Source organism: Tetrao urogallus, assembly GCF_951394365.1.
Source record: "Tetrao urogallus genome assembly, chromosome: 7".
NCBI lineage: Eukaryota > Metazoa > Chordata > Aves > Galliformes > Phasianidae > Tetrao > Tetrao urogallus.
The window spans coordinates 33,413,702-33,702,059 of record NC_136820.1 but is presented as its reverse complement, the minus strand read 5'-3'; the positions used below and the strand labels follow the sequence as shown (position 1 = coordinate 33,702,059).

General features: G+C 37.4%; 2 protein-coding genes across 3 annotated transcripts; both read left to right on the top strand.

Moving 5' to 3' along the window:
• Positions 1 to 50,596: 50,596 nt before the first annotated feature.
• On the top strand, positions 50,597 to 285,431 carry LOC306948731 (LIM zinc-binding domain-containing Nebulette; the record flags this gene model as incomplete). 2 transcript variants are annotated; one of them, XM_079538415.1, is made up of 8 exons in its annotated part: positions 50,597 to 50,665; positions 51,543 to 51,637; positions 120,642 to 120,726; positions 160,349 to 160,456; positions 263,827 to 263,998; positions 267,206 to 267,298; positions 280,841 to 280,956; positions 285,255 to 285,431. In XM_079538415.1, the coding sequence occupies 8 exons, from the start codon at positions 50,597 to 50,599 to the stop codon at positions 285,429 to 285,431; spliced, it is 915 nt and encodes a 304-aa protein (XP_079394541.1). The 2 variants fall into 2 exon arrangements, with proteins under 2 accessions (XP_079394541.1, XP_079394542.1); XM_079538416.1 differs by lacking the exon at positions 267,206 to 267,298.
• Positions 202,251 to 262,706, top strand: LOC306948601 (uncharacterized protein; the record flags this gene model as incomplete). Its single annotated transcript, XM_079538245.1, has 23 exons — positions 202,251 to 202,293; positions 203,080 to 203,174; positions 203,273 to 203,344; positions 209,473 to 209,577; positions 211,593 to 211,703; positions 218,173 to 218,283; positions 226,072 to 226,173; positions 227,757 to 227,858; positions 234,563 to 234,670; positions 236,226 to 236,333; positions 241,180 to 241,287; positions 242,117 to 242,227; positions 245,068 to 245,178; positions 247,840 to 247,950; positions 248,588 to 248,698; positions 249,021 to 249,131; positions 249,572 to 249,676; positions 255,084 to 255,176; positions 259,315 to 259,407; positions 259,782 to 259,925; positions 260,899 to 260,991; positions 262,372 to 262,488; positions 262,581 to 262,706. 23 exons carry the CDS (start codon positions 202,251 to 202,253, stop codon positions 262,704 to 262,706), a joined length of 2,391 nt encoding a protein of 796 aa, XP_079394371.1.
• Positions 285,432 to 288,358: the final 2,927 nt, after the last annotated feature.

The window sequence follows — 288,358 nt, the reverse complement described above, 5'->3', positions numbered from 1 at the left end:
TGAGCACTGACTAATTGGAATTGTTTGAAGGCATCTTCTTCACCAAATCCTGTTGTTTTTGGATAAGAACTTTGAGCACACCGGTAGGATGGTTACTCTTCATTCCTTTCCTAAATCACCTTATAACACAGTTTGTTTATATATTATACAATGATCATATATTATCTTAAGTTTTTGGCACTCTTACCTCAGGTTCCCTTTGCCTCGCTGTAGATGCAGCCTCTGGGGCTGAACCACAGCATTTCACAATACACCAGTGTGTTTCTAACAATCTCAGGCTTCTTTTCATGCTTCAGTAGCTCTGCTGGTACCTATTTTCCAAAGTGTCATCACAACCAGAAAGCAGAGATTTCCAGATGGCATTTTTCGGTTCTTCAAATGAATCCTGATAAATTCCAGGAGATCGCTCTGTTGATACTGCATTTCTGAAACCAACTTGGGTTTCCTTTGACAGACCTTTCTGGGGATACATAGTAACCAGGATCCTTAGGTCGGTTTTCTCCAAGGTGACAACACCAGAGTGAGCTTTGGCAGGCCTGTGCCCTGGGAGTAAGCAGTCACACTTTCATTTGCTTTCTGTTGAGCTGTGAATGTTTATTTGGATAGTTTGTGATTCCATCTCTATGGATGTCTTTCTAGGCTGTGCTCGATGATGAGCTACTAAAGGCTGCTGTGAATCTGTGTACACTGAATTCGGAGTAAATATAAATGAGGGCAGCTGATGACTTCCACAACAATTGAACATAACTTGTGGTTTAGCCACTATCTCTTTCTGCTTTGTGCTTGCTGACTGTGGGGACCCAAAGCTCTTAGACTGTCCTTACTGCCTGTGTGCTCAGGGTAGAGCTTCCTGAGTACTGTTACTTATTTCTTGACAATTAAACCTTCAACAGGTTTAGAAATCACGTCAGTCCTAATGCATCTTATGAAACATATGAAGGCTTCTTCAGGACTCAGAAATGTATTTTATTCTTGTGTTTGCCTATCTATGTAAGTGGAGAATTATCTTGACCTTCCTGTGCATTACACCTCATGCTGCCTGCACATGTTTTCACATCTCTTTTAGAACTTCAAGGGTCTGCAGATGGGGATGTCCAGGATTAGGCATGTTGACCAGTGAGGCTAACCTCCAAAATATCTCTTAGCTGCACAGTAACCTGATATTCAGAGAGTTCAAGCTGGGAATTGCTTGCCAGGATTACTCCTAATTTTAAGCACAACCTGATGTTGCACTTCATCAAATCCTAACAAGCTTGCTTTTATTCTTGGAGTCTTGGAGGACACACTGAGGTGTTGTTACTCCAGTTGTGCTAATTACTTCATCTTGCTGTCTTCTACCAAGGCTTCTATTAAGTCATTTTCTGACTCATTCTGTCCAAGCCACCTCTCCACCTGTCACCGCTGCTGTCAGAGGCTTTCGAGATGCGGTCTTCACAGTCTGATCTTTCAATAGCTGGACCTCTTGCTCAGCCTTGGGAATGGCCTTAGTGCTTGATTCAGGCTGTAACATCCATATGGTGACTAGCAACCCTAACTTCTCATAGCTTCAGCAGCACGGTAACAGACTGGTGTCATCAAGTTTAGAAGGAGATGGATCTCTGTTGTCACCTGTAACAGGTATTTGGTGATAACCATTGCTTTAATCTGTGCAGTACACACTCTCTTTTCTTGCACCATGTAATTTTTTCCCCCCCCAGTAACTGTACTAAATTCACATCTCTGAGCCATTGCTGCAGTGTGCTGGTTGCTGCTGTTTTCAAGACCAAAGGTTCTTGTGCAGCTCTTTGCATGGATCATGCTACCAGTTGGTGGTAGCTCTTGCCTGCCAGCAATTTTATTTCCTTGCGTCCATTTTCCCTTAGTGCCATTGCCCACTCAGCACGGCCAGTGAGCAGCACCTGGCCTGGGATCCAGTGAGGACAATTTTGTTTTATCCAGTTTGGGTCAGAGCTTCTGGCCTATAGCTTCTGTAATGGGGTAATTGCTCCACTTCCATCATTTCTCTGAGTGCATAAAGGTTTGACAAAAAGAGCCTTCCTCTGCCAGTTTTTAAATAAACCACATTTCTTTTTCTACACTTTCAATTCTTCATTGGTAGTCTGGAGCAGAACCTGTGGCTTTAGGAAATAGACAGTTGGAGGGGAAACAAACCACTGCAGACTGCTGCAGAATGGAGATTTGCTGTCTGCCTTGCTTATGCCAAAATGCAGGAGGAGAATTCTTGCTTCTGTCCATGAAAGAACACTCAGGAGCTGCTCTGCTCCCAGTTTCTCTCTGCTAAGCAGCAGCAATGTGCAGCTCTGCCTTCTTTTCCATTCAGCTCTGCTTTTTTCCAGGAACTTCATGGCTGCAGACTCCTTGACACGCAAGGTTTTCTGCCAGGCTGGTCTCCTGATGAGCAGGGGCATTCTACACTGTAGCACAGACCTCTGCACAGTATGACATAGACCTCCGTGTGCTGTGGCACAGACCAAAACACCCGTTTCTCTGCCATCTGGAACAATAGTGAGCGCTGAATCATTTGAAGCAGATACACAACAGCTGAGTGTATATTCCAAATAGAAGATTTGCTGCACGTGTAAATCTGTAAAAACAAATGGCAAGGCAAACCTTCTGTGACCCTACAGCCCTGTTCTGTGTTTCCAGTCATTCAGCTCCAGCTTCTTCAGCTCTGAAGAGAAGATGCAGGTGGCAGAGGCATTTGTGCCCTCAGACACAATCTTTGGCCGGCTGTGCAAAATCATATCTTTAAAATTCTGTGTCTTCGTCAATTTAGATGACTCCTCGTTGAGGGAATGTTGCTTATTGTTTTTTCTTGGTGAGAAGCGGTGCACCCTGTGCATTGGTTGAGGACTATGTGTCATTCCACTCACTTTTGACCTCCCATGTTGTACATGGAGGATGGCCTTGTTGAGAACCTGCATTACTGCAGGTCAACTCACTGTGCTGAAACACACCTACCCAATACACTGACCAGTATCAGATTTTTCCTACCCAAATTACAAAGGCTTTTCTATTTTTACATTCCTCACAGCTCAGGTCTCTCAAAACACTGTTCTTTCCTTTTCTTACTTTTCTTCATCTTTACAAAAGTCTTTGGCTTAACTATTATTTCAAGTCCAACATGATTTCTTTAATGTCAGATCTTGTTAGTTTCTCGAAGGGGGTTGTTCCTTTGTTTCGTGCCTAATAGACATCTTACACCGTATTTTTATCCAGTGAAGAAACAGCAAATGTAGTCAGAGCCATGGTCAGCTGGTTGGTGGTGAGCGGTTTGCAGAAGGAGCTGGGAGAGCACTGAGCAGCCAGAGAAGATAGAAGAAGCAATTCTTGTCCTCTGAGGGGGCTTTTTGTCCTGCTGGCCAGCCAGAAGATGGTAGGATCTTGTGCTCTCCCTTTCAGTGACACAGTTAACATGTGCAAACAGGTGAGGGAAGAAGGTTTACTTATGCCAAAGGGCAGTTTTGGATCAAGTGAGATATAAATTGCCAGTGAAGAAATGTAGGTTGAAGTTAGAAGAAAGTTTCCTGCTGCTAGGAGAACATGATTTTGGAGACTTCATGGTGTTCCCTGAGGTTATGTGGCGTGGTGCGTCTACAGCAACTGGGAACTCTCTTTTCGAACTACTGTTAAGGGTTTAAAACTCTTTTTTGTTCCTGACTTGTAGCTGTAATCTAGGAACAGCACTTTCAGCAGTTTTCAGATTTAATAGTCTCCCTGTTTTGGTGTCAAAATAGTATATTTTCTCCACTGAGATAAAACTGAGGAAGGATTATTGTTTTTATTTCTTATTTCTCTGATTTTCCCTTGATGTAATTAGGGCAATAAATCTAATGTATGATGTGGATATAAATATTAAGTACATTTTATAACTTTGTACATTTAATATCTTTGTAATTCTTAGTGTTATAATTACTTTGAAACTAGAAGCTGGTATCCAGCATGGATAAGAAGCTGAAGTACAATCTCCCAAAAATGAATCTGGGATTTTGTGTGGATTGCTGAAAATGGAAATCCAGAGCCACAGCAGACTTGGAATGGCCCCTGCTATGCTCCTCTCTCCCTTCTCAAGGTGAGAAGATGTCAGATGGCAGAAGCTGGCTTCTGTAGATAGGCTGAGAACAGTTAACCATGATTTATAAGTTGTACGGTGGGAGTCCTGCAACTCCTACACAGGATCCACTTAAATGCTGGGATATGTTAAACTAATAAAGCTGCAGCCTGGCACTGAAATTCATCCCCGAGTCTGTCTTCAATAGTCTCCTTGTAGTGATCAATGACAGCAAGCCCGCTGCTGTTTGCAGTGGAGGATTTGCTTAAATCTATCTGCGTTTGCAGACAGCAAAGTTTTAGATAATGGATTACAGTTCCTGTGGATCTTTGTTGCCTAGAATGCAGCACAGATATTTTACACCCCTCTAAATTGTTGGCATGTGCTGTTATTATGGTTTAGTAATCTACGTGTACATTTTGCATAGATGTAAACAAATCATTATGGTATAATGCTGGGAGGAGAACTAGGACTGTTGACTTCAGTGGTGTTGCCATGTCAGCAGTTCTGACAGCTTTTCCATTCCTCTTCTGGGCAGACATATACCTGGGATGTTTTTATAGATACTAGTAGCCCAAGAAAGAATAATTAGCACAAGCATGACTAGAAATTTGACAGCAATGTCTTCTGTTTTTAACAAAACTTGTTTTTTATGAGTCTTCTTCTTTCCCCTTTCGTTGTGCTTATGCCCAAGACATTGATATTTCTAACATATACTTGCTTAAAAGATAAAGACTACATGAAAGCTTGCTTAAGTATAACTGAAATAAACTCCAGGAATCATTAAGCTATCCAAATGCTTTATATGTAAATATGACTAAACATTCTCTAATTGTAGGTTAAATGTTCTGCTGTTCTAGGTGGGATGAAAAAGTATAGAAGCTGAAAAAAAAAAAAAAAATTCAGAAATCTGATTTCTCAAGACCACGGATTGGCTATTGCCATGGCTGCGATGAGGATGTCATCTCTCATTGTTGATCTGAAGATTAGGGAAGAAGTGGACTTGCTGTAATTCCCTACTCCTGTCTTTCTGCTGAAGCTCTAAATGCTTTTCAGATTTCTCTGGAGCTTTATGAAATAGCCTCAGGCATTAGTTAGATCTCTCAGTTAGAAGCATAGCATAATGTTAAATGTTTTGACTGTCAAAACCATTCCTGTCATTTGTAATTCAGCAGTGAAGTCCAACAGACATGTACATATACTTGCAAACCAGAAGTATCTTTCCATTTGGTTTGGTGCTGGTCACAGTGTGTGTAAGTACAGCATGTTTGATGTGTGCAGCCACAGGGCATTTTGTTTATTTTGTTGAAGAAAATGTCTCCCATTAGACTCCGGTGAGTGCTTAAAAGATACCCCAATCATGCAGATTTCTGCAAACAGAGACTTCAAGTATTCAAACACCACTTGTATTATCAATGTTTTCACTGTATTTCTAGTTCCATGTTACATTTATTACATATTTGGATTGCATTCTTCACTTTGATTGTGAACTTCCATCCTTCCAGAAAAATCAGTCTGAATATTTCCCTACTGGGGAAGGCAGGGAGAGGCAGGCAAGAAACAGGGAGTTCCCCATCCATCACTTTGGAAGTGCTGATGGCGCTGAATGAAATCTTCCACTCATCCAGTTTCTATGGCCTAATATTCACCACCCTATGACTCTTTGGCTAGTGCCCATGCACAATGAATTCCCAGATGGTTGCTGTATTGAAATGTTAGCCAGGCCTGGGACTGTTCAGCTTCCAAGATCAGGCAAAACTGGGTGCATTGAGTTTTGCATGGCTAAAGGCCAATCTGCACCTAACCATGTAATAAATTACAGATACATATGAATCTTTCATATTCTAGAAGATATTTTTCATTCAGTATATATATATATGTCCCATTAAATTGAGTAGCAGTTAGCATGTTCATGAAGAGGAGAATAACTTCTGTGTTTTGCTTCTTACAAGGCATCTGCTGTCACGATATATATTTTTAATTGATTAAGAGGTGGGAACAGTAACAGTGTATTTGATCCAAGTTTTTAGCAATAGACTCTTTATTGGCCTCCATACCGTAAAACATTATTCTAGGCATGATCCCAAAGGCGTTTTTAATCATCAGGCTAGATGAAAAGAATATACATTTCTAAGTATCCTGGAAGTACCAGTAATTTAAATTACAAGTTTATCATGTTAACATTTTGTTTGGTGGGCAATAAGCCACAATTCAGAAATGTTGAACAGAATCCTGTCTTTTTAAAAGATGTATGTTTCAGAGCTTTGGGAGCTTTGCCTTCTCAGTCCTTTGCTGCTCCCTCAGTAGGATCCCATGTAGCTGTCAGAAATATTCTTGTTATTAGTAGAAGAATGGGCAAGACACTCTGAGTTTGGAGTAGCTGTGCCAGGTTATCATTTTGCATGTTTATCCATGCTATGAGGCTCCTGCAACTTATCAACCTGTCCAAGGTGTTGTAGGATCAAAAATGCATCACATCAAAAGCACAAAAAAGGTGATTTTTCTGGTATGTTCAAGGCAGTGACTAATGCTGGAGCCGCAGCTCATGCTCACAGGCAGATGTGGAGTTGCCTTGTGCAGGTTGCATTGTGCATTTACCTGCTTGGGACTGTAGCCCTTGCTGTGTATTTATCCTCCACCCACAGTCTGAGCACGGCCTTGGCAGTGTTCTCCTCAAACATGTTTTCCTGATAAAAAAACTTCACCTATAATTGTATTTACGTATTAAATAATGCTCAAACATTTTAATACTGAAGGCCAATATAAATAATTATATACACTTAAATAAGCCAAATGGCTGTTCATGGTCTATATACTCTTTTCCAAAAACATCACTTTACTTTCTTCAGCAAATGATTTATAGTATGAGATTCTATTATTATTTTCATAAGTTCATATGGTATGAAAATGTAGCATGGACTATCTCAGAGCTATTGAAACAGGTGATGAAAACCATGAAGTTGAGAAAGCACACAATTGTATGATAACTATTCATATGTCTGCTTTGAAATAAGAATATGCCACGTAAAAGTTAAGTTTTATGAGCAGACATGTTAGCACGACCTCTTATTAAGGTCTCCTGTTGTTTTCTACTAAAAGACCCAGTTCTCAATTGTTTAAAACTGTGCCATCTGTTGTCTGCTCAGGCTGAAATTTCCCTTACTGTGAACCCTGGTTGGGCTGAATTTACTAGGAAATTTTCAGCCAAAATGGTTCATCTGCTGGGAAGAAAATGGACAACTGCTTTAGGTATCTCAGAGGATCTTAGTGATGATTTTTAATGGTATATGAACTTCTTGTTTTGGAACATTTCTTGATATTGGAATGGGGATTAAAAATCTTTGGTTGGGATTTTTTTCTTATTCTGAAACAGAAAAGCTGTCTGAATATAGCTATAAAACAAAGCCACTTTCAGCACACGCTGTGTGACTGTTGTCTCTACATATAAACTGTAATCTCTACGCTTCTAATCAGAAGTCCTACGTGTGGAGAACATCTCAAGCCTCAACCCTGCTGGGCTGTGTGTGTGATCAGAAACTGCTTCTCATGGCAGAGGGAGGTGATAGTGAGACCTAGCTCAGAGGGGCATGTGTCTGGGGCAGTCTGGCATTGTGGAACCATCCCCAAGCTGGATAGTTTGATGGGACAAACACAGCCCTGTATGGACTGGAATTTTGTGAAGGACACTTGGCAGCAGTGGTGAGCACTTTAGAGGCACTATCTTACCATGTTCAGTAGCAGCATCATAACCCTGAAGGATGTCACGGCTCAAGAGAGCTTCTCATTGCACCCACCAGTGATCTCTCTCCTGGTCTTCCTTCGGATCATCTAGGGAGCTTGTGCTCCCTGCAGGACATGACTGCTCTTAGTATACAACACTAGAATTTCATTTGCTTCCCATCTATTTCCATTAGCCACTTTTTTTGTGCATGTGTCTCTGTTTGTTTCTGTTTTCCAAGAACCCAGTGCTGCTTTCTGAGATGTATCTGCCTCCATACTTCTTGCTGTGCCCAGAGTAGTGAGCTTAAAGAGATATCTGAGCAGCCTAAGTGTGGTAAAGGTTTGCTGGATGTCAGAACGGATAACACAGGTCAGAGGTTTTCAATAAACAGAATGGTGAGAATTGAAGGCAAAACTGCAGATTCCTATCTTTTCCTATTTTTTCTCATTATTTGTCTTGTTTGACCCTAAAAACAGAAGGTTTAGGCTTAACTATTTATACATGAAAGCTGAGAGTTATTACTTAAACATTTTTACCAACAAGGGACATTTTATATTCTTTGAGATGCTGCCAAGTAAAGAAATGATAGAGAAGAAAGGTTGTTCAAAATTTAGCATTTTATTTGCTTTTCCCTTTTCTTTCTAGGTTTATCTTGGTAGGAGAAATGTTACAAGTGAAATCAACCTTTTGGTAGCAAAATCTCAATGCCCAACTGAATTTGGTTGGGCTAGGCGGACACTGGGGGCTGAGCCTGCTATCAGATGCTTTGGATTTTGGTGTATCTTTTCTGGCTGAAGGCTTGAACTACGTGGTGACTTCAGCTTTTGAGGGAAATACATCTATGGAACAATTGGCAGTGTTTATTTTAGATTTTCTACCCCATATCTAAAGCTTCATGCATGACTTCAAAATAAATATTATGTTCAGCTTTTTAATGCAGAATGATATTATTAGAGTGAGTAATATATTGGCTGAAATTAATAGTTTCAGTTATAGTTCAGTGAAGATGAACCAAACACTCCTTAACAGGGTGCAGCAAAAGCCTAAAATGTCCTTGAGAAAGGACAGCTTCTCCAAGCAGAGGAACTGAAATGCAAACAGGACACTTCTCCTAATTTTTAGCAGGGAGATAAATGTTACATACCACCTGAGGTTCTCCAGCCAGGGATGGTGAGAGCTTGGCCTGGGTGGCTGCCCTGGTCCAGCAGCATGATGCTTGCTATAAATGAAGAGATGAGTCTGAAAACTAATAGGAACCACCAGAAGGGAAGGCCTGGTGGAAAAGCTTTCCTTTTTCTGTTAAAAGCAGAAATAAGCACCTGTGAAAAGAGGGCAGCTCAGACAGTGACTCAGTCTGTGCTGAAGACCCTGGGAGGTGTGGAGGTTGATGTGAATTTTGAGTTAGACGGGCAGATAGAAATCCAAGGAGTGATGTCAACTCACAAAGAAAGAAGATAGACTGGCTGATAACATCTGCAAGGTATTTACTGAAAGCACGGCTATAAAATAGAGTTTGTAGAGTCCTGTTAATCTGTACAGCCTGGTAAGAAAGGGTATTTCATGCAGTCTATCTATTAACAAGCCTTTATTTAGACAGAGATAGTGAAGAAAGCTGTAGTTAGTGTGATTAAAGTAACAAGCTTTCATATGGATGCGTTCTTGCATATTAATAAGAAAAATATCTTCTTTGAGGATAATTACTGTAAATAGGAATTTACTAAAGTAACTATTAAAAATCATGTTGTATGAGATTATTCTTTTATGAAGATTATTAAAATGCAGTTATTTAATTTGTGCATCATGCTAACTTACGTTAATTGGCGTCTGTTTCAAAAGAAGCATTGGCTGAGATGATATAATAATCATGCAGGCGATTGTTCTGGTTATGCCAGGAATGATTATATTCCACACTGTTCTAAGAACTGTGACAAGAATGACTACCAATTTAAAGAGGAAAATGAAAGTGTAAGAAATAAATTACTCATTTAAAAGTGTAGAACTAACTTTCCTCAATCTGATCAATAATATTCAGAAACTGTTTGAGTCCAGCATTGGACTTCATTGAGGAAAAATGTTGTTTCCATTTGTATTATTTAATATCTTCTATAAAATAGACATTCTTAACGACATTAGCATTTTTTTTTCTGTATTCCTTACAGTTATTTCATCCTCTTAGGAGACTCATAAATCATTTTTGTTTAATTTGTTTATATGTGTATTTGTTTACGTATGTATCAGAAAGAAAATAAAACTCATTGTTTCCTCTAAATAAAATTTTCTTCACTCTAAACCAGTCACAAATTCTGCTTTTTTGCCAATTTCCGAGGCAGTGAGTATTTAGATTCTGTGTTTCATTTTTAGCAGTGAAGAGTGGAAGAACATATAAGAACAGAGCTCTTTTATCTGTTTTTTGTTCTTATCTGCAACATTACATTCATGTCGTGGTGAATCAAATCTGCCTCTAGCCAAGAGAAACACAAGCAGATAGCATGAATGACATGGAGCATGTGTATGGTGATGCTCCTGAAAGGTCTCTCTTGCTCTCATTGTGTTTCTAAATAAGCTTGAACCTGGAACTTGTTTCTCTGTAACCTGGCCATTAGACTCTTTTTCCACTGGCTTGAGACAGACAACTTGGTGTGTTTGCCCGGCTCAGGGCCCCATTTGTACAAATTTACTGTGCCAGAAGTTACATTAAAGCATCATACTGACCTGGTTGTTTCAGAACAGGATTCTGTACCATGGTAAATGTTCCTACATAAACATTTACCCATGTGGAATTTATACTGGTACATTTTTGCCTTTAAAAAAAATCACATTTTTCTTTCTTGAAGTGGTGAAGACAACTTTCACGTATGCACTACTGCATTACCTTTCCTGTTTCCAGAGAAAAAAAAATGTTGTCTACTTTCAAGGCTAGCCTTTACCTTAAGTTTACAGCATTATCTACATTTCTATTTGGCTGAAAAGGATGAAGAGGCAGAAGTCTAATAGACACTGCTGCCCATACTGGTTTAGACAAAAAATGTGGGAAGCAGCCTCAACATATTTTATTTCACACTAAATAGCGATGAACATAACATCAATTACCTCTCTTAATGTCTCTGTCTGTACTGCCACATATGGACATCTAATACTCACCATGGTTTGGATGTGGATGGAGTATAGCGTATATGCTGACTTGGCAAGAATCAAGTCCTCAGGGCAGGGCTTTAGAAAACTCTTCAGTGAGATGGTACATCTGTGAGTAACAGGGTATTGTGCTCCAAGAAGGCGGAGCAATCCAAACACAATTAGGAGGTGTGACCAGGCAAATTTGCTGGAAGAATGGTAAGAATAATGTATATAGAATTACATTCTGAGTTGTAAGTGTATTTTATTGTGTGATAACTTGGAAGTCAGTATCTAAATGAAGTTGCTCAAACAGTATTTGAAATATTTACAATGACAGAGGATATGTTCCATGCAGATCAAAATGGGATCAATACTGGACACACTAAATCATCAGCATTGCTACCTTTCATTTATTTTGTTGTGCAAATCACCATCTGAACTGTGAATATAGTGCAACTTCGTGTTTATCTGGCATTAGCACATGTTCATAAATTTCAATTGACTAGTTAAGGGTGTTGGAACTAAGTGATCTTTACGGTCCCTTCCAACCCAAGACATTCTGTGATTCTACAATTGCATGCTGACAATATTGTTTTCCCTTTATAACATTTTGCCTGTGTTCATGCTGCAGAAATTCTTGGGAATGACTATAGTGTGCAGTGCTGGTGGTGTTGGCAGAACTCTGTCTGTCCTGGAGACAGTGGTGGGCAGACACAGCCCCATGGCTCAGTGCTAGCAGCGTGTAGGCTGGGGCTGGCTGCCACACCACCACGAGGCTCGGGCTTGTCCCAAATGGCCTTGGGACAAATTAACTTTTGCTTCAGAAGTCTTACCCCACTGAACTCCTTGGCAAAACTGCAGTTGACTTCAGAGGAGTAAAACCTGTCTCTTATTCTTGCTAAATTTGGGCTCGAAATCTCAGCTTCCACTAGAGCTAATGAAAGTCACATGCACGTTCCAGGAGGAGAGCAGATCTCTTTCATCTCTTGAGTACCATGCTCCTCTGTGGCACTTCCAAGGCTGCATCAGTTATCGCAGGTCCGTTTATTTTAATGATGCAGCAGGAGCGTCCTAACTTCCTATGAAGGTACTTTGTTGTAATTATCTTGTATGTCTAGGGGCACCACGAGGGGTTACATTTATTTTACTGCCAAAGAACTGTTGTTTCAGCTGCAGTTCTATGAAGAAACAATCACATCTCCAGCAGTTTGTTAGATTAATCACAGGTGTGTAATCCCAGCACATACCCTAGAGGGTGTATCCTTTGACCCGTTTCCCTTTTTAAAGGGGAAACTCTGAATTAATATCAGTTGTATTGTTTACCACGGTTCAAGTTGAGTTTCTGCAAGATGCTATGAGAAACAAACCAGAAGCTTCTGTGACCTTTATTTTACTTGTGTGTGAGTACTGAAGTTTAACAAACCTGAATTGCTTGTTGGCAAAATCACACGGAAAACTGAAAATGAATGAAAAGAAGTGATCCAAGAATGAAGTAAAGCCTAAAAAAGGGAGGAATTTGTCCACTCAAAGAACTTACTGGTGCTTTGGTCTTTTATTGCCATGATATGAAAGTTAGCTCATCACCTCATCGTTCGCTATTTTGCAGTAAGCAAGAACTGAAGATTATCGATTCTCAATCTATGTGGTGGTTGCCTAGGTTTAAAATGGAAACCTGTTTGATTTTAATGCTGTAATTGTTTCTCCAGGACAAGAACATCTCAAGGATGTGCTGTTTTTCAGCTTCATTCAATGTCTCGTGTTACAAAATGTCACCAAGTGCAGGTTAGGGAGTCCTTGGGGATAAAATTGATGGTTTTCTGAAAAATAGAAGACTTCTACATTTTAATCAAGTATTCTTCCAATGTAGAAATGAGTAAATACCCAGGAAGTATGTTTTTTTTTTTTCAAACTACAGCATGTTTAAAAGCCTCATCTGGGGGAACTTTGAGGCTTATATCAGAAGGGATATGCATTTGCCTTTATTGTAAGCTGACTTATTACAGGAAAAAACTTAAGAATGGATTCTCTGCAGAGGAATGAATTTCTGTAAGTTAAGAAGTCATATGTCTAATGATTCATAGAAACATACAAACCAAACATAAGACCAGGAGTGCATTTTAAAGTAATTTTTTCTGCTTTATCTTCCGTTTTTGTTCTACCTGAAGCAGGGAACACAGCAGGGTATCAGTATCTACCACAGCACTCTAGAGAGATGTGCTCACTGTAAGACAGTGTGATGAAGTACTGGGGCTCCAGAATATCTGTATTTCCAAGATTACATGCTGAATACTGCTCTGAATCAAATCCAGACCAAAGAAAAAACACTGTGGGAGGATCATCCCATACCAAGATGCAGCTCCACATCAGAATGTAGTATCTTACTCAGTGCACCCAAATAGGTGTGCTGATTACCAATGATAAAGGACTGCTGGCACAAGTGTTGCAAGGGCTGTGGTAGGACTGCAGGCCTTCCTCCATGCAGAGCTGTGTAGATTGCTGTTCTGTGGTGCAGGTGGGCAGCAAGCCATGGCAGTCTGTAAAGCAAGGGGGAAATCTGGGAAAAACACACTCTGGAAGGGGTTAAACCCTCACCTTCTTGCTATCTGTATTCCTCACTCAGGTCTTCTGGAAGTCTGGAGTGACTTGTGGATATTCAAGAGTTGGGTCTTTGTGTGCCGTAAGGATCTGCTCAATATGCATCATGAAGCACAGGAACACTTGCTATTGTTTTAGCAGGAGTCTCTCTAGGAAAGCAGTCTGGTTGGTCTTGTGGAATGAGGTAGTGCTGCAATTCTTCAAGATATTTATATGAGATGTATCCAGCGGGAATTGAGATTCTTTCTGGGATTTCTTTCTTGGACAGAGTATTGTCAGTAATAACCTTTAACTGCTATTAATAATCTATTAACTCCTTTGATACGTCTAGAGAACACAGCTGTGTGACAGGAAATCTTGTTTTGGGAGAATGCATGTATGGAGTCAGTTCACCCTGAAAAAGATATTTGTGGGAAGAAGAAAATAGGTTTTAAAAAAAAAAAAAGATTGTCTTAGCTGAGTGTTTGTGTCTCACATTATTGTGCTTCATAAGAGCACCAACTTCAAAGCCCAATTAGCACTTTCTTAAATGCAGTATGACTGCTGAAGCAGCTCGCATGCTTTTTGCTGAAAAGAAGGTTGTTTTCTGAATCCCTATAAAGCATTTCTCCAAACACGTAGTTTTTGAAACTTAATTGAAAATGACAACTTGTAATTATGCAGAAAACTGTAAAAAAAAAAAAAAAAAAAAAAAAAAAAATTTTTTTTTCTGTGAGATTTCCTTTAGTGTTGCTCTGATTAGTGACTTCTAGTGACTTCTAGTGACTAGTGATTACCTGCTTGGCTTCCTACCTAAGGGTGCTTTGGAACAGTAATAGGAAATTAATGAGAGAAAGCAACTAGTATAGAATAGAAGTATTAAATATTCTGTTCCCAGGTACTGATAATTTGCCAATTCTGGGCTGCAGTGATCCAGACTATTAACTGCCACTGTGTTGCAATAGGAGAAAGAAACCCTGCTTGCTTCTACTGAATCATTCCATATGCTGGTATCTTTGCTTTGAGACCTTGAGGAAGAATACTAACAGCAAGAAGGAGGCAAATTAACTTTATAAATAAAAAATAAAAATAAAAAAACCCAAACCACAAGAATCTCCCACTTTAACGGCTTCTAGTAACTGTTTAGCTGTGCAAGTTTTACCAAAGGACCACGTAAGATTTGAATAAAGTCTTCAGCATTTTTCTGCACTGGAATAGCCTGGACCCATACCAGATATTTCTATTGCAGAATCCTGGGAGCACTTCCACTCTGTATAAGTCTTGGCTGGAGAAAGTCAATTGCTGCAACCAGTCTCTGGAATCAGTTTATTAATATTTACAGGCAGAGGTAACTGAGTGATCATAAATCCTACACCAGCGGGGCATTTTATGCTGTCATTTTTATTTGAATTTTAAATTGGGGAATGATAACTCACAGAAGCTTCCTTTCACTGCAGTTGATGGAAAAATCTTGCAGTGATTGTAATTAGGCAGGATTTCATTTGAGATATCTATTTAAAGGGCTTTTTTTTTTTTTTAATGAGAAAGGTGCATATTGAACACTTCACTGGGGCAGGGTGCAGAGGAAGCCGTTCTCCCCAGGTTTGGGTGTGTATTATCTGAGAGGCACAGCTCCTCTGAATGGGCAGGACTGGCTGCTCTGCTTAGGAGGAGCTGGGTTGCTTACAGCTGGATAAAAGATGGGAGGTATCTGCAACCACTGGCCAGATAGGCCGTACATATATACTCTTCACATAAATCTCTGCACCACTCCTTGTTATTACCCTGTACTCTATGGGATACACTGTGGAGCTCCAATGGCCAGCATTGCTCAGACCATGGCACTCTGCTGCAAAGTCAGCATTAAATCTGAATGCCTGGGGTGCATTTCCATAAGCAACCCCTCCTCTTGTTTTCAATGAAATACCCATATGGGAGCATATTAATGCATTAAATCTCTCTCTCTCTGTCTCTCCATCTTGAAAGGCTGCTTTGAACCACATCTGTTTTTTCCAGCAACGGAGAGCTGTGTGAGCACTGCTTCTCGTACTTGCCCTGCAAAGTGTGAGGAAGCCTAGGTTTGTTGTTTTGCCAACAGTGCTCTGATTTTTCTTTCTTTAGAGGACATCCTTATAATGGCTGCAGCATTAGTGCATGGTGATTTGAGAATAAAGCATGGGATCCTGCATGTTCTGAGTGGGTGCTGCTGTTTTCTGTAAGTGCTTCATTAGGCAGTGCACATACCTAGCAAGAAAAAGGAAAAGAAAGTGGGAAACAAAAGGGAAAAGGAAAAAAGCAAAAAAGGGGAAAATGAAAAAGAAAAAACAAGGGAAAAGAAAGAACTTCTTGATACAGGATCAATTTTGTTCTGAAATTGTCGTATCTCAGATACGTCTGATGTTTCACAGTATTTGATATAACTTTATGTAGTGTAACTGATGGTAATCTCTCTGAAATTAGTTGTGTACTGCTGATGCCTGTCTATCAGGTTCACATACAATTGCTCTGGGATTTAATGCTCTGTAACCCTTCCTAGAAAAGCAGCCCTCTGCCTACTTCTTTGGCAAAGATCTGAAATAAGAAGGCAACATAGCATAATTACAGGGAACATTGATTCTGTGCCCCTGTTCATTGACATTAATACCACGTGTTTTTATTTTTTAAATCTAAAACCTCATCATTGTTTTTTTCCCCAGCAGAAAGAAGAGCTTTTACCCAGAAAATGAAGCCTTTATCTGTATTTTGATTCCTCATCACTCACTGTAACTGTGCATTCAAAGTCATCCAAACACACAAAAAATAGTGCCAAGGAGTCACTGAGACCCTATTATGGGGGCAAGGCTTTATGAAAGGGATTTTTCTTTATCCCTCAGGTAATTATAAGTAATTTTATTGTAATTATTTCTACCTCAGTGCTGGTTCTGCACTGATCGCACCCTTCTAAGCCTCCATCTTGCTGATTCTTGCAGAGGAAAGCAACAGGACCAGCTTTGGTGCAAATGGAGTACTGGCCCAAAGTGTCACATGGATATGTAACTTGTATGATAGAGAATAACCTAAGCACAGAAGTGCTAACTGCTATCACAGAACAATTTGTACTTGAAAGGGCCCTTAAAAGTCATCTGGTCCAAGTCCCCTGCAACAATCAGGGACATCTACAACTTGACCAGCTGCTCAGAGCCCTGTGCAGCCTGACCTTGAATGTCTCCAGTGATGGGACATCCACCATCAATCTAGGCAACCTGTGTCAGTGCCTCACCACCCTTACTGTAAAAAAAATTTCTTCCTTATATCCAGTCTAAATCTTTCCTCTTATAGTTTGAAATCACTTCCATTGTTCTATCTCAACAGACTCTTCTACAGAGTCTGTCCCCTTCTTTCTTACAGCCCCCTGTAGATACTGAAAAGCTGCTCTTGGGTCTCACCGGAGCCTTCTCTTCTCCATGCTGAACAACCCCAACTCCCACCGCCTGTCCTCACAGGAGAGGTGTTTCATACCCTGGATCATTTTGTGGCCCTCCTCTGTAAGCACTATAACAGGTCCATATCTCTCCTGTACTGAGGACTCCACATCTGAATGCAGTACCCCATGTGAGACCTCACAGTGCTGAGTAGAGGGGCAGGATCATCTCCCTGACCTGCTGGCCATGATTCTTTTGCTGCAGCCCAGGATATGGTTGGCTTTCTGGGCTGCAGGAGCACATTGCTGGCTCATGTCCAGCTTGCCATCCCCCAGATCCTTTTTGGCAGGTCTTTGTTCCATCCTTACTACCCCCAGCTCATACTGATAGTGGGTGTTGCCAAGACTCAGGTGCAAGATCTTGCATTTGGCTTTATTGGAACTCATAAGATTCTCATGGGCCCACTGCTCAGCCTAAGTACTTCTGGATGGCATCCCATACCTTGAGCACTTCGACTGCATGCTGCGGTTTGGTGCCATCTGCAAAATTATTGAGATCCGCTTGATTTTACTGTCAATGTCACTGAAGATGTTAAAGAAAGCTGGTCCCAGTACTGATCCCTGGGGAATGTCACTCATCATTGATCTCCATCTAGATGATGAACCATTCACCACCACTCTCTGAGTACGATCTCACAACCAGCTACTCATCCATTGAACAGTCTACCTGTCAAATCCATGTCTTTCCATATCTGGAGAGAAAGATGTTGATGGTTACCATGTCAAAGGCCTTACTGAAGTCCAGACAAATGACACCAGTGAGTCATCCTTTTGTCCACTGGTGATGATCTTGTTCTGGTCATTCCTGTTACTGTTTCTCTTTTTTCTCTAGCTTTTTTTTTTTTTTTTTTTTTTTTGGTCTTGTTTTGGTTCTTTTGTCTTGTTTTTGGTTCTTTTTGTCTTGCTTAGGTTCATAAGCTTAGCTGACAGTCCTCTGTCAGCTAAGGGTCCACAAAAGGGTACAAAGCTGCCAGATTTTAGCGGATCTGTTCTAAATATTAGGAGAGTCTCTGGGCTCCTTGATGCTGCTCAGGGTCTGGCCAAGGTGTCAGAGCCATCTGTTTGCCCCAGCTATGTTGCAGTTAGGCCATGCAGGAGCAGGAATGAATACAACCATAAAAGCTGAATCACTTGTCAAAAAGATGCTGTGTCATCCTCTGGACTGGGTTTTTATTAGCAGAAATGCTTTCTGCTCTGTCACGTTGCTGAAGATGTTTTAATGCTTTGCTTCTTCCTTGTTTGCCAAGGTGAGGAAATTGTGTAAATGAAAGGAGCTGGGAGCAGCGAGGATCTGGCAGTATTTAGTTGGAGGAGGTGAAGGAGCCAGAGCTCACCTTGAGACTGTGAGGCTGCAGGAAAAAGTTTCACTTAGCAGCTATTTGGAAAAGCACAGCAGACTGAGCTGGGATCAAACTGCAACTGTTAATTTGCAAATAGATTGCACAGAAATTTGGGCAGTGTTAACCTGAGATTGAATGCAGTGTTTCTGCTTTGGACAATCTCATTCCTGCTGGAAAATAGAGTTAAGTATTACTGATATCAAGATCGCTTCTGGTAATGCCAGAGGAAAAAGACTTGGTGATATCCTGAGATAATGAGTGTTAATCATTGCTGAAATATAATATGTTATCCTGAATCATTAGCAATATAGGTGTGTTTTCCCTTACTTAACAAGTATAATGCCTATGTCTGTAGACAGAATCTCTCTTGAGAAGGTTTCAGCCAGTGATGAGCTTCACAGTGCTGTGTGACCCAAACTTAATGCATTTCTCTCAAGATTTAACTGTCGTATACTAGTTAAAACTTGATATCTGTAGTAACGCCTTCTAGCCATTTACAGTAATATTGCTTCTTTCTGCTAATATTCGATGGCTTGTAGTGCATATTGTGATTGACTTGTGGCTGGAGAGTGAAATAAGTGGAAATAAAAGAATTCCTAGGGGTGATGGCTGATTAGAGAAGAGAGAAAAATAACACTGCCTTTAAGATACTAAGTAACTCTGTGGGAATAGAGCAGTTAAACTCAAAATTGCGATCAAAGATTTTTTGATAGATGAGTGGATGTAAAGGTTAAATGAGACTCTGCCTACACACCTTACCCCCTCCCTTCCCTGGGTTGTGGCTCTCACACTCTTTACAGCATTACTGTTTAAAAAGGAAATTATGAAGTGCAATGGTACAGTTTTTTTTTTTTTTTAATGACATATTTGCATAACCTGGAGTGAGGTTTTAGATATTAAACCAACACGTGACTCTGGAACTCAGATATTGAACATCAGGAGTTTAAGAAATTTCCTTGTTATTCACTAGAGTGGGTAGAAAGAAGAGGGTCAGATTGAATATCAGGAAAAGGTTCTTCATCAGTGGGCAGTGGGTGTGGAACAGGCTGCCCAGGGCAGTGGGCACTGCCCCAAGTGTAGGAATTCAAGGAGTGCCTGGACAGTGCTCTCAGACATAAGGTCTGATTTCAGGTGGTTATGTATGAAGTTGAGAGTTAGGCTCGACCCTTGTGAGACCATTCCTACTCAAGATATTCTATGATTCTATGAGTTTTGACTCAATAGTGTCTCTGCTACAATAAGCTGTTAGTTGTCCTTGCCAGTTTGCTCTCAGTTGAAGAGTTTCTGATCTGAATAGTTTCATTATGGGCTTGCCTACCACTGTTAGTCACTCTCGATCTGAATTTTAGCAATTAAATACAAAGTCCATCAGCAGATAATTGCCTCATCCCCTTTAGTTACTGCCAAAACAAATAAAAACAGATCAGAACACATCTTTTTCTGGGCATTGAATTTCTTTAAGAAAATAAAAGGAAACCACAAAATCCACTCGTAGTACCTCTGTGGGGTTGGCTGCCTTCCAAGGCTTGTCCTGCTCCCACCCTGCTCCTCCTGGAAGAAGCAATAATGAACACGTGAGTCCTAATGAGCACAGAGCAGCCACTCCTACCTTCAACATGGCTGGGAAAGCATCCCACCTCTCCCATACCTTCTAATACAAATTTAAGAAGATGACAGGAGAAATTAGACAGGAGCACTCCTTCCCCCAGAGGCGGAAGGTGACACTTCAGAGCTGCAGTTGGGCTCCTCTCCATCCTGGCCCTTGCAGCTTGAGGCCTTCAAAGACTGAGGGTGTGTCACTGCAGCTGCTGCATCAAACCAAATCAAAGAGATTTGGTTAACATAAACTTCAAAATCAGTGCCATCTTTCCTTCACAAAATACTTCAAACACAGCAAGAAATGTCATCTCCCAGATGATGGAGGTTAATCTGCTTAATCTCCCCTTTTCCTCGCATCTGAATGTAAACTACTGGCAGATACCCAATTATTTCTTGTCAGTCAGAATAAATTTTTCATTCCCACTACTTCAATCAAATTTTAAGGGAAGACTTCTGGTCCTTTTGTAATATCAGTCTGGCTTCTGAGCCCATGAAACAGTGCAAAGCAGGATGGACAAAATGGCAGTCACCAGCTCCTGACTGTCACTCCATCAGGAGAGAGCGATTAAACGATTCTGGACTAAATGTGGCTTTGGATTGAAACCTCTGAGCTCACAGGGTGTGGCAGTCATTGGAATGAGACTGATGTTGTTTGTCTCCTCATTGCTGATGTTTAAAATGTCTGAGCATTTGATGAAACTGCATGCATTTTTGTCAGTAGGCTTGGAGCTCAGAAATGACTCCCAACCCCTATGAAAAATCTGATGGCACAAAGCAAATAGATGTGAGCGTGATTCTGTTAGAGTAGCATCCCTTCATCTAATACAAGACTGGAAATGAAGTATTCAGTTCAAGTTTACAAAAAAGAACAATTCTAAATCCCTTGTATGAGGTTAGACACCAAGGAATTTGAAATGAAACTGAAGTTGAAACAACCATTTTTCCCTCTTGGACTCCCATCATGGTTGCAGAATGGTGCACTGCACGTTCAACAATAAGCAAAGAATTCAATGTCTCCTACAACGTAACATAGTCACATCTTAATATTTGATTGATGCCTGTCTAAAACCTCACTAAAACTTGATTGTCACACTAAGATAATGAATGAAGGTTTTACCACTTGTAGCACTAAATAACTTGAGATATATTTTGGAATAATAGGAACTAACATATAAGTTCACAAACATGATCGCTTCATATTTAAGTTGGCATTATTTTTAATGCGCTGATTCATTTGCTTTTTGATACTAAATTAGTTACCTCAGCTTTTCCAGCTACAGAAGATTTTTATGAGCCCGTTTCAAATGGCTACTTTGGAGGAGAAAATCCAGACAGCAATTTTCCTTAGTACTTCCTTGTATTTAAATAGCCCTTTGGAACCAGTCATGGTGAGGTGGCTGCCAAGTTCCCAATTGCTGCTGAATAAAAAACAAATACAACAATCACTTGCCAGACAGGGCAGTATTCCGATGTTTTTGGCAATAATATATAGGCATATGAATTTCTGGTATTGCATTAGTCAAATGGGATGGTTGAATGGATCTTGGTGGGGTTAGGGGGGCTGCAAGAAGGTGGTTGGGTGCAGGCAAAGCTTTGCTCCTTTTCTGGGTCTACTTTGTGGAACTGGGAGGCACAAATAAGGGCTCGCTAAGTCTAGGAGTGGCTGAAGTGGAATACAAGTGCTCAGAATCTGTGCTGTGGCATGATTAGGTTACTCTGGAGAATATTTTTACATCAGGATTTCCTGTATTTCATAACACATCCAACAGTTAATATTGGCTAGTCGTCAGCAGCCAAAGAGTGTAATGAAAACTCAGCTCCCTGTGAGGTAAAATTAACAGCAGAGCGCTTTAGGATGTCATGCAAACCCCTCTGGTGTTGAATGTATTTGTTAGTGATCTTGAAAGAGGAGAGACAAACAGAGAAAGAGGGATTGGAAGTCAAAGTTGCCTTTGTTGGTTGATCGCTGTGAAAGAAAACCGCGATGAAGTTAGTTGAGATTTAAATCAGTGAAAGAAAGCAAAAAGATAGTAAATTAACTTCAGTGTTGGTAACTGCAAAGAAACATACACTGGGTGGAAAATCTAGTGTATTTCTATGCATTTGAAATCCCCTTGGCAGTAACAGCTGGAAGGTATTAGATTGCATGTGCACAGAAAAGTGAACAATATCAGAGTATCTTCACAGAAACAAGGGGAGCTCTCTTCTAGGGAAGCGAGTCCTTTTGCTCCAAAGGGGTACAGCAGAATTAGAATACTGAGAAATGGCCAGGACTGAAGAACCTGGGTCTAACTACACACATAACTAATATGGAGGACAAGATTCAGTTGCATAAACATAGGCCTTGGTGTCAATTTAGTTGCAGTAGGAAATCTTCCATAGTGTCCAGAAAGGCACAAATCTCCCACAAGTCCTTTGCTTCAAGTGATGGTCTTGGAAACCCAAGGTAAATCAAACAGCACTGTGTTTAGGCAGCTGAATTTACTTTAATGTTCCTCTCCTTGCCTTTTTCTCAGGACTGTTTAGCTCAGTTCTCAAAAATGCCACTCATGCCTGGACAAACTGTTACCCTCTCTGGTGCACAGAGGACGAAAATATTTGTGATGCTATTTACTGTTCTTAGTGGGGAGCTGTGAAAACCAGCATTTTGACTAATGGCTACATGGTAATTCTTTACCCAATGTCTGTATAGTCTACATTTGCTTGAAGACTATTGAGAGAGTTCATGATCTTGTCCATACAGTATGTTTAAGCTACCTGTTCCATTTGACATCCCTGGTAAATTGAATGTCCTCGTACAATGTCATGTGGCTGCCCAGCTGGCAACCATGTTGCAACAAAGAGCATGGAAATTTATCTGGGAAAATTATGGAAAAATGTCAGAGGGTCAGGTTTTCTGTTTCTTCGCTTTTTTTTTTTGGCTAGCTGACATTAAAATTAAGGAGGTCATGCATGCAGCTACAGTAGTCCACATTCAGGGAGCTATTTTCATAGCAGTGAGAGCTGGACGTTCCTTTTTATCCTTAAAAGAGAGCCTAAGTTCTGATTAAATTGCTTGGGGTCACCTGTGGTGCACACAATGTTGCGTTAGTAAGTAAGCATTAGTAAGTTAAATATAAGCACTGTTAGCTCTGCCTGGCCCTGCATTCAATCATTTTGTCGAGGAACTGCACTGGCCAACTTTTTTCTAATCCTTTGTGTAGTTGTAGTGAATCAATCTGATACACCTGACATCCTCTCCCTCTAATGCTGTTAGTGGTATTTTCCATATTTACCCTTGAGATTTTGTACAATATATAGTGCCCTAATACTGAAAATATATGGGCAGTTTCCAGACATGTTACTGGCCGTGCTCAACTAATGGCAGAACTGACTTAAGCTGTAGGTATGACCAGACTGAGGTAGTGCTAGCTAATGAATTAGTGAGAGACAAAAGACTCTTATGATTGTTATACAAATTTTCCAGTCTTTCCAAATTCCTTTCTGAAGTAGAGTGCCTCCCTTAGTACAGCTCTTCTTCCTCAGCTTAGCTTCATATCGGGTGCTGCCTGTCCTCCCTTCTTATTCTGTCCTCATCCACCAGCCTCCAGCTCAGCCACCCCTCTCAGCACCACAGTCCTGCCTCACCCTGCTGATGTGGCCGTCAGAGCTGCCCATGAGCAGCCGCCCTCTCCCCCCAGGAGACTCCCCCATGACTCCTCTTTATGACTCTGCAGCTAGGAGTTTCCAAGCCTGCTTTTCCCATTCCTGCTGGCTTTCCCAGCCCAAATTGCATGAGCAGATCTCATACCAGGGAAGGTTCCCACAGGCCCCAGGAGGGGTACTTGCTCCCTGCATGCATGGGAAGTGCTGCTGGGACTGAGGATCCTGCAGATTACTCAGCTGTGGATTGACTCCTTCCCAGAATGATGTGAAGATCATGAGTTGGGAAGAGCCAATGTCTGTGGGTGTGCTGATCTTCTCGTTATCTACTTGGCACAAGCTCTGCCACTGCACATGAAGTTTCTACCTTCCAGATCATGAAAACCCAAAACTTTCATCACCCAAATAATATGTTCTGTAGTCTTGCAGATTATCAAACATCTCTTTGAGGAAGCAAATGGCTCATCCTGTCCTCCCATATGTCTGTGATATCTTGGCATCTATTTTTTTTTCACTCCTATTTATGGTGGGATGCTTTTCTTTCCCATGAGCGTTCAGAATTCAGATTCCTTTTCTAAATCTCAGCTTAAGGTCTTAGAAACATTCCTGGGAAAACTTTGTTCTTTCATTTTCCTGCTAATATTGTTCTCTACAGAAGACCTGCTTTGTTTTCTTACACCATAGTGCATAGATACAAGACTTGCGCAAGAGACTAGCTGGGCCATGGGAAAAGATGGTGGTGTTTTTTGTACAGATATATTGTTGACAGATGGCTTTAAGAGTGCTTAAATACATTTTGTATTTTCTATAACTCACCATTTTCTCCTCTGATATTCCTGAGAAGCAGCAAACAGTAAGAAAATTGGAGCCTACCGCATGCATCCTCATGAATCTCTTTTTAGTTGCCCAATGACATGCTGACCTGTATAATGTTGAACTTAATTTGCTGTCAGCTTTACTATTTTTTTTTTATCATTTATTGCTTTTCTTGTATTCTGTACACTTTTCTTTACTTCCCTCTTCTCTGTTTCCATTTCCTTTTCCCAAGGTAAATATGTTCCAAATATTTAGTTACTGCCTGTGGCAGCCACATTAGAGGTTCATCTGGCCCAATCTAATGCTGTATGTGGAGGCCAGCTTCAGAGGAGGAATTACAGGCTGCACAATTACCTTTCAGTTCCCTGTAGAACCCAATAAGTCTAATTCCCTGTAGAATAAGGGCTTATAGCCTCATTTTTGATTTTTTTTTTTTCCTTCTAATGTGTGAATTATTCCCATTGAATACATGTGGTATATCTAAACAGTTTGTTCAGGTCTTTCAAGTAGTTGGCCTACCCTTGTGAATGAATTCCACAAACTAGTAATACATGGTATTTTTTTTCTGAGGAAATAAGTGTTTTCTTTCATCAGATCTATGTTTGCTGCTGCCACTGGCAGTCTCCTTTCTCTTGTACCAAAAGAATAATGTTGTTTTCTCTGTATATTTTTCAGTTCTCTCCTGTTCCTTCTCTCAGTTAAACAGCACCAATCTCTATCTGAAAGTTTTTCCTACATTTCTGTTCATTTGCCACGTGTCTCTGAGATCAGCTGACCAGAGTCCACCAGTTCAAGTGCAGACGCTGATTTATACAATGCTATTTCTTGTTCTATTTCCCTCCATAAATGCTAACACTATATTTACTTGTTTGTTCACTTCTATAAATCAAATGGAGCCACGCACAAGTCAGAGGTCCTGAGGGACAGTACAAAGGGCTGTTTGTAGCCCAGTAGTTAGAGCACCCCTTAGCTGGTGCACCCACTTTATTGTTCTGTGGTCTCCCTCCACATGTCCCTATCCATGGCATATTCATGGCTGCACTGGGGCCCCAAATCAACAGACAACGGAGGCAGAGATCAGGCATACACTGAACATCCTCACTGCCTGTTCCTGGCTACACAACTCCTGCTGTGGCTGTTCTTCCACTGTAGAGGAGGTGGGGACTCACGCCCATCAGACAGTAAGAGGCTGGCACTGATGAACCTACATGGTCACTTTGGTCCCCGTTTCACTTCCCTAGTAGGAGGTTTTCCAAATTAACAACAAATATACAGTCCAGTTAGGACTTCATTCTGCTCTTCCTTTGTCAGCCTCCTGCGGCTGAGTTATGCAGTTTGATTATCTACATTGTTAACTGTGGGACTGTATTTTAACATTTTGCAGTATTCTGTTCTAAATTTAGTCAAATGTTCCTTCACTGACGCATTTGATGGATAGACCAGTAATCCCGTATCACTATTACTCTTCAGAACCTACAGCTTTTTATATTTTTTTTTCATTCTTTTTGTGAAGTATTTCCAAAGAAAAATTCAGTGGTTTTGCCCTGTTTTCCCATAAGAACTTCCTGTACCCTTGATCATTCTTATTTTAAACAAAAAAACCTATACTCGAGAGATCAAAAGCAGCAACATTGAGAAGAGAGCATTCTTACTGTAAGTATTTAAACAAATGAAAGGACAATTTCTTAAGTAAATATATAAGGCAGAGTTAATCCTCCTTCTGAATTAGTGAAACACCAATTACACTATGAAAGCCATAATCTGTTGCAAGTTAATGTCTCACAAAAACAGCAGCAGTCAGTATTCTTCGCCAAGATGGCTGAGGCAAACAGATGCAAAACAAATGAAGGTACAACATTTTAATGAAGAGCTCCTGCCTGTTGATTCAGATTGCTTTGGTCTCGTTTGTGCTTACAGCTGTGCTGTGTGAGGAAGGAGGAAGGCACACAGCACCCACTGACAGCTGTTGCTGTGGGATGGGCTGACCCAGGCCTGCACCCCTGGGCATGGCTGCATTAGGACATGGGCACAAGCCTGAGTCAGTCCTGGGTTTGTGTGGCTGTGGCTGTGCACAAGGATGCAGGAACTGTGGCAGGACAGAGCAGGTGACTGTTATGACATAGATAGCCCTCTCCCACCTTGATGGCGTCCAGCTCAGCAATTTGTATTTCAGGTAGATATTGTGTGCAGCACATCTACCTTGTGTAGACTGGATATAAGAAACAATTTTTCCTGTATGGACAACTAAACATTGGAGCAGCTTCTCCATACTCAACTGGACAAATCCTTGAGCAACTGTTCTATTGATGTTGACCTTGCTTTGGGCTGGGGGTTGGACTAGAGACCTTCCAAGATCCCTTTCCATCTATGTTACCCAGTCATGACCTCCATGTCCCAGGGACTCCTTTAGGAGAGCTTGCAAGGTAAAGCAGGAAGCTGAGTCATGCCCAATCCACTGGTTGGATTTTGTACAGTATGGTTAATGTGTGTAACAAGCCATTATGTTTCATATGTTATAACACTGAGGCAGAAATATATGCGTAGTACACGCTTAGCATGTACACTAAAAATCTGTATAGAGACTTCCCAAGATTGAATACTGAAAGTACACCCTAAAACTGCCTCTCACTGGTACAGTGCAAGGGATCCTATCTTTTTAATAACTTTAATAAAGTATATTCAAAGCATAAAACAATAAAGGAAGCACATAGTTTTCATTTAGGTCTGGGATCGATTTCCACATCAATGAGGAAGGAGCTAAGTGAAAGGCATGTGACTGCAGGAGTGAAATAGCAATAGCACTGGTATCTTAGCTCACAAGGTCATTCATCTAAAATCTTCAAACAGTTGGCTCAAAGCCTAAAGAGAATACAAGTTTAGGTATTGATGAATAGTCCGGAAATCCTTGTTGCTGTTAGCATAGATCACAGAGATAGGGGAGAAAAAAAAAAAAGGGGGGGGGGGCTTCAGTAATTTTCTGCTTTTGGATGCTGAGAATTTGCATTTCTCTAAGACTGAGTGCACATAGTGTGGTCTTCTCCACAGCTGCCCAAGCTTTCTCTTGACTTCAGTAGTTCTCCAGGCATTGTTGTGGAATTGAAGGATATATGGTATTGTTGAGATCAGTGTTTAACTAGTAGAATTATTGTAACTCAGACCTTTTCCCTCTCTCCTTGTTAACCAGTTCCGGTAAATACTTATTACGACACCTCTAATAGTCTACCTTCCATTTACGACCCGCTAATTTTGCAGCTCTGCGGAAAGAATCCAGAGAGAGGCTTCTATAGACACATCACCCTCTGGCTAAGTAAGTTAACTACGTCCCCTCCGGAAGATGCTCCCCATACCCGCTGCCCGCCCTACCGGCTGCCCCCAGCAGATGGTGCCGCTCTGCAGCAGAAGCCCTCTGCGGAGGACGCGGCCCGGCGGCCCGGCGCTCGGAGAGGGGAAGGTTTCTCTTTCCCGTCAGCAGATTTCAGGTTGTCAAGAGCACCTTTTACTCTGTGGCATGCCTTCTTTATATGGTAATCTACAACAGTTTTTTCGGTTTTGCCTTCTCTCCCCCTCCCCCGCCTCCCTCGCTGCCTTAATTACCTAAATTAGTTGCTGTGGGGGAAATGAAGGGAGCAAGAACCTTGACAGAATTGCAAAGAAGCTCTGTTCCACAAGTCGCTTCTGAAGTGCTGTCTCCATCACACAGCAGGTACTTCATTCTGCTTTACACCTACATTTACCACCGATATAATTTTTGAAAATAACATGCTCACTTCTGGGTATGCAAATGTATTCAGTGCTTCCACCTGGAGCACTTTTATGGAGTGCAGGAAACTCTTCTGCTCGGAAGTCAGTGCTGGGGGAGAAGGACTGCTTCAATGAACTGCTGCTTCTGCAGCTGTGCTAATAAAGGAGGGGGAGGAACTGCTAAAATCTCAAAGGAGAGAGCTTCTCAAAACTCTATTTTGTGTGCTTTGGCATGGTAAACTTTTTGAATTATCCTATGCAATGTGGCAGGAGTGCCTACTGTGCTCAGGTGCAGCTGTGCACAGCCCTGCACAGCCACCCAGTGCTCTTCAGACTCCAGCAGGCCATGAGTCCCTCTGCAAGGTCTACTGAGGAAACTTCTGGCACCTTGCATTGACTAAGGGCGTATTTTAAAGGCAAGCTTTCTACCTGACCTCTAGTTATGTGTTTTGTGGAAATATATCCATCAAACAGTGGGTGGAACTGAGTGAAAGGGACTAATTGTTTAACTTAAAAGCATGCGGATATCCAAATTAAACATGTCTGGAACAAACAGATCTTTTGCTGCTGTTACAGTTCCTCTCCCAGCAGACTTTGCCAGAAGATGGGCAGATTTACATCTAAAGAATGATCGGTTGGTACCACTTACCAATGTCCATGCAGCTAACCGTTTTTATTCCCTCTGCAACTGGAAATATGTCCGTCAATTAATCTACCTGTCATCTTAATCACCTTTCTGATTAAACCTCTTCTTACAATTCACATGTAACTCCCTCCACATCATCTTACTGGAAACCAAAGAATTTATAAACCTCTGAAAGCTGCAGTCTGTGAATTTCCCTGGCTTGGCTCATCAGTGACAAGAAAACATCACAAGTGATTATCTCTGCATGTTGCATTCTGTCACAGTGATTCCAAAAGCCAAATATTTGGGCTCATTTGCAGTTTTTCTGTGAGTCTGTTCCAGCCAAACCCATCTTAATTGAGTGGTAAAAGTGGATGGAACTTGTATTTATTTCTGCTTATTGTTGAAAAGGCAAAATCAAGAAATAGCTATTAGTTGTGTTAAAAGAAAATACATTTTATCTCAGTTTTTTGGTCTTCTTCAACTGATGTCAACTTTGATCAGACTCAGCTGCTGACTATCCTGTTCTATTCTAAAATTTGTTGGACATTGTGCTTTACAGAACGCTGCTGTGATTGGAGGAGCAGTGGGCTATAGCTGGCTGGAGGTGCTGCTTGATCAAAGTCTGGAGGCTGAACATTCTCCTTCCTGTCTCACAAGTGAGCCTGGATAGGAGCATTTGATGGCTTCCACACAAACTTCAGGTTTGGTTCCTTCTCTTCAAAAGTTTGACTACTTACAATTCATGACAATGCTGTAACATGGTATGATAAGGCACGGTATATATTTAAACATAAAGACATCTGCTCTGGGTCAACCGAGGCAGCAAATTTTATTATTTGCTTATGGGTAACTACAGTTTCTTTCTTATGTGTTATTTTACAAATCAATGAAAGTGAGGTGTGCACACAGGTTACTTATGTTAACTGCAGAAAAGGGTGTAATGAAGATGACATTTGCTGTAGAATAGCAGCTGAGATATTCTACAAAAGAAAAGAGTTTCAACTTTTATACTTGTTGGAAATAAAGCATATTTTTGCCTTCTGGTATAACAAGTTTAGCTTGCTCCCAACAGTTAATCCTCATTTGTATTTAAGTTGCCACTCTCCCCAGCTATTTATCCTTATCCTCAGGAGCTGTCAGGGAGCAGACATGCTGCCAAGAAGCCATCCTCCTTGGAAGATAGAAACAAGGTTCTCCTCCTAGCCAAGAGCTCAGGTGCATAAGAATGAAGTGGGCTCTGAGCTCCCTTTGCAGACACACAGTGCTCCTGCACGCTGCCGACCTGGCAAGAAAAAGTCCTGAATGTGCCCCAGACCCTGAGACACCTGGCTGGCTTCTTTAACCTTTTCACAGAAGCCTTCTAAGCTAAGTAATTTATTTATAGTAATATTTATCCCTCTCAGACATTTTCCTGGGGCGGTCTCTTTCATACTTCTCTTCTTCTGATTAGTTTCCATAGTGACACTTATTTGTAGAGTTTAGAGTTGCTCCTAGCAGGTTTCTGCAAATGCCAGCCGCATGTGCGCCATGTTAATAAGACAAAGCCAGCCCTAGTTCTTTCCTTTTGATGGTTTGATTTTGCTCTGTATTTGGGAGCACCCTTGGGGAGAAAATGAAATAAAACAAAAAGAAGTGGGGCAGAGGCTCCTTTGGATCCCAGAAGCTTATTTTTCTGGGTGGTACTTTTGACTGAGCTAGTTCTGTCTGAATGTCAGTGGCAGCCTCTGAAGTGCTGTCTGTCTGCATGAACTATTATGTAAGCGAGGGAAACCTTCCATTACAGCAAGGCCTTTAGACTGCTGCTTTATTTAAAATGCAGAATTACATGAAAAAGCAATTCAATTGAGTGGTGCCTTGTAGGTTGCCTTTTATCCCAGGCTGAAGTAGGAACTTGTTTTTCTTCTAGGGAAATTACTACTATTTTAAAAGTAGGAGAATGCTAAAATCAGATGCAAGCTTGTAAACACATGCATGTACACACACATCTTAACAGCATGCTGTTTTGTGAAAGGGCTAAACAAATGTCTGCAATCAGGGGATAAAAGAAACCCCCATACTGACAAGAGCAATTTCAGGAAAATGGCTATTAAAAAAAAAAAGCTGATTCTTTGCGACAATCACAATGAATTTGTAAGAAAAAAAAAAAGATAATTACAGAAGTAGACCTAAAATTTTAAAATTTGTGTTTTCTCACCCCTCAGCCTTCTGAATCTTTGCAAAATGAAGGCAATCAGTGGGGGGACGGAAGACAGATTTGTGAAGCAGGAAATCTTGACTTCAGTGTAGAGTGTCAGTTCCATGTAGTGTCACTGGCCTTCAGATGTGCTGCAAAGAGGAGGAGAAGGATGTCCTCAATGCATCTCATGCTGCCCAGTAGGATGGGATCTGCTGAGGAAGCTCAGTGAGACAGATGGTGGCTGCAGGTGAAATCTTGACAAGAAATCAAATGAAATCTCCAGTGAATATTATTATAGGGAGAAGAGCAATGCTTTCTCAATTTATGTTCCTTATGATTAAAAATATTACTGAACAATTTTTGGTTTGTGGAAGCCCTTAGAAACTTGGCAGGGAGAAAATGCTGTGACTAGAGAAGTGTTTTGCCCTTGTCCTGTGAAATTCCACTCAAGTTTGATTGATAGATTAAGTCTGACAGGAAAGAAATGATGATTTTTTAGTTGAATAATGAACAAAATAATGGCAGAATGTCAAAAGCAGTAGGTAAACACAAAAATTCTAATCTAGGATTGCTTCTGTTCAAGCATGAAGTGTGGTGGTGCTGGGAAGGACACATGGTCTCTCTGGAGCAGAAAGGGCAAATGAGGCCGTCACTGGGTGGCAGTGGCAGTGCTGCGCTGGGCAGTTGCAGCTCCTTGGTGCTCTGGCAAATAGGCAGTATTATGTGGAACAAAGTGCTGCTTGGCAGTTTGGGAGCTGCTTCAGATGCCAGCCTCAGCTCCAAAGCAGATTGCATCTTCAGGCGATCCTCTTTAGCTCATTTTGCCCATTTGTGTTATCAAGACAGTCATATTCTTATCTTGTGGTAGCGATTACACATTTAGAAGGCACAAAGAAATGTGAGTACTCTGAGAAAGACCTTGAGGAAACAAATAACTCCTCATTAATTACTGACATTGGGCGGATCACTGAAAGGAATACGCTCTACTAATTAAAAGATAAGGATAAAAATATCAGATGCCTCCATCATTATATGAGCATCAGTCAGAGAGATGAGGGGAGGCAGCACACGGTCATGGTATGCATACATGGGTTCACAGTGTGCATAACTGCAGGTTATGAAGCTGTCTCTGTGTACCTTGGTTACCCAGGCATGTGAGGTTTACATGGCTGTGCTATCTGCCCAACTATCAATCTTTCTCTCCTTTCCTCTCAGTAATGTTTGAACTTGGCTAAATTCAGTCAAATCTGACGTGAATGTAAGAACTTTAAAAGTTATGAAAATCAGTGTCTGAGCAAGGGCAGGGTCCCTGACAAATCAATTTGCCATCTGGTCCTTTGGTATGTACTCTGGTTGGCCTGGATGGATTGGCATGGATCTATCTCATGCACATGCTGCCTTTGGCTAGCGATCTTCTTAAAGACACAAGAAAAAGATGATTAATTAATGTCCATAGGGCTTTGTAGGGGACAGCTGGAAGAACTGGAGGTCACTGTTACTATAGTGGGATATGCTGAGACAGGACACAAGTCTATGGGAGACCTGATATCACTAGATCTGGGACTGTTTAATGTTTTCCAGTCAGCATCTATATAAAGAATACAGATTCAAGGGAAGATTTTCTTTGGCATTCATAGCTGCAAAGACACTGCAAAGACAAAACATTGTTCTTTTCTAAGGTATTTTGGCATTTGTGTCTGTTGTCTGATTCAACAGGATAAATCTACTTTTTGCTATTACTACTGCAATATGTTCGGGCCATAAACAAGTTGTTTACCACAAGATGAAATGGTATCAAAGAAATAGACTTGATACCCACATAATTAAACTGCTTATTAAACTGCAGGTCCAGAAATAACTAAGAGGTTATTGAATAACTGTTCTTGTTTCACAGTCATATTTTATCTCTTCTTTAGTACATCTTGGGCACATCTTGGACAGATCTACCCAGCACCAGTTGAACAATTTCTTGTGTTTTGGATGCTTCTTGTTTGTTCTTTGTGCTAAAAGCATTTGTACAATGATACACTATAATGAAGTTTATCTTGGTCTCTAATAATTAAATAGTAAGTTATTTGATTACTGATTATTTCATGTACTGATAAAAAATGCGTTCTATGAGTAATATCCACTTTAGAGAGGAATGAGCTGAACAGCACACAGTAAAACCAAACTCAGGTCTTGGCAGTATTTAACCATGCAGTTAGGAACAGATTTTGAAGATGCTTTATAGATACTACATGGTTCCTGCCAAAAAGTATTCAGCCCATAGGCTCAGACCTCCAACCTCTCAGCCTCCCTTATTACTCCCAGCTGCTTTATGACCCTAGAGCAGCAAACAGACCACAATGTCTCTTTTCTGAGCCTGAACTCATCAGCTGAGGCAGTGCCTAATGATTTAAGTGCAGTGTATATGCCAACACCATGCAGAGATATGAGAGCTGCCTTTGAACCAAACCTGCTGGGGTAGCAAAACGAAAGGTACTAAATCATCCCCCTTGGAGTGCTTTGCAGCTTTGCTTTTCCTGTCGGAATGAGCTTGCTCAGGTGAAAGTACTCTGTGTATACAAGTTAGTTATCTCCCTCCCCTCCCCTTGTTCATCTTGCAACTCATATCCAGTACACAGTCTGTTTTATTTCTATGTCTTCTTCTCTGCAAACAATCCGAAAGTCAAGCATCTTTTCTAATAATGGCTTTGGTGTATCCTGTGCATCTTTAGATCTCTTGTCATGATTGACAGCACTGTGCCTTTTATTAGAATTTCATAGAGTAACACTGTACTAGCTGACATGAAAAACAATATAATACACAGAGTATGGTATTAATGCTTCGGAGCAAACACACAAACCTCACTGAATGTGCATGTACCAAGTTCCACATATTCCTTTTTACACTGAAGAATTTTAGCTTAGTTTCATAATTTTACTTTGAGTAGGATTTGCTGAAATTTGCTAGGCTGCTTCCACCCCCACCAAGAAAAAAAAGAAAAAAGAAAAAATAAACATTTAAAATATTCATATTCTTCCCCCAAAAATCGAATTTTACTTCTAGTTGCAGACTCTGCAAATATAAATAAAATTTCATCCTCATGCATTTATATAGTGCAAACATTTTTTTTAAAGGATAAATAGCTATTAAAGTACTTTCAGCTCATCTAGCAATTAAAAAATCTGTAGTAAAATGTCCAGATGTACAGAACAACACTCAGAGCCTTAGAAAAGTATTAAAACAACACCAGAAACATCAAAAGGACACTCATAAAAGTGAATACATCTGGAAGATTTTGCTGTCATAGAATCACAGAATCATTAAAGGTGGAAAAGACCTCTAAGATCATGTGGTCTATATAACAAAGTAAGTTTTCAGTATTTCTGTTTTGATTCTTTTTTTCGAGAAAGTGATTTCTTTTCATATAGACTATTTCAGAAAAAAGCCCAATGTATTAACACATATTATGCTCATGTTCTGTTCATATTCACCTGAGCTTTATCCCCTTTTCACAGTATTTTGCCCGTAAGTTTAAGCATAGATGACAAAAATTGATGTCCAATTAAAAAAGCTGCTCAGGAATGGCTGAAGTCATTAATGACCCTAGATTTTGAAGCAATTAGAGAAAGATTTAAGGGATTAACATTAATATGTGCTAATCTCGTTAGTCATGAGGCCCTGAAGCTATAAAATTTGATACCAAATCCAAACTGGGACAAGAAGGTTGAATCTGTACTTGTCAATGAGCACCAGGTAGTGATAGGATAGTACCTAGTTTTCTTGCCTTCATTTTAATGATTAATTACAGATCCTTCAAAGAAAAAGTTGCAGCACACAGTGTATAACTTGAGACATGGTTCCCAATTCTTTGTGCTGTACTGTTTTTGTCATCTGCAGTAACTGGGTAAACCCAAAGATATGAATCTCAGAATCTGAAAGCATAAATAGTAGAAAGGAAGGAGATTTTTTGTAAATACGAGGGCTTAGAATTAAAGATTATTTTTATAAGCTCAAAGTAGGAAATATTTTTCTACACTTGATTCCACTCTTCTATTATATTCATGCAGTTCATATAGATGGTACTTTGTATTGCTGGGTTCCTAGTATGCAAAAGTGGAGCATGGAATGAAATACAAGAAATAATTATTTACTTTCTACTTTCATTATCTTTTAAATATAGATTTTCAAAGTAGAGGACTAGAAATTCAAAAATATTTAAAAAATTCAAAAAAACAAAAAATAAAGATAAATCAAATTGAAATCATTACTGTCTTTCGGTCTCTGGATTTCAGTGTCTGGACTTTTAATAGCAAGGCAGACTACAATGAAATGGCATATTATTGAGGTAAGGATTGGGACAGGAAGCGTTTAAGGAACTCCATGATAAATACAGAATCCTGGCTTCCCTGGGAACATTCTGGTGTTCCTGCGTGTCCTGGTTTTGCGTGGGATATGTGGGAGCTCCTGATTTGGACCTGGATCACCACTTTCTTCTATTACGTGCTTCTCTGTGCAGACACTCACTTTGAATTCTAGAGGGGCATATAGTCCTTAGCATTTTTAAAATGTACTGTGCAGTGATTTGCATGCCCCAGGGAGGCTTTGCCACTTAGGGCTATTTTGCAGAGTTAGAGCCGTTTAGAGTGAACACTGATGAAAAAAGAAATCTCTTAGGTATGCACTATTTATTATGGCAGAAATGACTTATTTTGGGGATAAATCTGTAAAGTTCTTAATTTCATTTTCTACTGATTCAGTTTAAAACTAATTGGTTTTATAAGAATATTTCTTAGAAATTGTCTTTCTGCTCCTTTCTGGACATTTATAGCCCCACAAACTGCTGCTTCTCCTGGTCACGGTAGTGTTGCTAACATCTGCAAGTGAAATACAGATCCTGTATCTCAGCGTGTAAGAAAAAGATGCGTAAGTCTGATCAAACTTGATTTTTGATTACACCTATTTGTTAGTATTAGAGCCCACAGCTTTCACTGGGGTCCTGAATGATGGCTGAACTCAGCCAATGAAGCAGGCAGAAGTGATCCTCCCTGCAAAACTGGGATGCAGTTCTGCGATGAGACCAAAGCAACAATTTCTGAAAGCTACCGCACTCTGGAGAGCATCCAAAGCTTGGTGAGATTTCTCTAGCCCTGAACTTCTCTCTGACTTCTGCTAGGTCCTCTTCCCAGTGTGCATGTGGAGCCCCCAAATTTGAGAAGATTGGAGATCTCATCTGAAGTCTGAGTTGGCAAATGAAACATCTTTGCAAAATCTTCTGAATTTGCTGTAAAACTGAGCACTAGAATCTTGAATTCCTATTGGGAATTTAAAACATTATTAGTTTTACTTGGAGCCAGTTAGGATTATGCAAAAGGATCTGCTGGATCAGTGGATTACTGCTCTTTCAATAGACAAGGCCTGAAGCAACAAATAAAAAGCTTTTAAATGAATTCTAATGAATTTATTAGCTTTTTTTTTTCCCCCCCAAGTTCTATTGAACATTGAGGTATTTGAGATTGAGGTCTCTCAGGCATGGGTCAATGAATCATTATGAGGAAAACCTTGTGCTTTAGAGATGTGCTCAACTTGTGCAGCTGGCTGGAGGTGGGACAACATCTCACTGCTGAGTGTGGGGGTAGTGCTGCAGCCAGTCTGGAAAGTGGCGTCAGTGATCCATCCTCACAGTGGGTTAGTGAGCTGTGTAATGAGGAACTTTGCTCTGCAGGTTCTTCATCTTCTGCTCCTATGCAACCATCTTGTACTGAGTGTGTGTGCGCCTCTGATCAATGCACTGCCTCTGTGGGCTGCTTGTTAGCTTTTTAAAAAGTTTCATAGTCCTCTCTTATCTGAATGAAGCCCACAAGGACATTCCCAAGACCAGCTTGGCTTTTAAATGCTTTCCTTCCCAGCTGTCTAAAAACTTGCTAGGCTAATTCTGTATGAAAGTGGTATTACAGGTACCAATATAATCTCATTCTGTTTTTGTATTTTTCTTACGTCTTCAGCTACTTCTTGTCCTTTGCCTTAAACAGCCAAGTATCTATGAAATTTAATGTCTTCTGAATTTCTGTTTGTCTGGAAATTCACAGAATGGATTCTGAGCCAGTATGTAACATAACACATCCCTCAGTAACAAAGGGCATCAGCTGGGGAGGAAGTCCCCTTGTGATGTGCTGTGTTTTGGGACTGGCCATTTTCTGAACTTTGCAGTTCTGAGGATTTGCTCACAGTCAAACCACAGTGTTTTCTTAACATGTTTTCATTCAAACTTTCCTGATCTTTATCTTGACCACAATTTAAAAGATTCTTTATCTCTTAAAAAAAAAGTACGTCTCTTGAAGCAGTCATTTAGAGCTTTCCTCAAAGGGAGAGAAAGCTGCGTAAATGTTTAGAAGCAATTCTTTGAAATGGGGAACTGATTGAGCACTGGCTGGGTGTCTGTCACTACATGATTTTCGGATGAGACTCTGAGACGGGAGCTTTCCCAGTACTAGAGGTGGTGTTCTGAAAACAGCTACTACAAAAAATGGGGAGTTTACGTTTGTCAGGTCTCTCTGAAACTAGAAGTACTTTCCTCAGCTCAGCTTACTGCTGAGCACCAAGTCTCAGTGGGTTAAGTGGAATGGAGCCAAAGCCAGTAGCTAAGAACTTCCTGGCCTCCTCCTGGAAAGCTGTACTTATTTTTCTCTGTTCAGAAAATGTGCGACAGTGCAAGTTATTAACATGCAGATTCAGCAAAGGGACTGTTATGTAAGCATGTGCCGCCTTCCCTCTAACCTCAATTTCGCTTGTGAAGAAAATGCAGAGGGCTTGCAGATCCACACAAAAACAACAGCCAAGTGTCATCAGCCACCTCCAACCCACCACTGCTTGTCAGCCCTCGCTCTATCTGAAGACCCTGGTTTTCATTTCCCTTTGCATTCTTTGGTCATTCTTTTTCTCTCCTGTTTGATAAGGGAGAGCTACTTAAATGACATCTTGCGCCATTACAACTTCTGAGTGCTTTCTCCTGCCTGCTTCCATTATCCTCAGGATGATGAACAGCTAATGAATTTTGCAGATTTACCATAAGCTTGATGTGCAGACTCAAAAATGTAATTCTTGTTACTCAGGTACCCCTAGTTGTTGACTTTTACCTGCTGTAGAAGTGAGATAGACTTATTCACAGTTTTCTAAGTCATGATAATTCCATAACACAGGTTCTGTGCAGTATGTGACAGTTCCTGTTAGCAAATCGCTGATTCAGTCTACATGAAAACATTCAGCGATACCGAGATTTAATAAAATCAATTGGCGTTTGCAGGCTTACATAGATAGATTTCCTGGTGTCAAAATAACAAGAAAAGGATAATCATTTTTCTTATAGATTTACTCAGAAGGTAATGATTTCAAACAATTATTAAAAGACAGTTTCTACAAGGCAGCTATTTAAATCTCATTATTTTTTCAAAGATTTCCATGACAGTGGAAACCGATATATCACACTTTGAGTCTGTCTTTGGGCACTCAGTTCAGCACTGGTTGAAGCATGTACCGTGGCAGTTTTGCATCCCTGGAGAAATGTGTTTGCAAGATTGCAGGTAACAGGCTGATCAATTCAAATCCTTGGAACAATGAGTTGGATCTGCACACACTAAATTTATTATTTTTTCTTTGAAAAAGCTCTTTCTGAAATATTGAACTGTTATTTTCTTACAAGTAACCAAGTTCAATTAAAAGATATGGCCAGGATTTTTTTGGCCATAATTTGCCTACTGGGAGCTGCAGTATTTACTGCATTTTAGAGAGAGGTTATCCATGTTGGATAAATCGTTTCAATCCCTGCACTGACTGATGAAGCTAATACCTCTTCCAGACAGACAAAAGAAAAAAAATTAAATCCCTTGCTTTCACCTGAATTCCAAGCCAGTGTTTTAATAAATTAAGGAAAATAGCTTTAAGCATTATACTGAAATGAAAAGACTGTGGAAAATATAATGGCCACACAATTTCTACTAAGTAAATATTTAGCTTACTTGAATATATGCATCCTTCTCAGGTTATTCAGAATGTCTTATGGAGAGGGCACTCATCACTTTGGGGGGAGGTGAATACATTCATTCAAAGTCCATTATAGACCTTCCAGGCAGAATTGCACTACTACTATTACTTCTGCATGCATAGAGTACACTCAATGACTGTATTCTTTTTTATCAACATTTCCTATGGGTAAATACCTTCTGTTTTCTATCAAGAAGACCATCCTTGAGATGTCATGAAATAATGTTCCAATCCATCAGTAAAGCAGACAAAAAAGTAGGCTGGTACAATGTTGGGCAATAGGAAACCTGCAATTTTCAAAGTTGGATGGTGTACAGAATAGAATTCTGTGAAATCCTTAATTATAAGCAGTCATTCATTATCTTGAGTGAACACTGGAAGCTGCTGGAGCTATTGTAAACATGAACCATTGCAGTTAAAATAGAAAGAAAATTCAACATTTCAAGTATTTTTTCCTCTGAATAAAATGTTTTGACCTCTTCCAGGAAGATGTGCACTTACAATATCTCTTTACACTTAAAAAAGCTTCCAGCAATGTAAACGTACATTTAAAATCACCTAACTAACTTTGACACTACCTCCTTACTACTAATAAAATAAAATATAGGACAAAAAATAACAGCATTTAATTCTCTTTTCTGACAACTGATACTGTCACTGCTTCAGTGACTTGGAAAATTGAGGAGCTACCTAGCTGAGCTGTATGACTTGTTTACAGACCAGTTGGATTTTAGATTATTTTACTATTTAGATGAAATTTCACTTGCTGTTATACTGGTAAAGCCAAATTTTATATTCTTAAATAATTAGATGAAATATTTTGAAGAAAATAAAGTATTGCTTTAAATTATTTTCTTACCCATTGGACAAGAGATACACACACAATCTTCATTCTAATTTACATCATTTTTGCCTTAGAATTTTTTTTTTTTTTTTAATTGTTTCAGAATTATCCATTTGCTTCAGGCCACTGTAGATTTTGCAGGGCAGGATTCTACTTCTGCCCAGATCTTTCCTGTTGCTTCAGATCACTGTCATATAGATATTTGCTCCTGCAATGTGGTCCAGGTCCACTGCTGGCTCCTCAACAGCAAGGTTACAAAGGAAATCCCCTCTCCAAACATAATGTACTTCAAAAAGTTGATCTGTCCAAATTCTTCTTTCCAGGCTTCTTGATAATAATTAAAAACTGTGTAGGTTGGGTGGGACCCCTGGGCATCACCTCATTCTTCTCACATTCAATGCTGGGTAACTTCAACACTGGCTTATTTAACAATATTGCATATTTTAGCTCTGTAAATTAAATTTGGTTGTTAATATTATATTACTTAACATAAATTTGTGGTTTGTGTTTCAGGTAGTCTGATAGGTTAGCTGAAGGTCTTGACTTACATTTTGAACAATTTGCAGGGTAAGTTAATAGGGTGGCAAAAAAGAGATACTTCACATGATAGTTACTATAGTTATTTGGATATACGTGACAAATTTTGGTATAATTTGAAAATCTGACAGTTTGTGGGTTTTCTGATCTATCATTAGCTGAGTGGATTAATTTTACAACTGCAACTTACATATGATGAATCTGTCCCTAATTATTTTTCATATTTTCTTCCTTTCCAAGACCACATATAATTTTTTAGAGTGTTGTGAGTGCTAGAAAAATTATGTCTTGTAAGGGGAGCATATTTGAAAACAAATTAAAGACAACAGACTTTTGAGGACATATATTTTTGTTTTTGGATTATATTTCTTGCAGTTGAGTTCTGATTTTTAATTTTTTTCTTCTAAAAATAGGGTAAATACTCTTACTGAGGAGGACAGTTTTCTGAAATATTGCATAATATTAAGTAAAAGATGTGATCCTTTGTGCAGTCACTCTCCTGCTGCAGAGGAACTCAGAGGTTCAAGGGAGGTAGGAAGGTACCCCTGGATTAAGCACTGACTGCTTCAGTGTTAAGACGATTTTGATGTCAGAGCTGGCTGTAAATGCCTACCTACCCCAGTTCAGATATGAGTAAGTACAATCTCAGTTTTACTTATGGGGAAAGTTTTCTGATAGGATACAATACCTGACCTGCTGCACAATCCTGCCTTATTTAATTGGATTTATGGAGACTAGATGTACTGCAGTTATACCGAGCGTTTATCCGGAGTGATATTTATGCACTGACCTTGATATTTATGCTAGTTGGAATATGAGCCGAGCAAAGGAAACTGGGAGCCAAGCACCAACTCAGAAAAGTCTGGAAATGATTGTAACAGTGCCCTTTTGCTGGGTTCTGAAGGCAGGCACAGAACGTGCCGTGACCATGAGGATGGGGATGGTGGCATCATTTCTGAACAATAGTTGCAGAGGCACATATTTACTGCACTAAAAAGCGTAAATGTCACACTGACTTTTTTCTCTTAAAGTCATTTTGATAACCTCCAAATGGGAAAGTTTACTGCTATCTCTTCTTTGTTTGAAAGTTTTCCCATAGTACGGTTTCCAGAGTGTTACACTAATAAATTTTCTGTGAGCACAAAGAATTTGTTTCATTTAGGAGGCTCTCTGGAAAGTGGCTGAGGGTGGTTAGCATCTATTTATCAAGGATTTACAGATAAACAGCCCCAGAGTTTAATTCAATGCTATAGGATCTGGAACAGCCCCTGTAAATCTGACCTTCTTTCATCATCAGCGTTAACTACAATGGAGGACAAGTCATAGCAGTAACTTCCTGTCCACTTGCACTAATTGGTGCTGTGAAAGGAGCTTGTAACATTTAACGTTGGTGCCAGCACGTAACCAACGACACTGTTTTCTGTTTATGCTGAACCTCCTCCACAGAGCACGTTGCACAGCGTGTTGTACTTGAACTCTAACCTCACACACATGGATTTCAGTGGGAGTCTTTCCGCTGGATTTGGCGTGTACTGGATGAAGCCCAAGGAGATCGGCAAAGTATGTCAGCATCACTATGATCCGGAGATGTCCTCTGGAGCGAGCCTTGGGCTGGTGTCCCCCATAGCAATCAGCCTTCACACCACACTGCAGGGCACAAAACTTTCCTTCGAGGCTTTGCAGAAGGGAAGGCAAGCTCCTTACAGCCCTTGCCTCACTCCTCTGCCTCTCATTTATGATTCACCATAACGATTCCTTTCTCATATCTGGTATTTATTGCTCTTAGCAGAGGGACTGAAAGCAGGCAGTCAGATTCAGCCTGGCTCAGGTGTCAGAACAACTCTCAACCCACCCTGGCTCTGTGGAGGGTGGAGATGGTGCAGGGCAATAGTTTGCTGCTGGAGCCATAGAATGGTTGGGGCCAAAGGCACCTCAGAGCCCCCAATCCCTGCTGTGGGCTGGTTGCCACTCCCCCATCAGCTGCCCAGGGCCTTATCCTGCCTGACCCTGAGCACCTCCCATCCTTGGCAGGACTGCTGACTGTCAGGCACACTCCTGTGCTTTACTCCCAGCACAGCATGTGGCCACTGCCTCCTGCAGCCCAGGTGAGGAGTGCAGGTAGGAAGGTGATTAACATAGATGGGAGGCACTTAAATCAGGCTGTGGTCAGAGTTAGGAGAATAGAAAGGATCTTCTCCTGCTCAGATGATGGTATTCTAGAAAAGCTTTTGGCTTTGAAGTGTATTTCTTTTTATTAGATAGTGTGCAACAGCTTCTAAAGGAAAAATGGCACCAAGCAGACAGTGCCTGTGATCTGCGGTGGTGGGGCATGCTGCAGCGCTGCATCCCAGAGTAATGCAGCTGGCAGCAAAGCAGATGCAAGTCATCAGGTCACTGTCAGAGCCAGGCTCTCTCTGGGGGGAGAAGGAACAAGCAGCCTGGAAATCTGGCAGAGATCAAGTGCCTTTGCCATACAGCTTAATCTGGAAAGCTCACCTAGAACAGCAACAGTGGTTATTTCAGGGCTGCAGCATGAATCCTGGGTGATGTGCTGCCTGAGACAACTGCCATTGCTGGCTGTGGACAGCTCAGCTTCCTTGGTGAGTCATGCTGCTGGGGACATTGAAAGCCAAGCGTTCAGGAGTTTTCCCTCCTTCCCTTGCTGAACCAAGTAGGTCACTCTCATGAGAATTTGAAACACGCTCTGCTGCCAAGCCATCATGGGCAGCCAGCTCAGATGGTCTGCAGAGTACAGCAGGGGAAGGTGCGGACACAGCAAAATGGTTTGGGCTTTTAAAATGAGAATGAAATAAACAAAACATCCTCTGTAATTAATATTGTAATAATTCCCTCTGTGGTTTTGTTCCAAAAATACATTCTTCATGTGGCAATACAATCACTGCTTGCCACCATGCAACTCTAAAGCCATTAACAATGCTGTTTTCCTTTATTTATGGTTCAGTAGTCAAGGGGAAATTAACTGGCATCTCTGAAGTGTACCAATATCTGTGCTCTGCTTAATGCTCCACATAATAATTGCCTTTTCTAAGATACTATTTAAGATAATTCACAGAAGGCTGTTAGGGAAAAATGAGAAATTCTGAATTATGTGTTAGAAAACTTTACTTACATGATATGTTGTTGCACTTTTAATTCTGGAGCCTTCTGGAGTTTGCTCTAGGAAAAAAAAAAAGTAGTCCCTTTTTGAAGTTCTTTCTTGCTTTGTGTATGTCTTTGCATCATACTTAAAAATAACTCCTCCAAAATGCAACATTACTGAGAATCTTACTCAATAAGTTGAATTTGTGGCTGAATATTTACTTTTTCTCTTCTCTTTTTATTTCTTTATTTATTTCTAATTAATGAGCAAGCACAGAGATGAAAAGAAAGGTATCTGAGTTTTGAACTGTATCTTATTCCTGACAGTAGCACTGGGGCTCCTACTCCCCATGTCCTCTGAGGCAGAGGTGAAATAAATACAGGCTAAAGAGATTACATAGGTTTTATTCAAAGTGTCTGTATCTACAGCATAATTTCTAGTCACACCATAGTTTTACCAGTTAAAATAGTTAGCTTAAAAAAAAAAATTCAATTTATTTATTATTAAGTTTCTAATGCAGTTGTATTTAAGGTAAAAAAAAAAAAAAAAAAAAAAAAAAAAAAGTTTAAACTATGTCTTTCTCCATACAAGGTTCATGTAACCCCATATGATTGTTCTGCATTTAGGGTGATGGTACAGATTAGACTTTGCTCTGGCCCCAGTAAGTTTGTCTATGGAAATACACATGGAAAGATGTTGGAGAGAGAAGAGACTTTGCCTCTAAGTCATTATTCCTTCCTTTTCAATGAAAGCAACAGTGTACTAGGCCATAAATAATGCCTTTCAGGTCACCAGTAGTCCAAATGGTGTGAAGGAGAGGACTGAGCCTCTGCCTTGGCCTTTTGGCTCCAGCCTTTCAGTTCTTTGAAGTGTGGTTGTTAAAAACATAGGCACAAAGCAGAACTCAGAGCCACGTCCTTAGCGCATCTGAGGTGAGCTTAAAGTGAGATGGGCTTTGCTAAACCTATTATAGAGGTTTCTTTGTTTTTCAGCAATATTTGTTTTCATTTTACCCTTTCAGGTATGTTGAAGAAGGTGAATAATTCTTGATCCTGCCTCCTGCTGAGCTAGTATATTTTGTAATCTTGGAACTAGGAACACCATTGCAGAAGCCCATGTTCTTGTTGTTGAGAAAAAACTACCAGAGGTCATTATTTTACTAACCAACTATAGCCTGTAACATACCTTGATTTTTTTTTTTTTTTCTTTCCATTTATGTATAGGTTATAATTTAAAATAGTCATAAGCTTTTATGTATTTTAGTAGTCTTGTAGCTCATCCTATCTATGTTCAAAAAGAGTTATAAAGTAACATGCATTGGAAAATTGCTAACATTGGTCCACAGAGAGATTTCACTTGTCACTTTTCTAGAAAGAGATTTTGTTAAATGTCCATGAATTCCCCTGGAATCCATACTCCTCTTCAGCAAGGCAATATTACCACACCACACATCCTCTTTCTCCTTTCCTGCTCCCAGTGCCACAGGGCAGCAGAAGCTGTTTGCATGCTGTGGTGGGCCATCCAGCTATGCCAGGCATGTGGGGTCAGAGAATGGGAGGGAAGCTGTGGTGCAGTGTTGCAAATGAGTGTGATATGGATCTAACTGCGGGGGAGATAAGTTGGGAGTCAAACGCGTGAGACTCCCTCTCAATGTGTGAGATTTGACAGGTCTGCACCGTGAAGGCTTTAATTTTAAGATCTTGCTAGGAGGGTTGGAAATAGTTCCTTCCTTCTGAAACCCACAGTTGGGCTTACTAATAATTCTGTACCTGTACTGCAAGAAACTGTTTCTTTTAGCAATGGAAGATGTGTATTCCCTGTAACACTCTTACTCCATTTGTGGAGTAAGTGTATGCAGTTACTCTGAAACAGTCACGTAACCTTTAGAACATAAAACTGAAAGATCCAGTCCAATCACAGCCCAACCCTTCCTGTATTTCATCGTGTCATTCAGTTTAAAAAAAGGAAACCTTATTTTGAAAAGCTTTATAGACTAATTTCCATCTACGTGAACTCTTTTATTTAGGCAGGAAGCTGCTCTGCTATTTCTGGAAATAATGGAAAAGTAGTTGCATAGACAAGAGCATGAATACTGCCATTGTTGTCCTTTTATTCAAAGCTACCAGAACCCTCTTATTAGTTTTAAAAATTAACTTTAGAACTCTAAATCCCTATTCTGTTAAGCTAAACATAGGTCAGTAAACAATACCCACAATTAACAAATAATCTTTTATTTCCATTTCATCTTCATAAGCAAAACACAATAGCTTTATATTTGTACTCAGCACAGCAAATAAAATGTGGCAGTTATTAAGTCAGACAGAATAATTAACATTTTGTCCTTTCACAGCTACTCAGCTGATGTTGTAGCACAGGGTCTTTTTCCTGAACTGTGTTGGATGGTTTTTTTTCTGTGGTGGTAAAGGTTCTGGAAATCTATTTGGATTGGGATGAAATAACCAGTTTTGACAAGGGTCAATGGAGGTGACTGCAAACAGTCTTTTCCTTCAGCTTCTCTAAGAGCTCTGAAGTTATCTTTTCAATCCTGTATCAATTCATAATTCATGAAAATTAATTAATGAAATAAAATATTTGTTTTAGCTTCCCCCAATCCTTATTTCTTCTTAATTTGTTTTTATTCCTGCAAAACATGGTAGGAATCTCTAATTCTGCCTAGGAAGGAAGAGGAAACTGTTGAACTTTAGAGCTGGCAGAAAATTTCCCAATATGTTCAATGCAATATATATAAAGTTTTGTTCTGTTTATGTGCCTGAAACATCCTCTGAGTTGTAACTCTATTGAAATGTTAGAGAGACTATTCCACAGAAAGAGGAATAATAATAATATTAACGTACTAATAATGTGTATTTCTTCTAAGCACTGTCACTGAATATGGAAATTTGGTTTAAAAGCACTCTGATTCCAAGCCACTTTCTGTGCAGACACTGTTTTGTGTTCAGCGAGTTCCCCACCTCCACCTGCAAACTGAATGATAGAATGAACGGTTGGACTGGAGCACTGGGACCAGCGTGCCTTTGGTAGCAAGGAGTACTGTGCTCTGCCTGCACCTGTTTGCATTGCTCATTGCTTTTAAACTATATGCCATGTAAGATTAATGTGAAGAGCGTGTAGGCAAGCTTCTGATGTTAGAATATGTTACTGAGCTGTAAGACAGGTTGAATGCTTTTCCCAAATCTCAGAAGACACAATTTACAAAGTACTGGTTGTATGGTTAGAGCTAAGTACTTGTGCTCATTTACCTCCATCTCTGGATGTGTTTGCTAAAAAGCATGCATTGCCAAATTCTCAAAACAGCCTGTGTGCTGCCATCCACAAAGCTGTACCTGTTTCACACACCTGAGTTATAGAGCACATATGCTTCGCTGATGCCCAGCTGCTTTCTCTGAAACAATATATATGTGTGTAGGTAATAAGATTTGCACGAGAATGAAGTTTTCAAACTGCTTTTTGCTCACAGATGAGCTGTTCTAGCTTCAAGAAAAACAAAATGATCTAGATAACAGCCTTCTGTTCAGCACAGTCCAAGCAACAACCCCTTTTTCACCAAGTTGTATTGCAGTTATCTTTTGCCTTCAGTCAAATGCAAAGGCAAACCATCTTTTTTCCCCATAATTTGAAGAGAAATTATCAACCAGAAATCCTGGAGGACCCATTAATGAGGGAAAAACTTGCCCCCTTGCATAAAGTGATAGAAACTTCCATTTAATATGAAGGGAATGAAAGTCTCTTGTTTGAGACAATTCTGTTATCATGCTGACTCTTGGTTATTACTTTTTCATGTATCTGCACATGTATCAGCACATGGCTATTGCAGGATACAGCACTCAGTTTGCACACATTTAAGTGAAGAAAGGAGACTAAGAACAGAAAACACTGCTAGCAGTTGACCATCCTTTCATTGTAGCATTCCCTTACTCTATTAGATTAATCTGAGTAGCAAAACATTGGCTAATTCTGGGAATGTGTGTTGAGATTCCACTACAGAGTGTTGTTTGGATCATATTACAGAAAATGATGAAGTCTAACCAAGCTGGCTTTAGTTCAGTTTTGATAGGAAAACATTCACTTTTGGCATTAGCTTTTCTATAGCTGAAGTTGAAAATAGGCTCTTGCTGACCCTTGCATACGAAAAGTATAAATTACTCCTTCACAGCAGAGAATTTAAAAGCACTTTTCTCCAGCAGCACCATGGGTAACTCTAAACAAGGTCACATTAAAATTGCATTGTTCCTATTTGGAATGTAACTATGCAGTTCCTTTTATGTAGTTAAATGTAAGCTCAGACAGGAAGGGTCAAAAATTGACTGGCAACTCCTGTGCCAACCAATACTGCTTTAATGCTTTCCGTCCCTACGCGATTAAGGGCAACCACAGAAATTCACAAAACCTCTTTCAGCATAATTTATCTGTATTGCAGTACTGCTCAGAGGCTTCATCTGCAATTCTTCATGCAGTGCCTTAACTGTGAGATCATCTTTTCACTTAAACATGATACAATATCTGTTATCTGCTGGAACTGGCACATGAACTTTATGAACCGGTTGCAGTAGTAAGGCAGTACTTTGAATGCATTATCGTAACTTGTTAGTGATCTCACCTATTATAACCTTAAAAAGAACATCTCTGATAGCAGGAAAAAAAAAAAACAACAGTAAAATATGTCAAATTATTTTCCTGAAGGACAACAGCCATGTCCCTTAGTGTCACATTTACATATTTCTTGAACACCTCCAGGGATGGTGACTCCACTACCTCTCTGGGCAGCCTGTTTCATCTCAGGATGCAACTCACAACTTGCCAATATGTACCAGTTGGGAAGTAATTCTTGACTCTAATTAGAGGTCCACTTTCTACTAATCTCTATGCTTGTGGCAACAGCTGTGTAGCTAAAGAATACGGCCTTTGCCCTTCTGTGCTCAATAGTCCCTCTAGTTATTTCTAGTGAGCTATGGAGCCCTTTTACCCATAAACCACCAGAAGTATGTATTTTCCTTATAAATAACATCCAGTGCTTTCTGAGATTAACTTAACTGGGTCTCCATCCCACTTCCCATTACTGGCCTGGGGCAAAATACAACTCAGCTGTGGTCTTAGATGGCTGCTAAATGACAGCTCCTGCAGAACACACAGAGTTACCACATATTCAAGTTTCTTTCACCAACAGATGCAGGTGTCTGGCATTCACAGTTCCTTGAATAAAAGCCATTATCCACCTCCTGTCAGACTGTCCAGCAGAAAGAGCTAGGCAATCTGCACAGCACAGAGGTAGCAGAGGAAGGCACTTGCTGCCTCTACACTACAGGGTACATATGTTCCTATTTCTATCGAGTAAATTCCAAGTACTAATAAGCTGAGGCCAAATTGGTCTTCAAGTGTTAATGATAAATTATCAAGCTATTGTCTGAGAAGACAAATCTTAATCTCCAGATCAAAAATCTGGAATCAAAACATCAAAAAATCTGGTTAATGACTTTGAAATCTGCAAATTGTAGCAACAGCTCTGAAATGAACCAGACTGCAGGCTGTAGAAAAGGAAACCTCGCTGGTCAGCAATTTCTCTGTTTTCTACTGCACTGAAAGCCAGAGCAGACAATAAACATTTACTGGACTGCCTGCAAATCTGCTTTCCTGTTGCTTACATTACAGCTAGCATCTCAATATTAGGATCAATATTGGAATACTCAATATTCCATTGCGTGCCAGGTGTTTATGTCTCGATGAGGCAAAAGAAGCATTATAACTTCAGTCATTTAATATTTAAAGCCTGATTAGGTATTTCTCATTTAATCACATATATTATTAATTTCAATTAAATCAGCCTCCCCACGCCTTCAAGTCAGTGCATAGAAGTTGGGTTGCCAAGGAAGAATGATTGCCAAATATTCCAGTTGAGCTGACTGCATTCTGATTACTTAATAACATTCAACTATGTGCAGAATTTGTCCTTGCTGTTAGGCACACAAAACTCTGCACTACTGAAATGAAAAAACTTCCATTGCCTCAGAAAAGGCTGCACTGTATTGACTTATGGTGTGGTTTCTGTTCCAGGTAGTTAAAGATGTCCATAGGTAAGGAAAAAGGCACAGCTTCTTGCTGTACCCACAGCACTAATGAGCCAATCAAAAATGAATGGCAAAAGCCTGCTCTGAGGAGCTGAATTTACCATTCCTGCAGAGATTTGGAAATGTATACTGGAGCCTCTCATAGGAGATGTGTCTGGTGACATAGCCACAACTTGACAGCAGAACTGAGCCCTTAAAGTCATCGAGATAAAAAAAAAAAAAAAAAAAAAAAAAAAAAAAAAAAAAACCCACATGTTCCTCACCACACTGATGGGAGTGATAGGTCTGCAAGTGAAAACCTCGTTTATATAGGATGTTCCTATCACAAGTCCCTCCAGGTGGGGCTCCCACAGCTCCCAGGTGAAGATGATTTGCTGGAAGGATTTCACTGAGACTTGAGTGAGGACAACTCCCTGCTCCCCTCAAAGTTTCAATGCATTTAGTGTCCTTTTGCCTTTTAAGTAATTAAACATCTCTTCCACTTCGCCTGAAATTGCTTTTCCACCCCGTATCACACCGAGCTCTATTCCCAGGCCTCGGGCCTCGCTTCTGGGAGCGCCGAGATCCAGAGAGGTGCCCTTGCCCTCCTTCCTTCCACGGGGACAGGGTTCAGCTATCTCAGCGTTTCTCCCGTCGGACCCAGGACAGGTGCGGCAGTTCCCCGCAGGAGCTCTCTATCTCACCCTCCTGCGAGCTGGCTGTGGCGCGGGGCTCGTTCTTCTTTCCTCCCACCCTCCCTTCCTCTCGCTGCTGGCCGCGTCTCGGCGCGCCCGTGGGCTTGGCTTGAGGCCGCTGCCCGCGCGGGGCTCGGCGTGAGTCACTCCGCCGGCGGCGCGGAGAGCCGAGCGCGCAGGCACACGGAGGCGGCGGGGGCGGGTGGATGCGGGGCGGCGAGCGGGCGGGGGCGACTGGCAGCGGCTCCCCGCCCGCCCACTCACACATGCTGCCGAGCCGCAGTCAGCTGGAGCGCCGCTTCCTCCCCAGCCGCCGTCGATGACCTCTTCGCCCGCCGGCAGCCGCTGAGGAGCCCCGGCGTCCCCGTGCGGGCAGGGGATGCTCCATCGGCCGCCCGCAGCTCCGCGCAGCACGCCCGCCGCGCAGCAGCCTCGGCCGCAGGGAGCCGCAGCCCGGGAGGAGCCGCGCCATGAACCCCCAGTGTGCCCGCTGTGGGAAAGTGGTCTATCCCACCGAGAAAGTCAACTGCCTGGACAAGGTGCGGCGGCGGAGGGCGGGCGGGCGGGCCGGGGGCGAGGCGGCGGGGAGCTTGGCGGCAGGTGGCCCGCACCGTACCGGGGGCTGCCGCTCTTCGGCCCCTCCGCCGCTCATCGGCGCAGGGCGGGCGGCGGTCGCCGTATCGCCGCACTGACGCCGGGCTCGCCCCGAGCCGCGCCGCGGCCGCAGCGGGCACCCGGCGGAGGAAGAGGGCCCTGTGGGGGGGGGGAGGGGGGAGCCGGCTACAGCAGCCGCCCGGGACGCTTCCCGGGGGCAGAAGTTGCCTGCGAGGTCCGTTCGCTGGGCTGGCGGTGTCTTCCCCGAGTCGAGGCTTCGGCAGCCGCTTACGCAACGGTGCCTCGGCGGTGCCGGGAGCAGCGTACCGGGGTGCGGCAGCAGCGACCTGAGCCCCGGCCCTGCCGTGTCCGCTTCGCAGATAGATAACGCTCCGGGCTGTGGCACTGCGCCCAGGCACCGTCCCTGGGAAGGGAAGGCGGTGGGAGGGAAACGCCGTCTTATGCACTAAATGTAGTTTCTGTTGTGCGTACCAAAGAGCTGCGCATCGCATCTCGGGTTTCTTCTCTTTTTAACTAGACCAAAATGTCCAACTCCTGCTTCGGTTATCTTTAAAACAGTTCTGGCAAGGTCACCGTGCTGAGGTCTCGATATTCACTTCAACAGAGAATTTGCATTTCTGAGAGCGTTTCAGAAGCTCCTTCAATTTTGCATGAAAGTGATTCCTTTGATGTAGTTTACAGAAATCTATGATGCATGGCCAAAAATATTGACGTATAGCTGTGTTTTTACATGTCCTGTGCCCTAAAATAGCTTTCAAAACATTGGCATTGTAAGTAATGCTACTTTACATTTCTTTACAGTATTGGCATAAAGGATGTTTCCACTGTGAAGTTTGTAAAATGGCTCTGAACATGAATAACTACAAAGGATATGAAAAGAAACCTTATTGCAATGCGTAAGTATTGTAAATGTCAGGTCTTGCAGAAATGCTCATGAAAGGAAAGCCTGGCTTTGGATGTTGTCAAATAGGTGTATAGTGCTGTAAAAACTTAATCTACCATGAAGCAGTGCAGTCCAGAGCAGTTTGTATCTTTTCAGATGGAGTATTCTTGCATTCAGGTGGTAGAAGATGAAGATGTTTGATTATGTTGTGTTTGGGCAATGTTTTAATATCAGATCTCAGGATACAGGTCCTTTCCTCCAAGAAAGTGCTGGGTCTGGTGCTGGCTCCTATTACATTCATTATTGACCTGCTAGGTTACAGTTGTCCATTATGCAGCTTTCTGTTAAAGGTTATGGACCCGATTAGCTTTTTGTAATAAGAAAACAAAGTCCTTCTCTGCTGTGTAGTTTACCAGAGGCAATATCCTGGGTCAGATTATGGCAACCTATTTTTAAAATTGTTATGTTGTTCACATATCTCAGATTACTAAGATAAATATTCACAAAATTCCCTGCTTCTGATGCTTTGTGCTATTTTGTGTTTTGTATTTTCTGTTAGTTTTTGATAAAGAAAATGGATTAATTTCAGCTGTAGAGTATGATTATGTGGTGTTCCATTCCAAGATGTTGTTGTTATTTGGGTTTTGAAGACTGCTTTGATGCTTGGCTTGCATGTACTCAGAAGAGACTTTTGACGACACATACGCACATATCAAAGGCACTTACTGCTCTTTGTACCATGCTCCTAAGGTTTATTACGTGCATTTCAGTATGTTTTCATCTTCAGAAACACTTACTTTATTACAAGGATATTTCTAAAGAATTTTGAACCAAATTTGATTGTAGTATTATTCCTAATGTTAGTCATATATTGCCAGTGTTTTTATCTTTACCTGCTTAAGTATGCTTATATATTTTAAGAGAGAGGAAGTATAAGCTATAGGCACAGCGTATTATTATTATTTTAAATATTTTTTTTACAATCCTCTTGAAATGTTTTTTTCCATGTTGAAGTAGACAGACCATGGCTGGCCTTTGAGGAATAGTTCAACAGGTATATATTCATTTATTCCAGGTTAAACCTGAAGCCAGGCAATGCCTATTTGTCTAAAATGTGAGTTTTGTTGTAAAAAATGCTGTGCTGTTGAAACTTGAAACACCTGTTTCAGTGTGCACAGCTGTACTTCAGTTGCTTTAGGAGCATGTGCAGTTGGACACATTCTAGCTTTCCTTGAAGTGCTCTGCAGTGCAGGGGAGTGACATCAGACCTCCTGTGATAATGTGTGGCCAGTTGGCTGTCTAACATGCTGTAGGGAAGGTTTCTAAGAAAGAAGACTTGTGCTTCAACAAGTGGCATGCTGGAAGTTGAGCCTGACCTAAAGCTTACTGACCCTAGAGGTGGTCTGGTTTTGGCAGTGTTTGACTTAAAGCTTAAGTACAGGCTTATATAATTTACAGTGGTTGAAGCTTTGATGACAATTTGGTGCTTTTACCTAACTTTCTGGAGTTAAATCTTAGTGGTGATGCTTTAACTGCTTGATCTTTCCTTCTTTTATGCTTGATAACAGTTTTTACAAAGTTCACTTTGTGGTGTGGGTTGGGGTTTCCATGCTGTATTTATTTCATTTTTGTTGCAGGAGAGTTTTGCATTTATGTAGTTATGTTGCATGGTATCTCTTTCTATTCATAAATGAGGGGGAGTAAGGATGATGGATCTGTTGCATACTGTTCAACTGCTGTTCTTCCTATTAGTTTCTTTAATAAGTTTTATAATACAAATCCCTACATTTGCAGTGTTCCTAAAACATGATGTATGAAATAGAAAGAAACAATGTAAAACCACAAAAAAAAATGGGTTTATTAAATAAGGGAAAAAAAATTTACATATATATACACACACACACACACACACACAGGCATGTGTATATATATATATAAACAATGTATACTTTGTATATATAAGGGTGGGTTTTTTTTGAGATACTTTAAAAAGTAATTATAAGAGTCCTATGGAATGACTTATGGAAGACCAATATGCATTTTGTGTTTTCAGTGAAATCTAATATCCTTCAAAATAGGAATATGTTGTCTGTGCAAAGCTGTGTTTTGAATACACAATTTATTTAAATTACGATATTTTGATACAGTACTCTTCTCAAAGCTTCCTTATTTGCAAGCAGATGCCATTATAGTATTTTCAATTATGATGTGTATTATCCAGGGTTCATTAGTATGAGGCAAATCCATTTTTATGTTAAATACTGCTTGATCAGAAAATCAGTGAAGAAAAGAATGCAAATTTACTCACACAAACACCTACAAGCATTTGACAAAGAACAATTACTCTTAGACTGTTGAGGCCATCCATCAATGAGAATGTAATTTGTGGACAAAAGTGAAAAAATATGCACTAATTTGCATAGGAGAGCATTGCCCCTAAATTATTTAATGTGTTTGGAAGCTGTGGTTAGCTTTTTATAAGGACCAGTTGGAAAGCATGTATCTTCATTCCTGTGTCTATTTGTTAGTTCAAGAGTTAGATGATATATTGATTGTATTTTGACCTATGAACTGGAAGTATCCCATTTCTTTTATTTCCAGGTGCTACAATTAATATTTTCTGAGTAAAAAGCAGAAGTTACTTTGACTGTAAAACTAATTGTTTTTCCATTAATTAATACAAGTAGAAGATACTGATTTGTGAACATTTCACTTCAGTTTATACTTACGGTGCACAAGGACAAGGGCTTGAAATTAATGGATTGATGAGGACTAGTGAGCTGAGAAGTAATATATTAGGAAATACTTCAAATTTCAGCATTCAGTAGAATGGAACGGAAATACTGATTAAAACTCTGTTTTTTTAACAGCAAGTTTTTTTTTTTTTTTTTTTTTCAGCTATTGGGTATATGCATTGCTCGTGTTATGAATACCTTGACAGCAAAAGTAGCTACTGGGTAGCAGAAATAATACAGACCAAGAAGCTGGGTTTCCTACTACTGCAGTTTTGATATTACTTTTGTAAAATTGTAGATTTATGAAAGATCCCTTAACTTAGTTAAGAGGTAAAACTTTAAGTGTGCTTGCATCTAATATGGCTTTAATGAACTACATGGAACTCTGTAACAGGAAGACCATTCTTTTAATGTCTCCATTAGACCTTTCAGTTCTCTTATCTTAAAGCTTACACATTTTTCTTCTCGCTATCTTTTCTATTACTTACATAACTTACAAGCTGTTTTAGTCAGAATAGTTTCTACTTGTTTGTGTGGTGCCTAGAATGCTGGAGCTTTGATCACAGCTGGGACCTCCAAGCGTTACAGTATTCTCATGGTTATGATATTATGTTTCTCTGTTTACTTGCATTCACATTTCACTTGAAAGGCCTCATAGACAAAAAATTTTGAATGTTTATAGCTGCTTAGCATTTGGGCACTTCCAGGTTTGGCTAATAACTTCAGTTTTGCTTTCCATTTGTTGTCTGACTTCATACACACTGCTTTGCCAGAGAGCTGCCTTATTAGTGCAATAATATTAATGAGATGAAGGGCGCAGGCTTACAGTCCAGTTTTGTAGTTCAGCCTGGTGCTATGCATTGCTTGAAGCAGGTCAATTAGCCACACTTTGTGTTTCTGAATATTCACATAAGTAATAAAAGAAGGATTAAGACAAAGTTGCTTTTGGGTCATGCGAAGTCTTGGTAGGTCAACACATCTTTAGTGCAGATGGGAGCCCTTGTTATGCTTCACCTGCAGATAGAGCATATTAAATACTTGTCTGATGTATATGAAATGGCAAAAAATAATAATAATTTTCTTCTTGTCAACTCAGAGCTTATTCTTTTCATCTGCAAATAACCAAACTGATGGTAGGAAGTGAATGGCATTTTGGCAACTAACTGTGTACTAGTTCTCAAGCTTGTTAAATGATTGAATCATGTCGGATGATTACATGGTAACTTATTCTTACAAATATTCATATAAATAGTTCATTTTTTTTTTTTTTTGACAGATTCAGTAGACCAAAACACAAGTCTGTTTTTCTTTAATATGAAATGTAGAAGCTGAAATGCATATTTTTGGAACATGCTCTCCACGTTAGCTGATGGAAACAGACTCCCTGCATGTTTGAACATATCCAACAGAGATGTAATTTTTAATTTCTGCAAAACCTAATAGCTTCTACAAACCTGATATACTCTCTTGCCAAAGGCAAGCAGCCTAACTATTGGAATAAATCCTTCTGAAATAGTTGATATCTAAAATTTTGCTGATTGCCCACACACGGGGTAGCTTCATTCAAGTTTTTATTTATGACTGTTACCATATGGAATGATTACATAACTTTGAAATTTAAATCTACTACCATCAGTCTGAGCATATTGACATGAAGAAAAACTCATCATCACTTTGTTTTTTATCAGGCTTAATTTTTTTTTTTAAACTCATGCCAGTAGGCAATAGATACAAATACAAATATGTTCAAAATACTGTGATGTTAGAAGAATTGTACTACAGGTTCAATCTACAAATGCACTCAAACCTCATGTTTTGAAGTGTGACAGGGAGGAGATGAAAAATGTCAGCTCTTCTACAGCAGCTTGGAAATGATTAAAACAAAACAACAACAACAAAAAAAGCCAAACCAAAACCATGATACAGCCTTTTGGGCAGCTGGATAAGTTGGAAGAGAATGCAGGTGTTGGCAATTAGATGGAATCCATTGCCTTTAAAGAGGAACTTCAGAACAGGGGCTTGATTTTAGCTGTGAAACATGCATGAGTTTTCTTTCTACCAGTCAGAAAAAGGTGAACAGGTATGTCATGTTACGATTTGTGGCAAAATTAGTTAGCATTATCTTATTTTTCAGCATTGTTTTAAGTGGATGATTATTTCTCAATTTAAATATGACAAGAAGAGAAAAGGTTGGGTAAGAAGTAGCAAGAATAATTCTCATGAAATGTGTTGAAGTCACTTCTAAGATATACAGAAAAGAGTACGAAGAGTAAACATTTTCTTTTAAATTCTTTATCATCAATTGTTACTGAACACCATCTTAAAAGGATAATCCTGATTTTGGCTTTAGGAAGCAGGTTGTTTTATGTTATGATTACCCTTGCTGCCAGTCATGTTTTTTTAAAAAAAATCTTCTGTTTTTGAGCTTTTCAGCTGTTTCAGATTATTAGTTTGTTAAAAAATAAGCTATTACATAGACCAACTCAAAAAGGTCATTCTTACGAAAAGAAAGAGCTCAGAAACTCCCATGTAAACCTTAGGAGGCCAAGATTTGCACTTTATCACTTTATTAATTTTGTGTATTGAAGATTTTTGTCTTAGGATGCAGTATAACATGAACAATGCAAATAACAGAACTATTAGAGAAGCAACTCAAGTCAGAGCTGAATGTGTAGTTTAAGTCTGTTATTTCTGGTTCAGCATCCTGTGAAGTACGAACTCCTGTATTTGGAAACATCCATCGTATCTCCTGTCAGTCATATTGTCTTTAAACAGCTCTCTTTCCTCACTGATTGTATTTTCTGTTCATTCTTGTTTATCTACCTTTAGTTATCTCTGAAATTTCCATGTATCTGGTTTGAATTGTAGCACCCAATGGAGCATTACCACAAGTAGTAGAAAAGAATGCCCATTCAGTTCTTGTGTATGTTTTCTCTTAAGACCCAGTGCAGTTTTTACCACTTCATTATTATTTTTTTTTAAGTCATATTCAGACTATATTTTTATCTTACTGTGCATAATAGCAGCCTCAGCACTTGTTATCCATTATCTGAGTAATTAATTATCCTTGGGATCTTCTACTTGGTTCTGACTCAACTAAATCTTCATTTTATTTTTTTTTCCCTAGGCTGTTTCCCCAGTTTGTTAAATTCATTTTATATTCTAATTCTGTTCTTTAATGTGCTTACAGTTCCATCCTATCTACTGGAAACTTAATAAGTTTCCAGTACTTAGATGATCTAGAGATCATCTAAGTGCATCTAAGAGATCATCTAGAGATGGAAATCTACTGCAAACTTAATAAGTGCAGTCTTCCTCATTTCCACATCACCAGATGAAAGCACAGAATAGAACTGGGCCCAGCGTGCACCTCTGTGCAGCCTTCCTTCCTGATAGTGAGCAGCAATGAGTGAATTAAGTACTTTATCTTCTCTGCCTATTCGTGAAGTGCTACATCAAGTGTTGAATTCTGCATAGAAAGAAAGCAAATAAAACTGAATGTAATAATTGCGAATATTTATGGAAATATTGCTAAAAAATGAGGAACAGCTACAGGCACTCCTGTGGAGCAAACACAGGCTTTTGCTTCTGTGGTATCTGACTTGGTTAACTGAGCATTAAGTCCAGATTAGTACTGATGATATTGAGTAATGGAAAAGACGATAGGACAAGAAGCCATGTCTCCTTGCTAGGAGAGCTGAAGGAGCTTCTTAGGCAAAATTTATTTGAATTTCAGAGAGGTGTTTGATGTTTGTGTTTACGCTGTCTGAACAAGGCACACACTCAGTTGGTGAGTTGTTGAATGCTGTGCATGAGACTGATGGTTAGTTGCAAAGGAATCACTGAAGTATAATCACTGCTGACACTCAGGGGTTGGAAGAGTTGGGCAATGTTTTGATCCCTGGGACTGTATTTCAGTAATGGGATACAAATAATTTTGCAGGTTCCATTTCAACGTGTTTAGCTGGCTGAATCCTGGCTGTGTGTTTGAACAAGACCTGTACACAATGCCTCGTGCTGGTGGTTGGGTAGGGAGGAAGCTCTGTGTGCTCCCTTGGTTCAGATTGTTGCAGGCTTTGGAAAGCATAGTGGAGTGCTACAAGCTTAGCTGCAACCAACCTGCTTCCCTGCTGGTGCAAATGGAGTAGAAAAACTGCCCGGAGGGAGATGAGCTACGTTTTTTCTGTTAGAGTGGGTGAATTCATAGACTGTGACTGTAGCTCCTAGTACCTGATGTGAGCATAGGGCCTGTGTTTGGAATTTTGCCGGTTGATGTAATTACTTCAAAGAGATGGTTACAGTTCAGTGTTACCTAGGACATTGCTAGGGCAAAAAAAATAGAAAATGTGTGAGTGAGTATTATACATTTTTGTGTAAGACTACAATAAGCATGATATTCAAAGACATTTGTATGTCATGCTTGTAGAAATCCTTGTTCTGTGAAATCCTGATCTACTGCTAGTTTATGTCTTGGCTCATGTAAATACATTATTTTAATTTATATGATCGCTCCTCACGACAGACTGCATTTAAAATAACCATTTTTTCCTAGTAAGATTATAGGCGTCTGCTTAGTACCAATAGTCACAGGATAAAGAATGAGTATTTTTGGGATTCTGTAGCTAGACCTTTTCATTAATTGTTTGTTTTCACTTGCTGGTATTTTAACCACTCTTCATTCTCAATGTAATTTTAAAAAATAGATACAACTACTTGAGATACCTATCTAAATATCAATTAAGTTTGTTTCAGTTGTATTTAGTAAAATATTCAGGCGATATAACAAGGATGATAGATGAAATTTTGTGATTCCAAATAATTCATTTATTTGAATTGCACAGCTTGATCTTTGAAAGGGGTAATAACTGGTTGTAGCAAGCCTGTGAAGTCTTGATGGTATATTTTGTTAACAGTTTTGTGATTTAACTGTTTGGGGATCTTAAACTCTCTTAGCCATGTAATTTCCTGTTGTATTTGCTAAGGAACTTAAATCTATTTTTGCTTTTCCTGAATTTGAAATTGTGTTGTTCTGTTAATGTTGTTGATGGTCATAAGTAAAGATGCTGCTGTGACAGATTATTTCTTTTGTAAAGCTTGAAGAAAAATGTGTATGTTCCAACCTTTCATGTCATGTTGAATTTTCAGAGTAGGTGATGACGATGAAGAATGACAACATTATGCCAACCAGCTCAGTGTCAGTGAACAGTTTTGATGTTTACATACAGTATTACTGAAGGCTTGCCATAGTTATCTGGATAACTTACGATCATGACTGAGAGTCAGTTCATTTTACTTGTATAATTTAAATGTGGAGTGCTTACAGAAGTTTTGCCAAATTTAGATATTGTAGAAGTTGCACAGAGTTGAGTTATGTCATGTTAGATTCCTTAAAAAGGAGGAGAAGTGGCTGAAATACTTGTTGATTAACTGGTCTGTCCACATAGAAATGAAATCAGCTGGCTCATTCTGCACGTAATCGTATGATCTTTCAAAACAGCTTATTGAAAAGCCACTAAAACACAGGTAATTCTCTTTCTTCATTCACAAATTAGACCATTTCTCCTCCCTTGCTGTTAAAATTGATAGTGTATCAGAATCGACCATGCTGTTTTCTTTTGCTTTGTTGTTATGGAGCCTGAAGAGAATGGGGTTGTTTGTACCAGGAGGTAGAGTCTGAATGATAAGCAGTGCAGAATGTTTCATCTCTTGTATTTCCTCCTCCACCTGTCTCTTCCTCCTCCACTCCCCCATATACTTTTGTTCTCAGTTGCAGTGGAACTGTATGACTGTAGTTGATCCCGTAATATCTTAAGGGAGGAGGACATAAAAATATGCCATCAATGTCACAGTTGGGAGAGAACTAGAGCAGCTTATTTTTAGAGATGAAAAAGTAATCATAATTTGGCCAGTAACTATTTAAGCACATATTACGAAAGCTTTTCTGGGGGATGCATAGACACTTTCCAAAGAGTATTATAAAATGTATGACTATGTAGAAGCTGTGTAACTTTCCTTCTTCTAAGGTCTTGCCTCACAGTTTCCAAAGAACCACGTTGCATTCTTTTTCCTTAGGAGCGCAACTGTTTGGAGGTAGTCCATCATGTTCTGCCTCTTGAAATGGCACTGTGTTTCTCGCAGGTGTATTGGTGTAATGCCAAGTTTGCATATTTTAAAATAAATTTGTACTGCATTTTAATTGAGTTATATTATACCTCAGGTTTTTTTTTTTTTTTTTTTTTGAACTTGGCAAACTAAATGATAATAGCTGTTTTCATTTTGTTTTGTTCCAGTTTTACTCAGGAAGAATTCAATACTTCTAATACAATTCCTTACAGTATGAGAGTACTGTAAATACAAATATTTAGGGAAAAGATTAAAACAATAAGATTCTGCTTTTTAGATTAATTAAAATGAAATAACTATGCTTTGTAGAGGGGAGAATTGTTAAAATGAGATAATTTGCCTCAGCTTGAGGAAAAAAAAAAAAACCCAACCCACAACAAACAGCACTGATATTGCTTTTTAAAAATACATAAACTATTCCTGCAGAACAGTGTCAAGAGCCATGTGTTCAATATAGCAAATAGGGTGTTCATGTGCTGTTTGACAATGTTTATGTGCATGTGTGAACGCAAGAGTGGATTTGTCAGGGCATAGAGAAAGAAAAGGGATCAACAAGTGAATTTCTAGCAGCAAGGGTGCTTAACTAGTGGCTGGCCAGGAGACCATTACAACAGCACTGTGCTTTCCATGTTGATGTGGTCTTGGCTGCAGTGTGCTTGTTAAAGAACCTGCCTTAAAGGAATTGCCTGATCGTGTGTTTGATAAACGGTACTGTGTGAGGGAAGAGGGAAGGAATGCCTGTTGGAAGAAGGTTTGTGCAAAATCTGTTGTTGAATAGCCTATTGTGTTGGTGTGTTTGTTGTAAATTTTGCCATAACATTAAAATTTACAACCCCCTTTTTTTTTTTTTTTTGCAATTCTTGATGTGATTTTTGTCAGGCTACCAGAAAGCAGATGAAGTTTGTTACAACAGTTATTAGCATAACTCTGTAGCATTATCACAAAATTGTCAGGGGTAATGGCGAAAGGGGAAATCAGACTGGAGGAAAAACTAAAATATATTTAGAATAAAATATTTACTTCCCTGAAATATCCAAAGGGGATTGGCAGACCTAGTAAACAAGGCTGAAAATATTAAAGTAAACTTAATAGCGGTGATGTGTCTACTTGCACAAAAAGAAAAGGGTATGTGTGCATGCTAGGAAATCAACAATACAGAGATGGAGAAGATAATTAATTTATAAAAACTGTTTGAGATTTTCACTTTAGCAATAGCGAACTCAGTCTCTGAAGTGGTCACGTTTTCTGTTCTGATTAGGAGTGGGGTACTCTCATGCTGGCTAGATAGCCGTTTGGATCATGACATGAACTTTGGGTTTATTTTGACCTCAAGAACCGTGGGTAACCCAGGGAGATGAAACAGCCACTCTTGGGCAACTCATTATTTAAACAACCAAATGGCTTATATTATTGTTGTGTTAGAAATGTTGATAATACAGATTAGCAAGGATGGAAGAAGATTGGAGAAGAAGGAAGAGAAAGGAGCTTAGATCTGGCTGAGTTAATGGCCAGCCTGCTGCACTTCATGCTTATCCACGTAGCCAGGTTTTGGTTCTTGTAGGGTGATGCAGGATATGCACCCTCTGTCTGAGTTCTGTTAATTATGGCATTAGCTTAACAATAGTAAATGCATATTCAGAATAGAACGTGAGATGCAATTATTACATAAAATATGGTTTAGTTTATTGGCACTGCAGGTACTGAAGATTTAGTCCTGCTTTGAGGAACTTAAGATGTTTTAAAAGTGTTATGAAGTTAGAAATTCATAAGGAAAGTTGTGACGATTGGGTAAAATAGAGTTTCTCACTGAATTTGATGCCCACTGAGAAGTGTTTTTGAACACTGAAATACTAAGCTGCTGAATAATGTTGCAGTGAAGATGAAAAGCTTGAGGAGAAACCAAGAAATGTGGTGAGAATTGTGAAAATGGTTTGTATCATCTGTGATCGTTTTTTCTGGCAGTTTAATACAGGCGGGAATATATTGGAAATCTTTTTTTTTTTTTTTTTTTTTTTTTTTTCAGTGAGATAAAAATGGATATTCTGTGTAGTAATAACTTAGATTTTGCATTTATTGATTATGAACAGCTCAGCATAGCCACATAATTATTTTGAAGTATATATTTAAGTGTGGCATATCTGGCTTTATTGACTCCTATGCTTCTCCAGTACCAATGACTGTTTTTGGAAAACTTAGGAATTATTTATAAATACGGATTTCTGTGCTTGTCACTGCAGGAAGTTTGGAAGGAGATCCTGAAGTCTGAATGGAAGCTGGTCAAGTTTTACGTGTAGTAAATCTTGTGCTGAAGATTTCTTTCAGGGTGACTTTTGCCTTTGTGAAAGATGAGCTCAAAGGAATAACGCACATTCCTTGCGCTGATTAAATGCTTAACTTTCGTGATCAAGCTACTGCTGTTTCAAGCCTCATTTGAGTCAGCAGCAGGAATCTCTTACTGCTGCTCAAAAGGCAATGACAGATTATATGTCTCCTATGCAGAATAACGCTGTACGTGGGGTATATTAACAAAAGGAAAATTTAAGCTTGTCAAACTGGGTTTGGACACAAATGACTATAACATGTTTTTAAAAGTTGAAGGAAATAGGGTAATAATGATTGTTTTTTTTCTAATTACTTATTCCACCCTGAGGGGAATGGTAGCTCCTGCTTTTTCATGGCATGCTCCATTCTATCCTTTCTGTCGTGCTGTAGACACGGACTCTTTTTTAGATTAGCAGATTGGCCTCTTTCTGCCGTTTTTCATTGTATGTTTTCAAAGTCACACCTGGTTGTTCAGCTTCTCACTCCAATGGGTTTCTCTTCTCTGTTGCAAATTTCAAGTGTGACTAATTCAATGCATGATGTGCCATGACCACTGCCCATGATGTGAGACAGATGTCTCCCTTGTATTTTCCATCTGCATTGTTTGTATACATCCTGGATCTCAGCTGTAAATATCTCAGTCTTTTGATGTGTGTTTTCAAAATATTTGTTACAATAAGGCACTACTTTACAGCCAGTATAAGTGATATTAGTAGAAGCAGCTAATAGTAGCTAACGTCTCATGCCGTATTAAACACTTCTGGTTTTACAGTAGTGGTAGATTCCATGGTCAAAGTATTTAGCTTTGCCAGTTGGACTTATTTTGCTTAGATGTATTTTACCATTTTTAAGTTAAAACATTAAAATATTGTGTGTTAGTTATGTTAATTTTGTTATATATGTACATTTAGTACATATGTATGTTACATTTACTGCTGTGATGTCAGTTGACAAACCATAGAGTCGTAGAATGGTTTGGGTTGGAAAGAACCTTAAAGATCATCTAGTCCACACCCCCTGATATGGGTAGGGACACATTTTGCTAGACTAGGTTGTTTGAAGATCCATCCAACCTGTTTTTCAACATCTGCACCTTCTCTGGGCAGCATCTCCCATTGTCTCACCACCCTTGTCACAGAAATTTTCTTCCTTATATCCAATTTAAATTTTCAGTTTAAAACTGTTGTTCCTTGTCCTGTGACTATAGGCACTGTTAAACAGTCTGTAAACACGGAAGGAGATAAAATATGCTATTTTCAGGACTATAGAGTCCTAATATAGCTGGAATTCTGTAATCTGAATTCTGCATCTGAATTGTAACCATTTTGATAAGCGTTTTTTAAAGAAAAGGCCCATGAGTATGAGAAACTCCACTGTATCTGAAGGTGTAGGAGGAAATTTGTGGTACTATTGCCCTTGTGGAGCACTTTGATGCAGGCTTTATACCTGTATGCGTGTCCAATTTTAACTTAATTTCCTTATTAGGCATACTTTTTTAGTTTTATTAGGGCTTTATTAATAATTGTGTTTCTTTTTTTGTATGCATTTCAATTAAGATTTGTGGTCAGCTCCCCATTACTTCAATACATCAAGTAACATGTTGGAAGGAGAATCTAGAAGCATGTTGAATATTATCCTTGGAAGCAAAGTCATAAGCTAGAACATAGTTGACTCCAAACAATCCCAAGGCTGTTAATTCACAAGGACAGTATCTCAGTATATTCAAATCTACCTTCTTCCAAACATGTGGAATTAATTTATTTGGCTTGGATTCCTTACCTGCACTGGGTTTTGCTCACTGTAGGATAATTTCAGAAGGTTTTGTTTCGAGGTCTAAAACTAATAGTGGACAGTGATAGCTGGAGTTTTTGGTCTTGATATTATGCAAATAAATTTAGATTTGTAAATCAGAAGATTTCCTTTGGAGCTTGATGTCTTCTGTAATTATGGATAATTAGTACACATTTATATAAAATACTATAAAATATACTATCAGTATCTTTAAACTTAAAGTAATTAAAAAATTGTGAAAAAACATGCTTCACATCCTGTGAATGATGTATCTGTATTTTTGTATTTAAATCTTATTTGAAGGAAACTTTTTGGAGAAGGGAAGCTCTCATTTGCATAGCTACCTTTTCTTACTGGAAATACAAAGTAATGTCAGTTTGTATTATGTTGCCAGGAGCAACTGTATCATGTTTACAATAAAGAAGAGAGACAGTAAGGTTGGGAGATTTTAAATTTGACTCATTGGTGTTTTCTTGTTTTTCACAGTGAATTGAACTATTATGGTTTTGTACCTTTTTGTGTTGCAACATAACAGAGCTATTTGCTTTGTAACTGTGAGCAAATTGAAGTTGTTAAAAATGGTTCCTTTGCTTTTTCTGTGTATGCAGGCCTACTTTCACCTGATCCAGATGCTTTTTGATTATAGACTTGAAAGAACTTGTGCATGCCAAAAAAGCATTGTTTTTTCATCCTTTGTTTATTATAGTGAAAAGATATACTGAGATGTGAGATACATTATTACTTGAAAAATGTTAATTCTGGAAAGAATTATGTAGGCCATTTCAGTGCATACATTCCTTGCAGTCTTTTGCAGATTTGTTCTGTTTCATTGTTAGTTGTAAGAAAGCTGATATTAATTTTCAAAAGTTATTTTTCTGAAGTAAAATAAGAGAAAAAACAGTAACTTGGTACCTTCTTTAAAGAAATAACGGATCACAGAAAGCATTCAAGGCATAATTTCAGTATCTTCTATAAAACAAGTATACTAAAAAAAGCCATTTGTTTTGGTTGTAGTAAATAAAAGAGAGATGGGCAAGAGCTGGGAAAGCATTGGCATTCAGACTTCTATAAATAGTCAGGCAGCCATCAGTTTTCTCAAGGAAGTGATGGGGTTATTTTTGAATAGGGACAGCGCAGTCACACCTTTTAGAATGTGGAAGGCACTGTACATGAAACCAGTGGGTACTGTTAGAAATAGACATCTGAGCTGGAAAGATTTTCCATATGCCACTATCTTTATGAAGCATGTACTGAGTAGACCTTCATAAACAATTATGTTGATGCATGGGAATTCATCCCAGCTGTTTTGAACTTGCAATTAAGGTGGGCAAAAAGTAAAAAATACTTTTACTGTTCCTGTAAAACAAAACAAAAAACAGGAGGGAAAAGAGCTTGCAAAGTCAGAAAGGCATTTGCATTATCATTTTAAAAGTAAAGTACCTGAAGAACACACTCATCAATTACTTCGTTTGGTTAATGCCTTGTCTTTGTGGGACATCTTACCCAGAGAGCTTAGTTACATAGAGCTGATGGGAAAAACATTATAAAATAATAAATGTCTGTGGTGAAGGGCTGGAATTCTTCACGTCCTAGTGCACCATTTCAAGGAGTGTCCAGTGAAGGAGAGGACAATTGATTGAAACACCCTTGTCCTAAATGTAGAGTATTAAAGGAAGGTTGGCAGGATTAAATACTGAAAAATCCCTTGTGATTGTGATATGGTGCTAGTTTTTCTGGACAGGGTTTTGAAGAGGATTGTTGAAGGTGCTTTTCAGATAGTTGACTATTAGAACTGTTGTTTCTCTCTTAAGCATTTCCCATCACAGGTAAGTGATAGTGTCTCTGAAAAGTAATTGAAATAGGTCTCTACTTACTCCATGTTCTGTTTTCTCAGTGCAAGATGTTGAGAAATACTGCTAGTTGTACTTTGAGTGCTCAATTTGGCATCCTTGTCCCAGAGGGAAAGACATTCTCAATGGAATATCTTGTTATGGTTTGATTTCTTTCTTACTGCAAGCAGAAAAGCTTTTATTGACATTACAAATAGAAGTATACAGTAGGATAGTGGAGAATACAGTTTTATTTTAACTGATATAAATTATTAAGACTAGCAGCCATGTCTGTAAGACAAGAAATATGTAAAGTGTTGGTGAGAGAAGCACTTACTACACAGTAGCAATGGCAGAGAGTAAGAGCATATTAAAGCACGCCTTGGTAGAAACTGGAATGAGGAGAGGCAAAAATGTGACATTCCAGGAAGGCTGGAGTACAGATGATGATGCTATTGCATGAGAATTCAGAGTAGAAAGGGCTCTGCACGTATTATATGTTCATTAAGTGATTAAAACATCCAGTCCTGACTTTTAAGGTTTTTTTTTTTTTTTTTTTTTTTTTTTAACCTAATGCTGGCAAGTTTCCCTTTCTGTTCCATCTACATAGGTTGTTAAATTTGCCTTGCCATGATAGCTGAGAGCCTGCCAGGAACACATTAAGCGACATGATTAATGTCTGTCACGTGTTTATTGTCTCATCTTCTTCTCAGCAGGTGTTGTGTATATGCAATGTAGGTTTGAAGAAAAAGATTGCAAAGATGCATGTGTGTGTAAAGGAAGAATTTGTCAAACAAGTGGGATGTGTACATTATATAATCATAGGGGTTGGAAGGGACCTCTGGAGACTACCTAGTCCAGTCCTCTACTAAAGCAGGTTCCCTACAGTGGGTTGCACAGGAAAGTGTCAAGCCTAGTTTTGCATATCTCCAGAGAGGAGACTTTGCAACCTTTCTGGGCAGCCTGCTCCACTGCTCTTGCCACTATCAAAATAAAGAATTTTTTCTTCATGTTTGTATGGAACTTCATATGTTTCAGCTTGTGCCCATTGCCCCATGTTCCATTGCTGGGTGCAGTTGGAGCAAAAAAAGGATCAGTGGCAGCCCTGAGTTCCTAGAAACCAGGCTGAGTAAGGAACAAATTTCTTCAAGGAAAGCTCTATCTCCATTTCAGATGATTTCTATTCTTGTAGAGGCTTTTCACTGAGTGCAGAGCAGTGTACTGGGAAATGGGTCTTCCTCCGTTAATTTTGCGCTGCCTGTTAAAATACCTAATCACATTCAGAATGAGGGCAGGTAACTTGAACTTTGTCTGAAACTCTGTAGGAAGTCAGCACTGACTGAAAGAAAGTTTTCACATGCTTTTAACTTCTTTTGCTTAGGGGTTATTCTATTATATTCTGTCTGAACTTGTTTCCTTATGTTACCTGGTACTGCCTAGCAAACATTTGAGTGTTGGAATGATAGGGACATGCAGCATATGAAATCCTGTCAGTTATTAGAAAAGTCTTCTGAATTAGAAAATTCACTCTTCTTGAGTGAATTTGTGACTAGAAAAAATGCTTTCATGTTCTAAACGCAGCAAATAAATTATTGTATTACTATTTTCTTTCGTACCCTATATGTCAGTGTGAAATTTCTTGAAAGCTTTCATAATAATACATTATTGAAAGTAGTCTAGATTTCTGTATAGTTTGGATGGCATTAAGTATAAGAATGAAATGGACATGGCAAATAATGAAACTTGTTTGAAGAAATTTCGGGGTTTTTCTGAAAAATATAATGAGATTGATAGATCTTTGCACGATTTGTTGTATGGGAGAAGTGCCTCCAACTGGTACACACAGGTTTACCTTTTCTATGTAAGCTAGTTCAAAAACCATAAACAGATATTTTTCTTTTAGTATGAGCACGTTTATTTTTCCTTGACTATTAAATATGATGTTGTATGTGATTATTGTTACCTTGGAATTTTAATCTCAGTTACAGAAGGTCTTGGTTACAGTTGCTTAGTAACATGTTACGGAAACAGATCTGTTGATTTATGATAGTATATCTACAATATACTTATAACTAGATACGTTGTAAGGAAAGCAAGTACACAGCGTGGGTGTGGATTTCAGCTGAATGTTTCTAATAACCTCTATCTTCACATCGTATTTTACAATAAGTGTCTTTGTACTGGTTAATCTGTTATGTAGCTTACATAACATGTGATTTACATTGTTGTACATTGTTCTGTTTTAGTTTTAGATAATCTTGACTTGCTGCCTTTTAAACAATGCAGTTTCTAGGTGAATCTGAAAACTGATTGTGTAGCCATTTACTTTCATGGGACTGCAATTCCAGTGCAAAACTTGCATTTGTAACAGGAACAAGCTGTAGGATAGAGAGGAGATCATGGTTCATTTTTATGTAGTGTTAGACTTCAGTTCCCAGGACAAGAGTATGTTAGAGATTAAGTGTCATGAAGTTTGATTTAAGTAAGTAAATAAAAATTTTTGACAGCTAAGGGAATATTTAGAGATGTGCTGACTGTTGCATATGTTTAAGTATTTGTAATTAATGAATTTTAAGGTTTCTTGGAATGTTTGAGGTCTTTCATTTCTTTACAAGCAGGACTCAAGATTTCTGTTTACGTCCTCTGCAGTATATTTCAGAAGAATTCAGAAATGGAGAAATTTGCAACATTAGCATGCTTTTTCTGTAACTTATCTGTGAAATCAAAACTTAAGCAAGCACCTCTGAGACAGATGGAGTGTTATTCAAAATCTTGGAGCCTTAAACACAGACCAGACTTCAGGAAAAAAAATGCAAATAAATTTTAGCAAATTCATTAAAAAGTAAAACAAAACCAAACATCCTCTGTGAGGCCTGAATTCATACTGCTGTTCCATATATATATTTTAAAGTACAGGTATGTTGTGTTCTTTAGTTTAGAACATGTAAGTAAATCTTAGGCCAGGTATGTGGATGCTTTGTGCCAGGCCAAAGAAGTTGGTGTTATACGATGTAACAATTATAGTTTGGCCTGTCTGGCTAGTATACATGTTACAGTTTCACTGTGAAATAATGTCATTCTGGATCCTATCAAGGTCAAAAAATTTATTGTGAATTTTTAGAATTTTTCCTGTGTATACTGTGAAAATTCAGAGAGAATAATGGGTATTTTTAAAGTGGCATTCACACAGCTCTGTTGGCTTTCTGCTTTAAGATGCTTGTACGCTATTATGGTTGTTCTGCTACTGTCACATCCCTTTATTGGAAAGCTGTGGGTGGCATTTATCTCATCTAACTCCGATGCATCCCATGTACGTGAGCTGAAATAATTGTTCTGGTTGTCCGTCTTTGTAGTCAGTGAAGAAATAAATGTGTTGAGTCAGATGAACTGGAATCTTACTTTATGATAGAGCAAACAGACTTTATTCATTGTTAGTTATGTTGACTCCAGCTCCATGGACTAGCCCTGAGAGTTACTTCTCATGAAATGAGACTCGTCCTGTGCGTGGGAGCTGACTTACGGTGGTTATCTGTGGGCAGCTGTCCGAAACAATGGCCTCAGTTTTTTGGAACCCCTACCGACTCCTCATATTCTCATGCTTAGTACTTTATAGATACTTAAGCAAATTTGTGGGATAGGAAAAATTTCAATACCTCCATTTTATTTTTTCATTTTTGTGTTCTGTTACTTCACAGTGCACACAGCTCTGGGAGATTGTGTCCCTGCACTGTTGTCATCTTCAAATTCTTGTTATTCATATTATTAATGTGAAAAAAAAAGTTAACATCTTGGATTTCAAAGTATTTATGTCTCCATTTAACACAACAAAGGTTTGTTCAATTGTCTATCAACTCTTGTTCTGCATTTGCACTTTAAGTCAATATTTTTTTTACAGTTTCATTTTACTCTTTCAGAATAATTTGATTAGTGCTCACTCAGCATGTGGAAACCCTTTCTATGATCTTCCATAAAAAATTAATTTTCTAAGTCCAAGTCAGCGATTTATCTCCTCACTCTGAGCTCTCTATTTGTTTCATAATCTCCTGTATGTTTTTCCTAGCTCTTGTTAAATCTTTATTTACATGTAGTAGAAGAAATATACAAATTCTTGGACTAAAGACCTCTGCTTATGATACTGTGAGTGTAGTAAGTCTTAAATTGAAGTAATCCATCCTTGATTTTTTTTGATAGGAATTAAAACAATACCAACTACTACTAATGTAACTTTAAATTTAAAAACTCAGAAAACATTTTTCTTACATTGTTGATAATTTTGTAGGCAATGAAAGTATATTTTTGGGATACTCAGCTGGCTAGTCATGAGTTTTTTTGAATTTATTTATTTACCAGGCTCTCTGGAGGTGGTAGTTGGCATGTAGCCATGATTTTTAGTCAACACTGCAACAGAAGTGTATTCCCTTGACCACTTTTCTAACAGTTTGAAGTTGTGGCTCTTGTTTTACAATGGCTAGATTCATTTTAGGAAGAAAACAGCATCGTGTTGTGATGCCCTGCCTGCCTACAGAATAGCCAGAATTCTCTCTCTTTTATTTTTTATTTTTATTTTTTTTAAACTCAGTTGGTTTTTCAGTCCGCAGCAAAGCATTGCACTGCCTTTTACCACATGGAATCATTCAGCTGGTGGTGTGACTTCCAATAGAGCCCATCCCCACTTTCATTCTGCTTTTTGAAGTGCTCGCTTCCCGGTTGTTGAAACAATGAGCCTGCTTACTGCTGCTGCCTTTAGACACCAGCCTGAGTCTGCCACGTGACCACCACTTAGAACTTTTGAAAAAAGCAAGAAACAAACAGCTGCTCTCTGTTTGGTGTTCTTACTTTTTGAGTAACAAAAATTGACCATTTTGAGATAGAAAAATTCTTACACTGTTACTGGGATTTTAGAAGTGCAACTGCAGAGGAAAGTTTTTTCTCTGATCCTTTTATATTCCTGCCTATGTCTGTACTACTCACACAAAATATGCATTGAATATTTTACTAAGAAATATTCTTATTTGCTCAGTGTTTTTTGTTTGGTGACTAATGTCAATGAGGTATCTGGTAATGCATGGACCCAGATTTAAAGGAGCTTAACAGTTGGCCCATGTATGACTGTTGCCTGTGAGTGTTACTGTTGTCATTCTTTGAGTAATTAAAAAAGATCTGGAAAACCTTGAAGCTCAAGGGTATAGTGACCTGAATCCTGTCACAGTGAGAGAACCCATAGAAGTACTTTGTTTGAAAGAGGATAATTCTGTATTGAAAATTTTTTCTTGAGAGTTAAATGCTCAAGTTCAACATTTAAACTTGGATATTTTAATTCATGGAAAAAAAATCCATTTAATTTCTTTTTGAGCAAACCTTTCCCTACTCATTTACTTGCTAAACTAAATTTTCCACGAGATATGCATTTAATATTTAATTTCTGGCCTAGTTATAAATGTACCCATAATCTCATAAGAATTATTCTGACATTATCTGTGAAGTGAAATGGAAATTATGAATGCAATTCTTGTTCTGCCTTTATAATATCTTATGCAAGAAATATACTTCAGCCTATACATAAATTAGGATTTTCTTTGTTCATGGAATGGTTCCTATATAATTAAAATTGATTATTTTTAATCACTAAAGTTAATTTACTTGAAATATTGATTAGATCTTTGTCCAGTGGAGATGAAGAAAAAATTATATATATAAAATGTTATTTTGTTTACAAAATATGTGGGAAAAATAGTGAATTTAGTCAGATACCAAATGTCACGGTAGTCTGTGTATAAAATATTATCATTGTGTCAGTTAATACCTAAACAATATGTAAAAGCTGAAGACCTTCTTTCTAACCATTAAACACTCAATACTGGTAAGACACTATTTATCTGAAACTATACACCATACGTATCCAACACACTAGTTTTGTTTTTGTTGCCCTCTTTTTGTGTTTTAATAATAATTTTTTAAAAGTTACTTATGTACATTAATTATATGTTTTATCTGTGGCCCAAGACAAATCCTCTCCACTCAGTGTGATTTAGGCAAGCCATAAAATTTGGACACCCATGGTATATACTGTTCTTTATGTTCAGGTGTTCCTCTAGGTAATGATGAAAGGGAACAAGTCCCTTAGGGGTGCTGAGTCCTTTTATAGTACACTGCTAATGCTCTGAACTGCAGTGAGAGAGAAAACAAGATATGGAAGCTCCTTAACTTGCAAGGTGATGAGTATGCAGGATCAGAGAAGTACTGTGGAAATATTAGGAAAAAAATAAGCTGTAGGCTTGCTCTTGGTTTAGTTGTTCCATAGGAGCAACCTAAGTAAGGCACAAACATATGTAGTAAGAGGCGCATGAGGAAGTGATGCACTTAGCATCATGTCTGAGACTATTTTAGCTTACCAGCATGAGTGACTTTGTATGCATCCTCTGCAGCTGTATAGGAAAGCTTTGAGCAGCAAAAACTTGTAAGGATACATGGTAATAGTATGTAGAGATAGGCAAGTGTCACTTTACCTACATTAAGTGAAAATAAATCAGTATTTATGATGAAACACTACATGTTACATCAGTATAAGTATTTTCACTGTTCTTTGTCTTTTCTCATAGAAAATATAGCTAGCGTTTTCATTTGTCTTCATATATGCACATGATTCTATTTGTTCTTGAGCGTGTTTTGAATTTAGTGTGGTGTAAAGTAAATAAAGGTCATGTTATTGAATATATTTACAAACTTGAAGAAATTTAAATGTAACTTTTCAGTTACTAGGTACCTGTATCTTCTATTTAAAATGTTCATGGAAAAATGATTGGAACATTATGAGGACAGTGTGAGTGTCAGCAAGGATGGGGCATTCACCACTTTTCTGATCAACCTGTTCCAGTGCCTCACTGCCCTCATTGTAAAATAACCTTTTTCCCTATATCCAATCTAAATCTCCCCTGGTTTAGTTTGAAACCATTTCTCCTTGTCCTGTCACAGCAGACCTTGCAATAGAGTCTGCCCCCTTCTTTCTTACAGTCTCCCTGTAGATATTGAAAGGCTGCTCTCAGTTCTCCCTGGAGCCTTCTCTTTTCCAGCCTGAACAGCTCCAGCTCTATCAGCCTGTCCTCATAGGGGTGGTGTTCCATCCTTGGGACCATTTTTGTGGTCCTCCTTTGGACATGATCCAGCAAGTCTATGTCTCTCCTGTTCTTGTGGACTCCATATCTTGATGTAGAACTCCAGATGAAGTCAGCTCAAAGTAGAGGGCCAGGATCGCCTCCCTCACCCTGCTGGCCATATGTCTTTTGCTGCAGCCCAGGATACAGTTGGCTGTCTGGGTTGAGAGAACACTTTGCTGGCTCATTTCCAGCTTCCCATTCACTAGTACCCCCAGATCCTTTTTTGCAGGGCTGTGCTCCTTACATCCCCCAGTTTGTACTGACAGTGAGGGTTGCGGAGACCCAGGTACAAGACCTTGCACTTGGATTTGTTGAACTTCATGAGGTTCCCCTGCGCTCACTGCTCATTCTGTCTAGGTCTCTCTGGATGGTGTCCTGTTCCTTGGGCATGTTGACTGCACTACACAGCTTCTTGTTTAATACTGGAAGAAAAGTTAAAAACTCCCAAAAAAAGGCACGGGGAATGTCAGATAAATCTGAGAGAAGCAGCCCAAAATGCTGTAAGGGTTAAATGTTCCAGCAGCAGTCTTTGATGAAGATTACAACTTAGTGACTTAATTTATTGAGTAATTAGGAATCAAATTGTCTGGAAAAATTAAAATGTCAATGCTGAAACTTCTAAGGAAGAGAAAAGAACTTTGGTGTGTCTAGATAATAGTATTCTACAAAGTATGCTTAGTTTCCAGAATTTGAGAAAGGAACAGAGAAACTCTTCTTTAGTTCTTTAAAGAATACAAATGAAAATGTAGCGAGTTGTATTATCTTCATTGTGCCATTCATCCTGTAATCCAGTAATGTGTTTTGTCCATTTTGATTATGTTGTGTACTTATTGATCAGCAAAGCATGAAAGACTAGCCTTAGATTTAATGAGTAAGATTTTTTTTTTGTCACATAAGCAAATTTTGGATTCATTGTATCTCTCACACAAATGTATTAAGTGTTATTGTGTAATGCATATGTTAAATGTCTTTCCTTCTTTATTCTCTTTTGCTTAATACACAAAAAAAATGCACAGAAACTATGTGATGATCTTCATGCAACGATATGTCTCATGTCTTGCTGACTGAGTGCCAAAGTCAAGTGAATGTTGTTTATCATCAAGATGCTCTCAGCAAGTCATTACTAAATCCAATAAACTGCAGCTTCTGTCATGAAAACCATCTTATCTTCATTATTCTCTTTGAATTTTCTTCTTAGGTGTATTTTAACACGTTGCTTCCTGTTCTGTTAGATAAACGTTTCTTCCAATTTTAGTGATGAAGTGATGTTGTTAAGGCTTCTTCATGTAGTTAAGTAAACAAATTGTTTACTTAGTCATAGGGCAAGATAGGAAAAAAAGAGAAAAAATACAAGGCCTTAATCTCTGGCTTCAGCTCTGCTCTTTTACTGTAGATCTGGACACAAGACTCTGGCATTAGGTATTTTACCTGGTCTTTTATTTGTATATTAAAAAAAACTAAGTGCAGTGGTTCTCTCTGTTCTGGTGCTAAAAAGAAATGTAGAAATCACTGTAGAAGTTGCTGGACACTGGACTCTGAACAGTAGCTGATTCAAGGCCAGGTTGGATGGGGCCCTAGACAACCTGAACTGGTGAGTGGCAGCTCTGCCCATGACAGGGGGGTGGAACTAAATGAGCTTTAAGATTCTGTGTTTCTATGAAAGTGCTAGCTCTATGAATGTTTACCATGCAGACAAGAGGCTGAGCTGTGGGACATCCTGAGGTGCGCATGCTGATCATCTCACTTGTTCCTGAGCCCAGTTGTTAATGTCTGGCCACCTTGGACTTGGGCATTCTCATCTCACCTACTTGGATGCAAGGATAAAACATGGTATCTGAGCAACTGGTTACAATCTGAACCAGGTTCATTTTCCTGAAGGAGTAATGTATTTGTATATAACTCAGTGAGCAGAAAGTGGCATCCCTACATTCATCCTTCAGTCTTTTCCAAAATTCAGTCTTGGGGTCTACCAGGACTACAAGTAACTGGTATTCGTGCTTTTTAGTGAAACAGTAATACCTCTAGAGTGGATTTCAAACCAGATACAGGATCTGAGAGATGGCTCTTACAGCATGTACATCTAGATATCCAGGTACACAGTTACTCTTGGGATTTGAGAAAAGAACTCTGAGAGGACCTAGAAATTGCGTGTGATATAGTGACTGTAGTCTCAGCTAATGGTACCACAGCTCATGTGCTGCAGCAAGACTATGCCCTGCCATTTATCTCTGCATATGTTGCAATTTTTACTTTGCATAGGCTGGCAGTGATTGTGTTGCTTTGCACTGAGGTGTTTATCTGGCACAGACGGCATCAATACATGGGGCCTTGCTGTGCTGTGGGATTCAGTAGGCCTAGGAGGAGGTGAGATACAGTTACAAAGCAATGGAGAAATGTGCTACTTTAGTAAACTTGTTATGAATTCAGAGATCTCAATGCTGGTTTTGGTTTAAATATTATTTCTCTTGACTTTGCAAACAAAAATTATCCAGTGATTTTTAGTTGCAAAGTATTGCTTATTTTCTAGAGGTGGCAATAACAGATAGGTGACACATTAAAAAAAAACTTATTTACATTTTTACTTAAAACAAACAAACAACCAAAACAATATTATTTTGCCTGTCCTCCTACACACCTCCAAAAATTATCAGAGCTTTGATCTTCTTGCAACTGAGGTATGTAGGCCCTTGGTGCTCTGCAAATCAGGGCATTGCATCGACAGTGCGCAGGATACTAAAGAGCTGCTTAGCAACACATGCCAGCTCCAGCCCATTGCAGCTGCCAGAGAATCCAGTTTTGGAAGTGAAATCTTCTATTTAAATATTTTTTTACAGTGTACAGAGAGCTAGAAAGGAGGGCAGCAAGCAGAACGAAAGCAAAAAAAAGCTGTGGAGGAGGAATGAGAAATAAAGAGATGGTATAGAGCTTTTGAGTGAGTGAGGATCCAAGTAAAAACAGGAGAAGAGAGTAAAATTGGAGAAAGAGAAAACTACAGGATATAAGAGTTGATGTGATTAGAGACATCAGCAGATATTGGGAACTAGAATGGCTAGAAGAAGGATGTCTTTTTTTTTCTTCTCTAGGATGAGAGCTTGAGAATAAAATCTTGTCAAAGTGAAATTACGTTTAAATAACACAGTACAACAGTGATGATGGGATTTCTGTATCGCATTTCTTTTATTCCCCACTTTTTAGAATGTATTCAGACGCAGTTAAACATAATGACGCTGTAATTATATAGAATACTGTTCACATTAAAATGGCATAGTAGCCCTTATTAGAAAATGCTTATAGGAACCAATCATGTTCTATGTAAGTTTTTATGCTTCTAAACTCATACAATTGTGATTTCTCTTTATTTAAGGCAGCATAGAATCTGAAACACTTAGAAGTGATTCAGGGGATTGGAACTAAATGGCCTTTGAGGTCTCTTCCAACCCAAACCATTCTGTGATGTCCTTTTTGCCCTTTGTTGTATGAACACAAGATAAGAGCTTAATTTATCATCAGAATTATGTGGGTATGATAAAACATTGTCAGCAACATTGCCCCTTTCTTTCCAGCTTTCTTAGAAGCGACAGTTGCACTTTCCTACTTCTGTATGCTACTGTACCGGTTGAAAGTGCTGAAGACTCTCTTATCCTTGACATTGTTATTGCTAATTCTTTGTTTGACAGTTTCATCTCTGGTCCCCTTTATACTCTAGCAAATTGCATTAATAACAACAGTTTCTACTGGCTACATCATTACAGACTCTTTTACTCTTGTAGTATCTGGATATTTTTTTTGTTGACATCAATAGTTATTCACACACGTGGCAAATGCTTTTGTCCTTCAGGCTTCAGGTTTTTTTTTTTTTTTTTTTTTTTTTTTTTTTTTTTTTGCTCAGCTTTGGGTATGGGTTTTGCCAGCATTTGTGATATCTTATAGTACCTGATGTGCTGTTTAATTTATGGTGCTGTTTAATTTGGGAAAAGAGATCTTCTATCAGGTCTTCTAATGTGGTAACTCATTTCTCAGTATCCTAATCTGGTTTTGGGACTTCATATACTAGGTTTGTGTAAGTGATAGATTATCTTTCCCTCTTTACATTAGACGTTTCCACCACGTGGCCTTCTGCCAATAAAATGAAAACATGGCAAAACCTGTCCACCTCCTTCCCCCAGGCTCTTGTACTACTGCAGTTCCTTGGCCACCACTGGCTACATCTTCCTCTCCTGCATAATCAGAACTGTGGTATGTAACTTTCACTCCTTTTCAACTCAGTTTGATGCCATTTCTTACACTGTACTCATTGCATCTCTAGTATTGTCTTCCTTGTCTCCACTTTTGTTTTAAAACATGGCTTTGAGAGTTTGCTTGTTGCCTTTTTGTTATTTCAATGTCCAGATTCCTCTCTTCAGCCTTTCTAAATGTGATCAGGAGCTGCCCTATTTTATCTAGGATTTTGACTGTATCTTGCCAGATGATACAAAAATATTCACTCCTCTTCAGTTCCCTTCACTTACACCCTTGTCTTTCAGATTTTGATTTCATTCTCATTCAAATCCCTCCTCTGTGAGCAAGCGTTCAAAGGGACCCTTACATTTTAGCTTTTCTTTTGCATCCTTGCTAAGGCTTACTCTCTAAAAGTAAAATGACTCCAGGAAAAACAACAACAACAACAACAAAACAACAAGCCAGAGAGTAAGAAAAAATAACTCTTCCTAACCTAGTTCAAATACAACATCCCTGCTTTCTTCCAGCTTCAACTGCATTGACCCTCATTGCTGCTTCTCCTTGGTTGTCAGTGTAGACAGACAAACAGTTGCATCAGGGATTGAGTCTTTCTTGTGAAGTATTGGCATATTGGGGGTGTTCTATAAAGAGAAGATGGTGATGACAATTTAGCAAATCTGGTACATTTAGAAATTGGATACGTTCTACTGTTTGACAAATTTTTTTTTAAAGAGAAGATGCTAATGGAATGCAAGCAGGATGACTCCTGCATTATGCACTGTTGTGCAATGAAAGTACAAGATCTCAAGCTTTTTCTTTGGTTCAGAATTGCTTTTTTGAAATGGTTTCTTCCGTTCAGTTTGCTGCTGACAGCATGTTTGTATGTTCTCATCCAGTCCTCTGTCTCCACCTGTTGAGATTTGCAAGCTGGATTTTCCTAAACCACATGAAGTACAATAACTGTCTTATTGAATCTGTAATGTTCTTGGATGTTACTTAAAATAATACTCAACTTCTGGAATGTGTCAAGAAAAGAAGAACTTCAAAGTTCTACTCACTTTGAATGGGTTTTGCTATGAGGACAACAGATCATGAGTACTGTAAAACAGCTGATTGTTTGCACTTGTTTTAGGCAGTAATTCCTTTTAAAAAATGTACATGCTTAAGCTTTGATGAAGCTAGTGTGGGGATAAAGACTAGTTCTATATGAGGGATAGAAAGAAAGGCTAGAATAAAGCCTGCACAATTCATCTCCCAAGGCAGGTGGAAACTGGTGGGGTAGATGAAAATCAGTGGGATAATCCATGTGTTTTCTGTAGGCATTAAAATGTGCAGAAGCAAGAGGTCAAGTCAGCCAAAGCATAGGATAGCTTTAGAAAAATAGCACAGAAAACTAGAGGTGAAAATTTTGGCAGAAATGGTGATATGTTCACGTGTTATTTTGATCTGCAGTAACCTGCATTGACTGTATGCTTATTTTATGTAGCCAGTAATCTTTGTGAGTGTTTTGACTGTAAGATGTGTACGGTTTCGAGTTATGAAGGGTTTCACTAATTCTTAAGTTAAATCAACGTCTTGAATTTTCCTTCTGTTTCTGTTAGTTCAGGTATAAATACTGACTTTTTTCTCCAATTCTGAATGCTTCACATGTATAAGTTTATATTTAAAGAATGCAAGGAATCGAAATTTCCACTGTCAGATTTTCCTTGCAGTGAAATATTTTGCCTCCCACAGACTGTAGTAGTATTATATTCACAATCCTATCCAGGGTATGCCTGATCTGCTTTTTCATCTTGAAGTGCTCAAACAGAGGCTGAGATGTAGCTTTGGATGGCCCTCTACAAGTACGTGTAGGATTGCATCATTTCCATGGCTCCTTGAGCTGCTGATCTTAGAAGAATAATTAAAATACTATGTTATATCTTTACATCTCTGCTGGAATATTCTTATAATACTGTGGAAAACAGGTGTAGTAAGATAGTCCTGTGAAAGTGTATTCTGTGTCTTATCTGCATAAAATATCCAGCATACTTTTTTGTTTATTGTAAAGATAAATAAGTTCTCCCCCAGAGGAGAACAGCCAGTCAGTAATTAGAATTTTCCAGCAGTAACTTGAGTGCCCCAAGGCATTCAAAGTCTGTCTTTGTTTTTCAGTTTTGTATTGTACTCCAAGGTAACATCAGCTCTTAAAAGTGGTACAAACAGTAGTTACTTCTATGTCAACTATGGTTTTTGTAAGAAGCACAGGTCTATCTGCAGTGTTTGGGGAACATACGAGTTTGATTTTTAGTGTTCTCATGCTTAAAGTTATTTAAAGTTACCTTGAATCTAGAATAGATTTTTTTTTCTTCCTCGTATTACAGATTAAAATTACCACAATTTGAGGAGAAGACAAAGCAAAGAAACACAGATTTAACTCAATTCTTGATATGATATTTACATGGTATATTATATGCTATGTATGTGCAGTGGAAAGCCTTGTCAGTTGCTGCTCTGCCTTGAGCAGGAAAGTTTTAGTAAATATGTGTATGTCTGTAGCAGCCCTGTTATGGGAGAAGCTGAAAAGTAAGTATCACTTACTGCTGGGCACACAGCTCTTGTAACAATGGGATGTATTATTTCCATAGTGCAGAGCATTTGTAAGAGCTTCAAAGCCATGCTTATTGAGATGAAAACTGTGTTCTCTTTGTTTTCACTTTCTTTTTTTTTTCAAACCGAGATTGAATACTTACGACCTCTAACTCTCCTTACTTCTTGTTTGCCTCACTCAGGACTTCTGTGAATTTTCTGAAACTGTTCTGCCAGTAATTGCAATCAGCTGCATTGTTGGAAACCTTGTGTTAAACACTGCTTGCTGTAGGTCAGATTTATGGTGACTGCTACAATTCATGACTTGATACTGGCTGGGTGCATCGCTAAGGAATTGCAAGGGTGTTATTTCACTGAGCTATGTTTGAACACCTTCCAGCTAGCTCTTGTTTTAGACTGATATTGGAGAAGCACAAGCTTTTGCTGGCATGAAATAACACTGGAGCTTTGGCAGAATGGCTGGGTGCAAGGGCCAGACTGGCTGATGTAGTTTGCCTGGGAAAAAGATGCAAAATGCTGTCATTATGAATTTAACAAAAATTACATACAAAGCTGATTGAAACTGGGCATGTTGGTTTTTGAGCAAATTCTTATCATTTTAACTATTGGTAGTAACAGTATGGAGGTAGCTTCATTGTGTGTTAATCTAGAATGAATGTGCCATCATGGTATCAAATTTAATAGCTGCAGTTCAAATGCTAGAGTTGTATCTGTGTGTGGAACAGTGCTAGTGTTACTATTTCCAGCTGTTTAGTACTGAGCATTAATTTCTGAGATTGTTAGATGCTGTAAATTAGAGTGCTATCTTGTTTGAATTAGTTAGGAAGGAAGTTAAGTACATTTCTACTGAAATGCTTATTCAGTAAGTTAATGTAATTGAACAATAGATTATGCAAATATCAAACGAGAGGATTATTTAACAATTAGAAATCTCTCATGAATAGACATTGGGAGAGCCTGGAGACTACTAAGTGTTCCTTCCCTCTCAGATCTTTAGTAAAATTATTTTATAATGATTTAAAATACAATATCAAATCACTTCTTAATATTAATTTTGATGAGTTTGAGAGTATGAAAAATCCATGAAAATTATAAAACGGTTGATGACATCCACAAAAAGCTGTGCACAAAAGGTCAGAGAAATTTTGCATGATTCAGAGTATGAATAATACATTATTTTGCAGAGAATATTTTATGAAGTGATTGTCCTTTGTTATGTTTATGTGTGAGAATTGGGTTTTGTCACCAGCGAGAAGAATTAATTTTCCTGTAGCTTTTTCTTAAATGCTAATTTATTGCTATGAAAGATGCCAAAGTGACAGATCTGAAGAATGAAGCCCTCTATTTATCTTCTGAATGGATGGAGCATGACTAGCAGCGAAGCCTTTCTCATGCTCTTTTGCCAGTGTGCCACAATCTTTTTACCATGTTCTGAGCATATTTTTACCAGTGAGAGGTGCTTATTCATTCCATAGTTTCCCTAATGGACTACCAAGGGTATCAATTAGTGACAAGTGAACAGTAGCTTTGCAGCTTGGATACCTGCCCAGTAGGAACAGAAACTACCAACTCTTTCACATCAGCCATAGGACACCATCAGTGTGGTGAATTATCACTAGGCATCTGAACACGCAGAAAGAACTCCAGTTCATCTCACTTGTCTTTAAACTGCAGAATGGTTTTTTTTTTTTATTTAACCTACGGCATTAAATTGACAGTATTACAGATGCTGCAATAGAAAAACAACTAAATATTACATGGAATACCTTTTTTTCTTTTTTTTCTTTTTTTCCTCCTTTGTGCGTGCATGCTTTCCCAGTGCCTTTCTGTAGACTCTGTATGGGCTTGGTGTATGAGTGATGCTTTTAAAAAGCTAGGACAAGAAAATAGGATTACTGTGGCTTAGAACTAGCATTTATATTCCAATTTTATTTGCAGTGTTCTTCTTTATTTGGTTATGGTACTGAATTTAATTCCTTGGTCTTTCAAGTATTCAAACAGAAACAAGGAAAAAGCTTAGCAGAAAAGAGGCATGATGAATTAGAATATTGTATAAAATGTGTATAAGATAAAAGCAGTGCTTGCTTAGATTAGTCTTCTTAAATATTCAGGTAATAGAGCTTTCTATGTTCTTAACAATTTTCCCCATGTCTAATATTATATAGCATCAATTATTCTTGGGCAGATTTGTTCTTGTGAATCTTTCAGGCTTGTCCAGACGTGCATATAGAGTTTGAAATCTCATAACTCACTCCTGCTTTCAGCCCCCTTGCTGTGAGGCTCCCGCTCCAGATGCTGACATGTGCCACCAGAGCCGGTCAGCTTGGGCTGCAACCGATGCACCGCTTGATGCACAGCTCTTACTTCACACAGGTTGTGTGTGCAAAATGTGCACAGACTGCCTTGCACCTGTAGTGCCTGCTTCCCTTGGTGCAGTCTTCCAGGCCATTCTGTCTTCCTGCCTTAGTCCTGGCTGGACAAAACCCAGTGGGACCAAAGCAGGTCTCACAGCTTGTCTTTGGCGGCCTTCTGCAGTGTGACTGTATAGATATACTCAGGAGAGTTAAGTGTAATTAGCAAGAAGGTGTATTAGTAAAATACTAATTAAATCAGATTAAACTAGGCCACTTATGAAGGAAAACGTCCACTTGGGGGTTTAATATTTTAACTAATACATTTTAAACTCACTTTTGAAGTCAATTTATCTTAGTGTTCAATTAGCGTTCAATTTTTCCTGTGTAGATATGGCTATAGAATTTTGAATAAAATTCAATGCAATTTCTATTAAAGCTGTTTTATTATTATTATTTTGCAGGATATAGATCCGCAAGCTTTGTCTATCCATGAATGAAAATACTAGTAGGAGTGGTAGCTAGTTCACAGTTCAGTGTCTTTTCTTCCTGCTCCTTTCTCAGGCTCCCAGCAGTTTCCATCACAGAGAAAAATTTTGGTTCCCATTCCAATGCAGGCTGAGCTCCCGTATTTTACTGCTCATGCATCCTCTCATAACTAACAATATATGTACTTTTTTTGTCCTACTTTCCAAGAAGGAGTCTAAAACATCACGACCTGAAGTTATTCTGACTGTGATAACCCCTGTCTTGATGAATATTTAAATACTTCATGAAATGTTGTCTGTATCTGTGAGAAGATTAAAGAAGACCATGCCCAGAGTACTTAGTGACACAGCAATTAATGCAAGATTGTATCTAATGATGCTTTGTACCAAAGAAAATTATAGGCTAAAGAATGCTAGGTAGTAATTCTTAAAATAAAAGTATTTCAATTCACTTTGCTCAGAAATTACTTTTTAAGTTTTCAGCCCTTTTACTGAAATGAAAAAAAAAAATATAAATTTTTGCAGCTTTCCTTGTCATCAAAGAAGCTTAACTGGGAATGAAAATAACATTACATTTATGGCAAGAGCTATAATCCTAGCAGTTGTTTTTTCCTTCCTGTTTTAAAAATGTGAGGGAAAGGGAAAAATATACTTATTTTACTCATTTTGCGTAAAGGGGTGTAAATCTGGAATAATTGCCCCCTCCTTATACAGTATCTGAATAAGGCTCACATGGGAGACCTTAAATAATAATCACATTGATTCCTTACTTAATAGAAGGAATTGGATGAACTCTTCCATATGACTTCATAGAATCATAGGATATCACAAGTCAGAAGGAACCACAAGGATCATTGATTCCAACTCTTGGTTCCACGCAGGACCCCCAAATCCACATTCAAATTTGAGACTGTTGTCCAAACGCTTCTTGAACTCCAGCTCTCAGGGCCATGCCCACAGTCCTGGCCAACCTGTTCCATGTCCACTGCCCTCTGGTGCAGAACCATTCCGTGATCCCCAGCTGCCTCTCCCCTGACACAGCTCTATGCCGTTCCCTCAGCCCTATTCCTGTCCCTCTGCTCCCTTTGAGGAGCTGCATCTGCCATGAGGCCTCCTTTCAGTTCCTTGCTCTGGCCTGGGCAACTTTAAAAATAATTATATGAGGCTTTAAAATATCAGGTTTTAAAAACATGCTTTTTCTTAGTTATCTAGTTATACTTTATCAAAGTCACAAGTAGCTGTTCTTCCGTTATTATTAGTTTGAAACTCACATTGTTGTCTTCTCCAATTATTCCTCGGTTTCAGTGTTCTCGGAAGAAATAAGAAAAAAAAAAAAAAAAAGTCTGATTTTTCCTGTCATTTATGAGGTGAAGGAGGACAATTCAATTTAGCAACCTTCTGATTCATTTTAGTTTAGAAAGAGAAATAACAAGAGAAATAACTAAATCCCACATTGTCTGACTATGTGGTCAGCTTATGGTGACCTCAGTCTGGCTTGTCTTAGGAAGTCCCAGCTCTGCCCTCCTTTTTAATGCTCACATCAGTTTCTCACCTTGTGTGAGAACACAGTGCTCATAGGACTAGTGATAGAGCTGAAACAAATGGCACATTGAATTTGTATGGCAAGGTGTTAGAGGAGAGATGGTGCTGGATCCCATCTTTTGAAGCAAGATAGATGTTCTTGCATTGGCTTAAGCTGATTTAAATTATTCATGATTTCATCTGGAATGAGTATGCAGCTTTTTAGTTTCTGCCCTAAGTTCAAGTGAGATAATGGTCCAGGCTGCTCCAGTACATGTGAAGAAGATGCTGTAATCAAAACGATAGAGAAATAAAAGCTCATCTAATCATTCTGTTATCTTTCTTATGCACGTGTTACTCATTAATGTGCCTCTCAGTTATTTCCTGCTTGCAAAAAATGTGCTATGTTAGCAGTGACAAACTTTTCTTGTGTGTTGTGGGTAGCCTTGCACCTTGTATTGACCTGGTGACCAGGTTTTGAACTACCACACTGCTTCAGGTTCTTTCTGAATTGTTTTCACATTGAGGAATTCTAGTTTGGAGTAAGCAGATGGACAGGATTTTTTCTGGACAACCTCAAGAACAGATATTGTGAAGTACACACTGACTGTAAAGGACTGTCACCTTGCCAGGTAATAGACTCTGCCTGTACTGTATTCTGTTCTTACTGATTCTGTGGCTTGGCTTGACCAGATGTGCATACCATAACAACAGTAATTATAATGGAAAACACTGAGGTGATGGCACTACTTTGAGCAGTCAAGTTAGAAGCAGTCTTCCTTTCTCCTCCTCCAAATGCAATTAAATTCATCTGCAGTTTCTTATGATTCCCAGTGGTATTTCTGAAATAAAATCTGAACTTTTTAATCTAAGAACTAACAGTAAATTAATAGTGCTAGTATGTAACAAAGAAAAGGATTAATGCAGGTCCACACATTCACTTTTCCTTTTTGATTACATTTCTGTGATGGTTCTTTCAGAACTGAGAGCAAGCTGTGAAATATATTGTAACATAATCAGAAAAGTGTTTAAATGGGGATGAGAGTGATGGCTTTTTTTTTTCCAGCATTGCTAGGTTACTGATATTTTTATTGAAAAAAATAATTTGCTGTTACTGTTTTATGAACAGTCTTTTGATAGTATTGATGAATTGCTTTATTTATTATTCAGGATATGGAAATGATTGTAACTATAGGTGGTTGAAGAAAATCTATAAGGTTTTCATTTTTTGTTGTTGGTTTGTTTTGGCATTTAAGTACTGCCAGAATTACTTACAAAATGGGAGACTTAAAATTGTTGCCTTATTACTATAGGCACAGCATTTCTGAGCTGTATTTTGAATGTCTTGAATTTGCTAACTGTGATCGTTTCTCACTTCCGTTGTATTTTGTTACTGAAGACATTTCTTAGCTTTATAAATGTTGAAGTGCATTTCGTTGTGATGCATGAATTTGCATTCTTTTAGGAAAGGTAATGTTTTCAACTTGAAGAGTGCACTTAGTCTAATGTTGATTAGTGTCTTTTCTTGTTAATCAGACTGTGCTGCTTCTCTCTTTGCGTATCTCAGATTTTCATTAGTGTGAATAGTTAGTATCTATTCAAGCTCCGTATGACACCGGAGGAAATACCTAAGCATGGCTCTTGTTTCTCCTTTAATTTTTGGTTCTGCTATTACTTTGGTCTTTATCTTTTACCACTTTCTACATTGTCCATATGTGTTGAGCCATCTTTAATATTAATTCGAACTTCATTTCTCTGCTGTAAGGTTTATCAAATGCTCTACCAGGAGAAGCATGCTACCAAACAAAGAATCTTCTAGAGGAAGAAAGCTATTCAGAGAACTGAAAAGAAAATACCAAGATTGCTCCTTTGCATGTGTCTCTGAGAGGCATTTATTTCAGTATCTTTCTTTATGCTACAGGTTTTTCAAGACAGAACTGTCTTTTCAGAATCAAGCACTTTGTAGGCATGCTACGTGATAGTCAGAATGAACTATTGCAACTAAAGAAGTATTTAGATTAAAAAATAGTAAATGCTTTCTTGAACTGAATTATTTAGAATTCACTTTCTAACCCTTCTCTGCCACTGAGCGAGTTTGAGATCTGAACTTTTTGAATAGGAGACCTGTTAAGCTTAATCAAAGAAATTGTTAACTTTTCTCGGCATCTGTACTGCGTTTTCTCAGAGGAGTCATAAAATTAGATTTAAGCACCAAAACACATTGTTATCCAGTGGCTAGCTTCTGACCCTGTCAGTTCATTTGCTGTTGTTCCTCTGAAGCAAGGAGCGTTGCGCCTGTCTGAGCTGGCACGTGGGGGTCTGGCTGGGCTGAAGCTGTACTGCTGAACCCTGCAATGTGTGCTTGTCTGTCTGTCCTCTTCCAGGCTCTGCTGGTAGAGCTGTGCTCAGAGGGAAGGCAGATGGGACTTCGATTTAGCACGTCCAGTTAAGTTCCAGCTGTCAGTCTGGATTTTGAAGCCTCTGAGTCCTGGATATTTTAGAACAGAAATATCAGAAAGGCCTGGAAGGATAGTTAGGAGGAGCAAGGCAGTGCTCTTTGAGACTTCTTAAGCTGGAAGTGAAGAGTTTGTTAAATAAATTAAACTGCCTTATTCTGTACGAAATGCTGGCTGTTCTGGAAGCTCCATGTGAAGGTTGTGAAAATTCGAGTGCAGCTTTCTCTGCAGCTACTGACTTAGCCAAATGTCAAAACAGATTGGTTTCATGTGGATTAACAAACCCTTTCTGGGTATGGTGACAGACAAACCAGGCAGTGACTCTTCAAACTCATCTCCTAAGTAAAGCCAACATCCTGGGTCCTGTCTGATTTGAATTCACATGAAGAATCGGGGAAAAAAAATGGCAGTGTCATTGAGCAATGCTGCTAATGAATAGTGGAAAACATGTAACTTCTTTTCCTTGACTCGTTTAGAGAATTTGACAGTTTATTTTGAGATATTGATGACTCTCTTTAATGATAGTAGTGAGGATTTTATTTTAATTGCAGTAAGAAAGGAGAGAGACTGTTTGTTAACATGGGACAGTTGATTTTTGCTGCTAGATAACCAGACAGACAGATAGTGCTGCCATTGAGATTCAGATCACCACTCTCTGCAAGGAGTTATAGCATCATGGTGTGGCTGGGTGAAGCAATTAAAATCAAAGTTGCTGCTGTTGCTTACTTCTTAGGTGCATGACAGACAAATGCCTCTAAAAAATGATAAGAAGTCTTGGCACTGTCTGGATATTCCCTCCATGTAGCTCATCTAATGTTTTGTAGAGGGAAGGAACGTTGCTGCTTATTTTATAACAAGCTGGGAACAGCAGAGGTATACACTGAAGTGTATACTTTAGCTGAAATATGCTAAGCTTGTTAGCTATTTGAATTAGTTTGTGGTGTTACTGATACAGTCCTCAGGCATATCTAGTTTTGGTATTTTTTTAAAGTAAAGGTGAGATATTACCGTTGGTGACAGTGTTATTGGTAGTGTTAAGCGTACATGTCAGGCAATTATGAGACACGTTTATTTTTGTTGTGTTAAGTGGATATAGAAAACATTTGTATAATTTCAGGTCAGATATGTTTCAATCTACAATGTTAGATTCTATTTTACGGTGCAGTCCATGTCCTCTTCTGTCCCACTCCTTTGGATCTTTGTATTTTGACTCCAGCTGTCATTAATTTATGCTAGACTGTTGTTTGTGACTTAAATATGATGTAGATCTCTGACACACACCCCACCATGCTAATAATTGGAGATTATGAAAACATCACAGAAAGTACCTTTGAAGAGAACATGTAATGAAATTTCCAAGTGAGAAATTACATTTATCTGATAAAATATGTAGTTAATGCTGGTGCTTGGATCCTGGTATGGCTTCCTTCCACAATGAGCATGTGCTTATGATCCTCGGACAGCAGTTCACCATGATGCCCTAAATGACCATCTGAATGTGGTAACTAGACTCTCTGCAACCTCTTCTTGGCCTTTCAGAGAAGGCAGGACACAGAGCTTTTGGAATCAAACTTAGTGCAGTTGGAGTTATGTAGTTTTGTGCTGAAAGGCTGAAAACAGCCACAAGCTCTTCGCTAACATAAGCTGCTGTGCTGGTCAGGATTTTTTGAATCCATTTCCCTTCCTTCCCACATCTTGCTGATGAAGAAGTTGTAATTCCACCCATCATCTGACCTTTCATTACAGTTGGTATCTTTCAGGGGTAAGCCCTATGATGGCTATTGAGAGATTTTATTTTGTTATAATAATGATACTTCATTCTTAGACTTTTTTTTTCTGCTTGTAGGAATTAGATACGCTCTTATTATATAAAGATAGAGAATCGTTTAGAGAACGATCCATTTGCTTTCTGCAGCCATATTCTCACTTTGTCTTGATCAGCTAATAAAAAGATTCATTTTTATAGTTAAAGGAAGCTGAATTGCTGATTGAAGTTGCTATTTCTCTGTGAGCTCTCTCTGCATGCTGCACCTTCAGAACACAAAATTCTGGTGGTGTGCACCGTTGATAGGGAGTAGGTAGGAAATAAAATCATTTAGGAGAGGCATAATTGTGTAAAAAGTGGAAATTATAGCTGGCTTTAGAGCCACGCATACTGTTTTGATTTGTTGGCTTAATGTTGTAAGGGGGAAAAAAAAAAGGCAACAAAAAACACTGATGGTTTGTCTTCATCCAACCTCCACTGAAAACTGTTGGTGACATGTTATGTGTGTGTAAATTGACATAATTCTACTGCTGTTACTGTAAACAAGCAAACTCAAACCATCTGAGGCTCTCCCCCTATACATTTTGTGTATGACATTAGTTTGCCTCACACTAGGAAAACAACTGCTTTCCTACTTGTCTTTACACAACAGTGAAAGATTTATAGCTTTGTTCCATCTGAATGAAGATTGCTTCTTGTACTCTTTCCAAAAAGGAACCCAAAGTTCAAATTGCTATGTGCCGATATGAACTGCACTCTTGAAATTAAGAACATTCATGAGAAATAGTCTGTGAAAGCATCTACTATACATATTTGAATAATTTATAGGAACTGAATGCTATATTGAAACAGCATCCCATATTCAGGGTGAAAGTATTAGGCCACAACACTGCTCTGGGCTGCCCATCAGTAAAACAGAGGCTGAGTGTAGATCCTAGCTGTAATTGCTTTGTCCCGGCTCACCTGTCATCTAATGCTTCCACCCATCTCTAAGTCCAGCTCACTGAGACTGCTGCTTCTTTGCAACTCTCAGCTGGATTAGTCACAGAAAAAGCAAATTTAAGAAGTTGTTCCGAGATGTTATGGACTGGCCATTCTTTGTTTTAGCAGTTCTGGTTTACATCTGATCCTTTTTCTTCTTCCTCTTTGTTATATAACAGATGCTGTATAGTGAACATATATTTCTGAATATAGCTGATTACATCCACTGTGCTAGGCAGATTGTTATTGAGAGGGTTCTTTACAAACACTATAGATGGCATGTGTCCTTTTCACATGGATGAATTGATGTATTCTGTAACTCCTGTATTTCACTATGCTTTGCTTTTGGAGTTGAGGATTGTAGTTGTGCAGGAGATAAAGAGGAGGCTGTGTTGTTACCTGGAATTCTTTTTTCTTCTGGTAGCCACTCCTAAAATGTGGAGTTAAAATTATAGAAGCAGCCAGATGGGGTCAAACCAGGGTTCTGTCTTATGTGTATTACGTTTGTAATAGAGCCCAGTGACAGATGCTTGAGAAAAGAACATCTGTATATGTCAAGAACTCAGGAGATTTATTTCATGTATTACTTGTTTCTAGCACTCTGTGATGTGGTGCTTTCAGAGTTAAAGTTCTGGCTTTATGTTGAACTGTTCTGGATGGATTTTTCCTCCAATATACTTAATTTATTATTATTATTTTCTTTGAAATTGAGCATCTGGCTTGCTTTATGTTCTGTTGCAGATTTATGGCTAAATCTCACTACATAGAGGCTGAGTAGGCATTCCCATAACTAGAAGAGCAATGAGTAAAGAGTCTATTGTTTCATTTCTAGCATTTAAAGCACCAACTGTATGTTGTAAATGTGGAGTTAGTGGGCCCCTTTGAGGTTTTCTGAGAATGTGCTCCCAGGTTGTCTTTCTATTCACTTTTAGCACTGAATGGTTTTGTATTAGGCTGGCTTCTCTCTAGGGGTTTCCTCACTCTGATTCCTCATCTACAATGAACAGAACATAAACCTTGCTTTCTTATTTGTGAGACATCTTTAAAATAGGTCACTTTCAAATCCTGGATTCCCTTTCTGACAAGATTGCAGTGTGAAAAATAATAATTGGATGGAATGAAATTTTGTGTTTGAAAACAAGTGAAACGAGATTGCTTTTCCTTGACAAGCGGGTGGAAAAAAATCTAATCTGTCATTTTAAGTAGATTTGAAACTTGTGTCTTGGCCACTTTGAGTCATTAAAGAACCTATAGCAATTCTGAAAATATTAGAAATGTCTGTTGCTTTAGTGCCTGAATTCCGGCCTTAGTGATGGTATTTTGTGCTTCTGTTTATTAAACTGAAATTCCATGGCAAATATATTTATTTTTCCTCCTAAAATGATCTTTAAATGTACTTGTAAACAGTTACTTCACTCACCCTTCTAGCAAAAAAAAGTAAGCTAATAAAGCCAAGAGCTTAAATCACAGAATAATGGTTGAGGTGATAGGGAAACTGCTCAAGATCCACTCCTGGACACAAAGCAGTAGTCACTAAGTGCAGATTGCTCAGGACTGTGCCCAGTTCTCTCTTAATATCTCCAGTGCTGGATGCTGAACATCTCTGAGCAACCTCAGCCAGTGTTCAATCACCCTCACCACTAGAAATTTTTTCCATACCATCTAAACTGAATTTTGTATGTTTCAGTCAACATTCATTGTCTCTTGTGCTTTCACATGGAATCACTAAGCAGAGTCTTTTTGTCTTCTCTGTTCTCTCCATGCCTATCAACTATGTGTACGCGTGGATTAGATATTCCTGTGAACCATCTCTCCAGGCTGAACAGTCCCATCTCTGAACCTCACATATGACTTCTAGTCCCTCATTATGTTTGTTGCAGTTGACTATACTCATTCCAGTATCTCCATATTTTCCTTGGATTGCGGACCCACACTGGGAACTCACATTCAGTGTCTGGTCCAACTGCACCCCTAGAACCTTCTCTGCAAAGCTGCTTTCCAGCTGGTCCAGGCTGTACTGCTGCATGGGAATATTTTTCCTCAGGGGCAGGATTTGACATTGCCCTCTGAGTTCCAAGTCAAGGTCTGTCTCGATGGCAGACAGCTGAAGGAGACCATGAGCTACAACACTCCTTTTGCATTGGTTTCATGCATCCTTTGTTATTAACTGCAGCCTCCTCCTTCAGGCTTAGCAGATGTAAAAGTTAATATTTCACTTTCTGCTTTTTGGTGTTTGGATGCTGCCTGTGAACTTTGTTCCATGGATGCTGGTACATTTGAATAATACGGATTCAGGACATAGTGATGATTTGTGTGAAATGGGGTAGAATGCAGGTTTTCTAAGACAAAGGTGGGTTAGTTAGGTTTTGTAGTGCTCCACTCTGGTAATGGAGAAGTTTAAAAAAAAATATTAAAAAATATAAATATATATACAATGCCCAATATAGAATATTGGGATATCCTGAAAAAATTACATGTATCTGTGATCCTAGTGATGTCCATAGGAATCTACTTGGTGTGTGAGTACAGATAGGGTTATACCATTTGGGTAACTGGCTTTGACAGTAGATAATCAACAGAAGTTCTCTTGGGAGCTCTTTGATTTATCTCAGAGACAACAGAAATAACTTGCATATCCTCATTGGCCAACTATTCATGTGAAAGTGGTTAATTTAGAATCAGATGGTAGCTTGAGGATGTTATATACTTGTGAGATGACAAGAAATTACCAATTTAGCAACCAGCAGTGCATGTGGACGTGTCTCTATAGAACTGAATATTTTACTGCCTTTTTTAGAGCTGTCCGTTATAATAGTGATTGCAGCTGAGAATTGTTAAGTTCACTCAAGGATTTTGCACCCTGCTGAAGCAAGAACCATTATTATCATTGTTATTTCAGGTAAAACAAAGCTGGGAGTAGGTGTCTTAAAGGTGCCTAGAGATGGTTATAGGCATTCAGCTCTCATTTAGGGAGCTGGCGCACCACTTCAAGGTGCTTGTAAGAATGCAACTACTGGGATATGTCCCTGAGGCACAGTGCTGCTGTCTATGCAGTGATAGTCTCAAGAGGTTCTAAACAAGCTTATTCAAGTACTAGAAGAATACTGCTGTGTTAGCACAAAGATTTGCCCAAAGCTAATTAACCCTGCAGAGGAACTAAGTAAAGAAGTGTGGAAGAGAGATATACTTAAACTGCAAAATAGGGTTAGTGGGAAAGGTCAGCTTTCCTGAATTACATTAATGTATACTGTAGAGTTAGTCTGTGAAAATAAAGGCATACTGTGGGGGAATTTTATGAAATAAAATCCACGAGGCATGGATTCACTCTTCAGGGAGGTTATTTTAGCCCTTCCCCAGATCATGTCAAGTATGATCTTCAATCTGTATAATGTTGGTATAGTTTTGCTGCATTTCTGACCCTTTCTTCTCATCTTATTTTTAAGTTGTGGTTCTGTCTGGACCTGGACATAGCAAAACTGCTTTCTTTAAGCCATATTTGCTTTGCGTGCAAAGCATAGTGACTCATAGTTGATAACCAGGGCCTTAACACCTACCATATCTCTTCCTCTGTACTGTTAGATAAAAGCTAAATAGTTACAGAAGTAGTTGGGTCTGTATATGCTAGCAACCAAACCACATTCAAACGAAGCTGCTGAATGAAGCACTTGACAATTGCTGGTCCTTTTGTCTGTTCCTTGTAGAGATGCAAATAGAATGGCACTGTCCAGGTGTTGAAGTAAACAAAGTAGCAGCAACAAAACACCAGCTTGACAAAAAATAATGGTGTTTGAATCAACTGGCACTCTGCTTGCCATTAATCCCTGCTATAAAGCAGAGCTTCTGAGTACATTTCATTCCAGGGCCTAACCACTCTTTCAGAGAAGAAATTTTTTCTAACATCCAGCATGAATCTGGTGCAAATCGAGGCCATTCCCTCAATTCCTATTGCTAGTTACATGGGACATGCTGAAATATAAAGTCAGCTTCATTAAGGAAGTATTATAGAAATATAAAGACCACTTCAGCTAAAGTTGCTGAAATCTTTCATATTGCCTTCAATTGTCAGTATGCCACTGAATTAATAAGTCTAGATACAAGGGTCAAAGTCAGAGGTAGAGATCAAATAGAGCTGTGTAATCTGTAAATCAATTCTTTTCAGTGAATTGGAAACCTGAAAAAGACTCCTGGTCACAAAAATAAATTCTATTTTTTTTTCCTAAGGTTTACAAGTAGAGTGAAGTGCATTAAGATTAGTAGGTCTTTAAAAATAAATTACTGCTATGTTATGTTGATGCCATTATAGCGACAGATGACCTGGATTGTTTTGCAGGGAAGGAAGAACCATTCCCCTGAGAAAAAGTCACAGCTGCTTATCTGGACTGTTTGAAAACAAAACCTTAAATATTTATTTATTTGTTTATTTTAGGTGGAGAATTCAGAGTAGAACATTGTTTCCTTTATTCACCGATAATATGGAATAATTCAGATTTCTTTTAGCTTTGAGAAAGTGTTTAGATGTGATGTATACTAAAATTTTGCAGTGGTCATTGTCAGGCCTCCTTGCTAAGTCTTTTTTTTTATTGTAATAGTTGCAAATGATAATTTTCTGCCAATCACTAGTAGCAAAATAGAGTTTAAAAAGTGATTATAATTTCGGGACTTTCCTTCAGAGGGCATGGTCCCTTCCACAAACCTAGCTAATGGAAAAACAGGCATGTCTGACTAATTGCTGTAGTGACTAATTTTAATTCTTTGTTCTTTAATCAGTGTCGTACAGAAAGATTAGCATGAAAAAGTATCATTTGTTTTCAGATAGTAGAGGAAGTAGATAGGGAGAGAGCCTACTTCTACCCATTCTCAGTAGATTGTGCATAGTTGAAAGTGCTGCTTTCCAGAGGGAGCAGGAGGTCTTTTCCCTCTTACGCAACACAGATCAACGTAGCTCTGTAAAATTTGGATTCTCTGTAAATTTTAATTTGGAAATCTCTCTAAAAATTGGATTAACAAAATATTTAATTTTGAATACGTGAAATTGTATATTTTGAGAAATGATTTGAAACTTTATACAGTTAAAAGTGTATCTTGAGAAGTTTTATGCTTGAGCTAGTGAAAATTTGTAGTCTTAAATACAGAATACTCTAAATCTCTTAACACCATCATTTTAATATATCTTCTTAATGGCATTTAAGCAGGGATGTATTAATCAAAGCAGAACTGAAACATGTCAGCAACTTTAAAGGCAAAATGTTTTTGACTGTGCACATACAGTCATGAGAAATACAGCAATTTGCTTAAAGCACACAAGTTGTCATGTTGGCACAATTTTAAACAAGCAAGGCTAAATGAGGCTCAATATGACATTTTGGAGTTCACGTTGGGAGTAAACATGCCACAATAATCAACTGTCTTGTCAAAGAGCTACAAAAATAATTTATTTTCCATCTAGAACAAATCCTAGAAGAAGAATAGAGTGTTTAGCTTTCTGGGAAAAGTTAATATGGATATTCAAAAGCAGAGAAAGTAAACATCTAGGAGGTGTTTCTTAAATCTGGTTTTTGAACACCAAAATGATGGACTTACTGTCATTAAACACCAATTAAAGTCTGTCCTGTAATCAGATTTATCCCATTAGCAGGGAACTATAGGTGAAACCACACTTTAACCATAATGTATATTCTTGACTTTGTGGCAATTTTTTCCTATATTTTTTCCCTGATATGTTTACTGATTTGTATCAAGTTCTTCTAAAACTGTCATAAATAAACACTAGCATAATTAAATATCGCTAAATGTAGTAAAGATTTTTTTAAAAACAATATTTTCCATGTAATTAGTGGAAGAAGTTTAAATTAGGAAAATATATTTCTATATATTTTGCATTGGCATCTTAAAAAATACAGTGATGTTAATTTCTTCTTGTGAATTGTCATCTGAAACAAATGAGACCAATTTTGGGGAACTTTCCCATTGGAAATGTTTGCGCAGAAAGCAAAATACTGTCGAATTCCATAAAGGACTTGTCTGTAAATCACAGCAACTCTGGCAGGCAGGATTTTAGGAAGACTAGCTTTATTGACCACACAGAGTGACCGGTGATGGATGCTGAGGGTCTGAGTAATTCCTATAGCACTCCATCGATGTTGTTTTGTTCAAGCATGAAAAGGCTTCTGTTTCATACAAAGCTGCAGCTCCTGAATTAAAGGAATTAAAGAGAATCTGGAAGTAAATCTGCAGAACTCATTAAAAGAAGTTTTTAGCAAAGCCTTGCATCATGACAATAGAGGCCACAGTGCTTCACATTGACATACAGATTTCTTTCCCCCAGCTTTTAGGGGCTACTTAGAAATGATGTCATCTGATTTAAGGACTGATTTTGAAATGGTTGCAAATATACTGTATGCATAAGCAGACATGCAAATACACTATATTTGGTAGTCTGCAACTTCTTAACTTTTTGACTGCATTATAACTGTCTTTTACTATAAACAAACATAATTGTAGCTTTCCTAGCTATGCTAAAAACATGCTGTGTGTCTGTCAGATCATTCCCCAGAATCTTTTAAGCCTTTTGGTCAGTTTTAACCAAATTTGACAGAAGGTTGAATCTGGATGATTGCTTGTGTGAGTTTCCCAGAAAGTCACCCAAAGAAAAGCAGAGAGAATGTTGGCAAAAGAAAGGTTACACTATAGTCATGAATTCACCACTTTGGAGACATTAAAGAATCTGTGTGCTATATCATCTTCAGATTTATCTAGAGAAAACCAAATTCCAGCTGTTCTTGGAACTACTTATTTTCCACTAAATTTCACCACTGCTTTTCTGTGGAACTCTTGCTAGCTTTTCCTTTGATTTCTTTTACAGTGAAAAAGCTGCATCTCAGAACTGATTCTAATTCTGATTCAATATTCTGAAATATCGGCATGTTCTTTTTAATTGCTGATAAAGGCCTTGGTAAAATTCAGGCTGTTAAAGGGTATGCTATGACCTTGTTTGTGAGATTTCAAGAGAGTTCTTTTTGGCTTATTTTTATTTAGGGGAGAGTGTTGTAGTATCCACTGAAGCAGATAGTACCAAGGGGCAGTGAAGTCTGTATGTGGTACAATTTGGGCTGGGGGAAGGGACCGTATTAGTATGGTTTCTTGCAGGATGAACAATGGTGAGGTATTTGAACTAGTTCTGGCTTTAGACCAAAGTGAAAAATTAATGGGCTGTAATGTTGTTGGCTTTGTTTGATGAAGTGCTTAGTGAATGTTATTCAACCGAAGAATAAATATTCTTGATACAGTTGTTGAGAGAGAAGAAAAGATATTACAGCACACTGTAACTTGATAGTGTTAAACATTCATTTAATCTTTGTTTTAATCATTAGCGTTTTTAGTTTTTAAGTTTTGGTGTAAGGCAAGGCTGTTCACCAAAGTGTGTTTAAGAATTTGAGTGATTTAATTGCTAATGTTTCTTGCAGTAACTACATGGCAAATTGTAAAGAACTGAAACAATGAAGCTTTGCCTGACTTTACAAAATGCATGTCTAGGTACCATATTTCATTACATTTCTGTCACTTTCTCATCAGTAGCATCTCTTTGCAATTGAGGTTATTATGGTGGGCTCTTGTTGCCAGTAAGTGCAAGATACGGGATATGCAACTATGAAGTATAACAAGAATAAGTGCAGTTTGAATTTAAGTAAATGAAAAAACAGTTGAATGAACTTCTTCATGGAGAAATTTGAGGTTGGCATAAAGCATTTATAATACAAAAAGTTTTTTTTTAGTCATTGCCATTGATTTGTCCTGTGTGTATCTTTGGTAGGTCAACCTAATAGCGTAGCTCTTTGCAGTGAAGTGTATGATGGTATAAGGGGTGTTTGTTTTTTTTTGAGATAATGTTTTTGTCTTCTTTTAAAACAGATTTGTTAGTGAGAAATAAGTTGAAATTTGTGATAAAATATCTGGATATTTAGAAATTTTAACTGCAGCAGAACGGCAAGAAATTCTGAGGAAGTGGCATGTTTTTTGTTGTTTTTTTTTTTTTTTGAAAAGTGGGATGATGTCTTGTTGGATACGATACTAATCATACAAGCTATTGGCTCTTTTTGCTGTTTTGTAGATTCAGCTATTGTACCACATGTAATTCATATTTGGAGAAGATTGCTCAATTGGTTTTATGTTCTTATAACTTTGTTATAAGAAACTTAGTGTTGCTGGAGTTGGTAGGCATCTCTGACTATGGTGCCCTATTTTTTCAATATTGAATTTCTTTTATTCATTTTTATTATTATTGAATTAAGGTCATACAAAAATTTGCAATTTACATAATTTATTTGTAATTTAATCAAATTATGTTTGATTTTTGATGTGTACTGTAAATAGCTTGCTTACTGTATGTACAATACCTTGTTTCTAATTAGCACACAAAGATAGGTACATGTAGCATATTGTGTTTTTCATGAAAAATAAGGATGTGCAAATGCATGTACTTAGTGCACAGAACTTTCTTTTTGTTCTACCACAGTGGACTGTGGTAAAACTTTATATAGAAAAAGGGACTAATTATTTTTAGTAGCTTTAATCTAAAGATTAAATATTATTGATATATTATAAATGATATACAGTATATATAATATAAAGTATAAAATTAAGTAATAGGTATGATGGGAGGAGAAAAAGAGTAACAAGGAGGCTTGAATTTGTGTCAATCTGCATGTCTTTAGTAGACAGCAGGCTATTTCCAAAGAGATGTTAAAGGAGTGGAGCTTAGAGCGTAAACTTTTGTGGTATCAGTATCACCTGAAATCTGTTCATAGTCAACACAGAGAAATAGTTCCTTCTAACATGTGCCTCTTTTGATCTATAAGGGATATCTATAAGTACCTCTGTATTAGCTATTAACGATGTCTAGATGACTAGTCTCAGATATTGGCACATATTCTGTAGATGTCTGTATTTGATTAGATGAGTCTAGTTAGATGAATCTCCTGCCTAAGCGGATCTTGACTACAGAGTCACAGCTGGAAGTTTTTGGCAGAATGAAAATTTGCTTGCTAATGAAAATTGTGGGGTAAGAGCCAGAGATGGAGCATTGCTGAATTGCCAAAAGAAAGTAGAACATGCCTGGAGAGGAACTCTTGGATGGAGGGAAAAAACCCAAGCAACAAAATGGCTAGGTTATAGTTCCAGATGCTAAATCAAATGTCACAAATTTTCAGTGATTGCAGGATTGGGAAATTAAGGACTATTAAATTGCTTGTTGTTGCTTATGACCCAATATCTTTGGTAAATTGTCCACGTGTTCTAGGCTGCACTCTCACTATACTTCTCATAGCCAGATTACGAAAATAATCCCAAGTTTTTTCCACAGCTAGAACATAGTTTAATGGATAGTTTCAGACATAGTATCTGATTCCTTGGTTTTTAAATAGAGAACTTGAAAACCAGAAGGAACTAGAATTTCACTGGAGAAACTAGTTTTTAAAAAAAAATCTAGATGTCAACTGTAAAAATGGAATTGAAACTGTAGTGACCATCAAACAATCTGATGCTAAAAATTTTTGGTGGTGTGGAAAAAAAAAAAAGAAAATGAAATGCATGATTTTTCTGGAGGTACTGTGAAATTGCAAACATGTGTTTTAGTTGGTTTTAAGTTTCAAGCATGTTGCATGATTGCAGGGCAATGTAGTAGGACTCTTCAACATTCCGTTAACTGAGACTACATGGCCAATCTGCTTATTGGAATTAGAATAGAATAATGAAAAAAGAATAGATTCACTTCTCCATGTCTTGCCTCTAGGAACATGGGGTAAATTGTTATAAATTGATGATTTCTTTTCCTGTCTTTTACTGGATTTATAGAGAACAGGAAAGAGGTATATTGGAAAAAAAAGCATTGAAATTAACGGAGATGCTTCAAGATACTGTGTAAAGTGCACGATAAGGCTTCTGTAATTCTCTGTATAGAAAGCACTCATCATCCTTTAAGGTTATTTGTAAACTTTTTTAAGACTTTCTAATCACTTATTTTTTCTTGAATGTGAAATATAAGTCTTTGGAAAACTTTGCCAGAGGTGACAGTGAAACTTGGAATGCAGTCAGACATTCAACTCAAGAATGTGATCTTGTCTCTCTAATAGACTTCTATAAGATGACTCTTATGAGAGAGAAACATCCCACACTTTGCAGTCATGTCGAATTCATGCCATTGCTTTAGCAGCATGTACATTTGTAAACATCTATTTACAAAGACTAAAATTCCGTCCAAGGCCTCTGATGAACACTTTGAGAACTCACTAAGAACTGCAGCCACTGCCATCAAACCAGACTGATGTGCTATTTTCACAAAAACAGGGTCAAACATCCCATTGGTTTTATGCTTTAGTTGCTTTTTTTTTTTAAGGTTTTAATATTAACGGTTAAAATAAGTTTTGTTACATAAACTATGTTATATATTTTATGAATGTTACTCTGAAAGTAATGCCTCCTACTTTATTATGCTGGTCCTCAACGTCAGAGATGGATGTTGGTGGTATGGCAGTAGAGACTGAACTTCCCCGCCAATATTCTGTTACATTTGTTGCCTTGTGAAAGATGGCAGTCAGACAAAATGATGTCTGATATGGAAGTGCATATTAAACAAAGGTGTGGAATTGAATTCCTTCATGCAGGAAAAAGTTGCACCCACCGATTTTCATTGGCGCTTGCTGAATTTTTAAGGAAACCAAATAGGAGATGTGAACACTGTGAGGCGATTGGTGGTAGGTTTTAGCAGTGGAGATAGCAACCATGGGTCACCTCCGCTGGTGCAGCTTTCAATGAGCATAACTGCAGGCTCTTGTTCATAGCTGGTGAAAATGCATTGCTAATGGTGGTGACTATTATTGAAAAATAGTGCTTTGTAGCTGAGAATTTGCTTTATCAAACTGAGTTACGGTGCTGATTGCAACTGTTGTATTTTCCATGAAAATAAATTGGAGGCATTACTTTTGGAGTGGCCTATGTATAGGCAGCCCAAGACAATTCCTGCTCAATGAGGACCGGGCAAGCCAGAAGATAGGACAGCCATGAAGTGATAAGGGCAGGTGATAAGATCCAATGATTATCATGGAGGGGGGAATGTCAAGACTGATTAGTTTCTCATTCAGGCTCAGGATCTGATGTCCTGTCTGTAGCGGCTGGTGCTAGATTGTTATCGACTGAAATCCCTTCTGCTGTTCTTGAGGAAGGTCAGGGAGAGTTTTCTTGCGGAAAAAAAACTTGCTTGGTGTTTCTCCTTGATGAAGATACCTGTGCGTGGTATCTTAGTTTTATGCTACCTCGCAAGTGTTCATATTATATACTGCAGTGGTGTTTTTATTTTTTTATTTTTTTATTTTTCCTAGAAAATAAAAAAAAAAAAAAAAGAATTGAAAACCAGTGCCTTTCCCAGCTCCCTCCCAATGAATTCCAGGTGCATGTGCTTTTCATGCTTCAGTGCCTTTCTGGGCATCTTGATTTGATGCCTCTTTGTCTGTAGAGAGCTATAGAAATCGTAAGCCCTATAATCAAGATTAGCCAATTTTCAAATGTAACCTGTTAAGCTTTTGCAGAAGAAAGCAAGAAGAGAGAGTAAGGTACTTAAGCTTGAAGGTTTTCCTTACTCAAACTAAAAGCTGTTGGTAATTGTTTTTGGTATGGGTGTTGCAGTTGCAGATCTGTTGGCAAAATGTTACTTTATGTAATTGCTTGCTGTGGGCTGTAACAATGTAAATTGTTTCTTCTCATTGACCTTAAACAAGTGCTAATGATTTATTCTGTATAGTGATGTCAGGGAAGTGCGCTGAGAGTCCATTATAAACTGTTTTCTCTGTGGAGGAGAGAGCCCATGCTTCAGCTGAGCAATAAACTGAGGGTTATTTGCTACAGGAGCTGGCATAGCTGAATTTGCCATTCTGTTGTTGCTTCACACCTTTTAAAGAGATTTTGTATTTTAGCTATCACCAAATACCTACTGTAAGAGTTAAAAACAAACTAAACCCCAAAACAACAACAAAAAGCAAACCATAACAAAAGAGCTCTGTGTATTTATTTGCTTCCTTGTAATGTAGATGCTGGCTAGTGAATTATTAGTTATTTTTTACATATTCTGACTCCTGTTTTCTGTCTTTCCTTTCCTCTCTCCTCTGAGCTCAGCCTGCAGCCACGTGCTAACAGTGACACTTTCTTCCAGCTCCCACTCCAGTGCTGTTGTTTTTAAAGGCAGTAATCATGCCCTCCTTCATATTTCCTTCCCCGCAAGTCTTCCTGATTGTAGTCGTGAGGGAGTCATTTCCCCTGCTATGCAGTTGTAGTTGTGATTTCTAACCTAATCAATATCTCCAGAGATGTTTAAAGTTTAGCCGGATCTGTATCTTAAGCCCACGGATTGCTGAGTCATTTTCTCTAAAACACAATAGAATGTATCTTTTTGCTGCTTCTTCCATTTTTTTCCACTATTTTTTTCCTTTTCTATTTTATCTCCTTTGTCATTTTATATGCATGTAACTCTGCACGTGTGTATATATTTTATTTTCTTGGCGTGGCAGTCCCCTGCCTGTTATTTTCTGTCCCACTTTCATTTTTCTTTTAAATCAGAGACTTCTACTGCACTGCTTGTGTCCTTCTGGCTTTCCTGGGCTTGTTGTAGTCCTCTTGCAGGAACCAGGCTCTTTCCTCAGAGCAATGAACTGTAGTTTAAAAAATAAATAAATAAATAAAAAAATTAAAAGAGTAAAGCCTTTTTAAAGCAGTGAGTTGTTGCCTTACTTGGGGCTTACGTAGGTAAAAAAGTCCAGGCTGACCAGGTTTGCAATTTCATATAGAAATTTTCTTGAATAAAACGCTTCTTGTTTCTATGTTGTCTTTGGAATGGGAAGTTATTTAGGTCTAATTGAATCTAAAAGGGCTCATTCCTGAGGTTCATCTAAGGAGGAGTCACTGGGAAATCCTCCAAATGCATTGAAACATCTTTGGTCTGGTTTTGTTTGTTTTAAATATCTTTTAGCTAAATCAAGCACAAAATCTAACACTTGGACACCATATGGGTTCACAATGTTTATGAGAAGTATTACAAAGGATATGAGATCCATAAATCAGGGAGTGGCTTCCATTGATCTGTACATGTATATTCTCTTTCCCAGTGACAGAGATACATAGTCGAGTTTGTATTTCTTGACATTGCAGGGCAGATCATATGCTAGAAAGCACAAGAGATTTGCTTGCACTTTGCTTGCATTCCGTGTTGTCACACGTTTTTAAAAGAGCATCCTGTCCTCTTTTCTTTTGGAAAGAAAGATAGCAATATTGAAATGTTGTTCTAGCAATGTTGACCTATTTTCCGTCTATTTCTGCCACTTTATCAGTTAATAGTGCATTGGCAGGAGTTTATGCCCAGTTCTCCAGCCTCTCTCTGCTTCCCTCAGTTACGAAACAGTACTTTTTTTTTTTTTTTTTTTTTTTTTTTTTTTTTTTTTTTTTTTTGGAGACCTTCATTTTTCCCAGCTTCTCCCACCATTTTTTTGTCCTGAGTTACTGCATATACTTTGTCATGGTGCTACTATTTTTTCCCATCCAGATTTTCTTGTATGCTCTCAATTCAGATGACTAACAGCAGCCTCTCAGCAGGAGGCTAGTTTTCTAATCTTTGTAAAATCTGTCTTTAAAAGCAGGCAAAGCTCAAATTGAACTGATCAAATCAAATGAAAAGAAATAGAAAACACAGGACTGCTCTATCTAGAGACTTGTAGCTAAGTAAGGCTAATATGAGTTAGGTCACGTTTGATAAGTGTGTGCATTTGAGTTGCATCCAGTACAAGATCGATGCTTTCAGATTCACTGGCGAAATAAATAGAAAAGTAATTGGTGGAACTTGAAGTTATACCAATGACCAAAGACAGGTGATAATTCTGCATTTCTTGTTTAGCTGCATATGTAGATTCTACATTTGAAAGAGGTGCTGCACTTTTAATTTCTGCTGCATTGTTTTTTTCCTTTCTCTGAAGATGTCCCTCAAAATGCAGTTATGAAAATTTCCTCTTTGATTCTGATAGATATGTGATCCACATACAGAGAGGAGTATAACTGAAGAAGTCTTTCTATTAAGGAGTTAATTAATTTGACTGTTAGTTTTTGCAGTATTTTTTTTATCTAATATTTTACCTTTTGCTGGTGTCTGGGGTATGTGTCACAGGAAATAAGCGAGGTGCTGTGCAGCTACCTTGCTGTCAAGAAGCCTTTTGCACTCTGTAGTCCATAAGAGGGGACTGCTGTAAGAAGTCTTAACTGGACTTCCCTTAAGCTAAGTTCGACTGTTACTGGGATGCAAAATACTAGAAAGCTATCTTGTATTCTCATTGATGTGTTTCTCAGTGATACTTGGGTCTGAATAGCAGTCACATAAAGCAAACTGTCCACTTCCATCTGCTGACCCAGTTGTTTCAGCTTCTTTCTGTTCCAGTGACAGTCCCTGCTGCTTGCATTCATTAGGAACAGCTGGTTGCTTACTCTGGGCCACCTTTGCTTCCTTCAAAGTCAGCTGTGGCTCTAGTGCTTTCTGACTGCTGGGGATCTCAGAGGAATTTTTGATAGATGTGTGCGCACATGTATGAGGACTGATCCAAAAGTAATGCCTGTTTTATTAAGTTGGCTCACGAAATGAAAGGTGGAAGTTGGTGGTGTGGCAGTAGAAGCTGAGCCCTCCCACCAGTACTCTGTTACATTTTGTTGTTGTGAGATAGATGGCAGCAGAGGGGCAGACTGACAAATTGATGTCTGCCAAGGAAGAGGTCAGGAAGCAAAGATGTGGAATTGAATTCCTCCATGTGGAAAAAATGGTACCCATTGACATTCAGTAACACTTGCTGAATATTTATAGAGATGAAATAGTGGATGCGAGCACAGTGAGGTGGTGGGTGGTGTGTTTTCTCTTTATACTGTGGAGTCCAGAACTACAAACAGTATTCAAGATGAGCTTACCTCAATGTTAAATAGATCAGGAGAATCACCTTTTGACCAGCTTGGCTATGCAGTGTTTAATACCCCCAAAATATGTTTTGCCTCTTTGGCTGCCAGGATGTGCTGCTGGCTCATGCTGATCTGCTCTCACCAGCACCCCCAGGTCCCTTCTGCAGAGCTGCTCTTCAGCCACTTGGCACCCATCTCTGGCTGTGTCCAGGATTGCTCTGTCCCAGGTACAGCACCCAGGGTTTGCTCTTGTTAAATTTCATGCCACTGATGAAATGGCAACCGTGTTTTCCCCACTATGAACAGTTTCCTTAGGCAGTCATCACAATGTAAGTGCTCCAGCTACCTGACCATCTCTGTAGATCTTGTTGATCTCAATCCAGGATATTGTTCTTTCTGGTACTGGTGTCCCGTGCTGTATGCAGTATTCTGGATGTGGCCTAATGAGCATTAGGCAGAGGGGGATAATCGCTTCCCTCAGTCTACTAGCAGTGTTCCTTCTAATGGAGCACCAGGTGTCTTCCTGTGCAAAGAGAAGCTATTAACCCATAGGGGGTGTGAGCAAAGGGTTTAGGCTATCTAAAAAGACCGAGAGTTTTAAACTGCAGCTTGCATTGTCATGCAAGTAGTGGGAGGCAGATGGTTGACACTTCTTTACTAGCGATCAATATGCCACCTTGGTATGTCTCCCTCTGCCTCCATCTGTTATCAGCCTGGTGGTGGAGCAACCTATCCTGGGACATATGCAAGGCTATCATTGTATGCAGCACCACACAGGGAGCATTGTACATATGCTTAGCTGTACCGCTGGCCCTTTTTACAAGACTTATTGTTGGAAACAGAATGGCATGTCAGAGTCCTTGTTCATTTATTGTTTCCTTCCCCACACTTTCAGCCAAGAAGCAATAGGCAAAGGTTTAGTGGTGGAGATCTTTGAAGAGACAAAGTGGCAGAAGAAAGGGACAAGCAGGGAATGGTACTGAGAGAAGATTTCCCCTCATCTCAGCACTGATTTTACTTACATTGATGATGACCTTTTGCAGCTGTATTTCCCACACTGACTTTACTTGGCAGTTGTTGCCTTTGGGAAGAAAAATACCTAAGTGATTTGTGTATGAGAGTTCTCAGTAGCAGGAAATTTACTATTAAAGCACACTAGTTACAAGAAACTGGTGATTATACAAAATTTTTCAGTTTAATTATTATTAGAAAGGTATATGCTAGATATATAACTTTCACTTTTGATCCTGGGCATTAAAGAACAAAGACAACAGCATCTCAGGAAGTTTTGTGAATAGGAGGGTAGGTACTTATATTTGTCTTTTAAAAGCATGTTGTTGTCATCTCTTCCATTTTACCTTTTTATTTTTTTTCATGAGTAAACTCTCTAGTCTGATAACTCTTCAGTGCATTGTCATTATTATACACATGAAATCAAACCATGAACATTTGTATAAGCAGATGGAAACTGTAAAAATGAGTCATTATTCTGTCCTTTAGATGGAGTTCTGGTTTATTTGGGGTTTTTGAAAAAATTGCAATGGACAATGAAGTGCAGATTACACCGAAGGGATTAATTTGGAAATCTTGATGGGAAGTATTTCAATGTTAATGGTTTTCATTCTGTAAAGGAAGATTAGTTTTATACAGAGATTTCTAATCCAAGTTTTTGACCATGCATGGATGCTCATCTCAACTTCAGTATGGCTTTTGACAGTCTATTACATCATCCTCACAGACAAATTGAGGAGGTAAGGACTAGATAAATGTACTGCGATGCAGGCTGAAACTTGGTTCTGAGAGTAGTGGTCTGTGACACAAAGTTCTGCTGGTGACCAGTCACTAGTGGTCTACTCCAAAGGATGATACTGGGCACAGCACTTTAGTGCCCTCATTACTCACCTGAGTGATGGGACAGTTCATGCTGAGCAAGTTAGCAGGTGACAGAAAAAACTGGGAGGAGTGGCAAGTACAACAGAGGGGTGTACTGCCATCCAGACAGGAGCTTGACCAGGAACTCGGAGGGCATTGTCAAATCCTGCCCCTGAGGAGGAATAATCCCATGCAGAAGTACAGCCTGGACCAGCTGGAAAGCAGCTTTGCAGAGAAGGCAGCACCTGTGGGGATGCTGGAAGACAAGAAGTGGAATACGAGCAAACAGTGCAACCTTGTAGCAAGGAGAGCCTCATTTACTAAGTGAGGAAAGAGCATTGCGGGTGATCCTTCCCCTGTTCTCAGCACTGGCGCTTTGACCAGTGCTGGGATCTCCACTAAGGAAAGACGTAGATGTACTGAATAAAATGAAGGCATGCAAAGTTGAATGTGAATGTGGTTTTTCCAGTGTGAGATGGCTGAACACTGAACACTTTGTGGGGTGTTCAGAAGGGAACTGGGCATAGTCCTTAGCAGCCTGCTCCAGTTCAGTGTGCTTTGATGATTTTCAGAGATCCCATCAAATCTGAACTCTTCTGTGGGTCTGTGATTTAGAAATGGAGGCCAGAAGGTGCAGGGAAGCCAAGTGGAAGAAGGTATTTGTTGAAATGTCGGAGCAGAAGTCATTCTTAAGTTTCTTCCTGGAAAGCAGAGAGGCTGGGAGTCCAGTGATACATCTCTACCTGGGATATTTATGCTTCTCTATGTTCTCTAGTAGCAAATTAAAAGATTGGTATAAACTCAATTGGCTACACTGTTTAATTGCTAAAAAGGTGCCAGGCACAATAGCCTTAACCTGTACTAGTTGCTCTATCCCAGACAATTCCTAGATATGATTCTGAGCACAATCAAGAACATTTTGCTTTCTCTTGGCAGTTTGGATGTGGTGACCTTGTTTTGGATGGTAAAAGATTTGAGCAGTTGATGTAGGCTGCCCCATGCAAATTAGCTTCAGTACCAGAGAATGTTGCTAGATGCTTTTTGATTTAAAAGCACAGACGTAGCCTAAAAGTCTGGGTGCCTGAATCCATAGCTGTCATCCCAGCAACCTCAAGAAATGTATCTTTTTCCAAAGCTCTTGCTCCCATGCTTTTAGGCTCATGATTCAGATGTATTTTCAGAGCAGGACCTCATCAATCTTTAATGACTGATGGGGAACCAGGAGACTAGACATTGTGTCTGAGCCAGAAACCCCCTGAGATTGGTCTCCAAGTGTTAACTTCCTTTATAAAATATAAAAGAACATTAAAACACATGGGAAGACATTAAAAGGCTGGCATTAAAAGAGTGAAAAAGGCCATAAAAGTATTTATGTGGGAAATTTAAATACATATTTTAAATTCCAAACAGCAATAGCTATGCTGTGTTCTTCCACTTTTTTTTTTTTTTTTTTTTTTTTTTTTCTTACAGAGCAGAAATTCTGTTGTTTAAACTGCTCTCTGCTGACATTATTCTTTGTAGCTATTCTTCACGGTATATCCAACTTCCATTGAAACAGAACGTTTAGTCTTTCACTGGTGAGCAATGCACAATGTGCATTTTTAACAGCTTTGACAAAGCCAGATTAAATCAACATGCCCTCCAGCTTTTTCCAAAGACATCTTTTTATTTCCCTCGAAGTGTGGATCATGAAAATTTTTTTTGTTCAAGTACTTATTTTGGGCTATTTGGATTTCAGTGAAACTGTTGAAGTTTGTCAAATACAGAGTGTGGTCAGCTGTCATCTAGATATTTTAGTTTTCACTTGGTGTGCAGAAGTTTTTCCTTTGCTTTTTTTGGCCACTGAGCTGTTCCACAGAAGCCTCAGCTTTCCAAAGTGAAGTTTTGTCACCTTGAGTTCGGAAGCAGTTTGATGTGACTGAACACCTTGGAAATCTTGGTGTCTGTGTTTTGATGAGAAAGCATGCAGAGCTCCATCAGGCAGAGGCTCAGGTGTGGGAGGAGAAGCATCTGAAGGAGCTTGGCAGAACTGCTCTTCTGCAGACTTGAGCAATGTATCAGCTCGTAGCAGATGGTTAAGAGATGCCTTCAGCATTTGGAAATGCTTTAGTTTGCATGTTGAAACTGTTTTTGTATTGTGTATTTGTTCTTGCTTTAAAATCTATGTGCGGAAGTACTCTATGCTCCTGTCTGGTTGTAGATTGTATTAGTGTCAACATCCATATGAAGCCCCCAGGAATAATCTTAGTACAAGAAAGAAAGTATGGTTATGTATCCAAGAGACATTGGCAGAGAGGTTTAGTTTTGGCAGAAGACATATGGCTCTTTGAGCTTTAAAATATTATATTAGCTCTTGAGTTATACTGAAAATACAGAATTTTTAGAATCTAAAATATTTGTAGTGTAACTTAAAACACTTCTATAAAGGAGGCCATGTGCTTTACCAGTGATGTGGGTGGGCTGGTACTCAGGTGAGTTTAGTTGCTGAACTGCTTCAGAGATTTCAGGCTTCTTCCTCACTGACCTGCAAGAAACTGATGGAATCAATTCTAGCTTCTATGAACAGGCAGGGTGAGCTGGTTCACTGTATAAAGTGATAAGTAAAACTGTAGAAGAATATATAACATTCAATAGCGGGGTTAGTGATTCTGTGGAAACTGAATTAAAGTTGCTAATAAATAATTACATTATTTCCTGGTTTTTTTTTGTGTTCATATTTACAAAATGAGTGTTTTCTTTTTCCTTTTTTTTTTTTTTTTTTTTTTTTTTTTTTTTTTTACTGCTAATCTGTATGTAACTGGAACAAAATCTGTGGAGAAAGTTGTTAGCACTGCACTGAAATAGGAAAAAAGAAGAAATTTTTGTCAAATGATATATTAGCTGAAGTAAACCCCATCAGCTTAAAGGAATCTCTGCCATCTTGCAATCTTGATTTATTAACTTCTGAAGGTGATCATTGAATGGCATAGTTTTCTTTTACACTGACTGGTGAAGGGGTGGTACCAGTCATAGATAATGCAATAAACAGTTTTTCAATCAAGAGACTTACTTTAGGTGTTTATGAACAAACTTGAGCTATTGACATATTTCCTGCAAGTCATTGTGAACTTAAATACAACAGATACAAATAGTGTGCTTTCCCTTTCCTGTTAGCTCTGTTTTTCTCCTACTCATAAAGATGTCCTCCATTTTATTCCAAATGGATTCAGTTGCTCTCTAATTGCTCTGCTTATGGATGGTCTTGCTGGTGTGTTTGCAGGAATTTAGTAACAGGTGTAGAAGAGGCCCAGACAATGACATGTCAGCTTTCTTTTTTTCATGATTGAGTTCACCCCTAAGTTTTTTGTGTTCCTGTGTTGTAAACGCTATTTAACCACTATGCTGTGTGATCTAAATAAGTGGCTTTTCATTTCGTCTCATGTTTATCACCTGGATTTTCCATGATTAGGTTTCTTCTCTATCTTATGTCACTTTTTGTTTTGCTCATTCCAAAGGTGTGACATTGACCTTTTGTCTTGTGTAGGTTGAATTTCTACACAGTTTATGGAAATTACTTTCAAATATTTGGTTGATAATTTGGGAACAACACCTTTGTAAATTGACTTAAGAATAGTTTGCATTCCTTTTACATGTTAATTCAACTTAAAGTTCCCTTGGGGACTATTTTGCATCCTAAGAGAGCTCCCTCTGTAACAGTATCAGCACCATTCAGTGGCTGCTCTTCTCTTCCCAAAATAGGAGATGGGAAAAGTTTATTTACCTTTACATCCAAAACTATTGGAAGAAGCAGATCTACTGGAGGCTGGTGGGCTTCAGGCTGCAGAGTGAAAAGCTCGTGGGATGGCATCAAGCTCTTGTTTGAATAGCTTTCTCTGTGGGAACTTGTACTGGATGCCACTTGAGGTGTCATTCACAATTTGATCTCTGGAACATCTGTGTCTGTGAGATTTAGGGTCTGTGTCAAAGGATGTGATGAGAAGGCTCATGCTCTGTTATCTAAAACTTAATCATTTGCCTAAAAATATGAAGAGCTGTGAGATCAACCCCTATACTCCAAGGGTGGTGGATTACTCCCAACAGTGAGAAAACAGAGAAAGCAACAAGTAGAAGGGAGAAGTAGAAGGTTGTGTAGCAATAGTGGCAGAGCATTTATGTAGCTGCATCTGATCCTACACAACTCCACTGAAAATAGTTAGCAGACCATAAGGAACAGAATGCATAATGTGTGCAGCAATTCTGGGGGTGTTTGCAAGACATTGTGTGAAAATATGTTACCTGGCTGTTGCTTTGTTGCAGTAAATAAAGAAACATCTGTGGTTTGGTCTCAGTTATGTACTCTTTAGATTTGGTGTTCATGGACTATATATTGCGTGTAGCATGACAACTTATTCCAAAACTGTCAGTTTTCATCACTTCTGCCAAGGATTTACATTAAAAAGTTACAGTGTAAGCTTTTATATGCCCTTATTACTTCATAAGAATAAGGCAAAGCAGGAAGAAAGTATTCATTTACAAGCAAAATCTGAATGTATTATACAGTAATTTTGTAAAGGTGTGAATACAGTGTAAGCTATATTTTATGAAACTCTTGTGTGAAGTAACTTTATTTTTTCTTTAGCTAAAATTATTTTATGAAAGTGTATACATTACAATAGGGACAGTTCATAAAACTGCACAAATAATGTACTTGATTAAAGTTTACAATATGTGAACAAGCAACTACTTTGTTTTTGATATTATTATATATATATTTAATAAAAAATACAGATCCATGTTTTCTCAAGGATTTTTATGCAAAATGTTACCTGATTTGAAATTTTTGCTGTATTACAAAAAAAACCAAAAACAAAGCAAAATAAAACAAACCACCAACAAACACAGAAAAACAAACAACATAATCCCAAGCCTCTATGAATCCTGCTAAGAATGAAATAGTTACTAAAGAAATAAAATGTAAAACTGCTGCCAAAAAAAGGAAATTTTTTTTTTTTTTAATCAACTGTGAGTTTGTATACTCTATTATTTGGCAACCTTATTAGAAATGCAAAAACAGAATGCCATCTCCACCCTACTAATTTTGTCATTTTCTAGTTGGCAAAAAACCTAGCTTTTCCATATTTTATTTTGGTACATGTGTAAACTCTGTTTAATTTACTTATTTTTTGCTAGTAACTTGAAATTGTTGGTGTTGGCACAGCTTTAGAGGGAAAAATACTTAGTATTGCAATTACAGTCAAAGAGGTAACACTGTTAAGACATTCAACATAATATTTTTCTGTCTCCCTTCTCATCTCCTCCCGCCTTTTTTTATAAATAATGTTCCAGCTGCTTAGATTACAACATACTAGTTCTCTCTCTGTAGTAACTTGCAGAAAAAGTCCCTTTGAGGGGATCAGTATGTAACATGGATCACTATTCACTTCAGGATTATGCCCGCAGTTCTCGAGGAGGCAAGTCAGTCATGACTCAAGGTTGGCAAGCTGCCTTTGCAGTTACCTTTTGGCTTTTAGGAACCTTAGATTCCCCACCCTGTTGATAGCCAGTTTCTACAAGTTCAAAAGAATTATGATGTCTGTCTAGCACTTATTTCTCATCTGTCCTCTAGGTGGTCTTTAGTGTCCCTATGGTCCTATTGGTTCTTCTTCCCATGTCTGGGAAAGATAAGTTTGAAATTTGAAGCATTGGCTTTATAGGTTTGCAGTCAGTGTAAGCTAGTCAGTGTACATAGAAGAGTTATGTAATAGCATGGAAGCTGGAAACTAGAGAAAAAGAAATCCATATTTGGTTTCCCGCGTTTTGAACTTAAAACTAGTTTTCTTCATTCAGTTTTATGAGGACAACATCTGTAGTCCAGTTTCATTATAGTTGTAATCTATTGACATACAACCTAATAATTTTTCAATGAATACATGGATGCTTCAGTTTTTAATAGTGAATATTCTTTCAGTCAGTTACTGTCTTGGAAACTGAAGGCTTAATACATATAGTAAGTAGTCTGTCTTGGTCTCTGATGTTATTCTTTCATAGATTTTTAGCATTAATTTTTTTAGAATAAAGTTTCTGTTGTACTTTTTGCACTGAAAAACTGAGAGAGAAAAAGTTTGTTATTAGGAATGATTCAAGTTTTGCTTCCATTTCTACATGCATTTTGTATAACAAAGCTTTAAATTTAATTGTTCAGATTCAGTTCCCATATTGAATATTTTCTCTTATCTAGGAGCTTTTGAATGCTTGATCTTAAGTATGCATTTACAAGGTGTATTTAGTGGTGAGATTTCCTCAGCATGACAAAAATGGATGACTGAAATAAGAGAAGTTGAAATGTTTCTTGCATACAGTGCCTGGACTATCTAGAATGCCAACATTGGGGATGCAGTGGAAAATATTGATAATGATGCACAGAAGTTTTCACTCAGGGGTGAAACTATTTTGAATAGTCATCAATTGGGTGAGACTAATTCCAAGCAAGAAAGAGAAGACTCTTGAAATTTCCTTAAAGTAGATTTAATTTCTTCTACAAGTGCTACCTGACGGGATGAATGTTTCTGCACAGAGTTAGATGTAAATCCTGAAACTGAGCTTGATTTACAGTCAGCTTGTCAGGATTTACAGTCACTTAGGGCTACACTAGATGGGTGAAGATGTTTACTGCCTACAGAATTTTCCTTTGTAAACATGCTATTGCAGTGCTGAACCAATATTTTTCCAATATTCATATGGTGAATGCAGTTTTTATCTTATATATTTTGTTAGTTAATGCCATGGTATTTAATGAAAATAAATCTGAAATTCGCAGTGATTAACATTTTAAGGGAGGTTACTTTTAGTGTATCTTGAGCTCCTGCTGCTGGGTGGGCTTTTTGTGTCCTTTATCAGTTGTGAGAAAGCTTGCCCTACAATACAAGCACAGAAGAATTGATCATCATAAGTACAGCTCTGCAGTGTATTGATGACTTTCTATTAATTGCTTTACTGTGAGTGAGGGGTGGGAGAAGATGAGATATAATACTGGAACATCAGGATTGTATGTTTTTTAAACTAGTCTAACTGTAAAGATGCCATTTCATGTAACATAAAATTCATCTTTGAAAGAAAATGGTTAAATAAATTATCTATATAGCCACTGACATATTTCACTGAATAAAATTAGATACCACAACCTGATGAAGATTTGTGAAAATAATACATGTGTACATACCTGTGATATGGAATCAGGTGATGAAATGACAGTATGGGGCAGAAAGGACATTATAAAACATGGGCCCAGCCAGATTTGCTAGTTTTCATATGTAAGATGGGAATCCCAGGACTTAGCCATGTACAAAAATGCTGGCTCGTGGTAAGCAGAGAAAGCATTTGTATGAATATTCTTTGGCCTAAAGGTTCTTACTACTTGAAAAATATTCCAGAATTAAGGGGAAAAAAAGTGCATGCACGTTGAAAGTAAGAGCAGAATTTAGAACCTACTCACCTATTTCAGTGTTGTGCTGCTTGAGATGCCAACTCATTGGTGGTACATTAATTGACAGGAAAATTTAGGAAATCTATAAGCAAATTTGTCACTGCTGGAGCCATGAATTATACTCTGGTCAACCCTGGAACTTGAGCAAACTACTAGCTCTGTCCAGGTTTCATTAATACAAAGCATCCCAGGCTGTGCTGAAGCAATCAGACTGGGAATTTGGGCCTGTGCAGAGTAAAGTGCTTTTATTGTGTCTCTGTGTGTCATATTACCAGTGTTCTTAAAGAGAAAAGCTGCAGATTTTGCTGTTCCAGTCAGTATTTTTGTTTTTTGCTTTATGTTGCCAGAGTTGCCTATGCCTTCCTTGAGCTTTTTGATCATGTTCTGCAGATCCTGCTCCAACAGCAGCTCTTGCTTTTCTGTCTGCTGTCTGTGTCCATTAATATGGTGCCGGCGGGTTCCTGCACAGCTCAGGGCTGCCCTGTAGCTTTCAGTGTGTTACAGATTCATTTATTTCCCCAAGCAATGCCATCCGTAGCTGAGGAATAGCTAAATCTGAAAGTAAATTATTGAAAAAGTGAGAGCCTGGCTCCATTGATAATTCGGAGTGTTCTGCTACTGAAGACTGTGGTGCTGGGATTTTACTCTTTTTTTTTTTTTTTTTTTTTCCTAAATCTGTATTCCAGCTGAATGTATTATACCACTTCTTTTTATTATATAGTAAGCTTCCTAAATATGAACTGGATGTTCCTTTCTCTTGTATTTTTTAAGATCTTTTTCATTTTTGAAGTTTAGCCCTGAATTTCTCAAGAGGCAACTTGCATGTCTCCCTAACAGTGTATTTATTTGAATCTGGGAAAAGAGTTAGAACAGTGAATGTAAGAAATATGAGATAGGAAAAATGACTAGCAGAGGACACCAAGACACTGACCCTGTGCCCTGTGGCCAGATACTATCAGAATATTTAATATGGTCCCTATACTTCTGTAAACAACCCCAGATAAAAGTCTCTGCAGACAGGTTATAAAATACCACACTAGTAACATAGTGTTGGGTGATGCGTGTCTGACTGTAGGACAAACTGATCTGTGGCCTTTCACTTCAGAAGTGAAGATTGGGAAGATTGTTGGAATATCCTTGCTAACATTTTTTCATGGAGCTTACTCTTTTCTAAATCTCCAACCGATACAAACTCTTCTCTCTCGGGGAATTTTCTCATGAACGTTAACTTGTAGTTAGCTGGCATACTGCAACAACCTTCTCTTTTACTTTAAATAAGAAATACAGATGCACAAATTAAATATCTCAAAAATCAAATCCCTTGAACATCAAAGGATAAAGATGGAAAAAGCATTTTCAGAAACAAATGTATTGCAGCCTAGTATCTGCTATTCATATAGCAGAGTAGGTGATAGAAACTACAGAGAATTCTGTCTTCAGAGTTGGTTTATGGGAATTGTCAAATCTTCCTTGCCCACTTCATTGCCTGAGTTCTACAGTAACAAAGCTGTATTACCCACTGCCTAGATTATTTGTCATCCAAAATCCTTTATAATCTTATATAGATAAATGATCTTGAACAGAATGTTCAAAACAAAAAAGAAAACCCAGGGAAATCCCAGAGCTTCAGAGCAAGAATTTCAAAGCAAGAAGTCAGCGGTGGGCAAGGTTTCCTTGCTGCTGCTGCTGCTTTCTTTGTCGCTGCACATCTTACGTTTCTTTCTGTATAATGGCACGGTTTCAAAGTAAGGAGTGGAAGGCAGTCCCATGAGTCTTCAAGTCTGGTGGTAAACTGCCATCCCAAACACTGCCTGGCTGAAGAGAGTTTAATATCTGGTCTTCTTCCTGGGTAAATTATTTCATTTTATTTCTCTTATTGGAAAGTTAATTGGCAATCTGTATTTCTTCTCTGTGTTTTTGTGCTGAATTCAGTTGTATTTGTGGATGTGGGCTCAGATCATGATTAACAAATTGGGCCATTAGAGGTCTGAGAAGGAGCTTGCTTGTGTATCCTTTAGTTGTTGTGAGTTTGTGTTGCATCCAAACTACTACATCATTATCCACTATTCAGCTGTAGTTTGAAACGCATGCACTGTACTGAAATGCTAGTTGTAATAGCAGTATATGTTTTTTGTAATTGATTTAATATTGATTTAATTTTTTTGATTATATATTTTTTGTTTGTCTGTATTACTGCAACTGAAAAAAAGTTTTTTCCTTTTCCTTTATTTTTCTTAATTTATCTTTATTGGTCTTAACCTCCTTGTGTTCTAGATTTGACTTTAATTTGAAGAACAATTGTTTCAAACAAAAATTAGGAGAGCACAGATAGCCTAACGTGGTGGACAGTAATGACAATTGGTATTCTGAGAAGATTTGATGAAGCTGTCATTCATAGGAAGAGGGAAATAATTCCTATTTGTGTAGCCTGTGGATATTCTCTGAATGATATGACAATTTGTATGTCGTGGACAATTTACAAATGAATACTCCAAGAGAAGAGATAACTTGGCAGGGACCTACTTAAGTGTTGTAATTCTGCTACTGAACAGTTAACACTGCAGTTAGAAAATATACTCAAAACATTCTTAGTCATGTCTTAGATCAGAATGAACGAGAGTGAAGCATGAACATATTACTTTCAGAATAGGCTTGAATTTATCTCAAGCTTTGAATCTGACCTTTTTCAGAACAGGAAAAGCTGAATCTTCATCCCGTTATCTCTCAGAACATGTTTTTTATTCCTTTTGTTGGTTTGAAAGTGTGGAAAAGCTGATGAAAGCCTTACAAGTAAACAAGTAGGTGGAAAAATTTCTATGATTAGTCACTGTAAAAGCTGTTAGACTTTCAGGTGGTTTCCTGAATTATTGAAGGTTTTGCTGTTATTGTTTCCAAATCTCAAAAGTGAAGGAGTTTTCTCAGAAACAGAGATTGAGTTGGATTTAATTTATTTATCAAGCTGTGCAGCCGGAGCTAGCAATACAGTACATAGCAGAAACACCATACTGTGTATGCTGATTTGTTCTGGACCTTCTTGTATAGGTCTTTATACAGGATTAATCCTAATAGCATTAGCGTAGTAAGACATATTGCTAAGTAGACTTAGACTTAGACAAAGACTTAAAACAAACATCCTTTGGACACTGCTATTAAATAGCTGGCATGACATCAACCTCTTTAACCAACTCTCTGCTTTTCTCAGACATTATCTCAGACAAAGGGAAACTGAGCAACAGATTACCAGGAACTGCAGTATCACCATGAGCCTTTCGAAGTAAAGACTGTTGCCACCCATTTACTCATCCTTATTCAGACCATTCTGATGAGATATGATATAGTCTTAATCTAAATATCTAAATATCTAAATAAGCAGTTAAGAAGCAGATTTGATCACTTTAAAGCTATTTAACAAGGCTTCTCTTTCGGTCAAAATTACGTAGCGTTACAATGCAGAGTTCTTAGATAATAGTTTTCAGATAATGTCTTAAATACTGATATTTTATTGATTCTGAATATACAATATCAGTAAGCTTAAAACAGATGTGAGTGCTCGAGATAAATTTAAATTCTAACATTGATGTTTTTTAGTGGTTTTGAAGCAAGATGACTCTAAAAGCGTGTTGTTCTGCTTGATAAGCCATGTGGGTGGCTTCATAAATCAGCTATAGTTAAAATTAAGAACTCTACCAGAATGTTTTATTAATCTAATTTTTCTAAATGATTTTTTTTTTTTAAATCACTGTAATACATTGTGATAAATAGTTAATAAGATCAACGTAAAGACAAAGTTCAACATCAGTAGGTTTTTTATTTCAATTGTGGATACTGTGTGCTTCTATGTTCAAGTATAAATACTGATATAACCAGTGTGCATTGTAATTTGAAGCATAGTAGAGCACCACTGGTTCAAGATGAAGAATACCTTTTCCACTTGAAATGGAACTATTTCTGTATCAGTGGTGACCTTAAATACATCAGTGCCTCAGTGATTTGTTCTGCTTCTTGAGATACCTGGGAGCTTTTCAATACTAATTGTGGAACCAACCATTTCATTTGCAAAGGATCAGAAATAAAAGCTGATGTAGGATAGGGACAAGGTTTTCTTTCATATGCTTCAGAATAAAGAGGAGGATAATTTGGGATGCTGGCTTTACAAAAATGTCTCTGCTGCTGATGCCAAGAGAGTCTGTGGGCTGTGATTGTGACACCTGCTCCAGTGTCACATGCAAATTTCACACGGGTCTTGGCAAAAACCCACCCAAGTTGGCTCCCACTCTGTGCTCTCCACATTAAGGGGATGAGTACAGGTGGTGTTTGTGACTGTAGTACCAGAGTCATGGTATGTGATCATGTTAAAAAGCAGTGCTATGAAAGTTTGTGGGAAAGCTTTTGGTGTTCTACGTGTGCCTGGCATCATGTTTGAATTGTGTGTGTAGCAATGGCTTTTTTTTAAGGGTTTTTTAAGAGTCTGTCATTTACAAGAGTTTTCTCTGGATATCTGAGAGGCTGCTTTTCCTTAAGAGCACATCACACGCTGCTCCTTGCTACAATCCTCCCTGGATATCTGCAGACCCTAGCTGTGAGGTGGCTCACTGCCTTCTCCATCTGTCCATTGCTGCCTTCCAAATGGGGCTCATGGCCCTCCTGATGGTCACTTTGGCTTTTGTCTTTGTCTTCTATATAAAGCAAGGAAGGGTAAGATAGAAAAGGCGAAATAAAGAGGGGAAAAATCCCCACGCTTATAGATGTATCTTTCTGTCCCAGGGGATAACATTCAGCTGATACTACTTGCCGATTCCATTTTGTGTCATCTAAGTAAAGCCTACTTTTGTCCCCCTGTGCATTGGTGGAGCTGTGTCTGGGTGAGCTGGAGCCCTCGGATTGAAAAGGAATACAGGCGGATGTCTCTTGCAGCACACACATTTCTCTTTTTGCATGTGCTGAAGGAAACCTTTCCCAGGAAGCACTGATTTCTGTGGCCAGAATTACAGTCTTGGTAGGCTTGAGAGGATCTAGATGTAATGGCAGGGGAATAGGCTGAATGATGTCATGACTAGGTTTTTTTTTTTTTTCTTTTATAGTTTTCAGTTGCATGGTCTAGCCTAGACAAATGGCTCTAATGGGTGGGAATATATTTTACCTTAAATTCTTAAACTTGCTGTGGTGTTAATCCTCCATCTACCAGATTAAATTAAAACCATGCACTTCATTGGAAATAAAACTTGTAAACAGAAAATAAATCTTATAACTTTGATTACAAAGACCATATATAATTTCAAAGCACAGAAATTTTCTGATAGAGCTGTAAGACTGAATTAGTTTCTGAAGGAACACATTAGAGATAATCTTGAGTTTGATCATGGTGATGTTTGATACTGTATATCCTCCTCTGACTTTGGACTCTTTCTTATTTACAGATTAGTCCCTCTGTAGAAATTAATCTACTGTGCCTGTTTTGTTTTACCCTTGAAATGTTAGAGGCAAAAGTGGATTAGTAGACAGATCTGAGAAGCTGTAACTAAATGAATGAGTGACTCACATATATAAATGAAAACCGAATCTTTTGGTTTGACACTGAAGGTTCTCAAAAGTAAGAATCAGATTCCTTGGAGTGCTGCTGGCTCATAATAATACTTCTTTTTTGGGATGGCCTGTGTACTTTTATTATTTCCTTGTGTTTGGTGGTCTTTCTTATAATATGGTTTTCTGTTTAACTGTAAATTGTAGGATAAATTCATGAAAATGAATAAATCATAGTTCTATAAATCGATTCTAAATACAATGAGTAAGATTGGACTATTAAAGATGATGTCTGAAATGCCAAAGAAAATAATAATGTTATAAATGTGTAAAAATTCAAAATCAAAAAAGATATGACTGACAGATTGCAGTTCTGAACCATTGCGACCTTTGGTGATATAAATGATTCTTCTATGTATAGCAGTGTATTGACATATTTTCTATTGAAGGATTTAAATTTCTGTACCTGAAATGGCAGTACAATCTGGTTCTTCAGGTTTCGGCACCATGATATTCCATCTGCATGAATTTTATTTTCTGTAAAACATTCAAATCTGTATTCATCATGTGACTATGCCAAGAAAATGCAGTTAAAGATACTTTTGTTCACTCTATTGAAAGAATTGTCCTGTTGGTCTCTGCAGACAGTGATGAAGATAAATGGATAGTATTTAGATTTGTTACAGAAACTCATTCATGCTGTTTTTTGTGATGCAGTACTGACACAATATTTTTAGAGTAAATGTTTCTAACACATCCAGTAAACTAAGAAACATTTCTGTACAGTCTAAAAAAGATTGCTGCAGTACATTTGACTTTCTATCATGTGTAAATATTTACCCTTTGGCTTTGCACTTCTTTTTTTTTTAGACATTACCCAAAGCAATCCTTCACTACAGTGGCTGATACTCCAGAAAATCTACGTTTGAAGCAACAAAGTGAATTGCAGAGTCAGGTAAATCAAATGATTCTTCTGTTTAACTTGTATTGGATTACCTGCCCCACCTCTCAGAAGTTTTTTCTATTGGAAGAAATATCTTTAGGTCGGAATAGCATTACAAAAGTCAGGGTTTTATGTCTGTTCTCATAAATGTAATCATATATAGTTGTATATATAAATATATAATCATATAGTTGTAACTCTGTTGGCATTACTGAAGTCATTGATTTTTCAACTGTATGTTTAGTACCTCTTTGCGTAGTTTTTAAAGTTTGAAATCTAATAGCTGAATCCAGAGAGTTCATTTGCCTTAGACAAATGTCATTTTTAGCTTGCATCAAATTTCAAAGCTTGTGTGATTATAAACAATTAATTTGTCATCAGCAAACATTTAGGAAATCTGTCAAAACTGACCTGGCTGAATGATCTATTTATAAATCTAATATGTCCTGGTGAGCTCAGATATGGTCCATTCTATAAGCCAGATGTGACAAAAAATTTATCCATCAAAGCTTACCTATGTTAATGGGGCACTGAATTAAATGGGTAAGGAGAAAAGTGAAAATAAAAAAAGGAGATAAAGACAAAAACGTTGTATTTGCTTACTAGTATTACATGGTAGGTTTACTACTTTTTTTAATTGATATTAATTCCTTAACATCTGGTCTTTCTGTCTGAAAATACCAGTTTTGTAATGTTTGATTTTTATGTAAGCATCATTGGAAATTATCCTGGCTGTGTGAGACAATTGGTAATATTGGATTCATTGTATTTTGTGAAAGTTGGTTTTCTATTACAATTTTATTCATAATTTAATTGCAATTTCTCATTACAAATTGTCAGTTTATAGTAATTACTGACAATTAACATAATAAGGTGTGGAGCACAAGACAGACAGGAGGCATAAAGGTCTTTTCTGTTTGGGAACCTCTTTGTAGGTTAATGGGTGAAATCAGAGGAGTGTTAAAAAGAAACATCAGCAGATATTTGGCACGATGTATCCATTAAAAAAATTACTTTCATCATTAGGGCTGTTCTTAAAACGCAAAGAAATTCTTTCGTGCTGAAATTCTACCAGAAGGAAAGAGGAGAGTTCTGTAGTACAGTGTTCTGTGTACAGCAGTTAACATCTTGTTAACAGGAATGCGTTAGCTATATTTTGTAAAAGTTTGTATAAAAGGATATAAACTTCATATACTCTTCCTAGTGGTTTGAAGAAAATGATAGGATCCAGAAGAATAACACATTTTTTCTATTCTGTCAATTTTTCACTGTATTACCTTGTGCATCTGTGCACATGTGCATGCATACATGCGAGAAATCACTTTCCTTGTTTGAAAGATGCTGACATGTTGTTTTGTGTGAGGAAACTTGTTCTATGCTGGTTAAAAATAAACCAGCAAGCGTAGTATTTTACGTACCTTCATCAATGAGAAACCTGCATTTTCCTTAATTATAAACTTGCTGCAACTATTTGCAAGAAGTGGCATAAAATGCTGTATAAAGTTCTACTTGAAACTTGGAAAGAGGGCGAAACCCATAATTTGTGAAAGGTGCCTCTTCATTAGGTGTTGAAAGTTTGTCGAATACAGTTCTAAACTACATAGATCTCTACAGAAGTAATGCCTCCCATTTCTTTCCATGGAAAATACAAAAGCTACAGACAGCATAGCACTATTTCATAGAACAAATTCTCAGCTACAAAACAGTATTTTTCAACAGTAATCACCATTAGCTACACGTTTTCATCAGCTATGAACAAGAGCATGCATGCTGTGCTCAAAAAGTCTGTTCCAGTGGAGGTGACCCAATGTTTCATGGCTGCTATGATGGCATGATTACTAGGAAAAAGTTACTCATGCAGTCCATCTTTCATCAGCCCAAAAAGATGGAAGTCAGAAGGTGCTAGATGGAGGCTATACCACACTGGTTGATGTGGTAGGACAGTCCAAGCCAAGATTGGTAATGTGCTCTGTGGTCTTTAGACTGGACGGTGCCTGGCGTTATCAAGAGAGATCGCCTTCTTGTCTGGCTTGAGTCTGGAAATTCAAGCATTCAGCATAGTGAGATCTGTGAAGTAGTGGTCAGAGTTGGTTTGTCTTGATTCCAGGAAATCCAGAAGGCTCGTTCCTTTCCTATTCCAAAAGACAGTGCACATCACTTTACTCTCTGAGAGCTATGTCTTGAACTTTTTTACTGATGGGGAATTCACATGTCACCAGTCCATAGACTCCATTTTGACTCTGGCTTGTAGTGTTGGCACCACGTCCCTTCACCAGTAATGATGCAATCCAGGAAACTGTCAACTTCAGCCTTGTCCTGGTTCAGCAGGTTCTGATAAACTTGCATATGGTGTTCTTTTTGTTCCTGTGTGAGCATTTATGGGACCCACCTGCAAATTTTGCGATATTCCAGTGTTGCCACCATCATTTTCAACACACTGAAGCTGATTTCAGCTCCATACACACTTTCCTGATTGCAATCTGCTCATTTTCATGGATGAGCTCATTGTGATGCTTTTCATTTTGTGGTGTGATAGCTGTGCAGGATCATTTGGAATGTGGATTCTCATTCATATAGCTGTCACAACTGCTGAAATGCACTACCCTGCTGCCTCACTATACTCACATCCACTGTTTGGTCTCCATTAATGTTCAGCAAGTGTTGATGAATGTCAGTAGGTGCAACTTTGTCTACATGGAAGAACTCAATTCCACACCTTTGTTTCATATGCACTTTCATGTCAGATGCCATTCTGTCAGATTGTCTCACTGCTGTCATCTGTTCACATAGCAACAAAGTGTAACAGTATGGCTGGGAAGGTTTCACCTCTACTAACGTACTGCCAATATAATGAAATAGGAGGCATTATTTTTGGAGCAGCCCTTGTACAGTGGCGCAAATTTATCTGCTTGTAGGAAAAGTCACAACATTTTTTAATAATAATTCACTTCCTTGTTGCTGTTTCACACTGTTTTAATGCTGAAATAAAGATTCCAAGGACCTTCTATAGTCTAGTTTAAATCTTATAATAAAATTGTAGCCTTTCAATAATATCAGTAATATTTTTATGACAGTATAAGTCTATATCAGTTCATATCCTGAATCAACCCTATTGGCTGTGTTGCTGTACCACAAGCTTTGCAGAGAAAGTTGCAAGACTTCCAGTTGATACAGATGTTTGATATATAATTTGCCATTGTTCAAGTCTCCTTCAATTTCTCCATCCTTCTATGACACTTCTTTAGTGTCATACAGTGCAAATAAGTGTGTACATGGTTCAAGAAAAGTATTTCCTATCAAACCAAATCGGGTTGGTTTGTCCAGTATTCATCAGAGCTTCTTGAGTGCAGTGCTTCTTGAGAGCTTCTGCCAGTGCAGTGGTGCTTTGGGACAGAATAAATTCCGTTAGGTAATGTAAAAAATAAAGTTAACTTTTCAGTAAAAGGAAAAGTGTTTCTACTGTAACACCTGCTTTTCAGGTTCTAAGTAAGCATGTTTAATTCTTTTAGTTCTGAAAAGGCACAACTCTGAATTTAGCTGTGAGACTCCAAGCATCTTTTAAAAAATCTACAGATTTAGAATTATTGATCATTCTAACAAGCAAAGCAGGAGGATTGGGTAAAGAAAGCACCACTGAATCTTTATAATCTGAAAAACGTGTGCATTTTTAAGCTTGTTTCAATTTTCATTTAAACAGCAATTGACAACGTTTTAAGCTTGAAGTGCTGTGTTCTCTATCAAGATTCTATTAAGGTCAGCATCAGGTGCCAAGCTGTCATGTTGGCATAGCAAGATGAGCAAAACAAACAAAACCAAAATACTGTTCTCTAGAGGAGTCAATAGAAAATGAATTGCTCTTTAGTACACTTGAAAAATTATGTTGTTAAGAACTCAAAAGGCAACACCTAAAAGCTTTCCAGAGAATGTTTTCCTTCTATACAATATAATTTTATAGTTTTTGCTCCCATGGGCTTTCATCCATCTCTGTAGTTTGGAGGAGAGACTGCATTTGTCCATTAGGAGAGGCTGGAAGTTTGTTTTTCCATTCAGGAAAACTCCCCAGTTTGGTAAGCCTTATCTCTGATGAAAAACAGTGTTTCATGGTCTTTTGTTTTCTAAATTAAAGATCAATGTTTCAAACAACAGTTTTCTTTATGCGTCTCTGAAGAAAAATCCCTATCTTTAATTTGTTAGAGGTGTGTTCCTTCATTCCACAGATATTTTCTCTATGCGCTTACAGTATGCTTATCTCAGATATTTCCTCTCAGCTCTGTATACTTGGGAACCACCTTCATGTACCTTCTTTGGCTTTCCTTTGCTCCTGCTCTCTCTTAACTTTCTGGCATTGTAAACTGCTCTACAGTCTTTAGTTCTTGTCTGTGGCAATGCTGTGCAGATCAACTGTAGCATTTCCTGTTACAGAGGAGATAGGCTACTAATACTACTCTATGGCTACCATGTTTCTGTTATTTTGCACTTGCAAAATATTATACAAGCTGTAAAATTCAGGCCCTTACAGCAGTGCTTTATCTTCTTTCCTGTCTGCTGCTCCTTGCTATCACGGAGGCTAAACCAGCAAGTGAAGATGAACACATTGTAACTCTGTGGTCAAGAGACGAAGACACCAACCATGCATAGTACTGAAGTTCCCGATAAACAAACTGGGAGGCAGAGAGGGAGTTTCTCTGTGGAATACATCAACTTTTGTTGTTGTTGTTGTTGTTGTTGTTGTTGTTGTTATTGACACATTAGTTGTGTCCTGAAGTTCTTTTCATTTCACAGGTGGAATTACTTATCTTTGGATGAGGTATAAGATATGATCATAGACTTATTGAAATAGAAAAGAACGGTTTGCTTAAAACTGAAGTTGCTAAATCTGTTGATTCTTGTCCTGAATGCGTATCTTACAGTTTTTTTTTTTTAAATATAATTTTGATTTACAATTTTGTTTCTGATATCCTTGACTTGCATAGTCAAACAGTTTTTAACTAACTTCCGATGACAATTTGCTGATCAGAGTAATGGAAGTTGCTTATAACTGAAATAACTTTTATTACGATGTTGAGGGCTGACTATTCTTTATTTTCGTTTTGGGCTACCTAATGACTTGCAAATCAGTAGGACAAGCAGTGTGGATAAAAGCAGCGAATTCTTTCTTTTTCAGAACCAATCTTATTGCATGTATAAGTGTTATAGCCCAACTACAGGCTTCGTTGCATACGCAAAGCAACTGCTTTAGATCATTTCTTTTGAAGTATTTTGTCACTTCTCTGCAAAAAGTCTGCAAAAATGATCATGGAAAGAGCACATTGGGAAGCAAGTATGAAAACTTACAAAACATTCATACAAAACTTTAGACAGACTCATGGATGAACGTGTGTAAAAATGTCCACCTACCTAATCAAAATTTTTTACTATTGATTTGATGATACAAAAATAACTGCCAGCAGTGGTTGTGGGAATTTTTTTTCCTTTCTTGCATTGGTGCTTGACCAATATTTATAGTGATTTGGAAAACTGATATAATCTAGTAGGAGAAAAGCAGAGCTTTAACTATGTTTAAGGAAGAACAGTAGCATTTGCAGAGATGTGGAAGAAAAACTGTTCCTGCTGGTCAGAAAATCATGACGCCTGTAAAATAATCAGTAGCAGGAGAAAAATCACCTTTTCCTGTGTCGAGACACAGAAACATTAAAGAAAATAACCTTGAATAAGTTGATGTGAAGAAAAAAAAAGTTTTTCTTTTCAGATGTGTGTGATATATATATAACTGTTTAAAATATAAAAGATATATGTATAACTGTAAAAAATGAAGAGATAATACATCTAAGTGAAATAATAATATAATTCTTATTCTTATTGCTAGGATGAGAGCAGAATGGTCATGATTATTAAATAGAGTATTTATTGAGCAAAAGCACTTCTTAATATCAATAAAATCAAAAGTGAAGCAAATAACTTCTAGTTATACAGTCAGAGATATTAGAAAAGAGACAAAAGAGTCACAGAATTTATAGCTCTTACTTGCATGTGTAGTTGAAGAATTCTTAACTGATCTGCCCTAGAATTGAAATTTTTGTAACTTTTTACAGGGACAATGAATAAAGCCATTAATGTTAAGATGCTATCAGAATTGCTGTAATTGAAAAGTTATTCAATTAATATTTTACATTTTAATAATTAAAAAAAATACATTTTTTGCTGAGTGAGGAGGGAATGGACGATGTAATGTGTTCTTTTTTTCATGTGTTAACAAGTTTCCCTACTGATCCTCTTCAATTTCTTTTCTGCTTTTTATTTTTGGAACTAGATCTTTTGTTAATTGTTCTCTGTAGTTATGTTGCAGGAAATAGGATGCTGTGATTTTTGTTAGTTATCTTTTTGACTCATTACTGCGTGGGATTTAAACTGCAATGAGGGAAAAAATCTTACTTTACAGAGAATTTAAGATCAAGAACAGAACAGTTTTTGTAAGTGTGTCATCCAGGGATTGCAAGTTAGATGCTGAGGATGCTTCTATACTGATACCTACAAGAGGGTCAGAAGGAAATCAGTTGTGCTGAAAAGTCCTGTGTACTGGTTTATGTCCACATTGTGAGTGGCTTGTTCCACTTAGAGCGATCTGGTTGCCACTCAAAACACAGAGCACTGAATCTTGGTACTGGGTCTATGTAATGCACCTCTGAGTATAATGGATACATATCTTTTTATATTTGAAATAGTGTGAGGGCTGTATCCCAGCTCAGTAGTACTTGTGAAGCATGAAGCTGAGTTTCCAGAAGATGTGATGGCACTTGGGGTGCTTGAGGGTCACTATGTGGAAGGGCTCTGCAGGCCTACTGGAGCTGGATGGGTGCGAGTCTGTCTTCACTGCCCCTCAGTAACGGCCTCTCAGCACTGAGCTCTGCTTGTGTACGTGTTCTTATTCCCAGTAGTTCTTCAGCAGAGCAAGTGAATGAACTCAGTGCTTCTGGGAACCAGGGTGCCAGTACTGAGTTCATTCCCTTATGCTCTCTTAGCACAGCTGCTGTAAAATGAAAGTCTGTAAAAGCTGGGAAATGAGTCCACATCACCTTTTCTTTCCTTTCTGATCTTCAAATATCTGTCTTTCATGAGATGCCATGTTTAATCAAAAGGGGGCCATGTAGAGTCATTTCCTATTGATGCTGCTGCCTTTTCTTCCTGAAACACTTCATTCTTATTGTGATCAGCAAGGAGAAACTCGACTACAAGGGTGACGATCCGGAGGGGAGTACTGGTAATCAGCATTAATGGAAGGAGCCTGCCTTTACTTATTCACCCTTCAATGGAATGACGAATTTTCAGGAAGATGCTTTTAGTCAGTTCACTGAGTTAGGAGAACTTATTTTCTTTTATATCGCCACTGTCACCCTCGAGGATGTTCTTGGTCTTTGCCCTAGACTTCCATTTGTGTAATGGAGGAGTAAATTATGTCTTTTTTTTTTTTTCTCCATGTAATTGTGGGTGGCATATTTGATAATTTGTCAGTAGCATATAAGCATTTTTGTTAATATCCTTTTATCCAAAGTAAAAGCTTAATTTTTTTTTTTCCGTTGTGAAATTGTAACATTTCTTCATAGATCAAAGCACTGGATTAACCCATTTGGCATTTTCATATTGTGACAATTAATGGATTCCATTTAGTTCCTCATTTTAGACTCATATTTTTTTAATGGTACTGACCTGTTTCTTACCAAAGCATGAAGCTAGTCATCTATCTTAGTATAAATAACCAATTTTTCTGTTCATCATTTGCAATTTCTTCACAAACTTCAGAGACATTGGACTAAGACTTTTTAGGGGCAAGGTTAATTTTTCTCTTCATTTTTTTCTTGTCCTTATTCTCATGGCCTTACATTAATGTGTTCAAAGGATATGATTAAAGGCTGTATTTGTCTTAATTGTATTGGTTCTTGTAAATGTTTTGAAGTTGGTCCTTCTTCCCATGTAAACTTATTTTCCTCAAGAAAATACCATTTCTGTTCCTCAGGCACTATTTTTTTTTTCTGCTGATGCTAGAAACAACCTGTCAGTTTTGCTAGTTCAAAGAATTCTTGAATATGCTCATTGCTCAGGGTTGTGCTGATCTGCAGATATCCATGCTTCCCTTTTATGCGACAAATCAAATTGATAGCAACATGTACCTGAGTTTATCAGCAGATTGAATGATCGAATTCTATTTTAACATACCTCAAGAAGCTGCCTCAAATCCATGTTTATTTCATAGCTGAATATTTTGTTGTGGCATGCAATAAACTTGTTGCATATCTATTGATGGGATATCTAGAATTATAGAACAGAAGTTTTATGAGTGTGGTTATATTCCCCCCAGTTGTAACACAAAAAGTCTATCCAGATGCATATCTTTGTTTTCTGCAAAACATCTGTTGCCACTGTGTGCACTAGTAGCAGAGCAGTACCCCTCAACTCCACTATTAGTTCTGTTTTTTTTGTCAGCATTCGTTCTGTAGATGGCCTTAACAAAATGTAACCAGCAACGTTGCTTTACTGGGGAAATCCGAGCCGATGAGAGTGTCACGCTTTTTCAATTAAAGTCTTACAAGTTACAAGCTTTAAGCAAATGAAAAACCAAAAAGATAGCTTTAGCTGCAGTAAAAAAATTTTAAAAATTAACAAACAAAATCCCTTTCTTTCTCCGTGCACCTCATTAAAATGCTGTAGGTGGCTCCAGGATTTTGCATGGTTGCAAAAAGGCATTGTCTGCTTCTTCAAGATGCATTTTTTCCACTTTGAAGCTTTGTGGATCTTTCTCTCTCTGTCCCTCTTTACTTATTTGTTCTAGATTTTTTCCAACGCACTGTAGGCTGAGCTCTCTGTTAGTGATGCAAAGAACACTTGTAATATGCTTAGTGCAATTGTGAGAAGGCAAAAGGAGCCTAAGCCTAAGCCTGGTACAAGGCCAAAACAGAACATGGAGCAGAAATTGCATTATCCTGCCTTATAGAATATTGAGAAGAAGAAAGGCAGGAGAGTTTCCTGGGTAGTCCTACCCCTTGACCCCAATAAAAAGACAAGTGTGTTCGTCAGCATTTCAGTTGGTCATTTTCCTGATGTTTAGGTTACTTATTGATGGGGCTGTTTTAGATCCAAGAAATATATTGCCTTTCTGATTTATTCTCAGATGGTGCAGGGACCATTCAGAGTTCAATGATTTCTTGTAACTGCTGCCTTGCAGGATGGATTGAGGTCTATTTGGGGTGATGGTTTGTCAGGTAGTGCTATGCTTGCAGGAGATTATGTTGATTGGCTTTCAAGTGAAAGGGTCATGTAAGAAAAGGAAACCAGGACCAGGTCAGGAAAGAAAAAGACCAGGATTAGTCTAATGTTTAACCTTATCCAAAAGAAAGTGACTGGAGAAAAATACTAAATGCTCTAATTGCACTGAACACTAGAGATTTAAAAATATTTAAGGGTTTTTTTTTTTTTCTTCTCATCTTGGGGGAGAGGAGGAAAGTAAAACTTGCCTGGAGCAGTTTTTTACTTTTTTTTCTGATAGCTTAGTAGATTGTAAATGTTGAAGGGCAAAATATAAGCTGTTTAAATTAAAAAATGCCTTTGCCTGCTACCTCTTATGTTACTGTGACACTGCATGCTCAGAACAGAAACCCAACTGAAAAACACTAATTTGATATTTAGGGCCAATGTGTGAATATTTTGTATTTGTATAAACTTATAATTCAGTTTGATTATAAATTTGGACCTCTATGTACAAATGTATGTGTTTGGTAAGTGCATTCTAAATCTCTTGTAAATTCAGAGTAGTCACATTTCACTTGAAGGAAAATAATTTTATCAGGTGAAATTAAGCACCAGTATCTTTTTTTCTTTTTCTTTTTTTCTTTTTTTCTTTTTTTCTTTTTTTCTTTTTTTCTTTTTTTCTTTTTTTCTTTTTTTCTTTTTTTCTTTTTTTCTTTTTTTCTTTTTTTCTTTTTTTCTTTTTTTCTTTTTTTCTTTCTGTCTTTCTGTCTTTCTGTCTTTCTGTCTTTCTTTCTTTCTTTCTTTCTTTCTTTCTTTCTTTCTTTTTCAAGGAGACTAGGCAAATTGCTCCAAGGGTTTAAAGGGAAATATACAGATCATAGAAATAGAATTGCTCAGGCTAGAAAAGTCCTCCAAGATCATCAAATCCAACCTCAACCTAACCATACTACCCTAACTCTAACAACCTCTGCTAAATCATGTCCCTGAGCACCACATCCAGATGGTTATAGAATCATAGAATGCAAATGAAGCCTTTATATATCAATAACTGTGCTTGTTTTTCCAATATATGATGACTTAGTAATGTTGTAATATAATTATCAGTAAATTATTTGTTTTTTGAACTTAAATGTGATTGCAAGGTAAGAAGAATGATACAAATTGCTGAATCCTGCCAAGGAGGGAGTATCAGTGATAAGGTTATTGAGCAGGTGATGCTCCAGCTTCTGTCAATAAGGCTGGGATACAGGGCTTGGTTTGATCAAAGCAAGTTGTTTTGATTCCTGTATAAAAAGGGAATCAGAAAGTCAAGTAAGGGTGTATATAAATTGAGTTCTGGCTTTCTGCTGTTGGCCTGTGGATCGAGCAAGGATGCTGATACTATGCCTTGTGAACATTGTGGCCTTTGCAACCAGTCTTAGCCTGTGATCACTCTTAATGGAATAACATAAACACTGGAGCCTCATGGTGCCACTGCCGGTGTCTCCAAGGTGACAGCTCCTACTATAATAGAAACTACTCACCCTTTTCCACCTTTTAACTTCAGCTGACTCATTCAGTTAATTCTCTCCTTTTCCAGTGTCACAACCTATTTTGTAGTTTTTAAGCCCAGCTATCTCTTTTGGCCTTTGTTCCTTCTCCAGGTTAATTCTGTTAGGCATTCTAGGCTGCCAGGTTCTCATATGAGGTAATTTGTTGTTGTAATGCAAGAGTTTGGGGTCCCCTTGGTAATATTTGAACTGAGTGACCAGGAACCAGAATATTTTGAAATGGGTAACACCGACCAGATACAAACCTGTCATCATGGGAGGCTGTCTGCAGGGTCCTTGTCCAGAGCAACTGCTGAGTGAAGTGGAGGGATGGGGAAATGAGGCCAAAAGAGAGGACCAAGGTAAGATGCTGCTCTTAAGGCAGAGCCTCAGGTCAGGTTGAGTCAGACTTCTGTTTGAGCACAGAGAGCTGTGTTGTGTGGAACACATGGCTGTGGTGCACACTGTGTGAGTTATAGTTACAAATGCACATCTATCAATGATGGATTAAGTTAACAGTTGAAAAATTTTTAAATTTTTGTACCTTTCAGACGTTGTTCTTCTGGTGTCTGAGATGTACCTGGATGGATCAGGACATCTAAAATAAATTGTAAGAACTGCTCCCCTAGAAAGGTCTGTTTCTGTCCATTAACTATGAAGAAAGTGTCAGATGACAGTTTCAGCTAAAGCATTCTGACGTAGGGTGAAATCCAATGTCTTATACATGGAAAGCTATATCTGAGGAGTAATTGCTGACACAATAATCAGCAAGTCTAGCTTTGCAGAGGGCTGTAGTCAGATGTAAGAACAAAATATTGAACAGAGAGAAGGCACATGAGAAAAGCACATCTGCTAACCTGAACCAGCAAGTACTGAAGTGTTATGCTTGTCATCTTATTTTATAGCACCCTGTAGAACATTATTGTTCTCAAAAACATGGTAAGGGGACTCAACTAAGAATTTTTTGGTTGCTGTTTTACCTCTGCTGCATCCTCCTGTTCGTAAAGGGTGGGAAGAAATTTCTGGTGACTACAGTTACTGAAGTTATTTATTTCAAATAGAAGCACAGGATGTGTGGAAACATGCAGTCTCTACTCTCCCTCTTTCTGAGGCAAGGCTACCACCTGCTTCTGGTGAGTTGAAGACTGGCTCTTTATAAATGTTCTTAACAGGCTTTTCTGTTTATTTTTTTCTTTTGACTATGCTTAATGGCAAGTGATTTGACGTAGGCATCAGTTCCCAGAGCATTTAAGTGTTTCTGATTCATTACTTCTGTCTATTTTTAAGAAAACTGTGTTTCACTAGTTAGGAGTTTATGTACATTGGGAAGTTCTTCATTAATTTTGCTACTAAGCTCTCTGGAGCCATTTGGGTTTTATATCTCCTTGATGGATGAAGAACCTCTAGATCAGATGTGCAGAGATTACAGGAATATGAGTTCTGTTTTGGCAATAGCAAACAATTCTAGTGATTAACATTTTTATTTTATTGCTCTGCTAAGAAACCTGGTTGTTTAAATCTCTCATTATGACTCTGATCAAATTTTTGTCTCTTCTTATAAGCTTTAAATGGATAGAGGTGTTGAAGATCAATTGTAGAAACGTTATAGAGCCCAACGTTACCAAAACACAAAGTGTTAACTTGGTGACTAGCCACGTAATTAGGAAAATGTAGGCTGATAGTATGAGAGATTAGGAATATCTTCACATACGGTGAGAAAGTGACAACTGATCACTGTTTATAAGTTTACACTTATTGGTTGAAAGGCTGATTTGTGTGCTAGAAATTACAAATTCAAAACATTGTTAGAATGGATTTTTTTTTCATACTGTTGGCCTAGAAGTAGAAAACAGTGGTAGTTCAAAAGCTGAAGAAGTGCTTTAGAATTTATTTTTTATTTTATTTTATTATTATCATTATTTTATTTATTATTTATTTATTTATTTTAATTTTAGAAAACAAATGGAAGAAATCTCAAGAGGAAAAAAAGAAAGACTTAAAATTGACATATTTTCGAGTTTTCAGATTTTACTCCTCAATCTTTTTAAAATTCGTGTTGGAAAATATTTATGAGAATGTTTCACTCATCTCTGTTCAAGAATCATGCAATATTTAACTATTTTCCATTCAGTATGGACTAACAGCTTCCAGGCAGCTTCTCTTCTCTCCCTTCTCATATCCAATAGAAATGGAGAAAAAAGTGACAGTTAAATTCTTTTTCCCTGAACAAACCTCAAATCGAGAACACTGAGAATTCCTCTATAAACACACCAAACTAGGCCCTTAACCTGTGCAAACTGACCTTGTCTCATTGATTTGCTTTGTCTTCCAATTTAGTTGAAGCTCTTATTTTGGGTATTGGAAGACTTTTGCTTTCAGTGAGAACTGCAGTGTTTTCAGTGTGGACATTAAACTACTTTAATACATATATTCATTTATTTTAAGATCATCCATATGCTTTGTTATGGAAAATTTAATTTTGAGACAGTGATAGCACCAGGAGAAATAACAGTCTGGCAAATAGGACTTACAGGACTCACTCAAGCATACTAAATGAAAGTTAGTTTTCTCTCCCTCTAATAATTATAATATAAATTTTTTTTTTTTTTTTTTTTTTTTTTTTTTTTTTTTTTTTTTTGCTTGATAGCAGTCCTTCAGCAATACTTTTGTTTCTAACAAGTGCTGAAAAAATGTTTTAATTTTTCATTCATTTTCCTCTGCTTCAAAATTTTGGGTATGTTGCTGATTATGGGAATTACAACTTGATGTTTCACTAACATCAAAGCAAAGTACTGTTTTGCTGCAGCTAGCTGATGGAGTAAATTTACAGCATAAACTTCTCTGCTTGGTACAGTCATTGCTAGATGCTTGGGAATTGACGGTAGTGTGGTTGTTCCAAAGCATGGATCCTCAGCTAAGTGATTTTATTCAGCTGAGTAGCTTGTGTTTCAAAATATCTCTACTTAAGTGTCTTGGATATCTCTAGGATACTGAATTAAAAAATGCAGACATTGGGTCTGTAAATAAATGATCTGCAAATGAAATCATCTTCACGTGAAATCATAGTTAGGTAGCCAAAATCAAAATATCAGTCAGAAACTTCTTCATATTGCTGGATATTTGTTTTACTTGAGAATTTGTTTCCAGTTGTCTGCTGAGGTAACTGAAGTCTCTCAGAAATACAGAACAAAAGAAGCTTGTTGTGTCAGTTAAAGGCTATTGGTAAAAGGCTAAATGGTAAATAATAGTTCTGCAAGGAAAAAAAAAAGAAAAGCTGCATAGTTTTACAGTGGAATACTACTTAAAAATAATAAAGTTAACAGGATTAAACTTCACATTTATCAATAATGTTACTTTACAAATAAATAGATCATTTCCTTTCTGTAATCTTCAGAATGACAGCAGTAAATTATTCATCTGCAAACTCTTGTTTCTTTACTGAATAGATGCCTGAGGTTCATTGTGCTTGCCAGTCTGATTCATGTTCTGTATGCAAATGGCTGAATGGCTGGCTGTTGTTTCTACCTTGGTAATGAGCTACGAAAGCAGCGTGGAGATGTTAGATGTTGTCTGTCCAGGGGAAAAAGTAGAGTTTTCCCCTTGGAACAAAAGATTGGAAAAGTGTATTTCCTGTTTGATATTTCATTTGAAAGAGAGATTAGAAAGACACATGTGACTTAAATTTCTTTATATCCATTCTATCTTCCTTTACTTATCACAATTTTCTTCTTTGAAGTATGTCATCTTGGCAGCAGAAATGAAACAAATATTAACAACTGTCTCGATCCTGATTTGGAAATAAATTGCTGTAGCGTATTATTTCTTAAGGGTGTTTGCTCTGTATATGTTTCAATCATCTTAGGAATGCGTGCTGTTGAAAAAATAGGGGTTATTGCCCTACTTCCTCCTTTGAATTAAATCTGATTTCTGTTACCATAGCATTGCCTGTTCATGTACCACTCAGTCCAGTGCTGGTCACTTGTGAATATTTTATATGTGACTGTATTGCTGTAGCTCCTTTTTCCAAACTAACAGCCTCTGTCCAGTATTTTTGTCTGTGTGGGGGATGGTCAAGCAGCTGTTTTTTCACAACTGATGCAATTGCTAATACGTTTCCTATGCATGAAGGCAGACTTCTATTCAGTCCCCCTGGGGACAGTAAACATCATTTTTATCATGTTGGAACTACAGGCTCTGTCAGCCCAGTGAAGTTGTTCTCAATTAGCATGAGGCACTCTGGTTCAGGAGGGAATATCTGCTCCTGTTCAAACCCATTTTTCTTTGAGCATTGCCTACACTGATTTCCAGCTGTTACTGTGAAGCTTTGGGGAGCTAATGGGGTTCATTGGAAACATCTATTTCAAAAGCAAATGTCTGAGTCATTGTCTGGTTGAATGACTGGAGATTCTCATGCAAAAAAAACCAAAAAAAAACCCCAACCAGCCAAACAAAAAAATGCACAAAACAGTTAATATCCACTTAGCTAATTATCTCTCAATGTAAATGATCATCTTTTACAGTCCAGCAATTAAAGAAAATTAAGTGGAACCTCTCTAATTTGCATTAATATTGAGAACAGTCTATTGCTACTTACTGAATATCATTGATTAGTGCAAATGAAAACAAGCACTCTTTACAAACTATAGGTAAAGTAACATATGCTGAGCCTGATACAATAATGCCACATCATTGTTTCACTACCAATAACATCTCTGCACGTGCAGGGAAAGTTAATATGTTGTAAACTGAGAGCAGTATCTTTCTTATGCTGATATTTACTCTTGGTTTACTGTGTTGAGATGACCATCCTATAGTGAATATTTTTTCTACTGAGGTTTAAAGTCACATAATGCTTCTTGAGTACCATCACCTTATTATCTAGTAGAGAAACCCCCCCCAAAAATCCCAACCCCTCTGAAAATCTAGTGCAACTGAATGATCAAGCCCCTGCTTGGTAACTGCTATATTTTCAGAACTATTACTTTTTCTTCCATGAAAGTACGTGGTTTTGCTTACAATCCCCTTGTGGGGATGCATTACTAGCCCAGCTCTGATTTTCCTTTTAGAAGACTTCTCCCTCCAGTTGCATTTATAGCACCAGAACTAACACCATGTTTCACAGACTTCAGTTAGTGTTCTGCCTCCGTTAGTATTGTTTGAGTGTAGCCCCTAGAAAGAAGGCTGCCTTGCCTGTATTCTTTATATTCTCTATCCATTGCTCTAAGCACAATCACTGTCCAGATCCAAGTACTAAATAGTTCCTGACACCGGAAGTTTGTAAGAGATTACTTACAAACCTAATCATTGAGAATCAAAAGACTATTTTAATGTGTTGGAGATGTGTCTTTTCTCTCTCACTCATCTGAACATCAAATTATGGCAATCTTTTAATGCTCAGCTTGAGTCTACATGAGAAACAATTCAAAATTTTTTGACTTAAATTAGTTAAATTTATCTCCAAAGGCATAATTCTTTTGCTACTTCAGCTTCAGAGTGATCCTTTCATAGTTGTGCATCTTTTCAAGGCCTCTGTCATTGTAAGGCGGCAGCTGAATTTCTTTTACTGGTATCTCCCAAGTCACAGTAACACAAACTAGTGAAAGCCTGGATGCCTGGAACATTCCAGAGCACAGGTTGCAGTTAGAATGGTGGATTGCTTTTTGCAGAGCTGCCAAATATGCTATCTGTGATCCAATGGCGAGACTAAGATAACCTACTTTTCACTTTAGCCTACCTTTTACTTTTCTGTTGTGACACTGAAAAGTTTGTTGGAAACTGCCTGCAAGTTGTAGGATCCAAATGCTGTAATGTATTCATTGTATATAATGTAAAAAAGGGAAAGTAGGAAGCTAGCGAAGACTGTTTTCTTTGCTTGTATTCTGCAAGATGTAATTTTTGCTGGAGGAAGATCTACTGAAATAAAAATGATGTTTGGGAAGCTTAAAGTTGTGAGGAATGAAACATAAGTTTCAGGTTTTCTTTTATCCTTACTCCTTTATATTCTGAATTCTGAATCAAAGAGTTAGTTCCCCCAAGTGCCTAGACCCCATTTATTTTCATTACAAGTAGGACACCTAAATATTTAAATCAGTCCTAGGGACTCAAATGACTAAGTTGCTTCATAAGACTTAGTCTTCTAAGTCATGTAATAGCTTTTTGAACAGTATATTCAGCCCTAAGGTTGTCATTCAAAACTCAAAAAATTCAGATCAGTTCCATTAAGAACTCTGTTTTAATGATCTTGTTCCATAGTTTTTGTACAAGTTGGCTTCTGAATTTGGTTAATTTGAAGTAAAAACCAGTACTAATATAACTGCTACACAAATTGCTAGTTCCCCCCATTTCTCTCCCCTCCAGTCAGGTATTATGCTTAGGGTAGGTGAAGCCTTTAAATGAATACCCTCTTTAATAACTTCTGCTCTCTGCTATTCTCCCAACCATCTTTCTATAGAATAAAACGAATACCAAATTCATGTATATATATATATATATTTATATGTTATACAATCAGAGAATGGCTTGAGTTGGAAGAGATCTTAAAGCACACCCAATTCCAATTCTCTGCTGTGGGCAGGGCTGCCCCCACCAGCTCAGGCTGCCCAGGGCCCCATCCAACCTGGCCTTGAGCCCCTCTAGGGTCGGGACACCCACAACTTCCCTGGGCAGCTGTGCCAGAGCCGCACTGCCCTTTGAATAAAGAATTTCCCCCTAACGTGTAAATTAAATCTCCTGTTTTAGTTTAAAGCCCTTCCCCCTTATATTATGATAGAGAAGTTCTACTGAATTATGGAATTCTATGAATTATGAATGTATGGAATTCTCTTGAATGTGGCCTTTTCCCCAATTTGAGAAAAGCGAAGCCCATATGTCACTTCAGGATAAGGAAGATTGATAATAAGCACTGGTTATTTAGCAAGAAAAAATTGCTTTGACTGAAGAGCTAGAACAAATATATTAAATTTGATCACACTTCTGAACTATAGAAAGTGAAAATAATGTATGAAAAGTTCTGTGGGATCTAATATGTTCTCTCTGTATGCAAATATTCCGGCTGTGCAGCTTCGGGCACAAATTCAGTTATAGCCCTATGGTAGAGTACTCTATTCTGGGGTTACCAATATGAATCAGATTGTATAGCCCACAGTATGCTGATGTGCTATATGGAGGACTTCTTGTTACAATAGCAGCCTAAAATATAAGCTTAATTATTTTAATATGACATTGTATGTAATTTTCTTTTGTGTGTTGTATAATAATGTGGCTAACAGGAATTGCATAGAGCAATCCCAAAAACTACCCTGCAAAAATTGAGCTCACTACTGAGTACTGCAGTGTAGCTGGACTACTACTTATGGGATAGTCAGCAGAAGGCCAGTGTTGTGGGCTGACTCTGGTAGGCAACAAAGTAGCACACAGTTACTCACATTGGTCCCCCTCATTTCTTATGGGATGTTGGAAGAGAAAAGGACAAGAAAACACATTCTTGAGATTAAAAAATAGCTTAATGAGCAAAGAAGAAATGGAAGAAAAACAAACAAATGATACAAATGCAGTCACTCACCATTGGATGGATGATACTCAGCCAGTTCCTGAGCAAAAGATATCTAACCTACCTAAACACCCCTCTTTTCTGTTTTATTTCTGAGCATGATGTCTTATGGCATGGAATTCCTCTTTGGTTCATTTGGCTTATCTATGTGGCTGTGTCCCCTCCCAAGCTATTGAGCGTCCTGCAAACTATTCACTGAGGGGAGCATTATTTGGGCTGAAAATCTAAAACCTAGCACTGTGTGAGCTGCTATAAAGATTTGAGTGCACCCTAGCCAGACCCCATACAGCCATTGTAGATATTCCTCAGGGACAGTTCCATTTCAATTTGAAACATTGAAATTTTGTTTAAATAGCAGAAAAAATTTATATTTTCTTTCTGTATTTCTACCTTATAAAACAGTCTAAGCTAAAATAGGATACAAACTCTCCTAGGACTTACATTGCAGGTGTATTTTTTTTCTGTTACCATTTTTGTAAAATTTTTGGAGTTGTTTATTTTTAGTTTTAAGGAACATTGCTCAAATTATGCTTTAGAAAGGTTTATTTTTGAATTTTTTAAAAGAAATCATTGTAATTGGGTGGTAACCTTAGAATCCTGATTTTGATAGATAAATGCCAAGTTCTGTGTTGCATTTCATGGTAGCACTGTTCAAGGTGCACAAATGGTGAGTGCATCACACCTATCAGGAGTGTGAGGAGGTGGCTCACTGAAGTTCATTGAGAGTGTCATGTAAAAAAATTCTCCCTTGTTGATCTGCTCTAAATATGATGAGCATTTATTGTAGTAGAGTGGCTTTTTGTGGGTTAAAAGGAGAAACTAAAAGCAGAAATTATGGCAAAATGAATAGAGTACAATCACATGTGAAAAAATAATATGTGCCACAAACATTTATCTTGTCATTTTTAAAATATAAAATGAAGCAGGGCAATAGATCAGAATCTGTCCTTCATTAAAAGCAGAATAGTTTTGAGCACGTGAATAATGTGGATGCAGGACAGTGACCCTCAAAGTGTAAGGCTTACAGATATGGGGTTTTAAAGAGGAAAAAAGGGAAAAAACAAAAGTTCAGACTGTAGCAACTATTTATTTATTTATTTATAGACTGTTATTAGTCATAAAATAGAAAATGAAGAACAAGAAAGAGGGTTAACTGCTGCCCTCTTCCCTTCTGGGAAATACATGAAGCCATATCCTTGAAAATAAGAAAACTTTTGATTCTGTGGCAGCTGATGTTAGAAAATCCCTAAGCTAGTGCAGCACTGACCTCCTGTGTTTCAGGATATAACAAAATAAATGTGCAAAAATGTCTTACGGCTATGAAATAACACATTGATGCTTTTTCCTTAAAGTAGGAAGAAGGGTGAAACCAGCAATGCTGTCATCCAGTTGAGCATTATAAACATGCTTGCCTGACTTCGGTTTTATTCTGTTGCTGTTTTTGCCAGGAAACTACAGGTTAGCACTTTCGTTTTCATAGGAATAGGAGAATCCACAGTTTTTGGATCTTTCTTTTTTCTTTAAAACACTATATTTTAAAAAAGTCAGTTCACCGAATGGAAGCCCAAAATGTGAATTAGACAAAGAAGAAGGTATTCATAAATGAGGCTGATATTCGTGAAGATCTTGAATGCAGTCCATCTGTTATTTATTTCCTATTAATTTTTTCTGTCTTGCCATTCTGTTCATTTTTTCAGTTAATTTCCTTTTGTTCCTACAGTCCTCTATTAATAATCTGTACCATTTTTCATATTTTCCCCCTTAACATGCTTTTCTGTCTCTTAACTTCTCTTAACTTCATCTCTTCTACAAAGAATTCTGTGCACACACGAATGGTACGTTCAGTTAGCAGTAAAACTCATAGCTATTTCTTTCCTAAAATTTTGTTCAAAAATTCAAGTTTGCTTTTTCTTTCTCTTTCTTTTAGTAAAATGAATGAGAAAAGTCTCATGTTGGACCCTTTTTTTCTGGAAACTCTTGTTTGTGGGAAGTAATTGATTGTTATGTCAGAATGCAGTGGAATCCAACTCAGGAAGGATTGATTATGAGAGTAAAGAAAAGGGCTCCATCTCCACTGAGGGCTGTGTGGGGATAAAAAAGAGAGGAGAAAGTTAAGGAGAGCCAGAGAAAGAGGAGGTTAAGAAGAAAGAAGTTTAAACATTTAACCTTCCCAAAAAAGGTGCTTTGAAGGATTATGGCTAGCAGACCTTTTTAGAACATTTGATTCCCTTTCTAATTATTCTGTAACGCTTGCATGCTAATGTGATAGGAACTGTAAAAGTAGATGAAATGGGAGTAAATCCACCTTGCGTTTTCCACTCATTTCCTCAGGCTTCTATGGTCTAATTTATGTTAAATATGGCTAATAGAGTTTCTGTTTTTTTATGCAGTGATACAACATTGGTTTTTAGGTGGTGAATATTTCTATAGTCATAATTAATGCTATAATCAGTGCTCTCTGCAGCGTGAGCATTACATGTGCATTTCTAACCTGTACATTTAGGATTTATGAATGTGCAAATTAATCACAAGTAATTGTATGATTCTTAAGTGAATTGTGGGCTTTATGGTATGTCTGCATAATTTTCAGTGAAGAAAGAAGAATTAATAGAAGATATTTCAGAATGTGTTGCAAAAAGGTATTCCTGAACAAAGCTTGCTCTTGTGTTCTGCTCTCTCCGTGATGAGGGTAAGCTGAATATGTGAGTGATGGCTGAACAGGGGCTCAGAAGTCTTCCTCAGCCTCATCTACAGACCCCTTATATCCCAGGATGGATGGAGACAGCACATCTGGCAGCACTGGCCTGTAAGCAGAAGGTGTGGGACAGTTTTGGGTGCCACAGTTGGGACTGTGGCACCATCAGTGCAGTATTGATGGCAGAGCAACACATGCATGTGAGAATCATACGCTGCATCCATTCAAAATGTGGTCGAGCATCTGTAGTTGTGCACACTGCCTTGAAAATTCCTGGCGGAAATTATAGCTGAATCAGATAGATTTGCACCTGGCATTTCCTTTGTGCTATGGAAAAATGAATAGGCTGATCTAAAACTCCAGATTTATGTGGATTTAGTTATGGAATTCTCAATTAAATCAGTGCTAACTTTAAGGGCTCCATAACCCATTGGTGTACTTAATATATACCACGCTTGGTAGTTGCATTTATGTTGAAGAGAAGCAATCGTGTCCTGTTTTGCTTACTGAATCTTTCTTGGCTGTGAGTTATGTAATTACTGGAATCACAGAATTATAGTGTAAGCTGAAGAAATGATGAAAAGGTTTGTGGGAAAGAAGATGTTTCTCTTGTTTCTGCTCAAACTTTTTTGATATTTGAAGAAGGAAGATATGGTATGAAGTGTACAGGACATTTCAGGCTGTAGTTTAAACTCAGTTTGAATTTGACTGACCTTTTTTCCAAGCATTCTTTCCAGAGCAGTAAGTGGCTGAGGTCAAACTGCAATGTGTCGCTGGTCAATGTCTGAGTTTAAGTAGTAGAGAAGGATGTGCAGATCTCTGAGGTACAAGTTATAATTGTTACCTACTCATTTAAAATAAAAACAGAACATTATCTGTTTGGGCTTTCCTTCCACCAGCTGGGACAGTTTTCTTGAATTTAGAAATTCCTTCAAGGAATTTAAGGCTTACATGTGGGAAATGTTGCACAAAAGTGTTGCGTTACCAAGCTGGTTATTCAGTCTAGTTCATAACATCTGCAATGGTTTATGTGGACATTCACTACTATATGTCACATTTAATAACAAAAATTAGGAAAAGCTACTGTATTTGCTGCACTGATTTCCTTACTTCCCAGTCAAAATTGCAAGCTTTTTGTTGATTTATAGATCAGTCTAAGAAAAATTGAACTTAGACATTTTACTCTTAAAGAGGCCATATTGTGGATGGTTATGGTGAACTGTGATATAAGTACTCACTGAAACTCAAAAAAGAAACAATTTCAGATGGTTCAGTACAGATGTCCCAAGCCAAAACACAGTATCAACACTCAGCATCTCGATAACAAATAGGTTCGTAATAACTCCAGTATTTTTTCATATACTACTCTTACCATTTAAAATAATTGTAGACTTGAGTAGCTTATGGAGAATGACTTGCCCCCAGTCTAAAAATATTGCATAGTCGTGAATTTCATACGCACTCTTAACAGTTTTCACATCAAAGAGAGCATAATCAAGAAATTCTAGGAGATTGCATGTGCATGATAAAGAGTTTTAGCAAACAATCTGCCTTTGATGTGTATTGATTATTTCCGTTTTCCTCAGATGATTTTTTATCCTTGCCAAAATACAATTTAGATATGGCCTTTTAATTCTAAATTGTCAAGTATTTGCCAACAGTCACCTCAGGTATGTGCCTATTTTTTCTTTTGTGTAACTGGATTTTTTTTATATTGACTGTTAAAGAGTAACAGATATGGAAATTATGGAATTATGGAAGTTTAGTCTGTTAAAGTTTAGAGTCTGCACAGAGGATGTTTTCTTATGTCATTCTCAACTCTCTACCTCATTGCTTAATCATGTATTTCTAAGTCTTGCCTGGACGCCTGCCTGTGTGACCTGCTGTAGGAACTGCTTGGGCAGGGGGTTGGACTCAATGATCTCTAGAGGTCCCTTCCAACCCCTACAATTCTGTGATTCTGTGATTCTGTGACTCAGGAGAGTGATGGGGGCCAAGGATCATTGGTCTCCTGTTAGCTAGTGAAATCCATTTGTTACTTTTTTTCCATGGTATCAGAGAAAACGTTGAATATTGTCTTCCAACAAGCACTGCATTGTGCATTCAGTAAAAGATGCCAACGCAGAGCCCTCGATGCCAGGCTTGAACTGAATACCCCTCAAATGCCACAGGCACATGGCCCTGTGGCAGCACTATTGTATTTTGGGGGGTTCCTAATGTTTCTCAGGAGTGCTCTCTCCATACTTACTGTGTGTGCCTGGTGCGTTCTGTCTCTGTTCACCAGGATTCCTCTTATAGGACGACTAAGACAAATAGCAGTCTTAGTTGGCACCTACCAGTAATTAGTAATTTCGTAGGATACAGTATTTGTCAGAAACTTAGCAGGCAGGTGGGAAGGAGCAAAGTTCCTCAGACACAGTACTGGTGAAAAGAAGTTAAAAAAAAGAAGTCTGTTACCGGTCAAGAATTATCTTACACCAGAGCTGTGTTTAGTCTCTTTAGCACACAATATGATTGTGATGACAAGTTTCAGTACGTATAACGTGATAAATGGGTGCTATTCCTTTATGGCAATGATTACTTTATACATGTTGGCATTTATGGAACATAGTTGTTTTTTTCTGACAGCTGGAATAAGACCATGAAATCAAGTGGCAGAGGCCATAAGGGTCCCTAGTTTCTGAGCAGCTACTCTGCCTCAATTTTCAAGTTGGATTTTCTTTCTGGAGTTGTTATTTTTCTGTTTCTACTTGGTGGTTTATTTCATTTCTAATGTAAAAATCAACACTTTGCGACAAGGTCTTTAAACTCTGCCTGCAAAATTGTAATTAAATCTGTTGTGGGTGTAGATTAGTAATGTGCAAAAGTGGTGTGTCACATAATAGCCTACTGCATATGTGCAAACAAGAGTTTTTTCATGCAGATGAATAAAGCTGCAGATTCTTTCCTCTCTCCAATCTGAAAAATTAGCCTTGCATGCGTTCCATATTTTAAAGTAATAACTGATTTCAGTTTGGGACTATAAAAACCATCTTGAAGCAATGAGACTTCAGAGAGCACTTAAGTAGTTCGTGCAGTTATCGCTATCTTTGACAAAAAATTCCATGTGAAATACAAATATGGTTTCTTTTTAATTTAATTTTAGATGTCAGATCAATAAATGACGGTCTTTGGTTTGGTCCTTTGTACTCACCTACAGCTCTGGCCCCACTGCTGTCTCCCTCCTTCTTCTAGTCTTTTTCTTCTGGCTTGAATTAGCTTGTTTGGAATCTGAACATTTCTGGCTGTTTCTGCAGTTTTGTTACTGTATGGTGTGTGTCTGTGTGTAAGTGGTTTGTCCAGGACCTGAGAGAGAGGACAATGATAAATCATTAGCAAAAATATCATAATTAATGTGTAATTGTACAATCATTGAGTGAACTTAACTTGTTATATTTCAGGATGGCCATGCTATAAAAAAACAATGCTGTTTTGTAAGTTGCTGCACATTTGTCATTACAGTGTATTTCCTGGGTTCCCTTTGCTTTATGGTAGCTTTTATTTGTCTACTTGTGTATATTTTAATAGTTAACATTTCCTATTTCTGTCTCATTTGATGCTGGTGCTATTAACAAAGAGAAAACTGAGACCAGATGGTTGCCAAACAGTGAAGCCACCTGGTATTTTACAATGCCAAATATATTTCGCCCTCCATTTTTCTTGAGAAAACTACTGAGACTGGTCCACGATCTGTAGATGACCCAGTCCTGAATCCTCTAAGCCCCTTCTCTTCTGTTCTTCCTGCTCTCCTTCTTACGTCATTTCATTTCCGGGGCCTGGCCTTGACCCACTGCTGCCTCCACTGCCCTTTGAATCCTGCTGCCCTGCGGGAGTGGGGTGAGGAAGGTTCCTTTCCAGCAGAATCACCAGGGCCAACCTGCCTTGATCTTGTAAAGGGTTATCTGCATCTCTGGGGCTATTTGTGCTATGCAGCAAACAAACACAAAGCCAAGCACCTTGGAGAATAGTGCATTTTGGAGGCAGCAATCTACAGCTCTCCATTGGATGCCTTGTTGATTTGAGGGCCAAATCAGAACTGAAACTGTTGTCAGAGGTATGACAGTGTGAGCTGGAACTGACATAATCACAGACGTGATGGTACAACAGGGCATGCACAGCGTACACTTTGCTCTGAGCAGCAAGAGTTAGACTAAGCTAACCAAAAATATGTTTTTGCCAGTACAAACTGAGTATCTGCTCCTATCTCCATGCCAGTGCCGTATGCTGATCTGAGCCGCACCATGTGTACAGTGACAGACGAGCTGTTCAAATGTGTAGTTCTCACACATTTCCAAAGTCTGGTATAGGCAGTGCCTGTGTCAGTATTGATGTATCTGAGACAAGCAACACTCACACACCATACTGACACAGGGTCGGGGCCGGGGAGGGGATCAGCTCCTCACCTCACTGCTGCCAGTTCCTCTCTGCCTCTTCCTCTGCCTTTCTATCCCATTTCCTGCACCCTGCTGATCTGTGGACCCCAAGTACCTTGAGTCATGATGAAAGGAACACTGAATGGCTGAGGATTTGAGAGCACAGGTTTTAGTCTTAGCACCCTGATTGAATTCCAGCAGAGAGAACAACTGCAAATTTATCAGCTCTCAGTGGTACTGAGGCTGCAATACTACTGGCTCTTGTTCTGGCTGCTGCTCTGCTGGGAGCTGTGTGAATTCAGTCCAGAAAACAGGATGCACCTGAAAAGAGCTTATAGTCTATCTGCAGGAGACAGGAGAATAGTGTAAGAGACGAGGAAATAAATGTGTTATAAATACGATGCTGATTAGTATAATAGCTGTCTCTGATGCTGTGGATGTGATTCATCTGTATCTGTTCATTTTATAGAATCATTCAGATTGCAAAAGACCTTAAGATCATGAAGTCCAACCAAACCCTGTGAGAATGTGCATTCTTAGGTCACCGTTTTTCACAGGACTATGGGGACTTTATTGTGCCAGATGTTACAGAAGGAAGACAGATAACCCCCCATACTGAATACTAGCAAAATTGTGCTACAACACCTCCTAGAACCACAAACTGAGCTCAGAGATGGACATTTCCTCATGTCTTATCACTTGTTACCTGGGAGAAGAAGCCAACACCCTCCTCTCTGCAACTTCCTTCCAGGAAGTTCTAGAGGGTGATGAAGTCTCCCTTCAGCCTCCTCTTTGCCCCACTAAACAATCCCAGGCTCTCAGCATAAGTCTTGTTTTGTAGTCCTTTAATGAGCTTTATTGCTCTTCTCTGACTGTGATTTTGTGCAATTCTTTCTTGCTATGTTATCTGACAGTGTTTTTACAGCAGTGCTGTACTTTCTTCTCAGAGCCTTCTGCCTTGTGCTGGGCCTTTATTCCTTTGCTTGCCGTCATATAAGGTATAACATGATGTTCCTGTTTCCAGTATGTTCTACAAGTGTCAGAAGAGGCAGTCATCCTCATTTGGCAAGTCTTGTGCTTCACTTTTGTTCTCCTTCCGCAATTGCCTTGCTGTTGACAAGATCTCCCTAGGTAACTGCAAGATATTGTGCAGAAAGGTCCCCTTCAGACACCCCAGCTGCAGCTGGATTTCTTGAGGTCCACATTCCTGCTGGTTGCAGTAAACTGAGCGCAGACCCATTGCAGTGCCCACAGACTGCTTCAGCTCTTGGGGACTTTCCAGGGGAAAGGCATCAATATGGCATCCCTTCAAACTTCCCATCATTTTGGGCATGATTCTTGAAATACTCCTTATTTTTCCAAGAGGTGGAACTTAAAATGTGCGTTTAAGCTCTGCAATCGTTAAATAATCTAAGAGCAATGTATCAGTGTAAATAACACCTGTAAAGAGCCTGCCTGTGTTTCTCTTTGACCAACAAAGGCATAATGATTCCAATGTGTTTTACAGAGGTAGTTGTGTGGAATGATAAAGATGTTGCTTTTTGGAGCTTTTCCATTGTAAAGAGAGTGTTTCTTTTCACATTTCTTTTCTGTACTATATTAGTACTAATTTTACAATATTTAACATTCCTCAAAATATGCAAATATGCATTGAAGTTGGCAAGATACCAATGGATCAAACTTACTAATGTAGGTAACGTTCTCCTACAGTGGAAAATACTAAAAAATATCAAGGAAAAGGGCAACTTTGAATTGGGGAAGGTTGTATCCAATCTCTGTAAGTATGCTGGAAAGCACATGACGCAGCTGCTAATAGTTGTGCCTTTTTCTATTATTCTAGCAGATGAGAGTTTGTAGGCTTTGGAAGGAAGTCTTTGCAAGTAATAAACATTCACTGGAATATTACATATGAAGCAAAGATTCAAGTAAAGCAACAGCAGTCAGACAATGTTTTGACTTGTGGACTTGGTGTCCACAATTGGGGCTGCAGATGAGGATTTGCCTCTCGCTGTTTATTTTCCATGTCTCTGTTGTCCTGGGAGGCAGGGAGCGTGTGTTTGGACTATCAGACCACTTGGATGGGTCTTTTTTCAGTCAGTTTGATTTGTACATCTGCTTGCATTGCTCTTAGAAGTAGTATTTGCCTTTTTTTTTTTTTGTCATATACCTCCCTGGATATGGGAAAGGAACAGGAGAGACTGAAATCTCTGTTGCATCTTGCCCATAGGATATGATATTCCCTGAGATATTAAAAAGTGGAATAGTATGCTGGTTGAATGCGGGCTGAGCCCTCTCTCTTTCAGATAAGCAAATACCTGAAAAAATATGCAAACCATTGCATATCTAAGAAAAATAGTATACTTCAGGATTTTTAACATCACATGTTAGTCTTTCTATTTCCTCAATGTTAGACCATCCCTCCCTGTCACTACTGTCTCCCACCAAGAAAAAAAATAAGATAAAAGTTGCCTTGAAAGGGATAGGAAGGGATAAGCTCTTGCTTACTAGAGGTGAGAAATAAAAACAAACATTGAAAGCAATGACAATGTTATATTCATCAGTGCTCTCAAGAGGAAAACTTTACTCGTCCATGTAGACCTTCTCAAAACCTAAAAGCAATCAAGGTAGGATGTATGTGGAATGTCAGTCCTCTTTTCCTAAGAGGCAATGAGTTTGTTTTCCTTTATCAGTAAAGGAGAAAAAAAAAATATCCAAAGAAAACACCCCCCTGTAAAACAAAAATACCTGTGGCCTTCAGTACTTGAAACAGGATTATTTGTAACTGTTTTTCTCTTCCCCTCCTCCCCTCCTGCCCACTGTTGTTAGCTGACGTCTCTGATAAGAAATGCTACATGCAGCCCTGTCTGCTCCTCTGAAATGCCTGGTCTTTATTTTCTGAAACAGGTTTTCTTCTTTCCACAGTGTTTTTTTTTTTTTTTTTTTTTTTTAAATTTATTTTAAGTTTTGATTTCATTTCTGGAATCATTTCTTTATGTTGTGGAGCCTTCCTTTTCTTTCTGCTTTTTTTCTTTATGCAAGCAGGCCCTGCTGTTTCACCCCGCTTTTTGCTCTGATCCTAGCCCAGCCAACTGTCACTTTTTAGCCTGCAGGGAACCTTCTGGTACTAACATTCCTGTCTTGTTTTTATTAGAAGGGCATCTCTCACAACATATCCCTCGCTGTTTGAAGCAGAAGTCATGTGTATTCAGTAGGAATGAATAATGGATGCATTTAAAGGGTACCTTGCCCTTCTCGTTCCTTTACACATCATAAATAACCACTATTTTAGTTTGGTTTTACATATTGCTCTACAGGCACAGCTTGAAAAATCTGGTGATTCAGCTCTCAATTTAAAAAAAATACCATGCTGTTTGCAGCTGATAGTCTTTGCATCTGAAAACTGATTGTGCACCGTGATAAGTTGTGCATAGCAGCATCCACATGTAGCTTTAGAATTCTGAAGCCTTAGAAAACTGCTCACATATTTACTCTGAAGCAGACCATGAAAATACAGCAAGACAGGAGAGATGCAGGCAGTGCAGTGGGGCGGTATCAGGGCTATGGGTGGAATTCATTTCATGTGGCCCAGATACCTGCAGTGGAAGTACCAAAGTAGCCTGCTGATCTTTGTAAAAGAAGAAAGTGCTTCTAAGGTGTTTTAAATATCTTCCTTAGGATGGGCTGAGTTCTCTGAAAATGCCCATTTCTCTCTGCTCACTGCAAAAGCAGAGCTGTGGATTAGACTGCATGGAGTGTTTGTATTGGAAGTATCTGGTTTTTGTCCAAGGAGCTCCTATCAGTTATCACAATCTGAGGAGCTCACTGGATTAGTGACAGTATTAAGGGATAAACTGAAATTACTAGGAATTTTCCTATTAACTATAACGAGCTTTAGCTGAGGTTCCTAGAGAAGATCTTAAAATCGAACTCCTTGCATAGGGAATGATTTAATAGTGTGATCTCATTTTAAGAATGTAAAAGTGAGACTTTGAGCATCAAATATTTTTGATAGGGGAGGGAAGAAAGGTTTAGTTGTATTTTCATTGCTTGTTTTCCCTTAGATAACTGACAAATGAAGTGACCTAATTTGGCTGTTAATATCAGCTCTGTTCAAAATGCCTTCAAGTTACTGTGCTCTCACTGTGGTGCCTTCCCTTGAGCATGTGGCTATGACTTTTTGATATGTGTGCTGCAGCAACCTGTGCCAACCTGTGTTTCTTTGCCAGTCAGCAGTGGCAGGGCTGTGGTGGGCTTCTTGGGGTTCATGGGGATGCATGGGGAGGTGGCAAGGTGATGAGCCTCTATCCTCCTTGTGAGTGCAGGACATTGCCTGCGTCAGTTGTACAGTTCTCCACAGTGAGCCAGGTAATCTCATCAGACTTGCCAGGAAATGGCAAATGTGCAGAGAGGAAAAAGATCTCAGTGAAGATTTAAAGGAAATTAGATGTATCTTTATGTTGTGGGGAAACAGAAAAAGAGATGATTTTTAGTCTGTTTTTCAATCTTACCTCTTTGTATGTTTGTCTATTTATTTATTGTTAATGAATGTATTGGGATTGTGAAAGACAATTTGAAGGTGCTGGAAACCTCCTGATGATTCCAGTCTCAGAGCAAATGCAGAAAAGGCAATTATAATCAGGTTGCAGGAGTGATTTTGCTTGTTGCTTTTGGCATTTTCTAATTTCAGTTCACGAGGCTGTAGCTCTGGAACTCTGTATGACTTTTCCATGTTTCTCACAGTTCTGATCTGCTTACTGTTGTCATTGTATCTGAGACTCTGCTGATGCAGATATTAGATTTGCATTTATAGGAGGCTGTATTAATTCTAGAGAAATTTTTTTGCATCTGCAACTGGAATTTCTTCAGAATAGCTGACATTCAGAACTGAAAATAGATGAAAATTTAAACAGAGATGGCTTATTTGTCTTACTATGTATGAAACTACCTTTCTTAAGTGTGTAATTTTCCATTCATGTTTTTCCTCTTTTCACTTTAAAATGAAGAACAAAACTGAGAATTTACAGCCTCAAAAAACTGTTTAATGTTATGTTCTAGCTTGAATTCAGCCAAAATTTCTTAGTGGGTGCCAAGCTGCAGACATTAACCGAAGTCTGGTTTTATAAGCAGTCACATATTGTTTTGCTTTTTACTTCTAATTTTTAGAAATACACTTTGTTCTAAAGCACTAGTGTGCCTTCAGTAGCTTGGGGTTTTATCTTCAGAAAGATACCTTGGAGGAGAGAAAAATCCTGAGGATTTCAGGCTCTGCTTACAGTTAAATGGAAATGGTATATTGTTCCTCTTCTCTGCACTCAGTTACACAGAGACAGAGGAAACGCTTGCATGAGATGTCCATAATACAGCAAAAGGGATGCTGTGAGTACAGTGGCTATAGATTTTGCAACTATGGTTGCACTTCAGACTTCCACTTGATATATAATTTCCAAGACGTAAACAGGAAAGAACAGAATAAGCATTTGTAAGGGACTTCTGTAAGAGCTCCTTAAGGCAAATGATCCATTAACTCTGAGCAATGAACATGAGAGACCCTGCGTTTATTAAAGTGAGTCTAAGAGGTGTTACTGCACTACATTTCATCATTTTCTGTAATGCCTATTGTGTGCCATACATCTGTGTTGCTCAAATTTGGTTTTTCAGCTCTGTTTCCTCTGCACTTTGTTCTGGGCTGCATTCTGGTCCTCTGCAGTTGTATGAATTTCTCTCTTTTTTTTTCTAGAACAAGAGGCAGTGGAGATTTCATCCTAATGCCAGGAAGCACTTCTGTGCTGTGCAGGAACATTGGTACAGGTCTGCCCATAGCAGCTGTGGGTTCTCCTCCTTGGGCCCTGGGTACCCAGCTGTTGTTGTTCCTGCTGGAGCAGGGGTTGGGACAGGTGGACCCAGAGGGCCCTGCCAACCTCAGCAATTCGGAGATTGTGCTACAGCAGCAAATATTCCCTGTCTTTTTGGCAGCTGGTCCTGAGAATTTTACAGATTTTTTTTCTTTTCCTGCATATCACATGGTGGCTTCTGCTGTCTGTTAGTGTGTGTTTCTTTTGGATACCTTTGGTAATGTATGACTGCACCTTGGCTACTCGGTGTGCATTACAATTTCCTGTGGTCAACCTTCTTTATGTCCCTTCTGGGGTCAGTATTTACCTCCCATGGCATATTTTTAGCTCAGTTTTGGCTTGATTCTTTGCATGACTTTTTTTACAGCCTTTGGATCAATACAACCTGTTATTATTTGGAAGATTTATTAGATGGTATTATTTCTTTCTTTCATTTTGAGGGTGAGGACATGCGGAGGGATGGATTATTATTATTATGCCCAGAATTGTCATGGTTCTGGCTGCCTGACTTTTCTGAGTAAGTGCATTTTTAGGTTATCTCTCTCGTACATAGTGGGCAGAAGCTTGCACTATGAGGCAGCTAAAGGCTTTGTGACCGTGCTCAGCGTGGCACTGAGCCCAAGCTAACATATCCTGCCTCTCAGCAGGACCTTACAGGCTTGGTGCTGATGCCCTACCAAGCCAGCAGTTATGCATTTTCTGTCCACCCTGGAGGGCGTGCAAAGCAGGCTTGCACATGCTTGCAATTTGCTGTTTACTTCTTTCAGAGCACACTGCTGAGGAGCTCATCTTCTCTTGAAGGTTCCGTTTTCTGATGGGGAAAGCAGCAGTTTAGTTCTGAATCTGGTACTAACAGCATATTCCAGGATTTTTTAAAAAAAATCTATATATGTGGCATTAAAAATGTTTTTTATTATTCCCTTTACATCTGATAATTGGATGATGATTATTATAATTACCAACTGATCATGATTTGAAGAAGTTTAGAAGTTTCATTTTTGAGGACATTATTAAAATTTGACACAATTTATCAAGTTGCATTTAGATTTTAAATATCAATCTTTCATTTTTTGTGCAGTGATAAAATACAGCAAAGGCAGAACTACCTCCACTGGGACACTGTAGGAAATTCTTTACCTCCTCAGGCTTCTGTTCCTTAGAGATAAACTAGTTCAAACACAGAATATATGGAGTGATAGGGAGTGGATGGAAGATCTGACAATATTTATCTCTCATAAAGGTTGCTGCCTCATCTCTCCCACTGCAGTGAAACTGCAGCTGTAGTTCTGCACAGAATTCATTTACTGCTTCCAAAATGCTAGATTTAAGGTTTCTTTCACAAATTGAATGGAAGGTAATTGCTTATGGAAGTCGGTGGAAAACAGCTTGATCTGCCACTTTATGCAGCTTTCTCTATGTCTGCAGACTTGGAGAATATTAATGCTCTATTTTAATAGGAAAGGATATGACCTCTGCTTTGCCCATTAGGAAAACAAGGTGCAAGTCGCTGCAGAAACATATTTAGTGGTATTTAAATATTTTCTTAGGTAGAAGTACCCAAGCTGTTTCAGTGAAAAAGCTTGATGGAGTAGAACATAGGTGACTTGTTTGGATATAAGTCTGCTGAAGCAGTCCCAGACTGCCCTCTTGTCAGTGGTAATTTTGTCTTGGATCCCAGCTACTGTTCACATGCTGTTACAATATATCCAAACTGTGGGCTCAATCTTTTTCTCATTCTGGAATTGCTGATCTCTCACTGCCTTCAATTTCCTGTCCCTGCACATCTCAGAGTCTGGAACTCCTCTGCCTTTGCTTTTACTGTGAGCCAGTCTCACTACCTGAAGCATAAAGAGACCACATTACAGAGCCGTTATCTGCAAAGTTACTATTTATACATTTTAATTTACTCCCATCCAATGTTTTAAATGTTCCGACATTGAGCCCAAGATACTTGTTAGATGTGTCTCCCTAGTGAACTGTGAGGGTCCTCAAGGAAGTGCAGTAAAGAGATTTACAGGTGGCTGGAGACATGCTCAGGCATACCCTATGGGACACCACTGAAGGACTTGCCCAGTTTTTGAATGATGTCCATAGAAAGACACGCATTTAATGCTAGTGATGACACGTGAACCTTTCATTCTGTATGACTGCAAATGCTTTTTGTAGTGTTGTTGTACTAGCTGTTTCAGATTTAATACAACTTCAACTGATAAACCTTTTCTCACAGGAAGTTTCAACTATTACAGCAAATGTTTCAGAGCTGTGAGTAGAGAAAATTGCTTTTCTAATTGTATTAAGAGGCAAATTTGTAAAATGTGCATGTGTATGTTGGGAACAATTGCCGAATTGTTTTACTTACAGCTTTTCTTGTTTTTAACACAGATTCTTTTCACTGACCAAGGACAGTAAAACTAAACGACTAGATGGATGAAGCCTTTCACTCTGCAATCCCTCCTTCCAGCAGCACTCATTGGTGGCTTTTTTTGCGCTGACTTTAGTTTCCAGTTCATTTAAAAGTCTGCTTGGCCTGCCCTGTGGGCTATTCCCTCTTCCTGCTTTCCAGGTGCTAGAATTGCAGCGGACAATTGCTGTAACCAGATACCAATGTTTTACTGCCATGAGAAGGGGCGGTTCTCAGGCAGGCTGAATACCAGATTTTGAGGTCTTAGAGGGGACTTAAATTCTCCTGATGTTAGCTGGAGGTGAATGGGATTCAGAACTATGGACAGTGTTAGAAGACAGGAGGTGAGAACACTGAAACCTAGCTTTGTCAGACAAGATAATGTTACAGATCCTTCTGAACAGAGACTAGTCAACTAAAAAAAAGTCTCATTGAGGCAACTGGGAATCGTTCTTTACATTTGATTTACCTGTAAATATTTTCTAGTCATGTTCTTAAAGTCTGATTTTTTTTCTCTGTCTTGCCATTAAGTTTGTAAGAAGCATAATAAATCAAGGTAAAATCAGAAACTTAGGTGCTGTATGGAAGAAGCACATCCAGACGAAGGTATCCTTGTCAATATGTGCCTCCAGCTCCTATACAGTTGAAGAGCATTTCCTGCATGTCTGCAAACACCAGTGCACAGCAGATGGTGTCCTTTGGGAGGTACTTATGTGCGCTGGGCACAGAAGGAGCAGATGGCTCTGGGCAAGCCTCAAACACAACACACCTAAATAAATGCATAAATAGCTGGGGTATGGTAGAGACAGTTGACTGTGAATGTTCCTCTTAGGGAGAGCTCAGGGTATGAGACCCATCCTCCATTCCATCCTGCGCCACGTCTTGGCTACTTCCTTGCCCTACTTCAGGTGTGATGATGTTATTCTTGGGGATATGCAGTAGTTTTGGAGCAGATTATAGCTACCTGATCCGTGTAAGGGTGTGAAGAAATGTCTGTAAAGGATATCAACTCTGACACTGCTTAGTGGGTTTTTTTTTTTTTTTTTTTTTTTTTTTTTGGATTTAATATTTTCTTGGAGTGACTGAATAATCTTTTGATGTATAGATGGATTGAAGAGTTCCTGAGATCTGCATTATTGACAGTTCTAGTGATAGTGAGAGCATGAGGATCCACCATACTGAATTCCTGCACTGCCTTTTTTGTTTGTTAAGTGGTTTCAGAGTAGATATGTGCTTCTGTTATTGTAAATCATTCTGGACTAAGGGTAGGTGCCAAAAAGCACAAGAAAGTAGTCACAGAACCATAGAATATCCTGAGTTGGAAGAGATCCACAAAAATGATCAATTTCTGACTTCACTCAAAATCCAAACCTTATTTATGAGAGTGTTGTCCAAATGCTTCTTGAACTCAGTCATACTAGGTGATGTGACTGCTTCTCTGGGGAGCCTGTTCCAATGTCCAGCCACTTTCTGGTGAAGAGCCTTCTCCTGACACTCGACATGAACCTGCCTTTTGGCTCCATAAAAAAGAGGCATCATTTCTTCACTCAGGACAAGAAGTAATGACCTTAAGATGTGATAGGGGAGATTCATGTTGATAGGTTGGATATTAGGAAAAATTTATTCACAAAAAGATTGGTAAGGCATTGGAATAGGTTGTCCAGGGAAGCGGTGAAGTCACTGTCGCTGAGGTTTCCAAGAAATGTGTAGATGTGGCACTTAGGGACATGGTTTAGTGGTCAGGGTGGGGATGGATCAACGGTTGGACTAGAAGATCTTAGTGGTCTTTTCCTTAATGACTATGATTACTCTATGATTATGATTCTGTAATTCATGAGGCCTGGAGAATGGGAAGGGCTTATCAGGATGTCGTTTGTTGTGTCCAAGTTAATGGTGAGGGCAGAGGCTGTGATGCAGACAGCGAATTGGTACTGTTGCCCTGATGTTGTGACAGAAAGCCAAAGCATGCTGGGGCATTATCTGTTCATGTCTGCTGCAGGTAGATCCACTTCCATCAGTTCATCATCTCATGGTGGATTCACCTCTGTGGGCTTCCTGTCCCCTGATGGACTGGTGTATCTTGCCCACTTGCAATTCTCTGGATAACTGGTGTGCCTTGGCCATACACCTTTCTCTGTCTGATGGACTCACCTGGGCCTCACGCTGCTTTCTATTGGTTTCATGTTCGTTATCTGCATGTTTCTGGTTTCATGAGCTCTGTCCACTGTTTTTGTGTCTTCTCCAAAGGAACAGCTCCTTCTAAATTTTTCATTGATCTGCTGCTGTTCTTTGTGCACACTGTAGAGAATCTGACTTTGTCATTAAGCACCAGCTGGGTACCCTTCTCATCCTCAGGCTGAGACAACTCCTCTGCCTCCAGAACTCAAGGTCCATAGTAGGTCTCTGAGGGGAGCCTCCTCTTGCCATGGTGCAGCATTCAAAAGAAAAGTAAGTCCACATTTGCCCACTTCCTTGGGAATCTGTGCAGAAGAGATGCCACCTCTTCCAGAGCGGTGAGAACTGGGGATGGGACTGGAAGCCATCCTGCAGGTAAGCCTGCTAGAAGTTAATGGATGGACTCCCCGCTAATTCTAGCCTGAAGGCTGCACAGGGAGATGGGCATGTGGACCTTGACAGCACCATTGTGACTGCATTGATGAGAGCCCTGGCATAATAGTTTTCCACACAGGCCAGCTGCATTGCAGGTGGATCCACCTCCATGGGCTCTGCAGCAGCAGTCACAGTGCCAGCCATTGCTTGAAGGCCATGGGTATACTTCATCCTTCACTTGTTCTTCTCCTCTGCCTCTCTAGTTCTGCAAACCTAGTCTCTTCCTTCCCCCATAAAAATGGGCAACTGTCACTCCAGGTTCTCTTGATTCCAAGCCTGGTTGGATATCATGAGAGATCTGGTAGTTCTGGGAGTGCTGGGCCAGATACAGGGGCTTTTATAAGGCCCGCAGCAAAGAGTGGGGCAGTGGTGACTACAGTTACATTAAGAAGCCTCTGATAGTGACTGTGATGGTGGGATTGGTGCTTGGCATAGGATGAGGAGGGAGCTGGAAAACAAGGTGCACAAGGGGAGGTGGAAGGCAGTCCTTGTGCCCAATGGGCAGCCTATCTCTTTCACAAGCAAAATGGCATGGAGAAGCCGTCCCCCAAAAAAGGGTCCCAGCCACCCTAATCTAAATCAGTCTTGCTCTTCCTTCTTTCAAGACTAGGACAATCTTTGAGGCTTCATTTATATTTACGTGTGTACATTTATATGTACATTTCCCAGGGAAAAATAATCTTTTTTTTTTTTTTTTTTTAATAGGTGGCTTTGCTGCCAAAAACTGAGTATATCTGCAGAATAGGGAGCAGCACTTTCACCAACATGAGATTTTATGTGCAAAGCAAGAAGGCTAACCCTGTGTCCTTGGCTGCTTCATGCCGACTTCATAAATGGACTTATATACAGTCCCATCTTTGGGCTTTTCAAAGATATCTTGCTGATGTCATGGATTTAAGTTAGATTTGTTAAAGGTCTGCTGGATCGCTTAGCCCTTTCAACGTGGGTCTGTGCAGAGTTATTTCTGATGAAGTATTTTCACTTTAAACCTTTTCATTCATGGTGATTTATTACTGTTTTATTTCTAATGTTTATGCCACACATAGTTTCTCAAAGGATCAATTTTTCAGGGCACTCACTGCTGAAGGTACTCTGCATTTGTGAGACGGCGCTGAGATTTGGAGTCATGAGGGAGGCATTATAAAATCACAGGCTGGGAGTTTGGTGATGAGTTGCTAAAATGCATCTTTGTGGGAAATGGCTGGATTTATGATACTGTCTTCAGAGATTACAGACATCCATTTCAAAACTGAATTTCAACAGTTCCAATTATTTACATCACTAATTATAGCAATATTTACAGCTCCTATACAGGATATTCCTTTCTACTTAAAATTGGCTTAGAGCAATTAAACTGCATTTTTGTCCCTGGCCCAGCCCTGGGAGCACCCCCATGGCCAACAGCCAACACTGTGTGCCATCGGCACTGCCAGGCTGCAACCGGGACACAGGCAGGGTGCAGGGCGTGATGGCTCCCATTACGGCAAATGATTTTGTGCATGTCGGTACACTGGCTAGACACAGTCCTATGAACAGTGAAACATATGCAGCTGTGCTTGGTGTTTTGATTAAGGAATTTGAGAACAGGTTTGAAGATTGCTGAAAAAATCAATCTTTTTGTATATTTGCAAATGCGTTTTCAGTCAACATGTAACTACATTACCTGTGAATTTTCAAATGGATGCATGCAGATATTCAACTCAAAATGTCAGTCATGTTTTATGTTCTTATTGCTTTTTAAAAAAATGTTTTAATGGAAATATATCTAAAAAACATTTTGTTACTTAGGCACATCATCTGTGCTATATATTTTATATATGGTCCACAACAATTCCTTTTCATGCAGCCAAAAGGTTGGAATCCCATGCTGTGGAGGTAGAACACAGGAAAAATGTTCCTTTTCAGTGTTTCAGTGATCATTTACTGCAGTGCTGTATGGATTTGTGTGTGATAGGCCTTTGTAAAAACTTGACTCTCAAGAATGCCATGCTAGAATTTTTCCTAATTAAATTTATATGCATTAAAACTGCATTTAGGGAAAATACAAAGGTTGCGAAAATGCACTTCTAGAATTAGGATGGACAGGACAGGTATTATATAACCTTGTGAAACTTCACTTTTGTGATCTAAGAATATTTTTTCCGTGTATATCACCATCAGAACCTTAAATGTTAGCTGGTCAAATAAGATGAAGCCAACCCTGGATAAAGGGGTTGGTGCATAAGCAACAGGTATTGTGGGTATCAGTTACATAGAGAACACTGCTATTCATGGAACTGCTCTGCCAAGTGTTGCAAAATTTGTCTGTAGCAAATAAAGCACAGGGCATAGGAAGCAAAGGAAATAGTTATGGATAAAGTAGTTGAATTCAGCCGTGGTGAGAAAGGTGTTTCAATTTTTTGCTACAGTTTTTTCCTTGTGACTCAACAGCTCTTCAAGATTTTTCATATTTTATCTTGTTTCTTCATACACGTAACTTAGGTCTCTAACTTGAACTTTTTCAAGTTTTAGGATTCTGAAATTGGATACCCTGAGACTATTGTTGCTCTCGATGAAGTGCAGATAATGTCATTCCTACTTTCCAAGATGCGATTAGAAGGTTAATGACTGATGAAAGATGTAGAAAAACTCCTGAAGAAAGTAATATCCCTACCCTGATAGTAGGATTTGATTGGGCTGGTACAAAAAAGGATACGACCGTGTATAGAATGATCTCTGCTATAGACAGAATAAAGAAGGGGACCTGTCAAAGGATAATATATGATTACCTGATTAAAGACAATATCATAATGTATTTGTACAAGAGGGACAAATTGAGCTTATCCAGGCAACTGTTTCCTAACTTACGAATGCTTGACTTTGCAATCTCCTAAATACTCTTTTCATGCAGCGATTTTTTTTTTTTTAAACATGTGATTTATGTTACAACTGGGGAAGAGGATGGTAAACTCGTTACAAAGAGAGTCTGAAATGTGAAACTGTACAGTAAAAGACTACAAATTTAGTGATAGCTATTTTTTTGTATATGAAAGTAGTGCTTGCTTGGTACTATGTTGGTATCCAATGTTCTGTAGTTACTGCTTTGAGAATGAGAGATATCTCTGTAGTTGCAGTATGTGTGGAGGTGAGCCTTCTTGGAATCTTAGGGGGCAATTGCCTCAGCAGTGGGAAATTCTGCCCAGTTGCTGTGCTGTCTCTGGTCTTGGATGAGGGAAGGCTTTCCCTTTAAGGGCTGAAAGCACTTTCACGAGTGCTTTATTTACAGTAAGAAAAAAATACACTTGCTAGGGGCGCACTCTATGAAAAATAAAAACAACCATGTTCTTCTGTATTTTCTATTCTGTAGGTAAAATACAAAAGAGACTTTGAAGAAAGCAAAGGAAGAGGGTTCAGTATTGTGACCGATACGCCCGAGTTACAAAGACTGAAAAGGACTCAGGAACAAATCAGTAATGTATGTGACTGCCACCTCAAGTGGTTGGAGGTGGAGAAATAGTGTGTCTGAGAAAAGGAGTGTTTGTTGATGTTTCTGATGCAGTCTGTGAGAGTGAAGAATCTGATTTTGGTGAGTGATTTGTGTATGCTAGATTTTGAAGTGTGTGCAACTTTATGCTGTGGACTTGTACAGCACATTGGCAATGTGTGTTCACCTCTCCAGATTTCATCAAGTGTGCTCATAGTACTTTCTATACCAAAATGCTTTTACACTTTTTTTTTTCTTTTTTTTTCAATACTCTGCTGGGAAATAAGAATACTTTTGTATCTTTGATTTAGATATACAAATACATTATGTTATATAAATAACATAAGCTGCCAAGTGATTTTTTTTTATTTTTAGCAGGGGCTGTCGAATCTTAACCTGCAAGATGAAGCTTTCAAAAATCAAATAAAACTTTAATGCTGAGTTTTAAAAGAAAATACATGCAAGACAGTGTTCACACATTGAGAAGGCAATGGCAAATAGAAAACCTTCACCACATGTTTCAGTAGCTTAGAAAGTGAATGCAGAGTGCTTTCAAGAGTGGAATATTTAAAAATAGGACTTTTCCTGAGTTACATTTTCACTGAAAAAGTTTTTTATGTTGTATTCATTTGTAATACACTTAACTCTCTACACGATGGAGGATTGGGTGACACATAGTGCAATTTATGATACATGTAAAGCAGGTAACAACCAGTGTGCACTAGGAACATACAGAATATATACTACTGTTTTTTCCTAATTTCTCTCCAGTTGTTCTGCTTCTACTAGAACTTTGCTGTGGGTTTTTTTTTTTTTTTACAATTTTTTTTCAAAATCATTTTTAGTGATAAAATGCTAGCATGGTATCAGATTGCAATTATGGTTATGAGAAGAAAATGAAATTTTTTTTTTTTTTTTTTTTACTTGAAAGAAAAATATTTTTCAAGTTGGGAATTTATTGGAAAAAACTCACTAAATAATAGGAATTTGTCACAGCAATGGAGATATTCCATTCCTGTTGAAATCTTCACCACTTAAGATTTTGATGTCCAGAGCTGGTCTTTGAGGTGAAAAATTGAGGTTTCATTTCCTGGAGCCTTGGCCATCTGGGAGGGCAGTTAATTTAAGAGCTGTGCAGATGATCCTGTGGGTAGATAAGCTCATATCTTATGTTAATGTTGGGGCCAACTGAAATTTCTGATCTGTGAGACAGAAGGATGCATCCTTCAGAGTGCCAAAAAGCATGGCCATTAAGACTTCAGTTTGGGATCTGGGAAACTTCAGTGAGTCCCTGCTTTTAATCAGCTACATTTTTATTCAGACCAGGAACTTAACTTAGGTCCTCACATGACCTACATAGCTTCTTAGAGCAGGGGTGATTCTTTCGTGTGCAATAGTTCTGGAACACATCAAGGAGATGAAACGAGCAGTGCTCAAATGCTTAATCCCTTGTGTGGAACTGCTCTGTTAGGAAAGGTCAAGCGGGGTACCCTACAACAGGCCTATGGTATTCATTTTTGGATATGGGTGAACCAAGAAATTTAATTTAGATCTTCTAAGCCTAGTACCCTCAACATCAGCACTTAGGATGGTATGACACAGCTCACTTACATACTCTTTCTCTTGTTCAAAGCAAATTGGGTTTTCCATTGTTGAAATCTGGAAAATTAAAGCCAAATTCAGGATGTTTTGTGAGATGGGAAACAGTTTTCTCCCCAGCTCTATTTTGGATTGGGATAAGGGGTTTACTCTTTTAGCAGAAGACCTTATTGCATAATGCATGATGCTGTCTGGCACTAGAATAAAACATATTTATCTGCCTTTCCAGACCCAGAAATATCTTTCTAAAGGTGAAAACTTTTTTTTTTTTTTTTTCCTGTTTCAATATTCAGCTCTTCTCTGATCATTCCTGACTACCCCAGCCTTAACAATGCCAATTTGTTCCTTCCAGTCTTAACACAGAGTTGTTTTATTTTCTTGATGTGTGTGGGTGACACAGATTTTAAGTCATGGACTTTATTAGAAATAATTAATCTAGATAAAATGGAATTTAAAAATGTGCATTATAAAGGAAATTGCATTTTCTTTACATTTCTTTAAATTAATCTCATTTGATTTATAGCCTTACGTCCTAGAAAGACAATTCTGCGTTGACCACAACTTGAATCTAATTAGCAAATTCCTGTAGTATAGAAATGCATTCCACACAGAGTAGCCTTTATATTTAGCAGATAAACAGTATACATCATGGACTAAGGATCTAAATAAGGGTACAAGACATTGAGAGGTAAGCACTTTAATAATTTTAAAATAATTTTTCTTTTTATATGTAGCAAAATAGAAGAATGCTAATATGTATATATATTTAATTTTCAGTTTTGTTTTGATTTCATCTTGAAGTATTAGAAAGTTCTCAAAGAGCCTATTTGAAACAAAATTGTAGCCGCTGCCTTGAGGGGTAAGTACTTAGCTATTTTTGATGAAAATAAATAACAATGATAGGTATTATCTAGTGGAAACCTTTTTAAAATATTGTCTTTTGCTGTGGTAATAAGTTTTGAAAGGTAGATTAAAACTAATGTAGCACTCTGATCTTTGAAAGAATATCTTATGCTATCAATATAAAGCCTATGATAGAGAAGAGAGCAGGGGGAGTGGAAGAAGAGTGGACTGATGGAGGGAGGTTGGAGTTCAGTTGCTATTTTGCCACCAGCAATATGACTTCTGAAGACTTAGCCCAAACTAATGGAATTTGTTTCATAGCATGGTGGATGTATCAAAAACAGAATGGGATTTCTTGGAAAAGAAAGAAATATACTCTCATGTTTCTTATTCTTTTTAGCATTAGAAACCTAATTATGTGGATGTATAGCATGCTTGTTAGAATCACAAAGCCTCTCTAGGACTTTCAGGATCAGCTACTGCAATCTACAGCTGTTGCAGCTTAGTAATGAGCTAGCTTGAGAGGTGTAAGCCAGGCATACAAGCACGCTAGTCTTGATTGATATAGAGAATGCTACATAAACTAAGCAGCTTTTTTTATTGATGAGTTTGTAGGACTTCCTTTCTATGGCTGAGCAGGCATTTTAAAAAAGGAAAACATTATATTAATTAATGTATGTGAAAATGCTTATAGTTTACTGTATGTTGTCTTTGTCCCCAGTTATTTCAAATATAAGGTTTTCATCACTTCTGCTGCAAATGAAGTTTCTTGGCACTGAATACAAACAAAATGTTGGCGTGTTAATATAAACAAAACTTATGCTGTTCATGTAGGGAAATGTGCTAACTTTGTTAAAAACCTAGTGGTATTATTTGTCTATTTAGAACTTTGAGAGATAGGATTTTGATTATGAATGCAAGTGTTCTCAAGATTAAAAAAAAACAAACAAAACAACAAATGTATTTTGATAGGTGATTTTGCCGATAGGCTAACTGTAAACTGATCTTCCAGGTTAACGTGGTAAAATAACAGAATAATTAAAGATGGCAAAAATCTATTTATTGATCTCTCATAACACATGGCTAAATGAAGAAGTAGGCGCTCAATCTAATAATCTTTCCTTTGGGGAAATTAAACACTTAAAACAGTTCATCGCAATGAGCTGCAACTTATTATACTTTTATGTCCAGCTGTATGGTTTGAAGCCTGTTTTATACTTTGTGATAAAATTTTAAATCTGTTCCTGGTAAATCTCTGTACAGTGTACAGCAAAGGAAAGGTCCGTAGAAGTTGAGGTGATGTGAAGCTTTCACTAAGATACAGGCCGGTTCTTGAATAGCAGTCTTGTTAGATTGTATTACTGGAAGGGTACAAGGAAGCCTTCATAGGGGTTGTCCTCATTACACTGAGTCCCTGTATAGATATTTCTCACTTCCCCCTTCATGCTAATATGACCTTAAATCATGTGGAAGCAAGTAGCAAGCAGCTTATGTCTGTGCCCTTTTTGCATATGAGGAAGATAGCAAAATTTGCAAAATGTGGTCTTGCAATTTCTTTATATGTAAATTTCCAGCAGGTATAAATTATATGTAAAACTGGAAACTGTGCCTTAGGGTAAAAAAGGAATATAAGAAAACAGATCAGAGTTGGTTTACAAAGCGTATTTCTAAGGTATTCCACTTTGGTTAAGACCTTATATGAAGAAGGAATGTCCTTATCAAAGAGAAGATAATTTTATCATTTCTCTATGTAGAGGGAGATGAGCTCTGCACTGATGTTAGTGAACCCAAATACAATTGATTTTGTTAAAGCTGCAAATACAGCCAGCTAGTTTTATTTCATCGTAATTCCAAAGAGTAAATTAACAGAACTCTTTGATTATTTGTATGAAAATAATTTCAAACATTAAATTAAAATACAATTGAATTGTAGTGTAAAATTCCATTTTTCTTAGGTATATATGTTTTGATGATATTCAGTAGAATTTTGCAAATGAAAACCTTCTAACATTCTTAAAGGCTTTTGAATTTGAATATGAGAGATTGCAATGCTACATATTCACTGTCTTTGATTTTGAAATGTTGCATGCTTCAATTTTTTTTTTTTTTTTATATTAAGCGTTAACTGCCTTCAGTTGAATTTATACAGCTTCAAGGGAGGTGATGGAGGACCAAACATCCGTTTTTTTGGAAAAAAGACATGAAGAAAAAGAATTGGCCATGGCCTCAGATGTGGTGCAAATGTATATGTATATATACATTATATATATATATATATATATATATATATATATATATATATATATATATATATATATATATATATATATATATATATTAATATATATATATATTATATATATTAATATATATATATATATTGCATAAATGTATATGCGTATATATATATATACATGTATAAAACCAAAGGAGGAATTAAAGTCGTGTTACTACTGTACTTGTGCACTTCTGCACATCTGTAATTAGAAACTGGTCCTAACAGATACTGAGACATAGCTCCATTTTTGGAATGTATTGGCACAGTTGGTCAACCAGTTTACTTGCTCAAATGTAAGGCTGTCTCTCAAACTGCCAAAACAGACTGTAGAGAAAATTGGCAGAAGATGCTGTGAACAAGGCCTGGATTTTCATTTGTAGTATTCATGGTGTAATGCCTGCAGATACTTGTCTCTAAGGACTTTTCCCCTGCATTGAACTCAAGTGAAGGAGAAGAATAGCATGAAAGGAAACAAGAAAAATTGATTGCAACATGAATGTCTACATTTCACAAAGCCAACCATGGCACATCAACAAAGAGACTGGGTAAGCATGTTAAACTGCACACAAAAAGAGCTTATATTGTTTTAGTGCTGGGATTTTCAGTGCTTCTGATGTGATTCATACTGATCTGACTGCCTCTATATTACTAAGCACGATTTTTGTTGTTTCATTTATAAAATATGCATATGATCATATATGACAACTGTATCTTTTTACATAACAGGAGTAGCAGTTTATGAACTGCTGCATGCATGAAGCAGACATGCAAAACTCAGCTCGCAATGGTGCTGATTGTCTTCTTCCCTTGACAGTTTAATGCAACTTCAAGAGCTATTAATTACTTAGTGTGTTTTTGGTTTAATTCCACACAACTGCATTTCAAATATGCTGCCTGTAACTCATGTAATTAAACAAATAACACTTGTATTCAACCACTTTTTTTTCTGATTGGAAGATAGGATGTTGAATATGTAATTCCTATTCCTAACATAAGTGTACCTCTGTAAGAAGATGGAACTTCTACTGTGCTCTTACGCAGTAAAACATACATGTAAAGAGTCATTTCCAACCTTGTCCCAGTTCTGGGTTCCTCTTCTAGTCTTGCTTTTTATATATGCATACAAATAGAGACTCTGAGAAGCCCGCTTGTCTTTCGGCTTTCTGCTACTTTTGTGTTGAAGTATTTTGACTTCTTATTAATGCAGAGTCCTGATAAATGCTTTGGAAATGACTTAGAAAATGAATCACATTAATTTTAGATGACAGTGAATATTTGCTGCAAACAGATTCTTATATAGCTTCACATACTCTGTAACTTTCAGAAATTTGTATGGTGACTGAACACATTACAGAATCACAGAATGGCCCAGGTTGGAAGGGACCTTGAGGATTATGAATCTCCAATCTTCCTGCCACAGGTAGGGCCACCAACCACCAACCTCCCCATTTAAAACTAGACCAGCCTGCCCAGGGCCCCATCCAACCTGGCTTTGAACACCTTCAAGGACGGGGCATCCATAGCCTCTCTGGGCAGCCTCACCAGCACCTCACCATTCTCATAGTAAAGAACGTCCCCCTGACATCCAACCTAAATCTTCCCTTCCTTGACTTGAAACCATTTCCCCATGTCCTGCTGAAATCTACCCTTTCAAAGAGTTGACTCCTCTCCTGTTTATAGGCTCCCTTTATGAAAGGCTGCAATGAAGTCACCCTGCAGCCTTCTTTTCTCCAGGCTGAACAAGCCCAGCTCCCTCAGCCTGTTTTTGTAGAGAGTTGCTCCAGCTCCCAGATCATCTTTGTGGCTCTTCTCTGGACTCTCTCTAACAGCTCTCTGTCTTTCTTGTACTGGGAGCTCCAAACCTGGATGCAGTGCTCCAGATGGGGCCTCACAAGAGCTGAGTAGAGGGGGACAATCACCTCCCTGTCCCTGCTGGCCACCCCTATTCTGATGGAGCCCAGGATACCATTTGCTTTCCGAGCTGCAAGGGCACATTGCTGGCTCATGTTCAGTTTTTCATCCATCAGGACCCGCAGGTCCTTCTCTGCAGGGCTGCTCTCAAGGACCGCTCCTTCCAGTCTGTATGGATGCCTGGGATTCCTCCAGCCCAAGTGCAAAACCTTGCACTTTGCTGTGTTGAACCTCATTAGGTTCACCTGGGCCCACCTTTCATATCTGTTTAGACAGAAATCATGCTAAGTGATCAGCTGGAGAGCTTTGAGGATGCTTTTCAAACTTCAGTGTATATTCAACTTAATAATTCTATGATTCTATGAAAAAATCTTTAATTAATAATCATTATTATTATATAAAAGTATTATTAAAGTTAGGAAAATACTATATTAAATCAGCTCCTGTATTCTTTTTGTAATTCCTGTATTCTTTTTGTAATTCTTTTCCTACATTTTCAGTAAAAGATCAAATTATATAATGGCCTCTTGCTCTCTTCACTTCTTCCTACTTTTTTCTGAATGTAGAGTAGTCAACAAGCATTCATCCTTGTGATACTTTTTCATTTATTATATTTTTACTGTGCCAGATAATATCCTTTACACCATAAAATGTTCCTGTGAGAACAACCAGTAGCTTCCTTCTGGACTTTTCCTTAAAGCTTCTTTCTCACTTCTTTACTGTATGGAGTCAAATTATTTTCAGTATGTTTTAAGAAATGGGAAGGTGGTGGAATGCTCTTTTATGCAGCTTTATTTACATAAAGAACTAAACCATAGAGATTAAAGTATTCACATTTAACCAGTGAGTGGTCCCAGAGTAAACCCTTGCCTTCTATTTTGGCTGTCCATTAGAGGCAGAGAGAGGAACACCTTTGCTAAGGAATTTTACAGCTATTTACTGGAAAGGAGGGAATCATTGAGAATCTGGAGCAGTGTGGTCCTGTTGCACCAGAGTGACACTGACTTCTTTCACTGTCCACATACCCTTCTCCCAGTCTCCCAGTTTTCTTAATCCCTGTGATGTGTATGACAATAAATCCAAACACGTGGGAAAAAAAAAAGTAATTTTTTGACTCTAAAATGCCAAGATGAAGAATACTTTTTGGATGGTCATCTACTCACTACAGTAATTGTGTAGGGATCTGTCAGTACAGGTAGAATTGAATAATGTAGCAAACAGGAAAATTTGCATGAGTAAGTCACATTAGGTCATATTCCATGGGTGTAGTAAAGCCAGTATCCATCCATAACAAGGTGATGCTCTTCACCTGCTAAAGATCAGCTACCTGGTTCAGAGCGGGAAAAGCTTTAGAATGTATCAGTAACATGTTGAAAGATGACTTATTTTATGACACAAATGGAAAGATGCATAACTTTTCAACAGAAAGAACGGGAAGATTTTTACCAATCAGTATCTGGAAAACAGAATTGTGCCCAAGAGAGGCAACTGTATTTGGAAAAGCTGTTAGTGTTAAAAGCAGGAATTTATAATGGTCATCAGTGGATAGTTTCAGCTATTATATCCCAAACTGCCTGTAAAATCATTAGGTGTGCAAATTCAGATGGGTGTTTGGGTAAGTCCATTGAAATATTAAACCCAAATGTATAGTGAAATTATGGTAAGCTACAAATATGTGAAAAAAAAACACCTCTGTATCATCAAATTGTCTAAAATGGAACTGCTTGGCTGTCAGAGCTGAGTATTTGGGCTTGAATGGCATGTGACCTTGGGACAATTTCTGCTGGTGAAGGATCTCTTTCAACAGCTCAACAGTGAGCAGTGAAAACTGCTCAAAGAATCCTCTCAACTGTGAGACTGAAACTGTCCTTAGAGATGTGAGAGGAAATATTTTAGCTTAAGTGGATCTGTGGTAGTTGAAGGAAGCAGATGTGACACTCTTATAGGTGCTTTTAAAATAATCTTATTCCATCTGGCTTTGTTCTTAGACTCGATCAGAAAAAAAACATTTTCACTCTATTTAAAAATAAGGTTTTTTTTAATGGATAGTAATGCTTTATGATTATTTTTTTTCCCTGCGGTTTCAGAAGTCTTTTTAATATAAGAAATTACTGTTAATATTCCTTATTTTCTTCTGTATCACTGTTTTCATATGAAATTAAGTGATTGCAAAAACTGTTGAGCTTTATGAAGCGTTAAAATATATCCCAAAGTTTCTAAAAGTTTTCAGTGATGTTCCAACAGAGAATAGAATAGTCTTTCTGATTCTATTTCAATTTCTAATTGAAATAAATAAAACTGACAGAATGACAGTAACCTTGCTAACTGTATTGACAGTATAAATGGAGTTGTGTGATGGAAATAAAACAAACCATCTAGAGATGTACCTAAAGGTTAGCATTTAATAAATAGAAGGTTAGAATTTAATAAATTACAGTTTAAATGGATCAACTCATGCATGAGAAATGAATGCTAGTTGTAAATTGGATGCAAACCTGTAGACTTTAAGGGGAATTGAATCAACTGGTCATCTAAATTTCTTGATAGAGATTAGAGATGTTCTGATATGTTTTCCCTTTGAAAAACAGCAACAAAGGTAAGTATTACAGAGAAATAATTAAAACACATGTTTGTGTTAGGTTAGAACTGTGTCATTCAACTTCAGAACTTCTTTGAAGTCATTGTATTAATTTATGTCACTGGCACTAGTAAATTCTACTTTGATATTGTTAAACCTGTATTTGGTTACACCTCTGTTTGAGTTGATGGGATGCATACACATCCATACATAAGATGCACTTTAATTTAGGGTGGTCTCCAATCTAGAAGAATACCTCTTGGGCTTTTTCTGTTTAAAATAATAATAAAAAAGAAGTATCTAGTTTGTTTTACCTTCTTTTTATGATATAATATTCAGATTAAGTAGCAGGGCAAATTTCTTATGAAAAACATCAGCAATTTAAGAAATAATTAAATAATCTTCAAATATATAGTGCAGTGTTTAATGAATTTCATTTTAATCCATGGCAATTACTGTTTCTTGTCAGCAGATGCAGAAGTAAAACCTTACGTTAATATGCACTTACTGAACATCCTAATTGGAGTCTAAAACAGCTATGTAAGTATAAGCACGGAATTGACAGTTAATTTCTTTTCACATTTTGCTCCAGTACTGACTAGCACATGCACTGCTTTGTACTGCAGTTTATGCAACAACAAAAAAATCAGTTTGTAATGAAGACAAATATAAAAAGTGTTCTTTAGCAACTGTTGTAAGCATCAATCTCTTATCTGACTGAAGTTTTTTTGTCTTAAAATGCAGGTGACTTCAAGACTTGGTTTATTTGGAAGGTTTCTGATGTTTAAATGTATGGTTTTGGCTTTTTCTTTTATGGTACTATGCAACTAAACAATTATGATCTCTCCTTCCCCCAGGTTTTTTCCAATGTCACTTGAATATATTTAAGCGATATCAAAATCACTCATTATTTTTAATGAGAATGTATTTTTGAAGCCCTTGTTTTACATACAGTAAAAAAGAAAATGAAATAAATTGTCCTTCCACAGTAACTCAACTTGGGAGCTAATTAAGTTTTTAGAATGCCAAAAAATTAATTAGCCCAAAATTTGAACATCAGGACTTAGTAACTCCAGAGATCCTTGAGTAGTTAAGTGCTTGTAAGGAAAAGACAATTCCTAATTTCCTCGTTTTCCTATGTTGTCCATTTCATTGCAGCTTTTAATTCAGCCTTATCTGATGTTTTTGTACTGCACATCAGTTGCTAAGGCAGCATCTTATGCAGTAAACCTCCTGCTGAAGAACAAGATGCTCTACTTCTTCTAAAGCTAATACCATCTTTAATCTTGATCCCTGGAGATTTGAATGTCTCACCCCTATAATGCTCACAGACTTCATTGACCTTGACAGCAGGGGAATCTGGTCCTCTGTGGCACTCAGTTATTTTTTTACATGTTAACACATGTGTCTGTGATTTCCTTAGGCTGTCAGTAGTTGCATTAGTTGTGACAAAGCCAGCACTGTAGTAAGTGTAATGATTAAACTTTTTAACAATCCTGACATGAGAGGAAGTAGACAAAGTTTGCATGTGACATTTCTGCTTATGTCTACAGAGATCACAGAGACTGAGTTTACTTTTCCAAAAAACAGATTAGACTATCACAGTATTGCTTTCTAACTGTTTCAGTTCTGTTCAAATAATGGTTTAGTTTCAGAAATGTTTGTTTACTCCTTTTTAAGTTCTTTCTCTGTCTTATGCCAATTTACTCCTCCTGTTAGCAACCACAGTATTTTAATGTAAATCTTTTAAGCATTTTTTCAGATCAGCCTTGAGTTATTTTTTTTCCTCCTGTCTTTTCACATTTAGTAAGTTAGTAAGCTTGTATGGCTAAATACTGGCTGTTGGGGAAGACCATTCTGAAGAAAATGATATTTGAATGGTGATTATCTTGAACTTCAAGGCTGGTTGTCTTCAGCCTTACTGAGCCTCAGTCCTGCTGCCCCTGCTTTGTATCTGTCCTTCCTTTCTCCGTTAAAGAATGATGGCATAAATAGAAACCCTAATCATTTTGGCCAGTCCAACCCTTTTCCAGTCTTAAGAAGTGAAGTATACTTCAAAGTCATGTCTTTGGTGATGTTAACTTTTTTTTTAAAATAGAATTTGGCATAATAGTGTAACAGTTCCCAATTTCCAGAAAATGAGTAGGTATATGGTTGAGAAGAATAGTAGGGTTGGTGTGAGTTTTGGCACAACAGATTTGATCTTTGAGGAAGAAGGAAGATTGGAATATGAGGAAGCTGTGGTAAGATCCACCATGCGCATCAGGGCAAGATATAAGTGCCTTCAGGGCTGTTAGTGTATTGAACAGAGCTGGAGCCATTTGGTAGCACTGTTCCTACTGGCACCACTAATAGGAAATTAAGGAGTCAGGGAACCTGAGAAGGTGTATCCAGCTCACCTCATGTTTTCTTGTCTGCTCAGCAGGAAGACTTGCTCTGATGTGGGCTGGGTTACCCTTGTCTTCAGTGCTGTGAGCACAAGGGAAATGACCAAAGGGTTCTTTACCTGTACAGAGAGGGCTGTAGATATGAGCAGGGCAAGAGCAGCAGGCATGGAATGAGGTCACTTGTTTGGCATTGCCTTTTGTTTAACATTCCTTTCTGTGCAGCATGTGGTTCTGGCTCAGATAATAGCTGGCAAGCTGTCTTGAGTCGAGAAATTATTAGCAGTTGGGTTCCTTTTCATCAGAAAATTACAAGTTTATGGTGGAAAGGCTTAAAAAAGCTTGGTGGTGATAGAAAATTTAGCAGAATTATTGGCTCTGAAGATTATGGCAAAAGATATGAAAGGCTCGGTGTTGAGGGATTGAAGATTAAACAATTGGTGTGTCTCAAAAAGGGGTAGATACTGAGAAGTCACAAAAGAAAATTAAGCTTTCTGTATGAACAAAAAGCCAAGTGGGATATGCATATAAAGTAACAGGTAGCATGGAACAGGAAAGGAGAATTTGATTCTTTACTCTGTCTTAAAAGGTAAGAGTGAGGAATGTGGAGAGTAATTTTCAGGCATTGTGTTTGAAAGAAAAACATGACTTCTCTCATGACATCTGATTTCTCTTCTGGTCTTTCCATTACTTTCTGTTATGGACTGGAAAGCCTTTTTGAGCCCTGAACGACAGTTTTTTGAAGAGATGACTGAGATGCAAATGTAACTGGGATATGACAGATAGTCCTTACCTATGTAGATCTTATTGGTGTTATTTTTTGAGTGTTGTTATTAAGGTATTTGGAAACTAGACACGATGTAGTAAGACTGAGCGGAGGTGAAGGCTGCTAGGTATTTAAAGGTATTAAGAGCCTTTTAAAGCAAAGAATAACCACCAGTGTTCTCACACAGCCACTTCAGTTAACTGATCAGATATTCAAGAGTAAGATGGCATTTTAGCTTTGTCTGGAAGTGTGATTTTCAAGTGTATCCCCTAATTAGAGCATACAAAGTGGAGCAATTACAACTGAAACTAAACTGAGTGATATGCTCTAGCTGTTAGAACATATACAGTCCTTCAGACCAGACTTGAGGTATTCCACAGCTACTCCCATCTCCCATAGAATACGGAGTTTATGCACTCAGCACCAACTGTTTTATTCTACGTCTGTCCCTATTATGCTGCAATACCTGCTAATGGAAACACTTCTTATGTTATCCTAGCTAGGAACTAGTTGTCACTTCAGTGCTGCATTCCTGTTGGACTCTAAAGTGATACTGACTATAACTACAGGCTTTAAAATTCAGAAAGTGGAAGGGTGGAAGAATTGGATCCTGAAAATCAGATTGTTGCATGACCTCTGTTTGCCCTTTCAAGGGGTCACTGAGGCTTGTCTGGACTGTGCAGTAAACTTGTAATTTATGTTTGTGGAGAATGTCAGGAAGAAGATTCATGTCTGGATGTGCAGGTGCTCCATTAAGATTTAGAAAGACATGAATTGATTAGGTGGTTATTGCCACATGCAAAATTAGCCTGGTCAGAGACCCCTAACAAGGAAGCTTGGTGCACAACTAGAGCACCAGGCTGCAGCTGATAGAGCCTCAAAATGTTAATGGTATGTAACTCAGATAACTTTGGAAATGAATAGGTTTTTGCTCACACATCTCTGATATTCTAGGCCGAAACTTTTAGGGATGACATGCAGCATTAACTACATGTAAGAACTGACTTTTCCTGTGTGTTTTGAGTTTGGATCCGTAGAAGATAAGCACCCACTGTGTATGTATGTGTATGTAGATATGGTGCAGGTAGCCAGAAATGGAAATGTACTGGTTATTGTTGCTTTGGGAGCTCTGTATAAATATGTACTAGATGTAGGAATCAGACTTGGGAGCAGAGTATATCCCACAGGTGTAAATGAAACTTAGGATTGAGTTGATAGGCTTCTTTCTGTAGGAGAAGATATGGTCTAGAAAATCTTGAAGAACATGGGCAGTCTGAGGAAATGTGATCCACATTAGTAATTTGTTTATATTTTGTAATATGACCTTTTCTGACATTGGCTCCAAAAAAAGTGAGGGTTGAGAGCTGAAGCACACAGTCCTCTCCCTGTTAAAGTAATAAAACTGGCTGTTAAAATGTGAAACTGGCATTCATTCATTTTCATATCCTGTTCAGTGTTCAGTTTCTGTTCTAAAAAGTGTACTGCACAGGATCTGGTCCGTTTCCTCAGCTCAGTTTCTTAGCAGTTCTCCAAGGCCTGACAAAAGCGAGGGTTTTCAGTAAGGATTTCCTGTTTAACGGGCACTTTGACACACTTCAATTAGGAGCACTGCATTGAAAGAATCACTGAGTCAGGTCCTCAGCTGTCATCAGCACCACCTTACAGAAATCTTGTTATTCATGCTTTCAGCCTGATCTTGAAGCCAATGAGATTTCTGGCCTTCAGTATCTAATCAGGTTATATCTTATGCTGCTTGTTTGTTAGTTTCTCTTAGACGTGATTTAATGCAGGGGTCAACCAATACTACTTTGTACTAAGACTGCAGTACATCTGGATTTGAGAAGTCTGCTATTTATTTCTATCTAACTTTGCTGATGACATTCCTTGTTACCTGTGGCAATTTGCATCACTTCTGGTTCCCTTTGTACATAATGTGGATAATGATACTGAGGGCCTTTAGGAAACTGTTTCAAGTTCTAATGACAGTGATAAAACAGATGATTAGTGTGGCTGCTGGTTGTTATTGTTTATATGTGCAGATTTTGAGAGGCAGTACAAGAGTGGGTGTCTTGAGTCATCAGCTCTAGTTCTCTCTCTTGCAGGCAAGTATGTCATGCAAACTTCTTAACACATTTGCCAAACTCCAAATCCACCCTTTCTTTTTTTTTTTTTTTTAACATTGTTTTCTCACTTTGCTTAATGGAAGGTAAAAGCCACAGTCCAATTTCCACAATAAATTCGTGGCAAGAATATGTCTATTCATATGCTAAAGCTGTCTTTTGTTTGCATGCCACATCTATCTCCTATATATACCTAGTGAGAGGTGTAATTCTCAGACTTTGCTATATGATGCTGAGCAAGTAAGCAGTCTTGATGTGTCCTTGCAGAAGTCTTGCTGTTCCACAAGGTCCCACTTCTGCCTTTTTTTATGGGAACTCAACTCTTTTGAGCACAGAAAACCAGAGTGATTTTCATAGTATTGTAAGAGAGATTTTAAATATACTTTGTCCTGATTCATTTTAGTGTTATATTTGCTTTTCCTTGTGGCCATGGTGGTGTCACATAATCATTGTATGGTTGTTCCAGATACACATATATGCCACTTTTAAACTATTAAATTTGTATCTTGCAATTTAAATGCTCCGAAGAACATATTTTTGTATTGAGTAATATTAAATCCTGTCCTATTATTCCAGATATCACATTCAGTCATTTTTATCCCATGAAGTCCTAACTGTCTTGGCAGCTACTGCCTGCTTCCTAGGCTTTTTATGTGTGTTTGAGCAACAGATTACTTGATTCAGATTGGTGGTAAAAAATTTCTGGTAAAAAAAAAAAATTGTGGTAAAAAAAAGTTCTTCTCAATGGAGTCACAAAAAACCAAAACAAAACAAAAACGAGAGAGAGAGAAAAAAAATTATTCCTGAACAGAGACAAATAGTATGTGCAGAGTAGTTCTATCAGTTCCCCAAATAAAAATGATTATTTGGACAAAAGCACTTTTCCTGATGTGAGCAGGGAGGATTTTGCTGGAATTAAAATGCTGAAAAACAAGTAACATTTTTAGATTAAGACAACCTCCAAACGATGTTCTTTGTTTGGAAGGAAGATCGTCCATCCAGGTCGCTCCATCTCATTTCTCTCTTTTTGGTTCAACTCTCTGGAAGCTGGGCTTGCTCTAACAGTCCTGCTGTTGCTGCTGCTGTAAGTGAAAATCTATGGAGCTCAGCTTCTTGATATCAGAATATAAAAGCACTAAAATAGGAAAACAGCTTCTCAAGAACGGAAGCAAAGAAGTTCAGCTACTCATTGAATCTCTGGTAATTTATTCTTTTTTTCTGAGTTTGATTGTAGTTGTGATGCTTCACTAGTGAGTTTAAAGATACTAAAGGTATATTTTTGAGATGTTTGTGCTAAAAAGACTCAAAGCAGTACAACCGTATTGTCTCTTTTCCCATTCTGCAAGGTGAACTGACAAGGATCCTAAAACCTGCTAAATACATTCTTGTTTTTTTCCTTTTCAGTGTAAGCTACAAGCATAGAGTTCAGGCATTACAGAATTTGAATGACTATATAATGGATTCCTTGAATAATGGGAAAGATGTTGGAAGTGTTAGGAGAACACAGAAAATACCAGTGGGAAGCTTTTTTTTGCAAAGATTTTCAGTCCTTCACTCAATATAACAAATGAATATTGAGAAAAAAAGATCATGCACAAATATAAGCTCTGTCAAATTTCTTGTCTGTTGGTTTCATACAACTTCCTATAAATTGCAGGTACTTGTATTTTTTTCTTGATGTGAATACATGAAACTGTATAAAATTTTGAAGTCATAGAACTCGTTAAAATTCTGTCATTATTGATAATTATACTAATGGCCATATAACTATGGACATGAATATAGTTCTTGCATTTGACCAGTTGTAGTAAGAACTTCCTGAAAACCTTTTGCTTTGAAAAGTCCTGACATTTCACAAATGCTTTTGCTGCAATGGCAGTGCCAATATGCGGAGCCTTTCAGTTATTCATAATAAGCCTTTTTCTGTGCTCAGAATATGTGATATTCTATTGTTTGAGGTACTCATTTTGGATCTATGTTGTTATGCCTATGTATCTCCCACTGAAATAATTTTACTTTGCAAGCACATTTTTCATGGAGAAGGAAGCAGGAAACAGGAGGAAGGGAAAGTGAGAAATCAGAGTAGTTAACACCCAGTTGGTAGGAGCCACAGCAGAAGTCAGATCTGAGTCCCTGTTTTGCCTGAAAAACTTGAACACAGGTCTTGCTGTGTACATTATTCATTAAGTGAATTATTCAATGAAGTTATTAATTAATTCTATACACATTTTTATGGAAATCACACAGAAGTTCTCAATTTTAGAGGTAAATAATGTGCTGAGCATCCTTTTCAGTCCTACTAGATAAACAGTCAGTTAAATTGGTCTGGATTCACATGCAGAATCAACATATGTCAGAGACACTTGGGTCTGATATTATTAGCTGTAACTTAATGTGCTGGAAGTTGCTCCTGAAAACTATGGAGGCTCCATGGTCAGAAACTGGGTTTCAGGAGCCTTCAGTGCTTCTTGGTTGCTCTCTTGGCTAGGAGATAGCCAATGTTGTTCATTTTTGTATAGAGTATTTTATCTTTCATTTTGTGGTTCAGCATTTGCGAAGGAACAGAAATCCTGATGCTCTGGATCTGATGGTTCCTCCCAGTTAGCCAGTACTCAATAGCTGTGTCTTAATTGCTTGTGATCAGTATTTGTTCTTATAGGCTAGCACTCTGTAGAGTCCCAGTGAAGGACCACAGCTTGAAATCTCATTGTCTTCCATATCTTTTACAGTTGAGATCTGATATTTGACTATTCTACCAGACTGAAGTCACCCCTCTCCTTGTCTTGTCCAACTCCACCACCTCCTGGAAAACACATTGAGCTTGTATGTGTCTTCTATTCTGCTGATACCTAGTAGAAGACAAGAAATCACAGCTTGTCCTCAAAGAGAAGCTGCTTTTTGTGATTTTAACTCTATCCAAACTATGGATGGGATATGGAATGATCTGGAAGGAAGTGGTGTAACTTCCTGCTGAGACCTGAACTGTGGATACCTATGGACAATTTTGCCAATGAGATGTACTGATGTGCCTGGAGCTGTAATACCTTCTTCTTTTACCTGGGCTTGTCCTCTGACAGCTCCATGAGTGGTGGCATTCTCCTGAGATTTTCTCCACCCATCTCAATGGTGTGGGATGTGTTAGGATGGAATTCATCTCATGTAAGTTTGTTATTTTCATTTAAAAAATACCATACAACTTAATAGCAGAATTTCATTCTTATTGGTCTAGTGAAGCAGTAAATCTGCATACTTGTTTCAAAGACTTTATTTGTCAGGGTGAAGGAGACCAAACCTCTTGGTAGGTCTCTGTGACCAGACCCAAATGCCCTGCCAGATTATCATTGTGAAGGGAAATCCTTTAGCTTTTGTGCAAGCCAGAATATGAGTGGACATCCTGATAGTCTTTTTGCTCCAACTTACCTTGTTGTACATTGCAGTGCATTGCTGAGTGGGGCCTAAGTTGTTTCATCTGCTGTGTTCATTTTAGCAATAATTTTTTTAGGGTCATATTAAAATTATATTTCAGTGACCTGGTAGTAGTTTGAATCTGTTTGCCTTTGCTTTGTGCTGTAGCTATATTCTAGCACATTATTCCTAATATTTACTAGGGCAACTTCTTAACATTTTTAGATTTTCTTGCCGTGAAACATAAGGACTGTTGGATCGATGTACTAAAGTTTGTATCTTGCCTGACAATGGGAAGCATGGTTCGCTTTATTCTATTGCAGTTAAGGATACTTCACTACACACAGACATATTTTTAATCGCTAAACAAAGTTTATTTATGTGAGAGTCATTGTTCCAAAAGGCCTTGGCAACTTATAGTCACTTATAGATAATAGCTTTCTGAATGCAAACTGAAAGTGGTGTTCTGAGTTACTGCTTACTGAAATGACGGTTTGTGAGTACTCCTTAATCTTTTAAAACCATATTTCTTATTAGTATCCTGACAGTCTTGTTCTTGCATATGGTTTTGCCAACATTTCTGCTTTGACTGTGCTTTCCTGCACAGATGTATTCCACACTTCTGTCTCATACATATGTAGCTTTGGCAGGTTGGTTAGAAATAGTCTTATGTCAGCATGAGGAAGTCAAAGCTTTTTAAATGCTTCCTCCTCCCACCCCAATTTTCTGGCTCAGTCTTTGTTCATTAAATTTTGCTGGAATTCTATTACTAAAAGGTAATATTAGATAATGATGATATTAATCCCCTTCTCTGCTGCTTTGTGGTGACCTGCTTGACAGAGTGTGAAAAAGGAACTTTAATAAGTTAATGTTATTAATAAAAGTACTAATAGCCAAGTTGGTGTCTTGAAAAACAATTAAAAAAACATATCTTTTCTTCTAGGAAGGCATTTTTAATGTGGAGTCCACTAGCAGGTCATGTATGTCGAGCAAACAACAGATTAATTTTCCTTTGCAGAAAATTTCCTTTTAGCTTCGCTTTGAAAATGCACCTTAAGATTAAAGACATTGATAACGTGAGAGTTTTCTGGGTAGTGAGAAATCTGTGATATGTTTTCAAAAAGCACTATTCATTTTTGCCTATGAAAGTCCTTCGTGTCAGTATCTGCACACAAAAATACCTCTCATGTAAACTGTTGAGTGGATTGTATGTAAGGCTGTGCAGAAGGGATGTGTGAACAAAGCGTAATTCATCAATTTTTCTGTTGTAACTGTCTGCGTTCTTCCTTCTGACACTTTACTCTGTTTCCTTCTTAAAGGAAAATGAGGTCATTCAAGGTAAGCTAGTCCTAGATTGGAGGCATAGAGGATCTTACGTTTTACAAAAGTAAGAAAAGTTAAGAAAGTTCCAGAGTAGCTTGTTTCTAATTTTTTTCTGGCTAATACAAAAATATTTTAAAATTCATTTAAAATCTTTTGGATACTTCTAACCTATACAGCTCTTTGGAAGCAGGTTTTAGTAGCCCATTTTAACCTAATTCAGGATAGTTTCTAAGTCTATCAGATTTCAAAATCTAACTGGCTTCTCAAGCCAGTCCTTTAGTCAGTATGGGTGAGCAGGCTGTGAAAGCAAAAGAATTAACTGAGAATTTAACTGACTGATATATTTATACTTACGTGTAAGCAGACCAAGGGAGTAAGTAGTGACTGAGACAAGTTTGTGATAACTGTAACTTATTCACAGTTAGTCAAGTGCAGAATATGAAGATTATAAAAAAAAACAAAACACAACAACCATTATAATAGAGAGTATCTGAATAATGAAATTGAAAATGAGGTTAAAAGTGCACATAAATACATGTATGTAGTTTATAAAATAATGTCCTTGGACCTGATTATTATGCCGTCTAATGGCATCAACTCACTGCTTAATACATGTAAAAAAAAGCAAATAAAATATTAGAAATAAATAGGAGAACAATAGAAAAGGAAAAGCTTCATTATACCTTTTGTCAAAATCCCATATTCACCCATGGTTTGAATAATGTTTTTGACTTTGGCCTTCAAGTTAAAATAAATACGTAAATAAAAAAGATCAGGAAGGGCATCAAAGTTGACCAAATTCATCGAGAAGATTGAATGAATCCAGTCTTAGGAAAAGTTTGAGAGTTTATAAAGGCGTTAAAGAACGATCTCTACAAAGTAAAGAAGATAGACAAGGAATGGCCGTGCTCCCTGTCTTCAAGTACAAGAACTAGGAACAAAGAAAACTAGTCAGAAGCACAAGACAAACAAGAGGAATTGTTTCTTTGTGAAAAGTATTAAATGATGGAATTTTTACTAGATGATCACATGATTGCAAGAAGTTTATATTAGATCAAGGACAGGGGAAGCATTTAGAAAAAATATCCATTGTGGAATGGGGCAAACCACACCAGGCTCAGGAAATACACCAGACTGAAAACTGTTGGAGTCAGGGAGCGTGTAAGCGGGGGAAGTATCGTATATTTCCCATGTCCTTATTGAGGCTCACTAATGTTTGCAGCTGTTCTTGAATAAAGGATACGAGGCCAAACGGACCTCTGGTCTGAGGTAGTTCTAGACACTCTTAAATTCCTAATACAGTAACAGTGATAAAACATTCATATAATATATATGTTTAAAATATGAAATTTGAAACATTCATGTAAAAGATGGCAAGAAGCTGATACTGAATATAAATTCCTGTCAAAATAAGAAGCATGTAGAAAGGCAAAAGAGTCCATTATAAATGGCTAACAGATGTAAAAATAATGAAGTTTTAAAAATAAATAATCATTATAAGATGTAGTTTTTAGCTATAACCAAGATAACTTCTGCCAATGTAATCTTATTTCAACGCAATGGAATGTGGTTTTAATGTGATCCTATCCAATTTGTCCTTGCATTTTACATGTTGAATTTGTATTTGAAATCAGTAAAATCTTATTGATTCAATTTCTTTCTCTAATTTAGATATTTTTTGAATTACATGTAGGAGATATAAAAAACTACAGTGTATTTGGAATGAAGCAGAAAGGCATGTCCATTCCCCTTCATAAAGGTACTTGGAACTAGACCACATGTGGCTGCTTGCTTAAAGAGATCCTCAGTAAGACCAATGCTGGGCAGAGGCAGAAGAATGTATTTACTGCATTGACTAATTGACTGCAGAGAATCAGGACTGATACTAGAATGTTGCGTCCATGTGCTGAGGTAGATTTGGAATCACTGTATTCCCCTTCTCTATTCCCCAGAATTCAAGGAAGGACAACATAAATTATCCTGGGGATTGGAAAAACAAGCTGTTTGAGTGCCAACTACTCATTCAACTGTGAAAAGGAAGTAGCTTTAGTATTGTGTAGAGACATTTTAATAACGGAGAGATATCAGAAGTCTTGGACCTGATAACAGTCCTGAAGACAGTTAAATGCAGATAAGATTTTATCTGGAGGTGACATGGCTGAGATCAGATACCTTTACATACTACGGTGAGCAGACATCTTAAATGCAGTCTTATTTTGTCTTGCTCAGCTCAGCATCAAAGTAGTTATGTATGAGACCTGCATTTTCTTCCACACATGTGAAAGGACTTGAACAATTTTTAGATCTTTTCTGCAGAGAAAGATTGTAGATTCTCCTTGTTCTCTGCCTGACTGCTTTACAATCCTCAGACTTTGGGGCTCAAACTCAAGGGCTTTGGAATGCAAAATGCGTTGTGAGAGAAAAGGGCAAGCAAGCTGCAAGCAGGGTGTACATCTGTATGAGAAAGACATGCTCTCATCTGTTGAAGGGAAGAGTTGCAACATCCTGATATTTTCCCCATTTCTACAGCGATCTTTTTTTCCTGTTGTCTTTCAGATGTTTTAGGTGTGCCTTCTACACGTGCACACTGTGAGTTGCAGGGTACAGAAAATGAGACTTTCTTCTGCTGAAGTAGCTTCCCTTGACTTGCTCTTTTACCACATACCTAACTTCCCCAGAGTATCTAGCCTTTAAAATGTCCAACTTGCTTTTCTTGTCAGTGCATACGTTTTGCTTTCATTTGTTTATAATCTTTGCTGACTGCAAGGCCCGAGAGAACTGGAGGAATAACATGCTGGAAGGCCTTCTCTACATAGACTGTTGTTGGGTCTTTCAGCACATAAATAATTAACTTCCTCCTTTGAAATTCTAGTGATTATGTAGGAGTTAAGCAAGGTGTAATGCATGATGAAGGGCTTTACAGAGATGAGCAATGTCTGTGATGTTTAAGAGTTACAGTCTCTTAGGGTGTATTCAGTGAACCCAGCAGACGTGGGGCAACTGTAGGATTTGGAAAGGAACAGAAGTTAAGAAACTCCTCTTCAAAGTGACTGTTGTGCCCAGACTCACCGCTGATTGGTAACTGTAGATTTTTGTCCTGAGATCACTTTTGCTTTTTACTTTGCAATTGACTTTTAATGTATTCACATACTTGTTCTGCTTGCTGAACAGGCAGGTGAGCTGGAATTTAGTTATGCCTTTTTGCTGCAAGTGGGAAAGTTGTTTTTATTAACCAGTATTGATGGAATTCCAGTGGATATGTGTTGATTGTAATATATTGTTTATCATTTACATTCTGCTGCAAAGAATGATAGATTCATTAGGGGTTTGCCTACACTTGCCTGGAGTTAGGGATGGAAAAAAAACAAAATTTATAAAAATGAAACACTGGGTCTTTTGTACATAGAAAGGAGGCTGGTGTCTGGCAAGAAAATGTATTTCAGGCTGTGATTTGACAGTCATTTGGAGCTGGTCTACTGCTGTGTTGCTCTTTAAAGAGATTCTACAACTGTGTCTAGCATGACAGTGCAGACTATATTCCCATCTGTCCATGCTGGACGCTAGCACTTGTCATGTGGCAAGGTGAAAGGCCAGAATTGCTCTTTTAAGTGATGATAAATTTCTGAGTTGGTATAATTGTACAGTGAAACTTCACCAGTATGTTTAGTACTAGATGGGAGGAGTGAGGAAACTAATAAGGTGGGTAGCAAAAGTACTTCTCATACGAATGACAGTGATTTAAGAGCCACCAGGCCAAAGTTTTGGCAGAGCTAATTCAATCAGCTTAAATTTCAGTATAAGCTGTTATACTTGCTGTGTGCATGAAGAAAATTTCAGCAAGGGTGAGGCTGAAGATGATAATCTAGTCCCTGTCTGTAAGAGCCTGGGAGTAATGTGAGTTGCTCAGACAAATAATTAAAAGTTTTCAGCCTTTAGGGCTTCTCCACTCCTAATGTTCATCCCTGATTTTAATGTTGTGAGAAACTGTGCTGGTGCATTGTGAGTTTTTGTTCAAGCTGTGACTAAAGTGTGCTGCATCACAGAGTGCAGAATTGATGCTGAATGAAAGAAATGTGTCCACTCAAAAAGGGACAGCAAATTCTCCTTAAATATTACCTGGGCCTTTTTCATTATTCTGTACCAAGCCAAATATAGATCCTGCTTCATAGGAATGGTGAACCCCAGAAGAGTTTTCCAGTGGCTCGGAATGAGTGGCCTTTCTCCTGCCACGCTGAATCCTCAGCATGGAGCTACGGTTCTGATCAGTGCGCTGAGAGCACCCCCAAAGTAAGAGAAAGCTTTCAGTTTTGGGCCGTTCTTCAACTTCAGAGGGCATTATGATTTCCAAGCTTTGTAGTAGGGGTAATCAGTACAGAACACCCTTCTTCAGGAGTTTTATGGCTGTACAGTATTTGAGGGTAGGGTTCTTCAGGCAGTTGCACCTAGACATGCAAGAGTAGAGATAGGCCACCTATGAGGAAATTGTCCTCTGTAGCAAATTCATTGTGGATTTCAGAATGCTTCAGAGATACAAAATAAATTTTCCATACAATTCCTAGTTATTTATGTTCATAAAAAGAGAGAATCACAAATACTTAATGATTGCTCAGATTCACAGAAGAAGCTTCTATTATTGTTGAGAAGTTACTTTTCAGATACTGGCTTTATAATGTTACGTGTGTTAATTCATACCTTTATTCAGCTTGTCTTTAATGTTGGATTTTTCTATTATGTTTTCAGAAAACACTTCAATTTTTCTGTCTGATTTTTTAAAACTACAATTATAAGAAAAAGATAAATTTTAGGCAAAAATTTCCCTGTCTTTTCACTTTTCATGAATGGTGAAATTAAAAAAGATGACGGGAATAGACAATTCATATCGTTCAGTTATAAAAGTAGAAATTTAAGAAAGAAGTTTGCTTCTTGGACTTTTGTGCCAGATGTGCTACAGGATAAAAATGCATTGCTAAATTGCACAGTTCAAGGAGTGTGGGATAATACAGGAACTGCATTAAACTTCTTAAGTTGTTAATCTGCAATTTCAGAGTGTTTTGATACAGAGAAAAATTGTCCTGTTATAATCTGTTTTTTATATAGATAATGGGTGCAATTCATTTTGTACAGACTTCATAATTTTGTTTTGGTATATGAATTGCCACTTTGTATATGCCTCTTGGCACTTTCATGCAAATTAGCTTTTCTTCAAATGTAGAGTGATTTTCAAAAGATTAGTGTTCAGAATAAGTGGATGAGTATTGAATCTGTACAATTTAAATGTCCTCCAGAAAGAGAGAGGAGGTGGTTTGAGTGTGTGTTAAGATACTGTAGTGAGTATACAACTCTCGCAATGGCAATAAATGCTTGTGTTGACCCTCTGTTACCAATTTGTTTGCCTGTAGTGATACAGATTTTCCCTTAGAAAGCGTTAAGACAATAGTTTTTATGTAATTGGTATAAACATTGAGACATTGATTGCTTTTTGTTTGTAATGTGAAGCATTTTCTCTTAAGAGACAAATGATTTGTTTATTGTGAGCTAGAATCATGAGTGTGCGTAGAGCTTTTCTGCACAATCAGAGATTGTCTCTAATATCCCTGCTCGTTGCCTCTCCATCTATTTCTTGCATAACTTTTCTGTGACTTGTGTATGATCTCCTACTTGTTTAAGGAGAATGTGCATTGTATTTCTAAAGGGACTCAAACCAGGTCTGCTTCTTTGTATGGAGCAATCTCTGGTTTATTCAAACTGTTAGGGACAATTTCTGGTAAACATAAATTATAGATTTGCATGTTTTTCCTCTAAGTTATATAGATAATTTGCATTTATCATTTCCTATTGCATGCAATTTTGATTATAGTGTTAAGCAGCTTCACTACTCCTTTGAAAAAATTCATATGGGTGGACTTCTTTGCTTTACTGTGAAACCTTTATTACTTTACACAATGGCAGATATTTACCTTTATGGAGTCTGTTACAAAACTGTGGAAAAAAAATCCACTGTAGAAAAGCTGCAGGTACAGAAGCAGACATCTTGTGTAATTTGTATGATAAAATAATATTTTCCACCTTCCAAAGATAAAGTAGTAGCATACTGTAAGTTACTCTAAAGATGCTTGGGCTGTATTCTGTTCCTGTATTATTTTTAATACAATCATGGATATTTGGAAATCACTGTAATTAAAGGGAATATGATCTGCGCTGACGTGGGAACTTGTATATAAGAGTATCAATTTATTCTGTATTCTGTTGTCAGTTGTAGAAATATCTAGGGATGGAAAAAGTTGTAATGAAGAACTCCAAGCAGAATTAGAACAATGAGTTCAATTTCCTCTTTATGAAACACAACATTTTTTTCAAAGAAAATACTGGAAAATTAATGGAAATAGATTAAGATTGCTGAAAAATGAGAGGACTTTGATAGAATTAAGTTTCTCTTGTTCTTACTCCAAGCAAAAGAAACAGTAGTAATCAAAATGGACAGAATAAATTCATCCACCTTAGTGTTCTGTCTAGCAGTGCTATAGCCCTGTTACTGGCAGATCAACGTCTATTAAATCATTAGAAATAATAATAATAATAATAATAATAAAGCCTTAAAATTAGATTAGAACTTTTTGTTTTTACAGCAAAGTACATTAATATATTTATGCTATTTATTTTTGAGGCATTAATTACTGTATGAATTATTATGATTTTTTATAGACCGAAAGGTTGAGAAAGGGAGAGAAATTTGCATCACAGTGGTCTTCTGTCTGAAAATTCATGTTTTCAGGATTGGTTTCTTTTAACTTTAACTTTGACTGTTCCATGCCTACACTTCACTTTGGGATAACTTCTTTTTTTGCCTAAGCTTTAGAAATATGGCCTGATTGTGTTGTCCATTCGTCTTATTTGACACTCACTCTTAACGGTCGTTCAAACTGTTTATTTTGACCAAATTCAACAGAAAGGTAGCATTCTTAAACTTCCTGTGTGTTTTGTAAAAAGTGTTACGTGCAGAATACAAAGTTATCTTATTCCTTGTTGCCTTGTGCCCCAGAATGCCTGTGCCCTGGATTTGAGCTGCGTGGCAGCCAGCAGGCATGCTGGGCTGCTGCCAAGGGGCACCTGGAACCAGCCACTGCATGGCTTAAATTGTGGATGTGGTGTGGGAAAGGCTAAGGCAGGTCAAGAGGTGCAGGGGTGGCATGGAGACCTGAGAATTAATTTCTCACTTGGCAGGGACTGCAGGCACTGACTTCCCCTGTCAGCCCTTTATATTTCTGTGATTCGTGAAAAAAATCAGTTAAGTCTGAAGTCAGTGATACAAGTTTTTGTTCACAACTCCAGTTTAATGCAGCTTTGAATAGAATCACGGGGTTTTTAGTAGCCTTTCCAATAGTATTAGTATTAAACATATTTTTCCAGTCCTGAATTATGAATGAAATGGAACATATCTTTTAAAGTATTTTGTGACTTTAATGACCTTTCATTTGATTTTGTCTGTTTGTGGTCATTTATCAGTCTCATTTTGGCATCCAGTGGCATTTCTTCAGGAAGGTTTCAAATGTTATTACTAATGACTCTCTTCCCTTCAAAAGATGCCTAGAGGAGTACTACAGTATTACAGTAATCAATGCAGAGTTCTCGTATCAGTGTACAGTAGTGAATATTTTATGTGGTTAAAATTTCTTTCTGTTGGAGGAGGCTGGAAACATTCCTGTTTTGAAGGGAGAAGAGTAGACTAGCTTTTGTGTGTATTACTGATGAGTAACCAGTTGTACACCATATTAGTACAAATGTACTGCAGCTCCTATTTGGGTGAAAACAGGGATGTCAAAGAAGGAAAATTAACCATATCCAGAGATACTGTGATGATCCATTGATATTGAAGCATTCTTGATTCATAGTTTTCAGCTTTTTTTTTTTTTTTTTTTTTTTAAATGACCAGTGAGAAAAAAAGTAGTTAAGAGATTTAGAGAATGCTTGACAGGAGGGAGGGAGCGATGGAGGAAGAGGAAAAAGTTCTTGGGTTAACATAGACTAATGTGACTATTGTTTCTTCCTGCCCTAATGCTGCATTTCTGCACTGTAACAGGATGTACCAGGAAGCACTAAGTGTGACAAGAACTACAATCTTCATTTTCGTAGTTAAAATTGGAAGCAGATGTTGTTAACAAGAAAAGGTACCTTCTGGGATTTGGTTTGTTTAGGAGTACAGAGTGACAATGAAATTTTTAAGTGAAATGCTTCTAAATCACAGTATCACTCATTGTCTTTCAGTATACACTGTGATCACAGGGTTTATTTATTTTCTCCAGGATTTCAAACGATTTACTAAAAGACCTTGAATGAGTACTTGCCAAGATGGTATTTTTGTTGGAAATGATGGCCAGCCAAAGCAGCATGTTACTTTTTGATGTACCAGTTTGAGTGTAGTCATCTTGCCTGTAACTTGGTGAGAATTAATGACAGATATGCACTAAACTTTCTTTAAAACTAATCATGAAGTAATAGCATTTGTTGGGTATTTTTGATCACTATTTAACTGTTGTTCAAAACAATGGTAAGCAAGATCTCTTCGAAAATTAACATATACTTGAAAACAGTCCTGCTCTTCAGTAATGTGTATCTTTGCCATGTCAAAAGTTAGCAACAGTTTTTGATTTTTCTTCTTGAATCTAGTTTTACTACTGTTACCTATTCCCATAACTGGCAATCCCCCTTCCCTCATTAGGAACTTAGCTGCCAGAAGTAGCTTTCTGGTACTACTTGTGAAAGTATTCACAGGTAGAAAAATATGAACTAAAGTGAGCTTCATGTTTTTCATGATGTAAACTGCTCTAGCTATGATCAGTCTTTTTTTTTTTTTTTTTTTTGGAAGAAATTTGTCTTTCTCTAAAGTACCTTTCTTGGCTTTGCTCTGGAGTATATTTGGTATATAAGTAACTTTTAAAGATTGGGCTCATCAAACTCATTTGCCCAGAGAGAGTGTGCTCCGGCTCAAATGGAAGGGGACTTAGGCATGTGGAGTCTGTGCAAAGATAGCAGTGATAGAGAAATTGGTATGAGGTGGGAATAGACAAGAGTTTAGCTTGGGGGAGGCATGGGAAAATGAATTTGCAGTTTTCACTGTGGCTGTCTTCATCCTAGCAGTTTTGCAGGAACTGACCTTTCTTCCCCTTCACCTATTTCAGCCATGTGAGCCTTACATCTGTGCAGTGTGCTTGTGATATTACCAGTGGGATCTGTAAGACCTGCTGTGGTTTTCACAATATCAAGGGATATGCAAGAAATTTTCTTGTGTAGGTGGTCTCACCAAAATTACCTCTGACCTGGAGTTTGGAGTCTGTGGTAATGTTTAGTGGGAGTGGGCTAGTATGACATAGCCTGAGGGCTATGCTTAGAGTAAATGAAATAGGGAATGAGAGCAGGAAGCTGATGATTCCAGAGGTTCTTTCAATCTAGCCAGGAGGAACTTAGCTGTGATTAGGGTATTCAGTGACTGGAGACAGGATAAGAAGGCTGAGGCAGGATGAGTATAGCAGTCATTCTGACATCCTGAATTGCTTTTGTACGAAGGCCTCTGTAAATATGGTCAGCTCTAGGTCTCAGATGGCAAGCTTTATGCTGCCAGCTTTTCTGTTTTTTTCCTTCCATAAATCCAAAATTATAGTGGTAGCTTTGTGTAGCCAAGCACCACTAGTGAATGGAGTTTGGAAAAAGGAAAGAGAAGCCACACTGGTACTGAGGAAATCATGTGGCTGCAACCGTCTGTAGGAAAAATTAACATCTTTTTAACCACTATCCCACAAAAATGTTTTTGTTTCTGGGAAAAATGTAAAGCTAAGGTGGATAGAACACTAAAAGCAATTGAAACATATGTGCAGAAGACATTGCTTCGTGTAAATACAGCCTCTAACAATCCATTTCACATTTCACCCTAACAGAAAAATCTGTCATTATGGATGAAATTGGGACTTAAAACGAGTTTTACGGAAGGGAATATAACAATGTGACTGAAAATTAAGTTCAGGTTAAATTTCAAATGGTACAATGCACAGTTTCAAAACAGTGGCAATAGATGTGGAAAATAAAAGAAAAAAGAATACATGGTGTATAGTAGAGCTGTGGACTGTTCCTGGTTATGAAATACTTTCTTTTCAATGTTTCTGTATCTGTGTATTATTATTTCTTTTTTCTTTTCCTTTTTTTTTTTTTTTTTAATAAATGCAATTTTTTGTTTGCCATCCACAATCATTCTTGTCTTAAACCGTCTTTATAACTTCACATTTTTTCCAGTTGAGTTTTTGAAGTATAGTTGCAAAGAGACAACATTTTCAAAATCGTAGGCTGGGGTATGGAGGGCATGTTATTTAATCTTACTGTGTTAAATTGTTATTCAAAAGGCAAATGTATACTTTAAAAATATCTATTGTAGCTGTTGCCAGCTTCTGATTTGTCAGTGACACGACTATGTCTCTCCAAGAGGAGCATTTTTTTCCAGTAACATAGCATTCTGAATGAATTTTTGATGAAAGACTGAGCAGAAATCATTAATATTCACAGTGAACAAAAGAAGAGCTGTACTAATGTCAACTCTCCCTCCATTTTTCTCTTTATTCCAAACACCGTCCATCATTCTGAACTCTCATTCCACCAGACTGCCCAGAGTAAATACAGAACAAATTCTTCATGCTGATATGTTTTGAACAAGTGCTTCTTAGTTATTTATAAAGACAAAGCTCTTTCTTGTTTTTAAAGTTTTTGAATGAAAGATTAGGATTTGTAGGTGGCCTGAGAAGAGATGGTGGGAAACTGACACACCGTATGGCAGAACATGGGACTGTCCAATTTAAGCTAGCATCTACAGACTTCTGATTGAATTCTTCAAACAGGTGATGTAGAGGAAGGTATTTCTACACCTTCATAAATTTTAAATAATGACAGACCATATTAAACATAATTAGACTGAAAACCTGTATATGCTTTTTCATAATGAGCAAAGATGTGAAAACCTTTTGGTCTCTTCCAATTTAGAAATGGATTGATACAAATAATGTTTATTTCAGTTTATAACAGGTGATAGAGAAACAGTATTCAATTCCAAACTACTTTTTCCCATGGATTGAGAATATGAGTAGACTTTTTCCATTTCAATGAGCATATTTATGACTTTTGGCAGGGTATTACTGTGCAATTCAGAATGCGGTAGACTAAACCATGTAGCAGTTCTGTAAAGGAAGGAAACCTGGATTTTTAACTTCGATTTACTTTATGATCTCATCTTCTGTTTATACCTGATTTCTTTTAAAGTTTAGATAACTTTGGTCCATTTTTTTGAGCTCTCCACAATTCAAAGAAACCTGTTTTTTGTATCTGTAATACATATACTGATTACATCAGTAGAACATATCAGCTCTGGATCTCTGTAGTTTGCCTGAAAAGATCCCATCTTATGGGGCTGTAAAAATAGCATTTACATTAGTAGTGATTGACAGTTTCTTGTCTCAGTGCTTTATTGTATTAGAGTTTCTGAACTCTTGTATTCTTCAGGTCATCATGATCTGAGCAGGAATAGTTTCAAAGCTTACATGAAGTTAACCTGTTAATAATTAGGTTTATTTTTCACAGAAAAAGTTTTTTGTAATTAGTTGTTGAAAGGATACTCTATAAAAGAAGTCAGGTAATGTTAAAACTAAGTAAGTCTATTGACTTTCTTCTGTATATGTTAATGCAGTCTCTGCATTCTGCAAGTAAATATTCATGCTTTTGACTAAAACCTAAATATTGAAACATAGAACATCTAAGCTGTTGTTATTTCAAATGCAGTGATTCGGATGCTTAGCCTATTACACTATTATACATTGTTTGGGAGCAGTGAGATAATAAGCACTTCTAATATTTCCTACTAATTGCAGATTCTACCGTTTTCATGCATCAGATTTGTGTATGGCAGTCTATTTGTCATATGTTTAATCTTAAACGTAATCCCAATTTGGCAGAAGTAGACTCTTAGGTCTTAATTTCACGTGGTCTATATTGATGTGAATATGATGGCTGTCTACATGAGATAGCCAAGTACTTTTTATTTTAAAATCTTAGAACCTGTTTATTTTTAAACAGTCCTCTTCTTTTTCTGGCTAGAATACAAGGGATAAGTAGTTAATTAAGATACATCATTAGTCTTCAGCAAAATGAATATAATTTGTTGTGGGCAGAAAACCTATGAGGAATATCCATATTGCATTGTCTGGAAGCCATTTACAGAAACAAGTTACAACAGAATTTCTGTGCTTTTCAAATTAAGGCAAAGCAGGAAAGTCTGATAGACTTGAGCAGGAAATAGAGACAAAATTTAATGAAACAAATCTTGAATTTGATTAAAATGGGTAAATTAGATATTAATCTAGATTTCTACATGTGATCAAAATTCACTTATCTGCTTGCATAAGTTGTATCTGTACATCTATTAAGTCGTAGCTGGAACAAAGATGACAATTCTGCAGTTAAAATCCAGATAGAAACAGCCTTCCAAAAAAAGCTAACTGAAGTTTATGCAGGGAAATCTTAGTATTTTGTTTGACTCAAGATGAGACAGAGGCCATATCATTCATGGTCATTAAACCTGAGAGCAGACTTAAAAATGCTTTGTCATTTTCTCTGACTTGTTTTTTTTTCCTTTGTATTATGATTGCATATAAGATATATATGTATTTAATTGTTTGAGCTTTGGAAGTTTTATCCTTGAAATGACCTTCTGCTTTTTAAAATTTGAGACTCAAAAAATGTTTCTTCTGGGAAAATCTCTCTTTCCTAGTTTTTGTTTTAAGATGGTTAACTGTTTCATGTAAGGTGGTTTGCATTGTCCTTTTTGAAAGCAGCTAACAAGTATATGTGTATGACAAGTATATATGTATTTCCCTTGGCAATTAGCTGATTTTATTTTGTCTACGGTGTATGTGTGACCATCTAACTTGCATTTTTAACATTTTGGTCTCTTAATTTGCTGGTGGTCTGATAAATGATATCAGTGTGAGCCCCTAAGTCATTATGAAGTTACCCAGGTACTTTTCTGAAAAACTCAGGCTGGTCTCGCTGGTCTAGTAATGGAAAATTTTTGGTATTAGAAAGATTCTGCATTTACGCTGTAGACTAAAGTCGCATAATCTGACTTCCCAAATTAAGAAGATGAAGATTGTGACATCCCCAAAAACTTTTGGTGCTAAAGTGAGAATGGTCCAGAATGCTGGCTTTGAAACTCTGTATCCAGGTGTCTGAGAAGAAAGCATTGAAGCCTAGAGAGCTATTCCAGCATCCTGTCACTGTTTAGCATTCTCCTTCCAAACTGCTCTTTGCTGCCTGTTGCTTACATCCCATCCAAAGCCTTTCTATGTGATGGGGAACCTCTCTGCCCCCCTGCAACTGCAGTGTGTGCCTGGCAAGCATGCTTGCTCAGAAACAGGGCTGGCTTTTAGACTAAGGAAGACTTGGGACTGTTTTCCTTGGTTCAGCTGTGGTGGCAGTCATCTAAGAACTGATAGATCCTGCTTCCAGCTCCAAAGGTCTTTGAGCCCACAGATGGGTGCCCTAATCCTGGCTTTGATGGGGGTCCTGTCAGGAATATTGCTGAAGTTGTGCTATGATATAGAAAGGAACAGAGGGTTCGTGGGTCAGAGAAGGGCCTCAAGAGAGAGCAGAGTTGTGTCTGAGTGTTGTGGTTATCAGGCAGTAGGGATAGAGTGGCAGTGTTCTGGCTTCTGTTCCAAAGGCTCTTTGTCCATTTAATGACGGTAGGACAATAAGATTATGGCAAATATGAGATTAACATGACTTTGATACTCATTTTTTTACCTGTTTGTTTTGTACCTGTCAAAATTTCTGCAAACAAGCATAAAAACAACAACAAAAAACCAACCCTGTGGGTAGCATCTGTCAAGTACTGGGCTGTACAGAGTGTTAATATCTAGGATTTAAATATAAGCTTAAGGCAGCTGAGTCTGACACTTCAAATTTCAATGGAGAACATATTAGAGCTTCATCTTCATCTTGCAAAGAGGTGATTTAAAAAAAATTAAAAGGCAATGAAACATGCAGATAACTTCTGGCTGCAGAATAGCATACATGTATACGAGATTAGGCACTTCCTGCCCTCAGGATTTGCAGTTTTGTATTACAGATTATCATTATTGCTTACATTTTTTGATGAGATTGAGAAATTTCTTTGGCTGTAGTGTAAAGCTGCCAAAATTCGTTTACCACAGACCTGAAGGCAAATAAAGTACTTCTAGAGGCAGCCTTGGGCTTTTGAGAGCTTTTTGCTGAAAAGCAGGCTCAGACTTCCCATGAGATCATTGAAGAGATAAAATGACTAAAAGCTCTTCAAAGCTAGGCCTTAGGACCCAGCATAGATTAATTCTCTGGTGGTGGTTTGTATATGTATATAAAAGGAAAAAGAAAAAAAAAAGAATAAGTATTTACAAAAAATGTAATTTAAATAGAAATGTACCCAACAGGACTTATCACTTTTTAGTATCACTTATTCTTTTTATTTTACTATAAGAACATCTTAATATAACTTTAATTTAGGCTTCAGAAGACAAGGAAGAAATATATGCCCAGCTTTCAGAGAGGTTATTTTACTCATTTCATGCCAAATGGCTGCTACCAGTAACTCGGAGACATTCAAATTAATTTGCATAACAAGTACCTGCACAGTTATTCTAACTCTATACTGCATGTTAACCTAGTTGCTCACTAATTATAATTCAGTATGAAATCCTAAGTTAAAGCTGTTCTTCTCCCACTTTTTCTTTTATTACTTTTATAGTTATATTAACTCTAACATTTGTTTAACAGATAGCAGCATGTTCTAGATAAAGCCTTCAGTCTTCAATGCTGTAGGTAGAATAGAAGCTAAGAGTTGGTTTATGCTGGAAACAACACAAAAACCGCTGAAAAAGAGCTGGGTAAGATGGTACTGAGAAGCTTGATGATACTAGCATTAGAATTGTAGGCCTGGGAGCTGAGAAACCTAGGTTCCTCATAGGCTTCCTTTCGTACTGTAGAGATGCTGCTTTACTTCATGACCCCTTGTTTGCCAGTTTGTAAAGCAGAATTATAGCATGGTCATGTATCATCGGATGTATAGCAAGTAGCAATTCTGTAGAGTAGGTCTGAATTCTCTAAAAAATTCCAGGTATTCTAAGGAAGCAGCTTGTTCTCTGAATAATTCCGCACATCCCAATCTCTGACTGTGCTTGGTTTGCCTGGTGCCATGGGTCGTCAATGAGGTCACCCAGCTGGAACCACTGGAACCACGGCTGTTTTCATTTATCCCAGGCTGCAGCCTGGGATACACCCTCAAATGCCTGTATACAAGGAGAGGACTCATTACCCTCTGCCTGTAGCCCTCATCAAAGGCTCTAGTCCTCTATTTATAAAAATTCTTCAAAATCTTATCCACAAGAAGCTGTATGAGGATAAAGCATTTATTGTTTTTAATGTTATTAATGGCAACAAGAGATCTTGCCTGAAGGCAGAATTTATGGATAATTTGTGATGTACAAAACACTTGGTATAGTGTTTCTTTTTGCCTGTCTCTTCTCAGAAGATACTTGCTGCACTATTTCACTTGGTGCAGGCATTAGCTTTCCTTGATGTGATGAACTGTAATTCAGTGTGCTTTTAATATGGTAATTTGCGTGTACTGTTTACATGAAGAGCACTGCAGAACTAAATTTGTAATATTAGCTTTTGGAAGCTATTATTTTCCACAGTAAAATCTGAGAACTTACTTTTTGTAAGTGTTATGGCAGCACTTTTCACGACACATCTGCTTACTTAGAAATGTGAGTATCCAGGTAACTGCAAGTTGACTTCCCCTAATTTCAGTAGAATTGTTTACAAGGGTAATTGTATTCCAGGAATGACAACACAGTTTTGTTAAGAAAGAAACAGTGAGACAATTGAAGAAAATGGTACAGATTTAGAAGCAAGGCGATGCTCTAGTGTGAAAGCAAATGACAGAATTGATAAACTAAAAACAATAGTAATATTTATATATATGTGTATATACATTTGTGTGAATTATGGAGCAAAATGAGGGCAATTTTAAAATAGGGCAGAACAGATTCTTACTTTAAATTGTGTGGAATTCAGTGGGAATTAATGTTATTAATGCTCCAAATTTTCTGTGGTTATACCAATAGTGCTGATCTGCTGTGATTTTTTTGAAAAGTAGCGAGAGGTAAATAATGTATTGTGCTGAATTCAGTGACAACTGGAAGAGTATTGAGTTTTCAGGCATACAGCTTATACTTTGGGCCTGAACAAGGCTGCATTCTCATAAAATTTTTGATGTGTACATCTGCTACAGTATGCACTGTTTCTTCGTGAAATGATAGATCAGCTTGTATTTGGTATATGAAGAAGAGATTTCCCAGGAAAAGAAATTTTTAATCTGAAGTTTTGCTACTAAACTGTAGGCAATGACTAAAGCAAGAGATAAAGTTTTATGTAACTTTGGAGGCTAAAAAAATTTGCCCGGTAATGAATCAATTTAATCTGGTTCAGTTATTCAGTAAAATCCTGTAAGAATACTATATGCATTTCTTTGAATGCATGTCGACATTTCTAAGTTGGGTGCTTGCCACTTCATCGATGATACAAGCTGAAATGTTATTTTCAGTGGATGATGGAAGAAGATGTTTTGATCGTCGTATCATTGTTGTCATGGAAACTTGTGTATATCATTGTTAAACAGAGAGTATGTAAGGATCTGACATTCCTGTGCCTTATTATTGCTAGCTATTGTACGTATTTTTAGTGTGTTTTCTTCAACACTGTAGTCAGCGCTTAAGAACTAGTAAGTTGCTCTCCTGCATCACAACTGGGAACTCAATTACAGGATTAGATGGTCCAGAGAGCCCTCAGTACAAAGTTCTTTGCTATAAGGTTCTTTTCAGTACATAGTTATTTACAGTTTTTTTTTTCAAAATCCTTTGCAGTTTATTATAAACGCTACAAAGTAATATTTATTCCAGCAAATTATTTTGAAATGGAAGCTTTTTTGAGGGATGAGTTATATATCAATCCTTACATATTCAGTCTCTTCCAAATAACGGCTATTTTCAGAATGCACTTTGTCTTTGAATATGCTGCTAAATTCATAATAAAAGCTCTTCTGTCTTAAAGTGGAACAGTATGCTAGGACAGAAGGCTGATTACAGCCCTCCAGATTTAAACTGTCCTGGATACAACGTGTGTGTAACTTGTTGCCTTGTTTGAATCTTACATTGAGCACAGTTCACAAAGTGAAGGACAACTACACGAGAGTCAGGGTTCTGTGGACATTGAGGGCATTCAGTGTTTTGCACAGTTACAGTAATTTATTTATTTATTTATTTTATTATTGATTTTGTTATTCTGCTTTTCCCAACAATTATTTATGATTGAAATAATTTGTCTTGATAAAAAAAAGAAGTTACTTGAATAAATTTTTCATCATTGACCAAGTGCCAGAATTTTCTTTGTTTTTTTAATCTTTGCATTTTAAAATGTAAGATTTTAAATATCTGTTAATGAAGAACTTAGCTTTTTATTTTATCATCAGCTGTCACAAGCAATTAAATGCAAGATTAAACTTACATGAGAATCGTAGAAACCTGGAAGTTTCCAGAATAGCAAAGTAATAAAGATTTTCAAATGCATATATTACTTATGAGGTGATAGGTGGATGGATATAATCATAACTGAATTAAATTTATAGAAAAGGCTAAATTTTCTAAATTCTAAATACCCAGTCTGTAAAGCTAAGAAAATACATGAAAGAGAACGAGTCTATTTGGAAGTGAAATATATCTTTTCAGGGTTTGTAGTGTAGTGTAATAATGTACTTATTAGATTACATTAATCACTGAAAGGAAAAAGAGAACATCTTTAGCTGTTTAGAATGTGTTGGTGCAAAAGTAAGAATATTTACCTCCAGCTTCATATCTTTTACCTACAGTTGGTGATAATTTTAGCTGTAATTCACAACAAGGTAAAATTTCCCATTTCTCATAAAACAATCTCGATATTTTCTTCTGTAGGATTTATGTTTGGTTAAAGTGAATTTTTTTTGTATGGAAATCTTATAAATATTATCTAAACCTTTCTGCATTTGAAGAATACAAAGAGAGAAGCCATGTTTTCCCTTTTGAATCTCTTCTGCTGAATGTGATTTAGGTTTTATGGAAATCTCACACAGTAACCAAGTCAACTGTTAATTTCATTTACTATCCATCTTCTGCAGGGCAGATAACTTGGGTGTGTGCTGCTCTCCACTGCTTACAGCGACTAGCAGAGTCTGCTGCTCTGCCATTAACTTTGGTGGATGACTGTACCTGTTTGGATACTTGAATACGGTGAAAGGGATTTTATGATGGTAGGCAAGAGAAGGGGAGATCTGCCACTGGGTCAGGTAGAGTAGATGAAATGATGGCAATGCAGTCATTTTGTCTCCTGCTGCATCAACTTGTGAAGGATTTTCCAAGCTTCTGATTAATGTGAAAATTAAATTTAGAGTGGAAATGCCAAATTGTTAAGGATTTAATGTTCATTTTAACAAATGATAAAATAGAAAAGAACAATGGAAGCTATGTATCCCATTTAGGAAATACCATTTTTGAAGCTTACAGGCTATTATGCAAAAGTGGTAGGCACTTACATTAATATTGTCAGAAAAATGACGCTATGGCTTTGTGTTTTCTAGAACTCGTCTGAAAAAGTTTTAAACTGGTTTATTTCAGTATATTGTTACTCATCACAGCTAAGTTTACATTTGCATGGCACAATGCATCATGGTGAATACTCCCACTTCTGATTGGGTCTGCATGATTCATTTCTCAGGATAATTAGCTGTGTGGAAAAGGGTTTATTAACTCAGGCAGTGTCATGATAGCATAGCTATACTGCTTCTGTTTAACCAGATTTGATTAGGTATTATTATGTGAAACTATTTGTACTGTACGAATTTCTAAATGATCTGACATTAAAATGCAGTTGTGCTTAAACACCATTTCTGTGAGCATGTTTGTAAAATAAAATAATCTATTCTTATGACATGTAAGGCACTGAAAAGGTTTTCTGGGTTTCACAAATCAGTGTTCTAACATCTTATTTTTATTTGTCTTTAAAAATACCATTACAATTCCTTGATATATCAAAAGTTTGAATAAGAACTTCTATTGAATGAAAATCTTTGCTTAGATGATGAGATATTCGCAGATTTTGAGCTGCTGCTGACAAATGCAGTGTTAATGATCTGACAGATACAAGCTTGTGGTTTGGCTTTTTCTTTAAATAGAACCATCGCTTTTGCTGATGTTAATTGATATTTCATATTCAGGAGAGGCTAAATTTGGCAGGCCGGGAGCCCGTGCTTTCTTTCTGTTTGTGATTGCAGTGCTGATAGCCTAACTATGAACTTCCTTGGGCAGTGCTGCTTCTAACTCCCAGCCTGATAGATGAGTATTTCTAGAAATGAGCAGTAATTGAATCTCAGTGCTTACAAATTCCTTGTGTGCCTTTTGAAAAGAGACCACCAGCTGCGTTCTGTTGAATTAATTGTACTTATTTCTGTGATGTGTGCATCTGTCCAGAGAGAACAGAAAATTATGCTCTTTTCTCAGGGAAGTCTGTGGGTTGATTTTTAACTCACTGAAAGCAGGATAGTTAGAGCATTAAAACTCTGCCTCTGTTCCTATCATGTTTTCAGTCCAGAACCACAAAGAAGTGCATTCATAACACATACATCTGTAATGCTGTGCAGATTTTCCAGCCAAATTACCTCTATCTTTGCCTTAAAATCTGTGTTCAAACGCTTCGTGACGAACTCTGCTAAATATGTTTGAGGTTGTTGTGTTCAGGTACCTTTTCTGGAACAAGCAGTTTCTGCTGTCCAGTGAAATGATAAAAATTCAGCAATATGTGGATGGTGCAGATCTCATAAGGGTTTTTGGGATTATGCCAAGTCCAGTAGTTGTCTTTGTTCAGTGATAGAACTGAGCATGGCTGCTGAATTGCTGTGTGCATCTGGACCAGAATGAGTGGAGGTCTTTGAACTTTCTGGCTAAAATCACCCGAATTCATTTCTAAAAATACTGATGAAGGACCAAGGAGATGGCGTTGCTCTGGACAGGTATGGTCACAGCTGTGTGTGATCTAAACAGGATGGCTGCCCAACTGTGTGACTGCCTCCTGTGTGTACTGGAGCAACTCATACTAATGAGGACTTAAGCTCCCTCATTAGTAAGTTCCTAAGCTGTGTGAACAAACTTCACTGTTTTGTCTGTGAGACAAAATGTGAGACCTCCATGCAGGATGGCATGGATTTATTTTAAAATTTGAATGAATTTATATTGGGTAATCCTCTGAATAACCTGTTGTGTGTATGCAGAGGTTCTGCAGATATTCTTAAAATATCTATAATTCAATTATAAAATCTCATTTTGTCACACCCTGTTTGCTTACAAATATTGTGTATACACAGCTCAGCAGTCCATAAATCCTTAAAATTCTCAGCAACTGGATTTTAAACAATCTGTGTTTTTTCATGTCAAAGTGAATGATTACATACTCATTATATACAATGGAAAATGGTTCAGAAGTGAAAGTTTGGAGGTTTTGGAAAAAAATGCATATTTTGCAATGAATCTTTAGTAAAACAGTGCTTCATAATCATTTTGAAGATTAAAGGTCATCATTTAACTAGATCTTTATTCAGATTGGATGTATTTTTAGAGTAGTTTTTAAAATACCTGTCAACATACACAAATATTTGCTATGCCAAATGTGCCTGTTGATTCCAGTTTATTTATTGCCTCTTCTGGAAATAAATTCTACTTGTTCTTGACCTGCAGGCTGTTAATGGAACGATAATGCACTTCTGAACTGTGCAGCTCTTACATGATCACAACAAATGCTCTCTGTCCCTGGAAGAGTCCAATACATGGTTGGATGGGGTCCTGGGCAGCCTGATCCAGTGGGTTTGGAACTGGATGGTCTTCAGGGTCTCTTCCAACCTGGAGTATCCAAGGATTCTTTGAAACTCCCCTCTGCATTTTATCTGGATATATTTGAGTTTCAGGGTTGCTGTATGGCACTCTGAATGTTATCAGATAGCGTTCCATGTTTGGGGGAGAAAAAAAGAAGTTAGGCAAGATTCTGTATCGTATGGTCTCTAACTACATGTATTATCTGTGGAGTGCCATACTGAATAACTTGTATGTATAATTAGCATGTATACTGTAGTATTTTTCCCTTACTCTTTTTTTTGCATAATATTGTATTTTTCTTTATTATGATGATTTGCAGCAGTTGCTTTGAAATCCCTGTATTGTGGAAGTTATGTGGAACACAGCATGTTTGAATGCCCAGTTATACCTGACATAGGTCATGCAAAAAATGGGAAAAAATGAAATTCTGTGAAGTCAATTAAGGCTCATGTTAATGAGAAAGTAGATCTTTATTATGAAGAATCCATTACAGGAAAACCACGATTAATATATAAGAAATTATGCTATGTTCAGTTACTGAAAAAACACCAAATACAGTGTAAGCATGCTAAAAATCTGAACAGACTCCCATCAACCCAAAATCCAAACAATTTTGACTTGGTCTTTTTGACTGTATTTACTTTCCATGACAGAAAATAGAAAAAGATTTTCCCATACTCAGTAACTTTTGCAGCTACTGATAGCTCTTCTCTACTCTCTTAACTATTTTTTCAGTCTTCACATATGTAATTTCTTAAATGTAGGAATGAAAGAGAAATTAATGATGGTGGAGGAATACTGTATTTAAAACAGTATCACAGAAGCTTTGGTGCTACATTGCTGACTTTTTGTAGGTCTTAACATGTGGTGCTTGAAGTCATGCACATGTTTGTTGCTTAGGAATGTATCTTCTGCTGTGATAGTTTTCAGAAATGACCTGTTATTGTGCATATCCGACTTGTAAGACTATACTGCTCTTCTCCACAACAATGAAATGTCCTGGGCTTCAAAAGCTGTCATATTAAATTACGGGTGATCCTCACCTACACAAACCAGGCCTTCAGGTTTCAACCTGAGCATCAGCAATGCCAATTGAAATGTGGATTTTATGAGCTTATATTTGAAATAACAGGATGAAAAATCTTGAAGCTTTCTGTAATATTAATCCATAATGAATATTACATCTTGATTATAATAGACTGAAAGCATGAAAGCAGTTTGTGCCTTTTTTCTTAACATATTCTGCCTCACCCCCCAGGAATGTGTGTTTTTAAATAAGATCCTAGGGGCCATTGTGTTCGGGCTCAAGTACTCAATATTCTTTGAAGAGGTTTTCCAAGAGCACACATTGCTTATATCTTTGCCTGATTGCAAAACCCTGTAGTGGTGAATCCCTCTGCTAGATGAAGTTCAAAATCATGACCTGTATAAAATGAGAAGTATACATGCTACAGTTTAGAAAGAAAATAATAAAATTGTGATTACTCTCATTGGTCCTGTAATATGTACTTACATGTTTTACAGATGCCAACACTGTGACACCATGTCCATTGGAATAAGAATGTATTTCAGTTTCGTGTTAGCTGGACTTCATATTGGGAAAGGTTGATTTTGAGATCCTGACAATTTTAATGGTGAATGAACTTGCATAGTTGTGTAAATACATAGCCATGTACGTTTGTAAGTATGCGGATGTGTTTGTATCTGTTTGTGCACAGATTTAAACTTCAGCTAACTTCACTGATTTCAGGCATGCTGTAGACTCTGAACCATTTCCTGAAACTCTGAACCTTTTCAGAGTTTTCATGTTTTCTCCACATATTAATTAGTAATATGAAAAAAGTTTAAGAAATTGTTTATGCTTGATGGAAGAAGACTATTTCCTGGTAAATATACTAGCTGCCACATCTACTGGAAAATGAGAATAGTGTATTTTTTTCATTGGACCAACAAAATAAAATTTTGTGATGACTAGCTTTGGAGTCTGCATGTCTTGAATCTTAGAACTGCACAGTTTTCCCGTAGAATCAGTGTTTCCCTTTTAAGCCTGTTAATTTTGCTAAATTGCTTATGTTATGAATTAATTGAATCGCGGTATTTTAATTACATGTGTTCATAGTCATTTTATAAATAGTTGACAGGGATAGGTCATTTAATTATATTTTATCTGTAAGAAAGCATTAGCTCTGCTGCAACTGATAGCTAGCAAGGCCATCTGCAATGCCTTTCAGTTCACTCACACTGAATTGTTCAGATAAAGACTGTCAAGTGCTGCCTAAATAAGGAAGGAGCCTTGGTAAAGTTAAGTGCAGTGGAGGACACAAATGAAGCATTGATTCCAGGCATGCTGTAGAGTCTGAGCTGTTTCCTGCAATTCTGATCCTTTTTAGAGTTTTCATTGTTGTTTTCTCCAAGTATTAAAATGCGAGTATCTGTCACTCAGGAATTCACAGAGGATGAAAATGAGAATGGAGAAGAAGAAAGGGTGAGTTAAACCCAATAGCTTTTAGAAATATATAATTTTTTCTTTACTTGTTACTCTTTTAGGACAAGAAAACTGGAATGATTACCTTTCTTTTATAGGTCTTCCTCAAGCCTGTTATTGAGGACAGAAACATGGAGCTGGCCCGAAAATGCAGTGAAATAATAAGTGATGTAAGTGACAGTGATAGTTTGCATCCTTATATTTGCATTTCTCTTTTCAGTGGTTTTATTTTTACCACATATATACATTTACAGTCCATATTTACTCAGAAATGTGCCATGCAGCATGTGCCCATCCAAGACGCAAAAATAAAGCACAAATAATAGAAAAGCACAGCATGCTCTGATACCTTGAATTATTATTAATTGTGGAAGGATGAGTTTTTTGGAGCACTTAAGCTATATGAAGCATAGGCCTAGGAAGAAGTTTCAAAAGTTGGGTCTCATGCAGAGGATGACTCCCATGAGAACACTTCGGCTGATCTCACCAGTAAAATGCAGTATTTTTGCCGGTTGCTGCTCAATCCTATGAAGTTTGGTTGGTTAAAATAGAATTGGGTGCCGTACTTAGTTGCTGTACTAAGCTGTAAAGAGAGAAGATAAAAGTCAAACAGATGAACTTTGGTTATTCTATTAGTCTTTGGTGATAGAAGCTCAAATCTGTGTAACATATTATTATTGACTTGCAGTTATGAGAAAAACCCAATGAAATGATAGGGTAAAGAGAGTCTGAAAAGTAGCTTTTCCCCTTCATATGAACTGCAATTGGAATTATTGTTCTATACAGCATGTTGAGGATGGTGGCAACTGAGAAAATGTCAGTGGAGAGAGACTTTCTTTCACAACTGTTCTCCTAATGAAACTGAAATCGGGGACTGTTTCATGATGTGTTATAATATTACCAGAGCACATGTTGCATTAATACAAGGTTCAGGATGTTATTGTTCAAGGTTAATGATGTTTTGAGAATAGGGCGTACAGAATCTATGTTTTAAATGATGAGAGGATATGTATCAGAAAAAATAGGAAAAACAGTACCTTGGGGATGTAGGTTTTAAAGTGCTGGCTCAAAAGTGTGACTTGACAAATAAAAAGCTTTCTCTCTGTACATGGACCATCTAGTAGTACTTTAATTTTTCACAAGAAGATTGCTGAAAATTAGAAAGATCCTTAAAAGAAGCCACCATGATGGCTTCTTTGTAATCTCAAGCTGTTTTAGGAAGTGGTAAAGATTATTACTATTTTTACTGATGTCTGTCCACAGATTTTTTGTGGAAATGAACAGCATCTGACATAATAAAACATGGAAAGGCCAAATAAAAATGGAGATGGAATACCAGTCCCAAAATATGTCTTGCTTCTGTGCAGTTTGTTTTTCTAAACATGGTTGCTGTTCTTCAAGGCAAAAACTCCCTGAAAAATGTTGAAGAAATATTTGTTTTCATTGAAAGAAATCACTACTGTGCTGTGTACCCATTAGTGGTAATGTTGGTGGTGATTTTTACACACTACATTTAGCAGTTAATTGTATTTTCTCTAAATTTCTTCAGGGTGTTGGGAGCTAAAGTGAGTAATTAAGTTAAGCCAGGTTCCTGTAACCTGTAACAGTGTAGAGATGTGGTCTTTTGCTGAAAGCTTGTCTTGCATTTAGCCTGCAAATGCTTTCGATTTTCATTGAGAGATGTGAAACATAATGGCAACGTGTCATTAATGCTTTCAAGACTGTAGCAATAAGTAATGGTCCAGAACAAATTTAATTTCAAAGATGATGTTCTTCGTTTAAAAAATGACACTCGTTTTGGGGGCTTTATTCAGCCTCCGCTGAAGTCAGTAGGCATGTTCTAATTGGCTTGGATGGAATGTGTGTATGCTTAGGGAATGAACTGGAATTCTTGTGACCAGTAATGTTCTGTAGTAGGTTCTTTACCTTGCATACTTCACAGAGGAGCCCAATCAGTTGCAAGGAATTTACATTTTGATACAATAATGTTCAAAACTTTTAATATATTCTTCATGCTTTTTTTTTTTTTTTGGCATGAATTTTTGATCATACTGCTGTTTGTGTGAATGTACTGTTGGTGAATATCTGTTCATTTTAGCTGCACAGCGTGTTTTTTTTTGGGGGGCGGGAGGAGGGTTGCAATTTTGCCCCACAGTGACTTTGTGACAGCAGCTCTTGTCCTTCTGGACCACGGGACAGGATGGTTGTCCTTGACAGTCTGGTAGCCTGCCAGCACAGCTCCTCCATGAGAGCACACTAACAGGAGCACTTGTGACTTGAGATACTGTGATTGCATTACACTCACTCTGCATTCTTTTCAGGCTGACTTTAGTTTGGCAATATGATTTTAAAAAATGGTCGTGATGGCATTCCTGAGTGTATGTGCAACTGTCAGGCTTGAACTGTAAGCAGGGGGAAGCTGGGAAGTGTTTGTGTGCTCCCGTTCTTCAGGAAATCCCCATCTTCATTTGAGGTTGGCAGATATTTGTTCTGTGACTCTGGTACCCCTGAATTGTTTCTCTCTAAAGCCATTTCGTTTAATCTTCCTCTATTATACAATTTTATTTCATTGATGCTTTCAAAACTGTCATGTATATTTGATCTAAATGAATTACCTTCCATTCCAGGCCTTCTCTCTTCTGTATTAGAACTGAGCCTATCCATTTGCTTGTATTATTTATGTTTTAGTATCCTGTCATCTCTTTGGTCTGAATATGCAGTGTAATACTCTGAATGCTTTTTGGTAGAAGCAGATACTGTGTCTTCTGAAGATTCTGCTGTATTTTAGTCCTGTGTTGTATCAGTGCTTTTTGTAACCTAGAGCAAAAATAGTATCACTATCTATGTATCCTTGTATGGGAGCCAGCTTTGCCTCAGGATACATAAAGGAAGAGCTTAAGAGACATAGAGCCTAGTGTAGTAGTAGTGCTCTTCCTCAGGTATCAGTAGGCTTGGGACAACCTAATTCAGCCAGAGTTATTTTTCTGGGCTCACCATTACTAGTCAGAGCCTATAGCTCAGGAGTACTTTGAGGTCCAAATTTCTTTTGACTAGTAGAATGCTATGGGGCAATAATATTGTATGCTTGTCCTCACACTTTTTGCTAGTTTTCTGTGGCCACAGAAAGTGGATTTAGATAGATCTGTGATCTGACACAGTTCTTACACTGCTATGAAAGATTATAAACTAAGAAATGAAGAATTGGATAGGGAAATGATAGTGGAAAAAAAGTTCTCTTTCAATCCAGACTAAGAGCTAGATGAGAAAGTTCAGGCCTTTTTGTGACTCTTCCAAGCCTAATGAGATCCTTGAGAGATGACAGTTCTACAGTGGATCATGGCACGTTGGTCAACATCGCCATTCGTATCATAAGTGAGTCAAAATATGAAGAACAGTTTTTCATATTTGAATGAGACAAATATATACCCCTGAATGTAAAAGAAAGTTAACTGCTTGGGTTAATCTTGGATTAGGCTGATACCACTTGAATTTTTCTTCTTGGAGCAAGCTATGGACAAAATGAATTCTCCTGGTGAGCCAGGAAGATTGGATGATCTTTGATAAAGTTTGATTTTAGCCAAATAGCATTCACTGAGCAAAACAAACGAGTCAGTTTGAAGCTTATCCTTTTGGTGATTGTCTAGGAATTTTAATCCAGTGTTACTGGATAGCTGTGCTTCTGATCAGAGTAGTTTTATGATGCGTCGGGGAGGAGAAAGGGCTCAGGAGAGACCTTTTAAAAACTTTAGAGGCTCTAGTAAGATATTGGCCTTCAAAAGTATATCAAAAGGGCAGTGGTGGCTGTAGGCCATCATTTGCAATTTTTTCCTATTATCTGTTCTTTTTCTAAAGTTTACCAGACCTACTCAACCTAGACAGAGTGTATGGTAAGTCACTTAAAGGCAAAATTTCCTATTCAATATTTTAGCTGTTTGATTATCTATAGATAATCTGGTAAACTTTTCAGAAAATAATGAATTCTCTGCATATTTCTTCCAGCAATTGATTATGTTCTGTCATAGCCAATTGCTTCAGTGTCCCACTTACTTCACTTAAAATAAATAGACATTTTAAGTGCACATCATGACTGTGTTATACTGGTCTCATTTTGTCTTCCTTTGCCTAATTCTAAGTGATGTAAACACTTCTGTAACAGAATGAAGTGTGCTGAATTAAAACTGGACACACAGATTTTGTTGTATGTCCTTTTAAATAACTCATTTGAACCTGTGTGGACTACTATAATAAATACAAGTAATAACGGAGTGACATTATTCCTTTATTTCTTCTGATTATTTTGTAAGGATTTCTACGGCAGAATGGCTTTGATTATATCTTCTAGTCCCCTTCCCCCCAATTAAAAGATACCTTAGGAGGCTTTTATGCTTGATTTTTGAATGTAATTATTACTCTAATTAAAATGGATGCAATTACAGTTAGCTCTCAGTTATCTGTGTGTGATTTATCTAAGTTGTGAGCAGCACGGCTCTCCATGTCCTCTGCCAGAGCCCCAATTTTACAGGCATCCTACTGGGAATTCCATCAAACCTAACCAGTCGACAGCTCTATAGATAATCCTATAGTCTTCCTCAACCATATTGCTGTGAATAGTCATAATTCTTTAAGGGTGCTTTATAAGCCATTCATGTGAACCTTCACACCTCACATCATGCACAGCCTTAAAAGCGTGTGCATGCATGCACACAGATTGGCTGTATAGGCACCTGCTCATCTATATCATGACACTGCAGTTTTTGTGCATCACTCTGTGGTTACCTAGAAGCACAGTGACACGTACAGAGGTTACATGAACTATTGGATCAATGTGGCCCTGAGTGAAATGATGATAAACAGTAATTTTACACCCTTTATTTCCTGAACATTTTTTACTTAGAATACACTGTAGTTCATAAAGGGGGATTATATGATTCAGTAAAGAGATGTAAATTCATTAGTAGTCCAAATATGGATGAGCTCACTGTAACCAAAATTATTTCCTGTGTGGTGATTATGTGGTCAACAGTCTGAAGGGAACTTGGCATTCATTTTATGGAGGACAAAAAACTTAATCAAAAAGTTCAAGAGCTGATTCTGTGTAAACTACCACTATTCCTCATGAATAATTTTCCAAGTCACTTTGTATGAATTTGTGATACCCACTAAGAATGCACAGAAGGAGGAAATTAATACCACATATTTTGGTAATGGTCATGTTGCTTTGTCTGCTGCTTGTCAGCAAGCTGGGAGTGCATAAAAGCATGGTGCTGTTGTGCAGAATGTGAAAATGAGGTTAGAGAAGTGGTAGCTGATAGTAACTAGGAAAGCTTAATCCTAAATAATTCAACTTGCCTGGAATTAAACTATGCTATATGAAAATAAAGACATCTCAGTAAAATCATTTAAGGCTACTTATTGGGAGTACCTTTAAAAGTAAGGACTACACAAAGAAATTGTCTGCCCATACAATGCGTTTAATCAATCTTGCTGTATTCACAGTATTTCTTCATAGTTTGTATATAGTAAGTATCCCCTGCACATTCACTATGTCTATAGATGTTGCATTCTTCAGTCTCACTAGTTAAAACCAGCTCTGACATGACTTCATCAACAGATTGATGTTTCAGATAATTGCATATTGCAGCTGTACATATTGTCTGGTAGGAAAAAAGGAGGTGTTTTTTAAAAAATAAGCTCTTGCTTTTTTGCAAAATACACTGTAGTGTTTTTCACCCAAAATGCTTTTAGTTGTGTATGTCATTGTATGGGCAGACAACTTAGGAGATGGGATGGTATAAAATTTTCTTGGCTTTTTAAGAGACTCAGATATTACCTGCTTGTCACAACCATAGGGGTGCTTTGTAGGCAGTGTTTTAGCAATGGACTGGTGAATTTTTTCCTTTAACTCTTGGATTTATAAAGAGATGTTTCATTATGCTATCCAGATTCTGGGCTTGCAAGATCTGTGTTGGAAGCCAGTCTAATAGTTTTATCTGTGAGGTCAAGGAGAAAAGTCTCGATTCATCTCTCTTTTCTTTAGATGAGCAGAACATCTATGGGCAGTGGAAAAATTGTGCTGTATATGTAGAGAAAAATAATATATTTATTATCTTTAATATTAAAGAGCTCTATGACTTTTACATTCCTGATTCTGTATGAGAACTGGATATTTCCCTGCATGGCCTTAAGAAGTTTGCTAGCCATTGAGCACTTTATTATTATAAGTAAATGAAATACAGCTAGCCATTGTGTATTTTTCAGTTTTTATGAACAACTGATCTTCTCTTTTTTCTTTTTATAGGTACACTACAAAGAAGAATTTGAAAAATCTAAGGGCAAGTGCATATTTGTACCTGACACCCCTCAGCTAAAACATGTGAAAAGTGTTGGTGATTTTATTTCTGAGGTAAGAACAAAAAGAATTCTCTTTGCTTCTTATTCATTGTGAATTGAAGATTATATTTATGAGCAGGGGATGGATGGCTTATTTTAAACAATAATTCTGCTTAAAGTTGATGTGATTTCAAACACTATAATTAGTGTATAATGTATACCCACATGTATTTACATAACCCTTTTATTCCAGGATTCTAAAATATGTTTTATTAACAACTCTGAGACATTCTGTGCTATTTTTTGGTCAACTGAGGAATAGCGAAAGGATTTCTTGTTAGTTATTCTGCATTGACGAGCTTTGCTAACTACACTGTTAGACCTGTTGCTGTGTTATTACACCCGCTCTTCAATAAGGGAATTGGAACAAGGATCAGGTGAAGGCCATCCACAGGTCACCTATCAATTCACTTGCAAGTGAGCAAATCCATGTGTAATGGCAAAAAAATGGCAGCTTCCAAAATGATAGACCACAGTTTGCTCTCAGCTTTTTATATCTATATTTTTTCAAAATTTAAAGCAGGTTGTGTTTCATATTATCCCATTGTTGTCTTAGTGCAGTGAGATACATTAAACCCAATAATATGATGGATGGTTTATCTAGTAAATTACTGACCTCTAGTGTCCCATCACCTGTCTTTGCAAGACTTGAGCACTTCTTAAATTCTTAACAGCAGTGAAAAAACGCCTCTGTTTTGAGGGACACCCACAAATGTTTAGCAAATTATTTATCTATATATTATGTAAAGGGAACTGTAAAAAAGCTCAGCTGTATATTGCACAGAAAGCTAATAACATTTGATAGACTCGTTTAATATGTCTTTCATTTATATGGATACTTTCTCAGCAATAAGTGAAATGGTTTTTATAAATTTGGAAAACTTAGATCTGAAGCAAAAGTCTCATTGATTTTGAACTATGAAGACTGCTCTGAAAGTGATGCCTCCTACTTTATTATGTTGGCCCATGACGTCAGAGCTGGATGTTGGTGCTATGACAGTAGAGGTGGAACTTTCCCACCAACATTATGTTCCATGTTGTTGCGATGTGGCAGATGGCAGCAGAAGTGTTGTCTGACAAAATGCCTTCTGACATGGAAGTGCATATGAAGCAAAGGTGTGGAACTGAATTCCTTCATGCAGAAAAAAAATTGCGCTAATTGTCATTCACTGATGTGTACTGAACATTTACGGAGATCAGTGGATTGAGCATGAGAGGCAATGGGTGGTGCTTTCAGCATTGTTGACAGATACAGTGGGTCATCTCCACTGGTGCAGATTTTTAAGAGCCCGGCATACAGACTCTTCTTCATGGCTGGTGAAAACACATCGCTAAGGGTTGTCACTACATTGAAAAATAGAGTTTTGTAGCTGAGAATCCAGTAGTGTTATTGCACTCCTTGTTTCTGATGTAGTTTCTATGAAAATAAATAGGAGGCATTACTTTTGGAGTATCCTCTACATTTTTTATCCTTTTTATGAGGAATTGTAAGTTCTGAACACTGGAGAATGCACAGAGTAAATAGAAAGGAGTTAAAAAATGAGTCTGCAACATGAGAAGATTAAGTAAAAAAGATGACAGACTTAACTTCAGTGATCCTGTCTTTTCCAATTGCATTTAATTGCTACTTCACATTAATTGGTAAAATATTGTTCTATTGATGTCTCACTGCTACCATTGTGCAAGATTTTGGAAAACATAATGAGAAAATACAAGTTGGGCTTTTGGAAATGATTTAATATGATGTAGAGAGAATGACTGGCTTGCTTTATTTTGTACTTCTCTCTTCAGTTCTAGAACTTAATTAACAAGTTCTTTGCATTACTTTGAGAATTAGACAGATACACCTAAAGCATTTTAAAGTTAGTATTTAAAAAACGTGTATTTTCTTGACAATTTATGAGACTGCAGTAGATTTTTCCAGTTCTAATGTTCTTAGTGCCATTTCATTAAATAGGAAAAATATGTAATATGATTACTGTATCCAGCGACTTTTTCATGTTGCATCACCTTTTTCTTTCCCTGTAGGTGAAGTACAAAGGAGCTGCTAAGAAAGACCTTTCCAACTCTCTTTATCAGCAGATGCCAGCTACAATTGACAGTGTATTTGCAAAAGAATTAACTCAGCTGCAGAGCAAGGTGCGACTTTAAAATCACAAAAAAGATTTGTACAATAATTGTAGGGCAGAATATGATTACTTTGAACAACATTATTGTGTGGATACTTGATTGCCTGCTTGATTTATTTTGGGTGAGATTATCATCCAGAGTTTGTTATCATAACTACTTAATTTCAACAACTGCCCAATTCTAAAATGTAGACAATCTGGCTTGCAAAGTTTATTAAATATAAACATTAAAAAAGATTAAAAGCAGGCAAAATCCATTAGCAACCCATGGATGCCATAGGGGATTACTGAATTCAGTAACATTTTATTGTGTTTATAGAATATGCAAATCTTAGATAAAAACCATTTCCACTCAAGTGTTCTGTTAGCTTTTTAAAATGTTTGAAGTAGAATCAAAGCAAAAAAAAAAAAAAAAAAAAAAGCATTTAATGACATATGAAGGCACTCATTTGGAACAGTAAAAATATTTTCAATGTCACTAATCATTTACATACTACTGACAACAAATTTCATAGAATTAAAATTATAAAATCAAGTATATTGAACATTGTGTAAAACATGCAAGCAATTAGTAAAGTAGTAATCCTAGTTCAGTTGGCTCCAGGGGCTTACATATGTAATCCCCTTATTTCAGGCAGGTAACACTTAGCTTCCATTGATCCCAGTGGAATGAGTACTGAATATGTGTAACATGAGTGAAGTTGTAAATTTTTGCTGTTACTCATCATAACTACGACTGATACGCAGTCGTGGTTCTTTATCCAAGAATCTCAACATTTTTCTTCTGCTTTTCTCCTCTCTTAAAAGTACTATGTATTGTTTAATAAAGCAAGCCTGTGAATACAGTCCTAAACTCCTGCTATTGATAGATTCCCAATATTCATCCATTTTAATACAGTGAATTTTTTTCAAAGCAGTGGAAAATATCTGTGATGAAAAAAAGCACTGAAATCTCAGGACAGCTTGTAGAGAAATGACTTGATTTAAAACAACGTGTTAATCAAGATAATAATAAGCAAATTCATTAATGAAATGTATTTTTTTTCATAGTTTGAAATAGAACATGTTTGAAGTTAAATCAGCACAGCAGCTGCAGTAAGATTAGTGTCACATATTATTGTAATGTGAGTGAACAGTAGAAATAAACGAAATTAAAACTTTATAACATTTTTAAACAGCTTGATTCTTGAAACATTATTTAACTAGCTTGCTATGGGATATACTAATGGATTCATTCCAAATGTGTATATTTTCAATTAATTTACGTAAATGAGGTTAATTAACATCAGTGATATGGTAGAAAATATAAATATCTGAGGCTAAAAATGAAAACATTTGATTTATCAAAAAAACTTGAAAAGTCTGACATTTTTATTTGATGATTTTGAAGCTTTTCTTCAATCATCCAGCAGTTATAGAGAAACAAATATGCATATATGCTGTTATATTAAAGCAGATTTTTTTTCCTGTAAAATTCATACCATTCTCATAGGAATAGATGCTTTATAAATCTTAACTACCATAAAGCTTCGAGATATGCTGACACATTTTTTGAACTTGTGGTTACTGTTGCAATGGACCTGAATTTAATGCTGCTTTGAGAGACATCCTATTTTCTAGTGGAAAATCTTCTCTACAGTATTCAAATCTAATCCATATTGTGCCTATCACTGTGATACCTAAGTAGCTAATATAAGGATTTCAGATTTCAGCTGTGTCAGGATGTGGCAGAGAAGATTTCTGCTGCATCCTTCTAGACAGGATTGTGTATTTACAGGTCACCAAGGGGAGACTAAGTATATCCCACAGGGAGAAGGAAAATGGCACTGGCAGCCTCCATGCCAGCCCTTTGGCAAACAGGCTGCCACAAGCACAGAACCATGGTCTGCTTCTCAGTTGTAATAAATTGATTTTAAATAGGTGCTGATTTCTTGAGATGAGAAGAATATGAGTATGTGTCCTTTTTCCCATTCCTGTTAGAACAAATTGACACCTTTGGCTTTTTCTTAGTGCTCCTTGAGCACACAGTAACCAAACCTTAGAGATGCTCTCTTGCGCTGTGACACCACATTCTTGACAGGGCCATGCTCATCTGCCAAGCAATGTGCCAGGACTTGAGCATCATGGCCTGCACAGGCCGGAGACTGGCAAATGGTCTTGGGATCTAGTGTTAGGTCCTGACATGGTGCTGCTATACTGCCATGCCCAGCAGCACCATTTTTAGCCTACTTAGATCTAGCCCAATTTATGAATTTTATACACCATTTCGGATCTCACTGATGCCTTAGGAACTCAGGCAACCAGGAAAATTTCCCTTTTTTTTTATGACATGAGGTTATTGCTCAACTGCAACTGCCCTTTACTGTCATCCCCAGAAAACAAATACTGCTGTAACACCACTTATCCCTTTGCATTCTGTGACTGATAGGGCGCTTGCCACTGATTTCAGCAGAGCTACGAATTCATTCTATGGGGCTGCAGCTGTAGAGTGTTCACAGCAGCTCACTCAGAAACTCTGTTTTTCCTTCTTTGGAGTTTGCTTGCATGTTTGCTATATTGATTAATGCTCAGTTCCCTTTTCAAGATATACACAAAAGACTAAAATAAGAGAATTTTTACTGGCTTTTGTGTAAAGGCAATGTCTGCTCTTTTGTGCTTTATGTAGAGCTGGCCTGAAGATAGGAATAAATACATGTAGAGAAGGAAATCCATACAAATTTTTGGACACGTACGGGAAAAAGCATTTCATGATAGTGAGGTTTCGTTGCTTCACATACTTGAGTGCCTTTTTTCAATTTTGTTCTTTCACACTATGGAGAAAATTGGACTGTAAACTTCTAAACAGATTTAATGGGGATGAGCAACCAAATTTCTCTCTCTCACTTTTCATAGCTGCCCCCAGAATAAGCCACAGAGAGAAGCCACTCTCCTCACTGCATGAGTTCACTGTCCTTGCTAGCCTGCAGAGCTTTCACAATTTCCCCGCTCTCTGCAAAAAGAAAAAGTTGACAAGAAGAGTCTGGGGAGGGAGACCTCAACATGATTTTCCTCAGAGGAAATGGTCATTTTCTGGAAAGATTGCAGTCTTCCTATGGAAAATATTTCTGAGGAAAATTTCAGATCACTGCTAGCTTTGTGCCAAGTATTTTTCCTGTCTGAACACCAGTTCTGAGTTCTTCCTTACACAGAACATTTTTTTTTAAATAAGGTGTCACAAACAGTGATAAAGACATTTAAAATTGCTTGGAGGGGAGGCAGTGTTGAAAAATAAAAGTAGGTGTTTCATCACTACTTTCATCATTTCTGTCATAAGAAAAGATTGCACTGTTTTTCTTCTTATCTAAAATGAGTAATCTGACACAAACTGAAGGCAGTTTAATTTTCTCCTTTGACCAATATTTCACATAGTAACTACATGTCAATGCTCAGCAGCATTTTCTGTTTGTCTTCAAAGATGATGAACTAAGTGAATCTTAATATTTTTAACTTCTACAGAAATTTTGAGTTTTTCTTGCTTGTGGGCAGGTTCCTTCTCTTATGTTCAGATGTACAATTTTAAGTATGATAAAGCTATTTCTGTAGTTTACTACATCATTTATAGGCATATTGCATGTTGTCAGACTGTTTAATGAAAGCATTTATTTTTTAATTTCATAAAATCTCGTTTTCAAGATTTTTTTTTGTAGACTTATAGCAAGTATCAGTCTCCTGGACTTCTTGAGTTTTGTTTTACAGACATAGACTGGGTAGTCACATTATTTATCTAGAGATTAAAATGGACTTTTCTGTGTTATACATTTCCTTCTACAAAAATCTTTGTTATGAAACTCAAATTCAGAGCTCAACTTAGTGACTTTTAAAGAGAAGTGTAAAAAATAAGAAATATAATAATATCCCAAAACAGAAAGTGGGTCAGAGTTAAGTGAAAAGACCACAAAGATTCCTTAATTCACCTTCATATTCACACACTGGCACACACGTAAGAGAAGAAAAATAATACAAAAAAGAGTAGTTACAGATCAGTTCAACCTGAAGTCATACTTACATGCATTTTATTCCTGGAAATACTAAATGGTACCACCACAGAGCAGATATTATGTGAGTGACCTATTATATTTGATCTCTCTGGAGATACTATTTCATATTTATATAAGTTGCAAAGAAAGGAATGCCTCCTATTTATTTCCATGGAAACTACAACAGATATAAAGAGAACAAAAACGTTATTTGATAGAGAAAGATAGATTATTTGTCACTATCACTGTGGTACCTAAGTAGCTAATATAAGGATTTCAGATTTCAGCTGTGTCAGGATGTGGCAGAGAAGATTTCTGTTGCATCCTTCTAGCCAGGATTTTGTGTTTACAGGTCACCAAGGGGAGACTAAGTATATCCCACAGGGAGAAGGAAAATGGCACTGGCAGCCTCCTGCAAACAGGCTGCTGCAAACAGCCCTCTGGCAAACAGGCTGCTGCAAGCACAGAACCACTCAGCAGCTGTTGATGAATGTCAATGGGTGCAATTTTTCTCAATGTAATATTTCAGCTACACACCTTTGCTTCATATGCACTCACATGTTGGATGCCACTTTATCGGACTGCTCCTCTGCTGCCATCTGTCTCATGGAACAAAATGTGATGGGGTATTGGTGGGAAGGTGCAGCTTCTACTGCCATACCACCAACATCCACCTCTGTCACTGTAGGCAAACATCATAAATTCGCAGCAGTTTTTGTATATTAAATAAGTAAAATTTCATTTAACTAAAGTCTGGAAATTCAGCTTGAAATAAATAGTAATGTATACAACAACAGTTGTAAGAATACTGATGAAATAATCCTTATAAACATTTTTAAATGTTTGTGTTGAACTGATTTACAAACCTGGGAATATTCTGCTTACCTTTCCAAGGCTCAACTAGGCAGCTATGTAACTGTGATTCTTTCAAGGTTGCATAGGCCAGTAAGATTAATGTGAAAAGATTAAAAAGAATGGGACTATAATATAGCAGCTCAGGTATTCCTACTATAAGCTAAAGAAAGTATTACTGTCCCAAGTCAGTGGACACTTGATTGTAGTTTCTGTTAATTTTCTCATGCTGGGAGTTGATTGCTTTTGATTTTTAACATCTTGACTACGTAGCTCATATGCCAACATTAAACTGTAGATGTTAAAGTGGCTAAGTAACAGTTTAATACAATATCTATAAATTATGGGGTTTTGGAAAAAAATAACATTTGGGTCAACTTCTTAGAATGGGAAATATCTTAAAAGAGACAATGTGAAACAAGGGAAGTAGAAGAAGCATTTTTGTGGCGTGTTTGTGTAGTAATTACTCTTTTGCCACTGATATTGATATATTTGCAATATTTCTATCTTATTGAAGATCATTTGCTTTGCCAGATGCAAAATGTAATCCTTACAGGGAGCTTATAAACTTTGTTTTCTGTATCAGTTTAAGTTGTGTGTGTTTCCCCAAAGACACGATCGTGTTGGATTTATGCTATATAGAGATGGTACATTTTATGTTTCCTAATTTGATGCTTTTGTTCATATAGTAGGGTTTTAGTTTCAAATCCTTCTCCTCCTGATCAGCTTTCTATCTTATTTAGTAATTGCTGTTTTCTTGGGGATTATTTTAATGCTTGCTCCTGAGACCTATTAGAAAATGAATTTACTTGCTCCTTGCTGCTTCTTCAGGCATCAAAACCTGGTGAATTTTCTTAATGTAAGCCTCAAAGCTTATGACAAGGGTAAGTTCAAGATCAGCTTTTCAGGCAGTTTCACTATGTGAGTGTGTACATATGTAAGTGGAGTACACTACAGTGAAAGCTGGATGGACACCCAACATTGAGCTGTTTCAACTGTAAAAACAAATTTGTTTTTAAACTCACAATCCAATTCCATTTTCCTTTTCCGTGATGACAATAGAATATAAATATTATTTTTTTCGTTAACCTGGGGCTAGTCCAAATGTATATTATGCTAGTAATTTCCTAACAGTGCATGAAATTGATGCTTGGGCTATAAGTATTTCATGTAAATCTTTTCAGTTACAAGGTATGCACAAATAAATACAGAAAAAGAAATGCTGAGTTTATACTTATTTAGCAGATAGATTCAAGTATATTTTGAGGATAAAAAAGCAACAAAAAAGGCTTTCTTTTCACTTTTATTTTTCCCTGGGCTGCCTTCTCACCTTTTTAAGGTTAATTTTCTGTTTTTGTATGTGCATATTTATTTTTCTTCATCCTGTATACTCAAACCTGCAATAATAGACTCAGAGAAATCTCCCTGCTGACTATGTCTCATCTGTCTCTCTTTTGGGCAGAAGCTGCTATCGTTTAAGGGTTATGGTTCCATTAAGGAGCTTAATAATTAATTACATTTATTCCTGAGTAGGGACACACTACAATGCTAGATTTATTTCAGCTCATAATATTACATGTGCTCACTAAAGTATGATGTTGCTCTTTTCAGGTTCTGTATAAACAAAAACATGATGCTGAGAAAGGAACTTCAGATTATGCACATATGAAGGAACCTCCGGATATTAAGCATGCCATGGAAGTCAGTAAATACCAGAGTGATGTAAGTACTCCCCCACCTCACCAGTTGAACTCATCAAGTGAAATTAGTTTCACTTGTTTTGGATACCTACTAACTGATAGGAAATGGGCATGGAATGTTTTCATATTTAATTAATTGGAATTTTTTTACATTATACACTCTGAAGTATTTTGGGACATGATGTGTGTATAAGGTAAGCTATGAGTGATGTTATGTGATTTGTGATAAAGAGCACTGGAATGTGTTTTTTACCATTCCTTAATAGTCATTTTTATTGCTGTTAAGAGCTATGGATTCGAAGTAAAATTACAGAAAGAAGGATTACAGAATTTTTAAAATTAATCTATACTTGTACTTTAAAACAGTTTGCATGAACAGTGATGTAGCTTTGGTGTCTTACACTATCAACTTTTGGATGATTCAGTTAAGAGGAGGAAAGGGGGGTAATTTTTGCCCTGCTATTGCACATTTTTATGAACGTGAATTATTTTCTTCCTGTCTCATGAATACATACCCCAGTGAGTTCCAAAGAATAATTTCTGACTGATGTCACAAAATCAGAACGATAGAGTGGAGTTTGATACTTCATACTAGTTTATGCCACTGGCTGAAGTGTTTGTTATCATTTACTTAGTTAAATAATTTAAAATAAATTATTTGGCTATTTAGTGTTTGTTTTTTTAAAAAATTAGTTTATTTTTTTACTGCTGCTTGTTTATTTCTTGAAGTGCTTTTATTTTTCACAGTATAAGAGCCTAATAATACTATTTGTGTTTTTTATTAACTTCAGTTCAGGTTTGATCTCACAATCCCTTATGCTGTGCTCTACTTACCCAAAGACAACTTTGAAGAAAATGTATGTTAGTCTTAGTTTTTGTAAAAGATTATTTAAGAAAAAAGTAAAGTTTAAGAGAAAATTGTCTAGAACAGTGAAACCATTTCAAAGGGAGCACAAAGCCCTTATAAACAGCTTACACCTATTTACCATTTAAGTTGTGTTCTACTACTGTTTTTAGATAACAAAGTGAAGTCAGGTAAGTAGATGATTTTACAACTCTCTTGTTTCTCAGATAAATGGGATATTTCTTTGCTGCTAACAATATAGAAAATAAAGGTGTTCATTTTGAATTATCTTAAGTTTACCCTGTCTTCCATACTGACAGTGTAACAAACACTCAGGTTATACAGACTGAAAGTTAAATGTCAGTGTTAGATATATGTTCGTGTGTACAGAGTCTTGACAGCTGGCCGCTGATTAAAAGGCTGCTGGAAAACTTCAGGGAAGCATTATGTTTGCAGAATAACTTTTTTTTTCTGCTGGGAAATACTTGAGCTGGAACTCCCAGAAGAGATTTGCAACCTGCCTAGATTACAGAATTCCCTCTTCCTGTCAAGCTCTGACCGTCTCTGCTGTTGGAAGCATCAGGATGTCAGACTCAAAGAGGATACAAGCTGAGAATGTGAACTCTCTTCATCAGTTCACGTTTGTTTTTACCTAACTAGGAATGATTGCAGATTACTAGGGAAGGAAATCGTATTGGGAAGAGAGATGGAAATCATTCTCAGAGTAGGTGGTGAGACTAAGAGGAATATGAGATGAGTTTTGGAGTCAAATTCATCATGGTCTGGGGATTAGTATGCTAGCACAAAACCTACTCCCCTTCTACAGCTGTACATCACCTGCTAATAGAGTTAAGGAGGGCAGGGTACAGATGTGGCAGTAAATGAAATTCAGTTGTTACATCTTCTTTCATCCTTAAAGCAAGCAAAAAAGGAAATGGAGGCAAACACAGGAGGGAAGCATGTTTTGATAAATGAGAACTTCTAACAGCATATTAAAAATAATGAAAAAATACTGCAGAAGGTATTTTGTGCCTGAACAAACTTAAAAAAAAAAAAAAAAAGAAAAAAAAAAAAGAAAATCAAACAAAACCTTCAAATCTAACCAGTTAATTTCATCTGTCAGAGATTTCTGGTTGCTCATGAGGAGCTATAGTGCAATGGAGCTATATCTGTATCACACATAAAAGAGCAAGTTTTGTAAGTTCAGTTATTGTTCATCAGACTTACACAACTCCATTGGGTCATTATTTGAGCACCATGCTGAATGTAGGTTGTGGATTCCTTGCTTTGCAAGTAAAAGTTTTAATTCAGAGCCATGTGTCTTTTTATCTTTAAGTCAGAGTAAGGAATAGCAAGTGTCCCAGATGTGGAGCATTTCTCTTTCAGAATGTAGACTATTTGTAGAATCACAGCTTTGAAAGTGCAGTGTAAAAAGAAGGAAACTACTGGGGGAATAGAAGGACAAAGCTTTTTATCCACCACTCTGTACAGTATACCTATGGGAGCAGAATGCGTGTTTACCTACAATGGTCTGCCAACTCAATTCAACCTTTACATGCAGGGTTTGCATCTAATAGGATTAGGATGTGTTTAAGACTATTTACTTAGGCTTAAAATAAGGCTGACATTTATACTCAACTCTGTGAAATGTGCAATTTCCTTTAAAAATTAAGACTGTGTTCAACTTACAATACATTTGTGCTGACATTTGGAAGCTGTCATGTGCTCCAGGCCTTCACACCACTTTGAATATCATTAAAATATTGTATGAGTGTGGGTTGAAGCTGAATAATAGGGAAATACTATAAAATCTCCTGAACAATGTGATCATGTATAAAAAAAAGATTTTTCTCTTCATTCTTCCACTGAAGAAAATTGCCTTTAACAAAAGTGAGTTTTTTAATAATAGGGAATTGAAAAATAATTTAGATACTACACAATGCTTATATATACAATACTTTACAAAAGCGTGTTTATCCACATTGGAGTACTTTTCTCTATAAATTATGTTTCTGTTTTTTGAAGTGAATATTAATGATGTGACTTTGGCGTGCAAAAGCATTTGGAGAAATGTAAACTAGGGCCTGTCTTAAGTCTGTGCTAGGCTGATGTCATTTGTCTCATCTGGAAGTTTCCAAACTTGAAACCAAAACTAGACTGTGGTCTTTAAAAAGGTGGTGGTCTGGTCACATAACTGAATTACCTTACATGAGAATCAAATGGATGGAAGAAAGGAAGAAATTAAACACTGAAATAACGTGACAATTAGGTTTCTGAAGGAAAGAAAGCACTTGGTTTTTCACACAGCATTTGATGAAGATACAGATCCATTTTTTTTTCTATTTTATGACCTGGTCCATCACTGAGTATTATGAATTTCAAAACAATGTTCAGTTTCTAGCTGTTTTCATGTTCTGTGTGGTTAAAATTCCACGTATTTTCCTCATGCCATTGCATTGTATGAAAGAAGTAAGTGCTGATCTCTTTTTACAAACAGCAGAATTGCAGTAGACTCATCTATGAACATTTAAAGACAGTTTGCAGATCTGAAGTTAGAGTGTTTGTATTTGTCCTCTTAGTTTTGATACCAAACAGTGATGCTTGACAGTTGAGCAAAGGTTTGATATTTATATATATATCTGTATGGTCTTTCCAGTCCAAATGATTTTGGTATCAGTACTTTTACTTTTCCATTAATCATCTAAATTTGAATATTTAAGTAGTCCATAGTATCTTAGGAGTGCATTTTTTCCATGTTCAAGATATTGTGCTGTCATAAACCATACATTTACATACTTTCTAATAAGACCAAATCAGCAGATTTCAAATGTGCTTAAATAACATCCTCAACATACCAAGATGTTCGTGTTTGTTTTGATGTAGATTATACTAAATTCAAGCTTCTCTGGTTCTCTATTCAGCATCTGCATTAGAAAAATCACCTTTCCCTGACTAACTTTCTGCAGACAGTGATTGTCAACAGGTCCCTCTGGACCACTTCTGGTGCTGAAAATGATGTGTTTGCTCCTGATATAATTGGGACCAATCAATTTTCAAGCGCATTACTGGAAAGGGTGACTGCATCAATCTGTAATGGACCATAAATGTGTTTGTCTTTCCATGTGAGCTGGGAAACAGTTTTCAACACTATTTAAATGGGGGATCAGAAAAGCTGTTGCCAATGACCATTGTCACCAGTTAGTCATTTTCTTAGTGTTGATGGACCCCAAAGTGCAGACGATAGAAAAGGGGGCAAAGACACGACTGACAGACCATTACTAAGTGGACTCGTATTTGTCTGAAAATGCTAATCAAGAACAAACTGTAAGAGACAAATTATTTTGCAGATAGTTGTACCCAACTTTTTCCTGACATCCATATCTGTGAAGCTCAAGAAATCAAAACGTGTACAAATCCACTTGTGCACATTTTAATAATTTGTTAAATATAGATTGGAGTAGTTTTGGAATCGGAATAGAGGAGGACAAAGTAGTGCAAGAAAAGTCTGAGTCCCTTAAACCTGGGTGTGCTTGGGTGACTGTGTAGCAGAAGTTTCCATTTGTTAATTGACAATTTGAGATTTTTTTGTAGTTTCGTTTGAAATGTGTTTACTGTGTAGCATTGTAGTACATCCCAATGACCTGGTACCATCACGAAAGGTGAAATCTGTTTATCCTCTGTGGGCCTCATGTCTTTTCATAAAGCTGAAGATTGGGCCCTGTTTAAATTGGCCTACTCATTGTATGGAAACCCTGAATATTTTTTTCAGCTTTGCAAAAACTACTGGCAGTTCAGAGTGTGTTTGGGGTTTAAAGATGGAAATGGCTTTTGTTCATTAGTTTTATGGATACTTTAAAAATACTCAGCAGTGTAACCACTTTAGTAATTTCAAATCAGGGGTAGAAAAACACTTTATATTTAGTTGATATTTGTAATAGTTTCCTTTTTGTCCTTTTTTCCCTTTGGTCTTCTGTAATTCTTCATTTAGATCACTTGCTGCTGCTCCTTAGATGTCAGTGTCTCAGTTTCTTTTTCCTGTATAATGTCCAGTTTGAGCAGATGTTTCACAGACGTGTATTCCTCACAAGAAAGACCATTTCTTGAATCTCCAGTGATGTCTTTTGGTAGAGCTTGAGCACTGCTTTGAAGAGAAGATTGAGTGAGGGCTCCGTGCAATGCCTGGAAGTGCTAGTCAGGGTCTGAGCCCTGAGCTCTTGATGAGGGGCTGAACAAAATCTGGAGAAAAGACCTTCCATGTGCGTTTCTGCTCTTTCCTTTCTGGGTGCTTTCCCTTATTTATTCTTTACTTGACCATGCTACTTTTTCTCTTCTCTACCTTCCACCTTCTTGGTGCCTGTGTGTGCATGCACTGTGATGGTGGCTTTGCTCTTTCTACATTTGTTCCCCTGCTCTCACAGAATAGCTTTCCTTTTACTGTTCTATTGTAGCACTATAAAAAAAATCACTAGATGGAACAGAATAGCAGCTGTGTAATAGAGGCCAGCACACTGTCCCAATGGGAAAGGGTCAGCATCCAGGGACTGAGGTTATTCAGGAAATGGGAAACATATTTTTTCTTTCTTTGGCCTACCTCTGACAAACTACTGTTCTGCTGCATAACATTTTTATTCTCACTGGAGTATGACAAGCTGCAGAATGGAGCAAATATATATTGCAGACATTTTTAAAATGTTAGATGACTTTCCCTGAGACATAAGTAATAGGTACACTGGTTTAGGTGCAGGAAGAATAATAATTCACATGCAGGGAGCTATAGCAATTGGCCTTACATCTAATATAATTGAAAATGGCGAAAAACAAAGGACTGTCACTGTCTTATTTCTTCCTCCCCTTTCCCCCCTGAAATTAACCACAGTCTATTATTTCATGTACTGCATGATCATGTCATTTGGAAGCAGTAACTGACCACATTTCCTCAACTTTATCACTGCTGTTCTCAATTCTCTGTTGTTAAATTCACTCCATTCCTAATTTCTATTTTGAGCACATATGCTGGTCTTTAATTTGCAATTTACATGGATGATAGGGTGCTATTCACAAACCTGTTTCAGCTGCTTCTGTGGTTTTCACCTCACCTCATGTGGTCATTAGGATGAACAGCATATAATTAACTAAATTCATGTAAAGCCCTGAATTGCAAATGCATCTAGTTTCTTAAAAATAAATAAAGAAAAGAAACTGGAGCCTAACCAAAACAAAACTTCAGTGGCTGTAATAGCCTAGAAGAAATAGCTTTTATTTTATTGATAGGTTGGCTATTTTCATGCAACTTATTTGTTTATTTATGTTATCATTGATTGCACGTGTGTGTCAATCATTGTACGTTAAAAAATCATAAAATCTATTTGTGGGCAAACAGCCAACAGTTTGATGTCTATTTAGGTTGTCTACTTAGTTGAGGCCATATGGATGCAATATTACTTTCCTGTTGCCTATAAAATATATGCCAAAAAGTAAGGGTTTTTTTTCATTGTTCTTGGATGTTTTTTGTTTTCTAATTTTTACATGACATTTCTACAGATTTGTCACTTGGTGCTGCTCTTGATGATTGCTAGACTTATAGGTGAATTTGTTGCGTTGTGGCCATACTAAAACTGTGCACTGGAAACAGGAGGTGGATATACTGGTTATAGCACATAAAGCTTCAACTGAGTGAACCTTTCAGGACTTTCTTCACAGTAAGGATGATGGAGCCGCTCAAGGATGTTGTGGATTATCCTTCTCTGGAGATAATCAATCTGGATGCCTACCTGTGCAACCTGGGCTTGGACTCCATGATCTCTGGAGGTCCCTTCCAGCCCCTGCAATTCTGTGACTTTTTAATGGTGAAATACAACTTTGAGAGGTCAGTTACCACTGTTAAACAGTACAAAAAGAAAATATACAGCTGTCCAGTAGAACAGGAATTATTTTGATACTTAATATGTCATGTGGACTTCATGACCTCTGACTTTTGCATGGAACTTCAACTTGACAGACACTTTTGAATACCAGAGATGATATTCTTAATCATTCAGAATAATTCAGTGAGACAGCTCTTGGAAATTGACTTGGATTGACACACGCTATAAAACAAGGGAGAGGAAAAAATCTATGGGCTGGAGTTAGGAAAAGGATAGCCTGTGGTCTGTGAGCTTTGGAGCACCTCTGAGATCTAGACTGCTTCTGCAATTGCTTTGCTAAGTAGTGAGTGCTTGGACTCTCCTATCTGTGGTTTAGTATTCTGGCCAGTCTTCTGAGCCCATTAATTATTGTAGTGACTTCTGCACAAATAGAAAGATCCAGTCTTGTGTGCTGCACATGCTGGAACACTCAGCCTTCTTGTTCCCATGATTGTGTAAAGTAGAGGATAAGTGGAGTTGCAGGGAATAACAGCGTGCTGTGTTGGGGTTGTGTCATTTAATTACAGCCCAGCCTCATGACTGGCTGTTACTGAGAGGGCGGTTCACCATGGTACAGTTACAGGCTCTCATCAGTGTGGCTGCAATCTGCTAGGCTACATATCCTGGAGGCATTCATTTATATTAAAAGAAAAGCGTACAGCACAGAAAAAAAAAAAAACAAACAAAAAACTGTCCTCTTGCAATTCCCCTGAAATTTAATGATAAAACCTAATATTTGGGTCTTTTCAGCACTTTCATTTTCTACTATGCTTCCAAGTGAAACCATTTTTCATTTTAATATGGTATTTTATGCTTCTGAATTTCTTTCTCAGCCTGTTATCCTGTGTGTAGGTCTCACTAAATAAACTCTATCAAGCAGGACTGTGTTGGCATAAATTAGGTGGAGTTTCACTGAATTTGACTGCTGAGCTGATAGGTCATTCAAAGATGATTTATAAACTTGAAACTTTTTTTGTTTGTTTTAATCAAAACTATTTCTTCTTCTGTTTTTTTTTTTTTTTTTTTTTTGTTTTGTTTTGTTTTGTTTTGTTTTTCTTGACAGGTGTCATATAAGAGGGATGTGCAAGATACTCACAGATACACTGACGTGCTGAACAGGCCAGACATAAAGATGGCAACAGAGATAACAAAGATAATAAGTGATGTATGTGCTTCTGATAGTCTATTTGTACTTTTTCAGACATTATTATTCCAATTTCAGTCAAATCATTCAGAATGCTTCTGAAATTCTCATATTTCCAAGCAAGAGCAGAAAACATGCCTCTCCAAATCTGATAGGAAGCGTTGGAAGGGGGGAAATAACTTGCCTGGAATGTTACGAAGTTGTGGATTGCTTTCTTTGATGTTGACATCCTGACGTTTACAACTGGTGACTAAAGACAATGTTACATTTAGTGAAGTTGGTTTTGTTTCAGTTTCATTCATTCTAAAAATTAGATACCTGCTGTCATGTTGGGGAGCCTAGTTGGGGAGAGGTGCACCTCCCAGTACCTTTTTCCTCCTCTTACTCCCTCTAGCAGTGGCAGGGACATGCAGCTCCCATTGTCCTTAGATGAGACTGTGTTGGCAAGCAGCACCCTCCTCCATGCAGCTCCCATCCCTGAGCTCTGCGCTCAAATTCTTGTTCCTTCCACTGTGACATCTGCTAATGGATTGGGCAAGGAGCAGAAGCAGTTATGTGTGATGCTATTTAATTTGTTATTATAGACTATATAAAAGCATATAAACTCTATAAATATATATGTGTATATCTATATAATGTTTATATATATATAATGTTTATATAAAACAATATATATATATATATAAATTCTGAACCAAGACTTTAAACAGTTGCTATTAGTTTTATGTGAGGCTGATCAGGCATCTCTTTTGGAGAGTTGTCACTTACGGAAGTACAGCTTTAAGACAGATGAGATTCATTCACCTTTGAACACAGCATTTTCTGAAAACTAAAACCTCTTAATAAGTCTTATGTTCAATGCCCAGTTACAAATTGCTGTAAAATCCCTGTTTTGCTTAGAGTAGCTTTGGATCTTTTCCTTTTCTCTGTTGTTAAGATGACTCCTTGCTGATTCACAGAGCCTGAGTAATGTAAGAAACCTATTTTGGGCAATAGCAGTTTAGTTTGTTATATTTCAAAGCACCTACTGTGAATTTATCTCTACTATTTTCTAATGCATTTTGAAAAAACAAAACAAAACAGCAATTTACATAGGCAGTCATTCAGCTGGAAAGATCAGATAACACCAACACTGTGGGACTAACTCCTCCCTGTTACACCAGTGCAACCTTACTGACATCCAGTGAGATTGCAGTGGTAAAACTGAGAGTGGAATTTGACCTGTATTTCAAAAAAGCTGCCCCTCAGCCTAGTTTTGTTTCAAGGCTATTTTCAGCTGCTACAAATAATCTGTGTAAACTGCAGACCATGTCTTAAGAAGTGCTGAACCACTGTAACTCATTCTGCCCTGATTGGGAGCAGTGGGAGAAGTGCATTTCTCAGGCTTAACTCATGCATTTCGTTAAAGTTGAATTTTATGAATGCTGTGCATTGTGTTTTACAATAAATAAATGTTATGTTTTTAATGAGGTGAAGCATGAGAAGAGCTGTTTTTCTGAACTGACTAGAGTATTACTTAGGTTTAAAGCTTACGTTTCTTTAAAAAAAAAAAGTGTCCAAACAATGTAATAGTGATTCATATTCATTTTCTTGATTTGTTTAAGGCTGAGTACAAGAAAGGAAGGGGAGAGATGAACAAGGAACCCGCTGTACTTGGAAGACCAGATTTTGAACATGCTAAAGGAGTTTCTAAACTTCTAAGCCAAGTAAGATTTTCTGTCATTTTACAATGACTTCATTCAGATATCTCGTTCCTAGTAATTCAAGAAAATATTTAGATTTTTAGATGATTATCTCTAATTGCATGAGGATTATGTTCTCAAACCCTTTTCATATGGTATTGCAATGGCTGGTAAATTTAAGACTCCTAGGAAGCAGAATATACATTTTAATGCAAAAATGCAATGAATTTTGACTCTTACAACTCTTCTTTGGTGGAAGTGGTGTATATTTATATGTATTATCTAGGGTTTCTAAAATATTAACTGTATGTAATTTAGTGGCAAATATTGCTACTCACTCAGTTTGAATAGAACTTTACTCTGTGATTAATCCCACTGAAGTAACTGTGGTCTTTTGTGTAACCTCTTGCTAATGTGAGTAATGGGATCTGAATTTGGCCTGACATGTAAACCGCCTGCCTTTCCTCCCCCTGAAACTGAAGCTTTTATGTACTACTTTCTGTTATATATTAACCTCAAAAAAAAAAAAAAAAAAAAAAAAAGAAAAGAAAAATGGAGAAGTCATTTTTATCCAAAACTGAAAAAAAGCTGGAACATAAATATTCTCTTTTCCTCTCGTGGCTCTTCTACTACTACAGATCAACTTCACATTATGAGAAGAAGCTGACCTGCTTTTTATTTTTAATTTAAATTTTAACAGTACCTTGCATAATCCTTGCTAATAACCCTGCCAGGCTACACTCAGTGCTGTTTTAAACCAAGGAACAAATTCTACCCTCCTGTGTGAGGAGGATTACCCCCTTTGATTGGAGAAGGCCATGTCAGTCTTCCCACAGATAGGAATAAAAGCAAACAACTTGAGTGGACTAGAACAGTCTGCAGATCAGCGTTGTATAACAGCTCCTTATGATTTGGCAAGATGGCGAAAGTCTTTAGAACTAGAATAAAATGAGAATAATATGTCATAGAGAACAAGCTGCAGAACAGTGTAGTGTCTGTCTACAAGGGACTGAGCTTCTTTTGATGCCAGCAGACATTGCCCTTAGATATCTATTGCATGACTTCTTGTTTCACTGAATGATCATTAACTTTCAAGTGGTCTTTTGTTTTTGGTATCATGCAAACTGGGAAGTCAACCTGCGCTTTCTAGGAAGAGCCAGTGCTGTGCTGTCTGTTCAGAATTTGGTGTCCCTTCTAGGGAAGGCAGGTGCTTGTCTTGGCAGTTTTTTAAAAGAGTTCATCTCTAAATTTAGCATGTGACATCTGCTATTTCCACCTAATGGCAGGCTACACATTCCATTACAACTTGTTTCAGAATGTAGTGGGGTTGCAGCTGCCTATTGTCACAAAGGGAACCATTGCAGGTCCCTTGCCAATAGCTCTGCTATCTCACTATGCTTGGTACCAGAGTTTTTAATCAGCAATAGAAATAACAAAAAAAAACCCACCTGGATTCTGGTTTCCTGAAGGCTAGTGCTGTGCCAGTTGCATCACATTCTTAATTAATGTGTGTTTTATCTCATTTCTGATAGAAGTGCATTTTCTCCTGGACACTGAATGCTGTTCCTGCCAAAGAAGTAGCTTTATCATACAATCTCTTCACATCCAGGGACAGGGATGGCACCACTTATAGTTGAGATTCTTCTGCAGGAGGAATTATTTGGTGACAATTTTAACTTTTACAGAGGATCCAAATAGTGCAGAGGGTGTGTCAAGAAGAGGAGAGAGCAGTTGATACCATGAGCTTGCAGTTTGTTTGTAAAAATAATTCTTATTTGTCCTACTGGTCAAACACAGAGACAGGGCCTGGATCCCAGTTTTGGCATCTTTTCATCTTTTGTCCTCCCCTCAGTCTTATATTGATGGAGTAGTTCAGCTGGAAGGGACTTTCTAATCAACTATCCAACGAGGCTGCTTTCAATATGTGAGATAGGCCACATACTATTAAAAATGTGGCTGGGCATGTATAAAAATGATTGGGCTTCAGCCTGACACTCTGCTGCCATCCATCTGTGTAGTGTAGCATGGAAGCTGTAAGTATTAAGCTGCTTCTAGCAGCAGAGAGGTGCATTCAGCAATTCCCCACCTCCTCTGAAGGAAAGGCAGTGACCATGAGTTGTCTAATGTTTTTATATATTGTTTGAATCATTATAACACTTAGACACACTGGTTGTAAATCAAGAGCATCCTGCATAACCACAGAAAAATTATGATGACCCCTGTGTCCAAGAAGCAGGGTGATGGGTCACGATGAAGAATGCACCTGTGCTGTAGGAGAGGAAGTGCACTAAATGTATGTCAGCTTCGTCAGTCCTCTTTATGTAGGGATCATGAAACAGGCTTGTAACAATTATAAGATTTTAAAATAGTGAAGTTAATGATCTCTTTATTGTCTCCAGACTTTCTGGGTTTTAGGGTTTTAATTTCCTTCTCAGCAAATAGGAGCTCTAGAAACTTTTTGTGTAGAAAGTTGATAATCTCCCTTAATAGCACAAATCTATAAGCTATGACATGCAGAAAAATATTAGTTATTTGACCCTCACAGTAAATTAGCAAAGTTGACTATTCTGATGGATGTAATAGGAAGAAAAGATGATAACATGTTTTAATGTGATGCATATGGGTAGGTAATTTAGGGAGTATAGAGAACAGGAGCATGAAGAGGTCAGGCAGTGTGGGTGTAACAAAGGGAGAAAGCAATCAATGCAGCGAGGAAGGCAAAGTGAAGAAAACCGTGTTAATGTTTGACTGGTACTCGAGGCTGTACCAAATCAGTGTACTTTCTCTTTAAAAACAAACAAACAAAAAATAAAACCAAACAACCGAAGTCTTGATAACAGCAGCAGCCTAGGACTAGAATATTTACCCTCAGCATAATATAACTTCTTTCTGTTGATTTGAAACCAAATTTGAAACAGAAGCTGTGTTAGTCTTTGTGAAAACATGAAGCTTGTCAGTTTGCTGAATGTACATAGTACAGTTTGGGTTGTTTTTTGCGTTTCTTTTTAAATCAAACTCTTCCTTATATCTTCTTTATGTCATCTCATCACTTGATGAGATTTTTCAAAGAGCTGCTGATATGAAGCTTTCCCCTTGTTGTTGCTTAATATTGGTTTTATGATAAATAATTTGGAATATTCATATTTATATTCATTCTGGTGCATTGTTTCAAGGATGAAAGTGTTAGAGGTAGATTTTTCTTTTCCCCCATGATATATTTTCTCTGAGATTATCAGTGGACTAGGATTTTCTGTTTTTCTTTGCATTAAGTTCTGCTAAAGATTTTAGCCACCACTATTTTAATTCAGCTCTTTATTTACATCACATTTCCTTCAATATCTATGTCCTTTACAAGTTTTTTATTTTTTTAAAATATGCTTTCATATGGTCATGAGGAAATGCTTTAGCTGCAAGTGTCTGCTTCATCCTGGGATCCCAGTGATTGAATGATTCAATTTTTTGTAGTTTCTTTGTAAATCTGAACAGTGGGTGATGTCACCCACTTCTGAAACTGAACACTCCCTGTGTGAACAGCTTTGAACTAAAGATTTTGATTTAGGAATGTTGCTGCAAAACTTCAAAAGATACTGTTCTGTCCAGCTGCAGTTCTGACTTTTATAGGCTTTGTGCAAGGCCAATGAGAAGTTTGTTTATCCAGGCTTTATTTAATTCCAGTTGGGCTCTTCAGGCATGTTGTTGTGCTGAAAGCCTGCAAAATCTGTTCATTCTTTAGCAGTGATTAGAAAGCAGCTTCCACACATTTCTTTTAAATTAACCCCTGCTAAAAAAAAAAAAAAGGAAAAAAAAGAAACAAGCTCAAGGCTTTAATTAAGGTGATCAGTAAGCAACTATTGTTTTAAACCCTCATTAAAGTAAACTTTTGCTTAATGATGAAATTTGTAGATAAGGTTCCACAAACAACTGTCATTTCTACTCCCACATTTTTATTTGCTGTTTCACCAGGTTACGAAGTTAGTCAGAACCCCCCTATAGATGTTTTAGAAATCACTGACAAAGTGTTTTTCTTCCTTCTTTTTAATTGGATCCCTTTCCTCAGGCATGTTTTTTCCCTCTAAACTGCATTCATAACTTTCTCCTGTTCAAAATGAAGCAAAAACACCATGCATGCTGCTGCTTCCCTCGCACTTACTCATCGTTTCTCTCTCCTCCCTCTCCCTTCTCCCACGTCTCCCCCGCCCCATGAATTCTTTCAAAAGGAAGAGGGAAATAAGAAAATGCCAATTTAAAAGAAAAAAAAAAAGAAAAAAAAAAAGAGTGGAATGTGTGTCTGTAGCTTTCAATGAGATGAATCCCCTATGACAAGTCAGGGTTAAATTACTGCTGGAAGTGCTCTTGAGATACTGTCAGGGTCATCTGATATTATTGTGCTGCCTCCATTTTGTCCCAGAGCGACATGTGCGGTGGTGTTGGAGAGGGGAGCAAAGGTAATAAGCAGTGTAGCCAGACAAGGCAGCAGGACTGGGAGGTACTGGAACAGCCTTCACTGATAGAAGCACACTGTGGCTGGATGGGTTGGCCTTCTCCTTACATTAGGGAGCCTTCTGCGCATTGGCACCAAGATACATGGTCTAGGGTGCATTGGCTATCCCTTCTTCTTTCTGTAGCAATGATATGATCTGATGTGACACAAGGATTCATTGCTGATATCTCGAGATTGATGCATGTTGTTAAAATATATATTTATATTAGAAGAATGACATGAAATAGTTGCAGCTGGAAGAGTGCAGGCCAGATGTGAGGAGAGATCCCTTTGGCACTGTGTTTTTCACACTTAACAAGTGTACCAAGGACCACGTTGTGCATTTAGGCCACATGCACAGTATGAGGCTGTTTGCTGACTGGGGCAAAAACAGCCTTAGATAATGGGTGGTTTAACTCTTGGGCACAATGTCCTTATTATGTGTATGGGGTAAAAGGGAGTTGTGCTCATTGTACTGACTTGATCCCTGTTTTCAGAGGCTTTCTGAGTCAGATATTCTAGCACTGTCTGATTTTTATTAGGAGGTGAGTTCTGGATACACCACTGAAAAGAGAAAAAGCACTCCAATTTAGTCCTTTGGTTCATATACAGAGTATGGATTTGCCTTTGACAAAGGCAGGATCTTTATATTCAGATATTTGCTTTTGCAATTGATCCGAAGCCAAGGCAAATATTGAACAATGTAAACCAGATGAATCTACCAGAAAGCCATAGATATTCCTTTCTAGAGGTAGTGTGAAAGATTATGAATGAAGTTCATCCTGCGTTCAGATAAAGTTTCTCTTTAAAAGCTAAAATGTTTTAGAATTTCCTTTCTTTTCACAAATGAATGTAAGTATTGGAATCACAATGTGTTCTTGAACAGATAGGCTAGTATCTGTTTGGCAGGTTTTGTTTTGGTTTCTTGTTATCCTGATTAATGAAATATCAGGCACTGTGGCTAAATGGAATGAAAATACATTAAGCTAAACCATGTTGAGACTTTTTTGAGTGAAGGAAGAGTTGAAAAGGAAACAGAAAATTTTAGCCACAACTAAAGCTAAGAAAAAAGTAATTTTTGAAGGAGATTGTTTAAGGTGGTTTAGCCTCTTTATCAGATATTTATGTGGGAATGGAGAAAAAGGGAATAAAGAAAGAACTACATAAGCAGAGCATGGCAAATTATAATAGATGTTGCATAGCCTCAAATATCAAGTGTCAGACTAACATTCATGAAAGCAGCATAATTCAGAGCCAACTTTTTATCCTCCATTGTACCCAGCTGTTAGAAAGCAGGAAAGCATGTGTGCAATCTCCAGATGTTTGATGAACATGCACAACAAGGGAGGAAAATGACTGTTTGCTCAATTTCATTTTTTCCTGACTGTAAATTCATTTTTTCTAAACGTTTTGTGTAATTGTTGTATTTTATTTACTGCCATTTTTTTGCTGCCATTACCCCAACGGTTATATATTGCTCATCTCCCCTTCCATGTCTTATTGTTCCCCATTTTCCTTTTAACAAAAAGTGAAGAGAATGAGAGTGGTAGCAAGCAGTCATTTGATTATGCTTTCTAACACCGTAACGAGGTGGGCATTCTCCCTAGAAAGGACTGTATTACAGAGAGATTCCTGGGGCTCTTGCGAGAGTTTTGGACAGAATGTGGAAAGTTGAAGTCGGGGCTCTGGTGACAAGTTGGCATACTGCTGGTGATACATATACCTGGTGGTGGGAAGGTAGTCAAGTGGGAAGTTTGATTCTGACTTCCTACATTTTGTTTTCAGCAGCTTGAAATGGTTGAAAAATTTGCAACAAATGATTTATTTCACAAGTGTAACAATTTCTTACAACTTTTATGTTAAGAATTCATTTTTGATGTTAATTATAAATTGAATGATTCTCGGTGATTCTGTGATTACTATTGCTAGTCAAGCAGTTCTGGTTTATTTGATTATCCAGGACATATGGTTTCATTTCTCTTTCCCTTTGTAAATCCTTCAGCACCAATGATCACAAATGACAATCTTTTTAATTTTTTTTTTTTTAAATTTCAGTAAAACTCAGATATATGAAACTTACTTGAAACTAGCACGGGTCAGTTAGAGGTATGGCTACACTGAACTTCTTTAAATATCTTGAGTATTTAAGGATTGATGCACAAGGCAATTGTGTTTAATAATTCTTTGTCTTGTTTAAGTACTACATGTTATTATCAAACACTTTTATTTTTTCTTTTCTCGGTGGAAGGTGAAATACAAAGAGCAGTTCAAAAAAGAAATGAAGAGCCACCAGTACAATCCTCTTGACAGTGCTTCCTTCAAGCAAGCACAGATTGCATCGACCTTGGCAAGTGATGTAAGTGAATTTGCTTTGTATTTTGCGTATGTTTACATCCTGCAAAATCTACCATTTGTTCTCAAGCAGAAGTTTCCATTTTACAAGTTACTAATGTGAACTTAAGTTTCTTCTGTCAAATGTGTCTGTATAGTAGATACAGCATATTATCTGTTTGTTCCTCTGTTTCTTACAAAACCCTTCTTCAAGTCTCTGCAGAGTTTTTAATGGGATTCAGCTCACTTTATTCAGTTAATTTCATGTTTCACTCTAAGCTAATGTACTCAGTTCCGTTGTATTGAGGAAAGGCGAACACCGGTGTAGAGGGAAAGCCATCTGACCAGTCTTTAGAAGGAGAAAATTACCACCTTCTTGCCAGAGGGTGTAAGAGGGAGTTAGCGAGTCACTTAGATGTGCAGTCTCTCTCTTAGATTTCATTGTATCCGTTGATCTTCTGATCTTTATTTAGAATAACTATTTTTAAGATTCTGTATGAGTGCTGCTGCTGAAGTCAGATTGGAGAAAACATCTTTATCAAGATATAATGGTAACAGAATGATATATTTAACAGTGTGTCCAATGCTGAGAATGTGAGCTCTTCTTTGAGGGCATGATCCCCTAAAGCCTAAAGACAGCCTTTACTTCTTTAGCACGTTGTTTCCAAAGTGTGGGGCACCACTCAAAGGAAACAGGAGAGGCTGCCTTTAGAAAGGGTTCAAAAGAATAATTGTTTCAAAAATCTAAATGTTTAGTAAAAAAAAAAAATAAAAATAAAAATAAAATTGTTAGAGTACTTATTATCATAAAATATATGTAAATTCAGTATTGTTGATTTGAAAGTTGTCTACTCAGCGAAGAGCATGATATATGTGTGAAGGTGACTGAAGGTATTGGCTTAAGAGTTTTATTGTCTAAGACAGCTAAACTGGATATTGTTCTTCCTGTAAAGATGGGTGTCCACCTATCAAAAGTATGGAAAATCTTACTATAGGTTGACAGGATGTTATCTTCTGCTACTTCATTAAGTGATTAACTTTCACCATATGATGTATTTCACCAGATGATTATATTTCTTATCTTTGCTGAAAAAAATATGTATTAAATAAAATATCCTGGAGCATTGCCCTTTATTTGTTGTATGTAGATTTTTGTAATTTGGGCAGTTAGTATAATATTTGAATCTGGAGAGAGAAAACAATATGCAGCAACATTGAAAATTAATAAACAAAAAAGCACTGAAGACAATGCACAGTTTATAATTTTCTGCAGAATTGTTTTGAATAAGCAACAATAATTCTTATGTAGTCTGAAACATCATGCAAAGCATGATTTTGTGATTTTATTTTATTTTATTTTATTTTTAGAAAAAGTTTTGAGTAGTTCCCAAGTGGAATGAATCCATTATTGATTTTTTTCTTAGTTCCCAAAATAATAGTAAACGAGCACCATCTAGTGTCTGACATAGATTGCTCAGGCAAGTGTTTAATGCCTTATGTTTCTGGACAGACTCACTGCAGTTTTAGCTGTTAATTATGTTGTTAATCTTTATTTTACCTAACCTGAGTTCTTTCTGCAGGTGAATTACAAGAAAGATTACAAGGAAAGTCTGCACGATCCAGCCTCTGATCTACCAAATCTGCTGTATTTAAACCATGCTTTGAATATCAGCAAAATGCACAGTGATGTAAGTTGCCTTTAAAATGATGATCTGAAAAAAAAAAAAAAAGTATATGTATATATCAAGGAATCTGGTATTTGTAAAATACATATTTTTTTTGCCACTAGCATCATGATTTCATATATAATGATTTGTAGTGTTGTAACTGTAGTAGCTGAGGGATGTAAGTAAAGAAAGAACTTTTATGGAGAGAGACTCTTTTATAAAAACAACTAGAATACTGGTTAAGAATCACACAGACTTCTGTTACTTGAGTATTTCTTCTTACATGTCTAAAATCTTCCACATTTTTTTCTTTGTTGATCTAAGATATTTCTTTCAGTGCAAATCTTATCTTGTCTAAGATCTTAACATTGCCTTCATCTGCAGCTGTCATTACAGAATTGGCCATTATGTTAGTTTTATATTTGGAGCTTTGCCATAAGCAGCCTGTTAAGTGTTAGCTTCCTCAGAGCTTCTCTGTTTAAGCCTTTTTTTTTCCTCCTAAAAGTCTGAAGCTTCCTACACTGGATCTAGTAATAACCACAAAACTCCATCCTGCTATATAACAAGGCAGTGCCCCTCTGTGGGGCTGGTGCTGGGATATAGATGGTGTAGTTGAAATAGAATCACAGAATCATAGAACAGCTTGAGTATGAAGAGAGCTGAAAGACCATCTAATTCCAACCCCCTGCCATGGGCAGGTTTACCACCTATAGATCAGGCTGCCCAGGGCACCATCCAACCTGGCCTTGAACATCTTCAGGGATAGGGTTCCCACAACTTCTCTGGGCAGCCTGTGTCAGGGCTTCACCACCCTCCAAGTAAAGAACTTACTCCTAACATTTAACCTAAATCTGCTCTCTTTCAATGTAAAGCCATCCCCCCTTGTCCTATCACTACACTTCTTGATGAGTACTCCCTCTCCAACTTTCCTGTAGGCCCTGTTTAGGTACTGGAAGGCCACAGTGAGGCATCCGAAGACCTTCTCTTCTCCATGCTGAAGAACCCCATCTCCCTTATAGGGAGCTCCAGACTTCTGATCATCTTGGTGGCCCTCCTCTGGACCCACTCCAATAGCTCCATGTCTTTCTTGTGCGGGGGGCCCCAGGCTCAAATGCAGTGCTCCAAATGGGATCTCATGGAATAGGGAGGAGGAAGACGTAGGAAACTCATGACCTCTGTGCAGTGCTGAAGCTTCTCTTCCACTCCAAGAGCACCTGGGCTACATGTGTAGTGCTTGGAGGCTGATAAGCTGCATTTGTCTTTTTCGTTCCAGAAACAACAGCACTTCTGTGGAGATGGGTGAGTGGGTGGTGTTGGGAAGGAGGATTATTCACTGTTGGCAGGAGGTGAGAGCTTCAGAGGGAAAGGGTCAGCCTTAATAAACAGTAGTAGCATACTGACTTCTGAGTCAGTGCCTGCTTGAAGCTTACTGTCTAAAATAATCAAAATAATTCAGCCTTCTCATCTGTACTTGATTTTCATGTTTCTCTTTAGTGAATTGCTTTTTGTCTGGGTCACTCTAACCTGTGAAGCTAATACTGTCCTTTTTTTTTTAAATATGGATTATGAATATGTTCACAGTTTACACTTTCTGTATACTTCTTTACATTTTGGCCTGATTCTACTTTCCTTCAGTGTCATGTAAGATTGGATTTTTTTTACTGATTGAATGAATATCCCCAGAGTGAATATTGTCAAGTTGTCATCTGTAATGAGGTAGAATCCAGGACTTTCCTTTGCAAGAAGTAAGACTGCTTACTTCTTGCAAAATGTATTTATTTATTTGACTGATGGTTTATATAGTGTATGCCCTTTTCTAATGACTCCTTAAATACCGTGCCTCTGATTTTTGTGTTGTCCAGATGCTGGTGGATGTTTTTTCTTGCTATGAGCAGGAAGAAGAATGCTTTGTCAATTCTTAGGGTCTCCACTAGTTATTTGTCTTCCACAGAAATCCCATTTTCGAAATCTTTCTCAGATTTGACCTCCCTCTGTCATCTCTTTGATTTTACCGTGGCTTTCTCTCCTGCCTTTCTCCATGCTACTCAAATACCTTCTTTGTGTTCTCCCTGTCTCTCAATAGCACATACCGAATCTTTGTTGAACTCTCTTCCACTGTGTGAAAGAGTCTGTGTCATTCACTGATTTCCAAAGACTCGTTGCATGGTCAGCTTTTACTTCTGACCAATAGTATGAAACACAGAGCTTCTTACTAATTAACCAGATTTGCTTTTTCCTTTCTTCCCTGAACATTATTCTTCTTTTCATCTTTTGCTTAACATAGCCACATCTACCATGGTGTGATATGTTGTAAGTTGTATAATTAATTGAACTGATAAATCAATATGGTTAATTGAACTAATTTGCTGATTGACATAGAATATAAAAGAAAGTCTGCGTAACTTTGTAACTTTTTGAAATACATGTACTAGAATACAAATGCAAAGCTATTATTCAAGTCAGCTTCCATGGCAGTAAATGCCAACAATTCATAGAAAAGCGAGATGGACATATTTGAACACAAATGAAAAGGCTGCTCTGAAAGTAATGCCTCCTATTTTTTTACGTTGGCCCACAATGTCAGAGGCAGATGTTGGTGTAATGGCAGTAGAGGGAAAACCTTCCCAAAAATTTTCCATTAGATTTTGTTGCCATGTGACAGATGGCAACAGAGGAGCTGACAGAATGGTGTCTGACAAGGAAGTGCGTATGTAGCAACAGAATGAAATTGAATTCCTCAGTGCAGAAAAAGTTGCACTCACTCACATTCCTTGATGTTTGCTGAATACTTCATACAGGCCCCTGCTGGTGAAAATGCATGGCTAATGGTGGTGGCTGTGTTGAAAAATAGTGTTTAATAGCCGATAATTTTCTTACTCAATAGTGCTATTGTGCTCTTAGTACCTGTTATAGTTTCCATGAATAAATAAAAGGCATTACTTTTGGAGCTACATACATTATGATTTTGACAGGCTGGACTCATATTATGTGCATGAATTTGGTGAGAAAGAGAGTTCACTAGGAGGGACTTTTCCCTCACGTGGTATACATGTAGTTGTATATTCTTTGACATAAACTATGGAGATACATCAGTAAAAACTTTGATGTAACTGTAGCTAGCTTATTGTTTTTTACCTTTAATTTTTTTCCATGTTGTAGAAACCTTGAGGTGATGAACTACAGCCTAAATAATTGAACTTAGTTGCGTTGAATTTTCTGAAGCAGAGTGACTAAATAGATTTCAGAATCCAAATCTGGTGTCTTTAGTTCAGTGTACCAAAAAGTTGTGCAATTTCCTTCATTTGATTTTATAGATTTTTAAAAATTAGTTCAATTAATTGAGGAATAGAATAAAGGTGGGAAGTCAGTATCTGTAGGTGGAGGCAATTTTCATTTTTTTTTCTACCTACAGAAGCAGTTTTGTTTTGTGACATTTATAATTATTTCCACTAGGAGGCAAACACAGACCGTCATATCCTTGGCACTTTAAAATGTAAAAAATAATGGTTATTTTCTAGCTAAAATAAACAGGACAAGCATTTTCTTTAGGAACTTAGAAAAAATTGTTTTTATGATATCCTTTCTTTGTTTCATCACTGTCAATTTTTTTTTTTTTTTTTTTTGAGAAAACATATTTTAAATTCAAATTTAGCAGGAGAGCTTCTGATGTGGAAGGTGAAAAAACATACTTGGTATTTAAATTGTAAACCTTTTTTTTTTTTTTTTAAATAATGTTTTTGGATTTTTTTTTTGTTTGTTTGTTTCCATGTGTATATAAGAAAGATCTAAGCAAAACAAAAGCTGTAACCTCGCCCTGGATACGGCTTAGCAGATCTATCACAAAGAAAATGCAGTGCTTTCGAAGTCACGTATACACGATCATACATAAATGTTGGAAAGAGAAAAATTCAGCATTCTAAAAATGATTAAATCAGGCACGAAGCTGCATTACAAATTGCAGTGATGTACAATGCATAGTCAACCAGAAGCGCACACACAGAAAGTTACAGGATTCAAATCTAGTGTCAAATCAGAAGTCTGAGAATGCAAGAGATTCTGAGCGGTTTTCTCAAACTCAGACATCAGTATTTTGGAAGAGACAAAATAACATTAATCATTCTGAATATCATATTTTGATGTATAGCTATTTTTTTCCTTGTTAGAATATACTACTGTATCGCACCCCGATGGAGATAAATAATGTGTTTGGCCATAGTCACATGTGCCATCTTAATAAAAGATATTTAAATTAATAGTTTAGGAGCTTTTCCTTTAAGCAAAGTGTCTCTGCTTCACGAGGTAGCATAAAGTTGCATGTTAGTGTCTTAGCCATGTGTGCTTAAATATGATTTTGCTGCTAGCTCTAAGGTCATGGCTATTGGTAGCTGTGAGAGGAACGTCCATGCAAGACTAGACCTTACTGAGGCCACAGTTCTGCTTCCTTTTTCCCTCCCTCCAGTGCAAATGAGAGTGTTTCAGAATGATACTTTGGAGCGTGAGAGACAGACCTGTGGTGGCTGTGATTAGAGTAATTATGTTTTTCCACCGAAACATGGTGGGATCATACTGCCAAGCTTATCAAGTTTTCAGCCATAGGTCACTCAGCAAAAATCATGCAATTATTTAAAGGTGGTTGATTCTCTTTTCTCCTGCTGTTGTCAAGCTTCATCATTTTTCAGTTTGACATATGGAAGCAAAGGAATACATGATTCCAGAAAAAATTTCCTTGTCTAGCTGCCTTGTTTCCCCAACAGATTTAGTTTGGTAAGAGGCTTCTATGTCAAATATCTCTAGGGTGTCTCTTGTAGCAAGCAATCAGATCTCACATTCTCTCAGCTGCTAACAGTATTTATTTTCATTTTTCCAGGTCAAGTACAGAGAGAATTATGAGAAATCTAAAGGCAAATCAATGCTTGAGTTTGTGGATACACCGATGTACCAAGTTTCAAAGGATGTTCAAAAGATGCAAAGTGAGGTTAGTAAGATGTGTGTTTGAATGTCCAAAATTTAGATCAGTAGAGAGGCTAACGAACATCTAACACACAAGTTAAGAAAATAGATGAAATGATCATGGAAGTTTTATAAACTGAGGATAGGGCTGAAATAGCACTAAGTTCTCCTTTCTATAACTCAGTCCTTCCTTCAAACTAGTTTTTTTTCTTCAAAAGCTGGAGATGCTAACATTGTTGTATATGGCATAACTTTTGAGAAATGGGAAGAGGCTCAAGGGGTCATCTAGATCAGCATGTAACTTTTCTAAAGAAACAGCTTTTCTTTCTTCCCTTGAAGACACAGAGACAGTTTTGGACAGAAAGTTTGGGCAAGAGATCATGAGCCAGGTGGCACAGGCTTGTTCTCTGTGGGTTAATGGCATTTGACTTCTCTTTTCTGTACTAGGGAAATTGTTTCTTTCATGACATTCCCTTCCGAAATATCACATATATGTGATATATCACATATATGTGAAATATCACATATATGTATTTTTATCTAAATTGCCTGTGTCTTGTATAGATAATCTAAATAAATGAAAATAATTAAATAATTAAATTAAAACAAGTTAAATAATTAAATAATCTAAATTATAATATTTAGATTATATATAAATATATAATCTAATATTATAATCTAAATATATAATCTAAATTATCTAAATAAATGAAATGAATAGTAACGTTGCTTATCAGTGTGATATTTAATGACATAGCTCTTATCTAGCTCTGTTTATAGTGTTCTTTCTGAAATATGTTTGGAAATGCATGCATACATGCATGTACTGCTAATTGTTGTTTTTGCTTCAACAGAAAATATATCGCAAAGATTTTGAAGAAAGTCTTAAGGGAAGGCCCTCTCTGGATTTAGACAAGACCCCAGAGTTCTTGCATATAAAAGAAGTCACTAATTTTCTGAAGGAGGTAGAGGATTTTTAATTTTTTTTCTGTTGTTGTTAAGATGTAAATGAGAAATAAGCAGCATCACTGCATGCCATTGAGTGCTGAACCACTTACACTAAATACTATAGTTAAATACAGAAGAGAGTCCATGAATAGAAATTGTAGCTTGTCATTTTATATTCTGAACAGTCCTGTAATAAGAATTGATACTTATTGAAGTTTGTTTTAATGTAAGAAAATGATAAAGTTCAGCACACCTGAACCAGAAAAACAGAGTTAAATGAACAAATCAGATGATTCCATAGAAAATAGATTGTTGGCTGGAAACTCCTTGTGGCAGCCTCAATTTTGGAATTTGTCCCTCTCCTTTGGGCCAGAAAGCCCAAATTTGGTGAACTTCCAGGCATGCTACAAAAGACATCTGTTTGATGGGATTCTGGAGAGGTTCTGGTGTTTGCTTTCCAGAAAGATGAAGGGGTTGAAAGGCAGATTTCCGTTGGTGCCCAGACAGCAGTCTTTTCATTTGATTAATTATTTCAGGTTTATGATAGTGTGTTATAGTTATATGGAGGCCTTGAGCTGAGTGTAAGTCACTTTTAACTGATCTATTTGGAACAATTATGATTAGATTTGTTATGAATGAAAGTTAAGAAGACTAAAATTGCTCTGATATTACGTAATCTGCTATAAGCAAATTTAGTTAAAATGTGTGGATTTTCTATATTCTCATTGTTCTTCAGTTGTGCATGACATTACGAATCAAAACAGGTTTTTTTCGTTCTATGACTGAGAATATATGTATTGTTGGTCTTTTAATTTGTATATTATTATTCAAAACACTCACCTATACTCATGCTTGCTTTTTGAGTATTGATTGATTCTATACATCAGATTTATTATTTGACTAAACTTAGAAGCAAATGTATTGGAAAATTATAAATTTAAAACGCACAGTTAGAAGTATCACTGCTCCTAGATCTTCCCCATTTGAATCTGGGATCCAGCAGTGCCTTGTTTATATTTACTGTATTAAAAATTGATGGTTTTGCTATAGCCCAGAGGTATGGATGGAATTGAGGCTGCTAGAATGAAAAACCCTGGAAGCTTGTTACTTGCCTTGTTCTTAAAACGGCTTATCCCAGACTGTACTGTGCGAAATGAAAGTCTTTTCACATATTTCCTTATTATCCATCCTCTAATAAGTAATTTATTTTTATAAGCTTGTCTGTCATATAGGTAAGTCTCAAGCTTGATCTTGCTTGGGCAGTACCTTCCTGTGCATACATAACTCCCTCATGTCTCTCATCTGTGTTTGCTGACTAGGGAAAAAATGCAAATGCTTACATTTCATTGACTTTATCTTGCTGCTTGCTAAGTGTCCACAGAAATGGATAGTACATGCATAGTGGCAGAAGTGCTGTAAGTTTACACCTTCAAATCTTCAGTTGACTTCCCTGTGTAATGCGTCATGTATTTAGCTGTTCTCTAATTATTACCTACTTAGATTTTACAACTCATTACTTAGGGAATAAAGCGTATCTGTTGAAAAATATGAGAAAATGGAAATAGTGTTTCAATGTAGAAATATACTGAATTTCAGATTTTATATCCATGTTCAAGAATCAAACCCCAGAGACTACGTAGATCAAATCAATTATTATCTTTCGAGAGTGAGGAAAATAGTGTACTTTCTTCTCAGTCATGGATACAGCTCAGGATATATTTTTGCTGAAGACCTACGATAAGATTTAAATAATGTTCCAAACATGAGAAGAACCTGGTGTTATTAAAAATTTGATTATTATTATTATTTTTTCACTTAGCTGTGTTTCAACTAATTCTGTTGCCTTCCTACTATAGATAATTCTGCAAATATTTAATATTTTTGTAAAAGTAGGAACCTACTCTGGAACCATATTGATGGCTGTCAAAAGAAAGAAATGAATTTGATAATTCTAAATTAGAAGTTCTCAGCCTCTATAGCTGCTTCTCATGATAAAAGGAAGCTGCTTAAAAATATCTGATTTCTTTCTGTTTATAAAAAGACTTATGCTGAGGCAAAGGTGTTGTTGCTTCCTATAAAGTTAATATGTATTTAAGAGTATTAATTTGTGTGTATGCAAATTCTTTCTTCAAACTTCTATTTGCCTTGCATTAAAAAACTAAACAAAGATGTGGAAAAAGCAATTAAAAATCCTAGAACAGGCAAAGGATTTTTCACTTCTGGACTTATATCAGCTTTTTATGTACTGGGAAGAAGAAGAGGAACCAAGTGTCCACAGACAGATTCCAATGTGCTTTTAATTTTATTCTGAACATCTGAGTGCTCTGGAGGCTACAGTTCTTAAATGTTGATAGATCATAACAGTGAAGTGTCTGCGGGGAACAGAAGAGAAATGGTAGGAATATTGCTTCTACATTATGCTTTATCAAGCAGTCATTTTAACTGGTCCTCTCTAATACAGCATTCAGGGAATCCATCCTGATTGTGAATCCATTAATGAAAAGGAGGTAAAAATGGCAGCACAGCAGATACTAGCCTGTGTACAAGCAAATGCTTCTGCAATTAAAATGTAGATTGGCAGCTGAGTCCCCTAGATAATGTGCTAGGACTGTATAGAAGAGGACTATTTTTCAAGAGCACAACAGGAAAATAAATGGCTATCTTAAAACCTTTTGACTTTTGCAGCATTGTAGCTTTTGATTTGATAATTTTAAATTCTATTTTAACTCTGAAACCTTCAGATAATTCATATTTTATAGGCATTTCAAAGAGGCCCTTCAGACATTTAATAAATGGCATTTCTTTTCAAGATCTTGCACACAATATTAACTGGAGAAATCTCTCTTTAAATCCTTAGAAAGAGTATAGAAAAGATTTGGAAGAATGGATGAAAGGAAAAGGAATGACAGTGTTTGAAGATACGCCAGATTTGATTAGAGTTAAAAACGCGGCTCAGATACTAAATGAGGTACGTTATGCTGGTTGAGATTATTGATGCCAGAGAAAGTTCACTCTTTATGCTATAATCTATGGAAAATATTCCATTCTTTAAACATACTCTGCAGTGAAATATGTAAGAACTTAAACTAAGGCTAGTTCTGTTTTGATTTAAGAATATTGAGAAAGTTTGAAAGAAACTTAAGACAAATATTTCTTCTCAGACAATGAAAAGCTCAGTGTAAATTGCTAGTGGAGCCAACAGGTAGACAATCTAGTCCAGTTGTTCAACTAGTATCACTAATACTGCAATGGAAAAAGAGTTGAGTATTAATTAATTAATTAACTTCTAAAGGAAAGTCAAGGAAGTGATTTCCAGCTTTTTGAAATTTGTTTCTCTTATTTAAAAATAACCATTGGTAATGACTATCAAACATCTTTGAGAGAATGTTTATCCAGATATGTTCTACTTCTGGAAGCTTTTTCCTGAAAGTAGACTTGCTCCTGAAGAAATGGGTTTTCTTGAGCTTGCCTTTGCAACTAGACAGATGCAGGGTCTTTCCAGAGTATATTTTTAGAACTAAACTTTGCTGTTAACTGTATTGATCTAAGTTGTTCTGGAAGTTTCCTACAAGCACAGGTGTGACCTACTCCCATTGAAGGATTAAGAGTAGAAGTGGAAGACTTGTTGACCCTATGTAGCTTGAAAGCATTTTGAGGAGCTCGTGACTTGATATATGCTTGTCAAGGCTGTGTACTTTGCTAGAACTCAAAGCTGGCACCATTTGTCGTGAATGTTTGTATATATACAGGAGGGATGCTCTGAAAGTAATTTCTTTTATTTTATTATGTTGGCCCACAGTGTCAGAGGCAAATGTTGGTGGGATGGCAATTGAGGTTAAACCTTCCCACCAAAATTCCCTTATGTTTTGTTGCCATGTGAAAGATGGCAACAGAGGGGCAGTCTGACAAAATGGCATGTGACATGGGAGTGTGTTTGAAGCAAAGGGGTAGAATTGAATTCCGTAATGTGGAAAATATTGGAACTGTTCACATTCATTGATGCTTGCTCAATATTTATGGGAACCAAAGAGTGGATGTGCGCACAGTGAGGCAGTGAGTAGTACATTTCAGCAGTGGCAACTGTGACATGAAACCACAAACCACATTCTGGATGACCGTGCAGATTTTTATGAATGTGACATGCAATCTCTTGTTCATGGCTGGTGAACATGTATAGTGGTTACTATGATGAAAAATTGTGTATTGTTGCTGAGATTTTTTTCTTTCAGATAAATAGTGTGATTGTGCTCTTTGTATCTATTATAATTTCCATGGAATAAATAAGAGGTGTTAATTACTTTCGGAGAACCCTACATGTTTGTATGTTTTATATACATATGATATGTGTATTTTTTTTTTTTTACACATATATGTATCTCTAGCCATAATAACCAGAGATACTGCTGTGCATAGGGCCCAACCTTACCAGTGTGAGCAAGTGCAGGAATACGTAGCTGTAAATCCCTGAGTTATCTTCTCCTTGTTGTACACACAGCAGGAAGCCGGGAGCAAGCATTTGCCATTCTGCTTTTAGCAGAGAGGAAGTGGGAGATGGTGTCTTCTCACTTTTTAACTGAAACTTAGAAAAAATAAAAAAATTGGGAATTTTGGAGTCTGGTTTTGGAAGTAGAGAGTAGTTTTATCGCATTTCCTCATCAGAGTGAGACAGAGATAGAAAACTGAAAGTATTTTTGCTCTCATTCTTGTTACTTTTTGCAGTGTTTAGAGCACTGTAATGAGGATATTCTTTTTTTTTCTCCTAACTAAAATGTAACCTAAAAATAGTTAATGAACAGGAAAATTAGGAAAATTAGGAAAAATTTTAAAAAGTTTTCTTCTTTCCATAAGCAGATGAACTAAAATAGTAAAAATGATTATTTCTACAGTATCAAAGATTGCAGTGCCAGAGATCATAAAAAAGTCTTTTAATTTTTTTAAGTGTAATGTATTAAAAAGTACAATTATTGTATGTGATTTTCAGTATTACTTTTTAATATTATTTAAAAAGAAAATGAAATACATCCATGCTTGAAAAAGCTGAAGATTCCTGATTACTATTTATTTATAATTTATGTTGTGGGGATAAAGCAGCAATCATGGATGAGTACAGCCACTTGTCTAATGGCTGTGGTTCAGTAAAGATGTATCAAATGAATAAATTACAATTTCATGTTCTGAAAGTTCGGTGGAAACAGTTCTGTTCTGTATTAAATTTCTAGCATGTAGTCTTTATGAATAAAATATTTTCTTAAAATGTGTTTCTATTAGTCTGGCATCAAGTACCAGCTTATTAGACTAGGTTTTGCTGAGCTAAACTGCCTCTTTATTTTAGAAGATAATTACAGCAATCTGTATGGGCAGATTCACCTAGCCCCCTCCCAGATTCAGCCGTGGAGTTTTGTATATTCACTGTATTTGTGTATTCAGTATATTCTCCTAAAGTTTTTCTCCTCTAGGTTTTTACATGTTTTCCTATTAAAATCTTGCCAAGACTCCTGAGAGTTTTAATGCTCTAGTTAAGATTTTTGATTGAGGATGAAATTGTGACTCTTAAATTGACTCTTGTGTAAAAATCTACCCATAATTTTCTGACTATTGTGAACCTAATGTATGAGTTTTTATTTTACAGAAACAATACAAGAAAGACCTGGAAACTGAAATTAAAGGGAAGGGCATGCAAGTTGGTCCAGATACTCCTGAGATAAGACGAGCCAAGAAAGCTTCTGAAATTGCAAGCACTGTAAGTATCATGCCTGGTCCAAGCTTTGCCTCTGACATAATGAACATTATTGTTGTTGAGAGTTCTGCATGACAAATAATCTAGACAATAGACATATAACAGGTTCACTAAAGACCTACTCTGTTGAGCTTTATGGAGTTTGAAAGTTATGTAGTCCACATGTGGGGAAATCTAAATGTTCCCAGAACTTCGACCCTTAACCATGCCTGGCCTTGATTGTGTTCAGTAGCTGCAAGCCCTCCTACTTTTAGGTTTACATAGCAGCTGCTTGTTTAGGTAGGGCCAAACAATAAACACAGCTAGAGACATGCTAAAAGCCTTGTGATCTGAGTGTCGCAAAGAACAGGTGAAGGGTAAAAATTGCTGACTACATATTCCTCTGGCTGTGACTGTCGAAGTTGGAAAGACAGATAAATATGACTGTCAAATATGGAGAAAGCAGTCTGTTAAAAGAATTTTTTAACCTGATCGCAGCTGTAGTACAGTTGAGTTGTATATAGATCCTACAAAGATAATACTGTTGAACCAAAAGTTGTTTGATTCTTTATGGATGATGCTTGGTGGAATTGAACAGAGAGGAAAAATGGAAGGATTTGTTTGCTGGACATCTGAGTAATGCTAATAATATTATTTTCAGAAAGAATATAAGAAAGACTTGGAAAATGAAATTAAAGGAAAGGGAATGGAAGTGGGCATGGATACTCCTGATATACAACGAGCAAAGAAAGCTTCTGAAATTGTAAGCCAGGTGAGTACAGATTGGATCTATTAAGATTACTTTTGAAGTGAAATGGAATGAGATGTTAAAAAAAACTTATGCTAAAAGGAATAAGCAGAGCACAATTTAAAGAAAAAAAAAAAGAAAAATCGAATTACAGAAATTGAAGCAGTTCTTTTGAAGGCTAATCAGTGATATCAGTATAGCTTTGAAGACAATGTGTGCAAATAACCATGGAATTAGTTATACTGCATACTCAGGGATATGTCTTTATTTAATTTTATTCCAGTTCAGTTCACTGGATTTTACTCTAATATACATTATTTTTATTTAATCTTAATTTATTTTGCAGAAAGAATATAGAAAAGATTTGGAGACTGAAATTATAGGAAAAGGGATGCAAGTTGGTCCATTTACTCCTGAAATACAACGGGTGAAAAGAGCTTCAGAAATAGCAAGCCAGGTAGGCGTAGTTTTTAATTTGTGTGTAACAATGAGTGCTGGAAGTACATTGCTCAGAATACTTCTCTATCTCTGTAGAGGCTTTCAAACCTATATGAAATTAATTTACACATAGAAAAAATCTTACTGCCTGATTCTTATTTGTATTTAGGCCTGTCATGCCACATAAGTTGTCTTGAATTTTTTACATCTACTTGCAGATCTTTTTACATTACCTAATGGGAAGAAAAAAATATATGTGTTTTCTTTACTGTCAGCTGTTCCACATAGATAGGGACACAAGGGTTCCACAGTGATAGGAATATCATGGAGGAAAGATGTTGAAATTAGTACTGTAAATGACTGTTGACACTCGTCAGCAATAAGCATTTTTTTTGTGGCAGTTTGTGTATTCTAAGCCCTAACGAAACAGGGAATTGACATTTCAAAATTATTTTTCAGAAAATGTACAAAGACGAAGCAGAGAAGATGCTCTGTAACTACTCTGCTGTCCCAGACACTCCAGAGATGGAGAGGATAAAAAGTACTCAGAAAAACATCAGTTCAGTGAGTAATACTGCTTCTCTCTTTCACATTTTCAGATATTTTCTGCTTAAATAGTGTCCCTTGTGCCTTAGCATGAAATAGGGAACTTATGAGTAAATGTCCTTTGAACTGTTTGCAATATTTTCCTGGCAAAGTCTGTATCGCTCATTTCTTTCAATAAAAAAATAACCAGTTTTTTCTAGGTGTGACACTTATTTTGATTTGCTAAAGCACTTATACTGCCTTGCCATACCGCAATTATTTTTAAAAGATTTCTTTTTCCATCAAGCCCCAGGAGCATTTTATTTAAATGGACAAAATAACTAAGGCTTCTTACTGTGCAAATAGGACTTTTCATCTGTTTCCTATCATATGTACAGAACACTAGCATTCTGGTATAAAATTAGAACAGAGCAAGTGTCATAAATATATGTCTAATGATTTTATGATACACTTGTCACATTTTAAAAATGTTATGCTGGATTTAAGTTTTAATCTATCCTCAGATATAAATTATGAATTTAGATTTTGAAGACTGTCCAGTTCATGATTGTTGTGTTCAGTTCCATTTCTTCTTTGGGCCCATTGACTCTGCTGTTAGTAATTCCGGTTTTACTTTTAATATAACTGAAGAAAAGATGGAGGGCAAATTTAGCCTTTAGAGCCACATACTGTCCAGTTAGTGTCTGTTTTTCTGGCAGACTAAATAATACTAATAAAGCCAATGATTTGAGAGAGAAGCATTTAAGTAACTCCAGAATTTTAGCGTTATCTGACACAGATGTAATTCTTTAGAGCTTCTCACAGCTTCACCACTACAAGTACAAGGTCTATTAGTTTCTCTCAGAGGCAATTTCCTGGTGCTCTCACGTATCACCGTGGCATCCTTAGGGAATTCAGAGCCTGAAGGGAAAGAAGTTGAAGTCTCTGAGGGTGTTCTGGACTGCTCTACTTCTCCTTTAACCTCTTTCAGCCATTAGGTATTGGCTCCTTTCCTTCCCTCGAATGAGAACAGCTGAAAGCTGCATCTTCCTAATATAAGCTGCTGACAGGCCCCCTGACCCCAGTTTCTTGTAGCCTGTTGCCTCTTGGTTTTGAATGGTGCTTAGCTGCATGGTGTGAAGGCAATTAGCTCTGTATCTGCTGTTGCTGGCATCCTATACCAACACCCCATGTAATGGAGGGGATCCCAGCTAGCCCCTACTGATCTGCTTTCTTCTCTGCTTCAGTGTTTGATAGCTTTTGATTGAGTTCTCAGGTCAGCAGATCTAAGCAGAATGGGCTCACTAACAGTCAGATACCAGCCATGTAAAAACCATGCACTACTTAATTAAGCCTTTTAGAGCATTTGATGCATCTGAACTCATTGCAGCAATGTATGTCCAGTCTGCCAAGACTGACAGTCCTCTTTTGGATTTATGTAGTTAGTGTACTGCATAACATGAAATAAAAGCATTATGTCTTTGAGGTTGTGTTGTGATCAGCATTTCTGTGTACCTGAAGTGGATCTTCCAAAGGTAAGAAAGCTGTTCATAAGTGAGACTGAAGAGAGAATTTAGTTAGTTTAGTTTAGTTGGACAAATTAGATTATAAAGGTAAGTTTTTACTAACTTAAAGGAACACCTTTATGTAGAAAAAGTTAATGACACTTAATTGGCTTCTGATTTTTTTATTTCATCTCAAGTATTTTCCTGTTTTATGGGACCAAAAAAAGATGGCTAGCTCTGCAGATAAAATCAGTGCTGCTTATAGCTCACTAGCTCATTAGGCAGATTATTTACAATAGGATTTTTACTATTTAGTCTTCTCTTCTATAGAAAAAATTCTTAGTCTAATATTTTTTATCACTGCCTCCCTGGTAGGGGAGAAAAGTGTACTTTACAGAATTACAGAATCACAGAAGCACCAAGGTTGGAAAAGACCTACAAGACCATCCAGTCCAACCATCCACCAATCACCAATAGTACTTACCAACCATGTCCCTCTACACAACGTCCAAATGTTCCTTGAACGCCTCCAGGGTCGGTGACTCCACCACCTCCCTGGGCAGCCCATCCCAGTGCTTGACCACTCTTTCAGAGAAGTAGTATTTCCTAATGTCCAGCCTGAATCTCCCCTGGTGCAGCTTGAAGCCATTCCCTCTGGTCCTATCACTAATTTCACGAAAGAAGAGGCCGACCCCCAGCTCACTACAACCTCCCTTCAGAAAGTTATAGAGAGCAATGAGGTCTCCCCTGAGCCTCCTCTTCTCCAGACTGAACAATCACAGCTCCTTCAGCTGCTCCTCATCAGCCCTGTGCTCCAGACCCCTCACCAGCTTTGTTGCCCTCCTCTGAACCCGCTCCAGGGCCTCAATGTCTTTCTTGCAGTGAGGGGCCCAAAACTGGACACAGTACTTGAGGTGTGGCCTCAGTAGAGCTGAGTGAAGGGGGAAAATCACTGCCCTGTTCCTGCTGGCAACACTGTTTCTGATGCAAGCCAAGATGCCATTGGCCTTATTGGCCACCTGGGCACACTGCTGGCTCATGTTCAACCGAGCATCAATCAATACCCCCCCGTCCAATTCCTCTACACAGTCTTCCAGCCACTCTGCCCCAAGCCTGTAGTGTTACTTGGGGTTGTTGTGGCCAAAATGCAGGACCTGGCATTTGGTCTTGTTGAACCTCACCCTATTGGCTTCAGCCCAGCTATCCAGCCTGTCCAGATCCCTCTATAGGGCCTCAAGAGATGGGAAGGCTTCCCACATCAGAATAAATAGCAGCTATAAGCTGGGGCTTTAGTCCACAGTGGCTATGGGTGCCCCATAGACTAGCACTATAGAAAAAATTCAACTTATCCTCTTTCAAACAAAACCAAAGTAATATTGGAAAGAAAGCTAAGTGCTTGTTTGATTTTTTGATAAGTCTGTATTGCTGGCAGAGAAGAGATTATAATGGTATAATGATGCCCCTGAATATTCCGTAGGTCACATTGTGTGGCTTGTTAGCTCAAGCCATGATTTAGGATGTAGAGTGGAGAAGAGAGTTGAACATACATATGGTGCAAGGGTAGGGAGGAGAGGGAATAAGTTATCAGTAGAGTATGAAAAATCTGAACTGCTTACTTTAGTCCACAGTTTCAATCTTTATACTTTGTACTGATATGCATGTGCAAAATATTTTTCAAACTCTTCCTCTGAGCTGATTTTGCTCTTATGCGATAAAAGAAAATTTTCAATTGCTAAAGGTTTTCTGAGTATCTGAAAATGTACTCATATACTTAATTCTCCACTAGAAAACTCACCAGTACTGTCACCCTAGTTTATGGTCAGAATATTTCATGGTTTAATGTTTGAGAGAAGTAAAATTTTGAAGTAGAATAAACCTTGGTTCATGAAAATAGAAATGCTAAATGGTAAAGATTTATTTTATAACTGCCAGGACCAGACTTTTTCTTTTTAAACTGCTAGTCTGGAAATGCTTACTGGAATGGTAACATCTGTGACAACAAATGCTGAAATAAAAATAAAACTTCAGGAGTTTTTCCATCTGAACTGGTGCTTCATGGTTATTTAAATTATATCCACATTTGGAATTTGTGGAGCAGTTATTTACTGTCTCCTTCAGTAAATTTAAACGACTGGTTCTACTGATGTGCTTTTATTTTATACTTCATTGAAACGATTGAAATGAGGAGAATTTCGCATAGGTTGCTCTGAAAGTAATGCCTCCATTTATTTCCACAGAAAGCGCAACAAATGCAAAGAGCACAATAAAGCTATTTGAATAAATTCTTAGCTACAAAGCACTATTTTTCAGCATAGTCATTCCACCATTAGCTATGCATTTTGACCTATGGTAAGCAAGTGATGCTGCACTTGTAAAAATCTGCACCAATGGAGGTGACCCACTATATCACATCTGCTCTGATGGCACAGTTGATAGGGAAATGTTGCTTATGCAGTCTGAAGACCTGGAAGTCAGAAGACACCAAATCTGGGCTATATAATGGGTGTGGTAGGACAGGGCACCAAGGATTGGCAATGTACTCCACAGTCTTCAAACTGGTATGGGCTCTAACATTAATGTGTTGCGAGAGGAAGGTTGTCTTCCTCTCTGGTCCATCTATGAAACTGTAGGCCTTCATCTGAATTGGCTTCACGATGCAGCAGTCAGAGTTAATGGTTTGTCTGGGTTCCAGGAAATTCAGAAGGATTGTTGGTTTCCTATCCCAAAAGACATCACTTTACCTTCTGAGGGCTGTGTCTTGAATAATTCCCCTTCAGTGAAGAGTTCACATGTTGCCACTCTATGAACTGCTGTTTTGACACCAGCTCATGGTGGTGACACCAGTCTCTTCACTGGTAATGAAGCAATCCAGGGAACTGTTACCTTCAGCTTCGAATTGGTTCAGTAGGTCCTAAATAGGTCCTAACAAACTTGCATACGAGTTTCTTTTTGTTGCTGTGTGATCATTCATATGATCTACCTGGTGCAAACTTTGCATGTGTACTTTGGTGTGACAGCTGTGCATGGTTAACCAGTATTGATGCCACTGCTGAAAAGCACCACCCACCACTGTGTTCACATCCATTCTGTGGAGCATCAGTGGGTGCAGTTTGCTCCGTATGAAGGAATTCAATTCTACCTCTTTGCTCCACACACATTTCCATGTTGAATGCCATTTTGTCAGACTGCCCCTCTGCTACCATCTGTCATTCAACAACAAAATGGAACAGAAGGTGGGAAGGTTTAACCTTGACTGCCATACCACCAACATTAGCCTCTGACATTGTGGGCCAACATAATAAAATAGACGACTTTACTTCCACAGCATTCCTTGTATAAACTGCTTGTGTGACTTTTCAGAACAGAGTTTTTAGATACAGTTCACAGCCTTCTGGCTTGAATGCAGAAGACAAAGATTGCATGACTTGGATTGTAGCTCTGGCTCTCCGGGTTATTTAGTCACAAATATGTCATTTTCTGTTTTGTTAAATTAGAAGTAATAATATCTATTAACATCTCAAAGGATTTTAAAATCTGAAGATTAAACCCAAAATTAAAATCTTGCATGTACATGCATTTTCAATTATACTGAATTCAGTGAGATTACTCAAGCATAAAGTTGCATTTTTAAATGTTCATTAACGCTGATTTAAATTTTGATATTATTTTGAAAGTATAAACTGTCATTACAAATGCTTGCACATATTTGAAGTCAGTCTGAAGGGTAATAATAGCTTGTCTGGTTTACAGTGGAAAACAAATAAAATATTATTATAGTTATTGATAATTGGTCTGATTTATAAAAAAATTGAAGTATTTGCTTTCTTAGCAAGATTTGTCAGACCAATTTGAAACTTGGAAAATTGCCCAGTCCTTTTATGAGAACTTGTACTTGCAATGCTATCATTCTAATAATTACTTTTTCTTTTTGGGAAATAAAGGTGTTTTATAAGAAGGTGGTAGGAGCTGGCACAGCTGTTAAAGAGACTCCAGAGATTGAAAGAGTAAAGAAAAATCAGCAGAATATTAGTTCGGTGAGTGTTATTAACAGTGATTATTCTTATGTGAGTAAGCAGTGGTCAGATTTTTTTTTCATTTTCTTTACTAAAAATTCTATGTCTTCGTGTCATGTATCTCATTCCATTACTATTTCACTGGATTTCAGATATAAAGCTCCATTCTAGCATAGTTTTTCTGAGTCCAAAGGTAGAATTTCAAACTGAATGATTATTAAATATAGGAAGAAAATCATTTGAAGAAAGAGTTTTGTCTTTAAAGAGTGAGAAATGCAAACTGTATTGACTGATATGCCAGACTGAACTGTAGTCATAAATCACATGACAAAAATGAAAATCTTTAAAGATTTTTTGAGTCTGCATGTATTACACAGGATTTGGTACCATTTATATTTCAAGAAGAAAGAAATGAATGCTCATCTCAAACCTTGTGAGAAGGTTGAGGATTTATGCCTCTATGTGTGCTGATAAGCTGATGTCTTAAACTTAATTTCTAGTTACCTGAGCAGTTTATTTTGAGAGTAGTCACACCCACACCTACCCACGCACAAACAGACAGAGGCTTACTAGGAGAAATCGTACTCATATTTTTCACTGGATACATTTTAGAGTGAAATAGAAGAATGCTCTTGTGCGTCGCGCGTAGCACTCGAGTGCTCAAGCTAAGACAGCTTTTGCTTTTTCACAAAGTCTAAACAGTGGTGATGAAAGGTAGATCGGTATGCTGGTAACTGCACTTGAACAAAAGTGTATCAAGAGAAATACAAAATGTGGTTGTGACTTTAATAATAGTGGTTTAGTAGCATGCCTTTTGCTGTGCTAGCCTATGTGGGGTACTTATGATTACTTAGGTTTTGTACAGTAATTATTAAAATGAAAGTATGTCAAATTTAAAGGCAGCACGAAATAAATTTTTAAACTATTTGTCAGTAAAAGGGAAACTGTATGATGTAATTCACAGGAGCCCAAAAATAAAAAAAACAAATTACACCAATTTTCACTCTTTGAGATTTAAATATCTTACACATATCCTTGAATTTAGCCAGGATTTAGGACAGTTTTAAAACTGCTGTGCTGGATGATTTTAATGGAATTTGATGCTCATCAGCAGTGCAAAAACCCCAATTAAATAAGAAAGTCTGACCAAAATAGCAGTCATCATGTATTACGCAACAACAACAACAACAACAACAAAAGTCCATTGCATCACGTTCTGAAAGTGATCAGATTCTTCCAGATGACATCTATTGGAGGCAAATCTCAGAACACTCTGTTTTCTTCTTCTGAAAAACAAGGTGATGTCAGCCAATGTGGTTGAGCTGATCTCACCTGTTGTGATGAATAGGAAGGATGAGACAGCCTCATAAATAGTTAGTGGCTCACAAAACTTTAAAAGCAAACATCAGACCCGTGGACTGAAACTGAATCTGAACCAAGAATATACAAATAACTAAGACGATTTTTTTTAACTTCTTTATATTAGAGGACTGGCAAGATGGACGCAGCATGAGGAAGAAAGTTTTTTGGGGAGAAGACTGTAGTTGTGTTTTTCTTTGTGTGAAATTCATCAGGAAACTCTTGTGATATGTCACTTAGCACCAAAAAGGCTGATTAAGACTTAAGCTGTGGACAATTTGAAGTATTTTAAGGAATAGTAGCACTGCCAATTTTTAAACTTACCTAATGCTCTCTATTAAAAGATGCTGTTTTCAACAGTTTAATACTTCTTACTTAACTGTCTGGACTGAAATTTTCCATTTCTGATCTGAACAGCTTTGGGCTGTTTTTGTTTTATTTATTTAATCATTTATTTATTAATTTAAGCCAAAGTGGCTTCCAAGAATAAGTTCACAGAAAAACAAGTTGTATAGCCTGTGTTAAAAAAAAGTAAAATTGGCTTTAGAGAAGAGAGTTGAAATCCATCTAGCAAATAGTATTTGCTCAAGTGGATTTAGGTGATAAAAAAATGAGGGATGAAGAATTGAAAGTATAGAAGGCGTTGGCTGTGACCAAAATAGAAAGGCCAAAGGTAGGATAGACAGGCAGAGTGGTGTGCTCCTGTGCATAGATGCATCCTTTCAGAGGTGAAACAGGACCCGAGGTTGCTTAGACTCTTTACTTCCTTGCTTCCTTCCAGCATTTATCTGTGATAAAAAATATTCAAATATTCAAAATATTATCTATTTCTTTAATGTTGGTGTCCACAGAGGTACCAAACTGCGCTTGTTCTTATGGGTTTGGACAGTCAATGTAAATGTTAAAGCCTACTGCTACAAACAACATGGGGCTTAGATAAAGGCACAGAAGGAATGTAAATACATTTTTCAGCCATGAGAAATTGCTTCTATGTTCAGGGAGTATTATTAAGGTCACAAAGTCAGTACTCAAGAGCATGAATACAAGTTCCTGTGTATAGGCCTTGTGATCCAATCCTTAACTATTAGATTTTGTAAAGTCCCACTGAGACAAACCTGCTTTGGTTTCCTGATTAACACAGTACAGTTCACTGGGAGCTGTCATTTGAATTCAGGTGCAGTATTATCTTTTGTTTTTTAAAAGATGTTACCAGAGTAGCTGCTACAAGTCTTTGCTCTCTCTAGTAAAAATAGTACTCTTCCTTATCACAGCTCTATTTCTCCTGCCTTCGGAGCATAGTAGAGGAGCTAATTTGTGCAAAAAGTCATGTACTTTAGTGAGGAGAAACTGCAGTGATTTCCTGAGGAAAGCAGAAATTCTGTTTTCAGAGTAGGAACTTAAAACAGTTTAAAAAAAGAAAAGTATGACAAAGCAGTCTTGATTCATATGTGAGCTACTCATTGAGTAAGGATCATTGATTATATATAAGGAATGAAACAGAATTCTCTTGAGAGAAACAGCTTTTGTTGATAAAGAAGGTTATTGAGCACATGAAGAGGAAAAGTATACAGTAGAACAAAGTATATTAAAATCTGAATGTGGAACATATTTGTATAAGAGGCAGAACTAAGGTTACATTGATGAAGTAACTTGTGTTGTTTTCTGACTTTTGAATGCTTGATTTTGCAGCCTTAAAAATTTGTTAAGAATAAATTTTGTACGCTACATAAATATAAAACTGCAAAAATAGATTAATTATACTATTCTCTTGTTCTTAATATTCTTTTGCTTCCGTGAGTCTTGCTAATGAAAAACATTTCCTACTATCATGTATCACTGCAGACACAATTTTGAATATTTTTGTGAATGTTGCTGTTGTATTTACCATTTTAAAGAAGAAAGCAGCATGCCATATTGTGAACAATGACATGGACTCTGGATATTGTTTTGCTACAGTGAAAAAGGGATTTGAAGCATAATGTACCAAATAGTGGACAGATATTTAGTAACAGACAGCAAGAAAAAGACATTGCACTAATTTGTCCAGGATGACTGTGTTGGATAGCATATGGAAAAACAGAAAATATAATGTCTTTCTTTTTAATACCATGTGCAGTTACCTCACAGTGTTTTCTCATTAAATTGAGTTCCATTTTTGATACATGTGGTGTATAATTGAAGAAGTGCTTCTAGTTCTTTGTGTCTTTCAAATTGTGGATTCTACCATATCCAAACACACTGTTCAGAAGAGAGGTGGCAAAAACATCACTAAATCTCTGACAGCGTCTTCAAAAGCATAATCCATCCAAACATCTGCATTCTTCATAATGTGCATGTTTTCAGAGAACTTCAACCAGACTTTGAAGCCACTTCCACATTCTACCCTTGCAGAATCACATCTGTGAAATATTTGGTTTCTGGAATGGACTGGTAGATTCTCCAGTAAGATAATACAAGACCAAGACATTGTCAAAGTCATGCAAATCTCCAAGTAGTATATGTGGCATCTCAATTACCGTGAAGATAGCTGCAATCTGATGTGATGTATATTCATGCCATAACAGTTTTAGGATACCAGGCTTGTTTTATGCCTTTATCTGTATCTTATCAAATAAGACCTATCTGAGACCGAGCAGTCTGTCTCAGAAATGAAACATATCTCTTCTTGCTCATGTCAGTAGTGCTGGTAGGTCTGGTCTAGCTATGCGGTGCATGCAAAGGATGGATTATAAAACTTGTGTTTTATTACTTGCCTATATACTTTATGAGTTGCTAATATTTCATAATATTTGTTGTGCAGGTTAAATACAAAGAAGAAATTCAGCATGCAACTCCTATTTCTGATCCACCCGAACTAAGGAGAATCAAGGAAAACCAGAAGAATATAAGCAATGTGTGCCCTGTTTTCACTGTTTGCAATCTTTATTGTGTGTCGGAGCCTCAGTGAATATGTGTGTGATGTTTGTGCTGGTTTCTGTTTGTCCACAAAGACTAATTTAGTCAATTAATAATTAAGATGTTAGCTCCTTAGCCCTGCACTTTAACTAACAGAGTGAAACATTCCTATTGAAACATCAGTTGTTTACCTTTGAAACAGAAAAATTACAGTAGTGTGAGTCTTAAGTATTGTGGTAGAAAGATGATGGTGTTTACTAAGGAATGATATTTTCCAGCCAAATGTAGTGTGCTCTGTGATGATTTCTAATGCATTGATGTACTCCTGTTACTTGGAAGTCTTTGCGTAATACCTTTTGCCGTGTTTACTAGGTTCAGTATAAAGAGCAGCTCTACAAAGCTACACCTGTAAGTGTCACTCCGGAGATTGAAAGAGTCAAGAGGAATCAAGAGAATGTCAGCATGGGAAGTTTCTCTCATTTATTCCTTTGCATAATTTCTGGGTATACAGGATCAGTATAACGTTTTGTCTCCAGAACCTGTACCTCTGCTTTAGTTAGCAGACTCAGTAATGGAATTATTTGAAAGCCCTCTTTTAGGAAGCAGTTTTGAAAAGCCACTCTTCTGTTCAGAAAATGGCATTTAAAACACTGCATCTCAACTGAAGAAATGGCTGCAGTTTTTTATTATAATGTCTTGGATATTTGCAGGAAATCTTCACGGATTTTTTTTTTTTTTATAGAATATTTATTCAGCTTTTTTTCTTTTTTCTTTTTTTTTTCTTTCTTTCTTTTTTTTTTTTTAAATGGGTAAAACTCAAAATCCACTTCTCTCCTGCCTGGCAAGAGGCTGGCTCCTCTCTAAATTTCCTATCAGAGTTTGCTTAATGGCTGAAGAAAATATTAGAAAGTTATTCTGTTTGTAGGAGCATGTGGAAGAAGGTAGGAGATTTTTGAGTATGCAGTTGCATTCTTGCAGAATTTGTACCACGTTGATGAGCCTTTCTCCTTAGTGAGACTTCCATCAGCATCCATATTTAGTGTGGCTGAATATGTAGGCTATGTAAGTTAAAACATGAATCATATCCTTATGGAATTTTTGTGTGTGGAGAAATACACATTTACAGTGTTTGCTGCTGAAATTCAGGTTTTTCATTTGCTCTGCGTGAGTTTATTACATTATTTGTGGTTTACTCCATTCCAAATAGAAGATATTTCTCTGTACTGCCAAAGACCAGTGTGGTAAATGTTGAGATATTGTGTGCATCTGTGTGCCTGTTCACATAAATGCATTAATAAGAAGACTTTACAGAAAGAATTCAAGGCTTTGCTTCAAAAACCAAGTTTTATAAGCTTTAATAAACTTCAAATGTATTTCAGCTTTTCATTTGTTTCCTGGATGACCTTTTAAATCATACATTTTAATGTAATACAATTTGATGTTGCTTTAGCTGACATAGTATATACCATTTTATTCTGTTAACTAATAGGTTCACTACAGAGAGCAGCCTGGCAAAGCTACTGCTGTGAGCATCACTCCGGAGATAGAGAGAGTCAAGAAGAATCAAGACAATATCAGCTCGGCAAGTTGTTTGGCTCTTTCTGTTGTTTAAATCGAGCGATTTTCAGTCGCTCGAGGTATATAACAAAGATGTGCTTTTGCATTTAAATTTGATATGTCTAGTAAATGTAACTACATCATCCATTGAATTTTTTTTTTAAATCCTTTGAATACATGACTGCAGTAATGGGCAACAAAAATATTAAGACTTATGGTTGTTCTTACAAAGCATGAAGATGATGTAGAAAGATGATGGTGTTTACTAAGGAAGAAGAGCTTTAATCACCAATAGATGAAAACAAAACTATGCTGGCCATAGCTCTTCTATTCAGAGAGTACTTTATAAAGCATTCAAATGCTGAATATTCTTACTAAGAAAAATTGGCATTTAATTAAATGTTTGAATAATAACCCAGTTGTATGTATTTTTTTGCATTTACTCCTTAGCTTATATTTTATGCTGTGCTTAGCTGGTACATAGTTTTAAAGTGGAGTTAGATCTTTGCATTTTTAAGGTCTGGGGTCAATATATTTACTAATACATTCATTACCTTTTGAAAATAGACTTGATTCTTTCATTACAAATGCACATTGAAATAGATTTGCGTAACTGAGGAGCAATACTTTGACTGCAATTGTATAGGTAATTCTAAAATATTTACTAACATTCAGTACATAGGTTACAGTACAAAGTAGGAGTTAAGAGTCCATTAGTGAAAGAATGACGCTAAAAGACAATGTTGTTTATATTTAGAAGAAGCCATAAGCCTTCACTAGGCAAAGAAAACCAACTACTTTTACTGTTTCACAGTTCTAAATGTGGGATTTTTTTTTCCTCTTTCTTTTCCCCCTCAGATAATTAACCATGGATCTATATTTCTAGCACAAGTATGTAAAATGAGCACAGAAGAAGCTCATTAAGAGAAATGTGACATTTTGTACTTAAAGCTACATAAAGCACATATGTTCTCTTTGAACTTTCTCACTGAAAACAGTATACCACATTCAGTCTTGTTCCAGACGTTGCTTTTGTGCTGCTAGCAAAAGCTAGCAAAAGCTAGCAAAGGCTAGCTACCTAACTGGAGTAAGAAGGCTTCCAAAGCAACACTTGGCTCATAACTCTTGAATTCTTTAGTGACCTAGAGGTTCTTATGCTAATCCCGATCTGGAAGTAGACTGAGGATGGAATCTGGGTCTGCTTGGGTTGTCATCAGCCATAAATGTATGCTTTAAAATTGTCCAAGACAAGTCAGTGGTATTTGGTTGTTACGTTGACCCTAACTCATAACCAGTTAACAGCTGATAAAAGAGTTATTTCACTTATGGTGTTAAGAAAGTAAAAAGTCAAGAGTTTCAACTTTCAGGTAACTTTTTAATTTTTATTTTATTTTTTTGTTTTTAGGTGGTTGATGGAATAAACATGCCCTTTGGTCTTAACAGTACAATCGCCCATCCGTATTCCCTTTTCAAAGTTAGGTCACTAGAAAATGAGTATAAAGAAAGAAACCTGGGCATTATGGTTTGGAAAGAGCGCCATTGCAAAGTGTGGTTCTCCCCATCCCTTCTCCTGTAAACAAAACCTTCATGTGTGCTGTTGTTGCTGTTTTGCAGGTGAAGTACAGCAGTGATCAGAGGCAGATGAAAGGTAGACGTAGTATGATTCTAGACACACCTGAGCTAAGGCATGTCAAAGAAACACAAAACAACATCTCAATGGTAGGGTCCTTCTTCTTATAACTAGAATATACTAAGGAATGGCACTTGACTTCCACTGGATTTTGCCTTCCATTAATATAGGTAACTAATGAAACTCTGCTCAAATATGGAAGGAATATTTTCTTCTTATGCCTGTTAAGGGAGTGTTTGCTAACTGCATATGACTGTAATGAACATTTTCAAAATACTAATAAACAGTTTTCTAGCAGATAAATGTCTGTTCTTTTTTTTTTTTCTTTTTTTTTTTTTTTTTTCTTGCTTTAAAATAAATCCTCATTTGAGCATCACACAGTTTGACTGGATTTGGTGACACACTGCACCTTGTGCCTGTGCATGTTCCTGGTTTCTGTGTGACTTTTGTTCCTGGAATGAGTTGTTTTGTGTGCATTCGCTTGTGAGAATGTTTGTCATTTTTAAATCTTTGATGATTAAAGATTAAAAAAAAAATGTAAATATAATCAGGGATGCCACCTTTATAACTCTTACTAATACTGGTTTTGTTCCAATACTTTGTTGTATAACACTTTCTACTTTAATGCCTTTGTTTTCCATTTCTTTAGATATTTTTTTTTAAAGCAGATTTCTTAGAATAAATGCAGTTTGTTCTGATGTTTATTTTATGTTTTTGTTTAAAGCCAATGATCATATGATAAAACAAAGGAGCAAAAAAGTTCCTTTTTGTTTTTTGAACCTGTGTGTATAATCAAAATTCTCAGTGAATGAAAGTACTTGAGTTCTGAAGCTGTTACTAGTGGAACATTTTCACTGACAGATGTAGTTTTCTACACCACCAGAGAGCTACCCTAACTTAGAGAAGAATATGGACCTGAAGATCTCCTGAGGGCTTTTCCTGTTGTTTTTAGTGGTTTCTGTGACTGGAAGATGATGCTTTACTGCTGGAATTAATGTCTTGGTGACAATGCAAAACAAATGAAAAAGTGGTAATATAATATCAGGAAATCAGGTCAGGGAAGCAGTCTGGATGGCCTGCCCAAATCTTTTGTATCTCATGTGTATAACAATTCTGTTGTGGTGCAAAACTGAGAGAATGTAGTGCGTCATAAAGAAACAAGTATGCCTAGAATAATCATTTGCTGTTAATTGCTGCTTTGGAAAAATGTGATTCCTCTTGTTTTCCTAGGTTAAATATCATGAAGATTTTGAGAAGACAAAGGGCAGAGGCTTCACCCCAGTGGTGGATGATCCTATAACAGAGCGGGTGCGGAAAAACACTCAAGTTGTAAGTGATGCAGCGTATAAAGGGGTGCACCCACATATAGTTGAAATGGATAGAAGACCTGGAATAATTGTTGGTAAGTTGTTAAACAATGCTGCTTTCCTAAATACTGTGAGAAAGATGAAAGCCTTTGCTCATGTTCTTCATTACAATGGAGAAAAATTGCTCTCAATTTTATTTTCGCTCTTTTCTCAGTGTGAAACTTGTGTTGAAACAGTGGTTCAATGGCAGCTTCTAGGGAAGTAGTTATAGGTTGTTTTCTTTATAAATATGGTTACTCACTGTTGTTGATTTGTTTCTGAATACTGACTCCTTCATTTGGCACAGAAAAACAGTGATTAAAGTGGTAGTTCTCCAAGATTTAAATGTTGCAGACCAGATCAGATTTCCCCTTAGACCACTAAGCTATTTCTCTAGAGCTGACATTAGTCCATGTACTACTTGTTTTAGAATTTCACACAGTTTTTTAAGTAGTATAAGATGTAGCTCATTAAAAACTTGGTAGATCTCTAGTGAGCCAGAAACCAGTATTCAGAACTGATGTTCTAATAGGTGATCTAAGATAAGACCAGGAGTTTGGGTGTAGGATGCAAACTACTTTTGTGTTAGGAGAGAAACTATTGCAATAGCAAATCTCAGGGAGCCACACATTCTGGATCTAGGGCAACAACTTGTTCAGATAAATCAGTGTATGTACAGACCCAAACACCTGATAAAATACTCACTTCCATAGCTAGAGGTGGCGCAGACAAAGAGAGAAGGAGAAGCACCTGCAAGATTGCAGTTTAATGTATACTCCAGTGCATATTTTAAACCTTTTTCTGCATTGCATTTGTGCTGTACCCCAAAGTGAGAATCATGAATGCAATCTTGTATTCAGTAACTGAAGGTTTGCTAACACAAACAGATTAGGATTAAAAACATCTCGGAGAACTTCTTGAGCTATGTGACTGAAATATTAGTAATTTTTATTACTGTATATCAACCTGGAACATTTTTGTATCGAAACAGACAAAAATTTTTAGTTATCCGTACCTATGAAAACAGCAAAAATAGTGCCACCATTTAAGGGAAATAAGCCATGACAAACCTAAGAGCCTAATATCCAGTGATATTTCAGCTTCAGGCTTTTTCAGAGTGACTGCAATTATAGTCTCTTCTTGCTTAAAAAGCAGCAGTATGCTCCCTGTTCTTGGAATGTTGTTGGCAGCTGGAAAAAAAAACTGCAGGCTGCAAAAAAACAACTCTAACTCTTGAGTTTTTTTTGTAGCTGATAGAAGTTCAACCAGTTAGAAAAAGTACCTCTGTTAGAGTTCATCTGGTTGGTTTTTAAGTATAATCGGTGAAACTGTAATAATCTTTTTCAAGTGCCTGATTGCTAAAATTAATACCTGTGCTCAGGAAAATAGGCACTAGTTTTAGCCACGTTAAAGCCATCTAAAGCCATCAAGATAAATTAATCCATCTGAGCACTGGCTCTGTGACAAAAGAGACTTCATGATTCTCACATGAGTTTAAGGGTATTTGAAATTGACATAAATTACCAGGATGTTAAAACTGTTAAGTGCTACAAATTGCCAAGATCTGATTCTTTGTACGTTATTTCAGATTACAAAGACACATAAAATCAATACAAAGCAGTGGCTGCTGCACTCATGCTGCCATGAAGCATACTTTTTAAGATTTTTTACTTATCAAGGCATGAGCAAACAGAAAGAGGCAGATACCAGTTCTTCCACACCTCTCAAGTCTGTTGGTATTGTATGTGGTTGTGTAATTAATCATCATTAGGACTTGCACCTAGTTCATCAAAAGATTGTACATTACTAAAAGGTTATACCTTTTGTCAAGACAAAGTTGTTGGCATTATTCTTCACCTTATAGGAGTGAAAATAGATAATACATAATGTACACAACCCGAATCTATTCCAAGGCCATAGGATTTGTTTTGTTAGCTCTGACTGTTCTTTCCATTTCCATTAATCATTTGAAACACAACATATGTGGGGTTCCCATAGTCCTGTTTTACCTACCAACCCATTATTTAGCTTTGTACCACTCAAATAGGCAAAATAACCAAGCTGGGAAGACAGTTATTTTTCCCATTTCCCCATGGAAATCTGAGTAAATCTTAAAGACAGGTCTGCCCAAGAAACAAACCACTAGTAAAAGGGTTTGATCTGAAATACTTATGCTTTAAGTGATTATGGTTTATATAAAAAATTTATTTTGAACGACTTTTGAGAGATTAAGTGATTATTGTATTTTTTGGCATAGCAGTAATGAATTATGTATATTACAGATTGCTGTGAGTAGATTGAGTAGTCACACTGGAGCTGATTATGCGTTTGTTACAAACTTCCTCTTGTGCAACACTAACTATTTGTTAAAAATTTATGAAAACCGCGCTTGAATCTGTGTTCCATTTTATGCTGTGTTTATAAGTAGAGCTCGGACTCTTTTTCTCATGGATTCTTTTTCTTTCAATATTCCTGTTCAGACTTCAAGATATATTAATAATTTATTTGTGTGAATTAAAGTTGTAGGTTACTGAATTGAATGAATTTCAACAATGCTTTTCAATATTGTGGTAATGAATCAACATTAAGTCCACATCCCTGGAAATCTAGCTGTTTGAAAGACAAGGAGAATTACTACTTAAGATCAGAAGTGGCCTTCATCTTACCCAAATGTAGATGTCTAAAACATAGATTTCTACAGCTGGATTTGACACTCTACTTCATTTTTTTTATATTAGTGAGGAGAAATAAATAATTCTGATCTTAAATGACTTGAGCAACTTTTAGAAGTTTGTTTCGAATAAGATGAAGTATACCCTTGATTCTGCTTATTTGGCCAATTTGCAAAGTTGACCTTAGGCTTGTACCTTTATAATGCGCATTGTCTCGCTGTAGAGGTGGACAAAGGATGCTGATGGTGGTCTGGAGAAATCATCTTGTAGCTCTGATAATTCTGTTTTTCCTGTGGAAAAGAGCACCATTATGTGATATTTTGCGTGTTTTTACTTATTTAGACTTATGAAAATACTATACCCATATTTAGAAAAGGAAAAATAAAAATGGAGAAAAAGTCTCTAAATAACGCCAACTCTTAAAATAGATACAACTAGTAGTTTAAGCTGGAAATTAATTTTTTTAAGTCCTTGCAGGTGAACATCGAGATGTTTTAGTTAATTTTTAGATGAATGTTAAAACTCACTGCTTCCATACTTTTACTTCCTTTATTGTTTGTCTGTCCTATCACTTCTGTGCTTTGGGGAAAGATCTTAAGGTTTGGCGCACAGATCCCGGCTCCATCTTCGACATTGATCCTCTGGAGGACAATATTCAGTCTAGGAGTCTGCATATGCTTTCTGGTATTGCTTATATCCTGACTTTTCACCAAATCCACATTTTTTTTTTTTTAAATTTAAATTGTGTTTATGAAACAAAGCTGATACAGGAAATTTTCATGTCAATATGCCAGCCATCCATTTAATATGTATGCTTTGTTTTCGCATATATGTGTGTGTGTGTGTGTGTGTGTATATATATATATATATATATATATATATATATATGAGTGCTTTATAGAAATATGTTCAATATGTTCTAGGAATTTCAGCCATAATCACATGTTCAGATAAGAAATAATGAAAGAAATCTTGTCCTAAACAACAATTACTTATACCTACTCATAGTTAGGAATAGTCCCTTAAAAAAGCATTGATATTCTTAGTCCTTATAATATGTAAGATTTTGAAATAGCTGGACATCACTACAATTTTAGAGATATAAAAGGTTGGCACATTAATGAGATTGATTTTTTTTTTCTATGCAAATTTTGCTTATGTAGCACAATATTATTTCTTATGTTATTGTTTGTATTTCCGAGGATTATAATTTATCATTGTTTATAATTTAAGGGTAGATGGAAAAGTAGAGAAGTTAATGTAATAGGCAAAAATGTATTGGCTCAACAGGTTCTTTTATTTGTTTTTAAAATATATTTATTTTGAAAGCTTAGCTTTGCACATTTATCTTCTTTGCCACTGAAAGTGGAACCCTAAATATCAGTTACATATCTTGCAGTAGCATTCTACATGCACTTGTGTGAATGCAGGAATTAAGGAACTTTTTGATTTTCCACTGGAAATTTTCATATGCTTCATCTCTAACTTTTTTTGAGTACCCTACCATTTCAGCTATTCTTTTAAACAAGAGAACAAACTTAATTATATCTGATTTTGAAGCAACTTTCTGAACTAATAATGTTAAAAAATTTAGACAAAATTTTATACAATTCATTTTTGTCTAATTTAAACACTATCAATGTATGAATATCAGTGTTAGCAGTAGTTGTTCTTGCTGTTATTGTGCTTTTCTTTTCTGAAATCTATTTACTGTGATATTATTTCTTTCTACCTTTGTAGAAAGAGCGAGCCGCTACAGTAAGCAGTACTTACATTCTACAAGTTTGGGAGATTATAAATCAGATGGTTCTGACACGAACCCTACCTTTTCTTACTGCAGTGAGATAACAAGGCCATCTGATGAAGGAGGTAGCCCTTATTCCCTCTTTTTTCACTAGTAACACTGTCATAATGTATTGAGACCTCACAGGCCTGCATTAACTCAATATCCTTGTATAATCACAAATCATTGGAAACTGTGTCTTGCACTGATTATTTAAGGAAGCAAAGCAAAATCTCCAGTCTGCACAGTTTGTTGCATGCATTTTGCTTTATGGTGTATTCCTTTTAACCATTTTGAGAAGTGTGTCAATTCAAAATCTCTACTAACTCCCATTTACAGTGCTGAGGTGAGGGCGCATTGTGTTTTTGAAAAACTTGCATGAGTTTGATTATTTTCTTTTGAAAGACAAAATATAACTGAAAAAAATAATCCTCTCCACAGAAAAAATTAAATTTACCACATTCTTTTTAGTGAACAAATCAACCATATAAAAGCATTTTTTTGACAGAAGCTACTTCTTCCCATATCAAATTTTGCAGGTTTTTGTGGCTGTTTCCATCCTAAAAGGAAAAGTAGGAAAGTCTGATGGCTTTCTCCTATGTGAAAGTTTTCTTAGAGACTTTTTTTTAAGGGTTTTTATTTTAGAGCACTATGCATAGGTTTATCAGTAGTTTCATCTTTGGAGACTGAAGCAGAGGAAGGACTGGAGTCTTATGTGTAGGGGGTTGTATGATATGGAAATTCATTTGTGTTGTATGATCCAGTGCCAATCATAGAAACCAAGCTGAGCTGCTTAAAGTTGTGTGTCCTGGTGTGAAGAGTGGTGTGATAAATTGAAGGCTGCAAGTAAAAATTTAATTTGTATTTTTTCTCAAGCCCACTCTATGTAACAAGTAAAGAAAGAACATGCTACAACCAGAGTAAAATTCTGGTTTAGGATTAGTCAAGTTAGTCAGTCTGACTCAGGTTTAGGCAAGCAGTTGGCATCCAGTCTTGTTCAACAGGTTCGTCAATGACCTGGATAAAGGGATAGAGTCCACCTTCAGCAATTTTGCTGATGATACAAAGCTGGGAGGAGTGGCCTTCACCCCAGAAGGCTGTGCTACCATTTAACAAGATCTGGACAGACTGGAGAATTGAGCAGGGAGGAACTTGATGAGGTTTAACAAGAGAAAGTATAGTCTTGCACCCGGAGGGGAATAACTGCATCTGTCAGTACAGGTTGGGGGCTGACCTGCTGGAGAGGAGCTCTGCAGAGAAGGACCTGGGTGTCCTTTCTGGGAATAGGTTAGCCATGGGCAGCAGTGTGCCCTTGTGGCCAAGAAGGCCAATGGTCTCCTGGGGTGCATTAAAAAGAGGGTGGGAAAATGGGAATTGGGCATGGTGGCACCTTGACTCCAAAGTTTATATAGACAGTAGAACACACAGTACTACAGCATTTTCCAGTGGGACATGTGTACTTCGTATTTTGAAGTATTTATATAGCTTGAAGTGGGAGTAAAGTCAATGAAAAAAGTAAATCCTATAATCTCTGTCCCCAGTGGCATGTCCTCCTTGTGTGCTTTGAGCCTTCTGAAGAAGGGCTTCAGAGCAGCTGCTGTTCTCCTTTTCTCCCTCCATCCCTCCCTTTCTTCAGACTTTATGGGTTATTTTTATCCTTTCCTCACTGAGACAGGAACACGTTGTAGACCATTAGAGGTACTGTTGTTTGATCTGTAGTCTGAACAATAAACCCAAACTGAAGAAATATATTATTTTGTATCATAGGCAACATTGCTCAGCATGGCACTGATAATTGTAACACCGATTTCAAAGATGTTTCCTTCTCCCCCTCAGCCACACTTTTGTGGTTCTCTATCTAAAATTTTTGTAGGTAGGATTTGCTTCAGGCACACATAGAATCATTTAGACTGGAAGAAATCTTCAAATCCTACCATAATAATTTCAAACCACGTGCACCACAGAAACTCTTAGAGAAAGGAGCTATGCTGCAACTTCTGCTCCTGGTTTTTCTGGTTAGAAGACAAACCATTCTGCTGAGATGGAATGAAAAACCTCTTCATTTCACATGCTGGATTTGCAGAGATGCTCCCTTGTATTTGGGCAAGAATTCTGCTTGTGTTATGACTCTTCTGTTGTGCCAATAGATAGAAGAGGAAAGGAAATAGAATTCCATTCTTTTCATCTCTTGTCACATTTTGTATTAAAAAGAAAAAAAAACATAACCCTCTGCTTATGAGGGTGGAAAAAATTTCCATTAATAATAGACAAGTCAAAGAAAATACCAGGAAATAGTATCTGACCTCTTTTTATATTTATAGAGGTCTGTCTTCCAACTCCAGGTGCATCTGGCAGGAGTGTAAGGCAGAAATCCTTCACCCTTCTTCCCATTCGTATTCAGTTGCTGAGCTCAGTCATTCTAGGAGGTCAAACAGAATGACACAGCAGTTACATTTTCTCCTCTGGCAGTCCGGGAAGAATGGTTCTTTTATGTTAGGAAGCTGAACAGTTTTTCCATAATGTTGTTCGCTAGAGCCTGATAATCAAATATAGCATTTAGAGGGAGAATGATTGTAGATTTCATACGACAACTATAAGCTTTTGTGGGTGTCTTGTCCCCTTTCATATCAGCAAGCTGCACTGCTACTGAGGGCAGAGCACATCAAAAGAGAGATGTGGGCTCCCTCTCAGTAAGGGTCGCGTATACACTTCTCTTGTCAACCAGACTCTTGCACTTGTTTATGAGTTTTTATTTTTATTTTGGACTAGGTGATGCTTTGGTTTTGCCTCTTTTATTTGTCAACCCCCAACAGGTTCACCAACCTGGAAGTTGTTTCCACTAAACAGCATAGTGGTAAAACATTTTGCTTATTCATCTTTCAGTATTTCTGTTCTTAAGTGCTGTGCAAGTCCTTGGAGTTGGATAATAGACATCTCTACCACAAACCTGTTGTAACATCTTTGAACTAAACTAAGTACTTCTCTGTGAATATAATAGGGGCACAAGTGCATGCATATCTGATTGGTAGCTATTAATTAAATAGGTAAAAGTTAGTTGCAAGAGCTCAGGTTTCAATTGGAAACAAGTTGAATGTGTTTTTTGAACATGTGTTAACGTCTAATTAAATTTCTGTGAACAGAAGTTTTCTGACAATGCTTAACACATAACTTGGTCTCTGAATAATCAGTTTCAATCTTTTAAGTCACGTAAGTCTGGGGTTCCATAACAGCAGTGGGACTTCACGTATGCATTACTTCAAACTGTCTTTCCTGCTCTGCACGATCAGACTCTTAGATAATGTCCTCTGCTTTCATTGAGTGCTTTATTATTACAGAATACGAGAGAAATGAGTGCAGAAAACTAGATTTCATTCTCTTCCTGTGAGGTATTTGTATAACATCATTTTTTAATGTAAAACTTGAAACTTCTTAAAACTTCTTATGGAACTCAGTGAAGGCTAGATTTTGCCATCAGTTAAGTTTTGATTAAGGTTTGATTTCGGGCTGTATGTATAAAACATTAAAATTGAAATTGTGATTCAGTTGAAAAGCTCATTTTCCTTCAGTGTGTGCTCACTGAGGATGAGTTAATGTTCCAGGGAGAGAGCTTTACATTTCACAGTTCAAAAATATTTTGCCTAGATTCCCTCTGCCTGTCTTGGATTCCTATGCTTCTCTCCCACATTCTTGAGAGTTGACAGCATAAAAAGGCAATTCCCACACATTCAGGTAGAGGGGAATCCAGAGAAGACCCCATTTTCAATTTCTGCAGCATGGCAGCAGTTCAGGAGACCCTTCTGTTTCCTCTGCAGCTGTCTCAGTTAGATGTTCCCTTTTCCTTGAAACAGTCTGTGAGTGGAAAGAGGTAGGGGAAATTGTTATGACTCAACAGTTGGAAGTGTTAATGGCTCCCTTGTAAGCAGTTGTTTCTGTTGTTCAGACTTCTAGCAGTTTTGATACACTTCAGAGGGTTTCATACCCAGCAGACAATAAACATCATCCATAAATGTATGTGCAGTCACAGACTAGATGCTGGTGGCTGCTCTTCCACCACTGCTCAGTCTGGTTATACCCTCCATACAAATACACAACAGCATAGACCTCAAAGCATGGTTTCCATAAGATGAATGTGTAGGGTTCTTTCTTAATGCAAATGGACAACAGTTGATGTTCAGTACATGTGAATTCAAACTGTAATTGAAGGCATGTGAATATGTAACATATTAACATAACCTTCATTTTACTAACTCTTTTCATTTGTGAGGAAGCCTAGAGCAAAAACCTGCTTGTTCACAACTTAAGAAGGAATTGCAGCTTCCTGTGGAGCTCTGTGGCCCTACTAGGAAATAGGATGCCTCAAGCTGGCTTTCAGACGTTTTGTGCCTTCATATACAAAAGAATGTGGTATTGCGTGCAAGGGAAGGAAAGGCATATTGTTTTCACAGCTGAGACATGCTGCAGTTTAGGTGGAGTCTCAGCCAAAAAAATCAGCTTGTAATAAGGTTTACTTGCCAGTGACAGCAAATTCTTGCTGCAATTCCTATTCAGAATTTCAGAGCAGGATGCCACATGATTTCATTATATCCCTGTTGCTGTAGCAGTAGGAAAAAGGGAGTTACTGTTAGGTATTGTGATACAACAGCTGCTGATACTCATGTAGGATAAACTTGCCAGGCTATATGGCTACCATTGAAGTCTAATTTCTAGATAATATTCCATTAGTTTCTGCTCTAATCCGTATGAAGTGAATAGGGGCAATCCTTTTATGAATAAATCTGAATTGCTAGACTAGTTTCTAAAATGTAATAAAATGTGGAATATCTGTGTGAAAATACATGCAGTAGGTTTGCAAACATGAGTTGAAGACCTTGTCTTTTTGAAGATATAGTCAGAAATATAATTTTCACAAATCAAAATGGAAACCATATATTGTTATTTAATAGGAAAAATGTCCACGAGAGACTTTTTTATTTGCAATACAGAGATTTGTACTCCTTAGAGAGGCCAGAATAGTTCTCAGAAAAGAGATTGCCCTGAAGAAAACTGCAATGAAGTTAACTGTTCCACCATTCCTTGAAAAATGATGAATTAAGGAAAAGGCCTTAATTAATGAATGACTGGACACACAGACCATGAAATACTAGAGAGGCAATTTGCCTCCATCCTTCCATTGGGCTAGCTAGTACTTGCTAAATTCCCCTTCACCCACTATATATTATGGACTATTCATATAACTGTGACCAGTATTAATTTTACTAATATTCTTTCATGCAAATAAGGAATTTTGGAATAGGTAAAAATTTTGTGTTTTCTTCTCTGGAATAACTGACATATGAGATGGTCCCTTCTAAAAGGAAAACAAATGCCAAAATAAAATACAAGACTCCATGTAGTATGAGATTATTTTTTTCATTTCTTTTTTAAGATTCTTTTTCTTTGACATATGCTGAACAGCTACATGTGATTTTCTGTTGTAATTTCCTTCAAAATCCAATTTTAATTTATAAGAAATCCCTGTTAAGAAGTATAATTATATAATTCTGCGTTCCTCACAGTAATCTACTTCAGTTCATGTTGTGGGTACGTATAATTTAGGCTTAATTATTGATGGATGATAAAATGGTGTTATAAAATGATCGTGCTTAAAGCAGTCTGCTAGTCTAATCATGACACTAATGAAACACAGTTTAATACATTTAGTGTTATCTTTTGTAATATAAGTAGCCTTGAGAGTAGAAATGATGATTTTTTTGTACTATAAATACTTAATGTTAGTTATTTTAAATGCAGAATTAATCATTTTGTTGATTTTTTCTTTTTTTTTCCCAGAGCCATGTTTCCCCCCAGATATTTGATGCTTACATGACTTATTTCGTATATCTTTATAATTTAGGTTATGGGAACTTTCTAAGTTTGCAGTGTTCTGAATTTGATATGGACTCCAAATAGTTCAGAGATTCTAATGAGGTCAATGAACAGGACATGTATTTATTAGCACCCTGTGTGAATTAGGCCATAATTTCAGGTTTTTATTTCAACAACCTAATTATATCTGGGCTTGATATTCCAATTTAGTAATGAATACTGACTCCTGTAATGGATAGTATGCTGACAAACTGCTGCTTCTGACAGAGCACCACTGAGAGCAACAAACCTGCTAGCTAGGACATCTGTGAAAGCAGCCTTACTGACAAGCAAAGGGCAAGAAAAAGGAAAAGCAGGGAAAAAAGAAAAGAAATGAAGGGAAAGCTACAGTATGCACAGGAGAAAATGCCAAGATGTATTACTGTGTTGTTCTCGACAGTTCTAAAAACAGCACTGTTCTGTATCAGGTCTCAGCATCTCCAGTCTTCAGGTTAGTGGTTTTTGCATGTTTATGCAGTCTGACTTATTCACAGTAAATTTAACTGTACTGTGCTACTGTTTCTGTCTCCAAAAAAATAAAACTCTATAAAAGATAAGAAAATGGGTTTAAAATGAAGCAGAGTACATGTTGCCATTTTCTAGCCTATTTGAGAAGTTATGCTAAACAATTTAACTTCAGAGTTGGATGGAAATTTTTCAGTGTTGTTCATCAGAAGATAGCATTTTAAGTGCCTTTTTTATATACTGGAATGGCTCTCTTGTGATTGATGTCACAATGCCAAAAAATTGTTTATTCAGTTTCGAGATTGTTAAGGTTACATCTTGACTTTTTTGTAAAAATGAAACCAGCTTTATGTTGAAATGTTTCACTCTGAAGAATAATGTAAGTTATAATAAAGATTGAAGTTGATCAAAATTAAATCTAGATCCTTTGAAATGTTTACCAGAAATTTTCTTTACTTAGTTGTTTTTCTTTTTAAATTTTCCTTTTACATGAACCTCTGTGATTTTTTTTTATTTTCCTTTTCATCCCAATTTGGGACAGGAGCATTTTTGACAATGAGTTCTACACTGGAAAATCATTCCTGAGGTTTTCTTAATGTTGCATGTATTCCTGCACTTTTCTGGTTTTTCTGTATACTCCTGTGGCTGCTTTTTAAAAATTTAAACTATGTCCCCTAGAAGCACAGAATCTTTTGAGTTGGAAGGGACTGTTAAAGGTTATCTAGTCTAATTTGCCTTTGCTGAACAGGGACAACCACACTAGATCAGGTGCTTAGAGCCCTGTCCAGCCTGACCTTGTCTCTACAGGGGCAGAGCATTCACTACCTCTCTGGGCACCCTGTGCCAGTGCCTCGTTGCCCTTATTGTAAGAAACATCTTTATATCCCTCTAAATCTCTCCTCTTTTAGTTTGAAACTTTTTCTCTAGAGAATATCCCCTTCTGACTCAGTATTGCAGGGATACTGCAGAGTTCTGTACATCATCTCCTCTTCACCTTCTCTAACATCTCTGGGAGTCCTTACCAGTCTTTATGCTAATGGATCAATTAATGTACCTTTATAATCCAGACTACATTATGTCTCACAAGAGACAGATTGTCTGTTAGACCGGTTTCTTCAATATCTTTTTTTCATGTCCAGCAACCAGCTCATGCTGGCTATGTTTGATTTAATCATACCTAAACTTCCATTTCAAATATTGTGGTCTAAGATATTAAGAATCTAAAATATAAATGCATGGTATCACACAGAAGCAGTCTATGTTAGTTGAGATACAGTTTGGACCTGAGTGCTGCGACATCTGGAGGGAAGCATCTGTGAGAGGCTCAGTTCTGCTGTGAACTGAACTCAGAGCTGATGCAGAACTGGGGTTCATGGGAGCTTACCTTGGGACAACAGAGCTGATCTAGCAGTTTGCTGCCTTCTGCTGTCTATGGCCTTGGATGCCTGGTCCTGCCTCCTGTCTTGCACTGCGTGTGTTGCTGGTCTGATCCCTTTCTGAAACTAAGTGTCCTTTGGTGAGCATCGCTGCTTTGATGATATTTTCTGCTCCAGGGACACAGCTGAATGATTTCTAAGGAAAAAGCAGAAGAGATAAGGAATTGAAAACCACAAGAAAGATATTTTCTCAAGATTGTAATGGCTACTGTGGATGATACAACATGTGGAGAAGAAGGCAGCAGAAAGACAAAACGCAGGAAGGATCTAAATATATGTGGAACAGCAGCTTTATCTATTTTGGGAGAGCTATTCAGTAGCACAAAGATGCATGATAATGCCATATTCCAGCTTTACTGCTATTTTATGCCCTTCAGAAAATCTACAGACACAAACCAGTAATAATCATTGTCCTTTTTCTTTCTGCTCTGCCATGCTGCTGTTATTGCTATGTTTTAGTGAGTTCTTTGCATTCTTCATGGCGTGGTAGTAATACTATAAGTAGAGATAACACCAAAGTCTAAATGCTTTAAACTGCATTATGCCTATAAGAATAAGTGAAGGAGTTAATATTGTACATATGATCCAGTAGATGGCATGTACTACAGTAAATGGCAAAAATGTAGTAGTTAATGGAGTGGATACATTGTTTTACTATGGATTATCTAAGTTCTGCTATTCAGAAGAATTAAAGAGAGTTTAAGTACAGTGTTGATAAAATATTATATCTTGGAACCTGTCCTTTAAAGAATTTTTCTTTTCAGCATAAACTGTTATAAACTTTTTTTAAACCTTGTAGCTGTGCAATACTCTCTTTATTATCCTTTTCCTATTTCCACAGCCTGACCTTTTTCTTTCATGGTTTTTCTCAATGCACATCACTCTCTGCTGTCTGTTGCAGTGCCCTGATACCCACCCATCATTCAAACACAAACATATTTTCTGTTTCTTGGAGGCTTCTTTGTGTTTGTTTTTGACTGTGTTCATTCATTTCCTCTCTTTTCTCTGAGGAAGGAAAAAAAAACCCACTATAGTAAGCAAAATATGATAAATTCCTGCTAACAGGTAATTTTAAAATAAGTATGTCTTAATTCATAAGTTGAGAAAGACCAAAAAAAAAAAAAAAAAAAAAAAAAAGAGAAAGTTTTGATACATCAGAATGCATCTGGTAAAGTCTTAATGCAACAAGAAGAAACTTCCACCTATACTTCTGGGAGCAATGGTCAGCCCTTAGATCCCTCACCAATAAATCTGGCTTCAGCTAAATGAATTTCATGTTCTACCACTGTGTTTTATTGTCCCCTTAGGTTAACTAAACCATTGTTTTTGCTGCTGCTGCAGTCAGTGATGTTATAGAACTTTGTACTTTGGTCTGAGTCAAAAGCAGGTAACTATGGATGATGATGATGATGATGATGATGATGATGATGATGATGATGATGATGATGATAAGTCAAACTCTTTTTTCTTCATCTTTTAATCTCACTTTGAGTTATTTTTATGTCACTAAAAACACAGCTCCAAACTGATGTCTCTTCACTGATCTATTTATTTTGTGCTTCCCAAATGTATTCCAAGTAGACAACTGTCTGAAGGTTGCTTAGCTCTTTTTCTTAAATGTTTTGTTAAAAACTATTGTTTGATTTATTTATTTTATACAGCTCTCATATAGTATTCTTTTAATGGAAAAAAAGTCTGGAATTATTCAGTCGTCTTCAACACTGATTTCAAATGCTCTCTCCATAAGACTGATGGGTACTTATTGAAGCTATTTGATCCTAGAAGTTCCTCCCTTTTGTTTGTGTAGAATGTTCTCAGATGCTTCCTAGAATCTTCAGCGCTTTGAAACATGTTTTATTTCCCATGATTTATGTTTTCTGTTGTGGCAGAGAAAATAGTAAGCAGATACTTTGTGACAGTTTGACAAATTTTTCTCACCTTGTGAGAAGCTGATTGCAAAAGAGGAAAGCACATCTTGGACCCACTGCTGATGAGTGTCATGGAGGAGGGAGGTACAGGTTACCCTCCCCAAAATAAACTTGCCAGCTTGGAGGATATAATGAAGCAGACCATTAGTTAGCCTTAAACTGATGGGACAATTGGTAGGAGTTAAGAAATATCCATTCTGGGGAAGGAAACAAGAGTCAACAGTTTCTCCTGGCATGTTCACTTCTTTGGGAAGAAGGAAGGGATGCTAAGGGAAGGGTGTCTGTCCCTGCCAGGGAAAAGCCACAGTCCTTTGTGGTTGCAAAGCAATCAGTATGCTGGGTAGTCAGCAGCCAGTGCTTGCTTCAGGTACTACTTCCTATGAAGTTAAAACGTTCAGGATGTTCTTTGTTTTGAACCCACATGGCAAATTTACTGGTATGAGGACATGAGGCTCTGTTGCTTTCTATGAAGTGGCTTATGTTTATGCTGGTGGTGATTTAGATAAAATATATTCATTCTGGCTTGATAGCAGAACCTTTTATTAAATTATATTTTTCTCTATTTTCTCATGAAGAATTATATCTGGTCATGTGCAAATATCTTGAAACAACACTGAAACATAAATTATTTGATGAACTACTCAGGACTATTCACTTAATGCATGATAATCCTATGAGTGTGTTAACAAGCAGCAATTCTCTGATGATTAAACTGCTTTAAAATGTCTTTGTACTCATATGCCGTTAGAATGAACTTGGCACTTCTAAAATATCCATTATTCATCATGTTCCAGTGTTGCATCTGACTGTGTATCACTTTAATTTCACTCACTTAACAAAGCAATCCATTCATTACAATAGTTTGCAACATATTTTCTAAATCAGAAAAAAATTGATTAAATATGCAGTGTTACTTATCATGAAAAATACAGTAGAATGAAAAAATAGCATCCCAAATCATAATTACATACTTAATGAATTCAAATATGCCAAGTAAAACTAAATGGATATCTTAAGAAAAAACTTTGTTGAAATCAATGATGCTGTTAGCTGGAGAAGCAGGTTATGTAAAACTTTGACCTTTCTTCTAGAAATATTTCAGCAAATAATTTCTCAGTGGTCTATGTTCATTTGTTGTCCTGATCATTCAGGAAAGAGACAGGGACAGAGCATTATTGTTGCAGATAGAAATACTTGTTGCATATATATATATATTTTATTTTTTTTCTCTGCTCCTTCTTTATTTGTTCGTTCTATAATGCCTGTGTCCTGCAATTCCTTGTCAACTCCATTAATCCTATATTAATTTTGCTCCTGCTTCAATCAGCATGTGATGACTGCTCTCCCCAGCATGTCCAAGAGAAGTATCTCACAAAGCATCAGACTGCTGAGGAGACTTCTGTATGAAATTTTTTTACTCATGGGCTGTATGATCTCAAAATCATGACTTTTGTCAGAAGAATTTACTGGAGTGCAGGCTAAGTGACCCACTGTTGAATTACATTTTATTACCAATGTAGCCAAATGAGTTTCTGATTCAAGTAGTAAAATTCTGATAAATGGCAGTGGAAATGGACTAATAATCTCCAAAGAAGCCAGAAAACTTTATTCTCAGATCAATGTCTTGCAAAACATACACAGACATGAGGTGATTAAATTTTTCAACTCTAGATTTTGACAACCACTTCAGTCTTAATTTTGCTTTAAAAATGCTTCCTGGGCCTACTGGAAAATTAGTGAATATGAACCTATGCTTGTTTCTAAGAGGTTTTGGTCACATGTTTTTAATACATTCTGATTCAATCTGTTGCCAAATTTGGATGTTTGAACACATAAGAAGGATTACTTATGCTTTCCTAGCAAACAACAAATTTAGGGAGTTCCTGGTTATATTAACTCTTTCAACAACTCATTGGTACAATGAAAGTACAAGTATTAATCATTAACAGATGGATAAGAGAATCCCTAAAATAGATCTGTTAAAGATGACGGGAACCTGTGGAAGAGAAGTAGTTGTGTGGTTAAGAGGAAGATAGTGAAAGAGGTAGACTTGGAAAAATATAAATAACCAATTATCTCTATGCTTGGCGAAGAGCGTTGATGGAATCAGAGTAAACCAAGGAACCCAACTGTGGACTCACAGGTTTACATTCTTGTCTCTTCCTTTTAATCAGTTTTGTTTTGTTCATAGACCAGTAAGTAAGAGCTAGTTTGCAATGAGTTAGGAATTAATCATGGGTACTTCCAATTAGTACACTTCTGAAATGATTCAGCATATAGATTCATTTATCATTCTTTCTCTGAAAAAATGGCAGTTTATGGTACATGACATTTAGTGTGTCATCTGTGGCACTATTAATGCTGAGTTAGTGGTATCTCAAGCTTCAGGAAAAGCCTTTTTATAGTAAAACTCCTCAAGGTATGTTAAGCTTTTCTTTCCATCTAACCTTGATAGTGTTTGTGGATATATTGCTATAGCTTTGCCTACATTTATGTATAATTCAACATATGGAAAGCGTTATGTTGTGCATGCAAATAATTCTGAATTCACTATTTCATACTATGGAATTGTTATTTACAGTGCAAATAATCTACAGGTTCTACAAATTTCTAGATGAGGACTTTAAAAAAAAAAACAAAAAACAAAAAAACAAAACAAAACAAAAAAACCCCCCTTCCATTAATGTGTCTCTGTTTCTTTACCACACAGCCCCTGTTCTCCCTGGGGCATATCAGCAAAGCCAGTCCCAAGGATATGGATACATGCACCAGACCAGTATGTCGTCTATGAGGTCAGTGCATTCACAGCCTCATCCAGCAGGCCTGGTGAGTATTGGATTTCATTACCAATTATGTTTGGCAAGCAACCTTATCAACCATTGTGAGACTTCTTAAAGATAGGAGAATTGGTCCCCTGAGCACTACAGTCGGACTACTCGACTGTCCTAGTTCTAATTGTGATAGTCCAAATGTAGGAGAGGTGTTAAGTGACTGAGGGCAGTGACAAAAAAAAGTGAAGGAGAACTGAATGGGTATGCAGCTATTTTTTTTTTTTTTTTCCCCTTTGGAAGTGGGAAGGGAGTGGCAGAGGGAGTGTTGAGCATTTTTCTGTTTGAACACTTTGTATATAAAGTTACATTTTAGTAGTTATTGTATTTTTTGTTGTTATTATCACTGCATACAGGTTTTGCAGTGCAGATCTCATCACCTTTTACCATAAGAGTGTCAACTTGTTGAACTGCTTTAAATTGGTGTATATTCACTACTTCTTTTACCTTGTTTAGAAGTGAAGTATTTAATTCTGAATGAAACCTAAAGCTTTATAGAGGAAGGAAGTTTTTACTTGAGCTGAAAGAAAAAATGAGTTGTCATTTTGACAAGAAGTTGCATTTTCTTTAAAACTGAAACTCTATGGTATTTTATGTTATAAAGGTGGTTTGGGGACGTCTGTTTTCTCAGGTACTTTTGAGCTGAAGGGGCTAACTTGCTGGGAATTCTAGGATCCAGATAATTGCATCTTTGGGCAAGCCAATAACCTGAGAAACTCTTTGGGTGCCTGCATGACCCTTGTGAAATGGTTGATGCTGGAATCAGCCTTTCATTTCAAAAGGTAACTCAAGGTACCTGGGAAGCAGACTGATTTCCCAGCCAGAGCAAGAAAATGGGGGAGCTGGAAGCCTGGGCTTTGCCAGCAGGTTTGCTAGTAAGTAGGAAGCAAACCAAACAGCCTTCAAATGCTGGAATGGAGATGCCTGAAAATCTGGAAATCCACCTAGCATACCTTGTAGCTCTGTGGGTAGATATCTTATTTTTCCTTCTCAAACTGACTTACTGAGCGGGCTGCTTGTTGAAAAAATACTATTATTTGAGTCAGATTGAGAATAATCATTTGCCTCCTTTCATGACTGGTAGTTTGAGGGTAACAAGAGATGGAAGGGAGTAAAGTTACAGCATTTGAAATATGGAGAATAGGCTGAGTCTTTTCAGCAGGATTTCTTATCCCTTCTGTGAAACAATGTTGTTATTTGGCATTCTTTAGAGTGATAGTAGCTGTTTATCATGGGAAAAAAACAAAACCAGTGAATGTTGTGGTATAAACTGATTTTGTTGCAGTTTGAGTGAATTTCTTTGAAGATAAGAAACCAAACATTTCTGGAGGGAGAAAATCCAGGAGTGCTCTCCTGATGCTGCCTGCTAACTTGGCAGCCTGGTAAGGGAGGCAGCCCTAATCTTACCACCATCGGGGTGACTACTCTGCTCCAAAAGAGGCATATCTGCCACAGTTACAAACCTGATATGCTCTCTTGTCTTTCTGCTGTCATATCAAAAGACTTTTTTTTAGCCTGTACAAATTGTTCATACAGGCAGGATAAGTTACACTCAACTATTAAAGTGGCATAAGACTGTCTCAGAGCCCCTGCTTGGGGCACTGTGCTGAAGTGCAGATTCATACAGACTGAAGACTGATGGCAACCTGTGATCCTAACTTTTTTTTCCTGTATGAATTGTGTTATTTATGATTTTCAGCTTTTACTGACTTTCTACAAGCAGATTTGCATAATGGGCTGAATTAAATTGTTGCTCGCTGTACAGAATGCTTAGTAACAACTCCCTGAAGGCTTCAGCCAGGCTGTGTTTACCTCTTTGGAAAACAGCAGTGTATTCTGAAGCCTTCAGACATCTGAAATTGGTGGGAAAACAAAATCCACATTGCAAGTTGGCTTCCCCTGATAGCTGCTCTGTGTGAAGGCCTTTGCAACCGGTGCTTTTCCTGATCCAGAAGATAAAGATAAATTGATGATGAATTGGAAATATGCATGTGTTGTCTCATGTTTGGGTGCGAAGCTAGGAATATGATAGCTAGGCTTCAGTGCTTCATAAGCACAGAGATTACTGTTTTTCCTAAGCAGAAGCTACAGATTAGACCTTTGGAAGGAGCAGATAAGAGCCTATTTGACCTCAACCTTTTCTTTCATCCTCTTTTGCTCTCAGACCTGCTAAACTCACTACTGACCGAGGAATAATTCTCTAAAATGTATTTTAAAAATCTCTGCTTTCAGTCCTTTAAGCATTGTAATTCTCAATTATATAGACCTGACTACATTCTGAAGTGATAATTAGCCATTAAAATCTAACAGGATTATTATGGAGATTTCTCCTGACAGCCATTTAGCACCTAATTAGGTGTTAAGGCTATAAATTTGGGTTTCTCAGAAGCAGTTAGGGCCCTAATAATTTTTTTTAAAGTTTAAAATTACCTCTTGTCTTCATACCTTTGCCACCAGAAAGGAGACAGCAGTAGTATGTTCTACAACATCATGTTCCAAGGATGAGACCATCCTTTCTGGCTGAGCAAATTCTCTGATTTTTCCAGTGTATGTTAGTCTTATTTAACCTCTTTTTCTGTCTTTGCCCATTTAGGAGCTACCATAAGGATGGCTCAAAGGAAAATTTATTCCCTGCCACTTGCCACATTTGAACTTATCACCATTTATATTAAATGAATGTATTAAATGAATGCTTTTTTTTTTTTTTTTTGTTTGAAACAAACTACTACTAGCTGCTGCTGACCTTGTTATAGTAGCATATCTTTCACTGGTTTTGGAGTTAGTTTCAAGACTCAGTGGAGAGATCATTTGAAATAGTTGGAAAAAATGAGAATCTTGAAGGTAGAGACCATTCCCCAGGGCCTTCTGACCACTAGTTTTCTAATCTGTGGATCTTTAGTGGATTTTTTGATGGTGGTAGAACACTCCCAATTGTTTTCTTTGTGTTTATTTTATTTTATTTTATTTTTTTAATATCACCTTCCATGTACCCTTGGAAGTTGTGGAATAACTATTAAGAATCATATACTGAAAATCAGTACTGGGCACAGCCAGGACTGTGACTTGGGCAGTAGCATTATGAAACAGAACAATTACACGGAGTAAGATATAAATACAGTTTAGAGTAGACTTGTCAGACAAGGTAACAGTAAACCAGAAATTACTTCCTCTAATGTTTAATCTGTTTTACCAATGATAAAGCCAGAGTTAAGACCAAAAAGTGCACTTTCTTGTGGAAACAGTAATGAGTTTCCCCATCATGTTTGGGTTAGATGATCCCACATGATGAAAAAACAACCTTGTCACTGCCTATATGTGAAACTCCATCATTTCTAGAAATCATTTCATTAAAAAACAAACTCAAATAGCAAATATCAGGTGTAACTAAAACTAATCCAGAGTTATATTCCTCAGCTAGGAAAACACTTTTCACTATTTAAAACACTTTGTCAGAAAAATTCATCCAGATATCTTAACGTGTATATATATATACATATATATATATGTGAGATAAGGCAATTGATTACTATCTACAATGCTTGAATTGCTCTTGATTTCATCTGAGAGACAGAGAAAGGAGGAGAAAGCACTCTTGGGAATTTAAAATGAATAAACCATAGCATTTTGTAAATTGTCAGCGGAAGTAAATATTCTGTTTAGGAAGAAATTGAAAATCTTTGCTTGCAGCGAACAGAAGTGTAGAAAAAATTGGCTTAGCTAACTACAGAAATTCTTGTTCTGTTTAGATCAATCTTTTATGTGAGCATTTAAAAATGAGTATCATAAACACCATTTTTGCAGACGTACATTTTTTTGTCTTGTTTTCACTAGATAATAAAGAAGTTTGTAATTCTTGATTTAGAGTAAGAAACCAGTGTGATGAAAGACATTCAAAGAGATGAAAATATGATCTGTAGTGAAGATGTAGCAGAAGCTTTTTGGGAATTATGCAAAGAGGCTATAGAAACAGGCCACGGCAGGATGTAGAAATGTTACTAGTGAATATGTGAATCAACAGCTGGAATATTTCAAGAGACGGTGAATAGCCTGATAGCCTGATATTTGTTTATATCAGGGCTTTGAACCACATAGATTCACATAAATAATTATTCTGGTACTCAGAAAAAGTGAGTATATTATTTGAATATTTGGCAGGGCATGAGGTCTATTGCTTCTGTTCAACAGATAATTTGTTTCTCCCCTCCCCTCCCTTTTTTTCCTCTGAGTAAAGAAGAGAAATAAACTATTTCTGCTCAGGACTGAGACTTTACAGATTTGTTTTCTTTCCTTCAACAGAGAACATACAGAGCTATGTATGACTACAGTGCTCAAGATGAAGATGAAGTTTCTTTCAGGGATGGTGACTATATAATCAACGTGCAACCAATTGATGATGGCTGGATGTATGGTACTGTTCAGAGAACTGGGAAAACAGGAATGCTTCCAGCAAATTATATTGAGTTTGTTAACTAATTTTTGTCTCTAGTCCTTTGAGCTTTGTTATGATTTACTCAGAATCTAATCTTTTAGAAAAAGTGAAAAGAATCTTTTAAGACCACGTGTTCATTACTTTATTGCTACTATGATAGTCTGCATTTTCACACAGAATCCAATTTAGAGTCCTTTAAATACGGATGAATAAACAACAAGTGCTTTGAAAACAGCATGGCTTATAATAGTGCTCCCTAAAAATAAAATTAAAAAAAATATATATGGAAGCCTGGTGCTGCTAATCCTATAAAATCAATAAGCTTAAAGAGAAAATACCTTTTCCCTACATTTCAGAGAGGTTGTTTCTCTTTATAGTAACCATAAAATTGATTCGCTTCTTATGGGAGACGTCTAATGCTTGAGAAGGTAACATCCTCATAAAAATAAAAGTGTTAGTTACAGAATTTGATCATTTGAAATAATACCAAGTAATACGTTTGTAAAAACAAAACAAAACAACACAACAAACCTACTGCCCAGCAGCCTTACAATGAAAAGGTTTATTTTGACAGTAAAAATTTCCCAACTCTCACCTGCATTTATTCCTAGATTACCCATTTTATGTTTTTCACAGTGACCTCTTCTATCAGCTTGGCTTGCATCCTAGTCCATCAGTTAGATCCATGCCTGGTTTCATGGTTCTTCAGTATCTTTCCCACAGAAAATTCCTTGCGGAAATTATCTTGATTATAAAAGCTATCATGTCTTCTGTTTCCGTCAAATAATATTTTGCATTTAAATATAAACTTCCATTAGGGCAATGTTACTTCCTTTACTTTCCCCTGTACTGCTGTAAATAGTGTGTGAGGCCCTGGTGCTGTGCAGTCACACAAAGCATGCAGGCACATCCCTTCATCTTGCCACAGGTAACTTGCTTAATGGCTGCCTTGCTAATGAGCTAATGTACTTACCCTGCTGCAGAAATAGTTGCACCTCCATTGAAGAGTGGAGAAGAACGGAAAAGAGCTCTGGTTATTGTAGTGCATTTCAGCTCAATGGCCTATTTCAGTTTCCTCCAAAATTTTTGATGATCTGATAGTGAGTTGTATGTTTACAAAATGATTAATGAAGGAGAAACATAACTTTCTTTTGAAATTTATTCCTTTTCATAACTGAAACTGAAGGGAAAACTAGCAAAAAAACCCAACCTTCAGCGTACTCTATTCCATTAAGCTTCAGTTTCTACCATGAGTAGAAAACAGTAAAAATATTTTGCTGACAAACCTTGCTCCTTGGTGACAATTAACTTATGATTAGAAAATGAAGGAATCAGGTCTCAATCTATGAGACTGAGAGGAGAGCTTAAAATATATGGTGACATAACAGACCTGTAAGAGAGTTGTGTCACAGTCTTAAAACACAAGGAAGTTCCTCTTGCTTTAAGGGGATGCCAGGATGGTGCTGTGTTCCCTCCCAAATAAAACTCTGTGAGGAAGGACAAGAGAATTAGCAGTTCATGTGGAAGCTTACTCATGTGAATGCATACAAACATAAAGAAATAATGAAGAAATAATGTTTTTGTTGATAATGTGATTTGTGGTATTCAAACATATGAGAAAGAAGTTAATTTTGGAGTAACTGTCGTGTTGATCTTGCACTGACATTGTCCCATTTCTGAAATGTTAAGAACAGAACTACTGCAGAATTTATAGATAATTTTGTATGTCATATTTCACAAAATAAGGAAGTCTGCTGTATCTGTTTAAACAACAAAGAAGGAAGGCAATACAGATTTGTTACAGCAACTGAAAGTTGTCAGTGCAAATACTTCCTAGCTGCATTTCTGCGTACAATTAGAAATTGGAAAGTTTAAGCAGATTTTTTTCCTGTTGTTAACAAGGGGCGAGTCCCATGCTGCCAAACAGGGGGCGAAATGACTGCATTTGAAAAAACGAAAAAAGAAAGGAAGGTAAAAGGTCATGAAATTGTCTATACTTTCTTGTCTGCTGCCTAATTTCAAGGCCAAAGCTAACTGGGAGCATCTAACTTCAAAAAAAGTGATTTAAAACCAGGAATGTGAGCCTGTAAATGTGCAATCTGTATGGCTTACACTGCTGTCATTTTAAATACTTGAAAGACAAGGGCTCTAACAGACTCTTATACATTACTGGTGACTTCCACGTTAAATTTGCTAGCTTTGCAAGTCAAATGGGTTTTTCAAAAGGCTGCTGTGATAGGCACAGCTAGAAACTCTCAAAAAAGCAGACTGTTTGTGCATTGGTTTTCATCACTGGCCATCAACAGCAAAGAGAGAAATCCTATCTTAAAGTAGGTGGCAAATTTTTCTGATGATGCCTGGGGCGGAATTGGATATCACTTGCTGCTATGCTGCTCTATTTGTTCTGTAATGCTGACAGCAATACAAACAAGTTGGCAGAGTTGGCAGTTTGCTAACCAGACATGAATGCAAAGAAATGGAGCAAACAGATATTTTGCATCAAATTGCAAATTTTAGTCACAGAAAAGCAAGTCTCAGCATTAGCTTTCTTTCTTTGTAAGTGAGGAGATGGCTTCCAGAGTTGAATGTCTAATGAAAAGTAAATTAAAAAAATGAGCATTTGATCTCATTGGAGAACTACGTTGTTCAAAACAACCAAAATAAAATGCTGTTTATGAATTTTGAATATTCAGTAGCCTGGCAAAGCACCTAAAGCAATTGTGAAATAAAAAAGGTCAAGGAAGAAAAGCAGTATTGTATTTCTCATTGAAGTGGTATGTCAGCAGAATTTTTAAGATCTGTTTTAAGATACTCATTTATGTAGTCAGGTTTTTATGTTATATGTACTCAGCAATTATTGTTCATTTGGAACGTTTCCTCTTTTTTAATATACAACAAACTTTTTTCCCATTGTGCAAATGTGTTCTGAACAGTGCTATCAAAGTTCACAAATTATCAGAGTGCTATTTTC